General features: G+C 35.6%; 2 protein-coding genes across 6 annotated transcripts in view; one reads left to right on the forward strand and one right to left on the reverse strand.

Moving 5' to 3' along the window:
- The first annotated feature begins 310 nt into the window (after positions 1–310).
- On the forward strand, positions 311–158,137 carry Cftr (CF transmembrane conductance regulator). Of its 4 annotated transcripts, XM_027926421.3 has the most exons (27): positions 311–492; positions 22,683–22,793; positions 26,642–26,750; positions 38,836–39,051; positions 42,226–42,315; positions 43,195–43,358; positions 44,111–44,236; positions 47,514–47,760; positions 49,427–49,519; positions 55,671–55,853; positions 60,171–60,362; positions 81,105–81,199; positions 84,898–84,984; positions 87,587–88,307; positions 90,413–90,541; positions 96,345–96,382; positions 97,158–97,408; positions 102,672–102,751; positions 108,986–109,136; positions 110,048–110,275; positions 113,507–113,607; positions 126,416–126,667; positions 134,714–134,869; positions 145,070–145,159; positions 153,989–154,161; positions 155,193–155,298; positions 156,504–158,137. In XM_027926421.3, exons 1-27 carry the CDS (start codon positions 440–442, stop codon positions 156,702–156,704), a joined length of 4,443 nt encoding a protein of 1,480 aa, XP_027782222.1. In that variant the 5' UTR covers positions 311–439; the 3' UTR covers positions 156,705–158,137. The 4 variants fall into 4 exon arrangements, with proteins under 4 accessions (XP_027782222.1, XP_071468862.1, XP_071468873.1 ...); XM_071612761.1 differs by lacking the exon at positions 42,226–42,315; XM_071612765.1 differs by lacking the exons at positions 311–492; positions 22,683–22,793 and adding an exon at positions 23,993–24,068.
- A 40,831-nt stretch (positions 158,138–198,968) lies between these two features.
- Cttnbp2 (cortactin binding protein 2) overlaps positions 198,969–288,358 on the reverse strand; it is a 144,101-nt gene continuing 54,711 nt past the window's right edge. Inside the window, exons 4-23 of one of the 2 annotated variants that reach the window (XM_027926329.3) lie at positions 270,854–272,480; positions 264,467–264,670; positions 263,021–263,120; positions 260,854–261,004; positions 258,280–258,534; positions 248,046–248,163; positions 243,155–243,430; positions 241,032–241,127; positions 240,222–240,301; positions 225,947–226,033; positions 225,765–225,864; positions 218,961–219,113; positions 218,602–218,789; positions 212,095–212,273; positions 209,901–210,106; positions 209,260–209,436; positions 207,065–207,128; positions 205,873–206,005; positions 204,690–204,791; positions 198,969–199,922 (exon numbers count right to left, since the gene is read on the reverse strand). In XM_027926329.3, coding sequence (XP_027782130.3) covers positions 199,683–199,922; positions 204,690–204,791; positions 205,873–206,005; positions 207,065–207,128; positions 209,260–209,436; positions 209,901–210,106; positions 212,095–212,273; positions 218,602–218,789; positions 218,961–219,113; positions 225,765–225,864; positions 225,947–226,033; positions 240,222–240,301; positions 241,032–241,127; positions 243,155–243,430; positions 248,046–248,163; positions 258,280–258,534; positions 260,854–261,004; positions 263,021–263,120; positions 264,467–264,670; positions 270,854–272,480 — 4,536 coding nt within the window. In that variant the 3' untranslated portion in view covers positions 198,969–199,682. Of the gene's footprint in view, positions 199,923–204,689; positions 204,792–205,872; positions 206,006–207,064; positions 207,129–209,259; positions 209,437–209,900; positions 210,107–212,094; positions 212,274–218,601; positions 218,790–218,960; positions 219,114–225,764; positions 225,865–225,946; positions 226,034–240,221; positions 240,302–241,031; positions 241,128–243,154; positions 243,431–248,045; positions 248,164–258,279; positions 258,535–260,853; positions 261,005–263,020; positions 263,121–264,466; positions 264,671–270,853; positions 272,481–288,358 lie in introns of those variants that run through there. The other variant, XM_027926330.3, reaches the window with a different exon arrangement.

Genomic DNA, 288,358 nt, shown 5'->3' on the forward strand with positions numbered 1-288,358 from the left:
TACGATTGTCTCCCAACTGTGGGAGGGCTGGGGCTGGACGGTAGGGACACAAATCTGGAAGAACCGCACGACAGGACCGCGGGACACGGGAAGGCTGGGAATCAGAATCGGGAAAGGGAGGCTCGGGGCAGGAGGGAGGGAAGGAGGCCAGAAGGAAGGAGCGATCTAGGTGCGGAGGGGGTGGAGAAAGCCACAGGAGCAAATTTGGGGCTGGACTATGCCGCGCTGGGCTTTTAACCTGGACAGTGGAGGCGGGGGAAGGAACGAAAGGAAAGGGGAGGTGTGTGGGAGAGGGGTGGGTGAGCGGGAGTTGAAAGCAAGTGACATCAGCGAGTCAGAGAAAAAGGGGTGAGCGGCAGGCACCGAGAGAAGTAGGGCGTTTGGCATTAGGAGCTCGAGCCCAGCCTGCCCTGGCAGGGTCCTCAGTGCCCCAGAGACCATGCAGAAGTCGCCTCTGGAAAAGGCCAGCGTCATCTCCAAACTTTTTTTCAGGTGAGAGGGTGTCCAGCGGATCTTTGGAAGGACACGTGCCCATGAAAGGAAGAGGGAGTGAATATGGGCAAAGTTTTGGGGGAAAGAGGAATATTTTTTTAAAGAGATGCACTATCATTCATTGTTTTGAAAGAAAACATGGATATTGTGGAATAAAATTTCATTAAGAGAAAAAAGAATAAGCTGAAGCCAAGTGTTTGAATAGAGAGCAAAATCTACTTGTCACTGAGAGTCAGACTCCGAAGAATCAAATATGCTAAGGTGCAATTGATTTGATTTTTAATTTTTTTGAGAAATTTATAAAGTTGTTAGTAATAAATTCTTAAGTTTGTTCTTTGTTTTCCCCTTTCATGCCTTGGAAACTTTTCTTCTTGGCACACGTACTACAGGTAATAGGTGGTCAGAAAACATTTGTTAGCTGAATTTTGGGGAAAAAACGGGATAGAGAAAGTGTGAATTATGTGCCTAAAGTTTTTATTGTTATGATACTGAGTAAGTCTAACAAGTACTTGCCACAATTTCATTATTTTTCTTTTTAAGAATGAAAACAAATCTGTCAAAGTATTTATCTTAAGCATGAACACGATGAACGATGGACTTTTAAGGGAGGTCAGAACAGTCATGGAAATGTGAAGCATTGGGTATAGGTACTGAAGTTATGTGCAACTGGCATTTAATAAACTGTACTCTTGTTCTACTTTGCATGTGATGTGCAATAAAAGCTTGCAAACTTCATCTAATGAGGTTTTTAAAAATAGTTCAGAGTCTTAGGCAAAGTGTAATTAAATGTAGCATTTCATATTTGAAGTGTTCTTTGGATACCACATCTACCTTGTTCCTGTTATACTTGTATGAATCAATGAATAGGTATAGTTCTCATGGGACCTTTACTTGACTCATAATTCTCCAATGAATCAGCCTAGTGAAGTATCAGAAAAGTCAAACATATTATAAATATGCCTATATACGTGTGTGTGTGGAGGGGAAGATATTCAGCTTTCACATCTCTCTAACGTTCAATTCTCTGTATGTACAATGAGCCTGGAACTCAGGTGTTAAGAAGAGTTCATTGGCCACTGAAGGAGACTCCTCCCCTGTGTTGGGGAGAGAAGGACTTTACTCTTTGGAATTACTTATTTTTCACTATTACCTGCCCACCACACATCTGGGAATTGAGCCCATTGCTTTACTGCTAAGCTACATCCCCAGACCTTTCTTAACTTTTATTCTGAGACAGAATCTAAGTTTCTCAGGCTGGCTTTGAACTTAACATCTTCCTGCCTCAACCATCTGAGTAGCTGGGATTGCAGACTTGTACCACCACCCCAGGCTTGCAATTACTTTTTGTATTGACATTTCGAGAGCCTTTTGTTACTTTATTTATAAAACTGGCTTATCTGTTGATCAATTTTCCTACTACTTACAAAATCACAATATTAATTGGCATAATTTATAGCCTTTTTATTAGAACACTTTGAGGAACATAAAGCTAATCAGTCAAAAGGCAGCTTTTAGGAGAAGGAGTATCTCATGGCTATTTCTTTTCTTTTTATGATATCAGGGATTAAAACCAGGGGGCTTAACCATTGAGCTGCATTCCCAGACCTTTTTATATTTTATTTAGAGATAGTCTCCCTAAATTGCTTAGGGCTCTGCTAAGTTGCTGAGGCTGGCTTTGAACTCTTGATCCTCCTGCCTCAGCTTTCCAAGCCACTGGGATTACAGGCATGTGTCACCAGACCCAGTTTCCCAGGGCTACTTCTAAGTAAGAAAGAACTTCAAAATTAGTCATCTACAAAGTATTTGTTTTTAATTTTACTTTTGCAGATTACCTAATACATTTTAGTATAGTTTGGGAAATGCTCTTAAATTGATTTGGAAAGAAAATGTATTATAATGAGTACTAAATTTGTTAAAAGCTACTCATTTCTGTTCTTTAAACTATTTCATAATAAGTTCCTCTAAGAATAGGTGTATTTTTAAAAATTAAGTTCCTATCATTTATAGGAATTGACAATCACCTAAAGTACCAGTGATTATAAACTTCCTATGGACTATAAGGGTAGAAACTTATTTTCTGCATTGGGGTAAGCAGTATTGCTTAGTGGTCAAGGGTGGTAGATTTTGGATTCATATTGTTTAGATTCAAACTCTACTGCTTTGTAACTTTGTGACTTGAGACAAGTCCCTTAACATTTCTGTGTATGTATGACTTGACCTTTAAAATTTGAAGATTAATAGGGATTAATCTTTTGAGAAAATAAATGTGTTTAGCCTACTAAATGTTAGCTGCTATGAGTAATATTATTATTGTTATTATTTACCACATTTTGACATTCTTTATAGCACAGTGTGCTTTGTTTGTATAAGATGGTCATTTCATCCTCTTGAGCATAATTTTGTGACTAACAGTCTGTATGCGCAATGAATGAGCCTATGTGAGAATTTAACTTAGGAAAAAATCCCATTGAACATGGCCTTACCAGGTATTTAGGAAAAAAGTCATATACTCATATCATATCTTCTTCAGTCCCTTAGAATTGAGCATTCTGAATATGATCCCATTGACTTCAGAGTCATAAAAGTATACAAATATTATGGTCTGGTTATAGATTTTATTAAATATTTAATTATCTAGAGTTTGTCATTGGAAAACCAAAAATGTTTGAGAAAAATCTATTTTCTTAATTTTGCAAGGATTTCACATCAAATACAAAATTTGAAAGATATTAGAACTGTCATAATGCATAATATAAAAGAGATTTTTATCACAAAAATTCAAGCAGTTTATGAATATTATGGGAAATGAGTTCACTAAGTTGAAGCTTTTATGAAAACAATATTCATGAAGAAAGATGTTTATAAATGGAGGTGATATACTTTCATAGAATTGGATTCATATCGTAGTGGGATCAATTTAATAATGTTCACCTACAGAGGTTATGTTTTCTGATTTTGAGCAGTTTTTCAAGTTTACATTTTCTTATAACATTTATTATAATTATTCAGTTTTTTCTTCTCTCTTTCTCCATTCCATGAATTTCCCATATTCTGTTTAGTTGTCATAATGTGCATCAAACCATGTGTTGGATGACGTAATGCGAATTCTGGTTATGGTATCCATACCTAAATAAATCTACTTGACTTGTGGGAGTCCCACAGAAGCCAAGTGTCCAAGTCCAAAGACTGGGTACCAGGGCCTTCCATAAATTCTACAGATAAATCTCAAGCCAGATTGAAAAGTAGCATCTAAGATAGATATTCACAAAGAATTGCATATTATAAGATTCAGGCTAATAGTAAAAACTTTAAGACATTTTAGTAGTTATTAAACAGAAAACAATGAGAAATTTAAAAACAGACACACTAGAATTATCAGAATGGGTGTGGTGGCTAACAGTGAAAATGACACTCCTAAGCATTTTGCCTTTGATCAAAATATTTTTTGCATCTTTTATTATGAAATTATCTTTAAAAATAATATATAAATTTATTTTCATAAGTATATATTAACTTTGATTCTTTATGATTATTATCCAGCTTGTGTTTGATTAAAGATCATATTACCCAGACTGGTCACTTAGTTTAGTTTTTACAAGACTTTTGGCTATAACTTAAAATCAAAGTTTTCATCGTAATTCACTTTGTTAACAGTCAAGTACTACCTAAGTTTGGATATTGTCTTTCAAAAAATGTATTTCAAACTTTAAAGACAATTCTTACAGAAGGGAAATATAAGTGCTTTGAGCAATGAAAGTATAATTATATAAATGTAAAAAAATTCATAGAGCATAATTTTTGAAGCAGATCAAAATAAATTAAGGCACATTGTAAAAACCTCCATTATAATTATTTTATATTGACATTTTATTTCTGTTATAATACATGAATAAAACTCTAATTATGGCTGTGTCATGAATCTTTTTGCAATTTTTTGGGGGTGTTTATAACAATGTTGCCAAGGAAAATCAGTTGGCTACTCAAGTGAGAGTCTAGTCTGGTTCTGACCAATACTCATGCATTATCGCAGGTTTGACTCTAATAGGGTTAGGCTATCTGAATAAAAAAAAAATCATAAAACCAAGGCCAATATGAGATGGATAATTGGTATTGTGATGTAAAGCACCAAGGGGACCTAAATACCATGCATCTATGAGTGTGGGCAAATGCCATTCCAAAGAAGACTGTTCCAAGTTTCCATCTCTGAGATAGGGGTCCCTCTGTTTTCATCAATGTTGCCCAAACACTCCCAAATGTTGACTCTACATCAGTGCCTTAGTATTTCTTTCTATCCATCTTTCCTTTGCTGACCATGTTGTTATTACACAGCTCAGATTTTTTCAACTTGGAATACATGTCAATTTTGGTTGGTTTAACTTAGAATTCTAAAATACCTTCTCTACACAGTCTAAGTAAAATTGTAATTATATATAGGTATATCTAAGAAGCATCTGTATGTAAACATATAGTTATATGATTGTTCCTTTTAGTTAATTTTACAAGTTTTAGCAATTACCCCTTGGTTTCAAGTGTATTCCAGTGAATGTTTTTATATACTTAGAACGCGCAGCATACAATCTAGTGTTGTTTTGTTTTGTTCGGTTTGGTACCAGGGCTTAAGCCTAGGGGTGTTTGACTACTGAGCCACATCCTCAGCCCAGTTTATTTTGAGACAGGGTCTTACTAAATTGCTTAGGGCCTCCCTATGTTACTAAAGCTGGCTTTGAACTTGTGATCCTACTGCCTCAGCTTTCTGAGCCATTGGGATTACAGGTAGGTACCACCTTGCCCAGCTGGTTTTTAATATTTAATTCCTTGCTAAAGAGAGCAGTGGAATCTATTTTTCTTAACTGCTTCATCAATATTTTATGTTTGATGTGGTAATCAAAATATCCATCAGAGCCTGTTCATAACAAGGGAAAACATGGTTTTACAGGGTTGTTTTTTGTTGTTGTTGTTCTTTATGTTTTATGGGAGGAAGTAGGACTTAGTGTGATAATATTCAATACATAAATGTTGAAACTTGTTTTAGAAGGTCCTTGAATGAACACTGCTATAAAATATATTATTATTGTTAGTGTCCTTTAGTAAGAACCTGTAATTTCAGTACGATAGAGCTATAATGTAAGTATAGGATTGCCAAACCATCAGGGAAGGGTGTTAACCGTTTAGCATGGGGTTATATGTTGTTTGTCAAGACTTTAAAAACACCTATGACTCAACGGCAATTTTGGCCATTTTAATCCAATGATTCCTGACGCATCTTGTGTAGGGCATTTCCCTGGATCAAAATCCCTACGATACAATGAGGTCAAAATGGGAAAACAGATTATAATAGAGGTTTGATTATTTGGGGACACTGACAGATAGGTTACTTTATAAATATGTCAAGTACTTTATAAATATTTCAGTTGCTTCTCTTTAGCTTCTTAGAATGAGTGTACCATGTAGTTGTTTGAGTGAGAAAACATCATTACCAAGTAGTTTTACTATAAAGCTTTGTGTCAGCAAAGAGCTTGGGTACCTTTAGCAAGAAGCCTACACAAATTCAATTTAAGTTTAGACAGTTTGATGAAGAGAATTATATCCCTACAGAGCTTGGAAAGATCTGATTTTCACAACTGTATCCAAGTTGTAAGGCTTTTCAAGTTTGCTCTCTGTGCAGCACGCTATTACTATCTTTTGACATTAATAATTATTTTAAATTGTAAAGTCCTGAATGCTAGGGTCTTCTCCAAATTGTTTAGTGTAATATTCATACAATTTTAGGACTCTCATATAAAATGATTTAATAATTTTTTTGTGTGTGTGTGGTAAGAATGATTCCACCACCAATGTTAGAGACATATGTATATTACACACTGATGACAACATCGACAATGCAACAGAGGCATCATTTTGATAAAAGAAGAGGGAGCAGAACTATGAGCAAAATTTTAATACAGCAATTATTCCATCATCTTCTTTGTGACCCTCATTTCTCAGTCTTTGAGAGACAATATATTTACTAATTTCTTGCTCATAATGTAAGGAAATGGTCTGAAGATTTTTGCTGTCTAGGACTGTTAGGATTTTCCATACTCAGATATTTTCCCAAAGGAGCTGAGTCAGAGCAGAGTTCCTTTGTACACATGATTCGGGGACAACCTGGGGGATGCTCTCATTCATTTATTCACTACCTTCTATATTCCATGCAAGGCATTAAGAAGGGAGAGGTGGATAGGAAAGAAATTGCTGTTGTCTTTATGCGACAAATTCTCTCACACCCAGAATCTCAAGCTTATAGAAACTCTCAGCAAGCGGACCTAATCCTGACTAAGGATTGCCAAGGTTTTGTTGGAGGAAATATCTCTTGCATCACACTGAAGGATGGTATTTGGTAGGAGTTATACAGACAAAGAGGGTGGAGATGAGTTAGCGAAAATTTAAATGCAGAACCAAGTGATAGTGTGTAGGAATGGCAGGAAGAGTGAGTAAGGCAACTTTAAAGAATTCAGAGAAGGTCCCTGAATTCTTCCTGAAATGAGTGACAGAAATTTGTGGGTGATGGGTCTGGAAACTCTAGCAAAGACCAGATCGTAAGAGGCTTGGTAAGGTTTGTTTGAGATTTATCATATTGTAAGGGAAAAGCCACAAAATTTATGAAGGGGAGTGATAGGACCATTTCAGCAAAAGAAATGATAACCTGGAAGAATGGCAGTAAGGATAGAAGGATGGATCTGAAAGACAATTGATTAGAGGTGAAAGGGGAAGCAGAGAGAAGAACATCTAGATTTGCTGATCTGAACCACAAGGTAAATGGTGTTCATTGAGTGAAGAAGTTCAACTGGAGAAGGCTTGGTGTGGGAGTGGAGACCTATGCAAACACCCTATATCTCTTTAAAATGAGAAAGGAAATTATATGTATGGCTCAAATCCAGGTAATAATATGGTTATTTGAAAAAAGTCTTGGACCTCTGAATACATTTTTTTTTCCTCAAAAATATAAGTAAATTGACTAAATACTTATTACCAAAGGACTTCTACTTGTCAGCTCAAAGATAGATTTGACATGTAAAAACTCACATTTCTTCATCTGATGCCTGATAGATTTATGACTTCTATCCATAAAAGTCAATGTATAGTTAGTATATGTGTGTTGTGAACAAAAGGAATCAAAGTAAATAAATCCCGCATGGATTAATTAGATTATGGAGCCAACTTGGACCAACATTAGTAGTACAGTTAGGCAGTAGATATTTACATAAATTATTTAATTCAGTGCATAGAAGACATAACTATAGTGGGATTTAAAATTTATTCACTATATTGAGTTTATTAAACTGTTGAAATTGAAACTCAGAGGTAGTAATCCCTGTAATACCAGAGCTAAGTTTTTATGCAATGAAGTTTTATTAGCCAGAAAGATAATCACTATAAAATGAACTCATTAAAGTGAAAGTAATTACTTTGGAATACAAATGTGATTTTTTAGTTATTCATTCATTCACTTATGCACACATGCATGTGTGTATGTATTTATTTAGAGTACATATACCTGCCAGGGATATAGTGATTTAAAGACTTAGAAAAACATAAAAATTTATTAAACATTCTAATTATTCTGCTTTTGCTAGAATTTTCAAACAAATATTTTTAACAATACATTTTTTTCCTTTGTAATACAAAGCCATCATGCACAGATATAGTTTTTTACTTTTGACCACTTTTTGAAGGGAACCAAAAATTTTGGTTTATAAAATTGTTTACTCTGCAAAGTACATTTCATATAATGAGCTATTCCAAAGTCACCAATATTATTTTTTGACAATAAAAATTGTTTGCTGTATTATGAAAAAATTAAAAATTTCTTATGAAATGTAAACATAAGTTCATTTCATTTAGAAACATATATTTGGTTTAATCTTGGACACAGTCTTTGTGTTCACTGAATTATTAACCTAGTAACATTTCAGACTATTTGAACTTATGCAAGGCTTTGGTGATTCCATTGTTTCTTCTGCCATGAAGGGAAGTAGAAAGACTTTTGTCTTTCCTGGTTCATACTGAGTCACTAATGTAGAATGGGGTCAGATTCTGGGCTAGTGGACATGTATAAATATTTAGAGAAAAACAATGAGCTACCAAGTCTTCACTGATGAAAATTTGCTCGAAATTTAGTTGTTTTGTGGAAAGGGATAACTTGCTTGAAATGGGATAAATAAATTCTTGAAGTAAATGCTTAGGCTCTTAAAGTCAGGAGCTCTTACTTCATAATTAACAGTATTTTCTATGGTATTTGCTCAGTGCTCTTGAAATTATTATCTGCTGATCACCTGCTCAAAACATACTAAATATCAATGTAGTTTATGTATATATATGTAATATAATACAAATATAACATGGTATATATTTTATGTTAAATATGCAGATTCCTGAGTTCTACTGTATACCTACTAAATCAGAATCTATTCAAAAAATTTCAACTTTCCAGTTGAAAAATTGGATTCTTTTTGCCTACAAGAATCTAGGAACCAGTATGTCATTAAGGCCTCAATTCTTCCTCATGTTTCTGATTCAGAAAGTCTAGGACAGGACTTGATACAGAGTTCATAAAAGCTTCCAGAAGATTCTGATCCATGGGGCTCAGTGGTAGAGCACCCGCCTTGCATGTGTGAGGCACTGGGTTCAATCCTCAGCACCACATAAATAATAAATAAAGATATTGTGTCTATCTACAACAACAACAACAACAACAAAAAGACAATAACTATTCCACCAATTCGAAAATATAGTTAACTTCTCCCTTATAATAAAGGTGAAAATAAAGTTATTCTAAAATGATTTTATGAACCATTTTCTTGGACCTACATAATTATGTTTTTCACAGTGTAACACTTCTGAAATTGAGGTGTCCTTTACAATTGGTATTAAAAAACAAAATCAAAACAAACTTGTCAGTCAAAAGGCCTAGGAATAAATTGTAATATAGAAACTTAGTAATACATAAAAAAGTGTGTGTGTATTCATATATTCATATATATTCCTATGATTGCATTTGGATTTATTTTTTTGCATTGGTTGCACCTCAAAAAGTTGACTTTTAACTTAAATTTAGTTTGTTGCTTGCTATTTTTTTAGAAGAGTTACTCTGTGATCTAGTTTTGAGAGAAAGAGATAATATTTAGTCTGAAGTTTGTCTGGCATACCAGGCAAGGTAATTATAGTAGAAGTTGCTAAAACTCAGCACTTCCCTGTGCCTTGAAATTATGCTGCTTGTGCCACAGGTGAAGGTGCTATGAATTCAGCTTGTCACTGTACCTCTATTCATAGATTTCTGAAAGGCCAGGAGTGATTCAGAAGAGTATATATATTTTTTACCTGAATGTAAGGCTTAGACTAAGATTTTAATTATTACACAAAAGAAGAAAGTGATAGGTAATTGCATGCCTAAGTATGTAATACTGTTAGTTTCTAAAAGCTGTGCATGTTGTTTCTTTTTGAATAGATGAGTGTTAAATTGATGGCAAGTCTTTTGATCAATGTCACCTTAGAGTGTATAAGCATGATAAGATGTTATAAAACCATCATGGTATCATCTTGTAGCTTGTTATCTATTGTCTGGGTGTTGTACAACTCTGTTAAGCTGTGATGAGAGCTTGTGTGAACAGGTGTGCTGGAAAAATGGGCGGTTAACTGAGCTTTGCCCATGTGTGCTGTAGTGACATGCTTACTTATATAATGTAGAGATTAAACAATGAAGACATTAGGCAGAATTCTCCAGACAAAGAGAACTTATAGTAAATAAATATATTCAATATATATGATCTATTATAAGGAATTAGCTCATATGATTATGCATGCTGGCAAGTCCAAAATTTGCAGGGTTAGCTGTCAAGCTAGAGAACTGGGAAAGCTAATGTTTCTGTTTGGGTTCAGAGGCAGTCTGCTGTAGAATTCTCTCTTGCTTGGGTAGACCAATTTTTTTGTCTGTTTTAGGCCTTCAGTAAATTGGATGAAGCTTGCCTACATTAGGGAAGGAAATTTGCTTTATCCAAAATTCATTGATTTAAATGTTATCTGATCCCCAAATATATTCACGGTTGACACAAAATTACCCACTACCCTCTGTGATCACTTTTCATGTCTTAAGTGCCAACAAATAATGCCAAATACGGAGTAACTTTTAGTAAATGGCAAACACTAATATCAGCCACAGCCCCACACTTGTAGTTGGCATGTTTTCAACTCTCTGTTTAGGCTCTAAGAAAGCATTTCTTTTGTCTCATTTTAATTCTCCTCTCCTATGAACTATACCTGTACCTTCTGTGATTTTTGGACATCATTTTGGCCTCTGCCAATTGCATATTTTAGCTTTTGCTTTGCCACTGACTTTCATCCCCAGCTTTTAAAAATTTTTATATATCTTAAATATTCAGATTATCCCATCTGCATTGTCCTAACATGGAATTTCCATGTTGCTTAGGACCAATATACTGTACTTGCTAGGGATGCTGTAACAAAGTTCCATAAACTGGGTGGTTTAAACAACAGAAATGTGTTATGCTGCAGTTCAGCAGGCTGGAGATCTGAGACCAAGGTGGTGGAAGATGTGGTTACTTCTGAGGGCTGTGAGGGAGAGTCGGTTTCATGTCTTTCCCTTGGCTTTTGGGGTCTCTGGTAATCTTTATCATTCTGTGAATTGTAGAGGCATCACCCTGAGCTCTGCCTTCATCTTCACAGGGTGTTCTCCCTGTGTGCCCATATCTGTGTCTTAATTTCCTCTTTTTATAAAAGTAGCCATCATGGTGACAAGGGCAAACTCTGATGGCCTCACTGTAACTTGATTACTCTGTAAAGATCCTATATTCAAATAAGGTCACAAACGTTTTATGGGAGACAGTTCCATGTTTAACAATCAAGAACTGTCTTCAGGAGCAGAATGAGATATGGAAGTATTTTGAAACTGTAGAGTTCCATACACATACCAGGTTACGGTAATGTGAAACTTATCAAACTGTGTGTATCTCATATATGATGGTACATAAATAAAATGTAGATAATACAGAGAATGTCAAGTGACATGATACAGAAACTATCAAGGAGGGTCATAATAAAGGAGACCATTTGTTCTTGAGAAGAATGAAGTGAAATTTTGGTACAAATCTATTAATAATAGGATGAGGGTCAAATATTAGGAGGAACATATTAATAATGAACAGTGTCACATATGAAAACATTTTATTGAGAATTAGTCTTGGAGGGAAGTATTAGGATTATGAACTTTAAGTTACAACTCATGAAAGGGGAGGAAATGTTATCAAAGAATGATCCCTGACCAAGTAGAGACCACCTCACATTTGTATCACATTTACTATAGTCTTAAAAAATGTTTTGACTTTTTTTTCTTTTTTACTTTTAACATCTTTGATCAGGAGTAATGGCAAAAAAACACCTATTTGCAGTGTGTATATTCACATGGGGCATACACATACCATGTTTGTAGAATAAATTAAAAACTTAATTCATTCAGTTTCTAGTCTGTCCAAGGCACTGAACAAGACAATTGAAGTAAGAAGATAAATATTACACCCATGTTATCTTCAAGAATATAGTCTTGCCAGGCTTGGTGGTACACAACTGTAATCACAGCAACTTGGGAGGTTGAGGCAGGAGGATCACATGTTCAAAGCCAGCCTGGGCAAATTAGTGATACTCTTTCTCAAAAGTGAAAAAATAAAAAGAGCTGGGGTGTAACTTAGTCGTAAAGTGCCCCTGAGTTTCATTCTAATACCGGGAAGAAAAAAAAAGATTTCCATTTTATGAGGGAATTTGTAAACAAAGTATACTGTGGTTACATAGATCCAATACTTAAAAAAAAAAAAAAAAACTGAATCACAATTATGCACCATGCTCTATGGTAGGTATAAGGGACAGACCTGGAGAGAGAGGGAGGGGGGAGAGAAAGACAGAGAGAGATTGATCTATGAGGTGTTTCTCCTTTTAGCCTTATAGTTATGGGTGGGGGTAGCATGGAGGATTGGTGGACAAAGGAATAAACAAGCTGTGGAAGAGCTCCCAGAATGGTGCAGAATGGTGCACATGGGAGGGAGGTTAAACCTAGACTGAAGATAGGCTCATTGGGGGTTTCTTGTAAATAGAGGTCAGGTTTTATCTCAAGGAAGTCATGCATTTTTCTTCAGTGTGACCTGTCTGAACCAAAGAATGCCATGCCTGGTGATGGCAATAGGAGAATCCTTTTAAAAATTAAGAACCACCTTATTATCAATGGTTTTATCCAGTGGGAGCTCCTGCAGAGTTCAAGAGGAAGAGAATCTGGCTCAGTGTTTTCTTTAAAGTTCATTTTCCTAAAGCACAAATGGAAGTAAGAGATCATGACATTTTGAGGTCAGAAAACCTTCCTGAATGGCAATAAAAACGATTTACACTAAACCATCATAATTTGTGTTATGATTTTTGTTTTTAGTTACCTGATTGCCAAGGTGACCATTTTGAATTCTTAGATTGCTTATTAGGAGAAAGTAACAAATCAGTCATTCATTATTGTATGTTTTTCTCTTGAAAAATATAGCAATTTAGTTTTTATTTAAATAGATCTTTACTCAGCTATATATTGCTTTTATTAAAAGAAGACATAAAGATTAAATTAGGGGGATTTAAAGTAAGTTTCTTGCAATAGCATTTCACTTCTATGGTAAGCCTTGGACTAATTTCTATATCCATTCCCTGACTGTGTCTTGATTTTTTTCTGGAATTCAGAAGGATGCAAGGTTGGGTAAGGATTAGGTTATTGCTGCTGCTCTCCTTACCCACAACTCTGGGGAGCTTTATTATTGGTGCCTCTCCCAGTGATGTCAAGACTTTAAGATAATGAAAATATAGCTTTGCTCCTCCAGCTCAGAAACAGGGATTTGAAACTTAAGTTTGGAACCATGCAATGTGTCCATATATATCCTTCCTTTCTCTTTCCTGAAAGGGGAAGAAATGAAAGAAGATGATAAATTTACCTTTAATTTGCAACACTCAGCAATTTTTCAAGATGATACAATCACAGCAGAATGTACAAAGGGTTAAAATGCAATCACTAATCAAATCCCATGTTTAGTTGGAAGATAGAAAATCAGCCACAGCTGAGAACCCTGAACCAAAAGCCATGGTGTTCTTTAAACCCTTCTGAAAAATAATCCTGGGTAACAGTTATACAAGGGTATCACAGAGCAAAGAACATACACAAAGTGGGGCAAGAGAGATTAACACAAATGAAAAAAATTCCAGAATTGACTGATTGGTCATATGGCTTGATGATTCCAAATAGCGTCCTAGAGAGACCATCTTTATTACAACCAAATTTATAAACTCATCAACTTTGTCTTCTGATGTATCCTCTGTATCATTGTTATCCTTGGAGTATTAGTTCTTAATCATATTTATCTTATATCATTTTTGAAGTTGCTCCTAGCCTCCATTTGACCATTTTAATCATCAAGGAAAATAAGTAAATAAATGAAAATCTTCAAACAAGTTATCTTGGAATTATTGTATTTTTAATTTTTTTTAAGTTTGTGAAAAGCAGCCTTGAGGTACTGCATGACAACTATCATAAAGGACTTAATAATTAGTGATTTTTAAAATACAAATGGCAAGAGATCATTAAATCACTTGGATGTTGAAAGCCATGAGAAAGTCTAGCATGTGTTTTGCCTCTTGAGCTTATATCAGATACCTAACTTCATTTTCCAGATAATTTCAGAGGATTTCTCCCCAAAAGAGATATGATCTCCACAGTGTGAGAAACACCTTTGAAGAGAAAAGTGAAGTAGCTTCAATACCAGATGTTGAGTTAGTTCCAGAATGCAATCATGGCTTGAAAAAGAAGTGGGTTTTTCTCTGCCAAGGGACAGAGAAGTTCCAGTGGTGTTTATTTTGGGTCCTAGTAATGGTGTCTGGACAAGTTAGATGAACAAAGAGCCTCAATACAGGATTTAGAGTTTTAGAAAAAGGGATGGAACAAGGCCAAATAAATGGTGTAATTATAAATCAAATGTCAGCAAAGTTAAATCTCTGCATCATGTGGAAGCTCTCTCTATCACTCATGTGAAGTATGTTTTGTTCCTACCTCAGGTAGAAGACAGATGGAACTTATGTTTCTTCTTTTCCTTTCAGCTTCCACTAGGGATGCTTGAAACTGTCCTCTAGAATGAGACTAACAGTAACAGTGCTGATGTTCTGCCAGTCACACAAGTTTCCCTCTGTAAGCTTTTAAAAATGCCTGCCAGTTATTACCCAGTGGCATTTCTACCGTAAAATCTTAAGGCCAATCTATTTCCCTTCTTCCTTATTTTCTTGGTTTCAAATATGTTTTGTATTGCCAATGGAAATACAAATTAGAAATTAGAGAGCAATGGTATCACTTGTCTTTCTTGGTTAGTAAAGAGCTCCTGAAAGTGAACTCAGACAGGATGCAGCAATTTCATAGGGCATTTAATCATTCTGTCTTGCCAGTTGTTCCAGCTACAGTCAGTTTTGTGGCTTTTGTTAGTGGCTTCATGCCCAAATAGACTAAAAATCAAACTCACATCATGGAAAGACACTCAGTCTGCTTTTCTAGAAGAGACCATAAATCACAAGGTTGTACCTTCTGTTGTCTTTCATGAGAGGTGGGTTTTTTGGTAGCATTGCTCACTGCTTCACTAATTCCTTGAGTCTCTTAAATCCAAGTCATAGAATGAGTTAGGCATGGCTGTTCAAAGTGGCCTTCAATGCCAATGTTGCATATTCCTTGTTTCTTTAGAATACTATCACCATTAACTACCCCTCAATTCATAATAGTTATGGAAGTTACATTCCTTGCTTCTGGGGATCAGGAAATAAACCACTTACACAACTCATGTTTCATGGTACCAATTCTTTAATCTCTCGTGAGCTTTGTACATAGCCTTAAATCTTTTCCAGTAGCCACATAAGCATTAATATATTTGAAAGGACTTAGAGTGTCAAAGTTACTGTAAAGAGAATTCTTTTTACCAGTTCTAGAAGTATCGAATCAAACATTTAGAAAAATTCCAAAATGAACACTGGCAATTGATTTCTTTGTGAAGTTATTCTTATTTTTAATTCTAATTAGTTATATATGACAGTGAAATGCACTTTGATACATCAAATATAGATGGAGTATAATTTCTCGTCTTTCTGGTTGTACATGATGTAGAATCCCACAGGTAATATAGTTACATATGTACATAGGGTAATAATGTCTGATTCGTTCTACCATACCCCCTCCCCTCCCTTCACTCCCCTCTACCTAATGTAAAGTAACTCTATTCTTCCCTAGCCTCCAGTCCTTATTGTGAGTTAGCATCCACATATCAGAGAAAACATTCAGCCTTTGTTTTTTGTGGGAATGGCTAATTTCACTTAGCATGATATTCTCCATTCATTTACCAGCAAATGCCATAGTTTCATTCTTCTTTAAGGCTGAGGTATATTCCATTCCATATACCATATTTTCTTTATACATTCATCTGTTGAAGGGCACCTAGGTTGGTTCTCACAGAAGAAATATAACCAATTAACAAATATATGGAAAAAAATGTTCAACATTTTTAGCAATTAGAGAAATACAATCCAGAACTACTCTTAAGATTTCTTCTCATCCCAGTCAGAATGGCAATTATCAAGAATACAAACAACAGGGACTGGGGATGTGGCTCAAGCGGTAGCGCGCTTGCCTGGCATGCGTGAGGCACTGGGTTCGATCCTCAGCACCACATAAAAATAAAATAAAGATGTTGTGTCTACCGAAAACTAAAAAATAAATATTTAAAAAAGAATACAAGCAACAATAAATGTTGGCAAGGATGTGGGGAAAAAGGTACACTCATACACTGCTGGTGGGAGTGCAAATTGGTGCAACCATTATGGAAAGTGGTATGGAATTTCCTCAGATAACTTGGAATGGAACTACCATTTGACCCAGGTATCCCAATCCTTGGTTTATACCCAAAGGACTTAAAATCAGCATATTACAGTGACACAGCCACATCAATGTTATTCTTAATTATAGCTTTATTGGGATGTAATTCACATGCCAATTTACAAGTATAAGATTCAATGAGTTTTTAGTAAGTTCCCCAGAGTTGTGTTCACCACCACCATAGTCAATTTTGGAACACTTTAATCACTCCAGGAAGAAACTGCATATACATTAGCAGCTATTTCTGGAGCCCCACTCTACCTCTTCCCTAAGCAACTACTAATATACTCTCTGTCTCTATGGATTTGCCTATTATGGAAACTTCACATAAATTGAATAAAGTATTCTTTTGTGACTGACTTCTTTCACTTGGGGCAATGTTTTCAAGGGTCATCCTCATTATTACATGTATCAGTGCATCGTTCTTTTCTTTTGCAGTGATGGGGATTGAACTCAGGGCTTCAGGCATTCTGGACAAGTGCTCTACCACTGAAAAAAAAAAATCTAGCCTATTTAAATTTTATTTTTGAAACAGGGTCTGGTCTCTCTATGTTGCCCAGGCTGGTCTTAAACTTGGAGCTCCTTCTGGCTCAGCCTCTCAAGTAGCTGGGATTATAGGTGTGTGCCACTCTACTTAGCTCATCCTTCATTTTATTGTAGAATAATATTCCATTTGTTGAAATATCCCTTTTATTTATCCATTAGTTGATATGTATTTAGACTTTTCCGATTTTTGTCACGTAATAATAATATTATGAATATTAGAGTACAAGTTTTTTTTATGGACATACATTTTCATTTTTGGGTAACACATTTCTTTTGGGTCTATACCTAGGAGTAAAATTGATGATTCTTAGCAAACTTTATGCATATTATTTTGAGGAATTTAAAAATTGTTTTCCAGGATATCTGCATCATTTTACTTTCCCACCAGCAGTGCATGTGGGTTAGAATTTTCTCCACATCTTTGCCACACTTATTGTTATTATTATTTTTTATTATACGCCATTCTATTATGAATGAAGTGGAATCTCATTGTGGTTTTGATTTACATTTCTCTAATGTCTAGTGATATTGAGCATCATTTCATGTACTTGTTGGCCTTTTGTTGTATATCTTCTTCTTTGGACAAATGTCTATTCAGGTCTTTTGCTTATTTTAAATTGGGATTGTTTTTTAATTATTGATTTTTGAGTCCTTTATATACAAGTCTCTTATCAGATATTTATTTGAAAAAGTTTTTTTCTCCTAGTCTGTGGATTATTTTTCCACTTTTTTTGATTTTTTTTAAGTACAAAAGTTTTACATTTTGATAGTGTCCAATTTATCTGTTTTTTGTTGTTGTTATTATTGCTTGTGCTTTTGTTGTTATATCCAAGTATATGCTGCTTTTGAGATTAGTTTTAATATGTCAAATTGAATACAAGAGTAGGCTTTGGTGTTATGGTATTGGTTATTTATTTTGCTGTTTTATTTTTTAATTCTAATTCTGTCATTGATAAATTATTTAAGCATCTTCAGCCTCAATTTCTGATCTGTAAATTGGCTACCAAAATTTGGTACCAAGATTTATCTCTGGAGTTATTGTTGTGGATTTTGGAAGAAATATTGTATATGAAATAGAATTTTTTATGAATATCATAATACTCTATTAATGTTAACTATTATTACTGTTTTAATCCCAATAATAAACTCTATTACTCTGAGAATTAAAGTAAAGCCAAGCAGTATATAAAAAAAGCACATAATAATGTGCAATTGTAATGTTTTATAGTCAACATTGAGTTTGGCTCCCATGAAAGCCAGGTAAAGAGTCATGGTACTTACCTTCAGAGGATCTGCAACTGAGATGTAAATCTATTGGAAGATGAGAAAATTTCTAGTGTATTTGAATTAGTCTACCCAATGTAGTTTAGAGTAATTTCCTTTGTTCCTTAATTATTAACTATTTCATGGGAAAATGAAAAAGGCTACTAGTCTTTTGGTGTATTACTATGTCAGTGTTTGGAAGAAGTGTCATACAAGTGGAGATTTGAATGTGCTGTTTTATTTCATTTTCTTTTATTTGGCTAGTGAAATATAAAGTACTGTTAAGTACCATGGGAACATGATTGTTTTATACAAACAAAATCATTTTGACTTTGAAAAGATCTGATATATGACCTTCAGAAGTTTTAGCAGATGAAAATGTCAGATGCCTCTGTTGGATTAATAAGTCAAATGTCAAATGGAAGATGATTATAAGCTTTAATTATGTTGCTTTTAGAGGACAAGTTTTATGAAAATCAAAGCTTTAATAGTGGCTATAATTAACAATTTTTTTTTCATTATAAGCAATAACAAGGAACTCTATAAGAAAAAAATGAAAGTTCTATCTTAAGAAATGAAACAAATTAAATATAATATCATGTGTGTGTTTTTTAAATAAATAATGTGATAACTTTATTTTTCCTCCAATAAATATGAAACCTTTTATAGTTAAGTGAACGGGAAACTATGTCTGCATTGCTAGGATTGTTTTTCAATCTTAGTTTAACACTTGTAAATTATAACACTCTGTATACTTTATGGGTCTTTTCTACCTCACCATTAATAATTAGCTAGCTTCTGTTAGAGATAGTAAGAACTTTGAAAATGGTCACAATTTCAAAGTAGCCCAACATAAATCCATTGTCCATATACAGTGCTAGTTATGAAAGAAAGAGAAGGCAAGGTCAGCTGGGGGTGAGAGGAAAAGATGATGGGGATATGGAAGGCAGAGGAAAGCCAAGCAACAGTTGTTTTTGGTTGTTTCAGGTATACTTGCTCAGGTATACCAGGATGTTCAATGATTTCTAATGAAAGGAATATCGAGGTGAAATTCCTGACTCTGCACTCTTGTACCAGGGATTGTTTAAAAGAAAAACTGGCTGGATTTTTGCATTAATTAATATTATAAAATGTTTAAGTACAGATGTCTGGAGGTTTTGTTTGTTTTGTATTTACAAGACTGGCTTTAGGTAGCTTGGACAACTTCTTAATAGTCCAGATTTCATTCTGTTTTACTGGTTTAACCTCAGAGAATAAAATTTTTCTCTAGGGTGACTTAGTGGTGTCTGCCAAGCAACCTAAGGTTAATGAATTTTAGTTTTTATATATGATCTTAGGCTAAGTGTCTATTTTATGACACAAATATAGGCTTACTGTGGTGAAGCTGCCAGAAAATACTAATTAGTAGTAATGATCATAGGTGGCAACCTTGGGTCTTTAAACTGCTGAATTTATTTGATTTGATGATGCTGGGTTATGGAACTCTTGATGACCAAAAGCAGACATCATGTTGCAATTTAACTTATTGAAATGGCACAGATAACAGTGGAAGATTTTTATAAAAGCAACTCACAAATTGTGTTAATTTGAAATGAGTTAGCAATTCATTTATGGGAATGCTCACCAGATCTTAGATATGAACCAAAGAGTTTTGTTTCTAGGAGATTGAAAAGATATAATTTCTTAAAAATGCTTTTTGTTATGGTAGTGATATATAGTAAAATTCTACTTGCTTGTGAAGTCAGTGTTATATTTTAATAATTTCAAACATGTTAAAAATACAAAGTTTACTAATAGGTAGAACACATTATCTTTCTCAATAAATCTTCTACAAGTCCTTTAATTTCTGTCCTCAGTGCCATTACCTTTGTTTGCAAAAATTCAGACATTTGACAGTGGTTTGCTACAGCTGTTTTTTTTCTGAGCCAATTGTTAACATAGTTAGGAAGTTTGTAAGCTTGTTGTTCAACATAACCACTATTAAATATTAAATTCTTTAAACTTACACTTATAAAACCTCAGAATAAATAATAAAACCTCAGAAGTTCTCACTTTCTAATTATTTTATTATCTGTGCTATTGAGGTTATTTATGTTCAATGTATCTGAGTGGTAAACCTACCATATTATAATATGCAACTGCGTATCTCTTTCCAATCTGTTCAATGACTTCATATTGGTAACTTGAAATTGGTCCTAGTGAGAGTATTTACATCACAGAAAATGGCCAATGCCATAGGTCATTTTTTTTCTCTTTCTTTCTGAAGAAGGAATTGTTAAATTTTATTTGCCTTCACATCACTACTTGCAGCTGGCTAGCTTTTGTTCTCTCTGCTTTCAATGCCTCTTCCCAAATGTATGTCTAGCACAACTAATCATACTTAATTTTCTTAAATAGCAAAAGCTAAACATGGTAAAGGAAAGAATGAAGTCAAAAGAAATGTGGAAAAATCTAGGCTTTGACATTTAGTAATTCAGATAAGTTTAGCATATCTGAGCAAGATTTTTCTCCCTTTTTTCTCTACTCACATGACAAGCTTTTCACATTAAAATCACAATGTACTCATGGTTGTAAAAGAGGCTTGAAAAGTGCTATGCAAGGTTTTACTAATAGCAAGCTTTTGTTTTACCTTTTTTACTTCTTGGCTTAAGTTTACCAAGGATCATAATCTAAATCCAACCCTAAATGGCTCTCTCCGTTTTCCCCAGCCTGTCATTTATATTTCCAACTTCACCCTCCAGTATGTTGGTCGCTGGGATGCTGAGCACTAGGTGGAGGTACCATGCCTTTCTCAGATGGTGCCAACTGCAGACATGGTGTGATCCTGGTGATTCTTGTCTTACGGCATTCAGATGGGCCTCATCTATTTTCATTATTTTTCTCCAGGAAAAATGACCAATGGATCAGGCCCAGCAATGAAGACTGAATCTAATTATCACCTTTTGTTAAAGAAAGCTCTTATTTAAATGCATATTTGCAAGTTAATGAAAAAAAGTGACATTAAGAATCACATCACTGATATCCTCATTAATATCTTAGCAAGAAATGATTGATAGAATTACTTAATTTTAGAGCTGGGCCTTAATTCATTTAAATCTTTTATTTTTAATTTTTTTTTAAAAAAATATTTATTTATTCTAATTAGGTATATATGACAGCAGAATGCATTTTGATCCATTGTCCACAATTGCAACACAACTTTTCATTTCTCTAGCTGTAAACAATGTAGCATTGCACCATAAGTGTGGTTGAAAGACAAATTTTAGAAATATCAGGAACATGGGGTGGTCCCTGCAAGAAGCCAGAGAAGAAGAAATGTGAAGAAGAATCCAGACTCTTAATGTGGAAGTGATGAGGTCAGACATGGAAGGCCATCTGCAAAGTTTTGCTCTGTAATAATATCAAAATCTTTGCATGTGGCATTACACTCCCTTTTTAAAAATTCTGAATGGCCTTGCTAGAGTATTTGTTCCTATTATAAATTTATCTTTCCTCTCAGGACTAACATGCTCCTTTTTGAGTTTTGGTGGTTTAACAGGGCATTTTGATGCATAACCAAATGAAGTGCCAATGACACCAGATTTTACAATTCTCTGGAACAAAGAAAGATGCTGAGGGAAAAAACATAATTTAGGGAATAATTAAATGCAAGTTTCCTTTCTTCAATAGATGAGTGAAATTTCACCTGAGGGAGTTCTCATTCTCTTAAATTTTATTTAGAAATGTTTCTTTGTCCATGATTTATTTCAAAATTTTCACCTGTCTCTTCTTCTTTCTTTTTAGATTTTCTTATTTCTGAAGATTATTCTGCCTTATCCATAATAGTTAGAAATGATATATCTGAAAATACTGGGGTATTCTGTTTAATTATTTTCCATACCACTATCACTAATTTTCATCACAAATTGTTATTTATTAGATGCCTAGAGGACAGCCATGTAACTATAGTGGAGTGAGGTAAAGAAACATAAGAGAGTTACAATTCCTACTCTCAAATGATGATTCAGACATGATAATTAAGTCCACAAATTTATATAAACTACTCACTCCAGCTATAGTCTGTTCCTTTTATATATAAGTCATTGCTGAGTACCTTGTTTTAGAGTGACACAGTTATGGAAGATGATAATTAAGTATCTGTTGTCTGTTTATCAGTCAGGTTTTGTTTTCCTTTGGGAAGTATTGTACCATCATTATTCCTGATCCCTTCGACAAAGAGATGGTCACATTATTTAAGCAGTGTTGATGTGAATTTTGTTATTTATATAAATTGACTTATTGTCATATTTATGCATGTCTCTGGTACTATTCATATGCCAGAAGATTTAAATTGGTATCAGATTCCATGTCTATGTTGGAGACAAAATCAAAGGAATACTTATATGTGCTCTGCCTCTTTCTGTTTTAGCTGGACTAGACCAATTTTGAGGAAAGGGTACAGACAGCGCCTGGAATTGTCAGACATATACCAAATTCCTTCTGCTGATTCTGCTGACAATCTATCTGAAAAGTTGGAAAGGTATGTACATGAAGATTATTATTAGTTGAAGAGATACAGTCATATTATTAATTACTTAGAGATATAAAACTAGCATTTTAAAGGACTTAATTCTTAAACTGGCACATTTAAAATCAGAACATTTTATAGGCTCACTAAAATCTTGACCAGTTCAAGAATTAAACAATGAAATCATGAAAGAAAGCTAAATATTTGCTTGAGAAATGACTTATTTTTGCAGAAAACACATTATTTACATTCTGAGAATTTATGTCTTTTTGAAGAGCATGAGGTGGATTTTATGAAGACTAAAGCAACATCATTAAGAAGCAAATCATGTATTTTTGCTTCCAAAATCTTAATATGTGAATTCCAGTATGGTTCCTGGGAAATCTTAAGGCAATGGTTATTGGATATCAAGATGTAAAAAGAAATCATATTTTTGAGTACCTATTACCAAAAAAGCACTATTATCTCCATCCTATAGAAAAGCAAACTGAGGCTTGAAAAGATAATGTCACTTGCCAATGAATAAATGATGGGGCCATGATTCCAACCTAGGTCTATACTGTCCACCTGTAGAAACACTGTTGCCTACAGTGAAGAACTTCCTAGAGTTCCCCTTTTGATGAGTATTGGTCAGGACCCTTTTGATTGCCAGTGATGGAAACCAAATTAATAAGTTTAAGTAAATAGAGGGAATTTATTGGCTCATGAAGTCAAACCATGTGAACATCTAGTTAGCTACCTGGCCTTAGGGAATCTGTGGAACCAAGGTCTCAAATATTACCTGGTGGCATTTGCCTCATGCTGATTTAGTCTCTCAGAATGGCTTTCTTCATGTTATGGGTCCTTACTAAAAACTCATTGCTTTCCCCTTTATACACCAGAGAGAAAAGAGCACTTTGCCCTTGGCTGAACAGGGAAAATATAGAGACTCCAAAATGACATGCTCACTCCTTGGACTCATCACAGTAGTGAATGAATTAGCCTGGGTCTTGTGCCAGTAGTCCAGTGTCTAATACCAGAGAGGGAAATGGAATTAAAAAGGAAAATGTACCTGCCAATTTATTGACTAAAATTGAAAAGTTGGATAAGGTTTATGCTTTGTTTACCTTATTTTAATTAGATTTATTTCCCTTTTTTTGATATTTTCATGGCAAAGTAAGATATCAAAACTTATTTTTCTTGATTGTATTTTTTTCAAAAATATATCTAGAAGGAGTAGCAAATTCATATTTCCAAGACCAAGGGTCAACTTCCATTATTGAACACTTGTGTATAAGTGTCATGAAGGTATGGATTTTTTTGTTGTCATTGTTGTTTTTTCTGTTTTGTTTATTATGCATCCTCAAGTGCCTAGAATAGAGCCTGTCATAAAGTTCTACTTAATAAGTATTTGTTGGGTAAATGAATAATTGAATGTGAAATGCAGCATTATATAGAAACATTGTTGGAGAGATGAAATATATAAAGAACATAGTGTAAGTATATTAGCAAGTTCAAAATAATATAGATTATACAGTAGATCAACCAACAAGTCCTAAATGAATGCTGAAAGAAATATTAATCAGAGTAGGGTTAGGTTCATTGAAAATGTGTGATCTAAATATATTTTTTGAAATGGCCAAATTTTTTGAAGAGGACATACACTTAAATCTACAGACTATCTGGCTTAATATTTCTTTTCTTCTCAGTTTCATGGCACCTCCTATTTTAATTCAATCTTTGAATTAAGCAATTTTGTTTCAGTTCAACAACTCTATGCCAGTTTAAGTCTATAAATTCTACCTTTACTATTTTTGCTTTGCTCTTTGAATCACTTCTTCACCTTGTTATTATAAAATTGGCATGTGGAATTTTCAAACTTTGAAATTTGGAAATAACGATATACCATTTATACTACTTGATACCTCTGTACCTTAGGGAGTGACCCTGGCCTCACAAGTTGTATCTGTCTTGTGAGCAAGACCCCCAGATGGTTTCCATGTGGTTGTGGTTGAGGTTGAGGTCCAATAGCCCCTCTGGCTGAATTTTGTGACCATGGAACTGAAACCTCTACATTACTGCAGTGTGCAAACCACATATTCATTCTGTGATTGTAATTAACATATGGACTTTATAACTATAGAACTTCTGCCCTCCTGATTCTACTATGGTGCTGCTGGAATGTACCACCTTAGTCTTGTTGCTAACTCCTCTCAGTCTACAAATTATTCAAGTGCTACACATTAAAAAGTTCCCCAACCTGGGTTGGGGCTATAGCTCAGTAGCAGAGTGCTTGGCTAGCATGCGTGGGGCATTGGGTTTGATTTTCAGCACCACATAAAAATAAACAAATAAAATAAAGGCATTCTGTCCATCTACAACTACAAAAAAAAAAAAAAAAGTTTCCCAACCTGACCTTCCTCTCAGTTACCACTCCATTCTTTTTCTGTTTCCTTTCATAGCTAACATTTCTCTGTTCTAGTCTCTGTACTTCTTTACCATCTATTTACATCCCCGCTTCCAGGACTTTGGTTCCCACTTTTATCATATTTCTAAAACTACATTGACCAGAATCAGCAGAAACCCTTTACTCATAGAATATAATTATACTTTTCTATATTACTTCACTGTTGTTCACTTCTTCATCTTGAAGCTATTTCTTTGGTTTATATTCCAACCCTCCTTCCTGGTTATCCCATTGGATACATTCCTGCTTTGATAGATAGAGGGTGATTCTGCTCCATATTTGATATCTTACCCTATTTTGAGTTACCATATACTATGGATGAGAGGCAAGATACATGCGTGTGAATGAAAAGTGGGAATGAGTGTGGGAGGCAGATGGGGAAGGGTGACTAGGCTTTATAAATGAGTGATAGTTTAGCAACCTTTTGGAGGAAGCTACAATTTATGCATAGAGACTTCCAAGCTTGTCTTTAGATCTAGCTATTTTCTCCCTTTAAAGTGAAATAGAACTATGTCTACTTATGGTAACTTGATAGTAATGGGAATAGCCATTGATAAAATGCGAAGCCTTTATCTACTTCTTTAGTTGTTGCCTGTAGTTCATAATTTTTTTTTCATTGCCATCTAGTTTAACAATTAAGATGAAAGTAATAGATAGTTTATTCCCTTACAAAGAAAAACAGGAGTTTTATTAACAGAGATCAGTGGCAATAGCTTAAAATAAATACAGTCAACTGATGTTCCTATAATATTTTTGTAAAATAATAAAAATGTATTGATTTCAGATTATCTAATTCTGAATGCAAAATTTATGGTATTCTTTCCTCATTTTTCAAAGAATTTTACTCTGATAAATGACTTCAGTACTTGAAAACGAAGTTTGATGATTTCAATTTTATGCCTCTACTTTTTAGAAACAAAGTTTAAAGTTTTTCTCATGTTAACTCACAGAAGAATCCACTTGACATTCTAACTTGTTTTGCGTTTGACATTTAAATGTTGTAACATCTACGACAGTTCTAAAAAGATAAGGATTAAGGAATGAAGGAGAAAAACTTAGAGTGTTTATATGTTTAATTTATTTAACTTGTTCCAAGCACAGCAATGTGTATTCATAAATGTCGTACTTTCTTTGTCCAACCATTCCTTTGCTCTTAAAAGCCCAGCACTTTTCTTTAACACATACAATATGGCCTTTTCATGAAATCAAATCCCTGCAGAATGATATATGATGCATCTGCCAAATAAGTAGTTGAGAAGTTGGTATTGGAGAGTCTCCACAAAGTTTTGTCTCTAATCACTCGGGTTAATCTCCTTGGATACACTTGTGTGAAACAAGGTATGTTAAGGAAGAGAGGACAACTTAAATATTTGCACATGCAACTTATTGGTCCCATTTTTTTATTCTTTTGCAGAGAATGGGATAGAGAACTGGCTTCAAAGAAAAATCCCAAACTCATTAATGCCCTTCGGCGATGTTTTTTCTGGAGATTTATGTTCTATGGAATCTTATTATATTTAGGGGTAAGAATCTCTCTTGTAAATATGTGATAAATAAAATAATTATATTTTTGTGATTATAGAAGAACTAAGGAAATCTGGTGAACCAGGGTAAAGAAACAAAGGACTAATCCAACTTCAAACACTAAGAAACCACCTAAAAAAGATTAGTGAAAATCCTCTGGAACTAAGATGTTCCTGAACACAGGTGGCACTTTACAATTTAAAATGGGTCCAGAAAAATGAATTACTTGTTTAAAATTTTTTCTTTTATGATTTCAAATCATGTTGTCTTATCAGTACATGAGATTACCAGTGTCTTTATTTTTCTGTATTCAATAGGAGAATGTCAGGAGACATTGATTTTCAGGAGACAATGTCAGGAGAATTAGGTCAAATTCAGTAATTTATGCATAGGAATATTTGTAATATTTTGAAATCATATTTATATACTGAATTATTTCAAAGAAACATAGCAACAATTTCACATTTGGCAATGAGATACACTTGCAATGTATTTTCTCAATATTCTGTGTCTTCTTCAGTGTAAGAGTGGCATAGTTGAAAACCCAGGTTTTTAAGGACCTTGGATGTTCCCCAGTTGCTCTCGAATGTGACTCTATTATTTTATATATAATCTAAATGTCACTTTGAATCCTTAGTTGTAACCTGAAAAAGGAGGTGACAAGTGGGAAATGTGTCCAGACTTCAAGGGATGGCTGTGCACAATATTGCTTTGGGATACTACAGAGCATATGAATTGACCTGTGTTTTATTCATATGTCTTTCTGCTTCCTGGAGGTAGCAGTGTCATAGGCTGTCCCAATGAAATGCCATGTGAGTTACTCTGCTTTAAGAATTTATTTCATACAGTCCAGGGAAAATTCATTTAAAATTTTTCTTGACAAAGATGACTACAATTAGGTCCAGAGTGTTTCCTAATGGTCTTGATAATCTCTAGAAAAACTTTCTGGCTTTTATAGATCTACAGATTTATATATATATATATATATATATATATATATATATATATATATATATATATTAATAGAGTCATATATGTTGATCTGTTATTTAAAAAGCCAAAAGAATTTCTCCTAGGAGGTGAGTGTGTGTGTGTGTGTGTGTGTGTGTGTGTGTGAAAGAGAGAGAAAGAGAGAGAGAGAGATACATATATTACAGAATCCTGAAAAAGTTGTGGGAAAAATAATTTGTTAATTAACATGACTTAGCTAACTCAAGAATTAATTATCTTTATTGTATCTTTGGGAAACAATTTTTATTCAGTTGAGACCTAGAGTGCTAAGGGAAAGGAATGGAGTAGGTGTAAAGATGGGATAAGATCTCAATGTCACAAGATTTAAAAAAGATATTATGACACCATACATAATGTATTAATTATCCATGGATGAGGTGAGGTGGAAGGAATTTCTGAGCTATTCTGAGTCCTAGGCTATATCTCTGGAAGCAGCAGAGCATTTGAAGGGCAAATATATATTTCAATTCATACTGGTAACCAAATGATTATTGGCTAGAAAATGATTCTGGTAGGAAAAGCAGCTGTGAAGTGTGTTTGGTGAGAAGACATGGAGAGGAACTATTACATTGGGAATGGCTCAAGGGTGGCACGGCTATAGGTTTTTAGTCTTGTCAAGACAGTTTTAAGTCGTAAAAATATTGAAAATCAAGTCTCAAAGAATTTAGATAACCACATTAGCTATTTAGACCAGTGCAATTTTCCAGATATTTGATCTCTTTAAAAAATTAATTTAATAATTACTTTTAACATTTTAATAGACACATAATAAGTTGCACAATGTAGAGGGTATGGGGTAATATTTTGATATATTTGTGTGATATTTAATGATCAAAACAGGGTACAGACCTCAGACAGCTATTATTTATTTGTGGTGGCAACATTTAAAATTTTCTCTTCTACTTATTTTCAAATATACATTATATTATTATTAACTATAGTCACTCTACTAGAATTTATTCTTCCTAATTGTAAGTTCGTATCTATTAACCAACCTCTCCCCATTCTCTTCTCCCCTCCCCTTCCCAGCCTCATTAACTTTGCTCTTTTGTTCCTTAGAGGAAAAAAAGAAGGAGCAAAGGTTCAGCCATTAAAAAAAGACCTGTATCCTTTTAAGAACTGACACCAGTGCCTGACTGTTGTTTTCTTTCTGTGCATTCCTCCTGTTCATTAAATAAGCAGGGATCAACAAGCATGGATTATTGATATGGCTCTAACACTATTCTTAGAAATAGATGACCATAACTTTCATAATGTCTATGCATTTTTAGTCCCTCTACATCATGATAATTGTGGTAAAATAAATATTTGGTTGTTTTCAGGACGAATACAAAAAAGTACTCTAACATTTGCTGTTAATTGTGAAAGGTTAAGAAAAAGGAAATGCCATCATGAAAGAGCTTATCTTTCTGCAATGCTGATATAATTTTAATCATATTAGCTACAGCTTGTCACCATTAACTCGGCACTTGTTTTTTTTCTTCATCTGACTCAGCCGCCAGATACAACATTGTCTTTTAACATTTAAGACTCCCAGCATAGAAAAGAAGATGCCTGTTGTGAGAGTCTGAGGGAGGCTAAATAGAGAGCATCTGAAAGGATATTACTAAGAGAATATCACAATGTACTTTTATTTATTTATATATGACAGTAGAATGCATTACAATTCTTTTTACACATATAGAGCACAATTTTTTGTATTTCTGGTTGAATACAAAGTATATTCACATCAATTTGTGTCTTCATACATGTACTTTGGATAATAATGATCATCACGTTCCACCATCATTTCTGACTCCATCTCCCCTTTCTTCCCCTCCAACCCCTCTGCCCTATCTAAAGTTTGTTCACAATGTATTTATTATAGGAAATTTACAGGCATTCACTCAAAAAGTATTCTTGTATTGAAGGGCATCTAGGTTGGTTCCATAGTTTAGCTATTGTGAACTGAGCTGCATTGATGTGGCTGAATTACTATAGTATGCTGATTTTAAGTCCTTTGGGTATAGACTGAGGAGTGGGATAGCTGGGTCAAATGGTGGTTCCATTCCAAGTTTTCTAAAGAATCTCTATACTGCTTTCCAGATTGGTTGCACCAATTTACAGTACCACCAGCAATGTCTGAGAGAGTCTTTCCCCCCATATCCTTGCCAACACTTATTGTTGTTTGTATTCTTGATAACTACCATTCTGACTGGCGTGAGAGGAAATCTTAGAGTAGTTTTGATTTGCATTTCTCTAATTACTAGAGATGTTGAACATTTTTCTCATATATTTGTTGATTGATTGTGTATCTTCTTCTCCGAAGTATGATTGTTTATCTTCTTCTGAGAAGTGTCTGTGGTATATATACACAATGGAATATTACTTAGCATTAAAAGAGAAAAAAAAATATGGCATTTTCAGGTAAATGGATGGACTTGGAGAATATCATGGTAAGCCAATCCCAAAAAAACAAAGGCCAAATGTTCTCTCTGATAAGTAGATGCTGATCCATAATGTGGGGTTGGGGGGTCCATGGGAAAAAATGGAGGAACCATGATTGGGAAAAGGGGAGGGAGGGGAAAGGAGGGGGCATGGGGGCAAGAAAGATGGTGGAGTAAGATGGACATCATTACCCTAGGTACTTGTATGACTGCACATACGGTACAACACTACATCGTGTACAACCAGGGAAATGAAAAGTTGTGCTTCAATTGTGTACAATGAATAAAAATGCATTCTTCTGTCATATATATATAATTAGAATAAACAAGTAAAATTTTAAAAAAGTATTCTTGATTCCTAGGCAGCCATTGGCATGGTTCCACCATCATATTGAAGTATATTATTAGTGCAATGTAGGTCAGACTACTTTTCTTAAGTCCCAGGAAGTTTAAGGGCATAAAAAAGTCCTGGTAATCATATTGTCAGAGTCCTCAAGTCCCACAGACTGCATTGTAAAGAAAGATCTTTGTCTCTTATGTTTGGACAAAACATTGGACAGGCACTTGAAAAGCAGCCTACTGGTAAAGAAGGGAGGGTGTTTGGGAGAATTCTTCACATGGACAGGCCCTGCCTTAGGCATTTTGGCTTATGGATATCCTTTCCATGTGATTAGATCCCTAAGGACTGTTCCCTCCTGGAAATCTTCTAGAGTCCTGCCATGTGGGATTCCTTTCTCATCTTTGTCTGCCATCACCCCATACCCCCATATCTGGCTGTTTCTCTGACCCTGGTGGTAACTTGCACTCTGAGCACCCTCCACTCCACTTATTTATATCCTCAGTATTTTTACTCCCTACCAAAACTGGTATCCCCATCCTTAAGAGATTGTGCTGCCCATTGCTCTCCACATCTTCTACCAGATCCTGTGACAAGAACACTTGGCATTTCAAAGTGGGTCAGTTTTTTTTCTTTGAAATGTAGGAGATTTTTACTTACCTTTAGAGTAATAAGTAGTTGCTTCTCAGATAATGTAGGCTTAATTGGTCTGGAATCGGACCTGGGACAGTATATTTTTGAAGTGTTCCCCAGGTGATTCTAATTATCCATCTGGGCTAAGGACCACTGGTAGATAAGCACCAGTATGTACCCTGAATGACAAAACATTCATTAGATCTAAAATGATGGCATTCAAGGTGTTACACATAGAAATTTTTGCTTGTTTTCTTAATGAAAATTCTGGATAATTTTTAAATGCAGCAAAATTAATTTTAACTCTTTTAATGACAGAAGGCAGCATTTCTCAAACTTTTATATGCAGACAGTTCACCCAAGGATCTAGTTGAGTCTGGCTCACCAGGTTTGGGTGGCAACTTGAGATCTGGTTCTAAGAGCTTTCAGGTAGAGAAATTTGCCCTCAAGCCACATTTTGAGTAGCTAGGTCTCTGAGGGTCACTGTAGAAGAAAAGGCCAAGTTAGAAGAAAGAGGAGCTGTGCAAAAAATAGACTAATTATGGGGAAAGATTCCTTAATGAAAGTGACAGCCATCCCACTGAGACTAAAATGTGCCTTCTGACAGTTCCAACCTTAGCTGTTAACTTTGTGCTTCTTCCCTCCAGCACCCCCTCTTAAGACTGGAGAGGGGCAGATGTCAGGGGCATGAGAGGGCAAAGCTATAGCTAAGAGGGGCTCTATGTTTCTCTTCCAAGACTGCAACAGGGAGAGATGTTCCATCTTTTCTTGTGGAAACTTTACTATAAGGTTGGTTAGGCTTTTTCAGGTACTACTGAAACGGAAAGGTGCTCTTAAGAGCATTTGGGGGCAAACCTAGGCTAACCTAAAGATCCAATACCATGTTCAGTAGAAGATTGTGTCTAAGGCTAAAGACATCTCCTGTTCTTACATCTGAAATTTCAGAACAAATAATATTTGTAAATTAGGAACTGGCTGTGATTGTGTTTTTAGAATTGGGATCAGAAAGGAGGTTGGGATATGATTTATCTCACCCATAGGAAAGAGAGTAGTCTGTAGCATATGAAGTTACATCTATGTCCTATGGTTTCTGATGGATATGACATGGTCAAACAATATACATTACATATGATACTCTCAAGTATGTATTTTTTTCCCAAAGGTGCAGCATTATTTTACTAACTCTTCTGAGATAGGTTTATGCTCTGGTGACATAAACCCATTTGACAATTTTGGGAAAATCTAAGAACTTGTCTGGAACTCTAGTTTCTTTAGCTATACAGTTTTAAGGGTGATAGTACAGTGTGCCTTCTCTAGAATCTTTTCCGTTTTTAAATTATGTGTTTGTGAGATGGGCCTAGAGAAATAGAACACATACTGTTATGTTGATATTAATTTAAATCTTGATTTGTTACATTAATTTTGAATTGATGATTATGTATGAATTGGTAAACAAATGAGAAATTGTCAGGTTGTGTTGTAACATTTTCATGTTGATTTAGGGTTATGGATACACAGATGAGAGCTTTGGAACCAAAGTCTCTAGTTGAAATCCAAGTTTTGCTGGTCAATAGCTGTGTGGTTTTGGGCAAATTATTTAAACTATTAGTCTTTGTTTATTATAGAGACAAATGATGGCACATATTTCATAGATTTGTCATGAAAGTAAATGAGTTAAGCACATGGAATAGATCCTGTTACATAGCAAATGTTTAATATATATGTCATCATTACTATATTTTTAAACAGATTCTCTACCTAAGTGCACAAATACTCATTATTTGTACTTACTTATTTTTACATACATGCTTTAAGCAAGTCTTGAAGCAACAATTTGATTTTTATAGGGCACATGAAAATATTTTACCAGTGTTTAAAAGTGATAGCTGATTCTAAGCATTACTTCAGAAATATAATTAAACTTAACATTTTAACACATATTCCATTATTGTATACCCATTCATTGCTATGTCTGAAAACCCAGGAGCATTTTCTTACAGAATACAAAGGCTATTCCTCAGATTACTAGTGAAGACATCACCAGTAATCATTAATGAAATTAAATAGACACAAAAAGGAAAATAATAGCAACAAAAAAACCCACACAAAAAATAATTTTTGAATTAGGCATTGAATCTTAAAACATAACTCAAAGGTGTATTTTTGAAACTGTGTTCTTGGTGTGGTGTATATATGTATTTGAAAGTCGAACAGTTTTGGCAAAGTAAAGAAAATATTTTGAAAATATAAATTTTGAGCAACTCTTTAGTGCAGTAAGCATGAGTAGGTTTCTGTTTACTATTCAGAATATGGGAAATTCTTCCTTTATCCAAAAATTACCATAAGACTCTAGTGCATCAAGATAAATCAAAATTTGACTCTCATATTTTCCCTGTCAAAATCAGAATCTTAAGACTTGACTTTGATATATAAGCCAGTGTATCTTAATAAGTTCTTGGGTCTATATGTTTACTTTCTTCCAATTTGGTATACATTAATTCTTTTATCTTTTATTAATTATCATAAGTATATGAAGTTTTCTACCCAAATTTTCATCACATTTTAGGTATTTTTGTTTATGAAATAATTAGATAAGCACTAATGATTAATGATGTTTATCCTTCCATTTTTTCCCTCCATGGGAATATATATTTAATACAAGGAAGATAATCATTCCTTTATATAATGTACTATTAATCTGCTTTTGCTCTTAATGTATTGTAAATGGCTTTCAATGTCAGTAGATGTTTTTCCACCTAATTATTTAATAAATTATATGACTATAGCATAATTTATTTAATTAATTCCTAGTTGGATATTTAGATTGTTTACATTTTTACTACTGTAGTCTTTAATACACATCCCTTTAACTAAAACCTAAATCTTACCAGATCTTCTAGACCCAATCTAAGTGCTAAGTACAAATAAATTGAAAAGATGTCCTCATGTACTCTCCTAGTACTATTGTGTGAAAAGTCAGTTCTCACCAACAATAGATGTTATTATTTTTAAAATGTTTTAAATTACTAACTGAAAGAGTGTATATTTTTATTTGCATTACATTTAGTTGCTAGTGAGTTTAAATTGTTTTTATATTAACTGCATTTCTGTTTTTATGTGTGAGTTGTCTTTTCATGTTCTTTGCCTCTCCTTTGACTAGTAATTTTGTTTCTAGTAATCTTTTGCTTCTTTTTTTTTTTTAACCCATGAGAAGTTTAATTTAAAGAAAAATTTGCTGCCAAATCTGTGCATCTTTTTGTTTGTTTTCTGCTTTGGTACTGTACTTTAATGAAGGTCAAATATTATACATATCTGTTTTTATTATTTTATATTTACATTTAAATATCTAACCATTTGGAAGTCATTTTGATGTATTTGAAATAGAAACCTAATATTTGAAAAAGGACTATTGAGTTTTTCCATCATTTATTACATAATCTACTCTTTCTTCATTGAATTAAAATGTTATACTTTATTATAGATTAAAATATTACATGCATTTAGACTCGTTTCTGGACTTTTCAGGTAAATCACTCTATTTCTTTGTTGTCATATCTTATTATAACTCTGATTCAATGTCCAGTAACACACATTATTCTTATTCCTCAAATTTTATTATAAATTTCTTTTTGTGTGAAAAATATCTAAAAAATTGGCATTACAATGTCTCTTTTGTCATATTGTTTCTATGAATGGGATAATTATCACACTAATTATCATGTTTGGTATTTAAGAGTCTATTTTCTTGATATAGTCTAGATCACTTAAGGTATTTAGGCAGCAATGGCCTACACTGATAATGATATGTTTTTATTCTCCTTTACAATATTCATATTCCAGTCATTTTTTTTTACTGAATTGCATTAGCTGGAAGTTCCCTCAAAATGTTAAGTGGTCATAATAGCTAATATTCTTATTGTGTTTTCCTGAATCTAAATGTAATGCTCCTAGAGTTTTATTGACTATGACGCTGAGTATTGTTTTGAGGTAGAAATTGTTTCTCAGATTAATGAAGTATATTTATATTCAAGTTTATTAAGGACATTCATCAGACACAGATATGAAATTTATTAAGATTTCTTTCTCATTGTTATTGAGATAATCATAGTTTCTTCTCTAGTCTGTTGGTATCCTATTAATTAATTTCTGATTGTTAAGCTATTCTAGTATTCTTGAGACAAAGACATATAAAGTATATTTAAAATGAGAAGACATAATGATGATGATATTACTAAGTAACCACACCCAAAAGAAAACAGGTAATTTTAGAGGTTCTTCAATTAATCATTGTACTTATATTAGAAACAACTATGCTTTGGGTTTAAAGTGGTAATCTTTAATACAAATTTATTTTGGGATAAACTCATTTAATATAACTACGTCCAAAATGATTCTACATGTGGATGTGGGTAATCACACTTAGCTAAGGAATCCTTGACCTGTGCCAGGGACTCAGATCATATATTCAGAGATATTATTGCTGGAGGAGATCTTCAAGATCTGTTTGCTCCACCTCTCAGTTTATCAGCGAGAAAAACTATCCAGGGAAGGGAATTGAATAAGGTGTCAAAGAGGGAGTAGTTAATGTACTAGGATAAGAACTTGACTTTCAGGATCCTGAATTCATTGCTTATTTCACTGTCAAGTTGATTTAAACATTGGCATTAGGCTTTTTTATTATTATTTAAGTGAATCATTAAGTGAATTCCATCTTGGTTTTTGTATAAGTAATAAAATATTTTATTAAATATTCAAATAACTTTACACTTATCCTCATTCATACAAGCCTTAGTTTATTCATACTGTTTCATGAGGTGGCAAATCAGGAAAGTTTTTGTGTCTCTGAAAATAGTCTAAGTGACAGATAACTTGCAGCTTGTATACACCACGAATATAGGGCTGTTTCTCCAGGGGTGATTTTTATAAAGACTGTACTTCATAGATTAAGCTGCATATCAGTTACCTCTACTTTCTTTTCCAAATAACAAAAATCAGGTGATATCTGTAATGGTTCTATTGTAAATATTAGAGAACATGCTGCATAAAACAGATTAGTGAAAACTATAGGAGGGTGGGGGATACTTGAAGTGCTGCTTTTGTCCTTGAATTATAACAACTCTAGGTGGTGGTGAGGATTGTGTTGATTTGCTATTAGCAGATGGTCCTTTTATTGGAATATTTCTACAAAAAATAAACTGTATTTTGTTCTATGAACATGTGCCCTCCCAGAGTAATACCATCAGCACGTTTGTGAAATTGTCACTGTCATTCGTAGGATAAGTATGTCCTCTTTTTGTTGAGGCAAAATGACAATAATGTCAGTATGTAAAATTGACATTTCATTCAGCTTAATACAAATTTTAATTTTTTGTCATAAGTTGTGACCAAATACAAATTCAGCAAATAATTTTTTTGTGATAGAGATGGCAGGTTATGAAAAATTATAATGGGGATTCGATAGCAGGGAGTTTTGCTTAAATCACTTGGGTAGGAAAAAACTTATGCAAAACTGTACATTTCTAATTTGAAAAATTCTGTTCCATAGCTTGATAGCTAAAATATTTCTCTTTTTGCCTCAGTTTGCTCTTTTTAGCATTGTGTAGACAGGAGTTATTCCTTAGAAGTATTTGAGTACTTTTGCAGCAATATGTAGTTATAAGTGGTTCTATATTCTTTGATACAGTTTTTAATAGGAACCTCTTTCTCTTTGAAATTGGTTCTGAAAAAGAAAGATTTTTTTGTTATACATGATATAAGCAATTGATTTCATGAGCAGCAGTCATTGTTCATACTATTCCAATTATAGTCTTACAATGATCAAGAAATGATGCTTTATCTTGTATGCATGGGAAACACTAATGTTCTCTGCTCCCTGATTTATGGCCAAACAGAATACTTCTAACATGAGTAGCACATACATGCAACTCAAAAAAGTTATTTTATTTATTTATTTTGGGTGCTGGGGCTTGAACCCAGGCTTGTGCATGCAAGGCAAGCACTCTACCAACTGAGCTATTTATATCCCCAGCTCCAAGAGTTTTTTTTTTTTTTTTTTTTTTTATAAACATGTTTTCTTCAGTGAATTTGGTAGACTATTAACAGGTTATATCTGGCCAAGATGCTAGCAGTTTCTTCTCAGTATCTACCTGTTTGATGTAATTCGAGCTCATATTTAAAATATGATTATATGTGAGAAAAGAATTATAATAGTCCACATTTGTGATGACTTTGGAAACTTTTTTAAGAGTTTCAATTTTTTTATATTCAGAGTCTTAGTTTATACAGTTATGAAATAAAGTATGAACTACAGAATGAGTAGCTACACAAAGCTATGTGTAGATTATAGTTGTCTGTGGGGAATGAAGTTGATGTAGAAAACATGGCTATCTGTTGAGAATGTGAGGGCTAGTACTGGGCATTTGCAATTTAGAAAAGACATTGTAGAGAATGCGGGGGGGAAAAGCAAATTAGGGAATAATTGGATATTGCTTAGAGTAATGCTAAGCAATAGCAGGGTGGAGACAGTCAGGATTGGAAATATCACTTGAAATGAAACCAATGAGTATAACATCTTTTTGTAGAATTTAACCCCAGATTCTCCTTTTACTAGATCATTGTTAGACAAAATGAGGGATTACGCATTTTTTCCTTATGAAGGAAATTTATCAAGATGGGTAAGAAGAATTAGGCCTCCTTTTACAAATCTATTCCTATATTTTCAGGAGAAAGGATAATGAATTGGATGGACAATTTGTTTTTGTAGTTGATAGAAGACTTTTGAGGAGTTGATGAGTTGTTGGGAACTGGCCTGAGGTGGAGGAACTGGACAGACTTCTTCACTGAAGTCCATGCTATTCCAGGTTGAGAAGGGAATGGTATCCCTGGTGGCTGGCCTTAAATTCCACTGGTGCTGACATGCTCCTCCCTCCTGTCACCAGTTCTGCTATGTGGTAGAAAGCCTTGAGTAGCTGTGTTCATCCTGAAAATGAAGCCATTGCTCAAAACACTTTTGAAAACTCTATTTTGTATTATTTCATGTTGACTCTTTGGCCTCAGTTTCAACAACTGTAAAGTAAAAATAAAAAGACCTACTTTGACTCCAAAAGTTTTATGAAATTAAATGGGAAATATTTTAGGAACCGTTCAGCACCGTGTAGGTGTTAGTGACTAACAAATCATTTCAGAATGTATACCTTTACTTTGTGGTCATTATTCACCTTTAAGTTAAAAATATACATAAACTTGTCTTCAAATTACTTTTTCTATGATTCAAAATTCAAATGTGTGTGCATGTGTGTGTGGGGTACTATGGGTTGAACCCAGGACTCATGCATGCTAGGCAAGCATTCTACTACTGAGCTATATCCCCAGCCCTTTGTATTTTGTATTTTGAGGCACAGTCTTGCTAAATTGCGCAGGCTATGCTTAAACTGGTGATCCTCCTGCCTCAGCCTAAGTAGATGGGATTACAGGTGGGCCCCATCATGCCCTGCTCAAAAATCTTATTTGAAAGTATCCAGATATAAAGACAGTGTCCGAAGTTTCATAGACATTTGACCCTCTCTGGAACCCCATTTTAAGTCCTTCTGTAAAGATTAAATCTCTTATGTTGAAATTGTGAGAGCGTTTTATGAAATGGAAATTAACTTCATTTTCTTTGTTTCTCTCCTTCTTCAGGAAGTCACCAAAGCAGTACAGCCTCTCTTACTGGGAAGAATCATAGCTTCTTATGATCCAGATAACAAGGCGGAACGCTCCATCGCCATTTACCTAGCCATAGGCTTATGCTTGCTCTTTATCGTGAGGACACTGCTCCTTCACCCGGCCATTTTTGGCCTTCATCACATTGGAATGCAAATGAGAATAGCTATGTTTAGCCTGATTTATAAGAAGGTAATACTTTCTTGCACAGTCCCCAGAGTACATGTATTCTCCTTGGCACGTGTCTTAAATGCCACAATGTAGGTAATGAGCTGATACAAGTAAGGGCTAAATGCTGAAATTAATTTCATATGCCTGTGAAATAAATGACAGGAATAACTAATGTTTTTAATTTTCTTTGATAATTCAGTTACTTCAACTGATAACTTATAAGCATCTTTTGTAACCTGTCTGTGTTGTAGGTTTAAATTTTAGTCATGTTATTCATGTTTTTGGATTTTTTCCCCTCAATGCTTCAAATTGCTAGGCAAGTCTGCCACTGAGCTATACCCCTATCTATCAATATTCTTGGAATCCATGATTCCTTGCTAAAATGGCACATAGTGTGCATAAAAGTCAATGCCAACATATCATTTGACGGTAAAATGCCATCTGCCTGTCTTTGTGTTCACTAACAAGAGTATAATGTGCTATCATTATTGATAAACCAATCATTGAATTTCCACCTTAACTAGTTGTCACCAGTGGGGACCTTGTTTCAAGTTGTGGTATTTATCCTCTGTTTTATTTTGAGTTGGATCTTTGTTATCCTGTGAATCTGCAACTTTAAAGTTTTTGAAACAGCATATGCATGAGATCGTAAGAACTTACTCTGCTTTTCTGTGTGTAGTATCCAGACAAGAATCCAAGTTGCTAAGGCATGATTTAGGCAAATTCAAATGAACATTTAACTATCTCCTAAACACAATTGAAGGTCATTTCAATGGCACATGCTTTCCTCAATTTGATGCAATACCATATGTGATTCCTTGGTTCTATCAGGCCATTAAAGAAAGCTGTATTGATTGAATCATTTAGATATTGGTTTATTCTTCTTTTCTTTTTTCTTCCCCCAGTATAAAAACTTTACAAACTTGGCTTATAAGGGGTATGGATCTGGAATTCACCTGCAGCGAACAACCCATAATACTTCCATGATACACATACAAGGTCAACTGTGCTGTAAAACCTTGATAGCCATACTTTATTGTTCAAAACAGCCTTTTATGGAGGCAGAGGAAAAAAAAACAGAGTCAGGTTTAATAGAATCACTTTAACTGCAATCTCATAAGTTCACAAGTCCCAGAAACACATGGGTGACAAAATAATAAAATGTTTATTTTGATCTAGAAATTTTGCATAACTCAAAAATTATTAGGCATTATTTGAAATGTGGTACCTATATAACTTGGTATTAAAAATTTGAATTTAGCTTAATAATATTTATAAAAAGTACTTATTATCATAATCATAATAGCTAATGATATGCACAATAAGGTTCTAAATAATTGAGGGATATGATCTCATTTGATCCATCCCATAACTCCATATGGTAGGTACTATTATCCCTATTTTATGGATTAGGAAACAAAGACCTAGAAGCATTGAAACTATTTCCAAATATCAAGATGGATAAATCACATTGTCTGAAGTGGAAGGGTTTTCAACCATTAGGACAAATGAAATAAGGACTGAAATATAACCATGAAGGAAAAGGCAAACGAGGACAAATAAAGAGCAAGGCTAGTTCTCAAACATATGTTCTTCAAGTAACATTTAATGAAAATATATGTGCTTCAGACTCAAAATGCATGAAGGAAAAGTTAAAGGCTATTGCATTTATTCTTTCTCAATGTTGAATGCATGTGTCCTTAACCAGTTTGCTTTATCTTGCTAGTTATTTATTGTCCTTCATTGGCATCATCACCAAAGAATGTGATTTCATCTCCGTGTGGCTCTGACTTGGCCCCTAAAGTAAGCCTTGTCTTGGCTCCTCTAAGGTCTCACTGTTACCTATGGCCAAGCTATTCATCTTCACAGCAGGAACATGTAGGACCCTTTCTATATTTCAAATTTTGAACTAAAGCCTTTTGTTTTGTTCCAAATTCTGTAACCATAACACATTATACTGGAAATAATGAATATAAATGCAAACAAAATTGAGTTTTGCCTCTGAATTTAAAGAAAGCAGAAATAACTAGATTGATGAATATTCACTAAATGCTTACTGTGCACAAAGCTCAGTGGGGTACCCTGTGCAGAACTCAAGTTCAAGCCATATGTAAACTAGCTCAGTGGATCCTTGCCCCCAGTATTGCTCTGATAATGTTTTAGTATTAACTTCCTTGATTCTTTAAGGTACTCTCCATGATTCCAGATGAATCTGAGAAAATATTTCTAGACTGTCTAACCAGAACTGTGAACTTTCTCTTAACTACTCTATTAATTTTTACTTTCCTTAACTAACTTATCATATCATACTTATTTATGTACTAGGTTGCTTTGAGGCAAGAATTATGTTTTAATAAATTTTAATTCCTAAGATATCAAGTATAGTGATTTGTATCTACTAAATGCTCAATAAATTTGTAATGAATTCAATTGAAAGAAATATTAGACAGATGCTTTCCAGTCAAAGCCATCTAAAAGCAAATCAATTCTTATTAAATTTTGCAGAAAAGCATTACTCTGATCTTTTTTTCTTTTAACCGTGCTCTTTCATAATCAGAATTGATTTACCTATTTTAATTATTTAGCTTGTACTTAATGAGTAAAAAATTAATTTATCTACTTAAGTATTTTTCACGTATCACTGCATTTTTCTTTATAAAATTTAAAGATTTTGTATTTTTAATATGATATTTCACAAAATATTTAATAATTCAACTATTCATAATTACTTTTATTGATCCTATTAGTAGTTTTATTCAAGAGTTAGTATAAGACTTCATAAAAAAATCAAGGCCAAGCTTTTAATTTCAAGTTTCACTGCCTTATATTTTATTTTTTAAAAATAAAAGCAAATGAAACAAAACAAAACAAAAATAAAAAACCCCACATCATGTACATGGATATTTAAGAACAATATCATTCCTGTTATAAAAGAGAAAAAAGTAATTACTACTGTCTATACATTAGAAGATAAATAGATGTATGTCCGGATCAGTATAATATTTTCAGTTAAGAGAAATATTTATAAATCTGAGAAGATCCAAAGCTAGATAAAAATAAGTAAATAAATTTCATTACCTTTACTTAAAACTGCATACACATAGCCTAATTCCTCAGCTTTATTATAATGTTACTAATAAGTGTATTTGTCTTTTTTTTTTGTTGATATTACCTAACTTCCCATTTTTCTTTTAGACTTTAAAACTGTCAAGCCGTGTTCTGGATAAAATAAGTATTGGGCAGCTTGTTAGTCTCCTTTCCAACAACCTGAACAAATTTGATGAAGTATGTACCTGGTGATTAAATCTTTTATGTGATATGTTAGAAATCATGCAACCCCAAAGATGGAGTTTTCCTGTGTCAGATAACAGTAATAAGTAGTTAAGTCTTATTTATCCCTGCCTTGGCTATTTCTGGGAATTGAGAAAGCTAAATTGTGTAGCAGAGTGCCATTCCGAGGTCTGGTGGAACTGTCCAACTCAAAGTCACCTCAAGTTGCTCTTAATAAGATTTTCAAAACTTAATCCTTATTAGGCCTTGCTTCCTTTTAATACTCTAAATTCATTATTTACTTTGGCTAAATATGATACTGCGAGCAATTTTTATTCTGTGCTGTCTTATGTGACAAATAGATTCAAGGTCCTTGAGGACAGATAATGAGTTTTATTTACCTTTGCATTTCCAGTACTTACCGTAGCACTGGACCCAATCAAATGCTAAATAAATCACTGCTGAATTGAGCAGATATTTTTCTGAATACCTGTCAGGTAATAGAGTTGTGCATTTCTATGTGGATGGAGCCCTGAGGAGAGTCCTTTATTCTCTCATGTTCTATGATGGTTCTTGCTTTATCCCCAAAGAGATGTTATTTAAATAAATTGTGGACACAATACTTAAGATATCTAGTCTCAATTTCACTGAGTTAAAAACATGCTTAAAAATGTGGTGACTTGAGTTTGTTCTTGGGAAAATCTAGTCTCTGTGTAGAATATTTGAGCTCATTGCTTTGTGTTCATGTAATGGACACCTAAATTTTAATTTGCTAAGGACCATGAAGTGTTTGATTACATAAGTTCTGAGTGCTTATTTTGTTTTATATTTTATTTGATTTTGGGGGTGGGGGATAACATACCATTTTTTTTTTCTTGTGCTTTTATTTTCTAGGGACTTGCACTGGCACATTTTGTATGGATTGCTCCTTTACAAGTGACTCTCCTGATGGGGCTGCTCTGGGACTTGTTACAGGCCTCTGCTTTCTGTGGCCTTGCTTTCCTGATAGTTGTAGCCCTTGTGCAAGCTGGGTTAGGGAGAATGATGATGAAGTACAGGTAGGAATTTATCATCATAGCTTGAAAGTGTTTAAATCAGGTTTTCAAAAAGACCTTTCTAGTAAAATCAAGAGTTTTCTATTACTGAATTATGGGGTTAATAAGGAATTATTTTAGTGGTATAAATATACCACTAGGACATTTCTTTCCTTGAAAGTCTATAGAATTTCTTTAAAATGTGTTAATATTCAGTGCATTTTTATAATTCATAAGGTTTAGGTAAAAATTGATATGACATTTGTATAAATTGGAGGCAATACATAAATTTTGTGTAGTTTGTTGACTTTAATTGCTTTTTTTTTTTTTTGGTGGTGGTGCTGGGGATTGAACCCAGGGCCTTGTGCATGCAAGGCAAGCACTCTACCAACTGAGCTATATCCCTGGCCCCTTAATCTCTTTTTATTACAGAAAAAAAAAAAAAAAACAGGGATATCAGTTACTGCTTAGGTTAGAGGAATTCTAGAGTTTCAGCTACAGTAGGAAAGAAACTATATAAATTTTGGAGTCATGTAGGTCTTTGCTTGAATCTCAGACTGTATTCTTGTTTTCATCTGGTTTTTAAAATGAAGATAAATACTTCTCGTAGACTTTCATAAGGCTGAGGAATAGTGTATGGAATGTATGTAATACAGTGACTAATACCTAGGAGGCATTTACTAAATGGTAACTATTATTTTTGTAGCTTTTCTTAAAAGTTTGAGCAGTTCTTGCCCCCACCACCATCTTTTTTAACTTGATCAATTGATTTACAGAGATCAAAGAGCTGGAAAGATCAATGAAAGACTTGTGATCACCTCAGAAATGATTGAAAATATCCAATCTGTGAAGGCATACTGCTGGGAAGAAGCAGTAGAAAAAATGATTGAAAACCTAAGACAGTAAGTTGTTGTGATAATTATAATACTGTTAATAACTTTATCCTTAATATTTTAAAAAGTCTATCACAGTAAATTTCCACCTCATATTTGAAGTTTCTGACAAACAAGTGTATTGAGATGTATCAATATTTATGCATTAATTGCATAAGTTATTTTGATGTGCTTCAGTTTTACATAGTTGATTCAGAATTTTATTTTGCACTACAAGGATATTTATACCTTATTAAAGAATATCCTACATATAATTCCATACTGTGTAAATGATTCTCTATTATGACATTTTACTTACTTTATATGTTACAACTCACAAGATAATGAAAATAACTCTATTTGGAAAAATTATATTGATTCTTCCTTAATATAGGAAAAATGACACAGGGTAATATCCATATATTTTACTCCTATAAACTGTATACGTGAGGCAAAGTCAGGTTAATTAAAATGAAAGCCACCTCCTGAGATAGAATCAATCAGTACCTGACATCTATGTCTAGTCTTCTTTTACCTTATATAACCTTTCACAGATTTTTAATAAAGAGTATATCTAGAAAAAAAAATGTACAGCTCAGACTGAGATACAATTACTGAAACAATTTTGAACAAAATATGAACTAAACACCATTTGCCTTTAGTTGAGTTCTGTGTTCTACAAACTGTTATCAAAAAAAAGATCCTAGAAGATTTTGTGGTTGTTGATAACACCACTGGAGACAAGTAATCTCAAGATGTATGTCACATGAGAGTTTCACAGGGAAAAATATACTAAAAAGGAGAGTACCCTTTTGTATGCAATGAATATGGATTATTAGGATTTTAGGCTGCTGAGTCCAGTAGACAATGGTAACTGAGCTGCAGGTGTGTGATTGGAACAACAAATGAAATGCTGAAATGTAAAGTTCTTTGCCATGTAAATAGAAAGAGTAAAAGCATATTTATTTCCCAAACATTATTGGTCACCTGTTTTTGTTTTGCCTTTCAAGACAAATCCAGGAAAAGAATTGCATTTTCTTTCCAGAAACATCCTTAAAGATCTTGGGGAATTTTTCAGTTGATAGAAGTTGTTCTTCTCATTAACAAGGGAGTGCTGTATCACTCTAGGCTCATTCATAGAGGCATCGCATCGCCAGGCTGATAGGAGATTATCAGAGGATCTGGTTTTCTTAGCCCTAATGATAAACTCATGGCCAGGTCATTCTTAGGCTGACTTTTCTTGACAATGTTTTTTTTTTTTTCTCCTCCTTCCTCAAAAACGAAATTTATCCCTCTATTCCGTATTCGTGTTTGACCAATTCTAATAGCAAATGTCTGGTTGTAACTAGTATAATCCAGCATGAAATTGTTACCTGAAAAGGCTGGAAAGTACTGACGTAAATATGGGAAAGCAAGAATTGCTTCTATTCAAGAAAGCAAATACAATGTTCTGAAAGAGATTGACAGGATACACTTTAAAGGAGTGATTACCCTAGCCTGGGCCATTGGATAACTGGGCAAAAGGCTGTGCAAAGCTCCTTGGAAATCTACTCTTTTATTGCTCTTTGATAATAAAGTCACTCTCCATTTTTTATAAGAACCTGATAAAATATTTTTATGACTCCTAAACTGTTAGTGATTTTATTATGGTGAGTATTGCTTTCTGGATGATTTGTATAAGTGTTCTTGGATCCATTATTCTTTTCGTGTTTGACCTCTTCTTATTTTTCTCAATTGTTTCTACTATATTTCAACAATTTGACATTTTTTTAACATTGTAAACAGTATTTTCTGCCATCTTATAATTACCAACCTAATCAACCTGAATATTTTTTTCCTATTAAAGGAAAGGACACATATTTTAGATTCTAGTAGTAGACCCTCTGCTATGCTGTCGTTTAATTTTGAGAACTCCACAAGGAAGGTGTGTTTCTCTTTAGATTTTTAGTCTATAAAACTAGAAGGAAGAGTGACATGCTTAAGGTGGCATAGATAAAATTGACAGAGCCAGGATTAGACCCAGGTGAGTTCCCAAAATCATAATCTATCTTCAAAGTCAAATTATTGAAGTAGCAAGTATTGCACATTATTAGACTGATCACAATGCACGTGGGACACATTGAACTTCACTTTCTTCACTGGTGTGCTCAAATGACATTTCCTTTAAGACAAAAAACTAAAAAAATTAAAAGCCCTAAAATTATTCCCTCTGAATTCTATCAAGTTAATGAGAATTGCTTCTCTGAATTATACAAGTCTGTGGAACTTGCACCAAATTCCAGTGCTTTGCCATAGCACAGTTTTTGTTACCTCCCTCCAGAGCTCTCTATTTATCTATAGTGCTTTTTGACTGACTACCCAAGGACTAGATGGGGACAATCACAAGCAACTTCAATTTTTTATGGCTTCTGGAAGGTTGAAGGCCATGTTGTCCTCTGTTCTCCATAGCCTCTTCCTTCCCTGCTTTCTGCCTGTTGGAGCATTTAAGCCCTCATACATGTGTTAAAATAGCTCACACTTGTAGTTCAGATTAGAGGACTGATAATAATGTAATATGAATGCAAATTATTACACTGAAAGACAGAGATAGAGAGGATACAGTGTCTACTCCCAAAATTTTTCAAGAACCTTCTGCAACAGAATCACCTGGCTTCTTTTTCTAAAACAGATCTGGAAACAGTGGAGATTACTTGATCAATATCTATGAATGTAGCCTGAGGATGCATTTTTAACAGCTTCTTGGGTGATTTTTGCCTATGCTCGTGTTTGAGAACCACTCTTCTGTCATATAAATAAATAAATCAATAAACACATAACATACATATATATGCATGTATATCTTTTCATTGTTTCTCACAGTCAAGCTATAATTTCTAAAATGTTAAGAATCTCATTAGGTAATCACAAAATTGTCTTTTTCTTTTATAAATCTAGCAACATTTTCCTTAATTATTTAAAATAAGAAACAAAAAAAATTTCAGCATCATAAATCTTACAAGTTAGTAATGAAGTGAATAAAGATATAAAATAACAATAATTAAATTACTAGTATAATTAAAAGTAATATTTATAGGTATTTACTGATAGATGCATTATTATCCCTTTTTCAGGTAAGATGACTGAGGCCCAGAGAGGTTTATAACTTGCCCAAGTTCACACAACTCATAGGGTGGAGCCAGGGTCAGAACACAACAGGAAGAATGTAGACCCCATGTTCAGATTTTACATTCCAAGTGGCCTGATATTTGAAAAGTAAAATACTATCTTGAATCTTCTTCTTATTATTATAATTAATTTTATTTTATAGGACAGAACTGAAACTGACCCGGAAGGCAGCCTATGTGAGATACGTCAATAGCTCAGCCTTCTTCTTCTCAGGATTCTTTGTGGTGTTTTTATCTGTGCTTCCCTATGCACTTATCAAAGGAATCATCCTTCGAAAAATATTCACAACCATCTCATTCTGCATTGTGCTGCGCATGGCGGTCACACGGCAATTCCCTTGGGCCGTACAAACATGGTACGACTCTCTTGGAGCAATAAACAAAATACAGGTAATTTATCATAACTGTGTGTCAAATAGTGTGATTTTGAAATGTTTCAGGATTTTCTAGCAAGTAAACTCTCTAGAGATGAATGTTTGGTCTTGGACCTATGTAATGCATGAGATTTCTTCTCTTGACATATATACATGATGTAATGAATCCTTGTAATGAAAATCTAGTGAAATAAAAAGAAAACCTGTGATATTCTCATACCCCAAAGGAATTTAATCATTTTTGTAATCTTGAGAATTTCATCCGAGTGATCTGTCCTTGAATATATCTGTTCTTAGTGAACTTTGTAAATGTGAAAAAAGATTGAAAAGGAAATTTCCTTCACAAAGAAGTTATAAAATTTCCAACTAATACCAGGAATGTTCACCTTAAATTTTTCCTAGCATTTCCAAGAGCAGTATAATGGATGACAATGGTATCTCATGCCATGTTAATTACCTTAAAAATCCCAGCAATATTGATGTAGCTGGCAGCTGGGAAGAGTTCTAAAATCGTCAGGTGATGAGAGTAAATTTATAGAGAGCTAATTGGATAAGCTTTATTAATAAGCAGATAAAGTATTTTTTACTTTTAATATTTATTTATTTAACCCATAAAATAAACCCTTATGACAGAAATACAAGTTCAGGGTGAAGGGTAAACTCCACTTTTATGTTGTGCTACCATTATTTAATGCAAGTCAGAGGTTGCAAATGGTGGCCCATTGGACCTAATTTTCGCTCTTAGATCTGTTTAGTTGGACTGTACATTTTTAAAATTTGAATTAGCTATCAGCAGTTAGAAATCGGGAGATGTCTCTTTGTCTGTCTCTTTCATGTATACATGCACCCCCTCAGTCATGTTCAGTCTCTTATCAAAGACTTGAAAAATCTTGTAATCTCTCTTCGTTCCCACAAGCTATGGCAACTGGTCCCTTGAAGAGCACCTACCAATTCATTGCAATCTCTATCAGCTCCCTTCTAATTATATAACTGAGAGTGAGTTTGAGATCTGTGATAAACAGATCTGGAAAACAAAACTGGGAGAAAATGAGATAAATCAAAAGAGAGAAAGAGAAGAAAGCAGAGAGGAAGGGGAAGAAACTATGAAAGAACCAGATATTTTTATGACTCAAGTGGTAAAGACTTCAGGATCCAAGGAGTTAAGTCCTCCTCATGCTCCCTATGGGTTTGGAATTTCCAATAGAATCCTTCTCTTAGACTCTTTAAGGTTTGCCACCTTAAAACCAGTTACATCAAATCTTTACATCTTTATTTAACCCAGAGAATTGATGCTAACACTCCCTCTCATAAGGGTGTTGTAAAGATGAAGATATTTATTTTTATCTCTTCTGTTGTTGAACAAAGGCACATTGGCAGGTAATTCAGAGTTGCTTTATAAATATATAACTAAAGTAAATATGTAATAGTATGAGGAAGAATCAGCTATATGTTGAAATATAAGCATAAAGACAGTAAGCATAAAATGTCAAATATTTAAAGAAATTCTTTCAAATATGATGGATTCTGATGCTTTAATTAAGTTTAGTACACCATTATAAAATTGTTTTATTAAGAAATAATTTTTAATTTAATTGTTAATATCAGTGTTTAAGATGCAGCACCATTAGAATATAACATAGATTTAATAACTACACTATGATTTTGCTTTCTTTCATGAACAGGATTTCTTACAAAAGCAAGAGTATAAGACATTAGAATATAACTTAACAACTACAGAAGTAGAGATGGAGAATGTAACCGCCTTCTGGGAGGAGGTAAGAATTCTTAATTCTTAAAAAATCATGTTTAGAGGTTTTTCTTTGAGAGTCTACCCTTCATTCCGATGGGAAGTAAGATCACAATGATGATATAATTGATAGAACTGAAAGGAGAGACCACTTCTCTTATTTTATAAAGTAAGAAGGAGAAGCCCAGGAATATTAGATGCACTAGAAAAAAGCCATGCGATGTGTTTCACCTCAGATCAGGAACTTGTACAGAGATCAAAGGCTTTGAGGCTGGGTTTGAATCCTGGCTCTGCCATTTACTTCCATCTATTCTAAATCAAATTACTTTAACTTTGAGAAGCCTCTGGTTCTCTGTGAAATGAAGAATATTAATATTTACCTTGAAAATTTGTTGTGAAGGGCACTGAGATGAATTGTGTGAAGTATTCATTAGAGAAGCGGAATTTATTGGTTCCTCAATGAACGTTAACTTCTCAAATCTCAAGTTGTAGTCCAATGTGTTTATATACATCAGTCAACAAAAAGAAGTAGGAGAGATACACCAATGATTTTTAAATTTTTTACTATTTTTATGTTATTTTATTCACTGTAAAAATTCTCTCATTTTTCTCAGAACAAATATAACTTTATCCTCTAAGAAGCAATATTTGATTACTGAGAACACCTATTGAGTTCTTATTTCTTAATCACTTTTATCAGTTGAGTAAAGATAGGAATAGTAAAACTGATGTCCTGTTTCTGAATCTCTCACAATATAGTAAACTTGATTTATTTATATATATAACTTTATAATTGAGATACATTTTACTTTATTTTTTAAAAGATGTGGGAAATAGAATAATTCTTCATCTGCCTAGTAAAATTGTTTTGTGGAAAAGTGTGTTGCTAAGATTTATTTTAGTTCTTTGCATTTAGGAATTTCAAATGCCCTTCTGAACATAAAGGAGAAACATGAAATTTTCCCTACTTCTTTCTGATTATTGTTTTTCTACTTGGGTCTAAAAATCCTCCATTCCTTTCTTTCTCCATTGAATAAAAGAAGAAACATGCTTGAGCCCTCACTCCATGCCAGGCAGCAGGATAAGCATTTTATGAGTTTTGTCTCCTTTAATTTCTTTTGGTTAGTTAGTGTTCCATCACTGTGAGGAAATACCCAAGATAATCAACTTAGAAAGAAGCAAGGTTTATTCTGGCTCCCAATTTCAGAGTTTCAGTCCATGGTTGGTTGACCCATTGCTTTTGAGCCTGTGGTGAGGCAACACTTCATGGTGGGAAACAAAAAGAGAGATAGAGACCGAGATCCCAATATCTAGGGCATACTCTCAATATCCTCATTTCCTCCAACCACCTCTTAAAAGTTTAATGTCCTCCCAGTAGTATCACAGTCTGGGGACCAAGCCTTTAACACTTAAGCCTTGGAACGAGATGGAGGAAAGAAATCAGGTCCAAACTAAAGCAGCTTATAACATTCCTGTGACCTAAATAATGTAAATATTTCCATTCCACTAATAAGAAAATGGAGACTTTGAAAACTTAAAGGTCTTGCCTCAGCTTACACAACTGACAAAGGCTGAAACTGGATTTTGGACCCAAATATCAGAGTCTAGAGCTCTTTCACTGAGTCATTGTCTTCCATCTGGCTGTATTTTTCCCTCCAGTCTGTGTCACCTGTCAAACCCCTGACACTACTTGATGGCACGTTATAGGATATTGGTGCTTGTTAAGTCTCTACCATTTGTCTGAGACTTCAACATCCACATAGATGATCCTTTCAACACTATCCTTAGAACTTATATGACTTCCTCAAAAACTTTCTCTCTTCAACATATCCTGAGCTTTGTTAGTACTCAGATTTGTGTAGCTTTGGAAATGTCACATTCTCAAATCTATTTCTTAGCCCGAAACTCCCAAGCCTCTTAAGTCTACTTTCATAGCCTTTCAGTTTCATTAGATTGTGGTTATTCTAGTTCTTCCTTTGGACCCCTCTTGGCTTATCTTCTGCTTATTCTAAGACCAGTCATCTTGGTGCTTCTCCCACCTATACTCTCAATTCCCTTTTCTTTTTGCTGATTTTTTTTTAATTTTAAATTTAATTTAAAATTTTTAAATTTAATTTTTTAAATTTAAAACGCTCCCTTTATCAGCTTTGGAGAAGGAAGTGTTATCTGGGAAAATCAAAATATACTCTAATCAACTGCAAGTTTTATACATTTATTGTTTCAACCTCAGTTTGCCCTGTAATCCTTCTTGGAAGAGTCTTCAGTTAATTTTCTTTATAATTTCTCTAAAAGCTGTTCTAGAATTTTACCACTTTTCTGAAACCTTCAACATCTATCAGGATGCACCCACTCCCAGTAGATGGCCTTGCCTTCTGTTATATACAGAAAAAATAGAGACCATTATCACAGAATGCTTCCAACTTCTCTCTTGAACCTCATAATTCTCTTTTCCTTCTTATTTTTGGTCTAAGAGAAAGATGTGTGCTTCCTCCTGCCCTTGTTTGAATTATTGTACCTTCTTTCAGCTTCTCAGAAGAACTGTAATTAATCTCTTCAGAAATTTCAATATCTTTTCTCAATTGACTCCTCACATTTAAATATTTTCAGTTAAAACACCTTTTTCCTTGAATTTGTGCCCACTGAATCTCATTTTCCAACCTTATCACTTTTTTTCCCTTTGTTGTCAAAACTATTCTCACTGCCTCACAGTGTACTTCTCCCCACTGCATTATGGATTGTGCCCTCACTGATCTATTACAACTGTTCTTTTCTTGTGGAATTAATGACTTGATTTAGCTTTAGTGAGCTACTCTATCCAAATTATTTTAGCCTAAGATCATGACATGTAAGCCTGTTCTACCTGTCACTTCTGTGGTGATGGGCTACTGGTGTTCCCACCCCAACAAACATCTTCAGGCATCTCATGGTCTCTGTGGGTGACCTCACTGAGGTTTCACTGACATCAATGTGCTGATGATTCTCAAATGCAAATCTCTTGCCTTGGTTTCTTCCTGAAGTTCATACATGTGTTTCCAAATTTCCTGCCTGCTTCTCATGCACTTCACAGTCACCACTCCCCAAGCTTCAGAAACCCACTTGTTCCAGTGTATTCTTCATTTCCTCTGAAGGCATCACCTGAGAAGTCAGTCCCTGGTGAATTATATATGACTCCTCCCTCGCTCCAGATCTATGAATAGGAAAAACTTCTTTTCATGTATAAGGAAGTCAAGGCTTAGAGAGTTTGAATAGTTAGAACAAGGTTGCTCAACTAGCTAGCCTATAGCTCAAATGACAGCCTTGGCGTCTCTGACTCCAAAGCCCTTCTTCACTCATCATTCTGACACTTACTTAAAAAAAAAAAAAAAAAGGACTGTTGCTTTACTATATACAAAATGCTTTCAAACATGTCACCTCCTTTAGTGCATTCAACTCAGCAAATAGAAGCTGTAATGTCTAAGACTGTCATGGCTTGTCAAACTTTACCCATCTAGTTGAGAAGGTGAGGAAAAGGCTGGAATCTAGGCACAGAGTACTGTGACCATTCCCCCCAAACTGCAGGGATCCCCTAAACATGGAAAATGCTCAGTCATAGTAGAAATAAAATAAATATAAAATCAATAGTGAGATTCCATTTTCACATACACAACTACACACACGCACACACAGCCAAACCAAAACCCAACTGCCAGTGTTGATGAGGGTTCCTGAAAACGAGCACTCTCATATGTTGGCTGGAGGATAATGTGGAACTATTTTTTGAAAGACATGAAATTTTTCATACATTTAGCTCTGGAAATTCTTCTTGTGGGAATTTATACCAAACAATAAAAAAAAATATGTGCCTCAAGGTATAGCAAAGTACATGTGTCCCAGATGTATTAAATTAAAAGAGAAACCCCCAGATAGAGAACTGTTTATAGTTTACACTCTGTGACATATCCTGCATTTAAAAAGTATGTTAAGAAGACTTAATGCTATGTGAAAATAGTTATGATTTATAACATCATAAAATAGGTCACAAGCCTTACATATAATTTTTATGAATGTTCTGAAAATAATATATATGCTTATAAATGTAAATAAATACCATATTTATATTTGTAAAAGAGTAGAGGGTTATCAACTGAAACATTAAATATGGTTATTTCTCAGTGGTACATGACAAGCAGTTTCTATTTTCTTGAAATAACTGTCTTTTGTGATCAAAATAAGAGACTTTAGTAACAGCAATCTTCCATTGATCCAAGTCCTTATTAGATAAAAGTCCTGCTTCTAAGCATAGCTACCCAAAGTTCATTAACAGCCTTTGTTAGTAACCCATTCACTCACTATTTTTGAGGCATATTTTGGTTTTTTGTGTGTTCAGATCTGTCTTCCAGGAACACCTCTAACCATTTCTTGGTCTTGTGCAATTCTACTTCCATCGTTCATAGCTAGTGCGTATGTCATTTATTTGGTCAAGGTTGAGTTGTTTGCTCTCTCAGATGTATTCCCATGGTACTTCATGTGCCTTTTAATTGTAGTACCACACGCACCACAATATTAATATCTATTTTATATGTTATTCTCCCATGTGAGATTTTTGAAGTGGACTATAATGCAGAGGTGGTGTTCGATAAATATCTATTAGATACACATGAATAAGAGATTAACAGATGTCTTTGCCTCATTTTAAAAGACTTCACTGACCACTCCATGAAAGCTCTGCTTTTAATTATGTGCTGACTGATATTAGCCACTTATATCAAAACAAGAAGCAATAGTCTTTGAGCTTCATTGCTTTTATGTACTCTAAAAGAATGTTGAAAAACTGTGCACATTTGATGAATTTTTAAGTTGACTTGCAAATGTTTCAACATAGATTTACGTGGTAGTGAAGGATATTATTTCCTGTTTATTGTATATTATCTAAATATATTAAATAGTTTTTTGTCAACACTTTGGTGCTGCAGCTTTAGTGTGTTCAACTTATGGAAAATAAATAAATTTATGAAATTACCAAGCCAGTTAGCTAAATATGACTTGTTTTTTATCCAAAAAATGTGACTTGAAACTACAGTTAATAATCTATATTAAGTGCTAATAAAATTAAATAATTAATTAAACAATTAGTTAAAATGCCTTATTCCTCACTCATTTCTGAAATTTGATTCTAAGATAATACACATTGATTGCCTTAAGTTTGAAATCTGGGTGAAATAAAATGCTGCCTTCTTCAATATTTCTGGCTTTGCTTTTATGGGACCCTGACCCTCTTTCAAGAGAAAACCCTTCCTTTATGGATCCTTTGTTTTTTCAGTCCCAGAGGATTTTATGCTCTGGAGAGTCCAACATAGCAAGACCAGCACACTCTTGCTTAGTGAGAAGGCTATTGCTTATGAATAAAGAGAGAAGGACAATTGTGAGATGGAAGTGGCTTAGGAGAAATGACAGCAGGAAAATTTTCAGGCAACTTAATTTTAGGAAAGAATGCCTTTGGCTGTTGAGTTCTGAAAATAGATTTCCTTGAAACCAGGTGTACCAGCTTTCTCCTGATCAATCTTTAGGTCTGTTTACATTGGTTTGAAGACCACTACCCCAAATGTTCCATGGAGGCAAATGTTCCATTCGAGTCACCTTTCAATTTCATCTCATTTATACTCAACATAATTAAAGAATCCTTTGAGCTTCTCAGAGGAGGGGAGCTACCTGTGTGATAGTGTGATAGAAGTCAGATTTGGGTTGTAAGTCTACCTGTATCTTACTGTTTATGTGACTTGGGTATTCAACCTTTCTGATTCAGTGCCTACAGCTTTGAAAGAGGAAGATTATAAAATCTACTCTATATATTATGCTGAGGATTGAATAATAACTTGTATGTATACAGCCTAAAGGAGAAGGGATGTGTGCATATGTATATTCAGTCTTTAATTAATTTAAATTGGCATTGAAGTTTGATAATAGGCGAAGTTCTGAGAAAGGGCAGTTTTGTTCCAGTTAAATATTGGGCTTATAATTTTCAGATGTTTGGAATCATGTACTCTAGAAATGAAGTTCTCTGCAATTATGTACTATTAAGTAATAATGTACACTTTGTAATGGATTTTGTGCCATGTGATTTTCAAACCACTCATACATAAAAGTATTCATAAATTACCTAAAAAGCCTACCTTTTATGTCTTTTATTCATTTTTAAACAGGGATTTGGGGAATTATTTGAGAAAGCAAAACTAAATAATAACAATAGAAAAATTTCCAATGGTGACAACAGCCTCTTCTTCAGTAACTTCTCCCTCCTTGGTGCCCCTGTGTTGAAAGATATCAACTTCAAGATAGAAAAAGGACAATTATTGGCAGTTACTGGATCTACCGGAGCAGGCAAGGTAGTCTCTTTTATTCCTCAATGTTAACAACTTAATTTGGCATGCATTTCTTCTTTTTACTTTTTTCTAGTTTGTAGTGTAAGAAGGTATTCTGTAGAAATTCTTAAAGGGAATCAGAATACTTGGGTGTAGTTTCTCTTATAATATAAATTGTTTCACTGATAAATTCCCCTTGCTTTTAATTTCCTCTTATGTTTCCCAGTAACTTTTCCTACATTTTATATTTTGCATAGTGTTCAACACATGTGACAGGTTTCAATAACTTTATTGAGCAAATGAATCATATATTTTTATCAGTTTTTAGGAACTATTAAAAAAAATCATCACTTAAATTTGACTTCAGTAAACTCATAATTTTTAAAAAGGTCCCCATTTTGTTGACATTAGAATTTTGGAAAATGATTCATATTTGCTTATACTATATGATAAAAAATGAATTTTTTGAGAAAATGTTAATTTCTTTAGTGGTCATCCTCCCCCAGTCCCCACCCATACCCAAGAACAACTTATTATATAAATTCAGGATATTTGGAAATATATCTGACAAAATCTAGTAGGTTAGAAGGAGAAATAGCTTAAGGATTGAACTTTATTTTCCAGGAGGAGACATAGTGATTTTCAAGGGTATGAGCTATCATGCAGTTAATGAAAAACACTGTTTTTCTTTTAACCATGGAGGAGGTAAATTTAAAGGACATGAAGGAATAAAATGAAAGATAATAAGGTGCTTTCTAATACTGGAATCAGCTACTAAGGGCAATAGGTATTTGCTTTGGAAGTCTACAAAAATAGTTTCTTGTTCTCATTTGATTGTTATTTTAGCTATGGTACTTTCTAGAAATATAAGAAAATGTTTAGTGATTTCTTAAAGTTTTTCAAAATACTTCCTGGAATTCTGTACAAGGACATAAGTCAGAAAGAAAAAAAAAGTAAGTATAAAAGGAAGGAGCAGTGATTCTACAAGGTAAAAATGTCAATAAAAATAGAAATTAAAGACTTCTGAAAGGCAATTATATATTTATATTTAGGATGGGGAGGACAGTATTTTGAAGAATTCAGTCTGAGATTTTGCAGGGGGGATCCCACAGAAAACTTCTTGCCCATGTATGTAGTGTCCACAGTGTTAGTAATACATTTGCTTATTTTTCTCCAGTTGTTTCCCTACATGTCACACAGGTCTTTTAAATAATGTAGTTATAGTTGTGCATTTTCTTCTTTAAAAAATCAATTCAGCATGTTATTTTTTTCTTCTATTTCTTATATAATATTGCAATTTTCACTCTGAAAAGAAAATGACACCAGAGGAGGAACTGATACTAGAGAGGTTAGAGATGATCTCCACAAGGATGTTTGCTTGTGACAGGATGGAATGTGTGTTTCATGGTATTTTTAAAATTAATTGTTTATGTTTTGAAGATCAATTCCATGAAAGATGTACAAAAATAGATTTGGAATTGTAAACTGCAAGACTTACCAGCAAATAAATTTCAGGCAGTTCCTTTAAAAATTGATGAGCAGATAATTACTGGCTGGAGCTGCAGCTGCATCTTAACAGGGAGTAACTATGAAGACAGTTGAGGAAGCCAGTGGTCTCCTAGGAATAATTGCACACTTCTGAGAAATAGTTTGCCAATCCCACCTAGAAGGCTGCCTTTTTGTACTGTTAAGAATGAGATATTTTATCATTTGGATTAAAGATCTAGATAAAAATTAAGATTGAATAACTGAAAATTTTAACATTTTGAGTTACATTTTATCTCACTCAATTTGGTAATTTGTACCAAAAGCCTTAAAATAACCTAATAATTCTTCCACTTGTATGATATATCCTAGTATATTTATAGAGATTTTACATAAAATTCTCCTGACCATACTACACTCTATGTATGTGGATGTTCTTGATGTTTTGAGTATGAAAAGTTCTCCAGGATGTATAATTGAGAAAAGCAATGAAAAAAAAACTGTCTATATATAATGCACTTTTTATATGAAAAGAAAGGTGGGGAACAATAAAAAAAATATATATTGATTACATACATATTAAAACATTTCTGGAGAGATACTAAAAACACCAAGAAGATTGACTTCACAGCATTGCTTTTAGTAATCAAATAGTGGGAAGAAAAGCACATATCACGTTGTTATCTCTTGAGATTGAGGTTCAGTTTACATTTCTGAATTTTCCAAAGTTTCAGCAAATTAAGATACTATTTTATTGACTAAATGATAAATTCATGTTCAATTTTATCACTTCTCTATTATAATCATCTAGACTGAAAAGGAACTATGACTTCTTCATTTTTCTAGCCCAAGTATCATCATAGGGCTTAGCACACAATAGGTGCTTTTCACCATTTTAATTGAACATCTATAGGAAAATGCTTTTTTTGTTGTTGTTATTCCAACCCATATAAAGTGTCCTGTATTTTGTAGGCTACTTTGGGTTACTTCATGAAATCGCACTGGTGTAGGAGTCTATACCACCACTGCCTTTGAGTGGAAGGTGGCATAGGGACTCCCTGAGGTCTGGGGATTTTAGTCCTTCTTTTTCTCAACAATAACTGAAGCAATCATTTGGCCTTGTTGACAAACCCTGACAACCCATTGTTTATATCACACGTCCTTGTCCAGCTCTGGTACTGAGTTTTAGCTTGACCCTGTAACTGGACATCAGATGTATAAAGCAAGCTATTAGCTCATATCTTTGTACTTTTTAAACAAAAATATAAATTGGCAAAGGGTTTTGTCAGCCTTTTGAAATTTTAGGAGATAAGAAATTGAATAAAAATATAATTGAATATACATACATACACAACCATCCATATCTGTGGGTTCTGTACCCTTGGATTCAAACAACTGCAAAGACATTAAAAGAAAATGTTGTGTCTTTACTGAACATGTATAAACATTTTCTTGTCATTCCCTCAATAGTAAGTGTAACAACTACTTACGTGGGATTTGTATTAAATTAGAAATGATTTTAAGGTATATGGGAGAATGTGTGTAGTTACATGCAAACACTACACTATTTTATAGAAGGGACTTAAGTGCCTGTGGATTTTGTTGTTTTCAGGGGTGTATTGAACTGATCTCCTTGGGATACCAAGGGATGACTATATTATGATTTTTAAAGAAAATGTGTATATTTGTTTTAGCAGTTATATTTATAAGAATAACTTTATAGCTGGGCATGGTGGCTCATGCCTGTAATCCCAGCAGCTGGGAAGCTGAGGCAGGAGGACTGTGAGTTCAAAGCCAGCCTCAGCCACTTAGTGAGGCCCTAAGCAACTTAATGAGACCCTGTCTCAAAATAAAAATTTAAAAAATGGGCTGTGGATGTTGCTCAGTGGTTAAGCACCCCTGAGTTCAATACCTGGTACAAAAACGAAAGAAAAAATAACTCATGTTAAATCTTTTATTCTATGTCACTCAAATGACCTCTGATAAAATCAGTGTTTTTTTCTTCCTCTGCTACCTTCTTTTCTCTGACTTGATTGTAGTGAATAGTATTATCTAAACATTTCTTTCTGTATTGATAAATATGTTTGTATGACTAGAATTGTTAACTTTAAGTGATATCCTTTGACTTGCAGCTTTTCTTGATAAGGCAATCAGCAAATTTCCTCTATACCCTACTTTTCCTTTGCCCTATTTATATGCCCTATTTCCTTTGTTTTTTATATCTTTATATGTTTTTTACTTTTAACTTATTCTCAGGGTGTATAACTTACTTGATTTTTGTTCTTCAACTCTAATTTTCTCATTACTTTCAATTTTAGTTCACATCTTTGTTCACTGATAGTTCTTTTGGGTTACCATCTCTGAATAATCGTATACTTCAGAGAAGTCTCTTGGAAAAACATTGCCTGACTCTTCCTCTTTTTGCCTAGTCTCTCCTTTATGAGATGATAATACTGCATCTACTTTGTAATGCTGTTGCAAATAATGTATAAATTAAAAGCACAAGTGGTTAAAGCCAGCAGCCAGTAGAGTGAGCACTCAATAAGTGTCAGCTATTACTAATCTTTCCTAGACCTTCTCCAGATCCACCCCAGTAATCTGAAGTAGGTGCCCCTTTTATGAGATCCTCTATCACAACACTGACACTGTGTGTTGTCATTGTCTCTTTCATTCCTTTTATCTTTTGTGCATAGCAGATTACCTGAAACAGGTAGTACTTAGAACATTTTAAATCAAATGTGTTTGAATCTTTAGAAATCAGAATATATATTTCTGTTTAGTATGATCATTTGAAAGTAAGTGAATACTGATAGAGATTTGATCAAGTAACTTAATAACAATGATTTTTATTTCTAGACTTCACTTCTAATGATGATTCTGGGAGAACTGGAGCCTTCAGAGGGTAAAATTAAGCACAGTGGAAGAATTTCATTTTGCTCTCAGTTTTCCTGGATCATGCCTGGTACCATCAAAGAAAATATTATCTTTGGTGTTTCCTATGATGAGTATAGATACAGGAGTGTCATCAAAGCATGCCAACTAGAAGAGGTAAGCAATTACATGAAAAATGGCCAATTATGCATTTTAAACCTTCAAAGTACCCAAATTATTTCTTTCTTTATCTATTCAATCAGTCATTTTGTATACATTAAAGTTTTGTCTAGGAGTAAGCCACTGTAGGTGAATTGATCAATAGAACGCGTGAGCTCTGCCTGAAGAAGCTTGTAAATACATCAAATAGATGAAAGTTACTTTCTAAATGATGGACTAATTTGGTCACATTAAAAACTCTTTATGAAGTGGTAAGAATTGTATTCACACATCAGTGAGATAAATATCTTCAGTGTACTTTTATATGGCATGTGATTTTGCTCCAAATTTACATAAGAGGATTTTAACAATTTTAATAACACCATCACCTAATGAAATGGATATTAATCTGATAGTAGAGAATTAGAGACAAAATTACCTTTTTTTTTGTACCAGGGATTAAACCCAGAGGTTCATAATCACTGAGCCACATCCTAACCCTTTTTTATATTTTATTTAGAGACAGGGTCTCGCTGAGTTTTTTAGGACCTGGCTAAGTTGCTAAGGCTGGCTTTGAACTCTCAATCCTTCTGGTTCAGCCTTCTGGGATTTGAGGCATGGGCCATTGTGCCTGGCCAAAATGATATTAAAATTTTTTCTTTGACTTTGGACATAGAACCATATAATCTCTTGATGTAATCTCTTGTGACTGCAATTCTCTAAAACAAAGTAAAGATGATGCTGTTGTTTCAATTCCTAGGAATTGAGGAATGGGCTACTTATTTGGAAATTACATAAAGTATTCCATATTCCAAGTGAAGCCAATATATAGATCTTAAAATTGTTTGATGCTGGGTTCAATAATTATTGATGTTAACATTAGGCTAGAGAATATATTATTATGAGGTTTATTGGAAATATTACTTCAATAGTATATGTACAATATGTCACAATGAATAATCCCACTATTATGTATAAATATAATGCACCAATAATTTTTTAATGAAATACTTGGTGTTTTTGATAGATGACATTTGACACTAATGCATTCATTTATATCACATTCTATGAAACAAATTGCAATGGAACTTAAAGTACAGTATACAAAATATGGAAAAAAGCTCCCTGTGGATTAGAGAGAGCTGTGAACTGGTGTAAGGGGCTCTCCATGGGTGCACTGACTTATTCAACAGCAGTTTTCTTAAAATTCTAATTCTTTTATTTTCTGTCTACTCTGAGAGCTTAATGAAAAGAAAAGCTATCCTATAAAAGTATTAAATTTGTCTTGAAGATGTCCATCATCCTCAAAAGTCCTTCATTCAGGAATAGTTTTTCATAGCCCAGATGGTAGAACACTCTGGACTTTTTAATTAAAAAAAATGAAGTGTTTCTAAAGAACACAGATATTTATCTGGAAGGTAGCGGGGATGTTGGTAATAAATTATTTATTTACGAGTAGAAAGTTTTAGAAGATTCCTGGTAGATTTTATTTTTTTGCTTTGAATATAAATTTTACTACAGAAATTATTTTATAAATAGTGGTTTGAGCTCACCAAGTAAACAAAATATATTTAGCCCAAATATAGCTAAGGAATATTACTAGTAATAAATTCAGAGCTATGGGTCTCTCATTCATGAAGTGAGTATTTGCCAACTTTGGAATACTGTGATAGACCCTGGATACCAAATTAAATACAACAGTCTATTTTTGAAAGGTTTGTAGCAGAGTGACCTGTATTAATAAGGAAGGATCATATGGTATGTGACTTGTACCTCAATAAGCTGTTGAAAATAATGAAAAGAAGAAGAAACAATAGGACATATTCTTCTTTTTTTCTGAGTGCATGGCCAGCCTTAATTTTTTAAAGAATATTCACAGGTTATACTACTACCACACCTCTCTAAAAGATACCCTTTATCCATTACTAATCAATTCACATTTCTTGTGCCTAATTTTACCTCCTTCCATCCTGGGCAACTACTAATCTAATTTCTGTCTCTATCAATTTGTCTGTTCTTAACATTTAACAAAAATGAAAATGTGCGATAGATCTTCTGTGTCTAAACAAACTTTTAAAGTAGAGAAGATAATGAGTCTGCATTTAGCAAACACTTATTAAAATTTGCTAAACTTTATACAGTGTAGCAGGAACAGGAGATGAATATGGATACAAATAGAACATGATCCATTTGCTTCAGGAGTTGATGAACTAGGGGGAAGAGAGAAACATTAATAAAGAATCTTATTAGTGGGCTGGGGTTGTGGTTTAGTGATAGAGTACTCACCTAGCATTCATGAGGCACTGGGTTCGATCATCAGCACAACATAAATGTAAAATAATGATATTGTGTCCACTTAAAGCTAAAAAAAATATTAAGAAAAGAATCTTATTAGGACCCTAATACAAATTGAAAGAGAAATTTTTTGTAGGAATAAAATGAAGAAACATGGACTCCATTTGTGTCTGCTTGTGGTAAGGAATAACCTCCAGATGGATACAAAGCTAATTTCCTCTGACAGAATGATTCACCATGGAATTGCAAGGGTGAAAGAATAAAATATATGGTCTCTAAACGATCTTTGCTTAATCCATTTAGTCCCATTGTCCAAGAGGTAGAACATCTATAAAAGCTTAACTTGAGCAACAAATGTACCACTTGTGGTAATTTTGAAATGATTATTAGGTTCTCAGAATGGAAAACTGAGACTTAATAGGTTAAGAACATTAGAGCTACCCATAAAGTAGAGTGAAGATTAGGTTGATGTAAAGAAATAGGAGATTAATAAATATATGTTCTTGAATTGTTGAGAAGATTAAATGATATATACATATAGGGTGCCTAACACAGCTTCTGGCACTATAGTCCATTTAGTAAATATTAAGTTGCCATTTCCCTTTGAGTTAGAGCATACTGTTACAGAGCATGAGGGCAGGAGCCAGGGGATGGGGGGAGGTGATGGCAGGGAATTCCTCAATGAGTGAGTGACTATTATAGAGATAAGATGGAGGTTAGCATCCTTAAGGAAAAGGAGAACCAGAAAGCCTAACAATGAAAAGCCATCAAAATGATTTTAAAATTTCATTTTTATTGGTATATTTTAATTATACATAATAGGGGGATTCATTGGGAATGCCCATTCATGCACATAGCATAATCATTCCCAGTACTTCCCTTTCCCTTTCCTCTTCCCTCTTCCTGGTTCCCTTCCTCTACTGTCCTAGTCTCCCTTTTAATTTCATGAAGTCTCCTCAAACACACATTTTCCCCCTTTTATCTCTAGCTTCTACATATGAGAGAAAACACATGACCCTTGACTTTCTGAGTTTGGCTTCTTTTGCTTAACATAATTTTTGTCAAATTCCATTCATTTTCCTATAAATGACATAACTTCATTTTTCTTTATAGTTGAATAAAGCTCCATAGTGTTTATATACCACATTTTCTTTATCTATTCATCTGGTGTTGGGCACATAGGCTGTTCCTAAAACTTGGACATTTTGAATTGCATTGCTATAAACATGAGTATGCATGTATCACTATAGTATGATGAGTTTAATTCTTCTATATATATACTAAGGAATAATAAAACTGAATCATATGGTGGTTCCATTCCTAGACTTTTGAGGAATCCTTATACTGATTTTCATAGTGATGGTACTAATTTGCAATCCTGCCAACAATGTATAAGTATTCTTTTTCTCTTATATCCTTACCAGCATTTATTAGCATTCATATTCTTGATGGTTGCCATTTTAACTGGAGTGAAATGAAATCTTAGTGTAGTTTTGATTTGTATTTCCATTTTGATTGCTAAAGATATTAAACATTTATTTTCATAATCAATATGAATTTTGCTGCTGACAAAACTGGCTATAAGAGAAATTATAAAGATGTTCATTTATAAATATGGTAGTTGGTCTGCATGACCCAATCCACAAAAGTTGGGATGTTCTCTGTAAGAAACCAATGGCTTCCTGGAAGAGAAAAAAAAAAGAGAGAGGGAGAGAGAGAAGATGGCATAAGATCTTGAAAGTTTAGATTGAGGGCACATTTGTTCCACAATGAAGAAATAATTATGGGTTTGGAAAGTGATCCTTCTTTCTATGTCAATTTGCTTGTGTGGTTATCTCAGACTCTGTTCACTGTCGTGGAAGCAGGGTGGACATAAAATGAAAGTATTATCATCCCTGCTCTGTCCAAGGGCTTATAGATTGATTTGGGGGGAAATGAACATTAAGGGCCTATTTCAACATGATTCAAATCATGATTTGAATGATTCGAATCATGTTGAAATACTCTTAAATTACTGCAGAATCCCAGTAGCTTGTAGCCTGCTTGAGCTATCCCCAAAATTGGACACTTTGAAGGATGAGTCAAAGATAGGAAGCATATTCTGGACAGAGGAAACTGTATGAACAGAAATAGAGAACATAAAGTCACTTAGTTTGTTCAGGGAGCTTCAAGCATATTGATAAAACCAGAGTGTAATGCAGGAACAATGACTGGGCAAGAATGGAGTTAGAGAGCCATATCATGGACACCAGTCTCAGAAATTTGGTCTTGGAGAGTTTTAGGTAGGGGAACAACGTAATCCCTCTGAAGTTTAGGTATATCACTTTGTGACAATGAGGAGCAGAATTAAAATGTTTGTGGAGTAGCAAAAAAGAATAGGTCTTAAAGCCTGAAAGACCAGGTTACTAAAGAAAGTCATTTTACCTTGCTATATACTGACTTTTATGCTCTACAACACTAAGTGAACTACATCTTTTGTGGAGTTTTGTGGGTTTTTCTGGCACACAGAAAGTTCTTAATGAATAAAATAGCTATGATTATTATTGCCAGTACTATTTGCTGATCCGACTAGGTGTAACCCACTTCAGTAATGCTCATGATAATTAAGAAGAAATAAAAATTAAGCAGAGGAATTGTGAGATACCAAGGAATATCATATTTATGTACTATTTAAATCAATACGGAAAGATAAAATCAGGAAAATGGCCTTTCAGGGAAGAATGAGTTGTTTCCTCAAGAAATTAGAGGAACAGAGGAATTGGTTCAAGATTAAGGATTTCTTGTACAATAGGAATCAAAGAGGGTGACAGGTAAATAGGCTATGGGTTCAGAACGGAAGGACATGGATGTGAACTACGAAGAACTGAGATATCTGATCAAGGCAGGAAATCACAAGTTTAGTTGAGAAAGAACCAATGGAGGATGTCACTGGGTGGGATTTGATAAATAATGACTATGATTATTTTTGAAATATATAATCTCAATTATACATTTCAAAAATGTATGCATTTTTGTTCTTTTTTCCTCTTTGCCTAAAGTGTCAAGATATATCTGTTTGTTTGTTTTTTAATTTCAAAGAATCCCTAAATCTTTGCTCCTTTCTGTCAAGCTGATTTTTGCAACTGTATTTTGCCTTCTTATTCCCTCTATGATAGGCAAAAGCACCCAGGAATTTATTAAATTACTTGTCCTTCAAACTAGCAAATGTAGTGTACATAATGAGTAAATTAATATATGCCATTTTCTTCTGTGTTGAATGTTTCATATATGTTGTTCTTATCTATCCAAATAAAAGGCAAATTCCTCTGGAACAGCAACTCCAAAGACATTATTATGGTTTATTCTACATAGTACATTGATAGAATAGTAAATTTTTATTGGATAATTATTCTGGAAATGTTTTGAAGTTGCATATTGCCTACAAGAATTTTGCTTAGAAAATGTTCTTCTGTGTGCCTCACACCCTTGGAGCTTGAGAAGATTATTACATGACAGCACATGATTGATAGGAGTAACACAAACATAACTGGAGGTTTTTTTCTCTACCTTCACAGTCAAAAATCAGAAGTTTTCCTTATTTTCAGTAACTTGAGGATCTTTATTTTTTGTATTTTTGTTTATTATATAAATATTCTCTACTTTGATAAAGTTCAGTTATAATCTCCATAAAATATAATCCCTGTGTGCCAAATGAAGATTTTAAGTGCAGAGTAATTTTGATCACTGGAAAAGGAGATACTTACAGAGTCCTTGGTAATGGGCTTAACGATCCCTAAATATAATCTTTATGTTGTCCCTGTCTCCAAACATTCATGATTCAATCTGTTTTCATTTTGACTGCAAAAGCTGGTCTGTTTCTAATGTGTTACACCTAGACTTGGAATTGGTGAGGAGAACTGAGTATTCTCTTCCTCATTTTTTTGTTTTTGTTTTTGTTCAGCCCTAATATCTTCAGAGCTCTTGTGTATGTAATGATGCTCAGTGTCACAGGAGTAGGCAGGTTTGTGTAAATTTGGATAGGGAAAAGCATGCACAACATATTTCACATAGTTTTCTGATTTCAGTTTGTTGTTGGAAATTATTCACTCAGTAAGATACCTTAAAGACTTTATCACAGGGAAGGGCATAGAGATAGTTCTATGATGATGGAATAATTTGTAACATGCAGCCACAGATGGGCAAGCCATGTTCAGATTCTTTTTCTTTCCCTCCTCTTTTGAAAATATCTCCATGCCCTGCTTTATAAAACCTACTTAGAATTTCAATTGCACTAGCATGGATTCCTAGGAAAATTTATAATTATTTTAAAAATATTATTTTGCATCCCTGTGGCTATTAACTTATTCTCCCATATTTTTCCCCATGTACAAAAACTATCTTTAGAGTCTTTCTAAACATTTGTAGCTACTGTAACTAGCACTAGAGACTTTACTAGCTTAAAAAGAGGAATCAACTTAATTGAGTCCTGGTTAACGTACTTCTCTCTTATAAAATTATAATCATATTTCACTATTGAGCGAGAGAGAGAGAGAAGAGACACACTATTCTCTTGCCCTTTTTATTTCCAGAACACCACTTCTCCTGCATGTCACCTTTATCACAGTCTACCACATAGCTCCATAGCTGAGAGGAAGAGAACTCTAGGCAGCCAGTGTTTGGGTAATGAGTAATTGGACTGTCTTTATTCAGTGACTCACTCTCTTATAAGAGTACCTGGACCTGGAGAAGTAATTGGCTTTTATGATAGTGTGTGGTGGGGTACATGGGTAGGGAGTGTGAGAAGGAGGTCAGGGGCTTGGGTTATGTAATTCGTATTCACAAAGTTGTTGCGATACTTTTGAAACCACAAAATGATCTTCATTATCTGCCATGACAGCCATTACATATGCATTGTAATAAAAATATTTACTGTGTGTTGAAAAAGGTAAACTCTGCATGTGTTTTTTATTTCAATGTTCCTTGAGAGTTTTCAGATTTAAGTTACAAGAAAAAAATTGAGAGGGAAGTTGGCAAGAATTAACTAAAAGGGGGAAAAAAACTTGGGAGGGAATTTGGCAAGAAATATGAAAAACCTCGGGAGGGAAGTAGGCAAAGAAATGAGTTAATGACTGTTCTGGAAAATAAATTCCATCATGCAGATACCACATGACTAATTGAATTTGAATCTGACCTCTGGATCTTCATGTCTGGCAAAACTAACCCGTAGGAGCTTGAGGCTTAACCTTTAAATGCTCAACCCACCACTGTAGGAGAATTCACAAATTTTCAGTTGGTATAACTGAAACAATAAAGGTGCTATAAGAATTAGCATTTACATTTAGTATCAGCTAAGAAATAATGGATATCTCAAACAGATATTTGAAACACATTGAACTATGTCACCTGAACCAGAATAAACCACATTGACTGTACCTTGAACTAACTTTAATTTTCCACTGATAGATAATAAAGTTTGAAGCATTAATACTTATTTAGTATAATATGCAACTAGAACATTTATTTTGTAAAACTATTGAACCAGAATCAAACAAGAACGACATAGAGTTTCATGAACTAAATTGCTACCTTGCTTCATTTGAGTCCTGGAAGTTAAATATAAATATTAGCATCTATGAACAGAGTACACGTGTCAGTAGTGTGCTAAGTACTTTATATGAATTCATCCATGGAACCCTCACTTTCACTTATCTAGTGTCAACTTTGCATAGAGTTTGCAGTCCAAGTGTAAATGTGCTGATTCTAAAAGTTTGAGCTATATATTAGGGGTGAAGATGAAAATTCTAGAGCTAATTATTAGGTTAACAAATGAGAGTTCTTACGTCTCTAAAACCAAAATAGCCCTGAGACTGCCCCTCCTACTAAGATTTGGGCAAGTCAACAGAATGGTAGTATACAAATATAATTATAACTGTCTGGGACCAAACTATCCTACAATAATGAAATTAGGACACTAAAGCCAGACCTAAATATTTAAAACACAAAATAAAAAATCATGAAGTTTAAAAAGAGCAAAGCTGTATTATAAAAACTGTATATATACATATGCCTGATGTTTCAATCCCAGTTGAAGAACTGGGATTCTAAACTCAAGTTTTCCATATTTTAGATATATGTAAATTAAGAAAACCTTACCCTTGTTTTTATAATAGACCTTAGACATAGAAGCGTCTTCAGTAATCCCTAGCTGAACTTAACATCAGTATCTGCTTCTGGGCTTCTCATTATGTTTTGACCTTATTGCCACAGAGAAATGTTCATAAAGACCTTCCCAAGAAAGAAATCTTGGTGTTTCTAAAAATGAGTACAAGAATTTTCTAAACAAAACAGCTCTTTAATGAAAGATTGTATTATCATTATTGCCTTTCAGAACCACATCTATAATACCAACTTTTAGTTTACAGGGTTAAATAAATCTTTGGTTCAAATTTGATGAATTAAAAATTTGTTTCAACAAATATTTGTTGAGTTCCTAACCAGCTCTGTGTTAACTCTAGATCTACCTGGAAATATAACAAGGACCCCTGTTTGTAATGAGGTTTTGGCTTACAGATATTTAGGGAGAGAAAAAAAAAAAAAAAAACAAAGATGATGCCAAGTTTGTAAAAATTCAATTTTAAAACTTATTTAATTATTTTTTGAATTTTCCCAGCTTTATTGAGGTATAATTGACACATAAAATTGTATATATTTGACATGTATAATGTGATGTGATGATGTACATATGCATAGTGAAATGAGTACCACAAGCAAGCTAGTTAATATATCCACCAATCATGTAGTTGTCATTTGTGCATGTATGTATGTGTAGTGAGAACATTTAAGATTTGTAATTTTCAAGTATGTAACAGATTATTATTAACTATAGTCACAGTGCTGTACAATAGATCTCCAGAAATTATTCATCCCTTTTAACTGAAACTTTGTACCCTTTGACCAACACCTTCCCATTCTCCTCCCTTCCCTGTGTCAGGTTTCTATTGTGGGTAGTTGGGTAGACAGCAGTAGCACTGGCTGAGGTATGTTGGTAAGGTAAAAAACAGGTGCTCCTTTTTGAAATACTGAGGTGATTAGGGAACTCTGGAGAGGACCTGTGGGTCTAGATCTTTGGCGCTGGAGCTGGACATGAGGGAGATCTTACTCTGTGGATTGGCAATGGTATTATAACAGTAGATGATGTCACCAAAATAAGTATAGTGTGAGAAGACTGGACTGAGGACAGAATACCAATATTTGTGAGGTAGCAGAGTGAAAGGGGTCCATGGAGGACACAGAGGATAAGACTGACAAGGGATGGATCTAGGAGAAGGGGTGACTATGGAAGGGAAGGAAAGAGAATATATTTTAAGTAATAGGGAATGCTTAATAGTGGCATCTTCTTTGGAGAGGTCAAGTGAGATTTTTAAGAACTTATTAGATTCATTTTTTTTAATTTTCCAAAACTTGTACAAAACAATAGAAAAGAAATGGATAATCTAACATTAAAAATGGACAATGTACATGAGCAGAAATTTTATTAAGATATGTAAAAAATGCTCAATCAGATTAATAATTAAATTAAAACAACAACATGCCTGAATGACAATAGAAGGGAGGCTGATGAGAGGGAGCAGTTGAAGATTCAGTGCAGAAGAGAAAAGGTTGAATTATACATAGCATGAGGAGGCCCAAACCATAGAACCTGTTCAGAGGTCTAGACTCAGGCAGGTGCATGGAGCCCACTTGTTATAAGTTAGAATGGATAAAGAAAAGTCCTTGTGGATGCAAATTTGTGGTGGGGTGTATTGGGAAATTGAGTGAGTTCATATTCAGTCATTTATTAAAAAATGTTTATTGAGCTACTTCTGTGTGTCAAGAATTTACAAGTTGACAAGGTAGTACCTCCTCTTATGAAACTTACATTCCACTTAGAGGAGACAATTTATAATAGTTTATAACAAAACTATTATAAACTGTTTATAATAAAAAATCAATAATACTTTCTTTCTGGTGATGGTACAGTAAAAACAAGTAAAAGATAGTGATGAATGGAGTGAGAAGGAAAATGCTTCACTGGACCTCATCCTTCTACTCCAACATCTGAGCTACTATTTCTCTTCATTTATGTCTTAAATGTAGTACACATCACATGATCATAATCATCTCCCTAATGAAAATGCTGATGTTTGTCCTCATGATTCCTAGAAAACAAAAACAAACAAACAATAAAAAAGGTAGAAAGACAGAAGGTCTTCCACTTCACTTTCAGGTTCCTTCCATTTCACTTTCACACATTATAAAATTGGTGAAATCCAATTCTCATATAGAACTCTAGCAACAGAGGAGTCTGGGAAACTCAGTGTTGAATATTCTAACCCTGTTTTTTGGGAGTTTGGCTAACTTCACTTAGCATTATCTTCTCCAACACCATCCATTTATCTACAAATGCCATGATTTTATTCTCTTTTATTGCTGATTAATATTCCATTGTGTATATATGCCACATTTGTTTTTATCCATTCATCTACTGAAGGGCATATAGGTTGGTTCCACAGTTTAGCTATTGTGAATTGTGCAGCTGTAAACATTGAGGTGGCTATGTCCCTGTAATATGCTGTTTTTAAATCCTTTGAGTATAGACCAAGGAGAGGGGTAGCTAGGTCAAATGGTGGTTCCATTCCCAGTTTTCCAAGGAATCTCCATACTGCTGTGCTTTATGTGTGTAATAAGAATTGTAATGCATTCTTCTGCCATTTATTTTTAAAAATTCAATTAAAAAAAAAACTATTTTAACGCTGGTGCACAGGAAAGTACCCTGGGAGGGGAGTGAGTGGATCTTTAATCTGCAGTAGCTTTTCTTTACTGGGGATGTGCCATAACCTAAACAGTATTTTAGGAAGGTTAATATAGAATCAGTATGTTAACTAAAGAATAATTAAGATGTTATGGTTAGATGTGTATGAAAGACTGTTATCTCATATTAAAGAAAAAGAGAAATTGACAGAACCAGCAACATAATCCAGATCTTCTATTTATCTTTTTATATGGTCTATTAGTGCTGCATATTTGAAAATAAACTCCTGGACTAATGAGTTATCCTTTGACATTATTGATTTTAAGTTAGAATTTCATGCTAGTTAGTTTCATAATGATTACAGTAGTATTAAACCATTAGGACTATGAAAATGCCATTTGCAAAGGAGATTATGATAACAAAGGTTAGTGAACTATTTGTATTGAGAATTCCATGGCATAGTTTTGAAAAATATTTGTAGCATATTTATTTTCATGAAAGTGACACTTTGAAGTTACCACAATACTAAGTAAGTATATCTGGGAAAACTACCCACCTATTCTAACATATTGGAAATTTAAATAAGTCAGGAATTTTCTTTCAAGATCTGCTTCCAAATTATATTCTCTTTTCCTCTCCCTTTGGGGCAGAATCTCTTCTCCATGCCTCATAACCTTAAATTTAAAATATGGAAGTCTGCGAGCAGGTGGACAGTCATCACAGGGCTGAAGCCTGTTCAGAGCAAGCTGAGCAGCTCCTAGTTCAAAGTCAGCTCTTGAGAGAACAAGGAACTTCAGAGGTAATGGATGGGTAAGGGTGAAGCCCATCTGCTACTCCTCCCAAGGAACTGAATTCTAAAGCAGGAGGCTTAGTGACTAGGGAACCGGAAAAGATTTGGGGAAATTCACACCAGAACCAAGTTCAAGATAACACAGTAATGTTCTAGTGAAGTACTGAGAAGAGGTCTTTTTCACACATTGAATTTGTCCCAGCATTTTGGGTGGGCAGACCTAAAGGAGGTAGTTAAGGAATTAGCAGCTTCTAAATACCTGTTCCTGGACTAGATGGATCAAATCATCCCCCAAAACTTTTAAGAATTAAACGAGATTTTTAAGGGGAATTTGAGATGTGAAATTATGGTGTTCAGGAATCTATAGTTAAATCAGTCTACAGTCAGGCCAGAATAAAGTAAGAAAGATTGTTTCAGTTATCTTTTTTTTTTGTGTGTGTTTCATATAACAGTTTTCATTTAATACTCCAGCTGCTGAGAAGTTCAGGAAAACTAAAGCTTAGTGTTCTTGTCCTTGGGGAGGGGACGTGTATCCTATCCTAAACATCTTAAATCACTGTACTCTACAGCTTTTCTTTCAAAAGTGTTCAAGTAAATTCAAATACACACCTACATACCGAAGAGATATAGAGATATTAATAGAGTTGCATATATACTCACAGGTTACACATACAACAAACACTTACATAAACAGGAGTTTAATATTGGTAACAAAAGTACTATAACATTCATTTTTGTAGTTTTGTTGATTCCAGCAAAAAAAATGTATTCAAATTTAGTTTTTCTGCTATGAATTTGGCTAGTGACCATCAGTGAAGGAAAATCTTCATTTTTCAAGTTGATTAAGAAGTCTTACTTCTCATACTGTATAGCAAGGTTTAATCTTCAACCAATATTTCTATTTACAGCTATTTATATTCAATCTTAAGTTAACAAATTACCTTACCCTTATAAATAAAACCTCAATTTTATTCATTCTTTTATGGTACTGGGGAATGAACCCAAGGGTGCTCTACCAGGTACCCCGCCCCTTTTATTTTGAGACAGGATCTCATCAAGTTGTTGAGTCTGGCCTTGAACTTGCAATCCTCCTGCTGTAGTCTTCTGAGTATGTGGGATTACAGATGTGCACCACTGCATCCAGCTTAGAACTTCAATTTTAATTTGTGAATTCATTAGTTGGAATTCATGCTAGATAGTTTCATAATGATTATAGCAGTATTAAACCACTAAGACTAAGAAGCTACCATTTGTAAAGGAGATTATCATACCAAAGATTATGATAACAAACTGCTATGGAAGTTTGCCCCTCTCCCTTGTATATATATTTGTACAGATGCATGCTTACACAATAGCTGTGTGAAAAAAAAAAGTTTAATTCATTTTTTTCTCTCTTTCCAGTACATTTCTGGCTTTTATACTCTCTATCCTTCTCTTCTATCTTCCTGTTTCCTTTACTCCTATGACACATCTCTCTTCTCTTGCCCAATTTCCTTGTACATGAAGCATGATACACATTCAGTAGTTTTTAAATATTAATAACAATGGCATTAACCAGCCAATGACTCACTCTTAAAAATGTGCATTAATTAATATATTAAATGGAAATTCTCTCAAGTTAATATCCCTGTACCTCTAACTTCTCACCCTCCTCCCCTGCCACAAGCATCTGTATTGTCAAGGTTGTTCTAAAAGTGATAAGCTAGCCATAAAATAAGGTTTATGGTGTTTTCCTACCTTCAAAGTTTCAGGAAGCTCAAATGTACTCAGTAAATATTGCAAAACCACACAGGCGTATTAAATATAACACCCTACTATTTCTTTAAAGTTCTTGTTTTCTCTCTCCCTCATATCTCTCTCTCTCTCTCTCTCTCTCTCTCTAATAATACCATATATCATTGTTCTGCTGTATGTTCAATTCAGAGTTAATGAGCATTATATTAGCAGTTCCTCCTGAACAACTTCATGTTTGTTTGGTCTAGTTGAATAATGTTAGAATGATAAAATAGTATTTTTTAAAAAAAGTAAAATTGAAAACTGACTCATAGTGAGGTAGGGAGAGGAAGCATGGGAGGAATAGACAAACTCTAGATAGGGCAGAGGGGTGGGAGGGGAAGCGGGGCAGGGGGTTAGCAATGATGGTGGAATGTGATGGACATCATTATCCAAAGTACATGTATGAAGACATGAATTGGTGTGAACATACTTTATATACAAACAGAGATATGAAATGTTGTGTTCTATACATATAATAATAATTGTGATGTATTCTGCTGTCATGTATTTAAAAAATAAAAGCAATTAAAAAAGGAAAGAAAATATGTGAAAAGGGCACATATCACATTGAATATGTTATACACTCCTTAACAATAAAACAAGTTAATCTTTATTGCATACTTATTATATTATTACTTTGACCTGCTCTAGTACTCTTTATCTAAGTATTTTCAGGTGTTTTACAATGTCAAACAAACACAGTATTGCATGCACAGAATACTTTGAAGTTGGTATTTGCCTTTCTGATCAGCATGTTGTAAAGGAAGTCAACCCAGACAGCAAGTATCTAGATGAACACCTCATACCCTGGTGGGCATCATCATTACAGGGAATATGTAGATTCATGGGCCATGTCCACATTCTTCTGAGTGAGAATAGATACAGCATTAAAAAACAAACAAACAAAAAACTCCCAAGTGATTTTGATAACATGCCTAAGAACCATACCTTAAGGACTAACAATCTATATATTTGATTTTATCCTTAGACAAACTATGCTGAGGAAATGAAAATTGAAATTATTGTGAAAATATAAATATTAAATATGTCTCTTTCAAAGAAAAATTAATTAATCACAGAAATTAAAGACTTTGATTTGTGACTATGTTTATTTTTCCATTAAAACCTCCTAGTAATTTGATTTTTAATAAGAGTTTAAATCATATTTAGTGTCTTAATTCCAATGGATGATTTCCCCCCACAATTTTTGTGGGTAGCTCTTAAGGAACTCAAGTTAATTTGCAGTGCAAGCAAAGAGAAATATAATTTTTTCTCTATGTGTAAGGCTTCTCTTAGTGGCACATGCCCTTATATGGCCTTTTAAAAAACTTGTAATAGCACCAAGCAGCATTAAGTCTTTTTAAATTATAACTTACATCATAATGAAAATCTACTGTGAAGTCTAAAACCAACACCCTTTAGATAAATATATTACCAGATTTGAGTGCCCTTAGTAATCAGCAAAGATAAATGTTTAACAGTGCATACAAGACAGAGTGCTTTATGTTAAATCAAATAGAGAAAGCCAAACACTAATAAAGAAATCTGCAAATGAACAATAAACTAGGTAATCAGAACATGTACTCATATTAATAGCAGGATATTGGTATTACTAATGTGTTTGGTTTGAAAATAATGGACTTAATCACAGTTTTCCATGCCCCCACTATATGGTTTCATTTCAGTCTCAGCAATTTCATATTAATTATGATCTCTGAGATACATATTAAGTTATCCAAACGTATACATTTCCCTTAACAAATGGTTTCAGTTCAGAAAAAGGAGCCAGACACTTGGCAGAGAACATCAAATCTTTTCAGATGCAGGAATTTATTATTTCCATACTTTTAAAGGTCATTATTCATACTTTTAAAAGGTAATGCTACTAATGTGTATTCTAGACAGGAAACTTTCCTAGCATCCCTATTTTCTTAACTATGTTGTTAGGGGTCTACACAATTCCTAGTAGGACTCTGTCCTTGTCATCATCATTCTAGCACAGAACTCCAAGCTTTGTCAGTTGCCATTATGAATGAACTATGTACTTTTCCAATCTACTTAAATTATTTTACAACCATATATACATATGGTTATCTATGGACAATATTTATTAGTTTTGTTTGTGCAGCTTTAAAATTTATGTATGTGGTATAATTTGTGTACATCATCCTTTCCCTTGCTTCTTGGCTCTTATTGTCTTTTTGAGATCTAACTGATATATAGAAATCTATTTCATTGCTTTTTTGCACCACTGTGTTGTACTCATAGTTCATTGCATTTTATTTTATTGACGAACATTTGGGTTGTTCAATATTGAAACGAAAATCTTTGTAAGATTTTTTTGGCATAAAATCCTGTCAGTGGAATTGCAGGTCACAGGAGAATACACAAATTTAAATTTCATTAAGTACTACCAAATTAAACTTTTAAGCAGCTAAACCTATGTATAGCACTACCAACCTTTATTCCTCATATCTTTGAAAGTTCCTGTTATTGATTTTAATTGTTGAAACTTTGATTTCTCTTTCTTTACCTCTATTGTTCTGATTTGCAGTTCTGTGATTACATGAAAGATTTTACATATTTTCATGTTTGTTAACCATTCTGATTTCATTTTATTTGCTATTTGTGTGTGTGTGTGTGTGTGCATGTAAGTTATTGTGGTGGCCATGAAGTGTGTCTTACCAACCTCTGCTACAGGGGACATAATTATAAGAAGGCTCCAGTTGTGTATTGAAGTCCTTCACTGAGTTTATCATGAGACTACTTCTTCCACATGAATGAATGAGTGTGTGGGGATATAAAAGCATATCTGTAATGTGAGATGCAAGACTTTATTGGCTAATTTTTGGCTCACAGATTTCCAACCCTTCCTTAGTCTGAAAAGGAATTCTAATTGCCCAGTCCAACTTTCTATTCCTTTTTCCTTCGCTTGGGGTTCCGATTTGCATGAGATCTCACAGTCTTCCCTGCCTATCTCCATGTTTCCTTTTACACAAGTATTTTTCCTAATAATATCCTTTCACATTTTGTACCATTTTGGTATCTATGTTAATCAGGTATATTGGTCTCTAGTTTTCATTCCTTGATGTTTCCTTATCTAGTTTTGGTATCAGAGTAATATTGGCTTCATATAATAAATTTGGGAGTCTTCACTCCCTTTCTACGAATTTGAGGAGGATTGGTTTCAGTTCTTCTTTTAAAGGTTCTGGTAGAATTCAACTGAAAATTTATCTGGTCCTGGGATTTTCTTTGTTTAAAAGCTTTTCATTACTGCTTCAACCTTTTTGTTTGTATGTCCTCTTGGTTCAGTCTGGGTAGGTCATATGTGTTTAGAAATAAATCAAGATCATCTGGATTTTCTAATTTATTGGAATACAGGTTTTCAAAATAGTTCTGTGGATTTCTGAAATGTCTGTGGTGATATCTTCTTTTCTGTCTGAAATCCCAAGACCATATACATAATAATTTCAACCATAGTACATCTGGCAACTTTGTGCAAACCTGGGTCTTATACCCATGGCTTCTGATTCTAAGTCCAGAGCTTTTTCCATTGATCATCCCTCATAAAGTTCTTATAATATCATACTAATTAAGGCTGTGTAATTCAATGTGAAGAATCTGCTTTTCCTCTAATGGGAGACTAGGGCGAATTATCACATTGTGTGGCATTCTACTCAAGGCAAAAGGGGAATGCCATATTCAGATCATTGACAAAGATTTTATTTAAAAACTGCAAAGCTCACCAATGTTTGAGTGTATATTATGTACCAATTTCTTTATATTAAGTTCATTTTTTAACCACTGTTAAAGGAAGATACTGCTATATTATCCCCATTTTATAAATGGAGAAATGAGATCCAAAACAGATTTGTCTCAAGCTATTTGTTAGTTGATAATAGAGACAGGGCTAGAAAAGAAGTCATTTTGTTCTCTGGTTGCCACATATATTTTCTATTTTGTTTAAAGTTTTATTTTATAATCTAAAGTATTTTGTTTAAATTATTGTATTTTATTTCATTGCTTTGTATTTAGTGAATATTTTGACTTCTTTAAAATACAGGTATTATATAATCTCCTAAGGGAGAAGTTTGGCTTATAATAACCTTTTGTTTATACTATCTTAAGAAAATTAATGTAATAAAATTATATTTGTTGTCTTTGGGCATTTAAATTCAGCAGGGATATTTATTAAAGTGTAGATTGTAGTTCCTTATCTTTATTTTATTTTTGTCTCTTCCTCTTCAGTTTTCTTATCTCTTTTATTCTGCCAATATCCTTTTGCTTTTTCTTAAATATATATCTATTCCTTGTGACAATCTTTTCTTTTCCAATTTTCTTTCTCTTCTCTGTATGCCTTTCTTCGTTTTTCTTTCCTTTTTGTTTGCAGATTGCTAGGGGCTGGCTCCTTCTGTTTGTATTGCTGTTTTGGTATGTGATCTATTAGAGAAGTATTCCCTGGGAAATCAGGATCTCCAGAACATGGTGGGATTCAGTCCCCACCTCCTCACCCAAGTTCTTGTAGATACTTAGAGAGATAGATACATTTCTTTATTTGTGACTTAATGACTGAGTCACCTCCCTTCCCCATCTCTCTTCCTTTCATCATCTTTTATTCTATAAATCTTTATTAAATGCTTGCATCATGCTGCAAATTTTCATCTCTGAATCCATAACCCAGTCTCTACATTTCACTGTGTCATAATCATACTTTCAGGATAAGTAATGATACTCTGAGTTTAATTTTTTAAAATTTTAAACTGATTTAACTTGTACTACGTTGAACTTATATTTGAAAATAAAGAAAATGTAATTTCAGAACAAAACCTCATAACAAAAATAGCAAGGCTTTTAAAATGTATTAGAAAACTTACCTCTTTTATAAAAGATTGCTCTTAACCTAATCATATGAGAATGATTTCTTCCTTTTTCCCTCCCTCTTTTCCCCCTTCATTCCTCCCTCCCTCTTTCCCCCTTCTAAAATATTTAAAGAGATTTTTTTTTCTAAAATTTTAAATAAAACGGATTTGGGGGAAGAAAACATGAGGGCAGGGGTGAAGAAATAAACATGTAAGCTGGCTTGCTACTTTCAATAAAACTTAAACAAACAAACAAACAAACAAAAAAAAAAACTCAAAGGCTTAAAGAACTAGATGTTCATGGAAGTGCTCCTCTAGTAGATCTAAAGATTTCAGTCACAAGTGTGAGATTTGGCTGCAATTCTTTTAATTTGGATGGAACCATAGGTATGTGGCCCAATTTATGAGCTGATCAAACTAAATGACCAACTAAATGACTTGCATTTGAATTAATTGACCACTAGTGCAGATAGAAGGCAACAAGAGTACTTGCTTTCACATATCTAATTATCTCTGAAGGTCCTCCTCATATGCAGGGCTGTATGGGTCTTGATGGGTCTGTTATATTCATTTCCCCAGCACCTATGTGTCAGATTCCACCAAGTCCTGCTGCATCTTCTCAGACTTCCCAGTATTTTTGATCCCAAGCTTTTAGTCACCTGAAGTCAGAAATGTTGATAGCAACAGTTCCTTTGAGGCAGTGACTACTAGCATAGTTCTATCCTGCAGGAGCTGCCAAGTAGTTCTTAACACAAGTGACCATTAATTAATTTATCTGCTTTGTGTTTGGAGTTTTGTGTGTGAGGTTCTACTTCATTTCATATACCAGACAAAAGAAATAGATGAATAATAAAAGTAATCTTGCTAATGCTTCAAATACAGATATCACTGATGAATTATTTCTGCATTGCAAAAGAAAAAAAAAGACAGTGATGGAAAAGAACTTTAAGGAGAGGGAAAAGAGAAAGAGGTGAAACAAAAGGATTGGAAAGAGAAAGAGAGAGAGAGAGAGAGAATGAGAAAGAGAGAGAGAGAGAGAGAGAGAGAGAGAGCGAGAGCGAGCGAGCTTTTTTGGACTAAAGAGAGATTCGACCTTATCTAACTCTTCTCATTCTTCACAGCCAAGGTGAAACCTCATCTCTTTCAGAAAACCTCAAGCATTTTTTCTATCTATTGTGTAGATACTTCTGTTATTTGCACAATTAATTTGCTAATTAATTATGCACTGTTATAGAATTCATCTTAAAATACTTAATTAAATATTTAGGCTTGTTATTGCTTTCTCCTGGATTATGGCTTACCTTCTAAATTAGATTTATAAAGTCTGTAGTTAAGGACCTTCTGATACAATGCCTACAATGGTTGCTGCCACAGGAAAGTTCATTAGCTGGGAGAAAGGATGACAGGAACTGCAGGAATGTGACAGTAGAGGCAGAATGGAGAGGGGGAGAGGATACAGGAATGAGTTGCTGAGGATAGGTGAGGAAAAAAGAGAGCAAATGAAAAAACTATGGAGGGGCTGGGATTGTGACTCAGTGGTAGAGTGCTTACCTAGCACCAGCGGGACCCGGGTTTGGTTCTCAGCACCACATAAAAATAAAATGAAATAAATGTAGATGTTGTATCCATCTACAAATAAATGTAGATGTTGTATCCATCTACAAAAAAGATTCTCTCTCTCTCTCTCTCTCTCTCTCTCTCTCTCTCTCTCTCCTTTAAAAAAAAAAGAAAAGAACAAAAACTGTGGAAAGAAATTGCCTTGTACCCGTTGCAGCCCATTTGAAGATGCTTGGATACTATTGCAGGGGAGTGCATATAGTGTTATTTTAGTTTCTCTTAGTAAAGGTTGATTTATTTTGGGTGGTTTTCTGTAAAGATTAAGTTTAGAATGGAGACAAGTATACTTATTTAGCATGTTAATTGCACTTGAGTTTGTGTAATGGGCCCATGGGTGATCAGTACACATATGTATATGTCCAGGAATACACATATATTTTACTTTTTAATATTTTTCAATTCTTACTTAATGATCATGAATGACATTTTAAAAATCAAAGAAAAATTACTTTAAGAAATTAAAAAAAAATTTAGGTATGTTATTTTAACCAACTAAATGACTTGCATTTGAAATCACTGAGATGCAGCATTCAGAATTTCAACTTTGGCTAAAGTAGTAGTCTGATATCTGATTTTATTTGAAAGGAGATATACTTTTCAATTTCAAATTCAACATACCAATTTCCTCTGTAATTTTTTGCTTTGGCTAACAGGACATCTCCAAGTTTGCAGAGAAAGACAATATAGTCCTTGGAGAAGGTGGAATCACACTGAGCGGAGGTCAACGTGCACGGATTTCTTTAGCAAGGTGAGTATCTAATTGTTGGTCTAGAAACTATTTGATGTAATATTGGATGTAAAATATTATAGACACTTTTCTATTGCTTTATATTGTGTTTCTGAAATTGAAAAAAAATGGGGGCTTCTATGGCTAATGGGTTGAGTCACCTTTAAGAGATATAGATGATACAGTTGTTCACATTTGTTGAAAATAATGCCTTTTATCAAAATGAATTCCCGTATTTTAGAGTGTATATACTTGTTTGTCTTATGGTATAGTTTACTATAAATAGAAAGCTCTGGAATCCTACAAAAAACAAGGAAAGAGAGGATATAAATTTCTGTTGGTTCTATCAAACACTCTGTCATTGCCCCTATTTCCACAATTTACCCACCTAGTTTAGGCTTCTGTTTATGCTTCTTGGTTTAATTAAACCTAAGTCTTCAAAAATTTTCAACTTAATTTATCATTTCCACAATAAAAATAAGACAAATTATGCCAATTGGCTTAAAGCCTACTCTTTAAAGTAAAATAAAACAAACACATCTGACATGGTGGGTGTAGAAGTTCCCTTGATAGAGACATTCTTGGAGTAAGAATCTAGAAGCTTTCAGAGAAGTACATATAGTTCATTTGTGTCAAGAAGAAAACATGGTTAAATTATAACTTTCAGTTTAAAAATTTATTAGTGATGTGGGATGTCAAATATACCTCCAGTTTTATTTGAACAAATTCTTACTGTGTTGCAAAGTTACTAAGAAGAAATCAATTTCATTGCTTTGTTAATGTGTTGGCTCCCTTCCTTCACTCTCTCCAACTTCCAAAAACAGACAAGAAACTAATACTGAGCATTTGCAGTTGCCTGGTGTGTGTGTGTGTGTGTGTGTGTGTGTGTGTGTGTGTGTGCATGCGCCTACATGTATGTGATCTCCAACCCTTCAAAGAAAGAATTTTTATCTTTGCTTTTCAGAAGAAATCATGAGATAATTGAGTCTATTAGACATTAACTTGCCAACAGCCACACAGGGAAATGGTGGAGTCACAATCTGAACCAGGTCTTCCTGATTCTGCTTTAAACTCTTCCTTTATCTTGGGTTTGCACTATGAAGTAGTAGATATGGACAGTTAACAAACAAGATAATGAATTCTGAATAATGGCAAGTTGATTAATTTATGTGTGAATCAACAACTTAACTTAAACATTCCATCCAAGAGTTAGGTAAGAAATATGGCTTAGGAATATGGCTTCTAGACATTCATTGTAGAGTTTGTGTTTACCAGCGTGTTTGGTCTTATTGTAAGGCACACACAGTTTAAGATCCTACTAACAATAATGTCTTTTGTAATTCTGATCTGTATGTAAAATGTGTTGTCCAGTTTTTGACAATAAATATATTATTTCTAATCTCTTGATAAGCTGTGGTTATAGATATGAAAGAGTGTCTTAATTCATTCTATGTTGCTAATAATACAATGTCATGGGTTTGGAAAGTCATAAAGAAAAGAGGTTTGGCTCAAAGTTCTGGTCAAGGGGCCACCTCTGTCTGGTGATGACCCAATGCTGACAGAATCTGAGGCAGCACAGGAATTCACATGGCAAGAGATAGAGAACCTGTGTATGAATGCATGATCTTTTCTCTTTTTTTTCCCCCATTAAGCCTCTATTTAGAAGTGATTAGAATTAGATACATTTCAACCTTGATAACTGCATCTAATTCTAATCACCAATGAATAGCTCCATTTCTAAACACTCCATTTCTAAACTTAAGCTCAAAATTTCAGAGTGGACAAAACAAATTTAGACCATCTATCATAAAGACAGAAGTAAGAGTCATGTATAAATATGCGCAATTTACCGTAAGTATACATTTTGATTGGGTCCTTTAGTTATTTCACATGTCTTCAAACTTAGTGTGTTAATTAACATTTTTTGTTGTTGTGACCAAAAGTACCTCAGAAGAACAACTTAGAGGAGGAAAAATTTGTTTTGGCTCATAGTTTCAGAGGTTCACTCCATAGTCAGCCGACTCCATTGCTATGGGCCAAGGTGAGGCAGCACATCATGGCAGAAAGGGCATGGTGGAGGAGCACTGCTCACCTCACAATGACCAGGAAGCAAAGAGAGAGGGAGACAGGGAAAGGGCCACAGGGAAGATTCACATTTCCAGGGCATATCTCCAGTGACTCACCTCCTCCAACCATGCCCCACCAACCTCCAATTACCACCCAGTTAGTGCATTTGAACTATAATGGATTGATTAGGTTACAGGTCTCATAATCTTGTCATTTCACTACAGAATATTCCTGCATTAACACAGAAGACTTTGGGGAGACACCTGGTTTCTAAATCATAACATATAGTTTACAATATAAAATTTATTTTAGATTTTACTTTAAATTTTTGCTATTTCTGAATTCTTCCATTATTTCTCTCATTATTTGCTGACTGGATTCCATTTTCTTTATTATAAAAGTTTCTATAATTACATATATATGCTCAGAATCCCACACAGTTGGGTGAGAGATATAATTACTTATAATCATACCTGAAAATTTAAATGTTATGATGAATCATCTCATGTTTGTTAACATAGGAACTACATCGTAATACTGTTCTAAATCAACTTGATGGAGATTTTACTTGCTTAAAAAAATTTATTTTTAACTTAAAAAGTAAATGAATATGGACAAAAATTTGTATTGTGAATATTTAATTCTTTCCTTACTTGGAACTTTTATAAAAGTGATTCAGAGATGAAGACTAAAGGTGCAAAAAGCAGTATCAATTATATAGTCATGACAGCACTGGTATCAACTTGGTGATAGCAGTGAACACTTTGAAAAATATTTTTTTAAAAAATTCACAACACTACTGTAATTTATTTGCTGTCTCTGACATTTTACAGTTTAAAATTGTTTACCTTCTTATTTATTTCCCCATCAAGATGCAAGCTCTTCTAGGGAAGTGACTATAATTTTAAAATTGTATTCCTGCACATAGCATGATCCCTGGCTTTAAATACATAATATTGTTAAAAAGTTTTTTAAGACAACATTTTAAATTGTACCATACAGTGTTATTTAGTTTATAACTTTTTTTGTTATTTTTTTGGTATAAACAGTAGTAGAGTGTATTTTGATATATTATACACACATAGTGTATGACTTATTCTAATTAGGATTCCATTCTTGAAGTTGGACATAATGTGGAGTTTCACTGGTTGTGTGTTCATATATGAACCTAGCAAAATTATGTTTGATTCATTCTACTGTCTTTTCTATTTCCATCCTCCCTCCCTTTCCTTCATTCCCCTTAGTCTAATCCAGTAAATTTAAATCCCCCCACCTTATTTGTGTGTTAGCATCTACATATCAAAGAGAACATTCTCCTTTGGTTTGGGGGGATTGGCTTATTTCACTTAGCATGATTATATCACTTGCACTTAGCAAAAATATTTCATCATTTTTGAAGTACTATAAAAAGCCACAAAATCATTTGTGACTTATTATTCCTCATTTAAAACAATCTACACTATTAAAGACACATAAATAAAAAAGTCTCTAACAATGCTACCTCTTCCTTATGTTGTGAACAATTTTATTTCAGTGAAAAGAAGTGATGACTATACTGTAACATAACAGTAGACTGTTTTTTTTTAAATCATCTATACTTAGTGACATGGAAACTATTGAGAAAATTAATTTAAATTTCATTTTCTTTTTAGAGCAGTATACAAAGATGCTGATTTGTACCTATTAGACTCTCCTTTTGGATACCTAGATGTTTTAACTGAAAAGGAAATATTTGAAAGGTATGTTCTTTGAATAACTTACTTATAATGCTCATGCTAAAAGACAAGAAAAATGACTATACCATGGTAGATGGCATATTACCTCTTGAGAAATACACCCACCATTGTTGCAACTCAGGATGGCAGAATGTAACATGGAGCTTACTCATGGCCTAGATTGACAATTACTTCCCTTAAAACCTTTCTAATTATCACATGCTAAACCAATTTATTCCTTTGCTATACCGTTACAACAGTTGCTATCTATGTAGATTTTACAATATTTTTGCCTGCAATGTATCTTCTATTGTTTTAATTTGTTATTATACTTAAGAATTTTGTATTTACACTTTTGTATCTTAGTGATTTTTTTCTGTTTTCTCAGTCAATAGTAAAATAGTGAACTCTTCAAGGAACTAAACATGAGGAATAGTTGAATGATGAATGCTTAGTCTTTACCTCAGTGCTTCCTTAAAAAATCTCCTCCTCAGTCATGCAGAGATTAGAACTTACATTTCCTTGTTAGTTAATTTTCGAGCTCCATGTATGTGAAGTTCCTAAGAATAACAGTTAGTTATATGACTTAATTTCAAAGCTTCAAAATGATTTTATGTACTATAGAGTAATTTATTGGGAGAATAGTCATTATAGTCTCTTAGAAACAAAGATTTTAAGCAATAAAGCAAGGTGTGTGTTTGTGTGTGTGTGTTTGTGTAAAAGTCTGCATTATTTTTAGAAGCATCTTTCCTAGAATGTAGTTAAATTTATTTATTTATTGCTTGTGTTCAAATTTTTATTTTAGCACAACCTTAACCTTTGAAATATTCTGGACACCTGCTTAGTTCCATTTAAATTTTGCTACTTCAACCCTATGATTTATTATATTAAAATATGAAGCCAAGGAAAGCTACCTGTCCAGGCATTAGGTTTTCTGAGGAGGAATCATGTGGCATTTTTCTGTTAGACACTTTCAACTTACATTACTTTCAGTGAAGTGATGTATACTAGAATAGTCTGTCTATTCACAATCCCAAGGCAGTTTCATTTCAGCTTCTCTAAATAAATTGCAAAGTATAATCAATATGCTCTCCATTCAAACTATTCCCAGTTCCCATTTTCACTTCCAACACAATCTGTATGGAAAAGTGTATGCTATTATAAAGCACTTTGAGTTTGTTTTAAGTTTCTCACATTTATTCTTAACCTAAAAGGAAGGCAATCACCTTTCTACTTTCCCTAAAGCTTATTCAACCCACTCCTTACAATATGGTCTTGTATTTAGATCTCACTTTAAAATCCCGGTTATCTTCTAAATCTCCATAATTGCCCTCAATGGACATTTGTACAGTGCTCTGACTTCTATAGTCTTAAAAATGTTAGATAACCTCCACCATTTTAAACATAAAGCAACTCAATTTAGGACAATAATTTTTTACTGTTATTCAACAAAATTATAAGAACACAAATCCACTTAATTAATCAGTTAATTAATTTTACGTTTCATGCATTCAAACCCTTAAAGGGTACAGCATCATAAGGATTCAGTATCCAAGGGCCTTACCCAGAAGTCTGGTTGCTTTGGAATTTAACATGATTGATGCCATTGTTTCCATAAGCATGAGTTACCTTTCCCCAGATTCCTCTGGTTTTGTTCAGTTTGCTGCCACAAGTCACTGTGCTCTTCTTTGCTTTCCTCACAATGGAAATCAGTTTCATTTCAGGCATAAACACCCCTTTGACTTTAAAATGAGCAGGATGTTCTGGTTTGTTCTGGAGACCCCGCTTAGAGCCAGCAAATGCCCTTGTCCTTCCAAGGATGTCTGCCTTTTAGAAGTCCTGTTCCCGGCAGGCCTCTCCAGACTCCAACATGATATGAAGAGCAAAATTTAGTTAAATTAACACCCAAAATACTATTTTGATAATCTTGTGACTATGATAAGTAATATCTTAACCATTATAAACTTTGTGACATTTGTGTTGTCTTCATACATGAGAGTATAATGATGCCTCTTTCTATATGATATATAAGGTTTTAGTAGTTAAAAGTAACTGAGATCCCCTATAAGATTGCAGTCAGGATTAATTTCTAGATTGGGAGAAATTTTTATTAGAAGAGGGTCAAATTTATTATAATCTAATTTTCACTTGTTTTAACCATCATATTAGTCTTAATATGGTCAATTTAAAATATAAGAGGAATTCAATTAATAGAAAATTTAAAAAACAAGAAATCTTTGGCACTTTATAAGATATGTAGAAATAAAGACTGCTAGAGACACCAAAGGTTATCTAAAAAATTCCTCATTTTCAAGAGAAATAAAGACTCAGAGGGTAAGTGATTTACTCAAATTCAGATGTCTAGTGAATATCAGCAATTTAATTTTATTTTAGAGCTATTAACATTCAACTTTACAATATGGCATGCTATTTCATGCTGTAATAATTCAAGAGGCACCAAATTAATTACTATGTTTACTTTTAGAATCATTTTTCATATAATAATAAAATGGTACGGTAGAGATTTTATATAATGAAACATTAATAAAATGCTAAGATGAAATTCATGTTATTGCAATAAAAATATTTATGAAATTGATATTTTTATCTTTTTATGTTCTTTAAGCTGTGTGTGTAAATTGATGGCTAACAAAACTAGGATTTTGGTCACTTCTAAAATGGAACATTTAAAGAAGGCTGACAAAATATTAATTTTGCATGAAGGTAGCAGCTATTTTTATGGGACATTTTCTGAACTACAAAATCTACGGCCGGACTTTAGTTCAAAGCTCATGGGATATGATTCTTTTGACCAGTTTAGTGTGGAAAGAAGAAATTCAATCCTAACAGAGACATTGCGCCGTTTCTCATTAGAAGGAGATGCTTCTGTCTCTTGGAATGAAACAAAAAAACAATCTTTTAAACAGACTGGAGAGTTTGGGGAAAAAAGGAAGAACTCTATTCTCAATCCAATCAACTCAATGAGAAAATTTTCAATTGTACAAAAGACCCCATTACAAGGAAATGGCATGGAAGATGATTCTGATGAGCCCTTAGAGAGAAGGCTGTCCCTAATTCCAGATTCTGAGCAGGGGGAGGCCATCCTGCCTCGCTGCAATGTGATCAACACTGGCCCCACATTTCAGGGCCGAAGGAGACAGTCTGTTCTAAACCTGATGACACACTCAGTGAACCAGGGGCCAAGCATCCACCGGAGGACAACAACTACACGAAAAATGTCATTGGCCCCTCAGACAAACTTCACTGAAATGGATATCTATTCAAGACGTTTGTCTCAAGAGAGTGGCTTAGAAATCAGTGAAGAAATTAATGAAGAAGATTTAAAGGTATGCATAAATTATTAGTGCCCCTCCAATATAATCAGGTACAATATGGTATGTATTACATAGCAAAATTTACTCAAATTATCAGGTTAGGATGGGATTTTATCTTAAGACTTAGGACATCCAAAGTCCATATGTAAGCAATTTCAAAATGTAAAACAATCAATATTTCCAATTGCAATGGATATATATCCATCATCCCATAAAATATTTTATAAGCCAAAGCAAGGATTTAGCATTAGATTCTTTACTAGGCAGTGTTATTCATTATTATACATTAAAAAGAATCTGCTTTATTACCATTTGAAACCTCTGTGGGATGAAGTGGAGAATAAATAAATATATAAACAAATAGCTTCAATTATGTGTAAACCAAGAACTATGTCTGAATGAACATAACCTATATAAGGAGTATAAACATCTGGTCTTTCAACAGAACCAACTCACATTCTGACTTAGATGTCATTCTTAACAGTATGGGCTTTTTTCTCTTTTTAAAATTATTACTATTATTATTATTATTAATGCATTTATTTTTACCATGGATTGAACCAAGGGATGCTCAACCTCTGATCCACATCACCAGCCATATTTATATTTTATTTTAAGACAGTGTGTCTCACTAAGCTGCTTAGGGCCTTGCTAAGTTGCTGAAGCTGGCTTTGAACTTGTGATCCTCCTGCCTCAACCTCCTGAGCCACAGGGATTAGAGGCATGCACCACTATGCTCAGCTGACTTTTTGATCTTTTAAAGAAGATATGTGAAGTAAAGTATATAAAATAGTATAGGTACACTAGTGCCAATCTTCAGACAAAAAGTCTGTTATATTGCAAAGAATAAAATGCTTTCATTCTTAAAACAGAAAGCAATATAAAAGAGGAGGATTTTTCTTGTTGTTTACTAGAAAACTTATGTACCTTGGATGAAGTTAACTACTGGTGGAGTTGAATGAATTAACATGTTTAATAGCATAGATCATTTAAGAACAGAATGAACTGGTGAGTCACAAGCCATTTAACATCTCCAGGCCAGAGTTTCCTTCATTGTGAAATGAAGGAATAGATGATCCCTAAAATATATGCTTTTAGTATTTCTATAATTTTAAAAGTGTTTTCTAATGGATAAGTCATCCACATGGTTTAATAGCCATCTAAGTAGATTTCTCAAATCTGAGTCCTCAAATTTAATTTGAAAGAATGATTTATTTGACTAAATAGTAGTTACTCTTTATTGATTACTTCTAGTACCAAGAAGTATAGACTCAGTCCCCACTACTATGTTAGAAAGTATAAATCATTGTCTTCATTTATTGATGAGGAAATGGAATTTCAGACAATTTCAGCATCTTGCCTCAATGCAGATTTTAGAAGTGGAGCTTGAATTCAAATACAGGCCTATTTGACTTTAAAATTTTGTGCTTCAAGCCAGTATGCGCTATTACAATTTTATAGGACCTATCTTTGTGATCTAGTATTTCATTTACAAATTATGTGGACTTCATGAGAAAAAAAAAAAAAAACCTGTCATTTCTCTAGGACTATCTGGAATCCCATTTTTTTCAATTTTTTAAATTTATCTGTCAAAAGTTTTTAAAAATTTCTGGGGGAATATACCCGAAGTAGAATTACATAATTTAAATCATATCCATAAAGAGGTATAACCCTTTGCTACTGAAGAATGTACAAACCCAAGCTGATTTTCAGTCTATTGGGAGACCTTTGTATCTAGGAAAATGCCAAATGACTTGTCCATGAACACTGGAAGAAACAACTTAAATCAAGGAGAGATCTGTGAAGCTTCATATTGATGATACCATTCATTTTTTAAAAGGTATGACACTGTTGAGCATTTAACTACTAAAATCATCCTACAATAATACAATTATATACCCAATACTTGTAGAATTTTTTAAAAGTACAGTGTTTCACAGTTTCCAAAAAGCTTTGTTGCTCCATGGACTTCATATTGGCTATGGAATGATATCACATGTGGCATTAATTCACTTAGCTTCAAGTAATGTTCCTTTATTTCCACACATTCAAAATAAAACTGAAATGATGGTATGAAATGATGTTGTTTCATTGTAATAATCATGGCTCTTTTTCAGGAATGCTTTTTTGATGATGTAGAGAGCATACCTGCTGTGACCACGTGGAACACATATCTTCGATACATCACTATCCACAAGAGCTTGATTTTTGTGTTAATTTGGTGCTTAGTTGTTTTTCTGGCTGAGGTAAGGATATTCTGTGATTTAAAGTTAAATTAAGAATAGTTTCAAGAGGTACACATATTCATGTGCACACACACATATAAATGCATGTCTACACATTTATGTATGTATGTAATTATGATATATAGTATTATTGTTAGATTTTGAAAATCCATAATTATAATCACTGTTGGTATTTTATTATTTCATACATAGCAAATAAAATGTGCCCAAAATATACATACTGAAATTGAAGAGTATTTTAAAAATACATTTTATTGTTTATATGTAAGATATACAACACACTATTATGGGATTCATATAGATTATAACAAGATTACTATCATGTAGCAAATTAACATATCCATCCTTTCAAATAGTTACCCAGCAGTTTTGTGTTTATGTGTGTGTGTATATGTGTGTGTGTGGATAGAGGGGGAAAGAATAACTAAGGTTTCATTTAACATGGACCCCAAATATAGTATAATTTTACCTATAAATTTCATTTTGTGCATTATATCTTTAGATATGAAGAATTTTTAATGGAATAATTCAAAGGTTCAGAGTAGATGGCCTATATAATTTGAAATTAAGTACTAAAAATAATTCTTCACTAAATTCTAAATTTATTAACTGTCTTCACACACACACACACACAAGGTAAATATATACTAATGGAATAATTAGTATAATGGAATAATTTTAAACAACCTTTTCAGAGACTCAAATCACACACTTCCTTGCAGAAATTGTGTTGTCTTTAAGGCCCTCATTGTAGTTTGTTTGCCAGGCTTCTGTTGGGCTTCATATCACCAGGTTAAAAGTCAGATGGAGGTAGAAATAGCATGGCAGGCCACAGCACAAGCACTTCCTGAACCTGGGGGAGGATGAGGCTTTTTTTTTTTTTTTAAGATTTGGACACCCATGGAAATACCAAAGGGTCCTAGCAGAAGACATCAGTGGGGGAAGTGACAGAGAAGTTGAGTAGAGAGAATTTGCCCTCTGGTTGTCTGAAGAGGACAAACATAACTCAGCACCAAGGGCTTACCATGTGTTCATTTAACAAACATCATTTGTGAAGATAGAGATCCAGATTTTTTTTTCTTGTAAAATTTTCCCACTTTAAAATCTGAGTAGTTAGCTGGGTGTGGTGGTGCATGCCTGTAATTCCAGTGGCTTGGGAGGCTGAGGCAGGAGGATTAAAAGTTCAAAGCCTCAGCAACAGCAAGGCCCTAAGCAACTCAGTGAGACCCTGTCTCTAAATAAAATACAAAATAGGACTGGGGATGTTTCTCAGTGGTTGAGTGACCCTGAGTTCAATACCCAGTACCTACTCCCCCAAAATGTGAGCAGTTAATTAAATAAGAACCAACAAAGGAACAGCATGTAGACATGACAAAACAGGTTTATGGATTGGATTATTCTTGTGAATGATTACCCCCAACATTTATTCCGGAGAACATGGATATATATGTCTTAGCATAGATCTAACCTGTTGCCCCATTCTGCCTTCGAGGAAGAATTGGCCTTGGTGAAGAACCACAATAGAAATGTGTAAATAACTGAATCACAAACTTATAATTGTTCATTTTCCCCCTATTTTTTGGCTGCTTCCATCCTCAATTAAGAAGGCTACATAAAGTATCATTACCTTCCATGATCTTGTAAAATAGTGCTAAATATCTAAAGGTATACACCAAAAAAAAAAAAAATGTACATACTGCTTCAACAGAAAACCACTGGTTTCCAATTGACCTTTGAGTTTTGGTACTATCCCTTTTTTTGCCATGTTGTTTTAAATTAACTAACCAAATGGAGACTTAAATATATGTAGTATAGTGCCAACCCTGGAATCAGAATGACTGGGTGTGACTCCTAAATTTGTCTTATTAATACTATGAAACTGAGAAAGTTAATCTCTCTGAGACTCCAGTTACTCATCTGTATAATGGATATTGAAGTAATACCAGATAAGTGGGCCATTTCGTGGGAGACATTGTGATTATTAAATACTTAATGTAGGGCTTGGGACAGAGGGAGCAATGCTAATTGCTGTTATCCATTAATATCATTATAAATCTCAAGATAGTTTGAGGTGAACAAGTCCATAACAGTGATATAATTCCAATAATTTCTTTTACTCTTTAACAAAAATAAAAGGTTGGGTAATTTGATGCCCACATATGAGTAATAAATATTGTATTGAAATGTACTTCAAATGCACCTCATTAATTTCAGTCCTGCCAAATGACTAACATTAATGTGAATGGAACCCAGCCTGTGCCCTATTTTAATCTCAACCAGTCCTTATTAATGATTTGATCCCTTCATATTGAAATATCACGTTACTTACGTTACTTAATTGTCTTAGACTTATGCAAGAAAATAGTGCCTGATTGTGGTGGTAATTTCTGTTAATTTTTAAGATGTGAGTCTCATGCAGCTCCATAAAATTGAACTTAGTTAGGTACCTTTCAAAATGAAGTGTAATTAACTACTTACAGAATGATGTGTAATTAACTGATTGCCACACATGTATACAATAGTATTTACTCACTTAAGAAGACAATGCCAAGCATGGTGATGCATACCTGTAATCCCCACTACTTCGGAGGCTGAGGCAGGAGGATCACAAGTTCAAAGTCAGTATCAGCAATTTAGTGAGACCCTCAGCAATTTAGAAAGACCCTATCTCAAAGTAAAAAATAAAAAGGACTGGGGATGTAGCTCATTAGTAAAGCACTCCTGGGTTTAATTCCCTCCAGGACCAGAAAAACAAAAGAGAAGTTTAGGGCAAGAAACTAAATTATGAAAGAAGATATAAATGCTATATAACTACTCATATTAGTTAACCTTTCACAATTGTTATAAAATTTGCCTTCTTAATGGGAAAAATGATTAATAGTGTTCTTTTCTGGACAAGAAATTAAAAAAATAAACCTTGTGGCTTTTTGGCCAGTATCCTATAGGCACTGCCAATTATCTACCTCTAAAATTTTGAATAATGAAAACATGGTAATAGAGAAAAATACTGATTTTTAAATTATGTGCACAGTTATACATCTAAACAGATCATTCAATACTGTTCACAATTTTGTTGCTTTCTTTGAATCAACATTTACATAGTTTTTTTTTTAGCCTAAGCTTCTTTCTTAATTCTAGTGTGTCCATTTCTTATTACCATTGGAACATCTCACGGATACTCCATATCATGGTACAGATGATAATTCAGCATGATAGTGTAGTTCTTTTAAACTCTCTTCAGGGCACCATATTTATGATTGAAAAACTTAAAAGAAATGTTAAGATATATATTTTTTTCTCCATGGAAGTGACTTACTTTTTAAAATTTTAATAAGGGTAATATTTTAATTTAGATTTATGTTTTTACAGAATAGGTTCAATATGCTTCTCTTTTGCAATATGATATACTTAACCTTCCCCCCATTTTTACATTTAAAAATTCTTTTTTTTCAGGACTGCTAAACTGAATGTATTTGTTTGGTTTATTCAGTTTGCTAACTTTTAACATGAGTGTGTCATTTTGAAGAAGGAATCAGTCTCCCTTTCTATTTTTGTAACATTTTCTCCTTTACAGAATAATATCTTCTGTTAAGTTCTTAGATATTTACACCAAACAGACTTTAAAATTTCTACTGCACTTGTCTTTCTAGTGGACATACTTGACTGTACATTACTGATTTGATAGAGAAGAATGCCAAGAATAGACTAGGAGATGTTTTCCTTTCCTTTGCAACTATCAGAGGGTGTAGTTGATGGAAGCTTCTGAAGGTCCTTTTCAGATCTTCTATTCGATGGTTTTTAGCAAAGTGTCAGAGAACTGCTTTATGTTTTTTTTTTTAATTAAATGACTTCCTTTCTCTCTGTTAATAAGGAATCTCTTGAGTGGCTTTACATTGTTAGGAATATGAGGATGTAGAGAAATCCCATGGTATTACTTCCTATGCTAACTGATGGCAATTCTCTTAGAGCACTTTTCTGATCATGAATCTATATTTTAAGGAATGATTTGGCCAGTAAAATATTGAAAAATATGTATTAAAGTATACTGCATTCTATTTGGTATGGAATGATGTTTAAAACCCTGAAAAAATAGAAAACCTTTTTGCTAATCATCTGGGATTATCACTCTATCAGAAATTGTGTTAACTTTATAAACTCTAAGCATTTTGGAAATGAAGTGATAGAATGGACTCAAATATTTTTATGTGCCTCAAATAATTTTACTAAAACCACTATGTGGAGTTCTTGAAAATGTTTTGGCTGTAGTCAATAAAAGCAGTTTGAGTTTGTAATTCCATGTGGATAGAGTCAGGAGATAGCTTTATATTACAATGACTGGGCCAGTTCTTTAGAAAACTGCTTTGGGCATTGTTCCATTAGCAAACATTATATTTTTTACTGAGATGTATTCACATTCAGAGAAGTTGGCAATGCCAGCATTATTGACACTCCTTTAATTGGAACAAAGGGGGACTATAATAATAAAAGAGTGACTCAAAGCATGTACACTTATCTTAGATCTTGAGTAATTTGATTAGTTGGAAGAAATAGGAACACATTTGTATGGAACAAAGACTTTTGGAAAGTCTAGACTATCCTGGGTTTCTTGTCATTTAAAATTTTTATGAATCTCAATGAAAGCAAGATAGTTTTTCTTTTTTTTGAGAGAGTGCATGGAGGCTATTTGTACAATGAAGAAAAGTAGGAAAGTGCGAACAACACCATTAGACTTTTCATCATTCTATGTGCCTCTGATATGTAAATTTAACTAAAATGTATACACGTTTTTAAAGTATAGTACTTCAAAGTGTAATTTCTTAATTGATGCTAAATGTTCCCCTTGAGTTTTTTTTTTAATATAGTGGCCTTAAGATAAATTCAAGAATGAAATGCTAGACCCTTATTCCAAGTGAATTTATTTCTCCCCACTTTATTTTTATTCTGTGCACCTTTCTAAAATCACCTTACTCACAATTGCTTGCTTTTTCTATTTCATTCTCTGATAAAGTTAATATTTAGCTAATTGTATGATTTCTTACATTTCAGTCATTCTAATATGACAATTGTGATGGTATCAGAATGAGATTAGATTTCTCCACAAGGTTTATGAGAATGGAATGTCAAATTGAAATAGAACAGAGCACATATAATTTAAATATCAAAAGACTATAAAAATCAAAGTTGTTTAAAAAAATTTTTTTTGGGGGGGGTATGGTATAGAACATTTATTCCTCAGCTGAATGTCTTTACCTTGAGAAAGTCCTAATTCCTAAGAAATTTTCATACTGATAATGTGTTTTAACCTGAATGTAACTTTTCTTAATTCATAAACTATGCAGTTATACACTGTCAAACTTTTTATTTTCATAAATATTAATCTCATCTTTTCCAATAATTAATTGTTCTCACAAGGATTAATCATCCATAATCATTACACATCAAATGAAATTATTTTTGGCAACCAAAGAGATAAATGATCTGCTGGTAAAAAATAAAGTGCATTATTTAAAACATTTAGCTATAATCTTACTTCTTTTGTGAGGTTCAATGAGTAGTACCTGTTGAATGAAGGAAAGAATTGGCTCTATTTACCTCAGTGAAAACTGAGTTCCATAAACTTAATGTGTTCTTACCACAAATAATGATGCTTAGAACCCTTATTGCAGCTGCTGGACCCAGGAAAGCAAACAATAATGAAAATGTTTGTATGCATGCTGCTAGTCATATTGAAGATAGAGGCATACATGGAAAGAATAAGTAATGATGTTAGAAAAAAAATCAACTGTGTGTTGTTCTATTCCAGGTGGCTGCTTCTTTGGTTGTGTTGTGGCTACTGAAAAAGTGAGTATTTTATGTCTTATTGTGAATTAAATTTTATCTGCATCAATTACTTGGGTCTTATGAAATATTACAATATCCCCTGTGTTTCATTTCCCCACTGTATTTTATAACTGAAAATACAAGTCCTAGTCATCCTTTACATTCTGAGGGGAATGGGTTCCAGGACCCCCACAGGTGTAAAAATCTGCAAATGCTTGATTTCCTTATGTAAAATGATGTAGTATTTGCATATAACCTCTGCCTACCTTCTCATATACTTTAATTAATCTCTAGATTACCTGTAATATCTAATACAATATGTTATATAAATAGCTGTTAGAAAGAATTGTCCAGGGAATAATGCCCCCAAATATGTATATGTTCAGTATAGATGCAATTTAAAAAATGTTTTCAATCTACTGTTGGTTGAATCCATGGATATGTGACCTACAGTTCCATAGGTCAACTGTATTTTGTGAGTATGTGTAGTTCCTGCAGCTCTTTGCCATTTCTAAAGGAATTAGTTATGTTCAACTTTTGTGACATTCAATAAAATATTTGAAACAATATTATATACTTAATACTTTTCTCTAAATATTTTGATCTAATAGAGATCAATTATATCTATTTCAATGGTATAAAAAGCTTAATCTACTCTATTGCAATAGAAAATTTTGAGATTAAGGGTTAATCCAATAGATTATGTTTCTTTAGACACAAATTTAGTTTTTGTGTGTATTGGAAATTCCGTAGACAAGTTTGGTTGCCAAATAACATTTTCCCTTTTGTTTTACAGCAATCCTCCTCAAGATGAAGGGAATAGTACTAAAAATGCAAATAACAGCTATGCTGTGATTGTCACCAGCACCAGCTTCTATTATGTTTTTTACATTTATGTGGGAATAGCTGACACTTTGCTTGCTCTGGGATTATTCAGAGGTTTGCCACTGGTGCATACACTAATCACAGTGTCAAAAATCTTACATCACAAAATGTTACATTCTGTTCTACAAGCACCCATGTCAACCCTCAACACGTTGAAAGCAGGTACTTGACTAGGTCTACAAAATGAAACTGCTAATCCATCATCAGAAGGGCTTGCGGCTCAGATGACTTCCCAGCAGAGCCACTGGCTTTTTCTTTTTTTTGTAGGTGTCAATGGACCTTTATTTTTATTTATTTGTATGCAGTGCTGAGAATCAAACCCAGTGCCTCACACATGCTAGGCAAGCACTCTACCACTGAGCCACAACCCCAGTCTGAGGAACTGGCTTTTGCAGAGTGTCATCTATACTTTGTTGAGCCTCCTTATGACTGGCATGTGCATTTCTCAGATATAACAGGCAATCATATATTGTGGCTCCTGTGGCTTTCTAGATCAGACAATTAGAGTGGGTTAATTTATTAGAATGTGATAGAACAGTAGAAGGCACAATCAGGAGCCACTTTTCAAAAGAAACTAACTTTATTTTTAGAACCACACACGCCAAACAAAACAGCTCCTCAGGAAAAACCCTCAGAGCCCCAACTGCCACCACCGGCTTCCCATAAGCCTCTCCCTCCGCGCGATCCCACTACTGATCAGCACGGGAGTTTTGACCTTCATGATTCAGTGCAGGGATAGTAAATGCAAAACGTGGACTATCCTCAGGATGAATTGGAATTGAAAAAAAAAACAATCTTTAATATCTATAACTAAAACATACCAGGTTTTTGGCAAAGCAGACAATTGAGGAATCCCTGATTGAGCAGGTCCCATAATAACCATTTCATTATTAATGGCTCTTAAATCTTGCAATAATCTCCATTTACCAGATTTCTTTTTGATGACAAAAATGGGAGTATTATGGGGAGATACAGAAGGTTGTATATGTCCTTCTGCTAATTGTTGTTTGACCAGGTCATGGACTGCTTGTATCTTTTCTTTAGTCAGGGGCCACTGAGGAACCCATACTGGTCTTTCTGATTTCCAAGTAATTTTTATTGTCTCAGTGGCCCTTTCTGAAAATCCAACCCATGTCTGTCTGTTCCTTGATCTATTTGTATTGGTGCTGCTATACCTTGTTCTTGGTTTTCTAATCTTTTTCGTTTCCTAAAACCTTGTCTAGTCATAATAGTGGGTGCATTTTGGTTGATGTTATTTGTTAATGTCAAACCTAATTGATCTAGGACATCTTGTCCTCATAAATTTATGGGAAGATGATCCAACACATATGGCTGTATAGTTCCTTCACATCCTTCAGGATCCTTCCAATCTAATACCATTGCACTTCTATGGGGATTAGTCGCCACTCCTAGGCCTTGAAGCATTTGAGTGGCTTGTTGTAATGGCCAATGTTTTGGCCATTCTTGACGAGAGATGATGCTAAGGTCTGTACCTGTATCCAGTAGCCCATTAAATTCATGTCCTTGAATATTTAGTTTTAGCATGGGGCGAGAATCTAAATTTAAAGAAAGCATAGCCCAATCTACACCTGTGGAGCCTAATCCCTTGGAACCTCTTTCTACAGTACGACTGGAAAATTTATCATGTAGGCTGGGTATTATTAGTAACTGTGCTATTCTATCTCCTGGTGAAATTACTGATATACCCTTTGGAGAACTGGCTATAATTTTTATTTCACCTTCATAATTGGGATCAATTACCCCAGGACTTATCATGTCCTTTTAGAGTGGAAGAGCTGCGTCCCAATAATAAGCCTACTGTTCCTTTGGGAAGAGGTCCTTTTACCCCTGTGGGAATGATTTGAACTCCCATCTCTGGAGTTAGTACTGCTCTGGCGGAGGCGCAGATGTCCAACCCTGCGCTCCCTCTGGTTTGTCTGATGAGGGATCTGATGGACAATGTGTCCTGGGCACTACCCTGATGGGGTTTCTGGGTTCCTCCAGTGCTCCGTATATTTGTGGTTTTGGGCCCCGGAGTATTGGAGAATGTGATAGAACAGTAGCAGCAGCAGCAGCAGCAGTCTTCTCTGAATCAGTTGTACTTTTCAAATATTTGCTCTAGTCACCTTCTAAACATCTTTAAATAGTGCTATTTCAAGAAGGAGAAGACTTGAAGGGATCAAGGAAAATGTATAATTCTTCTATTAATAAAGTTAATATTCATTTCATAGGGCAGAATAATCTAGTTTTATGTACCTGTTTAGGAATGATCAAGAATTTGTTCCATTTTATTTTTTCCAGGGTGGAAATAAAAAAATGTATTTTGAAACTATTTTTGACACCATAATAGTTAAAGTCATAGAAAGTAATGGTAGTGGAATAAAGGGCCCCCGAAATTTCAAAACTTAGGGTCGTAAGGTACTTTGAAATTAATGAGTTCCATTGATTCCCCTTTAGACAATTTCACACTTAAAGACTTAATGATTTAATAAGTTGTATTCTTACAGCCATCTGTCAAGTTCACTGTGTGTGGCACTAAGCCAGAGAGTGGATGGTACATAGATGAATAAGCCATCATCCTTAGAGGAGGACAAGCAAGAGGAGGACACAGAAATACTTGACTATGAAATGAGGAATATGTTTCAAGATTAAGACTTACAGAGTGATTTGTATCAAGACAAGAAAGACTTATTTTTTGTGGGTAACAAAATTTCAGTGTTGGTACATAGGAAGATCTTTATGTTTATTTTGAAGGCTATGGGTCACTTAAAGGTTTGCCTCCTTTGGATATACTCATTGGCATCCTATGTTTTAGCATTCTGAATTTTAGACCTAATGGGATGCTCAGTTCACTTGATCCAGTGAGTTCATTTCTTATGGAAATCTGAGACCCAGAGAATGTAGGGGATTTGCCTGAATTTCTGCCAGAATCAGAAATGGGCTATAAAATACAATGGAAAGAATACGAGGATTGTTTGAGGCCTGGTTTGGCCCCATAAAAGTGATCATGAGGAAGTTACTCTTAAGCATTGGCTTCCTTACCTGTAGGGCAGGATAAAGAAAAAATATCTCAGAGGGTCTTGTGAGAGTGAAACAGGACAAGTTTCTTGCCTATTAACAAGCCAAGATGAAATCAATGTTAGTTTCCCATCACAGTTTTCTTTTGTAGTGTTGTTCTCTTGGGGGCTACACTTCCCATTCTCCCTCTTCACTTTTCTGATTTCCTCTTTCCTTTACACACAACTTGTGGTTGGTTCTGCGCCTTCTTGGTTTCATATTTAAATGATCCACTCTTTTTTTTTTTTCTCATTTGCCTTACTTTCCCAACTTGCATCATACAGGATGATTCCTAAACATTACTGTGTTGTTTGTATTCCTTCTTATTTATGCTCTTGAGAACTGAAATAGTAAGTTGACCTTAATATCTCTATGCCCTGTTCCTGCCCCTCCTCTGCCACCTCCTGTATTTGTATGCAAGGATTATGCTTTCTTTTAAAATCCTTCTCTCTTGCTGATTCACGGGCCAATAGCTCCCATTCTTTCACCTAGTTATTCTCTGCAATACTTGGCAACAGCCAGTGTAAAGGGACTTGTAATTTCTCCCAGATGTGCCCTTCTGCAATTGCACATTGACCTTGATTTTCTCTGACTCCTTGTCTGATTTTCATGTCACTTTTGAATGACCTTAAGCCTACACAGACAAATAATAGATGCTCAGCAAAGTACATCAAATGAATGAAAATGTGAATGTGTATTTTGACAGAATATTACCATTTGAAGTATAGTAAGCACCAGGATATTTCTTTTTCACAAAAACAAACTTTCATTTTCTAGACAGTGATTATAAATCCCATGGACTCTTTTTTTTCAACTTTTTGTACGTTTATGGAAAGATATATGAACATGTTTAATGAATTATGCAAAAGAACATATTAATCAATAGCTATTTGTTGAGGAATTCCTACATTTAAGGCTTTTTGGCTTGGGCTGTGATGATACAAAATGAATGTGGTATGATCCCATTGACCTCTAGTAGTGACAACCTAAAAAAGAGATAAGACAGATGTGCACAAGCAACTGTGATATACAACATGCATGGAGTCCTGTGACACAGAGGTGCAGACAAGGGTGAAGAGTTTACCTGCAGCTGGAGCACACACCGAGGCTTTCTTGCAGGAGGGTAGTTCATGTAGGAAGCAGATTTTGACAAGCAGAGATGAGGGGAAAGGGTTTCCAGGCAGAAGGAACCAAATGGGGAAAAGAAGAGTGGTAGGAAAGAGTAGAATGTGTTTATCAAGAATAGACCAGCTTGGCTGAAATAGGATATTTGGGTAGAGGAAGCTGGTGCTTGCTAGGTCACTTAAGGCCAAATTATGAAAAGCATTAAATATTAAACTAAGAATTTTGGACTTTATCCTGCAGTTAATAGTGGGTGAATGATAAAGTTCAGAATTACTTTGTTTGTACAGTATTATGTTACATTTTATCTAATTGTTTGTTTAACTCCTCTCTAGACAATGAATTCCTCAAGGGCAGGGAGCTTGGCTTATTCACCTCTATTATCTCAGTTTTTGGCTTTATGCCTGACACATAGTAGACACTCCATATGTAACTTTTTTGATCAAAAAAACCCAACTGATCCTACTTAATCATGTGAGTCTGGAATTCAAAAGACAGGCTAAAACTTAGATTGCCAGTGAAGAGCATAGAAAGAGAACATGGCAAAGGAGAGCCACAGAGTGGGTACGAAGAGAGAGAGAGAACTATCATGGATTCAGCAGAGATGTGTCAGAAAGGTAGCCTGGAGAAGTTAGAAGAGAGGGAGAGGTCTATGTTATGGAATACAGACATAAAGGAAATGGTGATAGCATATCCAGTGAATGATCTTTAAACTCAAGATTGCACAAATAAGATTGTATTTAAATAAATATTTAAATAGCTATTTAAATAACTATTAAAGACATTTGTTTTTTATCTGCATCCCATAGGAAGGTGTGTTTTATAACAGTTGAAACATAGGCCAGGCATGGTGGTACATGCCTGTAATCCCAGTGGCTCAGGAGGCTGAGATAGGAGGATTGCAAGTTCAAAGACAGCCTCAGCAATTTAGTGAGGTCTTAAGCAATTTAGCTAGTTCCTGCTTCAGATAAAAAATAGAGAAGGGACGGTAATGTGGCTTTTAAGGTTAATCCATGGTACCCTCCCCACACCAGAAAAACCTTGGAAAGTAGGGGACAACAACTTGAACACAAAGTTACTTAGAAATTGAACAAGACTAAAATTTGAAAGTCCTTATTTTTAATACATGCCAATTCTCATATGATACCTGAATGTTTCTGCTATGATCTAAGTTTAGTATTGAATATATTGATATGCCTTTTAAAATTACTTGATTTTTGAGATATATGCTTCTTTCATATTATAGGTGGGATTCTTAATAGATTCTCCAAAGATATAGCAATTTTGGATGATCTTCTGCCTCTTACCATATTTGACTTCATCCAGGTTTGTAAAAATTCACTGTTAATTAACTATTATCTTTGCATGTGTCATATTGCTTTTTCAATAATTACAAAAAGAAATAAATAAGTTTTAGCTCAGTTTTCATTTGATTGACAGTTGAAGTCCTGCTTATTGTATAAATTTTTTGAACATCAAAATTCTTCAAAATAGGCATAACATTAATAAATGCAGTAACAAGTCAAACCTATTTACCTGCCCCAAACCCAAGACAACCCCTAGCTGTAATAACTAACAAACAATTACCCCACCCCATTGCTGGCCACAAAACATGATTTTTTTTTATTTTGGCATCACTTTTTGTTGAAGCCCACCTACCTCCAAATGGTCCATGTTGAAATGAAGTTGGATTAGCAGTCTCCACATGAACACTTTGGCACAGATTAGCTAATCAGTTTCCCCAAGTGAAGAGGCAGAAGTATAGTAAATTTCTGAACAGATGAGAGGAAAAAGAAAAAGTCATGCTACCCAAAGGCTCTCCTGGAGTGACAGATGTGAATGGGCCTGCAGGGTGGCTGGGCTGAGGCTGACTCCCTGGGGTGAGAGTCTGATGGGGTGGTGAGAGTTGAAGAAGGAAAGAAGACATGGAGATAAGAGTGACCTTACAGATACATTAGGACTCTAAAGTGACAGAACTAAGGAGTGTTATGAGCTGATACTCTTGGCTTTTGGACCAGGATTGAACATAGCTTTCTGGGCTTTCTATCTGGTTTAGTTGAAGCTCTGGAGACCAAATGCCATGGGCCTCAATGGCATTTGCTTAGGGAAGCAGTTGGAACAGAATGCTGCCCATCTGGGGATGAATTGTTCTCTGTCCTTGCTCCATTCTCTGTCCCCAGTACAGTACTGCTGCATTAAAAGAACTTAAAAAAAAAAAAAAGATTACCATGCATGTGTGTATACATAAACAACATCGGCAGATGCAGAAAAGTCATCCTGTCAGTATGCCTCATCTGCAATGATTGCTAATCAAATACTTTTACTGTTCCAAGTGACCTTTTGCATTTTGGATTTCCTTCAGTTGCTATGTTTAGAGATATAACTCAACAGCACCTGCTGGAATGTTTTAATCCATTTTTGAATTCGGGCATTCAAAGGAATGTTCCTGTGTCTTTCTTTAAAATGCTGGACATTTGTTCCTCATTCTAGAAGTGCAAATCACTGGTGCCAAATATAATCTTATTAAATGAGGTACAGATTGGAATGAATATCTTGGCCTGATTGCAAATGTGTTCATGAATGGTGCATGGTACCTTCTTGATAGTTATTTTTCTACTTATGTGGTTTACTGGGCATCTTCTAAATCAGTTTGAGGCTCACCACAAAAATCCTCTGAGAGAGCTAATTTTTAAATATTTATTTTATAAATTAACATTTGACATATGTGATGGATCTCAACTCCTTTCTTTTATGTCAGTTTGAATAATTTCTGCTCAAATTCTAATGCTGTTGAGCTTCATTTGCTATTCCTTCACAAGTGGTTAGGCAGAGCTCTTTTGTTCCCCCACATTTTCTATAGGTGCATCATAGTTATACAATATCATGGGATTTGTTACTACATATTCATGTCTACAGATAATATAACAATTTAATTTGTTCAGTGTCACTCCAAAGAACTCCCTCCACCTTCCCCCTCACTCCTTGGTTCCTTTCCTCTACTGTTCTCCCTTTGATTTTCATGAGATTCCCTCTCCTTTTCTTCTCCTTTTTCCTTGCTAGCTCCTGCATATGAGGAGAAATATGACTCTTGACCTTCTGAGTTTGACTTATTTCGGTTAACATAATGGTCGCTAGTTAGGTGGAGCTCTTTTATTGTAATTTACCAATTTATTTATAATGGAAGATTCTGTTCACAATATTTTAGGAATAGATCTGGTGCACAAAATAAGGCATAGCTATTAATTATCTTTCTCAAAAAGAAATCCCTTAATGTCTCGTCACTCTATTTCTTAACTTTTGTTGATGTTCTGACAAAGCTGCTTTCTGGATTAGAATGCTATATTATGAAAATGGAAGATCTATCATTATCAGTGTTTTACCTTGAACAGGCACTGAATCTTTTTATTTATTTATTAAATTTTTTTTTAGTTGTCACTGGACCTTTATTTATATGTGGTGCTGAGGATCGAACCCAGTGCCTCACACATGCTAGGCAAGTGCTCTACCACTGACCCACAACCCCAGCCCAATGCACTGAATCTTGAAGGGTCTAAGTTTTGTCACCTTAAATTAAACCTGATGATGGTCCCTTTCAGTTCTAAAGCTATATGGCTCAGACTGGCTTGCTGGAATTGGACCATCCATAAAAAATTTCTTCTTGAAGGCAAACAAAGAAAAAACTATATCCTAGCATCCTACTTACCTCTATATCTGAGAAATAATTTATTTGTGGAATAGAAGCGTGATTATTTTAAAATACTCATTTAAATACAATTTGAAATTCTGTTTTCAGCCTCAAAACTTTAAGAACTCTTGATTTCTTCTTTCTTATCTAGTATAAGTCTATGCACTGGGTCCTGCTGTTCTGATCTCTGCAACCAGTCTTTCACATCTTTGCCCATCCCTCTATTCATTTTATTGATCCCCATTAATCTGTGCTTAGACATTTTCAAGGATTCCTCATAATATATGAATTAGATGCCAAATCAGGTGTTCATTGCATGGGTTTAAATAGGCTTTTAATGTTTGTTTGTTCGTTTAACTGATTCCAAAATGAACATTATTATCCTCTGTTCCTACTTTAAGAAACTCTTTGTGGCCTTCAGTGTCAGGAATGTTTTCTGTTGTTTGTTTGGTTTTGTTTTGTTTTTAATTTTTAAATTTTAAAAAATTTTGGTGCTAAGGATTGAACCTGGGTCACTTTACCACTGAGCTTCATCCCCAGTCCTTTTTATTTTGCGACAGAGTCTCCCTAAATTGCTGAGGCTGGCCTTGAACTTTTGATCCTCCTGCCTCAGCCTGAGCAGCTGGGATTACAGGTATATGCCATTAAACCTGGTTCAGGATGCTTTGAGCTGAATGGAAATGTGCTACCACTTCTTAGGAGCATGAAAACATCTTAGGTTTTCATATTCTGTTTTCTTATTTTGTTTGTTTGCTGGGGACATTTAAGATTTTGGTAAAGATGAATGGGCTTTAGAAATGTGTGCTCACATTTTATCTTGTCCTAAAGTCCCTCCATTTATTTATTTGTGTTTTTATTTAATTGATTGGTGCCCTCTTGTTAATATACATGGCCTAGAATGATTTTTATTTAATTGATTATGAATTTAAAACTAGGATGGAATTTAATAGTTTTTCTCTAACTAGAGTATCAAATATATTAAACCAGCTAGTGTCTTTAATTTTGCACACAGGGCTAAATTATTAGGCTCTGATCTCAGTTTCTAAAGATGGCCTTTTATGGAGAAAAAGAAGTTACTTTTTTCAAGACTGAGACTTATTTTTCATTAATTTTTGGTTTGGACTGTACTCTGGGTAATTACAGTTGCTAGAAATCTGATAATTGTGTGAACTACTCAATTCCAAATGTAGCCACCTTCTCAATTCTTCTCTAGCACAGTGTAATAGCTACCCAATCCCACCTATCTTAGACAACTTCCTATTACTGTAACAAATGACTAAGACACATCAATTTATGAAGGAGGAAGATTTATTTTGGCTCACAGTTTTAGAGGTTGCAGTCCATGATCAGTTGGCTCAGTCGCTTTTAGGCCTGTGAGGCAGCACAGTGTGATGGAACAAAATCTCTTACCTCATGACCAGGAACTAAAAAGAGAGAAAGGGTTTGGGGTTCCACTATCCCCTTCAAGGCTACAACTCCTGGTGACACAAAGATCTCTACTAGGTCCCATCTTTAAAGTTGCTGACACCTCCCAATAGTCCCAAGCTGGGGACAGAGCCTTTAACACTGAGGCCTTTGGAAACATTTAAGATCCAAACTATAGCACCACCTGTTCTATGTTAAGATAGTTACAATTGTGTTCCTAAGGGTCTCTGCCATCTTAGCTTTCATTAAAAATGAAATAATGCTTTCAATAGAAAATAAGACTAGTGTGTTTCTTATACCAGCAGAATCACTTTCCCACCCAATGTTTAAGGAAAACCTCACCAAATTGGCATTGTAATGTAAGAATGGCATAAGTCAAAATTAACACAGTGCAATTTACAACTGCCAATAGCAAATAAGAGACCCTGATCCTGATGGAGTAGCTGACCATTCCTGATATCACCAATGCAACATGATTTTAGGCATGCTGATATTTAATGTGATGATCCATTTAAATTAAATCATATTCCTGCCTTAACCATACTTGGAACTTAGTCTTTCTTTTTTTCCAAGAGCTCATATTTTTTAGAAATAGTTGACCCAGGTTTGAAAAACTGTGATTTGTCATTAATGAAATGATTTTCCATTGATGAACGGTCTTGCCACATAGTAATTGGGGGTATTTGGAGCTTTCCCATTGTTCTGGTGGCATCTGTAGGCCAGGAAGAGAATATGGAAGATTCTCTTTAAGATTTACTTCATTAAGTCATAATATACCTAGGTCAATAACAGTAAAAAATTATTCAAGAACTTGTTGAATGAATAGGTGGCTGGCATTTCTGCTGTTGATGATTGGAGATTTAATGTCCTTGAAATATGATCATTTGAAGTTTCTAATGGAAATAGCAACCCATTCAAAGACTTATTTTACTCCCCATCCTTGCCCCATTTATACTACTATACATTCCTCTGAACCAGTTGGAAAATACATGTTACCATGGAAACTTGGAAAACTGGCCTTTTGATTATTATGTGAATGTTATAATGGGTTTGTTTTTAATTCTTATTGAAGACAGATACTGTATTCAGATGGTTATTGTGTAGTAAATATTAGCAGACTTTTTATCTTTTAAAAAATATATTTGATGTCCTATAGAACTGTAGAATTTAAGTCTTTATCCTGAAGAAAGCAATCTGGCATATCTGTTTCTGAGATTACCAACAGTGTTCAAGTTTTGGGTAATAGGAAGCGATGTCTCTGTTGGACGGGCTCAAGTGAAGTGCAGGATTCATTTTGGCAATACCTGATATAGAAAAAAAATGATCTCATTTCACATTAAATTAGCCATTTCTCAAAATCTTTTATTAAGCTGTTAGAGTGTCTCCAATTATTTCAAGAATGGGAAGAGGAAAGTTGGGGAGAAGAGTGAAATTTAAAATATAATGTCTTTCAATATTAAACAGGAGAAAACTAGGCTCAGAGAAGTTAGATGACTTAACCTATTTTTAAGACAGATATTTCTCACTGAAAAGATTTCAAGACAAGTTCTTAATTTTCCAAAATTATCTCAACAAACCAGGCATGATGGTACATGCTTATAATCCCAGAAACTCAGGAGGCTGAGGCAGGAGGACTGCCATTTCAAAGACAGCCTCCACAACTTAGTGAGGCCCTAAGTAACTTAACAAGACCCTATCTCAAAATAAAAGAAATAAAACATAAAAAGGGCTGGGGATGTGGCTTAGTGGTTAAGTGCCCCTGGGTTCAATCCCTGGTACCTAAATAAATAAATGAATGAATAAATAAAAATAAAATTTTAAAATGTACATTTATACTAAAATTATTTCAGAATAGGTTAAAAGACCAAGCTAAAAAATATATTCATTTAAAATTTACTTATTGTACTCTATTTCAATGTGTCTGGGAAATGAGTGTATCCAAGAGATCATAGAACAACACCATGTTTCTAAAGCTTCAAAAAGGTTACTGCCAGAATCCTAAACATTTTAAATATTTTTCATAGAACATAGAGGAAAAAAGCATACTTTGAGACAGCTGTCTTCCCTACAATAGGGACACACCTGCCCCTTATTAAGAAGAGTAGGAAGAGTGCAGGTCGAATATGTCACTGACCTGGGTGTGGTAGCACACACCTGTAATTCCAGTGACCTGGAAGGCTGAGGCAGGAGGATAACAAGTTTGAGGCCAGCCTTGGAGACTTAGTGAGAACTTGTCTCAAAATAAAAAGGGATGGGGATATAGCTCAGAGGTAAAGCACCCCTGGGTTCAATCAATCCCCAGAACCAATACATACATACATACATACATACATACAAGAGAAAAAAAAAAGAAAAAAGTAAAGAAGAAAAAAAGAAGAAATCTCTGGCATGTGTTGTTCATTTACAACATGGAAATGTTTGCTCATGGAGTGTCTTCTTTGATCCTACAGTTGTTATTAATTGTGATTGGAGCTGTGGCCGTGGTCTCTGTTTTACAACCCTACATCTTCCTAGCAACAGTGCCAGTGATAGCGGCTTTTATTGTGTTGAGGGCATATTTCCTCCGCACCTCACAACAACTCAAACAACTGGAGTCTGAAGGTATGACAGTGCTCGCCTTTCGAGAAAAACCAAAAGAACATTTGGGAATTCTCCATTGTTAATCTACTTTGCAGAAAAAAAAAAAAAAAAGAATCCTGCTCATAAACTCTTACAACATATAACAATGATTTTTTTGGAAATATATATTTGTAGAAGAAAACTACATCACACATAAATTATTTTTGCCAACTCATGACTTTATTTTGGTTTTGAAACAAGCATATAGTCTGGCCAGAGTTGGTGCCTAAGACAGTCATTCATAATTTATTTATACCATTTAAATTTTAAAAACTTCAAAAAGGTTACTACAGACTTTCATAGAACCTAGAGAAAATGTATTGCTACTACTGAAATTTTCTGGGTTCCTAAATAACACCAGACAGAATTTTTCCCTTTGTCTTATCATCCTCAGACCATTCCTTTATGTCCCAGGGCTGCCTTTTTGTGTGTCCCCAGCCGCTCCTTGATCTTTTTGAAGCACCTTTGTATGTAACAGCCTGCCTGTGGGTGCATTTTCAGGAGATAAACTTCCAATGTGTTTCTGCTTCAGGATTTTTGAGCTAAATCAAGTCACATAAACTTAACTGAGACTTGAAAGGATTGTTTTTAAAGAAACGAAACAAAACATTTTCTCAGGAACAATGCCCAAAGGTAGCCAAGAAATGTGAGTAAATAATGGTCATGATTTTACAGTATGTTGCCATCCATGGTAGCCAACGAAAAAGGAAAGGGTAATTCATCAAAAATGAACAGTCCTACTATTCAAAGTGTGGTACCCGAGTGAAAGATCTCTCTGACCTGTGACATTTATGGCATGCTGTATTCTAAGTCATTTTTTAAGAACGTGGTAGCCTGAAATTGCACTCTGTGTTTACATGATTTGCATTGTTTTCAATGGGAATACTTCACAGGCAGGAGTCCAATCTTCACTCATCTTGTTACAAGTCTAAAAGGACTATGGACGCTTCGTGCCTTTGGACGGCAGCCTTACTTTGAAACTCTGTTCCACAAAGCTCTGAATTTACATACTGCCAACTGGTTCTTGTATTTATCAACGCTGCGCTGGTTTCAAATGAGAATAGAAATTATCTTTGTCATCTTCTTCATTGCTGTTACCTTCATTTCCATTTTAACAACAGGTATTATGAACTCATTAACTATTTAACTACACATTTTATTGGTTATTTTTAGTTATATATGACAGTAGAATCCATTTTGACATAATTATGAAAGCATAGAATATATCTTGTTCTAATTCCGACCCTAGTATCTCTCTTTCCCATTTCCCCTCCCTACCCGCTAATCCTTTCCCTCTTTTGTTTTTTCTGCCATTTAAGTAAAAATGTTGTCAATGAATAAAAAGCTACATTCTTTATAGGTTAAAGAGTGTAGATATCTTTAAAAGGTTCTTGTTTTTCAGTTTATTAATTAGAAATTTGATGGTTTACTCTTGATGAGCAAATGATTTTTTTAATTTATATTGTTTTATTTTTGAGCAAATAATTTCTTTGCATTGGAGCTATATATGGTATTATCCCTACTTTCACACTTTAGAAAAAATCTGAGACACAGAGAGCGTCAGTTAGCAGCAAATTTGTGATTGGTAGAAAAAAATTACTCTTCTTATATTGATATTGGTAAAGGGACCTGGCTTCAAAATCAATAGATTTCTTTTTTAAACAGCTCTTGGAATCGGGGGAAAGAAGCATTCCCCCCCACCTCTCTCTTGTTTTACCTCTCCCTCTCTCCCTCCCTCTCTTGCCTTTCTCCCATCCTGATAAGTTTTGTTCTTTTAACCACTGGTTTATGACATTCTTTATCTAATATTAATTTCACATGAGGAGACATTACCAGAGAAGGGAAATACTTTAGATAAAAGTGACATAGTTTTCAAATGCTAAGATTCTGAATTCTAGGATCTTTGGAAGAAAATCACTAAGTTTTTCATAATAAGTAAAATACAAATCTATATAGATAAATGAGGTTTTGAGAAGTTTAATTTCTGAGCTGTATATCATCTATCTGTATTATATATATAACAATAGACAAAGATTGAGAGAAAATGCCACTCAATGCCAAATATCCAGGATTGTTTGGTTGTAAAACCAGAATCCTGCTCAATCCCAAATGGACAATTATAGGAGTCTTATGGATCCAAAGGGCAAGCAACACTATTGTACCTGGGAGGGGCCAGAACAGACACCAGAGACCTTGCCATCTTTTGAATCCAGTTGCTGGCTTCTGTCCATTCCATTCAAGAACTGTCATTCCTTTCTCTTTGAAGACTGGTTTTCTTGGTGTGCCAGAGTTAGGGCACATGTACTTTATGTGGCTTTTTCCTTCTTGAATTAACAGCAGCATTCCCCCATCTATTTAAAAAGTCCCGGAGGGAACAGAAAACAGGTTTTTTGTTTGTTTGTTTGTTTTTGTTTTTGCTTTTTTTTAAATCAGGGTCCACCTGCAATCCACACTGTAATGAGGCTAGTTGCTTTTCCACATTTGTTTTTCTCTCAGCTGGACAGTGGGAAGTGACTCCATGAAAAGAAGATAAATGGGCAGGCAAATAATAAATCTCCCATAGCACACTAGTTTTTGGCAATAATTTTTAAAAGTAAAGTTTCTTGTAGAGTCAGAATATTTAAATTTTTTATTTAATAACTTAAAGATCAAATAGGATCAAAATGACTGAATAATTACATAAATGAGGATTTGTTAACAATAAGTCAACCCAAATATATCATGTGCTATATTATGATGGTGTAAAGTTTGGTTGAATTCTGGGTTAGCAGGGAAGTAGTCAAAGCATTTAACAATCAGCATAATATAGAACCTCCCAGTCCAATCACATGCCCAACCACAGTGGACACTGGCCACCCAGGTATTATCAATCTGGGCTCAACTGGTCTTCAGCTACATTAACTTTCATACATAAATTAACTTCACTAAGCTTCTCATTTTCCTCATGTGTAAGAAGACACAGTAATAGTACCTCTCCCTAGATTTGTGATGAGTATTAAAGATGGTAATTTATGTAAAACATCAGTATAGTGCCTAGTCCACAGAGAATACTCTATAACTGCTATTTTACTTGATGTTATTAAAATTTTATCTTATTCTTAGCCTCCAAAACAAGTAATATATTGGAGACTTGGATGGATCTTAAGTATTTAAAGTGAGTTACTTAGTACAACAGCAGAATTTTGCTGTCTATGGAATACCTTCTGTTAGAGGAATTGTGAAAAATTTTTTCAATTAATAATAGGATGAGAGCTGGTGTTGTGGCTCGGCAGTAGAGCGCTTGCCTAGCATGTGCAAGGCCCTGGGTTCAATCCTCAGCACCACATAAAAATAAATAGATAAAATAAAGGTATTGTGTCCAACTACAACTAAAAAATAAATATAAAAAACTAGGATGAATTATTTCTCCCAATTTTTGAACTTTACAACAATGTTATCATGCATTCAAGAACTAAAATTGATTAGGACTTGATAACCTAAATTTATAATAATTTAAGAACATCTCAAAATTTTTATAGCCAAAATACTGAATACTTATAAATTCTAATTAGTTGTACTTTCTAGTCCTGCAAAATTATTTGCTCTAATTAAACACTTAAGCATTCTTCTTTCTAGTGAGCTAGTTTCTTATTTCTTCTTTTCTTTTCTTTTTAAAAATGTAATGGGCAGCTTCTTTCTTTCCAAATGACAGACCCATTTGTTTCTGACTGCCTGGTCAAATGCTAGGTCCATTTTCTTTCTAACTGCCTTTGAGCAGCAGGGAAATTCATCCTTGCAAATATATAAAGCACACCTAAACATTGTGCAGATGCTATTCACTTGTATACCTCCTTAGCTTTTGAGTTTGTTTTTTCTTCTCTTCTCTTTCTTTCTTTCTTTCTTTCTTTCCTTCCTTCCTTCCTTCCTTCCTTCCTTCTTTCTTTCTTTCATTCTTTCTTTCTTCCTATAGGAGCCCATCAGGACCCAGGACTTTCTTTTCCATGTTCCATTCTAATATTTGTCATTAATGTTATATTCAGAGCAACAGTAGAGGAAAGAAAATATGCTATGTACCCAAGACCAATAACTCTGTCACTACCTGAAGCTTTTTTAATAAAAATGGCATTTTTTTTCCTTTTATTCAGTCATCTTGGATTTAAAACATTCATTGAAAATTTACTATCTACTATCTGGGGGCATTTTTGCTACTGGCATATGTGGTGGTGGATTAAGAGGAAACAAAGATGGTTAAAATCAGCATAAAATTTAAATGTGAATTTAATGTGATTTGTGCCATAAGAGAGGTCTGCACAAAGTGGTTCACAGAAGAGACAAATGACATGTTTTTTAAATATGTTTTTTTCCACATATAGGTGAAGGAGAAGGATCTGTTGGTATTATTCTAACTTTAGCCATGAATATTATGAACACATTGCAGTGGGCTGTAAACTCTAGCATTGATGTGGATAGCTTGGTAAGTTATTATTTTTTTACTTTATGAAAAAATTCATAGGTAAGAACATAAGCAATAACTATATACCATGAGATAGCTTAAGAAATGAGTTCCTACAAATAAACTAAAGACTGTTTAGTATCTCTCAATGAGCTCATATCTCATCTTTTCTCCACATAGACAGACACTATGAAGATCAGATCTTGCACATGTTTCCTGTCCCAAGGTTTTTCTAGGACAGAAACTTAGGTGTGGAATTGCTGGGTGACAGAATTCACCCATGCTCAACTTTATGATGCTAAATTGTCCTTAAATCTGTTCCACCAATGTACAATCCCATAAAGAGGCTGCAGGAATTCTCCTAGCCCTTTGTCTTTAGCAACACTTTTGTTACGTCAGAATTTTAAATTTTGGCCATTAAGTGGATGTGATTATAAAGAAGACAGAGCAGCTTACATATTTCGTGTTAAAATCCATTTGGGCTCCTCTTCTGTTAATTGCTTGTTTATCCATTGCTCAGTTCTGTACTAGACTGGCTTGTTTCTTCCTTAATTGGGTCAGTAGGAGTTTATGAATCCTGGATCAGTTGTCAGTTTGTGCATTTTAAACATAGTCCTTCAGTCAGTGGTATGGCTTTTGATGAAAAGAAGCTTTTTTAAGTTTATTGAAGATAAACTTATTAATCTTTTCCTTTGTGGATTGTGCTTTTAGTGTCTTATTTAAGAAGTTCTTCCCATATCTTAGGTTTTCAAATTCAATAGTATAACATTTGTTCATAATGTTCTGATTTTTTAAAAACTTTTATTTTTTTTAATGGTTGATGGACCTTAATTTTATTCATTTATTTGTATGCAGTGCCAAGAATTGAACCCAGTGCTTCACATATGTGAGGCAAGTACTCTACCACTGAGCCACAATTCGAGCCCTAATGTTCTAATTTTTAGAAAGTTTCCAGTCTTAGTGAAGCTTTATTAGTCCTTAAGTGTTTATCACTGTCTCCTCACTTTTTGTTTGATCAATTTTGTCACAGATTTATATTCATTATTAGTGTGCTACAGACCATATTTTGGTTTTATTGTTTTTCTTGTCTCTTGTTCCATAGAATACAGAGCCTGTAATTGCTTATGTACTAGCAATATGTCAGGAACACAAATTCCCTGGGCAGCTGGAGTGAGTAGAGAGGGAGATTTTTTTTCCCATTTTTATTTAATGATCAAATACATAATTTTTAGTCAGAATATATAGCTGTCCTGGGTACTTCATGATTGACTTTTCTTTAGGCTTTTTTGGAATACTATATTGAAAATTATTCATCCATTATTACATTGATGGGAGATCTAAAAACCCAAGTAAAAAAACGAGTCCACAACAATATTATTTCACTTTTTGTGTAAATTCCTTTCCCTTTTCTATTAGACAAGTCACATGTTCTCAAACCACACACATTTGAACAATTAAAATCAGTATAATCATTTGGAACAAAAATACTTATGTAAATATCTCTAGGGGGAAAAACCTTTCAATACCTTTTTTTTTTGCCCTTATGTCTGTATTTTATTGAAGTATCTTAATAATTCATTAAAATGTAATATACCTTTAGCATAGAGTTTGTTTCTTTTACTTTTTTTAAACTTGATTAGATCTTTTAGTATCTCCATTCTTTTTTTTTCCATATTTTTTATTGATGCATTATAGTTGTACATAATGATGGGATTTGTTATTACACATTCTTATATGCACACAATATAACAATATAATTTGACCAATATCACTCCCCAGTACTTACCAATATCACTCTCCAGTACCTCCCCACCTTCCACCCTTTGTTCTCTTCCTGTTTTGATCTCCCTTTGATTTTAGGAGATCTGCTCCTACCTTTCTTTTCCTTTTTCCCCTCTAGGTTTTGCATATGAGAGAAAAAATAGGACCCTTGAAACTCTGAGTTTGACATATTTTGCTGAACATAATGGTCACAAATTCTGTCCATTTTCTTAGTGTCTCCATTCTTCTCACTTACTTCTATTTCATTATGCTTTAGGAGTTGGTTCTCATAAAGGTATGTAAAAGGGTTTCTGTTGTAAAGTAGCAGAAGAATATTAAATATATTGTGTTTGTATTTATTCAATACCAATATTTACAAATACAAAAATTCTTTGTTCAGCTCCTACAACGTTGACTTTACCTTTTACAATTCTTCTGCACTTTACCTGTTTTTTTATTTAAAAACATCTCTTTACCTTGTATAGAAAAATTCCCTTCTTTTGCCTTACTAATTTTCTTGCTTTGTATAAGAAGTTCTACATGATGATGTCAAACTTTTGTTCTGTGCGTTTTTATTCTGCAGGTCCAATCTCGTGGGAGTTGCTTGAAGGTATTGGTTTTACACATAAGCATCCTGGGATTTGTAACCTGTGTTTTGACATTGTGTCTTTCATCTCATGGCATAAAAGGGCTTTGCAAGATTGTATTATGTTATGATATAGCCTGTGAACCGTATCAATATTTGCATTTGATTTCACTTTTAGAAAGTCATGTTCTTTTGTATATCAAAGTGAATATGTGAGTTTTCATGTGCCTGCCAAATAGCACAAGTCTTTCCCAGGCATCTGTGAGCATTTATCTAGTTATCAATTCACATTATACTGCTGTCACCCCCACAGTTACTAAAGTTATAGAGTCACCTTTTTATTTTCATCTTGCATATTCTGTGAGGGAGTAGAAGAGATAGATTGAGCTATGTCCTAAGATTTCACGTTTGTGTGATGCTAACACCAAATGTCCTTGGACTTCTGAAGTGAAAACTCCATGTGTTGTCATTTTACTTTACTAAGTTATTCACTGAATTTAGAGTTGAATCTAAGTTGGAGTAAATGGGATTTTTTTTAATACGTACTTTTAGTTTTCAAGTGCAGGGCTGTCAGGAAAAAGAATCCTTGGGTTCTTGCTACATACCTTGTAGAAATAAGAACAAGAAAAAAGAATATTTCACTCACCCTTACCCATCTGGCCTCATTTAAACACGGACAGAAAATGAAACACTGACAGGACCTGAAGTCATGAAAATGGCAGTGTTGTTTTTCTTCTACTTCCCACCTGCTCCTTATACCCAGGTGCCTAACTTTCTTTAGCTTTCAACTAGTATCTAGATGATAACAATAACTTGAATGACTTTGTATTTATGATCACACATCTCAAATACCAGCACTCAAAACTACACAACAACATTTTTATAATGTTTTACTAATAAATTCTTTGTTGTATTCCCAAAGGTAGCTCTTTCCCACCTTCTTGTCTCCTCTCAGATTCTCCAATAATTCTATCTCCTGTGCTTTTATCCATGACTTCGCTGCATACCTTGTAGAAATAAATAGGTGTAATCTGAGCACATCCACTCACCTCTCTCCACTAGTGGCACCAGCCTACTGCACCTCTACTCAATTCCCAGCCTTCTCTTCTGTGTCCCTGCTCCTATACACAGGCATATAATATACAATTTCCTGCTTTGTGGGGTCTTTTGCACTAGCAGAAAAATACTCACCCTTAATCTCCAGCTTCCATATCATTTCTTTGACCTATTTTCAGCAAAACTTCTTGAGAGATTGCCTTTCTCTGTTTTCTCCCCCCATTCTTCCTACAGCCTGCTTTATTGTATTCCCATCACTCACCTGACTCACAACCAACATCTTGCCAATGCCAGAGTCCCTGCCTCCTGCAATTATTGAGCAGTATTTGCTGTGGGCAAAACCGGTTGCCCCTCCCACTTTGTTTCCCTGATACCTCCTTATTCCTCTGTAGTCCTTTGGGGGGCCATTTCTCTCTTGCAGATTTTTAACCAAAAGCTATGTTGCAGCTCTCCTATTTATATTTCCTCTATCTGTTATTATCTAACCTCATGCTTCACAAACCATTTCTTGATGAATCATAAATTCATATCTTTAGTAATGGCCTCTCCTGCTCTCTGAACATGTATCCAGCTACCTCTTACCTCCATGTGTTCATTAATCACACCCATAAGGATGTCTTCCAGTAAACTTGACATTTTAGGACATGAGTTACCATGCCCTAAACACAAACAGGGTCGTAAGGGACCACTAAAATGACACACAGCTTCCACTCTACCTCCTAATTTGCCAGGGAGGTTAAATAAATAAATAAAAGCCAGAAAAATATACCAAAGGTAATGTTTCAAACTCAGCCGTGTCAAGCCATCTGGTAACTGAGAAATTGCTTGCACTCATAGTAACCTCATTTGAATGAGGCAGTTGACAACTCATGTCTTTTTAATACTGTCTACCACAGGGTGAATATAGTTAAAATATTCTCAGGAGGCGAATACAATCTTACTTCCTCAGTTTTCCAAGGGAAGCAGCAGATAACCATCCCTGTTTCCAGTAGCTGCCTGTCTGTCTCTAATAAAGACAAGAGGAAGGAAGCCGCCAGAGTGAGCCGGAGGACAGTGAACCTGCAGGGCTCACATTTAGATTCCCGTTAATGAGGCTCCAGAAGGTTCTTACATGATTGACGCAATCCGAGAAGAGTTTTCTGTCAATAGAAACTCTCTCTGTTTCTCCTTTGTCCTTTCACTGCCTGTGTTTGTTTTGAGTTCCAGTAAAGATCAAGTGACTGATTGTACAATGACCAGCGTGAAACCTGGTGGGAGGAGAAAAGGGGAATCTGGCTTTTCTTCATCACAGCTACTGATGCATAATGTCCTTGTAATAAAAGCGGTTTCTGTTGTAAGAATCTGAGGAGAAAATTCATTTCTCATTTTTTTTCTTTCTTTTAATGGGTTATTGATCATGCCTTTGATTTCTGTTCTCACAAGTCTTTCTGGTATGTTTTCCTCTCATGGCCTCTATCTCAAGACTTCTTTCCATCCAACTGTTCGTTGTCCTTCCATCCCATGGAGTGGCTGTGTTGGGAAGAGTCCTGCATTCCACTCTGGCCATCTGAATGTTGTGTGGCATTAGGCAAGTCATAGCCCCTACCATCTAGGGTTTTTTTTTTTTTTTCTCATTTACTAATTGAAGCAGTTTGGTTAGGAATTTTCTAAGGTTCCTTCCATCTCTAGCATTGTCTCTCTTCTGAACCCTATTCTTATGAAAGATTTCAACTCTTGATTAGCATGAAGGCATTATTCCAGACCTTTGTAGAAGTCACATACCTGCCCCCTGAATGCCAAAGTCCATAATTTTTTTTGACCTTTACATTTATCAGCTGATCAAAGGACTCTGACACAGTATGTTTCTAGAATCCAAAAAGAGAAATAAAATTTGGTAATGTTTTAGATGTCTTGAATTAGTACAAGAGAACTAATGCAGGACATGAGAACTAATTTGAGACATGAGAACCCTAAGGGATTGCTGTGTAAAAAAAAAAAAGTTTGGAGAGTACAGAACATTCAGCGCACTTGGTGCCTGTCACTTTAACCTCCTGTATTTATATTTTCTTGTTTGAACAATGAAGGAATAGATTAAATCACAGGTTCTCAACCTGATAGCAGATGAAAAACCTTTATGAAAACAAAGATTATTCAGGTTTCACTAAGACCAATGAAATCTTTCCTTTTGGTGGTGGGCAGGATGATTGATCCTGTTGACTATATTTTTAAAAATACAATAGGTGATTCTATGGAGATCCAGGCTTCTGAATCACTTGATTAGATGCTTTCTAAGAGTCTTCTTACCTCTGATTTTCTGTGAGCAATGGCAGGTGAGTCAGCAAACTTTTCCAGTAAAGGATAAGATGGGAAATACTGTCAGATTTGCAGTCTAGATGGTCTTATGGCAACTATTCAGTTCAGCCTTTGAGGACAAAGCAGCCAGAGATAGTATATAAACATTGGTGTGCCCAAATGGGGCCTGCAGGCCATAGTTCTACTAATCTCTGATCTATGTCATATAATTAATTTTTAAATATTTTTTTTGTTGTAGATGGACACAATACCTCTATTTTATTTATTTTTATGTAGTGCTAAGTATTGAACCCAGTGCCCCACACATACTAGGTGAGCAATCCACGGCTGAGCCACAACCCTAGTCCCTATAATTAATTTTTGAATTGATGGATCACCAACAAATTGTTTTTTTCCCATGTCAATCAATTATACACACACACATGACATGCAAAGCATAATGTTTAATGACAATACAAATATTGGGAAGCCCCAATATTTCAAAATTAAGATCCTCAGAGAAATATCTTATTAAAATAATAAAACCCTGAGAAGATATTTGATATGTTATTTTAGACTCCTCTTCTTGATATTTATTTTGAAAATTTTTTTGGTAGAAACTATGTAGACTCTAGCTGTATTCAACAAGCAATTGTTGATGGCTTATCATGTGCTTTTAAAAATAATAAAACATGGTAGAGTGCAAACAAGCTTCAATATGAGCAGAAGATTCCATGAGTATGTCAGACATGTCACAAAGAAGGGTAAATTTAAGAGTCTTCCTTTGCTTGTTGGCACAGTAACTAGTTATGAAATCTCTTTCAAGTTTTACCAGCTAGATCTGAAGCATGAGAAGTGATGCTATCATTGTATGGCTTTGGTGTACCATGTTTATTAAAAGTGGGCAATGACATATTTGAAAGGTTCATGTTTGCTTGGGATATGAATTTTGTCTGTAGTTGCAGCAGATTTTCTCCCTTATGTGAAGATCATGATATCCACTGCTTCTGACACTGTCTTGCCATGTAATTTACCACAAGTTAGAGTACATAAACTATTTCTGTTGAAAGCAAGCTATAAAAGTTTACTAAAGGGTACAAATTTGTAATGTCGTAAAGAAACTCATTTATGCTGCTAATTAACACAAAATTGATACTTGGCTGACTTTTTATGTGTTATAGGAACATAATTAATAGAAGCAGAAAGATAGCCTCGAGTTTCAAGAATATATTTTGGGCAGAAAGTCTCTTTTCTTTTCTTTCTTTCTTTTTTCTTTTTTTTTTTTTTTTTTTTTTTTTTTTGGCACCAGGGATTGAACTCAGGGACACTCAACCACTGAGCCACATCCTCAGCCCTATTTTGTGTTTTATGTAGAGACAGGGTCTCACTCAGTTGCTTAGTACCTCACTTTTGCTGAGGCTAGCTTTCAACTTGCAATCCTTCTACTTCAGCCTCCCAAGCTGCTGGGATTAGAGGCGTGTGCTACCACACCTTTAGAAAGTCTGTTTTTCTGATAACCATCATCTCTTAAATCTATATGCATGACCTAAAGATGATGCTGTTGGCTCTATACAGCCTTGGGGCTCAGATCTGTGTTAGTGAATATTGAAAAGCATTTAGTTTGGGCCTACCTAAAAGGATCTATGATTAAAAGCATTTTAATCTCTCCTTTTAAGTACTTATAGTTTTAGAATGTCTCCTGTGAAATGTGTGACATTTTTCACATTGTGACAGTTTCCCAGCTGATCACTTCACATCTCTTTCTCACAATCCTCCTATAACTATTTATGAAATCCTTTCCAGTGTTGCCGGCTAGATCTTAAGCATAAGAAGTGATGCTATCATCGTATGGCTTTGCGGGTATTATGGCATGTTTAGGTGTTGTTGCATTAATTTGATATCCTGGAGTCTAAACAACCAAAGAATGTAAGAAAATAGAGCAGATATTTATGTGAGGGAGAGGAGTCTAGATTCCAAAAACGGCTTTGAAGATAGCTCTTCCATCTTTGTCATCAAAGAATGAGCAGGAAAATCAGGAATCATTTGCTTCTTGACTTAAATGCATCCCTCATAAAGTAAAGCTGAGAATGATTAGGCTATGGTGTTGTTTTTGTTAAGGCCATCATCTTCTCAAAAGACTTTGTTCTACTCATGCTTAGATTAGCAATTTTAAACATTCTTATAAAGATAATGGTATTCAGTTTTAAGAATTAATTCCTTCTCAAGATGTTCAGGGGAATTTTTAGATACTAATAAAATTAAATAATGAACCCAAGAATTTAAACTGTGCTTCTTAAGCAACAAACTCATCTAATTTTGGCAATATTCCAATTTTATAGAATTGTATAGTATCTGCACTAGTTATGTCAAATTTTCCTCTCCACTAATGAAGAATAGGTTTAGTGTTTCAGTACCTGACTCTTGATTTGGCTTTATCTTTTACTTCTCAAAGTCTAAGAAAAAAGCTACTGTCTACCTGGTGGGAGCTGCAATGAAACTTTCCTATCAAGAAGGCCCCCATATTTCTCCCCTGGCAAATCTTTTCTGTGCATAGGAAGCAGCTACCTAAGGTTAAGGAGTGAGTCTACTGTCACTGATGATTGTCCACTCTGTGTTTACATCTCACACTATTTAGGGGACTGGACAATGACGGGATTTTTATGTTTTATGCAAAAATGTATAGAAGATATTTCTACAAAAGGGCCAAGTGAAGTGAAAGAGCTCAATGAAAGCAAACAATAGGCTGGACTAAAAATAGTTTGGGATGTTGTAACTTCTAACAATGTACAGTTTCAAGCTGAGAAGCTGAGAGGTGAAATCCCAGCCTGGGCTACACACTGACGTCCTCACAGCATGCCATTCCCACTGCGCAGATGCAGCCTTCTGCATGGGAGTGAAATAATGAATTCTGTCATTTTAAATAGAGATTTATGAACTGAGTGCCTGATGCTAAGCAGTAGATGGAGAGGAATGCTGTGAATATTCCATTGTTGAATACAACAAGCAATGATTTGAAGAAAATTACTGTAATAGGTTGAATGGTTTACCACCAAATCTAGGAGACATAAACTACAGGTCCTCTTACTTGCATGAACCCCTTTGAAAGCCCTAAACTTAATGTTATGTGCATATTTTGAATTCTTCCCTAAATTACCTAAACTTTAGGATCCCCAAAGCCAGGATCCCTTTCTGATTGTAGCCATGAATCTTTGGCTATAAAATCACACGTACGAGAAATAAGACTTCAACTCTGCTGTATTTGAACTCATTTACTATCTGAACACATATTTCACTGAGTGAAAGAAACAATCTCAGTTAATTCAGAGATTTTGCCAGGTTCTGAGTAGAGTTTACAAACTAACAGAGGTACCAGGAAGGAGGGGGAGCATCTGGCCCTACATTGTCCCTTGCCCAGCCTTGCTGTCTCTGATTCACTGATGTTTCTATCTGACCTAGAGGTGTGTGGTCCAAGTAGACTGAGTTTTTGTTCTTGCCTCCACCATAAGCTCCCTTTTGCTGTGCTTTTTCTCAGCTTCTTCCATACCCTGGAGAGGTCAAAAGCTTTAATTTGTTTTCCACCTACCAATTCCACTATGGAAACATAGGGAAATCTAAAACTGCCTCAAATGGTCTGTGCCTGGAAATGACAATTCAACCATGTTCACTCTGCTGTCCTTATGTCATGTGGGGCACTAGAAGCTTCTCTGCAACATACCTCTTTCCTGGACTTTGCCTCAGAATTGAGACACAGGCTTCCTGTGATCTAAAGTGCCCTAAATCAACTTAGGATAGAACCAGGGTTTAGTCACAAGATCGGACTCCTTTGCAGAGGATTTGGTGTCTAAATCTTCATGTTCCCCTTACTCTTGGGTATAGATTGTAGGGTGAAGAGAGTAGTTGCTTCTCAGGCATCAGAAATTTGTTTATGATAATTTTTTTTTTCACATAGACACTATGCTTTGACTGTCTCAGGCTATGGTTTTCTTTTCTTTCTTTCTTTTTTTAAATTCTATTTTTCTTTATTTTCTTAAGATACAGTATCTCACTGTTGTTCAGACTGGCCCCAAATACTTGGTCTTAAGCCATCCTCCTGCCTCAGCTTCCTAAGGACCCATGACTACAGGCCTGTGCCCAGCTTGGGCTTTGGCATTTCAAGCTTAAAAGTCAATATTCCTATGACCCCAAAATGTCAGTTTTTGAAACTTGGAGAAATTGATGTTCTCTGTTCTGGCTCTGAGCAGGCTTCTCCTTCCAAAGGCAACGGAGGTAGAATAGTCAAGCTGAGAGCCTGTGAGGTATGAGGAATTGGCGAGTAATTCATAATGTTATCTGGCCACATCATCTATACAGTAATGGTATTTCAGTGGCTATTGAAGTGAGCACAATGCAGGTGTCTACCTAGTCACTTTTTCTTCCTGTCAGAAAATGTTCTAACTCATTGGATTGAATGAATGCTTTCTCGTATGCTGTGGATGATTGCCCATGGTTAAGAAATAACACGTTCTTGGTCAGGCATGTTTGACCGTGCTGGGAGTGACTATAATAGCCTGTCTTTGGGTCATTCGAGTTGGAAATTTTCATTTTCTAAATTTGATAGGTACATATCATTATTCACATTGGACATCAAAAATTCTGAATTCCCCTTCAGTAGTGAGCCTCAGTAATGGTGCATATAATGTACAGTGCTCAAACACAAGTCCTTAGATCAAAAAAAATTTATTAAATTGTGTATAATATTGCAATATGGCCAAAATGTGGTTGGGAGAATCTTTGTTTTTTAAATAATTCTTTGTATAATTTTGAGTAGTTTAGACAGCAATATTTAAATGCTTTATTGATTACTTGGGAATATTAAAGAGTATATAATACTCTTTATAAAGGAAAGCTTGATATAGTATTTACCAAAGATTAGTTTATAATTCTTCACACAACTGACAAACAAAAATAACAGTTCCTATTTTATAAAGTTAAGCTATCTTTGTATATGTATTTCTCTAAATCATTGCAAGAGAAAGATGCTATTCTTATACAGGATAAATATAGTAAGTGTTTTAACTGTGTTTGAGCTAGTTTTCTGGCAGTTTTATTGCAATGATAATTATAGCCATAATTTATCTATCAGACCTTATATAGACTAGCAGCTGTATGAAAGTTACTGACAGTGAAATGCAAGGGTACAGTTTAATTCCAAAGTAATCAACAATGATTGAATCAGAATTTCACAGCCCCTTGAAGTCATTTGTAATTCAGAATTTAAAACATTACAGTGGGAAGAATTGTAATTATATCCCATTTGCTTTCTCTTGAGTTATTTATGATGGGTGTGGGCTTTGGACCCTTTTAATTTCCATTAACAGTGTGTTTGACTTAAAAAGATTCTCTTCTTCAATCTTGATTTAAAGTAATTCTTAAAGGCAATCTTGAAGGTAATTTACAGATATTTTCAAGATGAAGGAAACTGAAACACAGAATTACTATACAGAAGAAAGAACTTTATAAACAAAGCAGGCTTGATCAGTGGCATGTGAAAATAGGCATTAAAGTTAGAATTGTGAAGATGAACTTTCAATGTTCAGTAAAGGATTGATGTCTGAACTACTATGTTTCAGCCCATACTAAAAATGAAGACACTTTCCATTTTCACCTCTTCATGATAAAAAATAAAAGTGATAGAGGCAAATGCCCCCAATGCATTTCTATCTACTTGTTTTTATTTAAAAAGAATTATTTCAGAGCTGGGGATGTGGCTCAAGCGGTAGCGCGCTCGCCTGGCATGCGTGTGGCCCGGGTTCGATCCTCAGCACCACATACAAAGATGTTGTGTCCGCTGAAAACCAAAAAAATAAATAAATAAATATTAAAAATTTCTCTCTCTCTTAAAAAAAAAGAATTATTTCAACAGTCTAAGCCATAGTTATAAATAAGAGGATAATATACTAATACTTTAAAGAAGAAAATTAGTTAATGTTGTAAAGGTAAATAAAGTCAACATCAATAGTTAGTGTCAAGACTCAGAATAAGCAGTAAAATTCTGTCCTCTAAGCTATTAATATCTCAGAAGGGCTGAACAACAGGATCAAGGGTATCTTTTTGGAAGTGCTTCTTACCTTGATTTAATTATTTCAGATTGTAGACATGTATCAAATGACCATAAAGTACCCTATAAAGATGTACAAATTATTAAAATGATGATAAAAAAGTGAAAAGGATTTTTAAAAACATAAAAAATTGAGAGAATTCTGTCTTTAAATTCTTATTTATTAATTTTTATTTACTCATGTTATTCATTCATTCATTCATTGTTGACTATCTATTGAATATATTTTATAATAGGCTGTTTTAAAAATTATATTATAAATTCTAATAAATCATAAATATCAGAAATATGGTTGTGTTAAAGAATTTAATTAAATATCTTCTAAAAATAGTAGAGCTCCTTTACTTTTGTGTATATTAAAGATATACTTTATTAAGTATTATACCAATGAATTTATAAAGCAGATGCATATGTTATTTTAAATATAACCCTTATGTATAGTTGCATTCTGAATAGCACTGGAATAGATATTTAAATAATTAGGATTGAAAATGTAAATATTTAACAACAGATTTATGCCAATGCCTTAAATCTGTTTTAAGATTATTGTGAGATTATTTAAAACTGACTAAATATCAAGAGTCTACTTATGACCCAGCTGACATAGAGAATTGTAGATAGTTATTGAAGTAGTTTGAAAGAAAAATGAGAATCTTCAGCAGTGGTTTTGAGGTGTGGTACATTTTATTATAATATACCATCTGTACAGCATTGTGCAGTACTCCTCCTAGTAGGAAAAAAAAAATCCTTCTAACAACATCTATTCTCTTGAGAATAGTTGGCTATTTATGTGTGGCTTGCGTAACTAAGAATTAAGTGATCACAAAGATAAACAGGTCTATCCAGAGCCCATTTTTACAAATCTTAGTTAATTCTCTTTGGTTAAGCTTTTAATTATATCCAATTATTTCCAGTTGGTTCATTGAAAGACCTGACAAATAACTGAGTGACGAGTAGCCAGCATCACATCTCACAAGCTATTTTTTAGCAAACATCAAACTAATTATGATACTGTCTACAGTTTTTAAGCAAACAAATATAAAATATTTTTGTTTCAGATGCGATCTGTGAGCCGTGTCTTTAAGTTCATTGACATGCCAACAGAAGACAGTAAATCCACCAAGTCCATCAAACCATCCAAGGATGACCAGCTCTCAAAAGTTATGATTATTGAGAATCAACATGTGAAGAAAGATGACATCTGGCCCTCAGGGGGCCAAATGACCGTCAAAGACCTCACAGCGAAATATGTAGATGGTGGGAATGCCATATTAGAGAACATTTCCTTCTCAATAAGTCCTGGCCAGAGGGTGAGATATAAACATTGCTTGCTTCGTTTCAGGTTGTTATTATATGGAGTCACTTCTATATGAAATTTAATTTGCAGAGTCCTGAATCTATATAATAGCCCGATTTTAAATGACTGTACTTGCAGAATATCTAATTAATTGTTAGTTTACCAACTGTGGAAGCCATTGACTAAATCAAAATTATAACATGTTTTTAAATTTTCCTACTTGTAAATATATTCCAAAAAGAGAAATATTGTATTGCTGACTCCATCATTAGTCTTTAATTTTATCTGGTTGATGTTCTGTCAAATGAAACTTTTTTTCATAGCTTTTTTCAGTTGTTTTTTTTTTTTTAGTTTTCATAAAGATATATTTAATTTTTCCCCAACCGTTACTAAGAAGAATTGACAGAAGAATTATTTACTAAGCAGTAATTTTTTTGCTTACTAAATAATAACTTTATTATTTACCACACAGAAATAAGTAACGGTGTTATTTTGAAGTGTTTCTTATAAATCCCAGCATTGTGCTGGACACAGAAGGAACTCATTACGTACAGATTTTTTGAATAGATTCTTGGAGAAGAGAATGGTTGTTTCCTGTATAGTTCATGCTTTATAAATGTAGTTCTATATTGTTTTCAAATCCCTTATTCTGTACTACTCTATAAATCCAAACAAAGTTATCACATATTTTTGATTGATTGTCTTTTTCTAATCAAGATAGAAAGTTGAATTTGAAAACTTCATCGTTTTGTGTTTAACTTCAAATAGAGATTTCAAAAAATAAATTTATGGTCCATAAAGATGTTAGGAATTCTGCTGGGGTTGTGGGTCAGTGGTAGAGTACTAGCCTGGCACATGCGAGGAACTGGTTTGATCCTTAGCACCACATAAAAATGAATAAATAAAATAATGGTATTGTGTCCATCTACAACTAAAAGTATATTTTAAAGAAAGATATTAGGAATTATAAATACTGACATAAAAACAGACTATTAGCACTCATTTTTCAGAATACTTGATAAACGTTTAATGCATTGGACCAAGTTCTGTTAAAAATAAACATAGGATGAACAAAAAGTCCTTGTGTCATGCTAAGTGACTTAAGATGGAACACCAGAAATTTTGACTTCTCTCTTAATCTTAGGGATAAATAAATTCACATATTACTAAAATATTTTTTTTCCGTTCATCAAGAATGGGGTTTGTTTTATTTTTTCTGTTCTTGAGGAAAAAAAGTTTTTGTTGCAATTTTTTTTTTTAGTTGGAAATGGACAAAATACCTTTATTTTATTTATTCTTATGTGATGCTGAGGATAGAACCCAGTACCTCATGCATGCTAGGCAACTGCTCTAACACTGAACTACAATCCCAGCCCGGAAAAACAGTTTTAACTTGGTGTAAACGGAAAGATTTTAGATGATTGAATTTGTCTTTAGTGTTAGCATGGGGTTATTCATGGAATTGTTTATGGATATTAAATTTATATTGGAGTCCTGATCAAATGTCTGAAATTTTTAACATTTTTTCTTCATTACTGAACATGAGGAGATGTTAGTTATGGTTTGGAATAATGTAAAATTAATCCTTTGCCTCGGTTCCTCCCTTGCCTTGAAAAAACATAATTAATTACTCTATTCTGCTTTGCTTATCAATGAATACCATAGGCATCCAGAGTGTCTTTTGCTGGGACCACCAGGATGGATGCCAAAAAATGCAATAATTGTTAAATACAATAGCACAACAGGTTGATATAAACTTGGGACAAATGCCTTGGTAAATTATTTGCTTTAGCATGGTATAACTATCATCCCTTTATTAATTTATTTGGGTCTCAAGTGTAAGTAGGTGTCTTGTGGAAAATAAGTTGGGTCTTATTTTTTTAATTTGTTCTGGCAATCTCACTTAATTGTCATATTTAGACCGTTGGCATTGAAAGTGATCATTGATATAGTTGGATAAATATCCGCCATATTTGTTTTTGTTTTCTGTTTGTTGCCTTTGTTCTTTATTTCTTTTTTTTATCTTTAACCCTTTTCCTTTACATTGTAGTTTCAATTAAGCATTTTATGATTCCATTTTTTTCTCCTTTCTTAGAATAATAATTCTATTTTTTAAAATGAATTCTCTTTTTTTTAATGGTTTACCTAGAGTTTGCAATATACACTTACAAATAACCAAAGTTTATTTTCAAATAATACTATATCATTTCACAGGGAGTGCAAGTACCTTATAATAACAAAATTTTTACCAGCTCCTTTAAATATAGTATTCTTGTTATATTTTATTTTACTTATATATGCATATAAAAGTATACATATATATAATGTATATGATCAAATATATTGTTGTTATAATTATTCTGAGCAAACTACTTTTCATTAGATCAACCAGGAATAAGAAAAATTAAAGTTCTCATTTTGCCTTCACTTATTTATTTAGGTACTCTTTCTTTAGGTAGATACAAGTTTCTGCCTATATATAGATCTGAGTTTCATTTTTTTCTCTGACATTCTTTTGACTTTACATTCTCTGACTTCTTTTGACATTTCTTGTGAGACAGGTCTACTGAAGAACACATTCCTTCAATTTTTGTCTGACAAAAATCATCCTTATCACTTTGGAAGGACAATTCCACAGGGTAAATTCTTGTTTCTGCAATTCTAGTTTGACTTGTTCTTTCTCTCAACATTTTAAATGTTTCACTTCACTCCATTTCTTGATTGCATAGATTCTGAGAAATTAGATGTAACTTTTATCTTTGTTTCTTAAAAAATAAAACATTTTTTTCCTCTAGCTTTTTTAAAGAGCTTTAATTTCTTTTTGATTTTTTTTTTTTTTATAGTTTGACTATGCTTATGCCTCGATATAGCTTTTTGGTTTTTGTGTATTTATTGGTTTGATTTTGATATTATTCTGCTTGGTTTTCTTTGAGTTGTGGTATGGCATCTGACACTAATTTTGGAGAAACTCTAGTCATTATCCTTTCAAATATTTCCCTCCCTTCCTCCCTTTCTTCCCCTCCCCTACCCCTTTAGTCCTTCTCCTTCTGGTATTCCAATTATGCAGATGTTACACTTTTTGTAGTTGTCTCACAGTTCTTGGGTATTCTGGCTTTTTGTCTGTGTGTGTTTGTGTATTTGCTTATTGCAGGGCTGGGGATTGAACCCAGTGTCTCTAGCATTCTAGGCAAGTGCACTACTACATTCCTAGCCTCTGTCCATCATGACTGAGCTCATCAAAGGAATTCTTCAGTTTTGTTTCAGCATTTCTTTTTAATCTCTAGAATTTATTGTGATTCTGTCTTAGAATTTCCACTTTTTATAATTTTTATAATAATGAATAATTACATTATTCATCTGTTTTTGCAGATTATGTATTTTCCTATTAAAAATCTCATCTTATTAGTCATAGTTGTTCTAAGTTCTGACTCTCTTAATTCCAAACGTCCCTGTCATATCTGACTCTGGTTCTGATACTTACTCTGTGTCTTCAAATTACTGTTTTTTTTAAAGTTAGTTTATTTATTTTGATTTTCAATTTGCTTTGTGATTTTTTATTGAAACTTGAACATGATGTGCTAGATAAAATGAACCATGATAAACAGGCCTTTAGTAATGTAGTGGTAAGGTGTTGGGGGAGGGCAGCCTCTTAATAGTCCTATAAATAAGTCTCAGGCTTTACTGAACTTGTGTCCTTGAGCTGTGAACTTCACTTAGCTTTTCCCACCACACTTAGGTGGGACAGAATGACAAGAGTGGACTGGAGTTAAGTATTCCCTTACCTTAGTTCAGTTAGGCTCTGAAAAAAAAAAATCATTAATAGGCTTGACATGGTAAAATAGTTTTTCTTAAGTATAGGCCTTATTAAGAACAGAATGCCCTAGTCTATTTCAAAATGGTTACTTTTGTCCTCCTCTTGCCTGAAACATAAGAGAATTTTTTTTTTTTTAATCTTCACTGTGAGAACATGGTAGAACTCCTGGAGATAAAATTCATGCTAGTTTAGAACTTCCTAATAACCAAGTCCCCTTAGAATTGCTTTGCTTTCAGACTCGCCCACACTGTTTCTAGCAAGTTGTCAGTTATAGTTTAGGCTTTCCTACCCTGGTGTGCTGGCTCCCTCAGGTTTCTGCTTGGTGGCTTCTGTCTGATTCTCTGTGTGATTGTCTGTGTCTGCTTGCCTATCTCTCCTGTTTGGGGTAATCATGGTTCCCATTGTGACTTTATGTCTCTGGTAGATCCAAGAAAAGTTTTGTCGATTTTCCACTTTGCTGAAGTCTTCACTTGTTTGGATACAGTGACCACTTCCAAACTCTGCACATGTCAGACTGGCATCTGGAAGTCGTTTCTTTTTTTATCCTATTGTCGAGCACATTGTGTAGTTTAATAAATCTTTAATGAATGAATAGTTAACAAATGAATGGATGGCTTATTCCTTCTTTTAAGTCATATGCTTCCTTAGAATAGGAATTGATTCTTAAAATGTCTTATGGGCAGTTCTCTTAGAAATGCCATTTCTATTGCCTTGTTCTTAGAGTTGTAACAGCATCTTGCAAACTGTAACAGAATATATTTCTTATATACCAAATTAAGAAGCAAACTCAAATTAGTGTGCTATTTTGGGTATCTAAAAATACTTCAAACTCAGTTGTGTGCTAATTACTCTTCTTGGAAAAAGAAGCAATTGAAAATTAAAAGTTTAAATGGACATACCCTTTAATTTTTAATGGATTTCAATGTTTGTGGCTCTAGGGGGGATAGATGAAAAAAATCAATATTTTGTTCAGAAAAATTATTCAATCTTCACATTAAAACACATTGTCCATAGGAATTGCTTTATGGAAAATGTATCCTACAAATTTATTTGCTATTAAACACCTTTAGTTCACAGAAATTATGCTTTAAAAGTTTTTATTTTTAATGCATGAGGAATGTAGCACCTTATATATAGCTATTACTTCAAAAATATTTTTTCAATCTCAAATAGCTTTTTCTTAATTTTTTTTGATTTTTTGGTCTAAATATTAATAACCAGATTATCTTCCCCAAAAAAAGAGTACCTCTAGCTTTTTTCTTTTCCTTTTTCTCCTGAAAATGTAGGCTGGAGTTTTAATTTGGAGTCAGGTCCCTCATGATAAACCTAGGCTTAATTCTCCAGATGGCATTTTTTAAATATGATAGTACTAGAAAGTCCAGTGATTAAAGAGATATTTAATAATTTTTAAGATCTATTTTTTGGGGAGTGATTATAGCTGCTTTCTCAATTTGTAGTCCCTTTAAAATACTTTAGTATCCAAAGTGATTCATAGAAGAGCAAGGCCTTATTAAGAACAGAATGCCCTAGTCTATCTCAAAATGGTTACTTTTGTCCTCTTCTTGCCTGAAACATAAGAGAATTTTTCTAGATCAAATTAGCCCAAACACTTAACTGCCTATTTGGTTTGTTAACACATATCTCATTTTTGTCTTGGTAAAAATTTCTGTGCAATAGCTGAATCATTCAATAATTTGAGCAGCATATAAGTTTTATTAGTAATAAACAGGTATAGGACCATATAAAATCTTCAATTATGGTACAGTGCTGGCCTGGCATGCCAGAGGCCCTGGATCTAAATTTCACTTGACTTAGTATCTTGATTTATAGAGACCACAAGGAAATGAAAAATAATTACAACATACTTCTATCTGTTGCAGTGTTAAAATTGCAAGTCAGACACTAATAAGGAAAGTATTGAGACTATTCATGGTATAATGTGATCACAACTAGCACTAAACTCAACAGTGTTTTGACTTTCCACATAATAGTTTGATTTATCCTCATCCAAAATTCTCAGAGAGAAGGCATATTGAAGTTACTTGAAAATACTGACTTGGAATTAGGGTATGTCTTCAAAGCTTATTTATGGGAAGTACTCTTACAAATCCTGGAAAAGAATTATGATGTGCCAATTATATAAACAAGAAAATTGTGGTAGGCACAAACCAATGAGAATTCTTGCTGTTGAAAAACTTGTCATACATAACGCATTACTCGCAGTTCAGTGATAGGAGGAAACCAGAACAATAGCTAAAAGCTTTAAAGCTAAACAAAGTATTTATAAATTGACTCTTAATCCAGTCTTATCCCAACATAAAAACAGAAGGAAAAGCAACATGGTCATTTATCCTATGCATTAGGACCCTGACTAATAATTTGGGGATTTAGACCTCAGGGTGCTTTTGAGCCAATATTCTTGGTATGAACTTAGAGCAAATTACTGTCATCTATTGGACTTCTCTTTCTTCTCTTACCTTCTACCTCACCTGCAGTGTGTGTATTCAGATTGCTTACACAAAGCTCTACTGCTGTGTTTGAAAAATCATGTACTTTTGCAACACGGGCTTATTCAGAAATGTGCATATGAAATTCCACAAGGTTTAAAATTAAGGGTGGTCTGGCAACTGACCAAAATTAACTAAATCCATTTATTTGTAAGAACAAATAAATATGTATGTTCATTCATCAGCTTATGTCCTTCCATCTGACTGTCTTGCAGTCAAACTAAATAGGTATTTAATTGAGAATTTTGTATAAGCCAACCACATTGCCGGGTGCTGAGAATGGAAAACAAGACAGACACCCTACCCTTGTTGAAGTTTATCAGTTTTGGTGTGAACACAGCAATAACTAAGAAAAAAATAATTACAAATTGTAATCAATACTGTGAAGAAACAGAGCAGGGTGTTGTGAATAACAGTTGCTTGATTTAGTTTTCTCACTCAGAGAAAAACATTTGTGAAAGTCCTAGTTTAGAGCTCCTATAGTAGATAGGAAGAGCATGGTTACTGTTATTATTACTTACCAGCTTATCCCAAAGGCCTAGTTTATTAGCAAGTTTCTATAAATATTCAGTAAGTTATTTTTCATGGGTGGTTATAAACTCTAAAACATTTATTGTGGTCTACATACTGGTTCTGGTTTACCAACTATTACTGGTCTATGATGAAATAAGTACAGATATTCAGTGTAAGCTTTTAGAAATTCATTTTTAATATATGTTTTTAAAGTACTAATTTGCAATGAATTGGGAATTAAAAACAATTCTTCATTATAGATAGTGTGATAAACACTATTCTAGAAGACCATTTGCTAAGCTATATTGCAAAGAGGCCATATGATTGATTAGAAGAAGAAAAGGAAAAGAGAAGGAAGTAAATTAAATCTCATCACCAAACACTAAATGTCATGCAGTTTATTCTCTAGTCAGTTAATGACTGAAGGAACATTCCATCCCAACCCAACCCTCTTCCTCAAGAGCTGGAATCTGAGCTAACATTAGAATACAAAGTTGGGGCATTCTGTGGGTCACCTATAGCACTTGTCTCCCCCCACAATGTGTGACACCCTCAATTTCATGCTATGCTCTTCCAGACTAGACAACAAGAATAGCTACCCTCCCCTTTTCTTTAACGTCTGTTTTGCTCCCTGAATTTGATTTGATGATTGTTCCAATGCTTATCTATTCCTGGAGTCACCCAGCCTCCTTTAGGAATATATAGCTCCCTGAAAATATTCTTATTTATTGTCAGACCTGAAGTTGATACTTGCTTACTTTATAGAAAGAGTATCTAAATATTAGACCTATTTTATATTAATTAACTTCCAAGTTTATATCCATGTTTGGAACTATCTCAGGGTATATATGTCTCTGCTTCTGGCTCAAGCCCATCCTTAGAAATGATGTACATTAAGACACTCTGACTTTGCTTTTCTTAATGTTGAATGTGCGTTGTCAACCTTTTTGTCATTAGTAAAGGTCAGTGACATAAAAAACCAGTATCGGGTGTCTAATTCCTTGTGATAGTGCTTTTTCTACATTTCATTCTCAGATTATTTTTCCCTCCATAAATTGATCAGAATTGGGAATGTTCAAAAGGGCTTGAATGAGTAAGCAAAAATCTTCCCCTGATAACAGAAGAAAAAAATTCCACTGGTTTTTATTGAAGTACAATCCTGAATTGCATTTATAGTGTGGCATCTATATGCCTTGAGAGTAATTCCATCACTTTTACTCCATAGGTGGGTCTCTTGGGAAGAACTGGATCAGGAAAGAGCACATTGTTATCAGCTTTTTTGAGACTGCTGAATACTGAAGGAGAAATCCAGATTGATGGTGTGTCTTGGGACTCAATATCTTTGCAACAGTGGAGGAAAGCCTTTGGAGTGATACCACAGGTGAGCGTAAGATGTAGCCAGAAGGAAAGCAATGAAGGTGACATTATTTCCAGAAGGAAAGCAATGAAGGTCTACCATTATTTGATGCTTGCACTCAAGAAAGTCACAATAGTCTGTGAAATCAATTTGTTATTCATTGTTGTCTTTTTTCCCCCCTGCAATGACATAAAAAGATATCATAAGGAGTAAAAAATGTCTCCAGAAGTTTGGAATTCTCTATGACATGTAGTTATTAAAATGCCCATAGTTTTTGATAGCATTTCTCAGAAGATAGTCTACAGCACTAGCCTGGGCTTTTGCTTTTACCAGCTTTTTCCCCCCCTGTTTCAGAGGTCTGAGCTCCAGATTAACAGTCACAACAGGTTGAGAAATGCTTTGTAAGACATAAAAGGTGCTCCTGAAAACAGTAAACACTTGGAAGCTTGAGGTAGTAGAATTGAAAAAAGAAAATGTATTGGCTGCTTTTGTTCTTTTATAGGAAGAAACATGTCAGATTAAACTTAGCTTTTTTTCCCCCTCTTAAATGTCATTCTTTGATTTGGGTTAAAAGAATTTCTAGTCTCATTGGCTTAGTACTATTTTATCTGTGTTATTGTACAAGAGCATTTCTTGTATCAGAGAGAAATAGCAACAGTTTTGGTTTAAAATGATCTAAATGGAAACCAAAAACTGTCTTTATGGGGGCCCAAACTAAAAGGCATTTGCTCATCTCTATGGGTGTTTTCATTTAAAACAATCTTTTGTCCCTTAGTACTAGTGGGCTCTAGTATTCTAACACCTCTTCATTTTTAACTCAAAATTAAAATGCCAGGGGCATCTCCAGATAGATTGATTCAAATCTAAACTGAGAAAAAAAGCTTGTATGTCTTGATAGATTACCTTTGGGGGATAATTGTTCCTTTAAACTAATGAGGCACTAAATATCAAAAATGCTGGACTGATGCTTTTAATTCATTTGTTTGGACTTTGCCATGTTGCCAAAAACTCAATCCTGGCTGGAGTTTTGAAAACAGTCTTATTTTCTCAAAAAGAAAAAGTGGATTTTTGGATGGCCTAAAGATAAAGTAAAACTGGAAATACAAGTATCCCAAGGTGATAGCATTAGACAAAATAAAAATGCTGAAGAACATGGAATAGAATCTGGTTGTTAGAGAAGTGTTGCTATACAGTTTAACTGGGTCTTTTGGTCCCATTTTTAACTAACAATAATAAAGCTTTTGGTTTTCTTGTTTTTATTCAGAATAGCTAGCTGTCCATTAGAGTCAGCCAAGCTCTAAAAGTCAATTTCAGTCTCACTGGAATCCTTTGGTTTATCTGCCATGTGGCAGACATTTTTGTATTCTTACATGTTCTACTTAGGAAACTAAATATTCTAAGACCTGGAGGAACCTAATGGACCAGTGTTATGAAATTGCTTACCTTGCCTTTCTGCTAAAAGGAATCTTTCAAAATTGCCTTTGTTTCATTTATCCTCTTCCAAGGCTTTAAGCTTTATATAAACTAAGCAATAAATGCTTTTAGAGATTCCTTCTGAGATACTTGATGATGCTGACCTAGGTATTTTCACATATGTGTTTATGACCCTAATTTCTGGAACTAACTCCCAGTATTACAAGCATGACTGTCAACAGAATGTACTATTTCTTCCACACTGAGAGCTTTTGGCTATTATGTGCTAAAGAAAGAGGATGAAATACTCTTATGTTGTTGATATCAAAACGAAGAGATGCTTTTATTTTCATAATATTTTTGGAATGTACAAATTAAGAAACTTTTTTTTTTCTTTCCTGGAGTTTAATCTTTAGGAAGAAAAGAAGGAATTAAATATCCAAGGAAAGCAAATTTTATTTGCTTTTTCATCCTCCTGTCTTCCAAACCCTGCAAGGGCATCGTTCTGAAGATCTCTGACATTGACCTATCAGAGATTGCTGGGTTAATTTGACACTGGTTTTCAGAGATGTGAAGGAACTTGGAACAAGAAACTTTCCTTCTGTCTCATAGTGATCTTGAAATATTTGCTATGGAATCACAGAATGCTAATAGTTTTGGCAAGTCTTTGCAGTTTTGTTTTTTAAATTTTTTAAAATTTTCTATCCTACAACAAAAAGAAATCTTGGAGAACACGCCAGCCCAGAGGAAATGCTATTGTATAGATTTCAAGGTGGAGCCGTGAGGTCATGAAGAGGAGGCAGTGAGGTTTACAGTCAACATCCTCATGGCTTAGGCAGTTCAAAACACCAAGGATTAAAATTGCTCATTAGCCCTGGACCTTATTAATACTTAATTCATGGAAAAAAGACAATAATTTTCAAATTTATAATTAAAGCTTCAGGTATAAGTTTGAAAGACTGCAAGGTATTCTGAGCGAATAACTAGACCTATTCTTGCCATAGACTTTATGATCCAAAAATAATCCATGCCTACTAAAGACTCCTACCACAAAGTTGGGATGTCTTTTGTTCTGTAGGATGTCAGGAGGGCTAAAATATGTGTCTATGGATATGATGGATGAAATTGGGGATATGGTCACCATTTAATAATAATTAACAATTGAACAATTAATTGTGAAGCCCATTTTATATAAAATTAAATATATTATAGATTCTATAGCTGTATGAAATGTATAGGTAATGTTTGTCATTGATCTGTCACAGTAAGTTCCCAATCTGATCTACAAGTTTTAATGAATAGTGCAAAGTAACCCTCATTGTCATATTTCAGATCAAAGAAGAAATATTTTGACCAAATGATAAATAAAATACAGATAATTAGATACAGTATTGGTCAAGGCATGGGCCAATCAGGGGTGCTATGGATAATTCTTGACAGAAAGCCCAGTCCCCGTGCCATCTGTCACACTTGCACCACATCAGTGTATCTTTCCTTTCTCTACCCCCACTGTATTAGGCTTTCCTCCTCATCTTGTTCCTTGTATCTCTCCATTCTATGTGGCCCATAAACCAAACTTTTTAAACTACCATTCAGATTCTGTAAATTTGGAATTTTTTATTCCAACTCAAAATACTCCACTCACATTCCAGTCCCAGATGGGATATAGGACCTTGTTTATATATCTCTCCTGGCACTTCTTAAGTGTCATATGCTACAATCATCTGTGTATTTGTTTAATTTCTACTTAGTATTATAAATACTTTGTAGACCTTCTAGCTAAAGAGGCAAAATTTAAACAAAATCATCAAAAATGGAAGCAGGCTAACAAAAAATACAATAGAAATGCTAAATACGACATTTTTTTCTTACTACTTTTGCTTTTTACAAGGCACATAATAAAATAGCTTGCCCAATAGGAATTCAATATTGTTTTGTCACTAAATTCTTGATCTCTTTTACAAGGGGTTGTGGTTCACTCAGTATTGGGTTTTAATCCATGTAACTTAGGTAAGTTATTTAATTTCTCTGTGCCTTAGTTTCATTTCTATAAAATAGGTATCATGCTAGTCACCACAAAACCTGAGGTTTTATGGGTGTTGAATGAATCAATACATGTCAAGTGTTTTTGCCTCCTTCCTGGCACATACTGAGTATATATAATACACCATGTTCTGGTAGTTGTTGATGTGATTATTATTTATAGTTCCTTGAGATAAGGGATCATGTCTCCTTTATCTTTGTATTGGATTAAAGGTATAGTATATTCTGTAGGGATGAATGAAGTGTGGATAGTTTCACAAAGAAAGTGATAAATGAAAATGAGCCCTTTAGTGTCAAAAATATGTAGGTTTTATAAAAATTGGGTGCTTGGGCTTCCAGGCAGGGAAATTATGAACAACCACAAAGATGAGAATTAGAAAAATTCAGAGGTGGGAGAAAGATCAGAGGCCACATGTAGGGGTATTATAAGAAAGAAGAAAGACTTGACAATTATTGACATGGTCCAGGCAAGGTCTGGGCTCACTCTTCTGGAGTGAAAGGGCAATAGAGCATTAATGGATGTCGGACAGACTTTGGGGGAAGTAATAAGAAGCAGTAATGAGACTCCAAAACTCTCCAGCTGTGTTGTGATGAGCATCTGGACTACACATGAGGACAGTGGCAATGAGGTGTCAAATTCAAGGGAGAAGAGAAAAATAACTGTTGAAGGTAAAAGTGTAACACAACCTCACTATTTCCGAGCCTCAAAAGTTGAAATTTCTGATACTATGTTTCAATAAGGTAAACATTTTGAATATTATCTCTGAAAAAGTATATAATAGCAAGCAAAATTTATTATTTGGTAGGATAAAAAAGTTCTGAAACACTGAATAACTTTACAAGAAATAATAATTTGACCATCTTACCTGTAAGCATTTACATGTAAATATATGACATGCATTTTAATATTATAAAATTAGTCTGTATTTGTTGTAAAGAGATAGAGCATAATGCCTATTACAGTGATATGTGACAAGTTATTTACAAGAAATAATAATTTGATCATCTTACCTGTAAGCATTTACATGTAAATATATGACATGCACTTTAATATTATAAAGTTAGTCTATATTTTTTATAAACCTTTAATAGTTCTGACTCGGAAATATATTATTCATCTTATTCTATGTAATAGATGCTTTTAAAAGTAAAGTGGTATTTAGTTTTTGCCTATTTTTAAACATTCTCTAATGCAATCTGTGGCATTGATTACATTGGATAGATTTTTTTTAATGGTACTGATTCAAATTATCAGAAAATGTTGCAGACATTGTCAAAGAAGTTAATGATCACTATGATACTTGCAAGCATTTGGGCCACACCTTAACAGAACTTTACATGATATGTCTGCCTCTCTCTTCCTCTCTCTCTCTCTCTCTCTCTCTCTCTCTCTGTGTGTGTGTGTGTGTGTGTGTATATATATATATATATATATATATATATATATATATATATATATATATAAATTTATATTAATTTATAATAATATATGAATTCTGGTTCAAAAGGGAAATATATATATAACAAAAATTAATAGCATTATGTGTTTAAGGATAGAGAGACATTCCTCCTACTTATTTAATTTATATTATGTTCAGTCACCACAGAAGCCAAATTGCTTTTTTGTTTTCATTTGACATCCAGTGATAGAGCACAATGCCTGTTTCAGTGATACGTGACGAGTTCTGAGAACTCCATGTAGGCTCAGCTGTTTCCCCAGAGTAGAGGGGTTGAGGAGTAAGTTCCAGGTAAAAGATTAGTCATGTGGTGAACAATGGTGATCTCTTATTCTTCCCTTATTCTCAAGAATTGCTCTTTATACCATACATGACATTAAATAAATATCAAATATTTGCACACCCTAACTTTCTTATTAGTGAATAGTTTCTTAAAAGAGAGATACAGGTTCATTGTGATTGATAGTTTCAGGTGCATTTTTTTTTTTTTTGAGTGCACAATGGGTTTGACTGTGCCAGGTTGGCCAAACCATGTAACTTCTCAGGCCCTGGCTGTTTCATTTATAAACCAGAGGAAAAGGCTTTAGGTGACCTCCAAGGACCTTTCAGCTGCAGAGAAGAATTTATGGAAAGTTCATAGCATTTAGAAAACAGAAGTAAGACACCCCACTGGCACCCCTGGAAGCTTGAGAGTGCCAGATCCTATTTGTAATACAGGAATGGAATGTCTGATTGATCGTATGAAATTGAATTCTAACTGAACCAGTTTGTTCAGTTAGATTTTCTTTAAAATTAAAGTAATACTCAGCTCATTGCCTTATGCTAGACAATAAACTGTAAACAAAAGACCTATAGAATTTCTGCATGGTAACAAATCCACCACACTTAAAACTTTTGGATGCCTAATTCCAACAAACAGCTTTCTTCCTTCATAATCGTGAATATGTATCTATTTTAAATAAAATTAATTCATATATACTATAAATTTATATATATAATATATGTTATAAATAATATTTGCTAAATAGTTTATATAAATTATTAGACTGTTATGAATAAAAGTTAAATAAACCATTTATTAAATTATTATAAAGAACCAGCAAAGTTTTACTAGGTTGTCAGTGTTATTCTTCAAAAGACTATGATACTTGTAAGCAGTTAGGTCACATATTAATAGAACCTCCCCACACCCTTTTAGGCAAAACAAAACAGCTGGTAGAAGCGGTTTTTCAAAATGGAAGAAAATAACATTTATGTTGAAGTCCAAATCTAACTTTGATTTTTTTATATTTTTACTTCTTATTTTTACCTTTGCCCACTCATTCATTTGAGCAACATTTATGACATTATATATTATGTCCAAATCTTATGACAGGAAAGAGATTAGCCACGTGGTGAACAATAGTGATCTCTTTATTCTTTCTTGTGTCTTGGGAATTAATACAGGGTGTACAGGCTATCCAACAAAGTTATAATCGAACAGGAGAGATGGATGTTAAAAACAAAATGCCTTCCTTAGAAAGCTGGGAATGGAACCACCATTTGACCCAGCTAGTCCCCTTCTCTGACTATACCCAAAAGACCTAAAAAGAGCCACAGCCACATCAATGTTTATAGCAGCACAATTCACAATAGCTAGAATGTGGAACCAACCTAGATGCCCTTCAATAGATGAATGGATTAAAAAAATGTGGCATTTATACACAATGGAATATTACTCAGCACTAAAAAATAACAAATCATGGCATTTGCAGGCAAATGGATGGCATTAGAGCAGATTGTGCTAAGTGAAGTTAGCCAATCCCTAACAAACAAATGCCGAATGTCTTCTCTGATATTAGGGGGGTGACTCAAAATGGGATAGGGAGGAAGAGCATGAGAAGAAGACTACCACTAAATAGGGAAGAGAGGTGGGAGGGAAAAAGAGGGAGAAGGGGAGTTGCACGGAAGATGGAAGGAAAACCTCATTGTTATATAGAATACATATATGATGTTGTGATGAGAAAAAGAAAAAAAAAGTGTGTCACATTAGATTGGATAAAGAAAGGATGGGAGAGGAGGGGAGGAGTAGGGGGGATAGGAAGGGCAGCAAATAGAATAGACATTATGATTGATGTATGTACATTCCATGTATGTATTATATGGCAAAATACATTCTGCTGTCATGTATGACTAAAAAAAATAAAAATAAATCATATGGTTAAAAAATGCTCACAGATGTATATTTAATCTTAGTATTTTGAGAAGGTTTATTTTGTTTTGAAGTAAGAAAGACATCCTAAGGAAAAGAAATTTAATTTGAAATCTAAAGGATATAGTTGTCCCTGGGTGATAGAGGATGAGATTCCTAAGCAGGGAAAATGAAATAAATGAAGAAGCTGAGGAATTGAAAGAATGCCAGAGTGGCTGGAGTGAAAAAAGGAAAGGGAGTAGAGAAGAGCACTAGATGAAGGAAGTCGAAGAGGCTAAGTCACATACCATCTCGTAGGCCATATTTAGGATGGTATATTTTGCCCTGAGTGCAATGGAAAGTCATTTATAAAGGGTTAATGAAATGATCCAGCTTATACTTTTAATGTCTTGCTTTAGTTGCTAAGAGAGACTGGATTGGATGGGAAGTAGGAACATAGTGGCATAAATCAGTTAGGATGCTCTTACAGTGGTCCAGAGAGAGATACTGATGGCTTGAACTATTCAATAGCAGTGCAAGTTGAGAAATAAATGGATTTAGCATAAAATTTTGGGGAAAAAATCATAGTACTGATGATTGATTTCATTTGGGAAGATCAGGGGGAAAGATAACTCATGGATGAGTCTCAAGTTCCTGGACTGAGGAAATGAAGGTGTCATACTGAGATGAGAAGCACAGAGATGAAGCAAAATTCAGAAGAAAGGTGATACTTCCCATTTCAGGAAACATGGAAATGAAAGAGGCAGGATCCCTGTTTGTAATCAAACCTTGCATTGCTATGGCACTTTTGCAAGCCACAATGCTTTTAATAACTGTCTGCTTTGAAGCTATAACTCCTTTGGCCTCTATCCACAGTCTTCCAAGATAATGGCGTTATTCTATCTGGCCAAAGTAAATATTTCTGTTGTGGCTTCCTTTGAATGTATAAGCCTCCTTCAAAGTTATGAAAAAGGCTATAGCACATTTGAAGCTCTTCAACTCAGGCCCTCACAGGAAGAGGAAGCTAATAACCCCAGAGGAACTGAGCCTCTGGCTAGAGGGATGATTACTGTGTTTAGATAAAAGTATGCTCCTAAGCCCTGATGAGCTTTTCATGCACCCCTATCCAACCTTTAATCTTTGCTGGCTCCAAATCGAGTTGGGGATGGAGGACTAGCCTAGCTCCAAAAGGACTTGAGGCATGTTGTTCCGATGGTGAGGAGCACAGATTTGGAGACAAACACACCTGCCTGTGTTTGAATTCCAGTTTCTATTACCTACTTGCTCATTGGCCTTGATCAAGTCACTCAACTTATTTTCCAAGCTGCTGTTTCTTTATATGCAGTAATGGGCTTTATCTCATTAGGTTGATATGAAGATGGAATGAGAAAAAATGTAATGAATCTGCCCAAGGTGTGGCACATGGTAAGCCTGCTACAAATGGGAGCTCTGTGTCCTGCCATTTGGTCGAGATAACTTTTCTGCAGCATTTGATATGTTGTCTGATACTTGGTTGGCCAACACAGTTCTTAGTTCCTTCCTTCTCAGTAAGCCTAGAAATGTTCTAAATCAAGAACTGCAATATAAAAAGAAATAGATTAAAAATCTTAAATTCTGTTGGCAAGCTTTTGAATTCTAGTTACTAAATAGACCAAATTGCTTAAATAATGAATTGATTCAAATTCTCAGGACCGTTTCTTGTTTAATTCTCATTAGTTTGTCAGAATTCTCCAAAAATGTCTTTGTCTACTCTCTTTAGCTTATTTGTACATTAGTTTCTTGCACTTAGAAGCATGGAGGTGGATGCACAGTTATATCCATCGCATATCTTATGATCTTATGGGTCATACATTCATCTCATATCCACCTCTGCAGAGAAATGTCAGTATCCCTCAGAAAGGTGATTTTAATATAGGTCAGGAAACGTCCACAGTAAGACTTCTGGTTGCCCTCTCTAGAAAGTTCCTGAGATATTTAGCAATACCATTGTTCTTTAGGCCATAAATTATGCCCCCAAAGATTAGCCTCTAATATGATTCTCCTTGAAATTGGTTAAGTTGGGAGAATGCATTCTTTCTGCCTGAGAGGTACAGCCACCATAATCTGGAGCCAGCTTGTCTTGTGTGGTTCCTTACAGATTACATAGGCACTGAGCAGTCTGTCTTAGTCTAAAACAATTTGTGAAAATTGAGACTCTGAGAAATTTAGTTCTAAATTCACCTTAGTGAGTGTCATCAATCAAAGGCAAAAGGAAAAAATTATTCTAGACGTTAACATAAAATTATTTTCTCAGCTGAACTATATGTTCAAAGGGCTAATTATTATTATTTATATTGTTGTTATTATTTATTACATGAGCATTTCCTAGCGAAGCAGTGATTTTCTTTTATGACATAAGCAAACCCAAATAGACAGTGATATGGCAAGTAAAGTGTCACAAGGAGAAAGCTGTGCATTGCTTTTTGCAGGGAATTAGACTCATTTCTCACCTCACCTAGATCAGTCTCATTTGTCTTCCTTCTGTAACACACATGAAGTTTATCAAATATTTGAGTTCCACTGTTTCATCATCAATTCCTAACTATGGCCTTCTCCTGTTTGGTGGAAAATAGAGATATGCCTTGATGTGTAGACCAGACATACATGTGGGTTTGAATAAATGCCTGTAAATTCGAGCATTTTCAGAATCCCTAAGGAAGCTAGATTTATCAAAGAAATCCAAGGAAAATACATTAACAATATAGGAATGTGCTCTGACAAGTTAATTATAACTCATAAATTTAATGTTTTTAAACTTTAAAATTTTATATTATTTTTGCTTATAATAAGGAATATTTCTAGGAATAAAAAATTTTAATTTTCCACAACTTGTAATGATCTCAGCTTCTTTATTATAAGAACTTTGGGACATTAGAGAAATGTTCACAAGAGGCTTCAAATATTGATATATTTTTTCTTAACAAATGGTACAAAGCAGGCATAATAAAATGTTAAAATTTAAGAAACCAGATGGTAAGTACATGGATGTTTGGTACATTGCTTTAAGATATATTTTTTTTTTCTGTGATGCATTTCACATTAAAATAAAGAAAAAGTAAAAAGATATTTAGTTCATTCATGTTTTCTTCTTTATTGTTATAGAAAGTATTTATCTTTTCTGGAACATTTAGAAAAAACTTGGATCCCTATGAACTGTGGAGTGATGAAGAAATATGGAAAGTTGCAGATGAGGTAAGGATGCTAACTCAAAAATTTTTGAAAGTGGTAGCTCATACATGTAAAAGAATGGTTGTCATAACTGAGATAATTTTACACAATCACCCGTGTGTGTGTGTTTTTTGTGTGTGTGTGTATGTGAATGCACACGTGAGTTTACACAATTTTAACAGGAGTATCCTAATCTTCCTGGAGCACCCTATATTTTGGATTTTACCCATTTCTCTCTACCAGGGACTCAGGTCCTGTCTCAGTACATTTAGGCTAATAAAATGCCATAGACTGTATGGCATATATTCATCATAAATTTATTTCTCACAGTTCTGGAGGCCAGAAAATCCAAGATCAAGGTATCAGCAGTTTTGGTGCTAGTAAGGAAGTGCTTCCTGATTCATAGATGGTGGCTTCTTTCTGTGTAATAGAACAGGTGAATGATCTTTCTTGGAACTCTTTACAATAGCTCTAATCCCATTCACAAGGGCAGTGTCCTAATGACTTAAGCATCTTCCAAAGGTCTCACCTCCTATTGCCTTGATGTTTGAGGTTAGGATTTTGACATATAATATTTTTAAAGGACCAAAACACTTAGACCTAGAATTCCCCTTGTTCCCCCCAAATACATGTTACTCTCATATACAAAATGCACTTATCTCAATAACCCCAAATGCCTTAATCATTCTAGCATCAACTTAAAAATCTAAAGCTGGTAGTCATCTAAAAGATATATGGTGAGACTTAAGATATGATCTGACCTTAAGTAAATTGTTTTCTGAATATAAACCTATAAAATCCAAATTTGTGTATGCTTCCAGAATAAATTGATGGGACAGGAATATGATAGACATTCCCATTCCAAAAGGGAGAAGTAGAAAAAAAAAGGAGTGCCAAGTAAAATAATATTCTTTGGTTCAATGCTGTGCCCTGCAGGCTCACTAGGTAGGTGTCCCACCTTTCAGACACACTAGTGTGGAGACCCTACCCCCATGGCATTGACAGCTCACTCCTGTGGTGGCTTTGTGCCTGAATTCTGTGCCTGAGACTCCCTCAGGCTAGAATCTAGCTGGTAGATGATAGATGATTCTAGCCTGAGGAAGTTACAGGTGCCACTTTATAGGAAGGATGGCCTTTCCTCCATTATCTAATACTGTATTTCTCATTTCTGACTAAGAAATTATCCAAATGGCCTCTACCATCCATATTTCTTTTTTTACTTTTATAAATTTATATGACAGCAGAATGCATTACAATTCCTATTATATGTACAGAGTACAATTTTTCATATCTCTGATTGTATACAAAATATATTCACACCAATTGGAGTCTTCATACATGTACTTTGGATAATAATGATCATCATATTCCACCACCATCCATATTTCTACTCACATTTCATTCATGTAAAATCTGACCTTTTGTGTGCTTCCAGAATAAATTGATGGGACAGACATATAATTATCTTTGAGATAATTATAGTTTTCTTTGCAATTCCCCCCTCTCCCTCACCAGTATAACCTCCAATGGGCCCTTGGCAACCATGTGAACTTTCTCTCACATGCACCTCAAACCTCTTCCAGCCTCTACTCATTACCTAGTTCCAAAGCTGCCTCCACATTTTTAATATTTCTGGAAGCAGCATTCCTCTCTAGGACCAATTTTCTGTCTTAGTCTGTTGGAGCTGCTAAACAAAATACTATAGCCTAGATAACACAAAAACAAGAGATATTTATTTTTCATAGTTTTAAAGTCTGAAAAGTCCCAAATTAAGGCCCAGGCAGATTCAATATCTGGTTAGGGCCTGCTCTCTCATAGATGGCTGTGTTTTCGCTGTGTCCTTATAGGAAAGAAGGGGTAAAGCTAGGTCTCCAGAGCCTCTTTTATAAGAGCACAAATCCAAATCATGTATTGAGGCTAGTGTCCTTATGATCTAGTCACCTCCAAAAGGCCTCATCCCCTAACACCATCACTTTGGGGGTTAGAATTTCAACATAAATATTTCAAGGGCACACAAACATTAAATCTATAGCAGAACCCATAGATAACATTACTTGGAAGTAATTTGCTTCAGAGACATGATCTAGGAAACACTCAAGCACCTGCTGTGCCCTGGGATTACCCTTGATCACCTCTCCATATTTCTCATGTACCCCGTAAGTTCTGAATCCCTCACAGCATAAAGAGAAGGCTATAATTTGACACAATGTACTTCCCTGAGAAGATAGGTTTACAGAGTTGATGCTCATTCTAGAGCTCTTGAGAATGACTAGAATCTTCTCTGAAAGTTAGCAGGAATCATCTGCTTTCAGAAGATGTGGTAATGAGCACTTCTATGCAAAATGCCACTTGACTTAGATGAGGCTTATGCCATCTCTTTAAGTCATGAGGCTGCCATATAGGAAATGTATCAATTAAAAAGGAATCAAAATTTCTAAATAGCATTCTGTGCTTCTTCAACAGATGACTGATTAAAATTGAAAGCATTATACAGATGAATTGGTGAGTGGGGAGAACTAGTTATATTCCTGATTCCTTTATCAGAACACCCTCTCTATAAACGGATAATTTCTTGAAAGAAATATAACTATTATGTTAAACAGAAATAGACCACAAATTGCTCTCTTTTGTTAAACTTGAAGTTTGATTCCATAGAACTAAATGGTGGCAGAATATAATCATGAGATCCAAGATTGTGGAGACTCAAAGGTCTTCTTAGAGAACAATTTCATTGTACTATTTCCTGTACTTTGGTCCTTCTCACCTGATTTCTGTTTATCCTAAATGCTCTTCCCTTTTCTGCCTCCCTTCTAAGTAGACCTTGCCAGGAGCTTTGTAATGTCTCTGAGCGCTAAACACTTACCTGTTGAGTGCCCAACCTTAACATGCCCCTAATAAAATGTACTTAGATTAACCATTTTCATTATCAAAGTTTCCTTATTACCCAACAAATGCAGGGATTTTAAAGAAAACATTAACTAAATTGCAAGTGACACATTTTAAGACCTTTGATGTGACTTCAGAGATTTAACTATAGGAACACAGTGTGGTGGGAGAGAATTTAGGAAGTAGACATTAGACTTTATAAAATCTGCTAGTAATGCCAAGTAACAATAAAGTTTACAGGGAAGCAGGATCATAAACTAATCTAAAATTTTAGAAGACGTGGTTAAAACTTTAAGTACTCCTACAATATAGATATTTACATGTTCACATTTTTATTTGATTGGTTCATATTGAGGTTTACCTTTTTGCTGATATTCTTTTATTAAATAATTTTCTGTTCATAAGCAAAGACAATGATGCTATCCTAATCTTAATGTGATATGCTTTGAGTATTAGTGACACATTTTTGTCCAAGAAGCCCAAAGGCAGCAAATAAACAGTAGCCCAGAGAAGCAGAAAAAGGATTGAAGTTTAAAGATTATAAGGCCCAAGTTTTAGTCCTATATGGTTGATCATATTATCATATGCAAACAGGAACATTTTTGGATGTGTCAGACCAGAAACTGGACAAGAACCTGGAACCTGGTTTATTCATTAGACTGCAGCTCCATCCACTTTGCAGCCCTGGTGAACTTTCTAAACCCTACTTCTGATTACTTGTCTCTTTATTTCATATATATGGATCCTTATTGCCTGCAAGACCAAGTCTATACTGTTTAAAGTGGCTTATAGGGACCTCTATGATATGCTCTTTGCCTCTCTAATTTTGCTTTCCGATGAGGCCTGCTTTCCATGATTCAGCTATTCTGAATTTCTCTGGATTCTTTAAAGCACTGAGTACACTCTGATCTCCAGGGGCTTTTTCATGTGCTGTTTTGTGTACCTAGGAAACCCACCCATCCCTTTGTGGCCTCTTTCTACTCCTAATTTCAGGACTCTCCTTACACATCTCTTCTAGAAATTTGCCTTAATGCTTCAGGTCCAAGAGAGAAGCCTTTCCTAAGCATATTCTATACCTCCACCTATCTCATAGCACTCCTCATAGCAGATAGAGATTTACCTCTCATCTTGTCCAGGCCCCCTATCCTACATGGTACCAAAAGTTCCTCAGAGTCAGATTTTGTATCCTATTCAGTGTGGTATTTCCAGTATCAAAAGAAGTGTTGGACAAATAGATAGTGTTCAATGAATATTAATTGAATGAATGAATGAATGAATAAAGAATTCTTCCATTTCACATGGAAACAGCTTTGTGATTGATATGCAACAAGTATGATCATCCCTACTTTAGTGATGAGTATCCTGAGCCTTGAGAAATTCAAGGGTCTTGCTGGGATTGCTGGCAGATGCAGGAATACAGCCACAGCCTAGACTTCTGGGTCCCAGGCTGTTTTTCATGTTAGCATTATTCATAATCTAAGTACTATGGCTGTTAGTTTTTATTTATTTATTTATTTATGTATGTATGTATGTATGTGGTAATCATTTGCTTTTTAGCTTACTTTATAGAAGTTTTCATCTTTACACATTGATAGTCTGGTAAGCCATTTTAGAAGAAAGCTAAATAGCAAAAATAGTGGCCTTTTCAGTGAAAAATTTGTCCAGGGAGGCCTGCAGAGTAGGAACAAAAGGAGTATCAAAAGGAGTTAAAAGTGTTTATTTTTATAAACACTAATGGACCCTTAAGTTAAATTTCAGTTCATGTTTCTGATTTTTTTTTAATGTTCCTGACACAAGACCAAACTCTTGCTCCATAATAACATCCAGTGTGCACCAATAGCAAAAGCAAACATTTTGAATAAAATACTTGGTCCTTTACCAACTGTTAAACATTTTTTTTTTGATATTTCAAAAAATACTGCTTAATTAATAGGAGTTTGGGAAGTACATGTAATTTAGTAGTTCAGTTCAGTAGTAACCCTGTTACTATTGGCATGGTTTAACTGAATACTATTGTAGTACTTTTTGCTAATTTATCAGCACATATACTTAGTTGTAACTATAACTTAGAAAGTTCTTTTGATGTATGGCTCCTTATTGATGTGTCTATGTATGTATTTATTTTTAAAGCTGTGTTGGGTAGAATGAAAATAATTAAAAACTTCTAGATTCTAATTGTTTTGAATTCATCTTGGCTTGGGAAGAATTAAGCTAAAGTTTATATTTATTTTTAACCATTTGTAAAATCATTCGTAATGATAGTATTAAAAAGATGACATTGGAATAGAGGTTTGTTTATGCATGCATTATACATGCATAGATGTGTGTGCATATGTGTGTGTGAGAGAGGGTGATTCTGCTGTTAAATATCACTAAATTAATAACCTGTATAATAATTTCCATTTCAGTCTTGTTTTGCCCATATTGTTCTTTGCCCATAATTCTTGAACAGTAATTTCACATTAATTATTTTTCTCCTCATCCAGACTATGTGTTTCTTCAAAGTAGGTCCTAGTGTTATTGATCTTTGAATTCCCAGGTCTGTCATAGTACCTCAAATTTAATAAACTCTTATTAAGATTCTATTGAAGGAATAACAGATTAAGCAGTCATTTAAATTCAGATGACCAGTAAGCACATCCAAACCATTCTTATCAGCACTATCTTTGTATCTTTTCAAACCAATTGCCGGTCTATCTTGTTTCTTATTTTCTCTCCAAAGTCTATCACGATATTTGGCAGAAAATAGAATCTCAATGTTCATTAACTGCAAAAAGTTGTCACTAAATTATGTTGACTTTTCTCTGGTAACAATGATTCTAAAAGATTTTTCCTGTCCTTCACAGTGAACAAAACAGTGAGATAGTATTGTTGCACAATACCTAGATTGGGCAGTCTTCCCTAACATTCATTTTTAAAATTCTGTTCTCTAAATATTGACAGTGATATATGTTTAAGTATTATTTATTTGTAGTAGAGAACATACTTTGATCAGCTTTTACCAGAGGCAAGTACAAAGTATAGCATAGTAAAATAGCTTTTCTAGTGTGGCGTTAGGACATTAGTATATGATCTATGTGAATATAGAGAGAGACAACTCCACATTTACCCAAATTCCAGCTCTCTTACTATAGGCATGATTTAACTGAATACTGTTGTAGTACTTTCTGCTAACTTACTTTCTGAGGCCACTTGTGAAGAGAAAACCTTGGAACCTCATTGTCACACTAATGTAGTGTTTCTTCTCCAGAGCCTGCATTCTTGGGATTTTCCAGGCTTTGCTAGTAGTTGCCATGGGTTAGGTAACCATAGCTCATGTGCACTATACTCTGTAGAAGCCTCTTTCCACCAATAAGCCCAGTTAATCTTCATAATAACACTTCATGATCAATACTATTATTTACACCTTTTTACATGCAAGGTAAATAACAAAATAACATGCCTTACATTGTGAGCAAATAAGTGGAAGTTCAAAGCCAATTCTGTTTGACTTCTCTGCTTCAGTCTTTAACCATTAGTTTCCTTGTTATTTGTCTACAAAAAATATCCATTCATATGTAAATACATAAATATATAAATAAAGCTTCAAATCCTACTGACTAAACACCTATTTATTGATCTGAAATAAAGTAACAACTTCTCTATCAGTTTTAGGTAACTTCTATTTTTTTAATTTGTTTTGGGGGGTTTTATCAAGTCTTACAAGACTTACAAGCAAAGTGATAAGCTTTAGATCACACTACGTATAGCAGAGCTGAAACCAACACTCATCCATTCACCCTTAAGTTTTGTTTCATCAAATCTCTGTTTGGTTTGGATGAGGAATTCTAGGAGCTCAGTACATATTTGTTGAATGAATGAGTAAATGTGTTGAGGCTGACAGTGAGCTGAGCTGAAGAGCTCATTTTTTTTTTACCTTCAAGAAGCTTACTGTCTTACAAGAAAAGTTGCACAAATACTATCATAAGTAGATGCCTGGGTGCCCTAAGGGATGATAAGGGGTATTACTTTAGATTAAGCAATAGCACAAACCTGAGAATATCAAGGTTATGGGAAACTAAAAACTGGTTCTGCTGGAACAAGTATAGAGAAGGCTTAATTCTGGATGCCTTGTGTGCCATGTGAGATCCTTATATTTTATTCTGCTAGGAAGACAACTACTGTAGGATTTAAGACAGAGAAAAGTTTGGTCAAACCTGCAGCTTAGGGAGATTTCTGGAGTGTTCACGTGATGGAGTGATAATTCAGTCAATTGATATTTGTGGTGCGATGCTGAAGAAATGATGATGGTCCAGACTAGGTCACTGTAACAGAGGTGCCAAGGAAGAGAAGGATTTTAGAAGTATTTGGATAAAGTCCAAGATTGCAGATAAATATGTGAAAATTATTAGCTTATTGATACCCTGAAAATGACTGAAATCTTAGAGGAGAATCGGGCAAGTTGGGATGGAAATTAATATTCAGGGGACAGAAAAAGAGAAAGTTGTCCACACATAATAATAATAAGAAATGACCATGGTGTAATTTCTCAGATGCCAAGGCAAAATGTTTCAGAAAGGAAAATCTTCTGTGGTATAGGACGACATATACATACTAAATTTTTAAAATATCTGGATGACAAAGTGGGTAAATATTGAATGATTGCCAAAGGAGACCCTGGTGGCAAATGAGGATTTTGCTTTTATTTTAAGAGGGAAAGACCATAGCAGATTCACAGGCAGAAGCAATAAAAAGCAAGATGTGGCAGACAGAAAGAATACAGGTTCTGTAACTGCCTAATATACTTTATTCATGTTCTTAGATACTTGCACCTCAAAGTAGTTTTATGTTGGAGCCTGCAGAAATATATCAGAGTAATCATCTTTGTCTAATTAACATGTTTACATTGCCTACAATCTCAGAAACCTGTTTTCAACCTTTAATGAATTCTCACAAATTGAGATTGTCTTAATGAGAAATTACTCAGGGAAAGCAGTATCACCAGCAATACACATCATGAGCACACAGATTTTGCTGAATAAATAGCAATGTGGGGCATTTCTGGTTTCATTTCTGAAAACATGAAATTTTTTCTTAAGACCATTATATGATTTTGCCTGTATTATAGTTAGGTATTACATATCTTGCTCCTCATACCAAATTCCAAATTCTTCAAGGGTAGGAGACAATCATCTCTGTATCTTAGGTCCTTTATTCTCAGCAATACTTGGCTGTGAAAAAACATTTAATGTACATTTATTCAAAAAAGTGATATGAGCCAAGACTTCAATAATTTTTGTCTTATTTTGATAGGATGGGTTCCTATACATCATTTGTTTTTCCAAGTGGGCAGGTTTTTTTTTTTTCTTGCAGTTTTTATGAATTAAAGAGATGAGTAGTAAATTGCCACATGTAATTCTAAAAATCTCCCCAGTTGATTCTTTAATGATATCTTTTATTCCCTTTTATGATAGAGTGGAAATGCAAGGTGGCATCCATGTCATGTCATACCTTCTAACCCTTTATGCGGTCTTTTATCCTCTATAGGACTAGCTACACAGGGATGCCATGATAGAGTGAATAACTGCTTTCTGTACATATCATCTTTCCCAGCATGTATTCAATTGTGTTGTAATTAGAATATACAACTTAATAAATCCTGAGCCCTGAAGGAGCCATCTGCCATTTATTATTTCCTCAGTGCTTGGGAGAGTACCTGGACCTTAAGTAGGTATTCACTGAAATGTTCTTGAATTAAGGTGGTAACAGACTCAAACAAGTGTTCAAGTGATCCTTTATTGCTGCCAAGATTATAAATAGACTTTTGGTCAATCAGACCCAAATAGTGTAAGTTCGGGTGGAGTTGATATGAAATTGAAGTTTTCAGAGCTCTCATGTGTATTTTTAGATTTTCAAACTCTTGGGAGATTTTAGCCCTGTATTGTCTCAAGTACCCTCTCAAAACAGTGTTTTCGCTCTTTCCTGCAGGTTGGACTCAAGTCTGTGATAGAGCAGTTTCCTGGGAAGCTCGACTTTGTCCTTCTGGATGGGGGTTATGTGCTAAGCCATGGCCACAAGCAGTTGATGTGCTTGGCCAGATCTGTTCTCAGTAAGGCAAAGATCCTACTGCTTGATGAACCCAGCGCTCACTTGGATCCCATGTGAGTTTCAGAAACCCTGATCCTTAGTTACACTGTGGGAATAGAATCATTGAGAACTACTTCAGATGGATACAAATTCCCATAAGGTTGCCATGTCTGCAAGTGGGGAACCCCCCTTTCCCCCAATATTAAATAATTGCCCAATGGAAAAGTCACTATTTGGTGTGAGCACAAATGCTTATTTCCTTGATAAGAACTCTGGGTTCTCTTATAAATGTGATTTGGAATTTCATACAAACACTTCCATCTTGTCAACACAAGATGAATTATTAGAGACATGGTCCTACTCTGATCCTTATGATTTTTTTCCTTTGTTCCATTTATACCATAAATATTTAAATGCAAAAAAATGAAGAACTGCTGTTGATTTTCTAACAATGAAAAATCACTTATTTGGGCTGGGGATGTGGCTCAAATGGTAGCGCACTCGCCTGGCATGCGTGCGGCCTGGGTTCGATCCTCAGCACCACATACAAACAAAGATGTTGTGTCCGCTGAAAACTAAAAAATAAATATTAAAAAATTCTCTCTCTCTCTCTCTTTCTCTCAAAAAAAAAAAGAAAAATTACTTATTTATGAAATGTTCTTCAAAATATTTGTCCTATTTACTTATGGGTACTTTAACATCTACCCTATAGTTGGAAAGCTGATTGTAGTTAACTCTAGACCAGTGCTATAATAAAAGTATTGAAAGAAAGAAGTGATTTAGTCAGGCTTGGTGGTGCTTGCCTGTAATCCCAGTGGCTTAAGAGGCTGAGGCAGGAGGATCACAAGTTCAAAGCCACCCCCAGTAACTTAATGAGACCCTAAGCAACTTAATAAGACCCTGTCTCAAAAAAAAAAAAAGGTAGGGATACAGCCCAGTGGTTAAACACCCCTGAGCTCAATCCGTGGTATCAGAAAAAAAAAACTGATTTAAAGAACTACATTGATTGAATAATAGGCATGTTATCAAACATAAAGGCACATTTTCCATATTCTGTGAAGTGGTATACAAACATTCTGTATGTGGTATTTTCTTTCTTTTCTAGAACATACCAAATAATTCGAAGAACTCTGAAACAAGCATTCGCTGATTGCACAGTAATCCTCTGTGAACACAGAATAGAAGCAATGTTGGAATGTCAACGATTTTTGGTGAGTCTTTATACATTTACTTAAGATCTCATTTCTCTTGTAATTCTTGATAACAATCTTGCATGTGATACTGCAAATTGCAACAGTGTACAAGTTCTTACTTAAAACATGTGTCAAAAAATCCCTCAGACTTCACTCAAAATAGCTGCACAAGTTTTTCACTTTGAGTTGAGCTATGAGTTGAGGTTGAAATTCAGTACTCCTAAAACAATCGCATGTGACCAAGTTACATTAATTAATAAATCTGATACCTATGCTTTTTGAGGCCATTAACTAGAGACCAACTCATGAAAAGTACTCTACCATTAAAAAATAAAAAGTCTTTCTGACTCTTTCAATAACAATCTCCCTTGGATAGGATGGGGATAGGCCTGTTTGTCTTATAATCTGATTTATGGTTTTAGTGTGGTAGTTGAGAGACTTATTTCTCTGATTATATTTAGGGCTCAGGGTGCCTTTCTCAATCCCCTTCTTAATGTGCTTCCAAAACTGTCACAGATGCCCGTCAAGTGTTGTTTACAAATTCTCTTGGGTTTAGTCACAAGGAAGTTCTGAGGATAATATATCATATCATTTCTGTTAAGGCTTTTGAGCCCTCAGTAGGTAAAAGCTCTCTTTACTGGTGAGTTTTTATTATCATTATTATTAAAAAGCTTGAAAATGACAATTTAGGGAGCAGACAACCTCTGTCTGTCATAGACAAGTTCAGGTTGGGTTAGGCCCTCTATTCTCTGGCCTTGAGTTTACTTTAACATGCAATAGCAGCATATTAAACTCACGCAAATCCTGACCAATTTGGAATTGTTAAGCTTCAGGTCCACTGTTGAAGAAGTTCAGTATTTTATGATGCTGTGCATTTAACTCACAAAGTATGTAAAGAATCTCTGATAAATCTTTCTTGTTTTCAAAGCACCCTCAATTCATCTAAAGTTCTTTTAAGAAGTGCATTACTCAGTACTATATTAATTTTTTAAAAAATTCCAGCTGCTACATAGAAAATTACAGTTAATTTCACAGATGGTAGGAGCTCCTTAAAGCAAGAAAATGTAATAATTAAATGATGTCCCTGATTGTTCAAAATGCCAGGCTCTGGACACTGTATTTTCTTTTAGCTTTTAATTTCCTTTGAGCCTTTGCCAGTTTCTGTCCCAGCTCTGGTGTGACCTGACTCCTGTCTGAGATCTCACTAATGACCACTTCCCCAGGTCATAGAAGAGAACAAAGTGCGGCAGTATGATTCCATCCAGAAGCTTCTGAGTGAGAAGAGCCTCTTTCGACAGGCCATCAGCTCCTCCGACAGGATGAAGCTCTTCCCCCACCGCAACTCCAGCAAGCACAAGTCTCGATCCCAAATTGCTTCTCTGAAGGAGGAGACAGAAGAAGAGGTCCAAGAAACAAGGCTCTAGAGAGCAATTAAAAATGATGATGACATGGGACATCCACTGATGGAATTGGAGCAGAAATCAGCTGCCTTGGCCTTAGAAAGCAAGGATGAGAATGCTTTTTAAAAATGAAACATTTTGGTTAAGAGGACTTGAGGACATTCATATAGGTCTGGATAAATGGCTTCCTAAAGTCATCAAATTGTGTGAAAGGTACATCAAATTCTTGAAGTTTTACCACTTGTATTTTGCAAGACAGGTTTTCCTGAAAACACTTGCCTTTTGGTAGTTGTTGGAACGGCAGCTAAATATCAACCAGCCTAGTTGTTCACCTTACCGTTTAGTGAAACTGGTTAATTTGTATTAGCAAAGAACTGAAATCATACTTCTTAGAGATATGATTAAATAATGATAACTGGAAATTTTAGTGGATTATATAATTTATATCCCTTTTTCTCTCCCCTCTCTAAGATATTTAGACAAACAAATATATTGTCTGCTAAGCATTCTAGCTGTCTCATTTCCAAACAAGTTTTAGAATACTGCAGGAGTCACAAGAGAGCTCATTAAGTTATGTTCCATTCAATATCCAACGATTGGTCAAGAAAGAAACTTCCAGATCCTGGGAATCAGGGTTACTACCATCTATATCTACCAAACACTTAAATATTTCAGAGTATCAGATTACATTCTTTACCTAGATAAGACAGTTGTAGTCCCATGTCAGGGATGAGATGGATCCCTTGATGTGGAAATTGACATGCCTCTCCTACACCTGAGAATACTGAGGTCTTAAGACCTCTGACCTGGAAGATGGCTAGAAAAGCTTGTGAGTGCAAATTGGTGCAGAAACACCCTGCTTACCACAGATGCTCCAGATACAGAGCCCATTGGTACATAATCCATGGGCTCTATAGATAGGTGCACATGAAATCCCAGCCTATAGATATAGTGTGTTTCAAGGCCAGCTTTGCGTGCTTCATACTGTCTACACTGAGTGGGAGAGAAAATAGGAGACACCCCGAAGAAGATTAAATCATGAAATAGTTTTATATGCTTCTATTTTATAATTTTGTGATGCAAATGAAATTTTCTCTAGGAAATATTTATTTTAATAATGTTTCAAACTCATATATAACAATGCTGTATTTTAAGAATGATTATATTATGAATTATATTTGTATAAAAGAATTTTTTTTTATATTTGAAATGTTAACTTTTTATGGCACCAGCTCTTTTTATGATATGTTAACACTGAGGTGGGGGGAACCTAGGGTGATGTGGATCAGGGGCCCATGCATCACTTTTGTGGTGTAGAGAGAAACAGATGCAGATGTTGCACATATCTGTGTGATTCTCCACCCACACACAGGTGCCTTCTGATGCAGGTGGTACCAGAAATCTGATTGTTTTTACCAAGGGCACACTGACTTCCCAACTCCAAACGAACCCTCAAGAAGACTGCAATATTTATTACTGTAAGAAAATATCATATTGTCAATAAATTCTTATATTTGTGTGAAACTCATCTATTCTCAGATGTGTTTATTAATCATATCTCTTCAAACTCTTACTCCAGTCTCTTCATGGAACATAAAACTTTGAGTCTTTCTTTTAGATAGTTATTTATATATTTATTTTTATATTTTTTATTTAAATATATATTAGATAAACTTGTATAATCTCACATGAATTAGCACACAAATTATGAAGTTGTCTTTTTAAATTGTGGTAAAATATACAAGGCATAAAATGTACCATTTTAACCATGTTAAAATACAGGTCAGAGATATTTTGTGAATTCACATTATTGTACAAATTACCACCATCATAAATCTACAGAATAGTTTTTAACTAAAAAAAAAATGAAAATCCTTACAATAAAAAAGTCCATTAGACAATAACTCTCCCTTCCACCCAACCCTGGAAACCATGATTGTGCTATCTATGTGTGTGATGTTTGACTACTCTAGGAGTGCAAACATACATTAATCCTATTGCATTTGGCTTATTTCAATTAGCATAATGTCTTCAAAGATCATCCCTGTTATTTTATATGACAGAACTTATTATTCTTTTAAAACCTGAATAATATTCATTATACATATCATTTTTATACAATATACATATCATATTTTGCTTATGCATTCTGTGTAGATGGACACTTGGGATGCTTCTACCTTTTGGATACGGTGAATACTAATTTTATGGACATGGTATATGAGTATCTTTTCATGTCCCTATTTTAATGACTTATGACACTTTTGAAGTTAATTTTGTTTACAATGGAAGCTTATAGAATGCAAATGATTTATAGAACCAACTGTTAATACTTCCCACACCAGTGTGTTACAATTTTTTCAATTAGTCAATCTATATTGATACATCATTATCACCCATGGTTTACATGTAGACTTCCTTCTTGGTGTTGTACTTTTTTATGAGTTTTGACAAATTTCTAATAATGTGCAGTGTCACACTTTTACTTTTTGTGTAGTGTCTTATAGAGTGGTTTTGCTGGCTTAAAAATCCTCTGTGCCATCACTATTCATTCCTCCCTCCCCCCCACCTAACTCCTAACAACTTCTGATGTTTTCACTTCCTTAATGCCTTTGCCTTTTCTAGAGTGTCATATAGACATTCAGTAATGCAGTGTGTGGCCTCTTCTGAGTGTCTTCTTTCACCAAGTAATATGCATTTAATATACCTCCATGTTGTTTTGTGACCTGATAGCTCATTTATTATTCCTGCTAAATAATATTCCATTGTTTGGAAATACCACAGTTCATCCATTCACCTACTGAAGGGCATCTTGGTTTGTCTTAGTTTATTCTTATTCATTTTGGCAATTTTAAAAAAGCTGCCAAAACAACTATGTTTGGGTTTTTATGTGAATGTAAGTTTCAACTTTGGCTAACTAACAAGGAACATGTTTATAAATCATATAATATAAATATGTTTAGCTTTGTAAAAAACTACTGAACTGTTTTTGTGAGTGGCTTACCATTTTGCATTCCCACCAATAATGAGTGAGAGTTTCTATTGCTCCATATCTTTGCCAGTATTTGGCACTGTTAATGTTTTTGGAATTTAACCTGGATATAGGTGTGTAATGGTATCTCATTGTTGTTTTAATTTGCATTTCCCTGATGACATATGATCTGGAGCGTCTTCTTGTGCTTATTTGCCCGCTGTTTATCTTTTTTGGTGGGGTGCCCATTAAGGTTTCTTGGCCCATGTTACAATTGGGTTGTTTGTTTTCTTATTGTTGAAGTTGAAGAGTTCTTTGTATATTTTGGATAACAGCTCTTTATCAGATATGTGTTTTGGAAATATTTTCTCAGTATATGACCTGTTTTTTCATCCTCTTGACTTTGTCTTTTGCAAAACAAAATTTTAATTTTAATGAATCACAGTTTATTCATTATTTATTTCCAGGAATTTGGCTGTGATATTTCATCTAAGAATTTATTGCCATACCAAAGATCATGTAGGGATTCTCTTCCATTGTCTACCAGAAACTTTATACTCATGCATTTTGTATTTTGATCAATGGTTCATTTTTAAAATTTCCATGAAGGACTTAAGGTCTATATCTAGACTCTTTGGTTTATGATGTTCAGGTTATTTAGCATCATGTAGTGAAAAAAAAAATCATCTTTTCATCATGGTATTATCTTTATTTCTTTGTCAAAGATCAGGTGATTATGTTCATGCAAATCTATTTCTGGATTCTTATTTGATTCCATTAATCTATTTGTCATTTTTTTTTCCTGGTACCATAATGTCTTTAGTATTATATTTTTATAGTAAGTCTTGAAGTCAGATCAGGCAGTGTGTTGGTTACCTCTTCATCACTGTGTGACCAAAATATGGAACTAGAATAACTTAAAATAGGAAAAGTTTATTTTGGACTCAAAGTTTCAGAGGTCTCAGCTCATGGTTGGCCAACTCCATTGCTCTGGACCTGAGGTGAGGCAGCACAGCAGAGTGGAAGGGTGAGGTGGGGAAAGCTGCTCAGTTCAGGGTGATGGAGAAGCAAAAAGAGAGAGGGAGGAGCCAGGGAGGCACAATATAACCCCCACAGCATGCCCAGTGGTTCAGCTCCTCCAGCCATGCCCCAGCTGACTATAGTTACCCCCCAGTGATCCACTCAAATTAGTAAACCACAAATGAATTAATCCATGGATAAAGTTACAGCTCTCATGATCCAACAATTATACCTCCCACATTAACACAGGAGTTTTGGGTGACACCTCATATCCAAATCATAACATTCCACCCCTGGCTCCCAAAAGTTTAGGTCCATTTCACGATGCAAAAATGCATTTAGTTCATCTCCAAGAATTCCCATAGTTTTAACAGTTCCAGCATTGCCCAAAAGTACAAGTCTGAAGTCTCTTCTGAGAATCCAGGTACAATTTTGGCTGTGAGCCCCCATAAAAAAATCAAAAGCAAGTTACATTTATTCAATAAATAAAATGGCAGAGTAAACATTCCCATTCAAAAAGGGATAAATATTGGCATAGAAAGAAAGAATGGGACCAAAGCAAGACTGAACTTCATCTGGGCAAACAAGTCCCATAGCTCCATGTCTAGCCTCTGGGCACAAAGACATGAGATGTGATTTCCAAAGTTCTCGGGCAGTTCTTCCCTTTGGTCTTGCCAGTTGCAGCCCACGTGGCCTCTCTCTTAGGCTGGCTCTGTCCTTATCCAGCAGCTTTCTTTGGCAGACCTTCCACATTACCGACATCTCTTAATCTTTGGAGTCTCCACTACAAATTTGGCTTCCTTGTCAAAACTTTATGCATTGCCCCCTCAGGAGCTGCCTGCTGGTATTCTGACCCTACTGCACTTTGTCTGGCCTTCCAGGTCTTCCTTTGAAATCTCAGTGGAAGCCTCCATGACACCTTAACTGCAGCATCCTGCATTTCTGCAAAACCAGTGTCATGTATATGACAACAAGATCTGCCACCAGATTGAGCAGTAGCCAGGCCCACTTGGACTATGGCTGTAGTGGCCTTTGAGTGCGTGGGTGTCTAAGAATGGTGAAATGAATTCTGGGCAAACAAATTCCAGGGTCTCTTTTTAAAGGAATTTCCTCTTATATGCCCTTGAGTCTGCAATGTGTGTGGTCTTACTGATTCCTGAGTTGCCCTTGAGAGATTTTTTCCTATTATTTTTGCGCAAAGTACTTAACTTCTCTTGAAGAGAAGTGGTGATCTCTTCAATAACCGCACCTTCCTTGGTCCATTTTACATGCACTTTTCTAGCCAAATTGCAAGTTTTTAAAATTCTTCTTCTCTGCTATCTGCTTCTAGTTCTCACAGTAAACCTGACTAAAAGCTGCCAGCAATATCCATACCACTGCGTGAATGTTGTGCTCCTTTGAAATTTCCTCTGTCATATCAATTAGTCCATGATACAAAGTCGCAAGACAGGATATAACATGAAGGATCTCTATTCTAATCCAATAGCGTCCTCATTTCTCTCTGAAATCTCAGGAGCACAATTTTTACTGTCCACATCCTATCAGCATTTTGGTCTTCTGAGTTTCCACCAGAATCACTCATTAAGCTCTGCTTATGGTATTGTAAGTCTTCTCTAGCCTGCATCTACAAACTTCCAGGCTTCCCTGGGAAAGAGTTTCAAAACCTTCTGCAACACATGGTCAGGTTATTCATAGCAATGACCCTACTTCTCCACACCAACGTCTGTGTTAGTAAGCTTTTTGTTGATGTCACCAAAATACCCAAACAGAACAACTGAAAAGAAGAACATTTTATTTGGGGTTCACAGATTCAGAGGTCTCAGTCTATGATTGGCTGACTCCATTGCTTTGGGCCCAAGGTGCTACAATACTTTCCCTGCAAAAGGATGAGGGAGAGGAAAGCTACTCAGCTCACAGAAGCTGAGAAGCTGAGACAAAGAAGGAGGAGCCAGGGGACAAGATATAATCCCCAGAGATCCACAGTGATCCACCCTCTCTGGCCATGGCCCACCTGCCTAAAGTTACCACCTAGTGATTCATTCAAATTATTAAACCATCAAATGGATTAATATACTAATGAGGTTACAGCTCTCAGTTCAGTCATCTCACCTCCCACATTCACACAGGCTCTATGGGAGACACATCATATCCAAATCTTAATAGGTAGTATCAGTCAGGAATGGAATGAGAGAGAAGGGGTGGGGGAGAGGGAGAGGGAAACAGAAATAGAGACAGAGATAAAGAGATAGTCAGGCAAAAACATATCTATGTCAGTAAAGGGCAATCTAAAATGGGAAATGGAAGATGCAGTGAGACCAGAGATGGATTTACTGTGAGGCTCACAAGCTAATATTTCAAAGAACTTCTCTGTCCTTAGTACTTTCCAAGACTGTGGGAGTAATTTTGTACTTGTAATTTTATAATCTTTGAAAAGAGTTACCTTTCTCATGTATAAAGTTCAGGCTCAAAAAATCCTTGGTAAGCCCTTGAAGAAGATATATACCAGTAAAATGCCACAGGAATTAGAGGAGGAAGTAGTTAGTATCACTTGGTAGAAACTGGGCTATTCAGGAAAAGTTTTATATAGGAAGTAGCATTTAGAATGAGACTTTGAGACTTGAACTGTATATCTGAATGAATAGGGGATGAACAAGGGTGCTCCAGACAAAGAATATAACATAAGGCATTAGCATGTAAATAAAGCAATGACTGGTTAAGTCAGTTTGGAGAATAACTAGAAGAAGTAAAAGGAGATAAGACTGGAGCAAGATAATAGAGATTATGAATTTTGAAAGTCAAAGCAATGTGGGGAGTTAAACACCTCAAAAATCCTGGTAGGGTTTGCTACTAAGTAGTCTTTGGTCATCATCAAGAGCAATGGATCTCAAAATGTGGTCCCCAGACCAACTGCCTTTCTGGAGAACTTGTATGACTTGTATGTTTTGAACCCTGTCCTGACCTACTGAATCACAAACGCCACTTGTGAGGCAGTGGTCTGTTTTAGGACCCTCACAGGTAATGCTGATGCATTCCTATCCAACTGTAAGAACCCTGACTGAGAGTCTCTTGGTGTAGAGGAGTGAGCATAGAATTCAGCTGGTAGGAGTCAATGGATGGCTGAGTATGAAAGTGAGAAGCTCTGTAGAATGTTAGTGGTGGGAAACAAGACAAGAACACTGGTCTGAGGGGATGGTGGGATCAAATGCAATCTGAAGGCATTTGCTTCCACATCAAGGAGGAATGATTTCCTCTGAGACTGCAGGAAGGGAAAGGAGTGGAGTTAGGGAGAATTTTTGAGCAAAGCGCAGAGTTGGGAGACTGAACTTGCCAACTAAAGTTCTGATGGTGCCTCAACCTTTTTGTTCTTTAATTGTTAAATTCTTTTCTTTAAAATTAAAAAAAAATATTATATCTTTATGGTTATACATAGCACTTTATTTCATCCTGAAAAACTTGGACTTGCATGGAAACCAATTTTGGTTCATGATCACCCCTTTTCCCTATTCCCTTTCCCTCCCACCCTCCCCATGCCTTCTCCTTACTCAACTCTACTAGGCTTCCTTTCTCTTGTCTATTAAATTGTATTTGGTGGGTTCTTTATGTACCTTTCCCTCCTGCTTTTCTTTATTTTACTCTGGGTTCTGCATTCATTCAAGCAAACATTCCACCTTTGAGTTTCTGTGTATGGCCTATTTCACTTAGCACAATATTCTCCATTTCCATCCACCTACCAGCAAATGCCATAATCTCCCTCAACCTTTTAAGCCACAGTCATGGAAGTCAGTCAGGTATGTCAATCCTCTGACTTTGTTCTCCTTCAATTAAATCTCTAATTGTAAACTAATAGTAAGAGTTGTCTATTTTCTTTACAGTTCTGTCAGTTTTTGCCTAATGAATTTTGGTACTGTTGTTATGTGCATACTCATTAAAATTGTTGTCTTCATGGACTGTTAATTCAGTTTTTATTGTGTAATGCTCCCCTTCAGCTCTAATGACTTTCTTGATTTGAGTCTGCTCTGTTTGAAATTAATATAGCTACTTCCATGTCTCTTGATGACTGTTAACATGGTACAATTACATTCATTCCTTGATTAATCTATATGTGGCTTTAAATGTAAGTGGTCTTCTCATAGACAACATGTATCTAGGCCTTGATTCTGAATCCACCCTGACAATCTCTTTTTATTTATTTCCATATTTTTATTGGTGCATTAGAATTGTATATAATGGTACAATTCATTGTTACATATTTGTACCTGCCCACAACATAATAATATAATTGGCAAATATCACTCCCCAGTTTTTCCCTTTTCCCTCTTTTTCTCCTACTTCCATACGTCTTCTAATTGGTATATGCAGACCATTGACATTTAAAGTGATTATTGATATACTTACTATTTTCGGCCATATTTGTTCCTGTTTTTGTTTCCACCACCACCCCCCTTTTGGGGGGGTGTCAGTTTGAGGTTCTGTTAAGCATTTTATATGATTTTATTTTCTCTCCTTTCTTGGCATGACAATTCTATTTACTTTTTATTTCTTTTTAGAGTTGCCCTAGGTTTTGTATTTTTAATTAATCTACGTCACCTTAACATCATATCACCTCACAGATAGTGTAAGTACCTTAAAAAAGAAAGATTCCTAATCCTTCCCTCCTGTTTCTTTTATCATTGCTACTATCAATTTCATTTATATATATATGCATATATATACATATAAATATACTATTGATTATTATTTTGAACAAAATTATCTGTCAAATTAATTAAGAGTAAGAAAATTATTATTTTTCCTTCACTATCAATTCCCTTATGTTTGCTCTTTTATATGTAGATTAATTTCATAACTTCTTTTAACATTTCCTGCAAGGCAGATCTACTGACAATAAGTTCCTTCAATTTTTGTTTGTCTAATAAAATTTGTTCTCTTTCACTCTTGAAGGATAATTTCATAAGGTTCAGAATTCTAGGTTGGTAGCTTTTTCCTCTCCAACCCTTTACATATTTTGTTCCACTCTTTTCTTATTTGCATGGTTTCTGAGAAGTTAAATATAATTCTTACCTTGGACTTTTATGGATAAACTGTTTTTCCTCTGGTGTCTTTCAAGATTTTGTCTTTACTTTGATTTTCTGCAGTTTGAATATAGAAGGCCTAGGTGTTAGTTTGGGGCCTTTGTTCAGCTTTGTGTTCTTTGACCTTGCTGGATCTGTATTTTGGTGATGGACATAAATTTTTTTCTTTTAGGTTTTTAAAATAATTTTTATTTTTTAAAAGTAAATTGTACATTACAGAAAAGAAAAAAAAAAAAAAACAAGCAAAGAACAAAGTCATCCAGTCACAAGAAGCTTAGTTGGACGTGTCCCTCTAGGTTGTGTGCATATATACACAATATCCCATTTTGTGTGATTGAGATTGTGGTGTGTATCATGCTTTTCCACACATCATGAATATTCACCAATTCAAAATCCCAAAGCTATATGAGTATTTTTTGATAACCAAGAATACACTACACCAACTCAATCTGTTATCCTTTCTTGGGGACAAAAATTTCACTGAAGACAGAAATGGCAACAGGCCTCTAGATAGACATATTGGCAGAGTTACAACTAAAACAATTCATTCCCTTAATGCTCAATTTAAAATGAAACAGCAACAGAATACACCAAGCTTGTTTCATTACCAGATTTCTACTACTAAAATATTAGCAAGAATGCATGTTCCCAGTGAATTAAAATATTCCAATAGTACAGCCAGAAGATGCACACACACCAGTGGCTCACATGAAAATGTAAATCTTTGAGCACTTGCTCCCATCTTTCCCTATGTTTCCCTCTGCCCCTCTGCTGCCAGCCTAATGAACAAGTCCTGACACACAATGCCCAGAGATTGTTGGACATAAATTTGAGGCAAAATCTCAGTCATTATTTCTTCAAATATTTCTTGTCCTCCTTTCTCCCATAAATTATGTCACTTGTACCTGTCCTACAGACAGGAAGGAGGAATTAGAAATACTTCATTTTTTAATGTACTTACACTATCTGTGAAGGGATATAGTGTTATTAAAGGTGACATAAGCTACTTACAAACACAAAATCTAGGACAACTCTGAAAAGAGCTATTTTATTCTGATGTTGTTTTTCATTCTCTTTTCTCTTTATTATTCAGTTCTTTAGGTTTCTGTTCTCAAATCTTGAAGCTCAGAGATTCTTTCTCAGTCATTTCCAGTGCATGAGTAAGCCAAGCAAAGACATTTTTTCATCTTTGTGAAATTTTTTTGGGGGGGTCTGCAGATTTTCTTTGCGATTCTTTCTTAGAATCCCACCTCTCTGGGCTAGGATTGTGGCTCAGAAGGAGAGCGCTCACCTCGAATGCTTGAGGCACTGGGTTTAATCCTCAGCACCACATAAAGATAAAACAAAGATATTGTGTCCACCTCTAACTAAAAAAAAAAAAAAAATTAAAAAAAAAGAATCCCATCTCTCTGCCTATGTTATTTACCTGTTCTTTCCATGGTGTCTCCTCCTTCCATGAGAGCTACTGCACATTTATCAGAGTTGTTTTAAATTCCTGGTTTGATGATGGCAACATTCTTGCCATATCTGACTCTGGCTCTGATGTATGCTCATTGCTCAAATTGTCTTTTTTCCTTTTAGTAAGCCTTGCAATTTTTGTTGTTATTGTGGAGAGGAGGCTCCTATTTGCTGGAAAAAGGAACTGTGGCAAAAAGGCCTTTCATCCTGCAGTGGTAACTTGGGGTGACGCTCTATAGTCACATGAATGGGCCTTGGTCTTTGGTGAACCTGTGCTCCTGGACCAAATTTCACCAGCGATTTTCAGAGGTTTTCCTCCACTTAGGTGGGGCAGGATGGCTAGAAGGTGCTGGCATTTGCTATTTCCCTTTCTTTGCATCGATATGATCACATCAAACCTTGGCAGCTTAGCCTCTGGCATAATAGTTTGTCTTGAGGGAAGGCCTCAAGCAGAGTGCTGTGGGGTATTTCTACATGAATACTTCTCCTCTTGCCCTGCAAAAGTAAGAGGGGATTTTTCTCCAATATTCCTGGCAGACCTCCTAGAGCCAATACCCATGAAAGTGTGCCCCTCTACTAGGTTTTACTAGCGCATTTAACTCTAGTGTCTTTAACTCTAAGCCTTGTCCAGCTGAGCCTCCAGCAATTTACCAATTATGGTGAATGCTTTCCTACTGTGGCACTGGCTCCTATGGAGATTTTCTTTTGCTCAGTGGTTTCCACTCTGGAAACTTGTGATTCTCTTTATCCACTTGTCTGCCTCTTCAATTTTGTGGGCAGTGGTTTGTCCTGTGACCTCAGAGCTCTGATGGCTCTCAGAAGAGTTGTTTTTCAGTTTGTCCAGGTTTCTACTTGTTAGATTGGAGGCATGACTTCTCTGAACTCCTTAAGTTCTGGGCTGGAAACTGCAAGTCCTTTTCATTCATTTTTAGTTGAAAAAAGGAATCAAGTGCAAACTGAGTGGGACAAAGGAAGCCCAAATAATGAAAACCCACTCAAAGAAGATACTGGAATAAGAAGGTTTTCCATTAAAAAAAAAAAAAATGAATGATTTTAACCCCAGACTTTCTATTGCAGTCTCCATTCAAGTCCTGAGTTTTAGGCTTTCCTTGATCAGTCTGTGGTCAGTCCCTTCTGACACACATTTTCTTAATGTATTTCTCAGTCCTTTTACTCTGTGGATCCTCATTGTATGCCAAAAGCAAAAGTTTGAAACTGGTTCATTTCCCTCAGTAACCAGGGGCCTTCCAGGGTTGGGAAACTGCTACTTATTAGAGTGAAAGACTAATAAAATCCCCAAAGTAAATATTTTAGTAGTTGGCTTAAAAAAGATCCTCAAATACTAATGTGGAAGACAATTTAGAATGAGGTTTATAAAGAGCACAAAAACCTGTTTGACCTGTTAAAACAGGTGTGGACAATCACAATTCCCTATTAAAAGCTGTTATGAAAAAAAAAAAACCTATAAATGCAAGACAAATACATTGGGGCATAAGAACTCCAGATCAATAGGTTGGGAATTATAAGCTAGTGCTGTGTATAAAGTCTGAGACCTGAGTCACTGTCAATTGACAGGGCCAGAGAACCAACTCCTGTGTATTTTCTCAAGGAAAGAAGATTTCTCAGGAAAATTTTTCAGTTTATCTTTAATTCATCATAATGGAAACACTCATTTGCTTTTTAATAACTCATTTTCTCTAGGTGTAAAATGGCATAATGTATGTTGAAATGTGGTTAAAAATCTTTAAATGGATACACCGCTACTGACCTTTAATTCCATGTAGCAAAATAAATAAATGCAGCAATAATTCTAAATAGTTGCTTAGATTGAAAGTTTTGATACAATTCCAATACATGGTCCATTGATCAAAGTACAAAAGCTATACAAAAAATGTAACTCTCCCTTCAAGAACTGCCCCCTTGTGGAGATTTGGTTGTATTGTTAGGGGAGTCAATTTCCCAAATAAGCACAATCCAGCCATAGAAATGAATACATACAGATCTCACATTCCCACTTAAATGAATTGTCATGACATTTTAGCCTTAAGCCATTTTTATTATTAAAAATTAAGCCTGAATAGCTTGGTGATGCACGTAGTTCTTTAACTGTGTTCTTTATCATCCATCCTTGTCACGGATATAGTAATAGAAGAAATGGTTTTTAACTACCACAATGATAGGTATTCTGATCAATGGAACTAAAACTGAATTGTTTTTTGATTGACAAATATTGACACAAATACTTTTAAAACCTGAAAGACACAAATCTACTCTGGAACTAATTCCTATGAAATAAAGTAATAATTTATCAGAAATTATACTATAATAAAGTAAGCTTTCTTTGTTTCATTAAAAAAAAAAAGTGGATATATTTGACCATAGTTGTTTGGCCATCATTATCACCAAGGTTCTATAACCTAAACAAAACCAACAAGACTATTTTTGGCTTTTATATAAAATAGGTGCCAGGGGGTCATTACTATCTTAGAAAAAGGAGTTGTGTGGGCAAATTTATGATCATGAGTGATCCTGTTGTAGGGAAGAAATTTTTATTTTGTTTTCTCTTTTCTCTTAGTAGGGATCCAAAGTAGGAGGCAGAGTGTCCTATACAGACACAACTTTCTTCTATTTGGGAAGCTATACCAGGCACGTGCACTTGAGCCAAGCAAGGTAGCTGTTGTGCCACAAAAGAAAAATTAAACATTCCAAGTGAGCCTGAGATGCCTATTACATTATTTTACATTCTTCAGTCAATTAAAATTTTATTTTTTGAAAAATTTCAAGTATATGCAATAGTAGACATAGATAACAGATTTATGTTCCTTTTGCTGAACTCCAGCAGTCATAAAATCATGGCTGTCTATTTCATCAATGTTCCCTTGTATATTATTTGGAATAAATCTAAATAATGTATTATTTTAACTGTATGTGTTTCTAAAAGCCAAAGCTTTTTCTCTTGGTCTTTTAAAACACACATTCACATTATCATTACTAAAAAATATAAGGTATCCAACATCCTCAAATATTTACTCATTGTATAAATGCTATAGTCTTGATTTTTATATAGAAAATGGCTACTTTGCATAAGACTTGTAAAAGCAACCATGCAAAATAGTTTAAATAATAAATGGGAAAAGTTATTGTTCCATAACCTTAAAAATATTAAGTATTAAACTCTCTTACTGTTGATTGTAAATAGATAAGGAAATTTTAAAAATATTAAAAACTAGCATGAGGGCTGGGGATGTCACCCTACCCAACACTTTGGAAGATGTCCTAATCCTAGGCCCTGGGGCTGGGGTTTTGCCGGAAGTTCCTCCACCCAGAGGAGGTATCAATCAACCTGAAAGAACTAGAAGAGTATTCTCAGAGTGGCCTGGGGCATCGGGCAGCACCTGTGACCTTGTTGGAAGTTCATGCTTTTCTTCCCCCAAACTCCTGAATCAAACTCTGCAGCTTTGCCCAGGGAAGTATTTTTGGACAAACTCTCTAGGCATTCTTATTCACATTAAATTTAAAAACAAACAAACAAACAAAAAAAAAAAAAAAACAGTGAATTGGACTCTCCTTTTGAGGTCAAAGTCATTCAGAAACTTGGATGAACATCAGGGAAATGTTGAAGAAACTTTGATAAAGGCCCCATCCCAAACCAATTGAAGAAGACTCTCGGGAGGATAGAGTGAAGGTTTTGATAGGGTAAAAGACTCCCCAGGTGATTCTAAGGTTGAGCCAGTTGCAAACCCTTGACCTGATCAAGGTCGGGTCTTTAGGGTGCATTGAGAGTGTGGTGCTTGGAAACCGATGCAAAGCAGCAGGATTTTGAGCAGGGAGGTGGACATCTGTCAGCGGAGGACAAGGACAGTAGGTTAGTGCTTGGCACCTGAGGGCACTTCAGGTGTTCATTTAAAAGGGGGGCGGTGATATCAGTTGAAAATTCTTAACTAGATCTTTGAAAACTGACTGCTGCCTGTGTGTTCTAGATGTTCAGGTACAGCAACCAGCCAGGAGGCAGAGTCCTCAGTCTCATGAGGCTTAGGTTCTAGTGGGTGGGTGCAAAAATCAGTGGTTAAAATATATAATCGTGATTGAGAAAAATTGAGAAGTAGAGAGATATTTGACTTAGCGGTGTCAGTAAAGTCCTTGTTAGTGAGTTGACATTGAACACAGAGACCTTAAGAAAGTGAGAAAGTCAGTCCTGTGGGTGTCCTGGTGAGTGCCTGAAGCAAAGGGTATATCAAACAGCAAAGGTAGAGACGTGCTTGGTAGGTTGGAGGAACAGCAAGGAGATGCTGTGTCAAACTCAGAGAGTGAAACACAATCATGGGCGGAGGAGGGTCTCTGTAAGAGGCTTTTACTCAGAATAATAGAGGAGACCACTGGACCCCTGCTGTGTTTTTAGATAAGTGATGTGATTGGGCATATTTGAGCAGAGTCACTCTGATGTTGAGACCAGGCTGCAAGGGGGAGTGTGGAAGCAGGGAGACCAGTTAGGAGTTCATTGCAATAGTCCTAGTGAGAGAGCAAGCTGCTTGAACCTAGGCAGTGACAGTGATGGATCAGAGAGGTGGTCGGAATCTGCATATATTTTGAGAACAGAGAGACAAAGTTTGCTGATGAATTGGATATAGGGTAGGAAAGGAGAAGGGGCCTCGAGGATGCTGCTGAAGATTTTGGTCTGAGATTTGGTCTGGGATTCTTTACGGAGACTGGAAAGAGTGGAGGGGAAATTGGGGGTGGGGATCAGGATTCAGCAATGTTTGACACATGTTAAGGTTGAGACATCCAAGAGGAATGGCAAGTGAGCTGTTAATCATACAAGTCTGATGTTCAAGAGAAAGAGTTGAAGAGTTAAAGACAGAAATACAGAAATCCTCAAAATGTAGATGTGGTGAGTGAGCAATGCCATTAACATAGACTAAACACATTTGTGTTCGATTACAATGTTAGAATTTACTGAACAACAATAAACTAATAGGTTATATCACTTTCAGCTGTTATAGTTCACGGAATACTGGTGGATTACCTGCTGGTCATAAATTAAGCAATCACAGATTTTTTTTATTCATTCTTAACTGCTAATATCTATAATTGTAATTTATTCATATAAATGAATAAAATGCTATGAAAGGCTAAGAAAGGGTTAAGGCTGGGTTTCAGAAGGCTAAACTGAGAGAAAAGGCAGAGAACCGATAATAATGATAATTATAATGAGAGTAACTGCAGGTGATCAGATAAGATTACCAGCTGAACTTGTTCAGGCTACAGAGTTGTCAAAGCACAGACCCTGAGCCAGGGATGTGGCAGAGGACAGTTTCAGAGTGTCAGCTTACAGTGGGCTGTGTGTGGTCATCATGGGCAAGAGAAATTGCACTATGCTGAAAACCAAAGGAACAGATTCAGAGGTTCATTGCTGGTTTCTGTGGTGTATTTTCTGGGTGGGACTTATGACAAGTAACCAGGTGATGGGGTCATTGTGCCATGGTGGGTGTCCAGCCTTGGGATGTTCCTCCTTTTATGAGTCTTAGGTGAGGGATTTACTTCATTGGTGGTCTGGTTTGATAAGCTCATGAACCTGGTTCTCACCATATATTGAATAAGTCCATGCATCTCTGTGCTTCTGATGATTTCGATAAATTCACAGGTAGCCATTTTTATTAGCATGATTAATTTACCAGTTTGAGCCTATGGTTGTGCTAGGCAGATGGTGATTGCTTACATTATACAATCAGGGCATAGAGTCATTCTGTCTCAGCAATTATAATCAAAATGGAGTAACTCATGGCAAACTGCTGCTTTATAAAATGGAGTAATTAAGGGTTAGGCACAGCCTAAAATCTACTGTTGTATATATCAAGGAGTAACTCCCAGTAGAACACAGCCTGCTCTCTATAATATATGATGCCCAACATCATGAGGGTGACTGGGTTCTTGTTTTTTCATCATTAACATCACTTGGGGGCTCATTAAAAATATAGAATCTCAGGCTCTACTCCAGAACTATTGACTCAGTGTTGGCATTTTTATCGTGATCCCCAGGAGATCTATAGGCACTTTAAATTCTGAGGGTGCATAAATTAGATAACTTAGGGTCTGAATAAATCTATAGAAGAGAAGGACTGACAGCCTGAGAAAATCTAACTTGGAGGTCTTGCTGAAAGGAATGAAGACTGAGACAATATAGAAAATAAAATTTCAGACAGGATTGTGTTCTAGTCCAAGCCAGGAAGCTTTGAGAAGAGTGGAGTAATCAACTTAGGCAAACACTATATGGGTCAATTAAAAAGAGGAGTTGAGAAAAGCTGTCTACTAGATTTTGCAATAAGCCTGCCATTGGTTATTTTTATAAAAGCATTTTAATGGGATCCCACATGTTGAGAAGAGACAAGCTAGAGACAGTATTGTTTTTAATGAATTTTATCTAAAAGAAAGGTGAGAAATGGGTGGTAAGTGGATGGGAAAGTGAGGTCTAGTGAAGTTTGTAAAAAGGGAGAAATAACATTGGCTGGCATAGTGGATATGAGGATAATCAGTTACCAGGAGAGGAAAGTTGGTGGAGCTGGGAAGAGTTGAAGAATGTCCAAGAATGCCTTGAGTGGGTGAGAAGGAAGAGACATGGAGAACAAGAGGAGGGAACAACTTGAGGGTGGTTGATGGACAGTTAGAGTAATTGGTAGGAGAAAGGGTAGGTTGGTAGATGTGGGTATGGGAAATTATGAGGGTTTTTTCCTGACTATAAATACACTTTATTTTGGATGATTTTCTTTTGATGGAGTAATTAGAAAGTAATCAGTTGAGATGAAAATAAAGAGGAAACACTAAGGATTAAAGAAAAGGAGGTATGAATTATCTTCAAAGATGATTTCCTCCAGTCTTTATAAGTCATGATGCATAAAAAATGAGGATATTTGGTTGGAAATTGCCCTTGAAGTCCTGGACAAGGGACAGGAGGCATTTGGCTCAAGATTCTCATTGTCACAGACCCTGCCTACATGTCTATGCAGCTGAAGAAAGTTATATCTTCTGGAACCCTGGTTCTGTTTGGCACATTACTTGGGGATATTTGTAATAAGAGATGGGAAGGAAGATATCCAGGTAGCAGGAAGTTCTTCAAGTCAGTAAGTTCATGTATCTGGAGAGAGCCAAGTCAGGCAAGATGCCTCCTGTCCCTTGTCCAGGACTTCAAGGACAATTGCCACCCAAATATTCTCATTTTTTATGCATCATGATTTATAAAGATTGGAGGAAATTATCTTTGAAGATAATTCATACCTCCTTCTCTTTAACCCTTAATATTTCCTCTTCATTCTCATTCCCAAATAGCACGGGAAATAGTTTTGTACATTTACCCATCTTCAGCTACACAGGTACAGTCATGTAATAAGTGAGGAACTGGATTTACCTAGGTTTGGGGTCAGGACTAGCAAGTACAACAGAAAAGAGAGGGGACAAGGAAGTAGAGAGATGCAAAAGAGTGATAAGATCTAAATCTAAACTGGGTGGGGAATAAGGATGTGAAATAGGAAGGAAATACTAGAAAGACCTGTCATTCAATGGATCATGGTGGGATCTCCCTGCTTTTTTGGAGTTGGGATACCAGAAGGAGGAAGATAATTGGAGAACAAACTTGTTGAATTTGACGTCATGGATGGACAACCACTGAAAGTGTGTGGGAAGCTGGACGATGGTGGGAGAAGAGAGGTTGAGGAACTCTTTTCAATGTATTAAAGGAATTATTTACATTCATGAAACAATCAGAAATAGTCAGAAATAGTACCATAGCATGACAGTGAACCTGAAAATAAACTCTTCAACAAATGAAAGAGTAACCCCCAATGATTACACAGAACATGACTATGGAAAGGAGGACTAATGTGGTCTGATGATGGAGTCTAATGTCTGAACTTCAAAGAGGGGCATTTGTAGGGGAGGAAGAGCCAAATAAGTGGAAGTGACCGAGGAGCGAGGAGGACATCATCCTCTGCCTCTAGGTGTGGAAGTACCATGTGTGAGGAAGAACGCAGCCCACTGGAGAGGGTCCCAGAAACAAAATGTCCTTTGTGGGAGTTGGTCCTTCATCAGGACAAGGTGAGGAGAAGAGTCAGCTATGTGTTTGAAGATGCAGGAGATTTTGTTGAAAGGGCTATGACTCTGGAGGGCACAACGGGAGGGAAGAGCTGGGGAGTTGAGCTGTTTTAAAGAGAGAATATGATTGGGGTACATGCGGATTAATGGGGTGAAATGCTGGAATGAGGCCCAGCTCAAGATGGTGAGGTTCTTGTTACTGTTGCTGCTGTGCTGTGGTTACTTGTGAGCAGACAACTCCAGACAGATTCAGTTTCCTGCCTAAGTAACTTTGGGTTATCTAATATAATTTTCAGAGAGCATATCTTGGCAGAAAATGTTTTCCCCATAAACTACTTAGAAAACCACTTAGACTTTCCTTAAATCAATCTTTTCTTGAAACTTTTCACAGAATAACCACATCCAGAAGTGAGGAATGTGAAAATCTTATCCTAATTCTCTATCTTAAGATAAGTCGTCCTTCCCAGCAGCTCAGGAGGCTCAGGCAGTAGGATCACAAGTTCAAAGCCAGCTTCAGCAAAAGTGAGGCGCTAAGCAATCAGTGAGACCCTGTCTCTAAATAAAATACAAAGGGGGCTGGGGATGTGGCTTAGTGGTTGAGTGCCCCTGAGTTCAATCCCTGGTCTCCCCTGCCAAAAAAAGATAACTCATCCAGGAAAAAATGATTTTTAATTTTCCTTGAGGCACTGTCTTTAAAAGCTTTTCATTGAAACTTCTCTCTGATTTGAATATTGATCCAAATCATAAGCAGCCCTCAGTCCATCATATATATATATATATATATAATTTTAGTTTTTAGTTTTCGGTGGACATGACATCTTTATTTTATTTTTGTGTGGTGCTGAGGATTGAACCCAGTGACCCACACATGCCTGGCGAGTGCTCTACCGCTTGAGCCACATCCCCAGCCCCCTCAGTCCATCTTAATCTTACATAACAGGGAACAAACCTTTGCTATGGATGTGATGGTATAGGTGGGTGGCCTGGTGGCATCCTGATTGTCCTTTAGTTATGACATATTGCTCTTCGTGGCTCTTCATAATATTTCTATTTCCAGTGACCCGTATGATTTTGGGTTGTGACTCATCCGGACAAATATTCATTTCAAAAACACTGTATACTGAAGGACAGCTAGAAAATTCCAGGATTATATCCAAGTTCTGAGTTGTGATCCCCCTCCTTTATAACCTTGTAATAGACAACTTTTGTTAGCACTTGTTTTCCAAGTTACCAGATCACTCACTTCAGAGTTCACTTGCCCCGAAACTGCCTACTTTCATGCCTAGAAGAGGTTTACCCAACAAAGACCATTAGTATCTAGGATAAAACATGGGCTTGTTTTATCTTTGCTATGAAGCTCCCGAGAAAAGGGAGGAGAGAGGCCAGCTTTCTCACAGGCTGTTGGTGACCCTAGGGGGGATGCCCCATCTTATATTTGACAGTTGAAACAGTTGAGCTCTTCCAGGTCATAAGGAGTCCTGTATGTAACACTGTCAGTGATAGGAATTTATTATTAGAAGACTCTTAACAATAAGAGTGGTATCATGGGTCTCTCAGCCTTAGCGCCATCTTCTTGGAAACCTCTGTTCCATGACAGCCAAGTGGAGGGAGAAGTGAATAGAATGCACAGGTTGATGCACAAAAGAAGAAAGATGAGGCAGAGGTCCAAGTAAACTAGCTTGTGCACCATGGAGGCCAAAGGAGTAGAATAAGGAATGACAGAGGCCAGGGATGTTGGTACAAGTTGTTGGACAGCCTGCTACTGTCCAGCTTTTATCTTGGTGGATTTAGAACTTACATGGACATCCTGTCACCAAGACCACCACTGAGAGAAGACTCCCCCTTGCTCTTAACGGCTCCTGTTGGTCCTTTGCCCAGGACCTTGGGTGTTCTGGACTAATTAGTTTCTCAGTTGCAGCCAGTGTAATACATGTACAATAAATCATCCTTTCTGCTGTTTTACCTGAAGAATCAAAAAAAAAAAAAAAAAAAGGAGTAGTAGCACAGGAAATAGCCTCATCACCTGTGCATTCCTCCTATTCCCTGGACTTTAGAGCTGGGAGGATACACAACAGGCTTCTCAACTAAAGTCAAAGAACAGAGAAGTAGCATGTCTTCTTTTCATTTCCCTCACACATGGCAGAGTGTGTGCTTGAGTCAACTTTCATCTTCTCACTATGATGCTCCCCAACTGGAAATGGTTGCCAAAACCCACTCCAGTGATGGTCAGCTTCTCTAGCAAAAAGAGTTTTAACTTGAGGCTTGGAGGTTCCATCAAGTCCTCCAAGTCCTCTAGAATGATATGCCAGGAGGGTCTGTCTTTATGGGTATTTTCTTACAAGACGATATCAGCCCATCTAGAGACACCTCGGTCCTTGCAGCAATTCACTGTGGCTAGTGTAGCAAATCTGTATTTTAATCATGCCCCAAGACAATGGAGGCAGGAACTGCCATAAAAAGGGATCCATGTGCTGGAGACTTTTGAATTAAAGGTTGACGATGGCTGTGGCACTTGATCACATGTCTGAACATTGTGTGAAGTGACTCTCGCTTCCCCACACTGATTTCTGTACCTGTTTCCGGTCCTCCTGTTCATCTCAAAAATGCCCTCATCCTTCTCTAGTTGTCTCCAAGCCCTTGCATACCACCTCTGACTTGGTAGCAGAATGTAGACAGGATTTCTTGTGTGGTTCCATGACCAAATAAGTTCCTTCATGCTCTTCGAATAGACCCTTACCAATGGGTTCCATAGTGTGGAATTTTGCATCCTGTTTTTATTCTAAGGGACTGAGGTTAAATAAAAGTATTCCAGGATTTTTACTTTGTAGAAAGCAGACAGTTTAAATGTTAATCTTCCACACTTCAATAACAAATATTCTACAATGGCATATAAAAACTTCAAGAATTCCAGTCAATCCAAACAGAAATCTCTGTGGTATGTTTTTAACTATTTCCAATAGGGTTTTCACTACTTCTAGTATTAACTTAATCTCAATCAGCAGCAATATTAAAACAATGTCAAGTTTGAAAGGAAAATCCAAATGCCCTTCTCAAATCACTGATTTGACTCAAGTGACATGCCTCGTGTTGTTTTTTAAAGTCAGATTTTCTAAGTCAGAGCCACTTACCTTTCATTGTAATGACTGACCTTCCCAGTTGGGGGACTGTCTGTGCTGAGTTAGAGAAAACAGGAGAGATGAGTTAGAGAAAACAGGAGAGATGGGTGCTGTTTGCAATACATAGTTCAGACTAAACCTCATTTTGTTAACTGTGCTACAGAACTAACAAAAGCTAACAGTTGGTCAGGAAAGAGAAATTATTTCAACAAAGTTTTCAGTTCACTGACACCAAAAGACTTCTAAGACTTGATAACATGCATATACCACAAGGGGCTCAAAATTTTTGAAAAAAAATGTTGAGAACAGGTGTGACATTACACAATTTCACTGGCATTTCTCATGCAAAGATCAGTACAGTTTGTAAGAAATTATGCTTCGTTTTCTTCCCTGGAGAAAGCTGAGCTTTTTTAAAAAAGAGGAATGAAAATTAATTTTTATCAAAAGGGTATTTAGTGCTTTTATGTGTATTTTCTGCACTTGTTTTAGAGGATTTTTTTTCCCTATGTTTATCAAAGTCTTTTATTGTAATATTTTGTCCTTGGAGGGTAAAAATAAAGACAAAATTCTATAATATGATTTATAAAAGTCTTAAATAAAGTTTACATAGAAACATGGAATAGAATCCAGGAAAGGCACATGAGGCTTGGTGATTATATTTTACTTCACTCTGGAGTTGAAGAGCTTGGAAGAATGTTTTCACTGCAGCAAGAAGACAGTACTGCCAGGACCAAGGACACAGCTCAAGCAGCTGGTGACACGATTATCTTCGTATTTGGATTTTAACTTTTTCACTCTGCCTTTGCCTTGGTCTTTTTTATGTTCTATTTGTTTTCAGAGGGGCTTGGTTTTATTCATTTTCTTTGAGCCTGTATCCCATTTGTTAGAAGAACTTCCTTTAAATTATCTTGTCAACTCCTGCCAAATTGTCTTTTCACTGTTTTGCTTTCTGGGTTAGGAGAATCCACGGCAAACAGTCCCCCAAAGAATGTGTGCTGCATCTTCTTGAAAGCTCACTGCCCTGGATCTTGTGAACCTTTGCCTTTGGGAAGGCAGCAGGGAGAGGGTGGATTGGCCTGCACAGGGTTTCTCAGAAGAAACAGGTTTTTCTTCAGAGAAGCCATGTAAACGAGCTCAGGGACAGAGAGATACCAAGTTGAGGGGCTGGCTGAATTTATTAATAAATGTGAAGCTATGCACTGGTACTTCTTGGGTGCCATTTACCCTTCTGATACCCATCTACATCTTTTCAGAGTGTATGAAGTTGCCTTCTTTCTCCCTCGGGGTCAGATGGGTTATTGCTGTCAAGCTTTTTTGCTATGAAAACAATAATAGAAATACCTATGCCAACTGCATGTTATTTCTGTGATGTTTTATTTCCTCTCATGAGCAGTTGTGACCAGTGAGACTATACATCTCTGGATGAAGTTAGTGTGTGTAACCAGATGTACCAGCCACAGGAGCTCCCATCTGCACAGTGCTGCCACAGGTGAATGGTGGCGCCTGTTTTGGCTTACTTCAGTTAAAAAAGAGAGGAGTGGGGCTGCTGATGTGGCTCAAGCGGCAACGTGCTCGCCTGGCATGTGCGGGGCGCTGGGTTCCATCCTCAGCACCACATAAAAATAAAATAAAGATGTTGTGTCCACCAAAAACTAAAAAATAAATATTAAAAAATTCTCTCTCTCTCTCAAAAAAAGGAGCATAATCTATTGTGTTCCTAAAACCTAAAGGGTTATTTTAATGAAAATAGCACAATAAACTAAAAATTTGCATTAAAAATAAATACATATACAAATTAGAGAAAATTATATAAAGCAATACCATCACCATCTAGGTTTGATTTAAGGATCTTCATTCCTAGAATTAACTATTGAATTCGGCTCGTGTGACTCCTAGGTAAGAGTCACACCCCCACAGTCAAAGTCAACACTGGTTGAATAGTGTTCTGCATACTGGGAGAAATCTTCTCACTTTGGACTCAATGTGGAAGTTACTCCTTCTAACAAAAAGAGCAGAGAAGAAACCCACCTATCAGAAAATTCCTTGCAGGATGTACAAGATGAAAGAGCTGATATCTGATCATTTTTGCCCCATATACACATCCATTTCTTACTGATCAACACAATAGGATTAGAAACTCTTCCTTCTGAGGGAGGCTTTGTCCTTTGTTACTTTTATTTTTCCTGTGCCTGAGCAGAAATTCTCAGCAGGGAGTAAACCTGATTTCTGTCTCAGGACATTATTTTCTCTTCCCCTAACCTTCTACAGTATCAAGAAATATCTTGGGGTTTCCCATGAGACCCTAATATTATGCCTGCTCTCTCCTGGGATCCAGCCTTCTTCATCCCAACATTCCTCCTAATTAAGCTCCAAAGTTTACTGGAACAAAGGGAAGATGGGGATGAGGTAGGGGTGCTTTTATATAGATATAAAATTAATTGTTCATAAGGTGTTTATTTATTCTCAATTCTTCTTTCATAGCATCTTGGATTGAAGAACTCCTTCAGGTGTTGTTATTGATAGGTATCTATGACCTCAACTTATTTCAATTAAGGTTTGGTACCCAGTGGGCGTAGGCCAAGTAAGCATCATCCTTTACAGAATGTGGATTGATGTGTTTTACCTGTATAGGTGTGTTACATGTTACACTTACATAAATTTTGGATTTCTTAAAGGCTGTCTCAGAATATAGTCACATAGCTCCACTACTTACATATTCTTGGCTTTCTGTCAGGAAAGGTAGTAGCAAAGTGTGCTTGCTCACCTGATCTGGTATTCACCGAGGACTTATTCCCTGGCATGGGGAAATAATATTTAATTTCTTCAGGCCAAGGCCCAAGAGGCAAGACCAGTTCAGGTTAGTTCTTACCCTGAACAATCCTGTCATTTATAAAACCTTCAACATTCCTAATGAAGGAGCTTACAGATCAATATCAAACACTTAAGAATCTTTTCAACATTGATGTCATTATAACTTCTGTTTCTTTCCCCCATTATATCTTTTAACAACATTTTACTTTTAATGAGAGGTAGGGTGTTAGTTTCCTGGGGCTGTTTTAACAAGTACAGTATCATGAACTGAGCAGATGAAAATGGCAGAAAGTTATTCCTTCACAAAGTTCAAAAATCAAGGTATTGATGAGGCCATGCTCTCTATGAAGGCTCTTTCTCACTTCTTTCTTGCTTCTGGTGGTTGCTGGCAATCCTTGGTGTGTCTTGGCTTATAAAAGCATCACTACAATCCCTCCCTCCTCTATCACACACCCCTCATCCCTGTGGACCTGAGTTTCCCTCTTCTTTAAGGATATCTCCACCCAGCATGACCTCATCTTAATGCAATTATATTCACAAATGCCCTGTTTCCAAATAAGTCACATTCACAAGTTTGGGTAGATATGCATTTTGAAGGGACATTATTCAACTTACAAGTAGTCATTAATATTTTCTTCTAAACATACTAAATTCCTGTAAACAAAATTAAATATTCAAGCAAATATTTATATAAATATAAAGAATCACCACCATGTTCCCTATGTCCTGAGCTCCACTGGTTCCATGTTTATGTTCATTCTCAGGTTCATTTAACAAATACATGTCTTGAGGAGTGCTGGGGACTTGGTATTGGGACAGAGATGCAAGGTCCTTGTTTATAAGGAGCTTACTTTCTACTTGAGAGAGAGCTAAACAAGTATAATTTCATTTATGCTCTCAAGCACCACATACTGAAAACTGAGTAGGTGTTGTTCCCTGAGGATGATGAGAAAAGAGCAAGGTCTCTGCCTTCATAGAACTTATATTCTATTGTTCCAGGAAAGTGCACAAATAAGTAAGGACACAAATAAATAGTTCTGGATAGTCTATGAAGAAATAAAAAGGCAGGGTTGAGGAACTATGTATGTCTTTTTAGTTATTCTAGTTAGTTATACATGATAGTAGAATGCATTTTGACACATCATACACAAATGGAGTCTAACTTCTGATTCTTCTGGTTGTATATGATACAGAATCGTACTGGTTGTGTAATCATATATGCACATAGGGTAATAAAGTCCAATTCATTCTACTATTCTTCCTACCTCCATGCCTCTTCCCTTCCCTTCACTCTCCTCTGCCTAATCCAAAGTACCACTATTTTTCCCTAGCCCTGTTCTCCTTTATTGTGAAGTAGTATCTGCATATCAGATGAAACATTTGGCTTTATTTCACTTAGAATGATATTCTCCAGCTCTATCTATTTACCAACAAATGCCATAATTTCCTCCTTCTATAAGGCTGAGTAGTATTGCATTGTGTCTATATACCACATTTTCTTTATTCATTCATCTCTTGAAGGACATCCAGATTGGTTCCATAGTTTAGCTATTGTGAGTTGAGCTGCTATAAATATAGATGTGACTATGTAACTATAGTATGCTGATTTTAAGTCTGTTGGATATAAACCAAGGAGTGGGATAGTTGAGTCAAATGGTGGTTCCATTTCAGGTTTTCTGAGGAATCTCCATACTGCTTTCCATAATGGTTGAACTAATTTGCAGTCCTACCAGTGATGTATGAGTGCACTTTTTCTCCCATCCTCGCCAACATTTATTGTTGCTTGTATTCTTGATAATTGCCATTCTGAGCAGAGTGAGATGAAATCAGAGTAGTTTTGATTTGTGTTTGTCTAATTCCTAGAGATGTTGAACCTTTTTTCATATATTTGTTGATTGACTGCATTTCTTCTGTTCACTGAAGTGTCTGTTCAGTTCCTTAGCCTATTTATTGATTGGGTTATTTGCTTTTTTTTGGTGTTAAGTTTTTTGAGTTCTTTCTATAGATTAGTGTATGTGTGGTAAAGATTTTCTTCCATTTTGTAGGCTCTGTCTTTATGCTCTTGATTGTTTCTTTTGCTGAGAAGAAACTTTTTAGTTTGACTCCATCCCATTTATTAATTCTTGATTTTTACTTCTTATGCTTCAAGAGTCTTATTAAGAAAGTACAGGAACTATGCATCTTTTGATCTACACCCTGAAGAAAGCCAGGGCATGGTTCTCGTCTGGGTGTAGCATTTTGGGGAGGAATTGCAGGTACAAAGACCGGGAGGAGAGCACCTTACTGGAGTATTGAGGAGTAGCAGGAGGTCCTTGTGGCTTCTTGGTATAAACCAGAAAAGAAAGGGATTGAGCAGTAGCCTCGGGCTCAAACAGAGACCTGAAAGCCACAAGGACAGCGATCATTCCAAGGGCCTGGAGGGTTTTCAGCAGTAGAGAAACATGGTTGTACTTGAATTTTAAAGGGGCCCCTGGCTACTGTGTGAGTGCTGGTCTCACACATGTAGGGGGCATCAGTGCACAAGGGATCAAGCGACGGTTGGATTTTGACTGCAGAAGCAATGGGATTTGGATATTGGAAAGGGCTACAAAGCAGACACATAGGATGGAGGGAATGATAGGAAGGAAACCAGTTTCTTCAGGTAGGTAGTAGCTAAGACCTCCCTGAGAAGGTGACATTTTAGTTCATACATGAATGTTAAAATTAAGCCACAGATTAGGTCAGCAATAAAAAGGTCACTTCCTTTTATAGCCTATCTTAGAAGATATCAGAAGAATAAGATCATTGAGGTCAGAAATACCTGAGTTTTAATTTCAACCTTTACCTTTCCTGATAGAGCAAGTTGGATGTGACTTTGGAAAATTAATAGAATCTCTGTGGTCTTTATTTTCCTCAAGGGCAAAAATGATCCCTATAAGGTTGCAATAAAGATTAAATCAGATGGAATGTGACAGAATGACAGCACATGATATTATCCACTGTGGGGAAAAGTCTAGAAATTCTTTTTTATTTATTTTTTTTAATATTGCTGAGCTAAGTGTGCTCATCTGCATGACTAGTCTAGATGTTGCTGTTCAAGAAGTCCACATTGAGACTCTGCTACGAGCTCACTATATGGTACTGTTATGATTTGTTAAGCTCTTAAAAATTGAACCTTATGACTTCAGCATGCTCCCCAACATCCCAGTGGAATCATTATCATGTTTAGTGCATAATTCTCTGAGCTTTTTTGTGCTGAGTTGAGTGAGACAACCACTACTCCCTCTCCCAGGACTTCTCTGCAGCAGTAAAGTTGCTCTGGAGAAAAGATGCTCATAAATGTTCACAGATGTTAGGAAGATGACTCACCCCAGAAGACCTCTCAGACTTAGTGGTAGTGTGGCTGGTTATCATCTAGGGAGATGGTATTGTTTCAGGTGGCAAGCAGATGAGGTTAAGTTTCTCTTTGATCTGTTTATACAGATGCTACACAGTCACAAGATGTTTGCATTTAGCCCTGTGCTCAGAGATGCACGGAGAGAGAAGGAACTCTTTCAAGGATATCTCTGGATCCCCACATGGCAGTGTGGCCTCTGCTGCAGGTCCCAGCTTCCTTGCATTACTCTGTTCATGTAGCATGAGGACGGACCAAGAAAGCATAATTCTGGGTCTTCATTTCCTTTTACAACATATCTGCTGGGTGACCTTGAATTTATCACTATGGGTCCAAATTATACATCTCTAAATTAAGGAGTTTTGATGAGTTTTCCATATTGCCTAAAAACAGAAGAGTGACCAATTTTAATTGTAAGCTCTATAGGGCATATTTTGGTGCTCTATTGGCCAATAGAGTGGGCACAAAGAACGTTTTAGTTGATTTAAAAAATAGAAAAGCCTAGATGAAGTGACATGGAGAGAGAGGTCCTTTTTTGGGGGGAGGGGGGTACCTTTTGAGCTTACATGCAGGCTTAAGGAGGAAAAAAAACACACCGAGGGAAGATATTGGAGACTGAGCAACACATTGAAGGGGCAAAGTCTTATAGTAGTTAACTGAAAGGGAAAGCTTTATTTCGTGATAAGAAGTGTTTTCATTTGTGTTCTCTAAGAAGCAGATACCAAGGTGTGATTCTCTGTGTAAGAGACTTACTGGGGAAAATATTTATGAAGGATAAAGAGGAAGAGAAAGAGAAAGTGGGGAGACACTTCAGACCTCAGTGGAGGTCTGAAATATGTGGAAGGGTCAGGCAGGAAGTGTTTCAAGGGGAACACAGATCCAAGCAAGTTTTGTCCAGACCTATGCAACAGTCCCTGGGTAAAGAAGTTTCATATCTCATTGTAGCGGACTTGAAAATCAGGTCCCCATGCTTGGTTGATGGCTGGGAACAGCGTGTGTGAGGCCTGACTTCAAAGCATCTGAGAGATGGACTCAGAAGAGGGCAGCAGCTGGAGTCACCCGCCATTACACTTAGCATACCAGGAAATTTGAGCAGTATATTTTCCCACGCCGCTGCATCTGGCCATCAACGAGTAAGGGGAACAGGAAGATAAGGAAGTTCCCAGCTGGTGGCGGCATTTATCTTTGAAGTATGAAGCATTATGATTTGGTCTGGTTAGAATGAGAAAAAAAAAAAAAAAAAGATAACAAAACTGGGGGAAGGACTTGAGGGAGGAGGGTTTGGAGTAGCAGAAACTGAAAAGGATTCAGTGCAGTGGACAGGGATGTGTAGTGGCACAAGCCAGGCATGCTTATGCCTTTCTTCCAGAGAGATCTAATGGCAATAAAGGTGGTAGACTTTAGGACTCCTCCCTTCACTGTTAATAGCACCCTTGCTTCCAAGGCTGCCTGTATTTTATAATTCTGAAGTTTTTAGTCCTTCCTTTAATTGAACGTAAAAATATGCATTTTTGAACCTCGCCATTGTATAGAGCACAGAGAGTTAGAAGGATGGGTTTCTGCGGTGGAGGAACTTGTAACTTGATAACAGCAATGTCTAGGTTGCAAGGCAGACTGTAGCAGGTAACATCAGAGAGGTATAAGGAAGGTCTAGGGGACTTCAGAAGAGATGCAGATACCTGACTGGGAGATGAAGGGGAGGAGAGAATCAAGGGGCCTCCATTGAGGGGACTTTGGTTTGGGATGTAGAGAGGAGATAACTGTGACAGGTTTGTTCTCTTCCCTGTCTGGTATAGTTCTAGGTACTAGCTATTACCACCACCCCCGCTTTTCAATCTTCCTATTCATGGTCTTCATCTGGGCTGCATGGCGACCACCTCATAACTAGATTGCTAATGAACTGCTCACTCCATACTCTCTCATATGCTTGATTACAAATAGCTGAATAATTATGATCATATACTCTAGAAGCTTTGGAGATCTCTTCCCCCCAGAGGACACTACCACATCATGTCCTTTTGTTACATTCACAAATCTTGCACATTTGTACACTGCCTGTTGCACTAAAATGTTTCCCTCCACTAGATGTGTATGTTTATCGGGTCAAAATCTTGAGCTGGACACTACACATGCTTGAAATGCAAAAGTGTTGGTTCAAGGTCTAGGTGCTCAGTTTTCTCACAGGCCAGTGTGTCTGTAATTCACAGTCAAGGTCTCTGTTTACAGAGCAGGCAGAGAAGGCCCTGCTATATTATCTAATCCTCCTTTACCAGTAAACAAGCTAATCCTGAATGTTGATTTTTCATTTGGATCCTTGTTTTCAAATGAATTATTTGAATGACATTTTCACCACCTTGGTGATAAATCTATAATGAGTTCCTCTTCTACCTTTTCAGTAACTTGTGATTGAAAACAACGAGAAGGTACAAAAAGTATAACATTGCATAGTCGGAGCCTCTCTCTTAAAAAGTAAAAATGATTTACTACTTTTTGGAGACATGCACCTATTGTACAGTAAGGAGGTTACTCAAAGCTATTACTAAGGTTTTTAGATACAGCTCAATGCAGTCCATCAAATAACTATGCCTAGTTTTATGACCCTCATTATTAATACCACACAGTGAACTTCAGTCAAGAAAACTCATATAAAATGTTTTACAGATGACTTGCTCCAGACTTTACAATGTTGTTCAGAGATATCAGTAAAGTTATGAATGAAATTAAAGTCATGAAACCCTGTCCAACACTATAAATCCCCCTAAAAACTTTTCTTATGAAGTTTCCTCACATAGTCGATGCTTAGTTGTTTCATAATTAGTGATTTTGCATCCTTTATGGGGTGGGAAGTTCTGCTCCCTATTTAGAGGTAAACTTGGGCACAGGGCTGCCAAATCTAATCTCTACTTAAGTCTCTGCCATTGGTCTCTCAAGGAACTTTTCCTTTACAGAAACAGATATCATCTTTTAGGAAACTTTATCAAGGTCAACAGAACACAGTGGATTACTTTAGTAATCCTTTTGTATTAACAGTATTTACTTTTAGGATTATGAAGATGTATTTGTCCTCCCTGGCAGCAGGCTGAGTTGTTGCCATTTGGGGCAAAAAAAAAAAAAAAAAAAGTATGTGGTGTGTTAACACTGGACAGTAGGCAGGAAACCTCATGTCATGCAGCAGGAAGAGTTTCTAGGGTGCGGGGTGCTGAGGGAATTTACTCTTTTCTTTCAGATGTGGTAGAATCTTGTATGGGAGAAGCTTCTCCAACTCGTACCAGAGCTCTTTTCCATTCTTTGTGTATTTAATCACAGTTTTTCTTTGCAATTCATTTTATTCTCTAAGGGTTGGGGAGGTGAGCTGTCCCTCTTTTGAGGTAAGATTCTCAGCTTTTTTTTTAAGCTTGCAATTCTCCAAGTTTCTGGCTGTCCAAATCCACATACAGTGGTCATTCAGAGATCCATTTCAACAAGCAATTGCATTTTGATCCAGTAATCTTCTAGAACCAAGATTTGGCAGTCCTTTCCAAAATATTTTTCAAACGGTGCCTACAGCTAGGTAAGTGCCAGGTGAATAAACACGGCAAAACACTTTCCATGCTGCCTTGGCAAGGAAACATCTAAAACATGAGTAATTGATTGACCCATGGTTGTAGGAAGTTCACAGAGCAATATTCAATCACGTCTTAAGTTTGCTTGTGATTGTAAAAACACATGTGACATTGGGCTGATGTCCTATCTGTAGGCTTCCTTCTTACCTACCAAACAAGAAAAAAAAAAAAAAAAAAAAAAAAAAGGGTTACCTGACTGATTTCTCCAAGTGGCCACTCTGTGGACTTTTGAAGCACATGGGCTACCTTATCCCCAAGTTAGTTTTGAAATTCCTCATAGCACCAGCCTTGGATAACTTGATCATCTTCCTTTCCCCTTCCTCTCTAGGAAGACTCTTAAAATCAATTTAGATAATTGTCCAGTTCTCAGGTCTAGAGTTAAGAATCTTCCAGAGGAATTTACAATGAAGCTCAAGTTCCTAGACCTCTAGTTTCCAAGCATTCTCCTCAGAGGCTGTGGGATAAGACAGGGGCCACAGTACATACTAGAGACATGGGGCACTTTCCAGAAGCCTCAAAGGTGCCAGGCTGGCTCTGCTTCCTCACCACTACAGCTCGGTCCTGGTAGGCCTCATCCAGAAACAAACCATATCTTTTGCCCAAAGGAGAAAAATTAGAATGAATCAGATTTTGGTCTCTAATCCAGACTACTTGGACTCAGTCCACTTGACCATATGGCCCACCTTCTCCACAACAAGAAGCACCATATTAGCAAAAAATTGATAGGTGGGACACAACAACTGAAGGTTAAGAAATCCTCTCTATCCTACTAAAAATCAAAAGAAAGTTTGAACAACTCTACTAGAGACAAGACTGAATTATTATTTTTTTCTATGGAACACTTTACAACATCATTACTGTATTAGGAAGAAAATAGTTATGTGTAGTCTATGAAAAAGACATTAAAATTCCTAGAATACATTTTTTTGGTAGTGTTTTTTTTTTCCCCTTTAAGATCTTTACTGAGAGAAAATGCACACATAAGAAGGATGTCATATAATTTGCCCATTTACAGTGTCCAATTCCATGATTTTTTGTATATTCCGAGTGGCAACCAGCACCACAATTTTTGAACATTGGCATCACCTCAAAACACATATGGTGCAACTCTAGATCATTCACTACCAGATAAATCAAAAGCTGTGCTCCATTTGTATACAATGAACCAAAATGCATTCTGCTGTCATGTATAACTAACTAGAACAATAAAAAAATTGAAAAGAAAAAAGAAACTTCATGACTTTTAACTCTTGCACTCTAACTTTTCTCCTCTTTTTCTCTTTCCCTTTATTCTGAAAATTGAACCCAAGACCTCCCACATGGTAGACATGAGCTCTACCACTGAACTACATGCCCACCTATTTTTATTTTTTTATTTTTTAATAAAAAGTCAAGTTGCCTGAGTAGGCTTTGATCCTCCTGCCTCAGTTTCCAAGTTGCTGAGATTACAGGTGTGTGCCACCACACTGGGTACACCCCTGGCCTTTCTGTTTCAGTCCTAGTTCCTGAGTAATACCTAATCTACATTTTTTTTTTCTCTGAGTATTTGTAAAAGAGCATGCAGTGGGAAAGTTTCTAAAGTCTTCTTAACAGATTCCCTAGCTTGGATGCCCCTATTTCCAAAACAGGCCTTGGATTCTGTTCTCTGCACACTCCATTTGGTCTAGTGTCTATAACTAAACACACCATTTCCTTCAAAATTAGGCAGAACAAACTATAATATACCAGGCATTTATTTCCTTATATGAAGGACACCATCGAAAAGGAAAATATTTCATTTGCACTGTGCTTGGAGTATGTCTTTGGATTTGAGATTGAGTTTCTTTCCATTTCACAAAACTTATCAAATGTGGCATAGTACAGTTGAACTGTGTTGCTCAGGACTTCAATCATAGGAGGCAAAAGACTGATGAAATTGGCTTGAACAAAATGGGATGTATTGCTCATGGGACGATCCTTGGGTTCCTATGGTAGTAAGTGCTCTGACCCTGCCATTAAGGCTTGATCTTGCTTTCTTTTTGTTTTTCCTTGTGCTGACTCCACTGCAGGCAGGCTTGTCCCATGACATGAAAGACCGGGCCAACAGCATGAATATTTCCACTCAACCACATTAGTAGTGGGGAAAGGCCTCATGTTGGGCCTGAAGCAGTCCTAGAATTGAGTGTCATTGGCTCTGATAGGCCTGGTCTGGGTCATATACCAGCTCTTGACACTCAAGGGGGAGTTTGCTCTACCTGGTCTGCTTGTCTAGAAAGAAAGGAATTATTTCCCCCAGGAAAATCAAGGTGGGTACAAAGGATGGATTTGGAGCAGGCAAAAGCAAAGGATCATGATTCAGGAGTGTTGCAGCATGAGACATACACTCTGCACTTCAGTTTAAGGTGGTCCCTACGTAGTTTCCTTACTTGAAGCCAATCACTTAATCTCCATCAGTCTTGATTTCCAATTCAGTGAAACTACAGACTGGCAGAAGTCCACAAAGTTTTCTGCTACTTTAAAATTCTAATCTATTGATTAAACTGGCTAGATATTTTGGTATTAAGAAGACATGGCTAATCTTGCTTTTCTTTGATGCAATCAATACCATTACTTTGACAGAAGTCAGCACTGTGTCCCATAGCAAGACAGCTAACTGTCTGGAGTCATGAGTGTGTCCTTTTGATACTGAGTGCACCTGCCAGGAGAGGCAGGTGAGGGCAAGGTTTATCATTTATTTTTGAGCTATCTTGGATGTTCACAAAAGTTTAAAAGCATTTTTTTTGTTTGTTTTTATGGTGCTGGGGATTGAACCCAGGACTCAGTGTAGTGGCTTTTTGTTTTGTTTTACAAAATCAAGTTGATTGCATCATGTTATTTATTCTTATGTTAACCTATGTAGTGTTAGAGAACAATGAATTCCTGGAAATAGGAACCCACTGGGGGGAGGGTAGAGATGAGATAGAATAATTAACCCTTTGATATCCTTAGAAAAAATAAAATTTATCATCTCAAATCAGGAACTATGGCCTTGATGTGGGAAATGAATGGGTCCTGCTGAAAGATTAAGAAGATGGATTTGTCCCATGATGAGTAGGTCACGTGGGCTGTTGGGCTAGCTCAAGGTGATTGAGATGAGGTGGGAAAATGAGGCATTGGATGAGGGAAAGGATTCTTTATCTTTGGAGTGGCAGAGGACTTTCCTTAACTGGAGATTCTTGCTTCTGGTGTTGAATGATATTTTTTTTCAAGTGTCTAATAAAAAGGCAAATATGAGTTCCCCCACGGATTGTGGAGACTTTGGTATCATTTCAAGATCAAGAATTCTGTTTATTGATTTTCCACCAAATCATTTATACTTCATCTGTTTGTGATTTTGACAATGCATGTTTTGGCTTTTGGCTTTGGTGAGATCTATCACTCCTCTGAGGTTTTATAGCAGCACCTCTTTAATTTAGGGCAGAATTTCTCTTAGCTTGGACATGAATGGCAGATACCCTGGAAAGGTAAACATTTTCCCCAGTACAATGTAAGCACCATTCACATGAAATTCTATGTAAGTGATGTCTCCTAAGCATAAATACGTCAATGTCTCTTTAAAACAGATGATGCTGATTATACTACAATGTACAAATTGGCTATTCCCAGAGGGGAATATGGTTTGATTTGAAATACAAGGCAGATACTCATTTTTTTATTATTATTAGTTGTTCAAAACATTACATAGCTCTTGACATATCATATTTCATACATTTGATTCAAGTGGGTTATGAACTCCCATTTTTACCCCGTATACAGATTGCAGAATCACATTGGTTATACATCCACGTTTTTACATACTGCCATACTAGTGTCTGTTGTATTCTGCTGTCTTTCCTATCCTCTACTATCCCCCCTCCCTTCCCCTCCCCTCCCATCTTCTCTCTCTACCCCATCTACTGTAATTCATTTCTCAAGGCAGACATTCAAATGACTATGTCTTTCCCCAAAGTGCTGTGTGATTCTGTGAATCTGGGCTTCATTTTTGAGAAAGCGAGAGAGGTGATGAAGTTCATCTGTCAAGGCAAGTAGGAGAAGGAATCAAACAATGATTCATCTTGGTAGCACAAATGCTCTAACAGATGGGGAAGTTGTTAGATGGGAGCTTAATAGGATGTAGGATTATTCTAAAAATTAAAAAAAAAAAATGCAAACCATAAGACTTCCGAGATTGACGTGACCTTCCAGACATGAATATTGTATAAAGGATTAGTTGGTACAGTAATGCTCAAGTACATTGGGTAAATATTAGGTTTAAAGGTGAAGATACTTAATGTATGATTATTTACAGGAGTAAGTAAGGCATATTTTAATATTTAGCACCTCAAAGGATGAGAAGGAAGATAGCATTGTGCTCACCCCCCAGTGGAACTTAGAACTTCTTATCAGATATCAAAACCGATGCTCGCACGCATGCACACACCCAAGAGGGTATGAAAAGATTTACTAAAGATTTATTTCTCATATAAGGTCATCTGGGGAAAGCAAACTAGGCTCCCAAGCAAGGCTCAGAATGGACTGAGAGTGTAAGGAGGGCCAGCTGACTTGAGCTGTTATGGTGGTTTTCTGAGTTTTGGGCTGGATGTGGGGTTCTGGTCCTTCTGTGTGGGCTGGAGGAGGGGCATCCCAGCCTTCATGTCAGACTGTGCAGATGTGGGTAAGGAGAAAGAAGTGACAGAGCTGTGTCTGGGATTTGGAGAAATGCAGAGCCCAAGGACAGAGGGGTCATTAGGAAGCATGGTCAAGGGTTAAGCTGCTACTAGGATACTGGCCAGTGGCTAGGGAAGAAGGCCATTCTCTGGATGTTTGGGAACCCCTGATGGATTAAATGTTTGGAAGTTATGCCTCACACTGCCCTCAGTGCCCATTTTGTTTCTTTGGCTTTTACCCTCCTATCATCCACCTACTCCACGTGATGACTCAGGTGTTCTGAAAGCCTGCACACAAGGCACCACCTGCTGTGGTGGTGGTGGTGATGGACACTCTTTCAGCTTCACTTGTGAGGAACTTGAACTCAACTTCCTGGTTAGGCCAAGACACCATCATTATATTGTTTATCAATCATCATCATCATTTTTATAGTTTATTGTCAATCATTTATTATAATACTAGTATATAGAAGTACGAAATATTGGAGTCAAAAAGAAATGAGCAAGGCATGAATGGGCTTAGCCTTCAAGTAGTGAATAATTTACCACTTGTTTGGTTGATATACAACATTTGTAACTTTTCCTTCTTAATGTTCCTGGACTAGCTGGGTGAAATGTCCCTTCACCCAAACTCTAGTCTTCAGCCTGGTTGCCTTTTTTTTTTTTTCCCCTCTAGTCCACTATTTTATCTTTAGCCCCATCTTCTCCTGGGCTTGGTGCTCCCACTGCCTGTTCCAGCATGTTCTTTCACTGCTCCTTTCTCAGCATTATGCAGCAGGGATGGCCCCTGGAGGAAGGGTCCTGCTCCCTGGACCATATCAGAGTCTTTCCTTCTAACTGAGAGATTCTAATTCTATTCCCTGAGCATTTGGGTAATAAAAAAAAAAAATTATCTGGACTGTTTGAGGTGCCTGATGAATTACAGAAGCAAAAATTTCTGGAGTTGAAAGTTTCATTTTATTCCAAATTAAAAGTCTAGGTCCAGGAAGGTCATGTCACATGATCAATGACAAAACAGAGTTTTATTATTTCAATTGCTATGCTCTATTTACCATATCACAAACTACCACAATATCACGTATTAATAGGATGATTCAGAAATAAGGAAGAGAGGGATACTAGGACAGGATCATTTCACCTCTCAGATTACACCACACAGTTGCTGCACGTTACACTAGTTCCTATTTCAATACTTACAAGGTCAATCTTGAAAATGCCAGGGTAAAGCAAATTGTCAGAAAGGTCTGAACAAACTGGTTTGACAGAACCAATTCATGCTGCTTTTGCTTAAAATGATTTTTAGTGAAAATATTATTATATTTGGGCTTAAACACCCTTTGAAAGATTTGTCAGGAAGAAAATAAAACATTGATGCTTTAGGCCCAATGACATGGAGACCTAGACATTAAACAAATGTGGTCAGTCTGTTTTCCTAAAAAGGCAAAAATTTAAAATCTCAAATTAATGGATAGTCAGCACAGAAACAAATTCAGCTCTAATCAGAGTGATTTGAATGTGTATGCTATTCCCAGATCAGAAGGCAAAGAAGATGCAGCAAAACTTCTGAATCAAAGGAGAAGTTGTGTTTACAGAGCATGTTGATTGCTTTAAAAAGTTGACTTGTATTTTGGCTAGAATTGCTTTAAATGTGTAGATTTAAGGATTTTCAAGAAAAGACACTTTGTTATTAACTAAAGGCACCATTCTGCACAATAGTTCTCTTGAACTATTTTTTTCTATCTCATTGAAAACTTTAACACTTTGATTAATATTTTCCCAAACATGTCAGTCAACTCTCTCCTTCTGTATGTTTGCCTTTTTTTAGATTCTACATATAAGTATGATCATGTGGTATTTTTCTTTCTTTTTTTAAAGTTTAACTTAATATCCTCTAGGTTCATCCATATTGTCACAAATAATAGGGTTTACCTTAAAAAAAACTGGACAGTACTCTATTGTGTATCTGTACCCCATTTTCTTTGCCTCTCCATTTGTTGCTGGACACTTAGGATGAATTCCTATCTTGGCTATTGTGGACAGTGCTGCAATGAGCATTGGAGGGCAGATGTCTCTTTAACAGTTTGATTTGGTTTGCTCTGGGTATGTACCCAGGATTGGAATTGATGGATCACATGGAAGCTGTAGTTTTAAAAATTTTTTGAGCATTCTCCATACTAAAATGCCTGTTCTAATTTATATTTCCTCCCACAGTGTGTGCGCCTTCACCAACACTTGTAATCATTTGTCTTTTTGATAATAGCTATTCTAAAAGATCTGAGGTGATATCTCATTGTGAGTTTAAATTGCATTTCCTTGAGAATGAGTGGTATTGAGCATTTTTCCCATATACTTCAGTCTTAGTTTGAGAAGTGTCTATTCAGGTCATTTCCCCAATTGTTTTAAGTCAGGTTAATTGTTTTCCTGCTATTGAATTGAGTTTCTTATGTATTTTAGATAGTATCACATGGGTGGTATGTAAAAATTTTCTTCTACTCTGAGTTAGCCCTTTACTCTGTTGATGGACTCCTTTTACTATGCAGAAAACTTTGAATTTTATATAATCCCATTTTGTCTATTTTTGCTTAAGAGCAATTTCCAGTACATCCCCCGCCTTCCTACATTTCTTAGTCCATTTCATTCTTCAGATACCATAGAAAATGTCAGGTCCTTAGAGATATATTCTGTCCAAAAGTAATTCTTCTTGCATGGTGTTAACAAGTTCTATCACATCACTGATTTCCTTTATAGGACATGCATAATGACATTTATCTCACTTTATTTGTATTTTCATTTACTCACTGTCTGACCCCAATAATCTCTAAGCTCTAAGATGGGAGGAGCCTGGTATATCTTAAGACTTTATTCCTGGATACAGCACAATTAGTGAACAAATACTGAATTAGACCTGCAGAAATGCACTGATTTTCTTAAAATACATAACTGTCATGATATGTTTAGCTGATTCCCTAATGAAAGTGTCAGTATAAATAGGAACAACTCTTAGAATTTGATTTTTTATTGTATTTTTCTTCTGGGAAGCAAAACAAATCCTCTAATTTTCCACATGTATACACAAAAGCCCAGATATATTCAGTGTCAGGTTTGTAGCAGAGTTCTGAACTCCTGACTGGTGATATTTGCTACCTCATTATGAAAGAAAGTCCTGCTATGGTATGTAACCACAGGTGACTTCTCAGTGGATTTTCTAGTCCTTTTACTCAACCCTCAACTGGCATCTTGGTCAATGATTAAAGATGTTCTTCACAGTCAAAACCAGACTAATAGGGTTGGGGTTGTGGCTCAGCAGTAGAGCGCTCGCCTCGCATGTGCGAGACCCTGGGTTCGATCCTCAGCACCACATACAAAAATAAACAAGTGAAATAGAGGTGTTGTGTCCAACTACAACTAAAAAATAAATATTAAAAAAAAAAAACAAAAACAAACAAAAAAACCAGACTAATAAAGGTTATCTACTCACTAATATAATCCTTTGAAACCTATAGAATATTGGGGGAAAAATGATCCTACAGAGAATACAAAAAACATCACATAACTTCAGAAAGTGACTTTTCTATAAATGGGCCATTCTTGTTAAGAAAGGTGCCTAACTGAAAGTATGGCCAGGGCTATTCAGATGAATTTAATTCTCATTAAGCATTAACTGAATTTATATACTAACATTGGCTACTTTTAATCAACATTTATAATGTTTTCTTATTAACATAAAAGTAATTATAAAATGTATTGGTCTACCTTGGAAGAGACTCATGTTTAAGCTGAAATAATATGAAAATGGAAATGGCTGATGTGTTTTACAGTTATTTTCAATTAGACATGTCTGTACCTTGTTTCATACACCCATAGCTTAATATGTGAGGATCATAATGTAGTTGTCAGTATTTATTTTTGAATTATTATAATTCAAAAAGATGTTGGAATCACAATGGTGATTTTTTTTTTTTTAATTTCTGCTCTACTCTTTATCCTTTCTACTAGCCGTGGGCTTAGTTTGCTTTTGTTTTTCTAGTTCCTTGAGGTAAAATGCTAGGTTGCTTTTCTGGATCTTCGTGATGTAGATGTTCATAGCTATGAACTTCCCTCTTATAACTGTTTTTATTGCATCCATATTTGGGTATATTGTTTCTGTTTTTGTCTCAAGATTTTAATTTCCCTTTAAGTTTCATTGGCTCATTGATTGCTCAGGCCCAGGTTGTTTCATACCATTGTAGCTGGAAAAATATTTGATATGATTTCAATTTTTCTTACATTTGAGACTTGCTTTGTGGCCTAATAATGATCTATTGTAGAGCATGTCTTGTGTGAGCTGGGGAAGAACACATATTTTGTTGCTGTTGGGTGGAATGTTCTATACATCTGTTATGTCTGTGTAGCTTAAAGTGCAGTTTGTCTGATACTTCCTTGTTAATTTTCTGTCTGGAGAATCTGTCCGTTGTTGAAAGTGGAATATCAAAGAACTGCACTATTTACCATTCCTCTCCCATCAGATCTGCTAATATTTCCTTTATGTGGGATGCCACAATAATTTGAGCTCCTGATTTAATACTTATTTTATGAATGAATGAGGCCCCTAGCAATGCCTTACTGTACTCTCATCTAACACCATGGACAACCTGAAGGGTTATTGTGATCCTTATTTTACTAAGAAAACTGCATTAGGTTAAGTAGCTTGTTTCACTTCACAGGAGAGCTAATAAGTAAATGGCAGTGCTTACTTGCACATCAAGGCTGTTTGCCACAAAGACCAATTTGCTTGCCCCCCAACGCAGCCCCACCCCAACACTAGGTTATGTTATATGGTATTGACATTCAAAGACACTTGACTATGACAGTTACATCTTAAATGACATGGACATACATCCATACATTCACATAATGGGAACAAACTTAGGTTTTTACTTTTATTGACTGTGATATTTTGTATTGAATTTTTTAAAAATGCCAGTTATAACTCCTAAATTGATATAATGACCCCTTAGATTTCCACCTGTATTTTGAAAGCCCCTATTCCAATGCCCCTTTTGGACATTCTGCCATCTATCCAATTATAAAAATGGTACAGATTGAATTTTATTAAGAAGTCAAAGCAACATGGGTCAGTTACCACAGATCATCTTAATAATGTATTCCAAATTTGATTTTGTTTTCTCCTTTGTTCCTTGAGTATGCTAACAGAATCCTTGTCTTTAGATAGGGCATTATATTTATATCATCAGCCTAACTACTCAAATGAGATATAATCTAAATTTTGTCCTTAAGCAGGAGAAAAATACAGTGGGCCACTTAAATGTAGATATGTTGGTCTATGATTGAGTGTATTCAGTTTGGTTCCCAGGATGTCTTTTTGTAGACACTAGAGAGTACCAGCTACTGCTAGGGCACCCAGAACTTGGGTCCAGCTCAAAGGAGTCATTGCATTCCAGTCTAAGCCTGTTTCCCAGTCTCCCTCCTTCCTACACCTGGGCCCTTGTTCTAGTCTTCCCTCCCTGCTGAACCCTTCTCTGTGCATGAGGTCAGAGCTGTGCACCTCCAGGGTTGGCCTGGTCAAGGTAAAGCCCAGAAAGAATGAAATGCAGTTTTGCCTTGATGAAAAGGTCTTCCCCTATTTCACCCCAAGTGACATCTTCACTACAGGTTTTCTTATTTGATGCTTGCAGATGTTTAACAGTATCAGTGCAGGTGTAGGTGCTTTAATATAAAAACCAATTCTGGCCCCAAAAGGGTTCTCAACAACAAGCAAATGTTTCTTAAATTAAAATTGTACTTTGTTGGTACCTACTGGGGGGAGGGGTTGTTTTATTGCTGGAGCTCCACTTAAGTGTTCGCTACATTCTTAATTCAACCAACACTTTTTAGTAAGGGTGAGTCTGTGAATAACTAATGAAATAACAGCACAGTGGAAGTTTTAAGAACATTCCTAAATTGAAAGTTAGAGATAGAAAATACAGCAAAACTATTTCACTAATTCAATATTTTATTTTGTGTCAAAGCATCTTAACTGAGTTGAATAACTAATTTCATCAATAATTTTAGAAAATCACTTCTAGAAAATATCAATTTTAATATCAGTTGTGCTAATAGAAATAATACTTAAGAGGGGATTAACTCCAAATTAATTTATTGAAGTCTTTATGCAGGTATCTCTTATATCCACTTAGGTACAAAACTTTTTTAAGAAAGATAACACTTTTATTGCATTATAGTTTCATATTTTACAGGAGTTATAATGCAAACTCATAAGCATAAATATATACATGATGCAACCAAATGGCAATGTAGCCAATAAAGTATTCAAAATGTAAAACTAGAATTCAACAGGCAAAATACTTAATATGGCTTGTAATGGAAAATAACTGCTTAGAAATGATTTGTTATTTATTGCCCCATTCTAGTCATTCTCCATTAAGTGAACATAAAATTATGATCTCCATTTAAAATGATACATATTATCTAAGCCAATGTTATACATATTTTGTAACATATGCAATGATTCCTTAAATATACATATGTACATATGTACAGAGAGCAATATACAGTACAGAGTTCTAATACCCCTGAACATCTTGATTAAAACTATTACAATGTTTCTATTAAAAAACTACTTGAAAAGTTGGCATAACTTCTTGATATTGAAGTTCAATCCTACAGAATTTAAAAAAAAAAGAGTTATAAATACATTCTTTACAAAAGATTGAATAGTGGTCCCGCACTCATACTTTATATTACAGTGTTTGAAGGTATTTACATCTTGTCCTTGGTGTTTGAGAGAAATATACAGGAGTTAATAGTGAGAATGTTGTAGGCAGGCCTATTGGTTAGGTTTTTCTACTTTGTTCGTGTTGGTGTGGGTTCCAATTCTCTTCTCTGGAATTGTTGTTGATTTCTAGTTGCCTTGTATTACTGCTGCTGCTGCTTTTTTTGGTGTTCTGGGAACACTGGGTGACTTTACTTCTAGGAACAGGAAGGAAAGATTTAACTCTTGAGACACCCGACTCGGTCTTTGATTTACTGTTGCTGCGTTCGGTAGTTTGATGGCTGCTGAGAGGACTGACCTCCTGCAAGAGAAGAGAAACCAAACACACTTATGTTACTGACTTAACGGTTGCCCTCATGCTCCTGTCTGAGCAAACATAGAAATTCTCTCCTGACACAGGTTTTCATGAAAAACTATACAAAATGTAATAGAAGCTGAATGATTCACTCCAGTAAACATGCTTAATTTTTATTAGGCCCTTCCTGGTGTCACCAAACTAACTACAGGGGTCAGTGAGACAAATGCTAATGACTCTAGGATCTCCTTACCAACAGGAACTTCAAAAACAATAAGCTATACTAGAACAATCAAGTACTTGTAGGCAGCTCCACAAATTATGTCACCTAGGGTCAGTCAACTTTTACATTTTTCAACAATACTTTTAAAGCCTTCACTGAGATAAGTGTTGTTCTAGTTGCTGAACACCTAAGAGAAACCTACCTGCCTAATGGAGCTTATGTTCTGGAGAAGTAAGGGTCCTGCTCAGCAATTCTGTGACTAAGTGGCTCAAAACCTTCCATAAAGTCACATGTTATCATCCTTTCTAGAGTTTCAGAATCCTTATGAACACCAGGCCCATGTCTTCATTTTTCCCACGAGGAATCTGAGAGCTAGACTCACAAGATGATTCACCTACACCCTAAGAATGAGGAAGCTGGTACTTTCATCTGGGTGTTTTCCCCTATACTGCATTAAATTCTGCAAACAACACACGAGACCTACTAAGTGAACTGCTCTGTGTACTTGTGAAACAGCTAACATTGATTACTTTCCCTCTTTGACAAGATGACTTGATTCAAAACCAGAATGTAACAGGGAAAAAAGATCAGCTGCTTTCTCCTGGATGTCCTAAGTTGGTGGTTCTCGGTGTTGGTCAAAACACTGGAATCATCTGGAGATTGACTGGTCTGATGCCCATAGATTCATATTGTTTGGGGTGTGGTGGCATGGACACATGGCTTACCAAAATCATCCACATGATTCTAATGTGCAAAGTTGAGAACCCTCCCTTGACTCCTCAGTGTTTTTGATCTCCACTGACCTATTGAATGAAGGCATTGTTCTTAGCCCTGTGTTCACCTCAGATTGTTGGTGATCTTTTATTTCTGCCCATCTGAATGTTTCAATTTTCATCATGTATAACTCCCATAATTCTGGCTCTCCTTTATGTTGTGAGCTTGAGAATGACATTTCTACCCATTAATCAACAAAATTCACCTATCTCCAGCTTGCATTTCAAATTTGCTAAAGCCAAATTTATATTTATTCTCAATCCCAACCATTTCTAAAGTCTTTCTTATTGGCTAAATATGCTGTTCTCTCAGTTTAACAAGAGACTTCAGTCTCCCCTCTTCCATTTAATCCTATGTTGACAGAAAATTTTGGCTATGCTAACAGAAAACAAGTGAATGGCTTAATAAGAATTAACTTCAGAAGTCCTAAACATCTAGGCATGTCACTAATGGTCTTGATTCCAACTGCTTTCCTTCTACCTCCCCCTAGTAAAGTACACGTGATAGGCTTTATTAGGACATTAAATCATGGAAGTGAATACCGGTGCCAGATCCTTGGCTCTAGCTGATCTTCAATGGTAAGACAACTGTGCAACTCTAGGAAGGGTATGGATATGGGTCTAGGACATTTGTAGGGGAAGGGAAAGAAAGAAGTCCAGATTGCCAAACTGTGACTGAGGAAGGTGATGACTTTAGGACAAAAGTTCTCTCTGCAGAGAATCATGAAACATAAAATACCAAGAAGCACCCACAGCAGAGGAGACTCTGGCTGGGGTGCTGGGGCTAATCAGCCTCTGGAGGTGTGAGGAGAATATAAGGCATCACTGGGCCACAGCAGTCTAAGTCGGGGAGATCAAATGCCTGACAGTGTCCTGTAGGAAAGAGCAAAGTTACTGACACCCAAGTACAGCTTTCTGGGTCTTTTTCTCAAAGCTAATATCCACCACCAGCTCCTTCACATAGGAAAGTTAAGGGTGGTTAATGTTTCCTGAGCTCTAAAGTTCTTCATATTAAGCATATCAGGTTACTCTCAATGTTGTTAAGCATATGAAACTCAAAGAAAAACTCCAATTTGAATAGAAGTGTACTACCCTAACATTTCAATTAGCCTTAAGGAGTGATTGTTAAATCAGAGCCATTCATTCCGTTCAATACTGAACATCTGAAGTCAAGAAAATACCATAATCTATCTAGATCATAAAATAGGGGGCAGGAAAACAGAGATTGATCTTTAAAGATGTACAGGACTGTAAAAAGGACAGACAGTGGAGAAGTGTATAGAAAGTTTCATGAAGGGGAGCTGGGATATAGCTTAGTGGTTCAATCTCCAGCACTGCTTAAAAAAAAAAAAAAAGTTATGTGCAGGTATATCAACACCTGTAAAGAGACATTTGGAAAGAAAGAAACGGGGGTGTAAAATGAGGATGACAGATCAGAACTATATTTTAGAGTAGTGGCTTGTAGCCCTGACTTTAAAACGCGCAGTGTCCAGGCCCCATCCCAGACAGTTACATCAGAACCTCTAGGGGGCAGCATGCGGGCACTGGGGATGAAGGGAAAAGAAAACTTCAAGTGGATTTTATCCTGAAAGGTGAGAATTTTTGCTTTAAGGAGATTAGTTTACATTTACATAAAACATTTATTAGTAATTGCTATTGCTGATTTAGTTATTTAATTTTAACTAAGGGCAGCTGGTTATCATGACTCTCAATTAATAAACCCAATTACAGGTCTTTACTGTTAGAGTAGTAAGGGGTTACATTGTGTTGCATAACGAGGACAAAGAAGTTACTTATTTTTGTTTTCTTACAGAGGCAGAACTAGTCTTCTGGCCGTGAAGGAGAAAAAGCTTTCAACTAACCCAAAGCTCTTACCTTAAAGGGGAGTTACTTCCTTTCCTGATAACAGAAGAAACTGGGCATGGAACCAAGGAAAGCTAGTTATCAGGAGGATAGAAAAGGAATCCCGTCTGCAGCTTTCAGAAGGCTGCTGAATGAGTGTCCTTCGCCCTCTGCTGGCCAGATCTGAGAAAAACATCTAGCTATCAGGAAAGCGCCCCTCCAAGACTCAAAGGTGTTCCTCATTTCCCATCACACTGCACATTTAAACAACCACACCATTCATTTTACGAGCCCAGATGAGATGACCCATTTAAAAGAAAAATCACTCTTTCAAGACAAAATTGTTCTGAGCTGCCCACAGCTTAATCATTTTCAGTACTATTTGTTATGGACAGAACCTTATTGTAGTAATGCAATATGGTCATGTGACAGAGAAGAAAGGATACAAAAACATTTCGCCATCAGGCATTTAAATAACAGGAGCGAGTCTCTACCACACAACAATTTTATACAGGAAAGTGACAGCTCTATGGAGAAAGTGGCTCATCATTGTACTCACAGGCCCTTCCTGTGACTGTTCCACAAGGAGTCCTAAGAAATGAGCTCTTGTCTCCAATCAACCAAAGCTCAGGGCAGGCCATCATATATCGACAGCAAATCGAGACTCTAAAGATGACAAAGGGTGCTGAGGGTGCAGCTCAGTGATAGAGCACTTGCCTACCATATGTGAAGTCCTGGGTTCAAGTCCCAGTACTGCACACATAGACACACAAAAGAGAAAGGGACAGACCCTGAGCAAAGTACTCTCCAACCAAAATGCTCAGTCAGTAGTGACCTTAAATATTCTCTAAATTTCTAAACTGATCCCATTTTTAAGGGGGGGGGTAACATTAGGATAGAGTGAGCTTAAAAGCCCTATTCTTCTTCACAGGTCAACATCCTATGCATTTTATTAGGGACCCACCCCTGAAAATCCCCTCCTTCTTCCTTCAATGAACAGTTCATCCGGTTCCACATATCACCAGAACTGAAGTCTAATGAAGCAGTGGCTGTGCAGTCCAGGGCTGCCAGTGATCAGATAAGGATTTATAATTTAATAGTTACACTGTGCCCACTTTATAATCCTGCCCTCACACACACAGGTCTTTGTAAGCTGCCATGGGACTAGACAAGAACAGGATGTGATAGCAAATGACATGGTTGGGTGAACAAACCACACACTCCTAAGTGCCTCTATGAAATCTGCATCCTCATAAAATAATGAAAGGGTAAGAAGTAGTTTTATTGTTTACCCAGGAATGCGTGCTGTACTGTCTCCTGCCACTTATTAACTAATCAATAATGGTCCAGTGCCACAGTTCTAAAAGCAATTTCAAGAGGTTAGTGCAATCTATCATAGTCTTGGCTCTACTTGTCACTCTGGTTTATTTTAAAAGGAAAGTTTCTCACTGAAGCATAATGCAGGTGATAAAATTAAGATTTAAACATGTATAAGATCTTTATGCTATCACTTAGCCCTTTGCTGTAACTCGAATTTTCCAGAATGCAAGAAATCTTAGAAGTTCTTAAATGGAAAAAAAAAAAAAAAAACATTTAAAAATAGAACAACCAAGACAACAGAAATTAGTTTTAGTTTGGCATACAAGAATGAAAGCAAAGGGTGATCTTCTCAAATGACACCTCAAATACTGGACTGAAATTAGAATATCAAATAGAAGGAAAAAAGGAATGCTTTCTTATGTCATTACTTCAAGATACTATTCAAACAACAATCTTTCCTATCTTGATTGGTTAATGAGAACTTTTACGTTTATCCTATTTCTCATTTCCTAGTTGTGATTTAAAAATAACTTTGTGATTCACACTGAAAAATTTATGAACTAAATTCTACAATAACTCTTTTGGGTCCCATTTTTGGGAGAAGGGGACACTCACCTTTTGTGACACTGGCATTCTTGTATTATTAACAATTGCTGAAAATGCAGGGTTGTTTCCTGAACTATCAAGCCTCCTTAAATCATCCCTGGAATCAGCAATCTGGAAGATAGAGAATTTATCAAGTCATGTCTCAACAGTTACACTCAAAGCACAGTTAAATATCACATCAGGAAACCCACAGAAGTACTGTCCTCTTCCCTGACCCTGGGGAGTTCCATACAACAGGCCCCCCAAATTCTGCATTGTTCATATGAAAGATTTGAGGGCTGCATGTTAAACCAACACCAAGTACATGAGAAATATCCTGAAAGGGAAAAGAGTATTAAATAGGTCAAAAGAAGAGCAAAATAATTCTATAGGAAGACAAAGTTGTTTGTCAAGTAAAGAAAGGGTAAAATTTGCCAGATTTTAATCATTACCTCATTTTTCTAATGGATAAGAATTTCAATTCATTTCCAGCAAAATTAAATAAAAGCCAATTCTACTTGGTCCTAGAGAGTATGAGTGTTCAAGTATAATAGTTGAGTCTTTCAATGGAACCTCTGCAAGTTAGAACTATCTTCATAGGCTCTCTTCCAACTAAAAGGCATCTGTCAAGAAGTTTGGTCAAACTGTCTATAGATGACAGAGGCCAAGACAGGTTGAACTTGATGCTCTTTCCATATTTGGAAAGTTCACAGCTTAAAGACCATAATTATATGAATTATGTAGGTCAATTATTTTTTGTACAGGGATTACTAAAATTCTGCATATAACCTGAATTTACTGTTAAACTTGTTATAATTCTGATACATGACTTATGTACCAAAATTAGAAATAAGGAATAGCTTGACGAAAGTCAAATTTATGATTTTATAAAAAGCTGACCAAATATGTTGGTGTGATTTGTGCTAATGCAGTTAAGATACAATTTAAACTTCAGGTCTTTGAGAAGAATGTTTGGGAAAATGTCTTTTCTAAGCAAAGTGAGGAATAGTTTCATTTAGAGCAATAACTATACTCTTCAATAAACAATTTCTTTTACAAAACAAGTATTATCATGTGGCTCCAAGTGTCCTTCCCCCATATTTGTTATTGGTGCATTATAATTATACAAATTGATGGAATTCAAGGGTCCCTTTATAAAGGTAGGTTTTTCTGCTATTTCCAGTCACTGATGTCACCTATTTGGACTACTTACCTTGCTTATATCAGATTCAGATTTGCTGGAACACATACTCTGAAGTTCTTTGACGAGATCTGCTTCATCATCTGAACCCAGAGAGAGTCTCTGGTCCAAAGTCAAGGTTAATGACAGATCATTCTCCAAGGACCTAATGCAAAATTTCAGAAATGAATTTCTCATGTGAGAACAATAACCCAATCCCCAATATGGAAATCTAGGCACTGGTACCTTTTTTGGGGATTTGGTGTGGGATAGGGAAAGACTTTTTATTATCCTTTCAAGTATTTCATAAGTGTCATTTAACGCAACAACCCACTTCCATACCCTGAAAGATTAGAACACTTCAGTAATAAATCTCCACAGGATTTTAACTCCTACTCAAAATTCTTTATAGAATAAAATTTTATTCAACAAAGACATCTACTTGGACCGACAACATTCCAACCTTTCTCTCCCCTTTTTTCTTTTCTTTCAAACCAGACAAAATAAAGATGCTAAGAAGTACCATGTTACGACAGACAATATGATACAGTGGAACAAATATAAAACTTGGCTCTGAGGCAGGATTTCCTTTTTCCCTTTGCCCCTTAATTTCTGAGTTTCCTTCTCTATAAGAAATCCTTACACCTATTTCATAGGATTATTGCAGAAATTATGTAGGTGGTGGTATGTGATGGAACTAATGGTTGGTACATGACTCTCTAGGCTCCTATGAGACCTAATGCAAACTGCCCCAAATTTTCTAGTCTGAGTGACTCAATCGTCCTTAACATCTCAATCTATAAGCTGAAATCAGCAACAGTTCCCTAGGGACAACATAAAAATAGTTGAAATTATCACTATAAATAGATAACTTAAAGGTACATAAGTCATGCTATGTTGTATAAATCTGAAAATAAAAAAAAATCATCTAAAGACTAACCAAAAGTTTATAAATGCAGGAGTTTACCATATATTTGTCAAATGCATTAGCAATGATCAAGTTTGATGAAAATGAAGTCTAATATTTCTAGCCTTATTTAAAAGCAAAATATTAACATAAAATTAAATGTTTATTACACTTAATATAAATATTTTTTAGATTTCATTCATTATATTTCAATTTAATGCCAGTATTAGAACATCTATTTCATCATATTAATAGCTTAATAGTTGCACAGACTGATTTATCTCTTAGCTACAAGTTAAATCTGAAAGGAGAACTTACTTCTGCTTTGACGGACAGGCACTCCTATTACAATTCAACTGCGATATAGTCTTACTTTTTATACCTGTTAAAAAAATTATAATCATTTTCAATAGAATGGATCATCCCTGTGCATACTGAACTCTATATTTAAAAGAAACAGACTCTGGACCCTGCAATACTTTAATACTGTTGTTGGACTAACATTTACCTTGTGAGAATCCCCCAGGAACAGCCTCCTATGTAACACTGCCACAAGGCCAGGGAATAACCAACGCCCTGTTGTACAGTGATGACTGAACTCAGCAAAAGAGTACCATCTGGAGCTCAATTCAGGAATACTGAACTTCACTTTTATCAGGACCTCCTCTTTTCACTAGTCTACATTTCTTTATTTTCAAAGAATCAAAAGAAAAATTTACCATCTGCTACTGAATGCTCCTCTTCTCTACCCTTGTCTGTTTTCCAGCATCACTGACTCTGTAATCAAGTGCAGTGTTGGATGTGTGGGCGTGTTCATGTGCTACAGTACATGTGGCATTAGCAATGTACTCGTAGAAATTTCATTTTTAATAGTTATGCATCATTTAGGAAATAGGAACAGCATACAAAGAAGCATGGAAATTATAATGATGTTTTTCAAACTGATATACTGAAGAACAGAAAACAGTCTGTACTGCATGCATAAATTTGATTTGTATCAGTTATATATACTTAAGCCAACACATAGGTCTATGGATATTGGACATGATTGATACAAGATATATCTGACTGGCCTATAATCAAAAACATTGGAGAAACACTGTTAAACCATTTTAAATGCCACTAAAATATCTGTTTCTGTAATGTTCACTCCAAATTTATAAACACACTTGAGCATTTAGTTGCTTCTCAATGAATTCTAAAATTGTATGAATATTGCTCCACAAAATATTCCCTACAGAATGTCTTTAAAAAATAAATTGAATTTAACATATTCTCATTAAAAGTAGATCATCAAAGACAATTATGTACTAGTTTATTTGCTCATATTTTTTCATTATCTGAAAGTACTGACTAGTGGCTTTCCCCTAATTACTTTTTTTTTTTTTTGAGATAGGGGTCCCTGTGTTGCCCAGGCTTGCTTCAAACTCTTGATTCTCCCATTCTTCTGCCTTAGCCTCACACATGGCTGGAAATACAGGCACCCCTACTTACTAAAGAAATACCCAGGCTTGGACTCTGCCCTTGGAAAGCCTGTGCCAACATCATCTGCCTCTCTGTTTTAGGTAAGAAAGGAAATAAGCTGTGTCTTTACCAAGTTTTATGAATGTCCATAGTGATCTGCATGTAAAGGATTCATGTTGTGGTGTTATATTTTGTTTTTTGGCGGTGTTAGGGATCCAACTAAAGCCCTCCAACATAGTAGGCAAGTGCTCTCCCACTGAGCTACATCCCCTGTCCATGTGGTATTTCAACAATTGTGTCAAAACTCAACTCAACTGTACTAATCCTATATCCAATGTAATAACTGTAAAATAAAGTCTCATTAAAAGATAACAAACTCTTGGCTCATGAATTATGTATGTACTTGGTAAAATTATCTTAGATTTTATGTCTGCCAAAAGTCAGCATCAGTAAATATGGTAGTTTTATTAATCTTTCAAAGAAGTTTTCATGTTTCAAAAAATATCATTTGATATCAGCTGGGCATAGTGGTGAAAGCTTTTAACCTCAGTTACTCAGGAGGCTGAGGCAAGAGGATTCCAAGCTTAAGGCAAGCCTGGGTAACCAAGCAAGATCTTGTCTCCAAATTAAAATAAAACTGATTCACTCATATAAGGCCTTATATCGGTATAAAATACACCTCTACACATATTGTTAAAATGTAAGATTGGCAAAGTAATGATATATAAAAAGAGTGAAATATGCCAAAGTGTAATGATCTTATTACATTAATTGTGGATACTAAAAAAAACAAATTAATTTCAATAAAGACCATTGACAAGGTAAATAAAACTTCAAGCATGAAAAGATTATTTTTCAGGTAGAGGGCTCCCATAGACTTTTGGAAATATAGCTATTAAATTTTCTGTGTAGTCTATGGAAACACGCATTAAAGTACTCAGGTATTTTTCTTTGTGGTATGCACAGTGATAAAAATTAAAGCCCATTTGCATCCATAAACTGGATCATGAGGGCCCAACTTCCTTTGAGCAGCAGACCTACCCACTTACCTTCATGGCTCAGGTCTGGCTTATTCCAGGAGGATGAGGAGAAGCGGCCAGGCTTCTTGCGAGGACTGGTGTTCACTTTTCTCCAGGAACTGCTCTCTCCTTTTTTCTTGCTGTAACTTGAAACTATGGACAAAGGGAAGCTTCCTCCTTTGAAATCAGCTGTATGCTGGTCTAGCTCTGCAACAACAAATTCCAGTTTGCCAAAGGGAAGGTAGTGATGATGAAGTTTCATAGGATAAAGCAAATTCCACCTCCAATTCTCAGAGAGGGACTCTTGGAAAAATCACAGTTCTGCTTAATTCCCAAGTTGGGTCTTTGTGGACTGGTGCACATCTTACTTGGAGTTCTAGGATTCCAACATGAGCCAGTAATTGAAAACAGAGTTCTGACTAGCTTAGATGTCCATCAATAAAAAAAAATGAAGAAAAATATATACACAATGACTTTTATTCAGCCATTATGAAGAATGAAATTATATCATTTGCAATGTACTTATTAAAAAGAGAGTTCTGGAGCAATGTTATGAAGTGCCTATTAATTTCTTTTCTTACAAAAAGACAAAAAAGAAATCCTTAAAAACAAATTCCAACAAGTATTATATGAGGGTGAATTTCCTCTCTTCCCTGCAGGAACACACATACCTGCCCTGGGGAGGGGACAGCCACGCAGAACAGCTTTGTTAAGCAAGATGCTGAGAGCAGCTTTAACCACAGCCTGCTGTCCTTGGCTAGGGTGCTTTTTAGCAGCAGTCTCCCCAAGGCCAGGCTGTCTTTTCACAGAGGCTCTTGATAGTATTGCTTCTTGAACTCTGGGTGCGATGATAGCATTCCACAGCTTAGACATCCACCTTGCAAGAGAGATTGATTCACCAGTTAGCATCAGGCCTCTCACCAATTACTCACAACTCCACAAAGGACAGGTGTGAAGACCACGGAGAAAAAACAAATGCTTCCATAGATTTGCTACCTTATCTGGGTAGATTTGGAATAAGTGAAATTACTCAATTTGGACTCAAAAATTCATTTCAATAAAAGCAATTCTTTAACATCTTTCTCTGAATCCTGAAATCGATGCCTGAGTGTTTTGTCTGAATAAATGAACAAATAAACACATGGAAAGAATTTAAATAGTGAAGGAATCTGGAAAATGAAGATTTTCTGAAAGTTCCTACCTAAATAGTTTAAACTTATTTGCTACATATTTTTAATAAGACACACAATACTGTATCTGAATATTTCTGAAGTTGGGATCAATTTTTTAATCACTGGCAAATTAAATCTGTCTACCCCAAGGAAAGGGCTCATGGTTGCAGATGGGAGGACTCAGCACTGCAGAGAGAGGACAGGGTCAACAAGCCATGGCCTCTGGTGGACTCTATGCACTCACAGCTGTAAGCCACAGGAGTTTAGCCCAAATTTGAAGCACTTGATGCCACACAAAATTCCTTCAAAAGACATTGTACTTTGTTGTAGCACTAAAAAAAACCATTTAAATAATTAAAGATGGGAAAGTCTGCAAAGATATCAGATATTGGCAGGAAAGTTTTAAGTATTGTGAGGTATTAAGCATTAACCTAATGTGAGTTTCTCTGTTAATGTCTAGTGATGCATAATGCAAGGAAAAAAATAAAACTACAATAGGGAATAGAAATGAAAATTCTGGTATTCTACAATAGGAGTCTTATTTCTAAAAGCATTTAAACATACATAGAACATAAGCTTTATGTGTTTGTTTGTTTTCATTCATTTTTTTTTCTTAAAGGCAGCTCCTTAACATGGCTATGGGGAAACAACTGACCCTGGCATTTCTGCACAGCCTGTATTAGCTCTTGCCAGCATTCTTCTTTGGAAGACTGAAGGTTAAAGGTCCACACCTGTGATGCAAATCCAGTATTACCTGGGCCACCAAGATCACCCTGTGGCACTTGAGAGCTAAGTGGAAAGAACCTATGTAGGTAAAGTTCTTTGTTTCCGGTCCAGAAACCATGGCAGGGAAATGCCCCAGCTTGCAAACAGGCCAACAGGGTAAAAACCTCAGCATCTCCTACAGTTCATGTCAAACACTATCCTCTGTATGGGTAGTTTCTGAGACTTAGTTTCTAAGACTCTGGAGGTTAAAAAACATTTTTTTTGACTTAATTGTGAGAGATATGAAAGCAGCAGTCCCTATATCCATAAATGCATTTGTTTTACAGTAAGAACATGCTGTTTAACATTTCTTCCTTTCCCTGAAGTTAGCTGTTATTAATTTGGTGGTTTATCCTCCAAGAAGGAAAATATTATTTGCCGCCTCTGCTTTCTAAAACAGATTTCTGCCCAGGATGACAGAAAATTCAAGAACAGATCCTGTAGTTAATCACAGGATCCTCACTAAGCCACACAGTGACAAACTTCCCTCCTTAACACTTGTTTTTGATTTTCTAATTCATTGACTTTATTGTATGTATGTCTCCTAAGTTGCTTCAAATGAAAACATAGTAAGTGCATAGTATTAATAAAGGAGGAAGTTTTTCAACTTATCAATGGACTGCTGGTAGTGGTTTTGTTTTTGCAGGGGTTGAGGGCATAAAAGTGTTCCACATGGGACCTTGCCCAGGACACCACACAGCAAGCCAAACATGGTTATGACGAGAATTTTGTGATAGAGGAAAAACTGCTACCTAGTTTTTAGCAAAAATAGTTATCTTAGTAACTACATGAGAAGCCCTGGTCACCATGTACATTCTGTGTTAAAGACAGAAGGGAGCATAGCAGTTTGGTCAACATTTTCACTATCTGACATCCAAAATGTGCTGATGTCCTATTTTAAGTAGGAAAATAAGGAGAACAAACTTACTTCACTGTTGCTTGGGCATGTCCTGGGACTACAGGACAAGACAGGAAATACTTTGGTCCTAGAAGTGCTTCAGGTGTGCCCAAGCGGGCCAGGCAGGAGTTGAGCTGTCGCCAGACAGACAGAGCCCAGTCAATGGTTCTGCACACAGGATCACAGGGTAAAGGCACCTGACCTCTGAACTAGAAAGAGGGATGGACACAGAGGCTTGGCTTAGAACAATGCTTATTTTCCCTTTGCTTTTAAAAGTCCAAAAATAAAAATGTAAGTATTTGAAATGATGAAACAAAAATCTAGCTGAATCTGACTTTACCTTTGCCTTGAGTGGTTGAAGGAGAGAAAGCTTAAAATACACAATTCGGTATATTCACACATTAGAGTGATAAAAGCTTTTCTCATTTAATTCTTTGCAAGCCTAAAGAAGGCATTTTCACTCCATTTTACACATCAGAAGAATGAGACAGAAGGAAATAATAACTTGCCCAAGGTCATAAAGGTAATAGTTGACAAGGCGAGGGCTATAGCTTATTTATTTTTACATTAAAGCATAATTGACAAATAAAAAGTATAATTACAGTATACAACATGATGTTTTTATAAATGTATTCATTGTGAAATAATTAAGTCAAGCAACTTTAACATATTCCTTACTTTATATACATACTACTTTTTTTTTTTTTTTACAGTGGGAACATTTAAGACCAGCAATTTTCTACTATACATTATTAACTATATATAGCTCATTTTTAGAAGAATAATAACATTTGAATACAGTATTTGGCTGAAATAATAAAGAGTACTCACATTTAAAATAATGTTAGTAATAATGATCAGACTAAATAACACCTTTTTCTTCTTCAATTCAAGTTTAACATTCTGATGATCTCTGTTCAAGCTTTATCTCTGGGGTCAGTCAGGAAAGAGGAAGAGATTTGGCTGTGTGGGCAGCTGACAGAGGAAGAGGGGTCTCCCAACTGCCTCGTCAAGACCACTCGCTAAGTAAGGGAGAGCAGGGCAGAGCTCTTGGTTTTAATAGAGTCCCCATGGAATCATTATTTTTTCCAGGAAGATTGTTTCTTAATGACTATCCATGAACTACTTCCAAAGAACTGTTAGGTAGCCTGATGAAGAAAGACATTTCATAATTCCCAAAGGTGGGATGAAATCTGCATACCCTGAGGTCCTGAAAAACAGGTGGGCACACCTTCCCTCTGAAGTACAAATTTTGTTTACATGAAATTTCTCATTCTGCAAGTTGGTTGTTTTATGGTAACAGTGGTTATTATGTGACAGAACATTAGAAGCTGGTGCCTATCCAATAAATAGAACTTCCAGTACTACATGTTTTATTTCCTTAATTTTATTACTTTAGCATAAATACGATTTCATAGAGATGCTTAGAGGCCTTTGCATTTATTGTATGTCTACTATGTATAGCACTAATTACACTGTGAAGAGGAAAAAAAAAATTGAAACATGTTTGTTTTAAATTGTTGCTGGGGATTGAACCCAGGACCACATGCATGCTAACGTGTCTTCTACCACTTGGGCACAGGGCAAAGTGTGTGTCCTTTATAACTACAGAGGAGGACAAAAGAAAAGATGTGTCCTGGGACTCTGGAACTCAGAGCCAGCTCCAGGGGACAGGAGGTCTGAAGAAGGTACACAAGTGTCTTTCTATGGTTAAACTTTAACATCTGTAAAATGAAAATGTTGGTACACAATATCCTCAAGATCCCTTCCAAACTGACAATCTTTAAGTACAGATACAAGTCGCTAGGGTAATTTACAAGGATTAAGTCAATAAATAACTGCAGGTCAGGGAAAACAAGGAGATTCAGTGGGACTTCAACTGATCTCCCAGGATGTGAGAGACACTTGGTTGGTGAGGGGAGGTAAGAAAGAGCATCCCAGACATGGATGGAGAGGTAACAGGGGTAGAGGGATACAAATAGATGCTGATGTTTGCATATAATAAAAGGGGTGGAAAATGAGAAGCTTGCACAGGTAAATCACCTCAGTAACTGTTACTGATTCAAGTACTGGATCTGATCCCTCTGCCCAGCACATCATCAAAGGAAGAAGTCACTGCACCACTGTCTTCCAGTTCCTAACACAACATGCTCTTCTCCCTTATGTTCGTGATTTCTTGCAACTGCTGTTGCTTCTGCCTGTACCCCTTCCCCACTATTCTCAGCTGATCCTTTCCCACTAAAAGGCCCTCCTTCCCATCATTCCTAAAATAAATACTCTTCCATGGTCCTACCCTATTTTCTATAGCAGTAACCCCTCATCTGTTTTTGTCACAGAGCTTATTAGTCACCTGTTCCCTGAAACGAGCATGATGTCTGTGTTGTGCCTATGAAGCCACAGAGAATCAGAATTGAGAATACAGTATAATCTGATGTCATATCAAATTCATGGCCCTGCTTCTCAGGAAGAGACAAGGCTTAATTAGGTGACTGTAGTACAGTAGTAAATAACAAAAGTGGGGTTATACTCAAATCCAGCCTGTGAATTAGATTATCTGTCCACTGAACCCACCCCACTGACAGAACATTAGAAGCTGGTGTCTATCCAATAAATAGACACTATGTCCATAATGCTGGTGGAAGGGACTCTTCTGGCTCCTCCTGGTACTGAGATAAATCTGAGCCCTGGTCATGAGTCCTCACCAAACTCTCTTGCTGATACACAATGTCAGCCAGTCAAGAAAATAACCCTACATGGAGAAATAACCCAAGTTTATTGAGATGGTGACATTTTTATCCTCATGAATATTCAGAATTAAATATCATAATATCTATGTTGTTGCTATTTTCTGGGTAAGAGATAATCATATATTTGGTGTTTTCAAGAACTTCTTTATTTGAATGTTACATATTAGGATGGTCTCATATTACCACTTTAAAATGGTAACTGAGTTATTGATTCAGCATGTCATTTCTAAGTGAAAAGGGATAAGAGAAACTTGCTAAGTTTATATAAACAGTACAAGAAGTAGGAAAACACTTAAATTGCTGGATTTAAAAATTTAATTTTCTGGCTTTAAAAGAGTTAATTAAGTACTTAGGAAGATTTATTAAAAGTTCTTAAAAAGAGAGATTAAAATATATTTAAGTTTTAAAGGCTAATTAAGTAATTTCCTGGAATTTAATTGACTAAATATAAATGCTCCTTTAAAGGTGATTATTAAATCCTGCTAGCTTTAACACATAAAAATAAAACTAGAATAAGAACAGAAAAGCTTGAGGAAAAGCTGGGTATTTGGATGTGTCTTTTTTTAAAAAAAATAGCATTTAAATAATCTTTCCCAATAAAAACTATCCAACAAGGCTCTCACCCCAGATGATGGCTCCTTTTTATAGGCCTGTCTTTCCATGAGAATGTGAACTTCAGAAGGGTGGGGAGGATGCCCTGACACACCCTACAGTTCTGGGTCGGGGGTGAATGTCTACTGAGTAAGTTGGGAACACTGTTCAGATGCACCTCCAAATAGCTGTCCATGGTTATGCTTATCACAATGTATTCTGATCAGTTTCCACAGATAAAGGTCCATCAACCCTGTTACTGGGTCTTTCTTGGTCTGCCAAAGAGTGAGGACTTAAGAAAAAAAAAAAACAAAAAAAAAAAAAACCACTAAGCTTGACTGACTTCATGAATAGGCAAGAAGTTCTAAGTCTGGATGACTGGATCAGAAGGGGAAACTGGAAGTCAGTTTGAAGCAGGCAGGACGCATTTGCTCTGGTTATACGTGAGCTTGAGGTATATGCTAGCACATCCTTTTGAACCTGATGACATGAAACAAACAGAACAATATGCACTCTAGAAAGAAACTTGAATGAATTCTTAAACATCAGTTCTGGAAGAAATCATCCTTTGCATGTATACAGAGTACCTCACAGGGCCTTGCAGATAGAAGGTGTTCAGAATAGGTTTTCGAATTAATGAAACAGGAATGACGTTAAATATTTCCTATTTTGGGTAAGTGATGACGGTGTATCTGAATCTGTGGCATGCTCACCTTGCATTATACTTCAAAATGTTTTTTGAAAACTTTTCCTAAAAGAAAGGTCTCAGCTAAAATGCTAACATCACCAAAATGTACAGAGCTCCGTAGACATAAAGAAATTTGTTTTCAAAACTTAAAATGTGCAAATTTTAAATAATACTGTATAACACATTTGATTTAATGGGAGCAATTCTTTCTAGAACTATATTTGATAAAACCAAGTCCTTTCTTGGTGGTACAGAGGGTTCGCAGAAGGACAAAGATTTATTTACTATTAGGAGGAATATTCCTCAATCATTTAGATGTCAGATATAGTAATTAACATTCATCTTATAAGAAAGGAGATTCACGTAAATCTTCCTTTACTACATATTAGGATATTGAGAGTGGTGACAACTGTGCACACTGTTATGTCATCTACATGTAGGAAATAAAGAAATAATTTAGCCAAGAAAAAAACAAGAGTTGTTCAGTGACAGTACCAGCTCCCCTAAATTGATATCCCCGTGTTACATAAGGCTTTGTTACAATAACTTCCTTCTCTTCAAAAGAGAAATAATCATTATAAATCCCCTACTTTCTCTGATATTCTTCCAGCAAGAATTCTGAGTTCAGCATTATAATTAAAGATAGCAAAATATTAACTTTCCACTAAAAAGGTATAATTATTTTTTATTAAACACTAGTAGGAAGCCTAGTATTATACTGAAAGATCTATTTTCTTGTATCATTTAAAGAATTAAAAAAAAAAAAACTATAATCAAGTGCCAGTGTGCTTTTAAATGACTACAAGAATTAGGGTTTTGGATGCTACAAGATTTCTGATATTTGGTGGTCCCACTGTGCATTTACCCCAGGGGATTCATTTTATTTACCTACATTGAAGTGATTCTGGATAAATGAAAGGCATTATCCTCCCTGCTTCTATTCTCTATAATACACCCCACTCTCAAACACAATACAAAAGAGCAGAGCTCCATTTCAAACTGTCAGAAAGCTAGGGGAAGAGGGTGCCAATTCTACAGAAGAAAACTGGCATCTTTTGTGATTATGTGATTGACTTTGGTGATAAGGTTTAAGTATTAACAATTATAAAGTTAAGGGAAGCATCAGTGATTTGAAAGGCTACTTCCCTACTTGGTCTTTACTCCACTCTTCTTCCTACTCGTTGAGGTCCTACAATGGCGGTGCTTTGGCCAAGAGAACATATTTAAAACCAGACAATTAACATTAGTGTAATTTGGGGTATATTTCTCTGATTAAATTCAGAATTTCAGATATTAATTCAAATCAGACTGTGGCAGACAGTGTCCACTAAATTACCAATAGCCACTCCCATTCCGTACTCTTCTGTACCCCTCTGCATGCACACTGACCCACTCTAATATAACAGAAACAGACTTTTGTTCAAGTACTTGATGGAGAGCTTGAGTCTTTGAAAGGTAGCTCTTGGCATGGTGTAGGACCGAGGGGGTGGGAAAGAAAGCACTTGAAACATTAAAGAGAAGTCTTAGGTTTCTGGGAGTTTCTGAAAAGATACTTTCCTCTCTGGTAAGAAGGAAAACAAGGAAGCTCTTTATTATTCACTGTACCCCACTTTCTGCCTTTGAACCTGCTGCAGTGAAGGCTAAAGTCCTGTGGACGAGCTTGTCTTGAAAGGATGGTTTTGAGACACCCTCCCCCCCAATCCAGGCCCTGATGCTTTGGGGATGCTTAACACCTACCACAAGCCACCTGCTTACATGAGGGGGTTCTGATATGTGCAGCTTAAAATAACATACTGATAAAATTATGACACTGTCCTCCAAATGGTCCATGGTGCAATAGTAAATGAGAAAATCACACTAAATTGAGCTTCATTGCTTCAAATCTTCCCTGAAACTCAGTTATTGGTCCAATTTAAGACAATTAAGTTGAAGAATGTGTTATTTTCAATCAACACAGCATTATTTTTATTTGGGAGACTATAATACTTATTATTCTTTGGAAAAAAAATCACTAGTAGTTATTACTACTATTCCTGAAAATGTGTCAAAAGATAGAGAATTTTTACTTTTCATTTGTTTACCACAGAACAGGATAAGGATAATAATCCTATATTAAATCTTATCCAAATGGATGGAAAATGTTTGGAAGGCTCATAGGAAGCAGTGAGTTTTCCTTAAGAAGAGTGATTAACTTTCCAGTCTCTACAGCATTTACACTTGGTGAGATTCCTTGAGAAAATTTAATTACAGTAAAATATATTAACCTTTTCTTATACTTAATATGCTCCAAAGACTGCTATGTGTTTTCCATGTACTATCTACCACTAACAACAGTAAAATCTTTTTACATTTTCTTATTCTTAATATAGTCCAGAAACTGTTATGAGTTCTACATTCATTATCTTATTTTTCCCCTGAATTTCCACAGATTGCTTCTGCCTGAGGCCACACAATAAGAGGAACTCCAGCCCGAATCTCCTCCCGCACCAGGATGCAGCTGCTGTTTGTTACCTTATTCACGACTTTCCTTCTCAAGAACCTCTGTAGCAGTCCTTGCATGGGCTCACAATCCCATCGCAGCTGAACCCAGCGGAAATGTTGTTGTACCAGCAAATCGGAGCCCTGGAGACAGGCCTTGGCAATGGTTCCCATCAGAAAGCAGTTCTCATGAAAGTAATAACATTCAGACATTCCATTTCCTAAAACAAGCCAAAAGCCATGGTCCAGTCTCAGCAAGTCATAGTATGGGATAAGTCCAAATTAAAGTTAAGTTAAATAAAGAGGAACAAGAAGCCTAACTGGTATTCTGGGGAACAGAAGGGCTAGAGGGTATCACAGAGCTGGTAGAGTGGACTGTCTACTACCTTTACCTTTTTGGAAAGTACATGGGCTTTCAGTACTGCGATTCTCAAGAGGTGCCAAAAAGTCCCCCAACAACTCAGACAATGAAGATTTTTCCAAATTCTCTAAGATGATGATGATTTTCTTCTTAACTGGAGATTGTTTCACTGGAATCAGACAAGCTGTGATCAAAAAGGAAATTAGGGATTAAAGTTTTTACAAGAACCTATATAAACTGGCAAGTTTTTTGCTTTGACGATCTTTTAAATAATTTATTCTGATTTGTTATATATGACAACAGAATGCGTTTCAATTCATATTACATATAAACAGCACAATTTTTCATATCTCTGGTTGTATATGGAGTCACACCATTTCTGTCTTCATACGTGTAGAGTAATGATGTCCATCTCATTCACTGCCTTTCCAACCTCCATGCTCCCCCTAACCCTTCCTCCCCTTTGCCCTATCTAGAGTTCATCTATTTCTCCAATGTGTGCCACCACACACCCCAGCGCCATCTCCATTATGAATCAGCATCCTTAGAGCAGAGAAAACATTCAGCATTTGTTTTTTTGGGGGATTGGCTTACTTCACTTAGCATGATATTCTCCAACTCCATCAATTTACTGCAAATGTCTTGATTTTATTCACTTTTATTGCTGGGCAATAGTCCATTGTGTATATGTACCACATTTTCTTTATCTATTCATCTATTGAAGGGCATCTAGGTTGGTTTCACAGTTTGGTTTGTGAATTGTGCCTGTGTCCCTGTAGTATGCTGTTTTTAAGTGCTTTGGGTATAGACCGAGGACTGGGATAGCTGGGTCAAATGGGTCAAATGGTGGTTCCATTTCCAAGGAATCTCCATACTGCTTTCCAGATTGGTTGTACCAATTTGCAATCCCATCGGCAATGTATGAGTGTGCCTTTCCCCCATATCCTCGCCAACACTTATTGTTGTATGTATTCTTAATGGCTGCCTTTCTGATTAGAGTGAGATGAAATTTTAGTTTTTCTCTAATTGCTTGAGATGTTGAACATTTTTTTCATATATTTGTTGATTGACTGTATATCATCTTTTGAGAAGTGCCTGTTCAGTTCCTTGGCCCATTATTGATTGGGTTATTTGTTTTGGGGGTCAGCAAGATTGGTAGATTGTAATGGACATCATTATCCAAAGTACATGTATAAAGTCTCGAATTGGGTGTCAACTCTGTTTATATAAATATATAAACAGAGATATGAAAAATTGTGGTATATATGTGTAATAAGAATTGTAATGCCAAAAAAAAAAAAAAAAAACCTAAAACAAAGTTCATGTATAAAGGCACAAATTGGCATGAACATACTCTATATACATCTATATAGAAAGAAATTAAAGAAGACCTTAGAAGATAGATAACCTTGCTCTTGGATAGGTAGATATGTATATAGAGTTATCAAATATTTTGATGAGAAAAATTTAAAAGAAGGAAGATATAAAGTGTTATCCAAAAGTGGTATGTTGGGCATACTCTGAAATTGCTGAGGGAGTATGACTCTGGAAGAGAGTCTGACATTCCTTACTGCTGTTGGAAGTGCACAGGAGATTCCTGGCTCCCTAACAGATTTCAAATGGAACCAACCCAATGGCCATCAATAAGTAAATAGTAATATATTTATGCAATGGATATGAAAGTGAACAAATTACAACTCTAAATAATGGAATAGAAGACTATTACAAACAATATATTAAGCAAACCACCAAAGAATATTATTTCTAAGTCAATCTGGTAGAAAAACGAAATGGAATGAAGCGGTCACTAGAGACTAGGAATGGTTGGGGATAATGGGGATTAAAAGAAGCCTAATAAGAGACAACAAGGCATAATTAAGAGTAGAGGAATTATTTCTGGTTCTCCTTTAACACAGTAGGGTAACAATTGGCTAAAACAACCTATATTTCAAAATGACAAGGAGAATACAAAATTCCTAATACCTAAAAAATGATAAATGTTTGAAGAGGTAGAAATGCTTACTCTCTTGATTATATTATTACACACTGTTTACATATACTAGATTACCATAATGTATCCCATAAATATGTGCTAGTATTATCCATAAAATCTATTATTTCAACATGTAAAATTAAAAACAGGAAACACTAAAAATATAATTTAGCCACTTACATAGAGGTAGTCAAACTATAAACCAAAACTAAAAAATGATTATTGCAAAAGATTGTTCATTGATCTGTAAGTATAAGTAGTGTTTTATATATGTCTCTTTCATGATACAAAAGATTAAAATGCTTAAATTACACATACATAAAATATTCATAAAATTATGTGAACGGGTCCTCAGAGAGAAAAGCAGATCCCTCCTATCATTTCACAAATCTCACAGAGGTTAAAGTGATTGGACTAAGGTGTTAGGAACAACAATAGTAAGGAAGGAAAAACATCTAGGACTTATAAGTCTTATTTGAGCATTCCTTCTACTTGGGATGGGAGGGACTGCTTTCCTATCAACTCAAATTGAAAGATGCAAAATAATGGGCTATTATTATTGTATTTAGGAAATGAATAAGTCAGTGTACAAAAGAGTTAAACAGTGCTGGCACTATGAAGTACGCAGATTTTATTAATATTTTACTATCTAGATTTACTATATAGATGTCAATCTATGTAGTCCTTCCTATATACCATTTAAAAATTAAATTTCAATTTTTAGATGATTCTAAAACTTTCCAGTCTTATTCAAATTAACCTTGAAAAAAGAAACAATTTTAAGTATTGAAGAATAATACTGTCAAGTATTCTGCTTTTCACAAATACTTGGAGAGCAGATTCTCTATTCCTTCTTGTTATTTATAGAGAATGCATTCAAATTTCAAAAGAATCCTTGAACATTATAAATGGCTCTCCTCTTAGACTGAAAAAGATTTCCTGGAGGCTACAAAGCTTTGAAAACCAGAAGACTAGAAATAGTAACAGCCACCTTTCAATTTTAGTTGTACTTGTAGGTGGCTATTACAATGGGGTCTGGTTGTGCTGGATTCTCTTTAACACAGCTAGCAATAAGAATGCTAGAATCCTATGCTTTCCAGAGTTCAAATATTATTCAAAATATGTGTATTGTGGAAGTATAATAAATGCATACTTGGTTTAAACAACCATTACAAACCTTTTCTACTCAATGATTTAAAAAACTCAAAACACCAGGTTGATGGTTTGTATATGTTTTTATGTAATTTAAAACTGAAGGCCTCCAGGTTTTCCCTGATTTGCTAGTTCAAGTGCCTTTGAAGCTGTTCCAACTAATTAAAAGTGTTAGAGAGAATATTTAACTGCATCAAAAAAATGTTTACCTAATCCTCCTTGCTACATGTGCTATGTGCTAAGTGTTATGGCATTCTGGAGGTGAGGGATTCTAACTAGGGAAAAAGTGGATTTTTATTAGCCCTATTCTGAGGAATGGAATCTTTACAGATGGACAGGTCAGAGGAAGGCCTCCTAGATTTAAGAGAGATTTTTTTCTAAACGGAGCAGTTCACAGCTCCAACACATAAAAAATGGGGCATCAAATCAAGGTGCACTGACTATGAGCTCATTGCTGATACATACCTCAAGTCAGGATTGGGCTGGGGGATTGGGGTGGTGCCATATGAATGGAATAGGATCAGACAGTCACCACCATGGGCAGCATCAGAGTAGCAGTGTGATGCACATTAGAATCACCTGGGATCCTCCCCTGAAATTCTCAGTGTCTCTGATTAATCAGTCTCCGTTGGGTATGGGGCACTGACATTTGTAAAGCTCCCCATGGCTGGAATTTCAGCAGACCTGCTCTTCTTAAGTCTCAAAATCCAGCCAAAACTGAAAAGTGGAAGATCCAGAATGAGATTTTGGGGGAGCAACCAGGGAATCAGTGAATTCTTTACAGAGGGGCATAAACAGGACTAGACAGCTGCTCTGAGGTCCTTATTCTGGTGTGAAGACATCAACTTGTGGGGAAAGAAATAAGAGAACGTATCTACTCAGCTCTTACAACTGTGGTGAAGGCACGAGGTGAAAAGAACCTCTCCCAGAACCAAGGTACAGAATAGAAGGCATTTTGAGAGAGACTCAGTAAGACATGGTGTTTGACTTACAGAAAGGGACAGAGAGGAAGAATCAGAGATGCACTGAAGTTCCCACTGAAGAACAGGGTGTGCAGTTAATGGAGACAGAGAGCACACAACCAAGATTATGCTTGCAAAAGGGATGATAGTGATGGGCTCTTTTAGGACTGATGTGTCTGATAAATGAAGCATCCTCTCTGAGATATCTAGCAGTGGGTAGGACATCATGAGGATGGGAACACCAGGGAGAATTCAGGCTGGGCATCCAAATGGCTTTTTGGCCACAGGTCAAAAGGAATCTACACATACAAAGTGCGGCAAGTGGCCTTCTTTTATGTCTACATAAATTCTGATAAGAGTCTGGTTAAACCTTTAAATTCAAAACTGAAGAGTTCCCTATTTCTTCCCTGGTCATCAGTGAACAGCATGGGCCCTTTGAAGAAGATGGTGGTAGTGGTGAAGGGTGTTTTAGAATATGAAGAGTGACATCAGTGGGGGCAAGATGAGAGGCTGACAACATAATGCTCAAGACATACATTCCGAGAACTTTAGATTTTATTCTGGAGCCTTTGGAGTATAATAGTGGGGGCACTGATGAGTGGTTTTGTATCCTAGAGTAAGTCTCCTGAAGTCCTCCATAGGGTCCTTGGTGGGAGTGAGGCCTGAGGAAATAAGAAGAGCAACAGAGGCCTCCACAGTCTCCTTACTGTGGTTGGCAAGGGAGATGAAGAGCAACAGCAGGAGGTGAGACAAAGGGAATGGATTCAACAGGACACACAGACTGCCTCTAGGGAGAGAAAGGCAAACTAAGGGATCTAGAATGTTCCAGCTGCTCACATGGCAGATTACAGTCAAGCTCTTACCAGGTGAACTTTGTACTAATGCTTTAGTTTTGTTATTAAAAGTGAAGGAAGATTTAATAAATATTTAATAAAAGTGTAAGTCAAATATAGAAATAAAAATCCTTCTGTATCCAAAGACATGACATTTCCTACTCCTCTCCTTACAGTAGTTTTTATTTGTTTTAGTCTATTGTTCAAAAATTTTTCTTTCCAGGGGCTGCGTTGCAGCTCAGTGGCAGAGTGCTTGCCTAGTATGTGTGAGACACTAGGTTTGATTCTCAGCCACACCTAAAATAAATAAAATAAAAGTCCATTGAAAACTAAAAATAAAGAAAAAATAACAACCAAAAACTTTTCTTACCAAGTCCAAAGCATTTTATCACTATGCTTTGTCATCAATAACTTCCTTATCAACTCCTGTCCTCTCTGCATTTATTGCTTTCTATCTTTAAGCAGGTTCTTCCACTTTCTGATACCTGAAAAGGACAAAGAATCCCACCACCACCCCTTTTTTTTTGGCTTACAATGTTTCCTGCATCAGAAAATTCACCCATTCACTCCACACATAATTATTGGCAATTAGTACACAGGTTAAACAGAATAAGCTATAGTACTAGCCTTCAAGGGCCTCAGAATAGAACACATGCAGGGGGCAAAGCAGAAACCCAATCAATACCTTCACTGCCTTCAACTATAGTCAGGTCAGTACAGGGGTAAAAAAGATATCTCCAGATGTTCCCTAAGGGGATATGGAGGGATCAGAGAAGCCTCCACTTGAGGTGCCTGTAAAGCATTTTAAAGAGGTTTTTCCCCTAGTTTCTAGTGGGACAGAGGATGATGTCTGCTTTATCACTAGTGTTCAACATAGTCTGCATGGTCAATGTCATGTGGTTGTCATACAGTGTGTGTGGGAAGGGTGAGGGAGTTTACATGTTTACGCTGTAATGTTAGTTAGTGGCAGCTGCAGTTTTCACAAAGACATGGAGTGGAAAGGCAAAGGACAGACAAAGAAGAAAGAAATGCCACATCCTGCCGAAGCACAGACCATTGGTTTAAAAGAAAATCAGGTAGATCTATGCTCCAGAATGGAAGGCCTTGAATAGCATGGACTCAGTGCAAGGGCAGTGGAGGAGTAGGTTGCAGGAACCACAAACAACTTCCAGTCAGAGGTCTGTAGGCCAGTGATGAGTGTTCAAGAGGAGAAGCCATAGGCAAGAAGTCAATTACAGGAAAACAGATGTGCCAATGGGAATGGATTAAAAAAAAAAAAAAAAAAAAGGTCAATGGGATATAACCACAGTCAGGCTATGGACAAGGATGAAAAGTCCATAAATGAGTAGAAACAATGACACCTACTTGCGTGGTGCTGTTGTGGAGATTGATTAGTGTACACAATGCATTTTCCAAACAGCCAATCAATGGCATACCAAAGTGAGATAAAATAGGCATTAAGGGGTGTATTGAATGTAGAGAATTTGTGAATAACCAAATTTACTTAAAAATAATCTTTTTCTTTTTTACATCATCATGCACCAGCAATTCTAGACAGCACCAAAGACATAATGTCCAGTCCCACAAGGGTGAATTGCTACCCTTAGTATACTACTAGTGCCAGTTATAAGTGTGCTCACAGCAATTACTGATTTATAAAAAGGATTTTAAAAAGAAGAGAATGCAAGGTGCTCAACAAATGCAACGTTATGCACATAAAAATAATTTTTTGGCAAGCATTCATCTGGGTTCTCTACTTTCACCCCACATCTACCAAATAACTAAAAAGTTGACTTAAACCTTTTTCTAAGCAATAAAGTTTATTTCCTTTCAATAGCATCATTGAAGGGCATGCCTTTGAGTTATCACCATCCAGCTTGCTGAAACTGTCTTACCGCTACTGATGAACAGATCTACTAGCTGTTCCTTGGAGAAACTAGCATCCACTTCAGCTCTCACTATTTCACAGGAGAATCCTGCAGCCAGTTGTCTGTACTATGATAACAAAACAGAATGATTAGTTCTACACACTTTCCAATTTTCAAATAAAAGGGAATGGTATGAAATTAATCAATACCTTCATGCAGAGTGCAAGCTGATGTGCTATGTATTCTTGCAGGCTTCCTTCTGGGCCATGGAAAATGACATTATGATATTGCTCAACCTGTTAACAAACCAAGAAAAACCCTTAGGTGAAGATGCTACATTGAAAAGAGGAAAGAAAAAATGGGTATGTAGGGATGGAATTCCCTTTCTAGTTATCCTCAGATCATCTGGTTGTAAGGTTTAAAATGTCTTAGGGATCATTTTATTCACTGGGCACTTGAAGTTTTTCATTTCATGTGAAACATGGGCAAAGAATCTTTAGCAACAGCTGACATTTTAATGAAAAGCATACATTTATTTGCTTCCTACCATTTTCTACAGAAGGTTTAGCATGGTGACTGAAAAGTTTACTAGAGGATTTTGTCTCTTGCAGATGCTCATTACTTTGAATTTCCCAATGCTTATTTTATTTTTTAATAGTTAGAGCAGCAATGCATTTCATTAAGAAATTTTGGAAAATATAAAGTAGAATAAAAATCCCTGATAGTATCAACACTGAGAAGCAAAAACTGTTGAACCTTTTTCTTTTCAGGTTTTAGTTTACGTAGTTGTGTGTGTGGGAGGATATATGAGTGAGATCATTTTATAGCTGTTGTATGTCAAAGAATATCTTTGTGCAGATGTCTTAGGTAAAATACTACTTGATGGGTATAAAACTCCTGGGTCAACTTTATATATTATTTCATCCTGAAATTCAGTGTTTTGATTACATCTAGGTAGAGATGGATCATTTTTACTTTCAAACAACAAAACATCCTGCCTGGATGCCTCTAGGATATTTTAAACTTTATCATCATATTTATGAATATCAAGAGAACATGTGGAGATTCAGCATGCCATTGGACAGAAAGCCAATTGTCATCTACCCAGGGCAGAGACAGCTAAGTCTGGAGCAATATGTGGAGGGGAGGTCAGGTTTCCACTTCAGTCATTCCAGGTCTGTGCCCCATTCCTAGCACACAGACTTCATAGAAGTTTTCTTCTTTGAAAGGTCTTGCATAAACAAATCAAATCAAATCAAATCCAGACTGTCAAAGTTCCAACTTAATCAATACAGTTGGTACTGCTCATGTGTGAAGATGGAGCCACCAGGACTTAAGGAAGTGTTAAGCCTGGAAAAGTCTGCTCTCTCTAAAACTTGGGACAATGTAAAGACATGTGTCTTTCTACTATTATTATTCCTCTATTTCACTCTCATGAAGTTGCCCCTTTCACATCACAGGGAACAGCCACAACCTTGATGGTATATCCTAAATATGTCCCTGGGTTCTTCATTATAGAAAGAGAAAAATTCTGGGATATAAAAGGGAGGCTTTAGGGGAAACCCTTAGCATGTACTAAAGAGGGAACTCCTCCTGTATCTGGGGACTTTAAGACTTAAGCTTTGTCGTCCAGGGAGATCAAGACATGCTTGAATGACCTCTTTCAAAGGGGGAAATTCAGGTTTCACTACCAATTGTCAGATGGTGAGGTAAGTAGAGAAGTGTCCATCAAGGAGGGGTTCCTTCATTTAGGGCTGTGTTTTAGGGTCTTAAAGACAACATATTTGGTAGACACCAGTGATATTCTTTGAAATTAAATCCTATACTTTGGTAAGCCTTCAATAAAAGCCTTACCAATGCCTGCAAAGACAGTGACTGGAGCTTCCCAAGGATGTTAGATCCCACAGCCACAGGATGAACTTGGCATTTGCCTGGACTATTCTCTGTGGTATTGGTGGTTTGTGAGCCAAGAAATGTGGAGGTATAGGCAAGGACCAAGACTGGGGTGAGAACTTCTCCAAAGACACAGGAGAGAGAATATCCTAGAAAATCCAACTAAGGTTGACCTCTAGTCTATAGGGTTATGGCTCCATGAGACTTTAGGGATAAATTATTATTAAAGAATTACTATTGTCAGATGTGGTAGCACACAGCTGTGATCCCAAAGGATCAGAGACTCAGCAAATTAGCAAGACCCTTAGCAACTTATCATATTCTCTCTCTCTCTCTCTCTCACACACACACACACACACACACACACTCACACACACAAGAACTAGAGATGTAGTTGAGTGGTAAGGTACTCCTGGGTTCAAGCCCTCATACCAAAAAAGAATTATTATTAAATAATCATCTTCTCTAATTTGTATTGGTGAGAATGGGAAGTCTGGGGAATATATGGTTATATTTGTCATTGAAAAAAAAAAAAGTCACCCAAACCGGGCATGGTGGCTCATGCTTGTAATAGCAGCAGCTCTGGAGGTTGCGGCAGAAGGATCACAAGTTCAAAGCCACCTCAGCAACTTGGTGAGACCCTGTTTCTAAATAAAATCTTAAAATAGGGCTAGGAATTTGGCACCCCTGGTTTAGGCACCCCTAGGTTCAATCCCAGGTGTAGATCCCCCCCCCCAAAAAAATTGCCCAATTTGTGTAGCTTGGGCCTCTTTCTCCCAATCTTAAGTGGAATATGGGTCATTAGGCTTCCAGGGCTTAGGCAATTTTTCTTCCATTATGCTTTTCAGAACGTCTCCTTTTCTGGTTCTATTTCTGAGGAACATCTGTAATGTTTTAAGTTCTGCCTCTCTACTCTCTGTGAGGACATTTGTCCTCTTAACTCATCATTATTATAACACTGTTCTTCTCCTGCACATTCTGGGAGAGCTCCTAAACTTTAGTCTTGCATGGTATCAAACAGAATATTTATCATTTCATTACTGCTCTTGTCGCAAGTATAACTTCATGCCATTGTATTTTTAGTTGTTCCTTATATGTCCACGTCCTTTCCAACACTGTTTAATCTTAGCTCAGACTCTACAGTTTTCTTCAGTCTGTCCACTCACATTCTACAGAGAATATGAATTTCCAAATATTTTGTACATATTTTTCTAGTTGCTGTGGTCTCATGTTCATGTTCCCCATCCCTCAATTCATATGTTAAAACCCTGGCTTGTAAGATGGATGGCATTAGTAAGTGGGGCCTTAGAAAGTAACTAGTGCCCTTATAAAAGAGGCCTAAAAGACCCCTTGTGCCTTCCACCACATGAAAACCCAGCAAAACACTGTGAACCAGGAAACGGGTCCTCTCCAGATATTGAATCGACTGATCCTTAGATCTGAACTTCCCAGGTTCTAGAATTGTGAGAAATAAATTTGTTTATAAGCCACCCAGTCTATGCCATTTGTTGTAGCCATCTGAAAGGACTAAGACAACAGTAAATAATTTTCCCTAGGTTCTTGGAATGACAATTGTTCTGTGGTTTTCTTTCATAGACATATTAATTTTTTAAATTTTTTTTTGAGAGAGAGAATTTTAATATTTATTATTTTTTAGTTTCTGGCGGACACAACATCTTTGTTTGTATGTGGTGCTGAGGATCGAACCCGGGCCGCATGCTTGCCAGGCGAGCGCGCTACCTCTTGAACCACATCCCCAGCCCAAGACATGTTAATTTTTTATTATTGTTATATGGTGTGAAACCAGGGAAAGAATTTTGTAATGAAGCAGAAGGTGCAAACCTCTACTGCCTTTACTTGCTACCCATTACTTTTCTGGACCCCTTCTTTAAGGGGTCCACTGAGTGGAGGACAAGCTGATGTCTATAGTTGCTAGTTAAACTCCAGGATCTAGGAATAGCTGAAGTGGTATGGACTTCTCCCATCCAACACAGTAGACAAATGCACGAGGATAAACTGCACCAGGCTCTTCCTATGTCCATCCCCACCTGGAGCGCAGTCTCACCAATCAGCAACAACTTCTTGCTGGTATATTTCTAGCTGCATTTTATAAATGAATACATAAGAGCAGGGAGCAGAGGAAAATCTTATGTGCTGCAAAAGCAGAGTCTAAATACCTCAATTTTCTTTTTTCCCCCTAAATTTTATAACTGGTATAAATCTTACTTTTGTAATCATTAGGAAGACAGTAAGAGAAGGATGATAGTGTTTTCTACCTAATTTCAGGGAGGCCTCATATAAGTGGGCCTAACACTGTATTGACCCTGAAGGTAAGTGAATAATTTTCCAAATTCTTAACAAAGAAAGACTCAGTTCTATTTTTTTTTCTGGTATTTTAAGTTTTTTGTCATACTTCAAAAGTACTTTAGTGGGAAATAATATAGTAGGTACTGGTAGCCAGGTGCAGTTTTAAGCCAGAACCCTTGAGCTCACCAAATTAATCCAAATGGCTATGGATTGTTAGGTAGAGCTTGTCTCACAAGGAATCAATTGTTTCATACCAGTGAAACAGGATACAGATTTTCAAGATTTACTGAATGTCTATCCCTGAGATTTTCAACTAGTATTGCAATTTAATCTTGTTTCACTCCCAAAGACAAGAGTGCTCTATTCATTACAGCCATCCTGCCAAACTGCCTACACTTCCTGAAGATTGATTTTGAAATCATACAACAGCAAAAACCCAACTTCATAATAATCTGTCTTCAATTTCAACACCTCATCAGTCCTCAGATTGCAGGAGTTTTTAAAGGGAAAAAACAGAAAACATTCATTGAAAACATAAAATTTCATTGAAAAGGCCATTTGGTAGAAGTAAACCCTTTGTATTTAGTTAGTCTAATATCACTCGTAGGATATGGTGGAATATAAATAAATAAGTAAATTATATAGGTAAAGGGAAAAACAAGCGTGCCACATTTTCAGATCATTAATACATTCTAATACACTAGGAGTCTCTTATTTCAGGTATTGCACAATTTTTTTTTGGTAATTTTTTTTTGTAATATTGGATCAATGAAGTATAATTATGTTGGTTACCATTTAAAATCTGAACAAAAAATTAATTACTGTGAGTAAATTACTGTTACTCTATTGATACTGGTGCAAACCTGAAAAAACTTGGTCAAGGTAATGCATTTATCTATTTCAGAGCTACATTACATTTCTTTGAATATAGAAATCTTGGATATGATAAAAATGCATGCTCCATGCTTCCAGCAGAGGGCTCTAAAGATAAACGGATGAATGGATGGATGGGTGGATGGAGCTATAGGCCGACTTTTGGGGGGGTGGTGATTACAACTGTCCTCGTTGTGTTTAAAGGAGATCTGTTCTTTGCAAAAAATCAAATTAAATTCAACTTTTAAAATTATGGTCTAAATCAGAATCATCAGAATTATTTCCTTTACAGTGCAACATTTCTGCTTATTAGTAAGGGACACTGGCCTCATTATCACAATTGATACCAATGCCTTTTATTCTTGTGTCTTCACAGCCTATTCAGGAAGCTCATCACATGTCAGTTTGTGAGACAAAGGGATTTTGGAAACAAGTGACCTAAACAATGGGCCATCACCCTTTTATTTATTTTTCACTACAGTGTTTTTCTGCAGAATAGAGTTTACTAGAGGAACTGTGGTCTCCACTACTGCCCAAGTGGAAGTTGTAATGTGTCCTTAGATTTGTGGCATTTGAAGCAGTAACCCTCATCTTTTGCTCAGCGTTTCACTCATACAGAATCTGAGAAAAAGCTTCTGCTGTCCAGAGATAGTTTTAGGATAGCTTGTGCTGAAAGACTAAACTCAAAACAGAATGAAAAATAAAAGGGCTTTAGCTGAACAAATAAAACTGGGATAGGTATTCACTTAAAGCCATATATGCTTTATATCTAGGAATTTTATCCCAACCTTTTCTGACACTGAATTTTAAAGAACTAAGTTATTTTCAATTTTAGAGCTATGAAAGATAGTTATTATTCTTCATATAAAATTCATTCATATAAAATTCATTCATATAAAATTCCCCAAACAACATCTGTTGTTTATGCTAGTCTCAATAGGGTGATAGTAATTTACTCCCAGTGATAAACTTTTTTGGTCATATTTTAAATGGTAACCAATACAACTACACATGATTTGATGATATGGAATGAAAACCTTTAACAAAAGATTGGCAATATCTGAAATGAAATCTAATGGAATGTGTACATTAGAATGTATGAATAATCTGTCCATCTGTACGTCTATACCCAGCATTCAGAAATAAGAAATTGGACTTCTTCACATTAGAGATAATTTTAAACATTGCCAAGACCCCCTTTACAGAACAGGTATAAGGGAATAACCAGAATTCAAGAGTAATTACAGTTTATATATAAAGAGAGACACTGTAGTAGAGATATATTTTTAAATTAGCTTATTGAAACTTTAAAAGTCAATATCAGTTTTGATTACTAACTTCAAATAAAGACAAGTCCTCATTTATTGACACAGAAATAATAATTTGGACATTATTGCACTTATTTAAACAATAAAGCTATACACTAACTCTTGAACTCTTGTTGCCTTGCCTGCCAGCCTCAAGCCCTCAGGAACTCTATATGCTCCAGATGATCTTTGGGCTGCTGTCTGACCTACTGCCTGGAATCTTCTCCCATTGTTGTCCTGGGAGCCCAAGGACCTAGCACTGGTACTGGAACCACTTCTTTTTTGCTCAAACTAGGGAACTGCTTCCTTATTCTGCGAAGACCTCACCCAAACTCATTCTTCTCCTTCATGATAAAGATCAGGCTAGAACAGGCCATCAGCTAAAGGGGCTGATGGAGCTTTTGTGGTCTGTCTTAGATACAAAGCTATCACAACATTATTTTTATGGAAAATAGCAAATTTATTTGGGTGATGTATGAAGAATGTGTAGACTCTCCTAGTCATGAATCTTTAGGATTATTAGCACAGCACATATTGCAGTGGATGGCCAACAAGTGGAAGAATCTCAAGGATTCAGAGTCCTTCATTTTAACATTGGGCTTGGATTAGGATGATCTACTCAAGTATTCTTCTAACATATTAAGTACTCACTGAGTTACTGAAATACAAGGTTGAAAGTAAGCTAAAAAAATCAAACTGGCTAAGAGTAATGTTTTGAGTTCAGTTAATGAAAAAAAAGTTCAACTATTGCAAACAAATTGAATAAGCTTTTAGTGATTAAATATTCAATAAGGTTAAGCATTTCCCTATTAACTCATAGGCAGATATCTAAAATTTACTTCAATTATTTAACAATGCAATGAAAGTATTTAAAAATAGCATCATTCTAGCCTGGCATAGTGGCTCATGCCTATAATCAATTTACTCAGAAAGCTGAGGCAAAGGTTGCAAGTTAAGGCCAGCCTTTGCAATTTATTGTCTTTGTCCCAAATTTTAAACAAACAAATAAATAAAAAAGACTAGGTCCCTGGTAGAGTGCCCCTGAGGTAAAGCCCTAGAACTGAAAAAACAAATAAAACTAACATTTTAAAAGATAGAACAGAAGTAAAATGCCTGACTTACAATGTCTCTATCCATGAGGTTTTCTGCATGCTTAACACATGCATTTTAACTTAGTAAATTCATATATGATTAAAAACTGATTTCTGCAATTTTTTTTTTAGAATTTAACCTTTATTTTTCTATTTATTTGTTTTTATGTGGTGCTGAGGATGAAACCTAGTGACTCCCATGCTAGGCAAGTGCTCTACCACTGAGCTATAATCCCAATCTGGGTTTCTGCAATTCTTAATAAATTGTAATGGCATGCATGACTAAAACAGCCTAGTTCAATTCTGCAGGTCACACCAGTTATTCCTGAAGGACTTGGGGCAAATTACTTTAAACACTATTTATTTATTTGTAAAATGTGAGCAACTGATGCAAGTAGCTATTCCTAGAATAATTAAATGGGACCATCCACATACTTAGAACAGAACTTGGTATATATAATACAGCTCAATAAAAGTCAGCTATTACTATGTATATTGATTATAGAGATTTTCAACAGTTCAATACAGATCAATATGCCTATAGTTACTTGTAGCACTGAAGAAATATGCTACTCTCTGGCTCAAATTTCCCCAGTGGTTTCTTATCCTATTGGGAATAAAATTCAAAGTTCTTGATTTGTCCTGCATAATCCAGTTTCTGGTCATTTCTCAGATTTCATTGACAGTTTATACAACTTTATAGCTACCATTCCAACTGCCTCAAATATCCTCTAAAAGGCTACTCCTTTACTTCATTTGGTTTTTTAGTTCAAATGCCACTTGACAGATTTTTCAACAAAACTTCATCTAAAAAAAAGGTATCTTAATACAAAGAATCAATGCAACAAAGAGTTGCTTCTCTGAAAAGATCAACAAAATTAATTCTGAGCCAAACCAACCAAAAAATGAAGACCCAAGTCATTATAATTAGAGATGAAAAGGAGATGTCACCGACATTTCTGAATTCCAGAGGATCATTAGGGACTTCTGAAAACTTATATATCAATAAGGTAGAAAATATTGGCAAATTTTTACACACATATCATCCACCCAAGTTGAACCAAGATGATATATAAAACCTAAATGGAAGATTGTACAAAATAATCAAGTTACATTTCATTGAAGTGATATAATGTTGGTTCAAGTATGCAAATCAACAAATGTAATTCATCACATAAGAACAATTAAGGACAAAAGTACAGGATCATCAACAGATATAGAAAAAACCTTCAACAAAATTCAGTACCCATGCATGTTAAAAAACACTGAAGAAATTAGAGGCAGAAGTAACTTACCTCAACATCATAAATACTATAGATGACAAATCCAAAGCTAACATTTTACTGAATGGGGAAAAACTGAAAGCACTTCCTCTAAAATCAGGAACAGCACAAGCTGTCCACTCTCACCACTCCTATTCTATATAGTTTTTGAAATTTAGCCAGAGCTATCAGGTGTGTAAAGGAAGTTAAAGGAATTCAAATATAGGAAGAGTCAAATAATTTCTGTTTGCAGATGATATGATCCTATATTTAGAAGATCTTCCCCCCACAAAAAAAAAAAAAAAAGAAAGAAAGAAAGAAAGAAAAAACACCACACTAAAAGACTTCTAGGACTGATAAACAAGTCCAGTAAAGTACCAGGATACAAGATCAACATATAAAAATCTATAGCTTTTCTATATACTCAATCATGAACCCAGTGAAAAAGAATCAGTAAAACAATTCAATTCACACTAGCTTTAACAACAATAAAAACCCCTGGGAATAAATCTAATCAAGGAGGTGAAAGCACTCTACAATGAAAATTACAGAATACTGAAGGAAGAAATTGAAGAAGATCTTAGCAAATGGAAACACCTCTCATGTTCTGGGATAGGCAGACAATTAATATTGTCAAAATGGCTATACTACCCAAAGCAATATAGATTCAGTGCAATCCCTATCAAAATACCAATAACATACTTCACAAGACCAAATTAATTTGAAAGAATAAGAGACCCAGAATAAATAACCAAAGGAATTATGAGCAAGAAGAGTGAAGCAGGAGGCATTTCAATACCTATTCTCAAATTTTACTACAGAGTTATATGACAAAAGCAGCTTGGTATTGGCATAAAAACAAACCTGAAGATCAATGAAAGAGAATAGAAAACAGAGGAAAACCCCACAGATACAGTCATCTGATCTTTGACAAGGGAGCCAAAATCATACACTGGAGAAAATATAGCCTTTTTAACTAATGGTGCTGGGAAAACTGGATATCCAAATGTGAAAGAATGAAACTAGATAGATAGATTGCTATCTATCTAGGAGTTTCCTCTAAAAATCTTCCACGACTCAAAGTGGATCAAAGACACAGGAATTAGATCAGAAATTTTGCAAACTCATAGAAGAAAACACAGGTCAATATTCTAATATTTAGGCATAGACATTGAGTTCTTTAGTAAGATTCCTAAAGTTCAAGAAATAAAACCAAGAATCAGAAAATGGAACAGCATCAAATTAAAAAGCTTTTGCACAGTAAAGGAAACAAGAGCATAAAAACAGAGCCGAGCCAGGTGAGGTGGCACACACCTGTAATCCCAGCAGCTCAGGAGGCTGAAGCAAGAGGACTGTGAGTTCAAAGCCATCCTCAGCAAAAGCAAGAAAGATACTAAGCAACTCAGTGAGAACCTTTCTTTAAATAAAATGCAAAAAAAAAAAAAAAAAAAAGGGCTGGGGTTGTGGCTCAGTGGTCCAGTGCCCCTGAGTGTGATTCCCAGTAACTCCCCCTGCCAACAAAAAAAAAAAACAAAACAAAAAGAGAGGGGGGGGGAGGGAGGAGAGAGAGAGAGAGAGAGAGAGAGAGAGAGAGAGAGAGAGAGAGAAGAGAAGAGAAGAGAAGAGAGAGCCAAAAAATTGGGAGAAAGTCTTTCACATCTACCTTTCTGACAGAAATAATACCAGAAATCTTAACACCAAATAAGCAAGTAAATAGTCAATAAGTGGGCAAATATATGAAAAACCTTCTACATATTTAGCAATCAGAGAATTGTAAATCAAAAACTACACTGAGATTTCATCTCATCCCAGTCAAAATGGCAAGCATCAAGACTATAACATGAAATGCTGGTGAGGATGTGGGGAAAAATGAACACTTATACTTTGTTGGTGGGATTGCAATTTAATACAAGCACAATGGAAATCAGTAGGAGTTCCCTCAAAGGACTCAAAATGGAACTGCCATATTACCCAGCTATCCCACTGATAGGTATTTATCCAAAAGAACTAAAATCAACATGCTATAGTGATACCTGCATTCCAATGTTTATGGCAGCAAAATTCACAATAGTCAAGTTACGGAGTCTTCCTTGGTATCTTTCAACAAATGTTGATAAAGAAAATATGGTATATATACACAATGGAGTTTTATTCATCATAGAGAAGAGTGAAATTATGTTATTTGCTGGTAAGTGGATGAAAGAGGAGAATATCAAGCTAAATGAAATAAACAGAACAGAAAGTCAAAGGTTGAATGTTTTCCCATATGCAGAAGCTAGAGAGAAATAAGAAATAAACAAAAGAGATCTCAGGAAAGCATATGGGAGAACACGAAGTAGACTAAGGGAAGGGGTTTGGGAATCAAGAGGGAGGGAATAGAAATGGGAAAGAGAAGAAGGTACTCGGGAATGAAACTGGCAAATTATGCTATATGCGTGTACAAACACAGCACAACAAATTCCATTTTATGTATAATTATAATGCCCCAATTAAAATCAATAAGTAGCAGGGAGACTAGTAGTGTACAGGAGGAGGAGAGAAAAAGAGGAAGCACTGGGAAATGAAATGCAGCAAACTCTTATGTGCATGTATGAATGTGTCATAATGAATCCCACTATCATGTATAAATATGATGGACTCATAAAAATGTAAAAAAAAAAAACAGTAAAAAGAGTTTTCTGCTTCCTGTTCCATGTGTTCTTTACCTTTTTATCTGTTTTATTTGTCTTTATACTTGTAATTATTGTAGTCTATACATAACCTAAGTATTTAATCATTTATTTTTAAATTTGCCTTTTCAACTGGAATATAGTCTCCATGAGGCCAGGGAATGTGTCTTATACATAAATTCAATCTATGTCTCTAAACCACTGAATGCATTAGGAGCCTCTCAATGGTTGTCAGACAGCTGAAGTAAATGACTAACATGATACAAACTGCATAACACTTGGTATATTACTTTTAGGGGCTTATAAACTTGCATGGAAGAAGACATATTCACAACCATTACACATACAATTGCCTCAGTCACTAAGTTTTAAAGTGGCTGTTGAAATGAGTGATACATTTTATTATATTCAATCAAGAGTTAATTGGTAGATTTCCAAATCCCTTTGTGTATATTCACTAAACTGAGAACAGAACTAAAAACTGTTAATTCAATCTGATTGGTTGGTCACTGGAAATCAAATTATGTCTTGTGAATCAGGAGACACTTAGAAAGAATACTAAGAATATGCTATATATAATGTGATTAGTAGACATTTCTTTTTATAGATTTGCTAGTCAGTGAAATGTACAAATCTAATTTAGTTGCATGGCTTTTCTATTACTTTTATTTCATAAAAATTAATAAGGGATCCTAATTAGAATAAGTTATACTCCATGTATGTATAATATGTCAAAATACACTCTACTGTCATGTTTATCTAAAAAGAATAACTTAAAAAAATTTTCAAGAAGACATTGCTTTGAACCAGGTTCCTGCATTGGGACTCAACAGGTCAGACTAAAAATCAAAATGGAGTCACAGAGGCTTACATGCCATATCAACAAACAAACAAATTATCTCTTCTGAAAACCCAGAGGGGAGGGGAGGGGAGGAGACAGGAGAGAGAGAGGGAGAGAAAGTGGGAGAGTGCAAGCAAGCAGAGCCAAGTTTCCTAAACAGGCCAACTTAGCAAGACCCTGTTTACAAAAAAAAAAAAAAAAAAAAAGGCTGGGAATATGGTTAAGCAACAGTCAATTCCTGGTACCAAAAACAAAAACAAAAACAAAAACAAAAACCCACAAAAACAAAAGTAACCTGAAGTAACCTGGTGTTAACCAATTACTTATTTTTCTATTTTCTATCTCCCTGTCTTTGCCTTACAAAGAAAGTAACTTTGAGATGACCAATTTACTTCACGTTCTTCATTTCTGCTTTCTTCCACCCTTCTCTGCTTTTACAACTCCTCACTGACCAGCCCACTGGAGTACTTATACTATTTAATGGAATGAAGTGCTGGAAAACAAAACCAATCAAGATCTTTAAATTTGCCTTTATTTTTTTATTTTTTAACAATTTCATCATTTGAACAGGTACAAACATGCTGTGAGAAGAGAAGGAAACGGTTCCATCAGAGCCTGAGGCTCACATTCCTGAACAGTTCCTTCAACTTTTACTCAAGCAAAGGAATGAAACTTATCTCCTTCTGCCAGGCATATTGGGGAAATGGAGCAAATAATAAAGAAAATAAATAAAGTGAAAGTGACACCACCTCTGCCACATTGTGAGGCTTTTGAATGTATATCTGCAGCTGGTACAAAGGTCAGTCCCAACTTTGAGCCTGGCTAGATCAATGAAATGGTTCTGAATCCTTTTTTCATCAGGAGTGAAAAGGAAGCCATGTCTGACTCTTTTAAAACAACAACAACAACAACAAAACGGCTACCTAAATTAAGGCAGCAAGTAAAATTATTATTCGCTTAATGTTTTATACCATTAATTAGCATTAGTTTTGGATAAATCTCTCACATGCAGATACAATGTCTCAGGCACTTGCACAATGGACTTATCACTAGGTATGTGGCTTTGAGCAAATTACTTCTTTTTTTTCAGTTTCTCTATTAAAATCAATTAATCAATAAATAAATGTGTGAAATACTGCATGGATGTTTGGAAGAATATATAAGACACAAGAAAACACTTAGCATATTACCTAGCATGTATTAAGTATTTAATGAATACAAAGCATTACCTTTATCCATTCTGTATCTAGAATTTTCTAGAATTTCTTTTGATAAACATATTCCCTCTCCTCTTTTTAGTAACAGACTATCCAGTTCTAGGTAGATTCATGGTTACTCCACAAAAGGCCACACTTGCCAGCTAGGAATGGACATAATTCTAAATTCCATTCCATGGGATATGAGCAGGAGTGTGGTGTGAGACTCCCCTGAAAGAAAGAATCCTGCCCTCCAGGCTCTCTTCTCTCAGGCTAAGATGTGGATGTGAATATTTTTTAACAAGTGACACAAACACCACCCTAGGGAATAGTGGATCAGAGAAGAAGGTGCTGTGATGCTGGAATAGTTGACATGCACTTTCCTCCTCTCCAGATCTTTTATCAGCAGGGACACTCAGGGACTTTTACCAGCAGGCTCAAGAAAAATAAACGCTCTATTTAAGCTATAATGACTTGATTTCTGTTAAAGTGGCCATATCAGTTGAACATAGCCTGACTGTAATCCCAGCTACTCCAGAGGCTGAAGCAGAAGAACTGCAAGTTCAAGGCTAGCCTCAGCAACATAGGGAGATCCTTTCTCAAAAAAAAAAAAAAAAAAAAAAAGACGTGTGATGTTGTTCAGTCAAAAAGCATTCCTATGTTCAATCCCAGTAACCACTCAAAAAAGCAAAAGTGGCCAAATCAACGTTGTAACTAATATATTTACTTAATTTTAACTCATAAATGCATATAGTCAAGCATCTTGATATGCATGACCATTCCTGTCCATACTGATGATCATTCATTTGATGCTAAATCCTTGTTAAGGGAAGACAACCTCCTGCTGCCTAAATTATAACACCAGTCACTGGTGGTCTCTGGGTCCAGGAAATGGATACTTGGATAACAACTAACTCCAGATGAACTGGTTGCAGCCTGCCAGGGAGAGAGCTAGGGCTTTCACTCCTATAAATATAATAATGGACCACCAGGTTTTGAAGAAGCCAGATGGAAGTGGAGGCTTCCACTGACAGTGTCCACCTACCAGTCTGAGGTAGTTCTGTAGCATCTGAAGAGGGATCATGGATGCATAAGTCACACTACTGAGACAGCCTTCTTGGGGACCTGTATAAGAAACAAATATAGAGAAGGAAAATTAGCTCTTCCTTGTTAAGTAGAGATGGTCAAAATGCAACGAACCTATCATCAAAGAAAGAACATGTTTGTGGACATCTATAGGCAGAGCTGACATTTGGTCAAGAAACACCAATGTGCCATCATTTCCCTGAAAGTCTCCTAGGTGACAGTAACCCATGATGAAAAAAATCAAGAGTACTCTTTGGAGGTTGCCTGAAATTGGGGAAGGACTAATTGGTGGGGTCCTCCGGGAACCTTTTTTTGGAGGGGAGGGTACAAGGGATCAAATCTAGGGCACTCTATCACTCAGCTATATCCCCACTCCACTTTTTATTTTTTTTATTCTGAGACATGGTCTACTAAATTGCCAAGGCTGGCCTCAAAATTACAATCCTCCTGTCTCAGTGTTGCAAGTCTCTGGGATTATGGATTTGCCCCACCACTTCTGGTTATCTCTGGGTTTTTCTAATAAAAGGTACAATGACATTAGCAGAGCCAATGGTCAGTGTGATATCACCTGAGAATTTGGAGACATGGCTTTTCATTTTTCCTTCTCTTAATCAAATGTTTCCAAAAAACAACAACAACAGCAACATTTAATTGCCTCACAGTGGGAGTGTCGCATGCATGACTAGAGGAGGTAGGACAACATGCAGACTGTGAACCAGTCATGAAGCAAATACTCCTTGAATGTCACCTCAACTTGGAACATTGTTACCTGACAGAAGCACAGTGACCTGCTCTGCCTTGTTCTTCTTCATGAAGTCCCATGGGGACTGGGTGAAGCTCTGACCAGTGGACCACGGCATATTTCCTAGTTTAAACAAACAAAATAAAATGTCAAGGATTACTTAAAAAGTAATGTTTTCATAATGCTAAACACACATCCTCTGTGAGAACTCAAAGGAATCCAGAGCTTATGTTGTCCACAGCACAAACAGAACATGTTACAGGCCACACAAGGGGTGAACTCTCTAAGAATGTTTTGAAGGTCAAAAGGAAGGTGTCCAATTGACAGACTTCTTAAAAGTCATCCTGAGAAGGGATTGAAAAAGGTATCAAGAGAGCAAAAATATAGACACATATTTCTAGAATCAAGTTCTCAAAAGCAAAATGCTCATAACATAAAAACCATTTCTGGATTCTTCCAATGTCTGATTCACAAAGCCCAAGCACTGTGGATGAGATATCAGATCCTTTATGATTTGTCCCTGAATCCCTTTCCAACAAAAAGGGATTCCAGGAAAAAATAAAAAGATAATTTCAGATGCTCAGAAAAGGGCTAGCTTTCTCAGATTCAATCCTCTGCTAACTTCTGCTCAGAAGGGCTTCTACTTCATGCATGTCTTTTCTAGGGAGGGATTAGCATTGAGTATTTTTTCATCTCTACCCTTCCACAGACCACTTCTTTCAAAAGTCTATTTTCAGCATATTCATGCATATACCTCATCAAGAATTCTGATTGTTAGCCTGATGTTCCTTTAGTCTAGCTATGTATGTATGTATGTATGTATGTATGTATGCATGCATGCATGCTATCTATTTATGTATGTATGTATGCTATGGATACATTAAAATCACCTGTAAACACATATTAATGATAATAATATTATCATTACCAATTATCAAGTGTCTACAGCCAGCCGTAAGTACTTCTCCCACAACACTCAAAGTTTTTTCATTTGAAATGCTATTACAATATGCTACATTTCTGTGACAAGCATGAACACTGGAACAATCTGGCCTTAGCATCCATTATTCTGTTGACTAAATGTGTTCTTCACCGTCATCTAATTTTTAATAAAAATTTTAATTGAATAACAATGCTATACTAATAATCTTCTTAATGATCATGCCAAAGACCCATAAAATCAAGTTATCACAAATAATCTATTCTAAAATCTAGTGCTAATGTATATTTTGAAAGTGAATTGGCATATATTAGTGCACAGAATAATATACTTTCTGCTATAACAAGAACAATATTCTTTCTGATATAATATTAATAGGCATTTAAAAGTTCACCCTTCCCACAGTCTTGACCATTCTATTCTAACATGGAAAAGAATCAGACAGACTGATTTGAATCTTGTTTTGCTCCTTAGTTGTGTGACCTGAGGCAAGTCCTCTAATACCTAGTTAGTTGCACAATCAGGCTACTGTAAAAAACATTTATAAAGCATCTAAAATAGTTCTTGAAAAAGAGGCTTCCCATGGATGTTAGTTCTTCTGGCCCAGAAGATAAGAAACTAATCAGAGATTGCAACATTTTTAGGGCACCTACTATGCTCAGCAGAAAGAAAATCTCATCTTCTAAGTCCTTCAGAGTCTCTTTTGCTGTGTCTCTCAAATAGAAACAACAAGCTACCACTTTGACTCATCCCATGTGGGAGCTTGGAACGTATCTTCTTTAAAGCATTTCCAACCCTTGACTTCATTAGGACACTTGTTTTGGAGGTAAGATGTTAATGTACCCCAGTGCTCCTGGCACAGCTAGGGAAATTAGGGGCTGTGTTCAGAATTTGTGTTTTAGCAAGCAGCTGTGGTGTGGTTGATTTCTTGCATTTATCTAGAATACAAGTGTAATCACAAAGCCTCATCAAAGGCTTTCATGTTCTTTACTCTCTGGTGTTATTTGGGGCATAAAAGCATTTTTTTTATATTAACAGGCTACATTATGTAATGGCTATGTTGTGAATATTCAAGATTCTCAGCACTGGCAGTTGCCATAAAAGAGCACTAAATGTGCTGAATCAATGAACTGAGTATCAGGTTATGATGCCCACAAACATAAATAAAGCCAGCAATTTAACTGTGTCTCCACTGTAGGTCCGATGATACCTAGCGTGATGGATCGTACACTGTTTGCACTGAGGCCGATGTCGGAGTCCGTAGTGTTATTAAATGTCATGTCTTCCAGACGGCACCATCCATCAGAAGAGATTACTTGGAAATGATTTGTCAGGGCTTGATTCACTGCTTTTGAAAAATCATCCCATGATGTCTGTTTGCGGATATTTAAAGCACATATTGTGTTTTCACATTCAAAGTCATCAGAACCACAGTTGCCTGGTTGAATCTCACCCAAGGAAATCCTTAAGGGTATTTTAAGAGCATCTGTTAGAAGATTAAAGAATTAGAAGTCAAAAACAACAAAAAAACAAAAACCAAACTTGACAGAAAAAAAAAAAAAACAGCAAAAGTATTACATAAAATAAGCAGATATGAACATTTAAAAAATAAATTGAAGGACAGCTATCTTTTTTCTTTAAAGACATTAAATTGAATAGTCTTATACTGGAGTAAAGTCTGGTCTCCCAATCTCTTCACAGTCTCTTTGGAGGTATCCTGTATGAACTGTTTATCTTTCCTTGTACCTTTAACCTTTTGTACTCCACTGACTCCCTTTGAGTTTCAAATCGTTTTTTTTTTTAAATCTAAGAAAACTAGAGCTCCTCCTTGATCCTGAATTCTATCTATTCTCCTTATCTTTATAGATAATATGATGATCAAATCAGGCAATAGTTATACAGGCCAGAAAGTTCATGATGGCAGCTTGAGAATTCTACTGAGCTTGGTCTGAGCCTCAGGTTTGGCCTTTTCCTACCTGTATATATTTGGTGAATTGCCTTGAAATTGCTATACCTCAAATTATTCTTTAAAAACAACTAAGTAAACTTCTGTTTGAAATGGATTCAACACATTATTTGTTACATGGCAAACACTAGTAAATATTGGATAAATGATAAAAATGCAATAGGAACTTCTTAAGTGATCTTTCAATTTCTCTGACAGCACTTGACTGGGGCTCCACCACAGTGGGTGCCATCCCTGTGCACTTGTTTTTGATTTAAATTATATGTTTACTAAGAGTCATTTGTGTCTGTTCCCAGATCTTCTATGTCTGTTCAACTCATTACTGCAATTAGTGAATTTAATATTCCATAAACTGATGACATATGAGTTACTGTTATTATAAAAACTAGGTTGAATGCTTTAGAGACACTTAATGGAGTTACTAAAAATATCATTTAATAAGGTATAAATGAGAAAACTATATGCAGTTATAAAAAATGTAATAATCTCTGGACAGACAGTATCTTTGGTTTACTTTACAAATGTGTTTGAGTACTCAAACACTAAAAATCATACATGATACATTAAATGTACGTTTTGTTCTAACAAGAATAGGTAAAACTCAGAAGAACAATACTAAAGACTAAAACTCGGTGAAAGAATTACTTTGCAAGATTTAACATTACAATGCTTTATTTAAAGTATATATTTTTATGATCCTTTTCTAAAACTGGCTTTCATTAGCTGACCAGCTATTGGATTATTTTATCTTCCAACTGTCAGTTCTTACTTATCTTTCTTATCAGCAGCATTTGATGTAAGTGACCTCTCTCTGCTCCTTGACAGACTCCTACTAGCTTTCCTCATTGCTCATTCTTTTCCTTGATGTTCTTTCTTCACTATCTCTCCACTTTTTCCAGACTTCTTAATGACAGAGTGATTCAGAGAGTTTTATTTTAAAATCTTCTACATTCACTTCCTATTATATGCATCTGAAATGTTTCCCCCAAAGCAGAAAGTGTCGAAGGCTTGATCCTCAATACAACAGGGTTCAGGGGTGGGGCAATCAGGAAAGTCCTGAAGGCTTTGATCACAAGGGCTTTGATGCCATGAGTGACTGAGTCCACTGAAGGATTTATATTTTGACATAATCAGGAAGTGATGGAAACTATAGGAGAAAGGGCCTATTTGGAGGAAGTGTGCCCTGGAAGATGATATCTTCTCCCTGGTTGCTCCCTCTCTCTTTCTGCTTCCTGGCCACCATGAGCTGAGCTGAGCAGCTTTCTGCTGCTGTGATGTTCTTCATCACCTCAGACCCAAAGCAATGGAGTCAAATAACATGGACTAAAACTTCTCAAACCTTGAGCCGAAATAAATCTTTCTTCCCTTAAGTTGTTTATCGCAGGTATTTTATCACAGCAACAAAAAGCTGACTAATACACTTACTTAATGATCTCATGTAGTCCTATGACTGAAAATATCATGGGTAGACTGCTGACTTTCAAACTTACATATGCAACTCCTACTCATCTTCCAAAATTCCTGCTGGCTTGACATAGATAGCCTCCCAGACATTTCAGATTCATACACGAAAAACTAAACTCCATATCCTCATCAGCAAAATCTGCTTCAACCTCTGACAACCTTCCTTCTTGTGACAGCAAGTCCATCCTGCCAATCTCTGAGGTTGAACAACTTAGAATTAACCCATGAGTTTCCTCTCTCACACTCCACATTCAATCCATTAGTATGTTCTGCCACTTTGATATTTCACACCTCCACAACCCAACCAAGTACTTCTCATTACCTCATCTGCTCCCATCCTAGGTTGAGCCACCATTACTGTCCCCTCACGTGGAATACTAGAGTCACATCCTAAATGATGGCCCTGATTTTACCCATGACTCTGTATGGTTTATTTGCAACAAAGCAGCCAATGACAATTAAAACATCCATTAGATCTGTCACTCTGATGGCTACCTTAAGTCCTTATCATGACCTATAAATTCCAACAAGATCAGGCCTCCAACCTATTCTATACTTTCTCCAACCTGTTTCCTGATTTTCTCTCATTATTCTAACCCAGTCACCTTGCCCTTCTTGCAGTTCTTCAGAAATTACCAGTTACCTCGAACCATTTGAGGACCTGCCTGAAAATCTTTACCTGAGATATCTATATATCTTCACCTCTTCCAAGTCCTTGCTTAAATGTTTTACCAGGAAGGCTACCTTCATGACCTTTTTAAAAATTAAAATCCACACCCAATCCCCCTTAGTCTTCAATGGCACATCTCACTATCTCATATTACCATGTAATGAATTATGTTTATTGCTCATTTCCTGTCCCTTAATGTTAGAATAGAACCTTCATGATTGGGGGTACAGAGTGGGAGAGTATTGGGGATTAAACTCAGGGGCACTTGACAACTGAGCCATAGCCCCAGACCTATCGTATTTTATTTAGACACAGGTGTCACTGAGTTGCTTAACATCTCACTTTTGCTGAGGCTGGCTTTCAACTTGAGATCCTCCTGCCTACCAAGCCACTGGAATTACAGGCGTGCACTATACCCTGTGGATAACAATCTTTTTTTTTTAACTCTGACTTATCCCATATGGTCGGGAGAGTGACTGACACTTGAGGAGCTCAATACTAAATGAATGAATAAAGGGAAGAATTCTGAATTTGTTTTTTCCCACTGTCTTTCCATATTATTCATTGTTTAAAATAATGAGTTTCTGGATTCAGAATGCATGAAACTTGTCTCCCTATGAGCAGCAACTTCCTATTTGCCAAATGTGGCTGTTTCTTTTTAACCCTTATACCCTAGAGAATTTGATAGTACTGAATTACTTCTTTCTCTCAGAGATAGTCTCCTAACTTCTTTTCTAATTTTGCTCAGTCTTTTGAGTCAGTTTTCCCTTCTATTCGGCTTTGGGGGTTCCTCTGGGCATGGCCTTTAATCCCCCTTTTTCCTCACCCTACACTTTGCCCCATCTAACAGCATACCTATGCCTTGATAACCATGACCCTCTCCTCCAGCCCTGCTCCCACTAGCTAATTCTGGCCTGTGTTCTTTCTGACTTGGTACCAGTCATGTGCCCCCTCCTCCTACAGCATCCTACATAAGATGTTATTTCTACATTTCTAATCTCTCACTTACTTACTTGCTTATAATCATTCTTCAGAATTCACAGCAATTAAGTCAAAACTTACCCACAGGATTGAGTCACAAGGAATATAAGGCCTTTTATGACCTGACTCTAGATTGAACCCAAGGACACTTTAACACTAAGTTAACCCTTTTTATTGTTTAAGACAGGGTCTTACTAAGTTGCTTAAGTCCTTAGTTGCTGAAGCTGACCTCGAACTTGTGATCTTCCTGCCTTAGCCGCCCTTGCTGGGATTACAGGTGTGCACTACATGCCTGCCTCTATATTATTGTATTTTTACAGTTCATGTATTTTTTCCTTCCTTGTGAGATAAAATAATACAAATCTATGTATAAGATTGAAGGTTAAAACATTATTTTAACTTTTAAAATTCTGTTCATCCTTGAGTTATTAAAACAGCTGGTAAAATGGATGGGTTGGGCAATAATCTTGATATAAGTCATAATATTTTATTTGACCTGGCATTCCATATTCATAAACCCACTAGTGAGCCTTTCATGAAATGTGCTAAGGAGACTATACTTTTGGAGCTGAAGGGGACCCAAGAGATTATCAATTATACATAGATACATAGGCAACCAGGCGTCAGGAGAGAACCCACGTGCCTCTCTCAGAGGATCAGCTGATGCAGAGTACCCAGTGGGATTTCACCCACCCTGGCAAATCTAACGTCTAGAACAACAATCTAAGTGAGAAGAAAAAAAGCAATTAATATTTAGAGAGCTCTCCTGGATTAGTCAGTAGAATACAAGAAAGATCTAGCATTATCTGAATGGCAAGTTGTTCTGTAATGTCATTCTACATGGAAAGAAGAAATAATTGCTATATCTATCATCAATAAAATGTTTTTGCATTAGCAAGGGTTCAAAAGAAGTTAACAAGGGAATGAGAAAATTGTACTTGCAATAATGTATTTCCCATTATCCCAAAGGCCCCTGAGGCATAGAGGGAGGATGAGCAACCAGCTTTGAATGCCACTCACTCAGATTCTCCAGCAAATGCTTGCAGTCATCTGTGGCAACATCATGCACAGTCCGATTGCACTTGTCTCTCTTTTCCGGCTCGAGCCCTCCATGCCTACACAAGATTTCTAGGCAGTTCTGCAAAGACAAGACCTCTATTACCTTCACGTCAAAATGAATTAACTTGAGTGCAAAACCCAAAGGAAAAGCCAGTTGCTTGTGGCAAGCCAATCAAGAATTCACAGCTAGAAATCTTATTTCAATTCCAGCAACCCAAATAACCAAACCGGTCTCAGATTAATCTAAATAATGTCTAGAACTGAAAAGCAAAGAATGCTTCATTTATGTAAGTTTTTTTTTTTTTTTTTTTTTTTAAATCTGTGCTGAGGATGGAATCTAGGACCTTAAGCCTGTCAGGCAAGTGCTCTACTACTGTGTATATTCTCATCCCAAAGAGTCCTTCTTTTAAATGGGAGTCATTGCTCTCAGGGAAGGCTCTTAGGTTTGAAGAATAACAACAAAAATTCTTAGGCTGGGGTTGTGGCTCAGTGGTAGAGTGCTTGCCTGGCATGTGTGAGACCCTGGGTTTGATCCTCAGCACCACAAGTAAAAAACAAAGTAAAAAATCCATTGATGACTAAAAAAATGATTAGCTCATTAATTGCTGGGTTTGCAGAGTGAAATTAAGAATGAAACTGACTTTTCAAGTACCCTTTCATGGTAATTTGATAATATGAAGCAAAAACACTGCTATCATTGGATGCTCCCTATTGCCTTCTAGACTACAAACTGCCTTCCTAAAGTGCAGGGCTCCAGTAATTCTTTCCCAGAGTTCCCATAAGCACATTTGTAATTTGAGAACTTATGCCACCCTACTTACTTATTTTAAAAACATGAACATCATGGTTGAGTTAAAAAAAATCATTCCCAATAGATATTAATTAAAATTCTGTTCCTTTTTTCAGCTTTTTGTCCTACTAAGCTGCTTAAGGAAATCTTCCTTCAAAAACTATCAGTAACTATTACGTGAAAGGTCTTAGTCCTCATAATTCTGCAAATGCAAATTACAAGACAATATACATATAGATGTAAGTTTCATACTTTATATACAACCAGAGATATGAAAAATTGTGCTGTATATGTGTAATAAGAATTGTAATGTATTATGCTGTCACTTATTTTTTTAAAAAATCAATTAAAAAAGAATTTCATAGCAGGATATTATATCAGGGTATTTAACAAAAAAATAGTTCTACTAGAGCAACTGTTACTAATTCATATTTTGTATACTGATTGTCCACAAGAATATGTAGAAAACTGAATAAAACAGAAACAATGAGAAGGAGCTAAAAACTAAACCAAGTAATGTCCTCCTCCTCCTCCTCCTCTCATTCTCTCTCTCTCTCTCTCTCTGAGTTGTGCTTATATGGGCATGGATGGGACTGACACTTCAGACAACACAGTAAATCAGGCAGTCTGCAAAGCCTTCTCTAATCTTCCTAAGCACCCTTTTTTTCTGCTGAGTAAAATAAATTTTTTCTTTTCTAATATAAAATGTTTTTCTTGAAGTATAATATTCACATAGACAACTACATAAGTGCACAGGTTGAAGCACTATCAAAAGGGAACAAACCTGTGGAAGGAGCACTTTGCTCCTTTCAACCTCTAGCCTCTCATCCCCATAACTTCTGTTCTGATGTCTAAATCAGCGATTGGTTTAACCTGTTTTTGAATTCCATATAAATAGAATTGTACTTTAGGTATACTTTTATATTTGGCTTCTTTAATTCAACATAATGTCTTTAAGATTTATCCATGTATTAGGAGTGGTCATAATTCAACTTGCTTTTTTAAAAAAAAAATATTACTAAATGGTATTCCATTACGTGAATACTTATCCATTCTCTTGTTGAGGGACATTTGGGTCCACTATGAACACTGCAATACATGTCCTGTGGTCCACAAATATTGAGTATATGTACTTGTGCTGAATCACTAGGGTACAGGTTGTGGCATCTGCAAGAGCTTTTGAAAGTGACTGTACATTGGTACTCCCATGAGTATGTGTGAGTTCCAGTTGCTTCATATTACCTCCAAAACATACTTTTAGATGCAATACTGAGTTCACAGAAAAATATAAGAAATCTCTAAGTCACACACAATAATAATAATAAACTGAAATAAAGTGAAATTTGAACAGAAAACCAGTGCTGGTCTACAGCAGAGCTGATACACAGAACCTTTTTTGGACAAGAGACTAAGCACTGGTACCTACATGTAAAAAAGGGACTCAATCAGAGAGACTGTAAGAAAAATCAGCCTGTCTGAAAAGGGAACTTACTAGAGCATTTGTTTCTTATTGCCTGCTCCTACTCAGATTGGAGGGATCTCTAAGACTTGTCATCAAATTTTGGCTTTCATGAATCTATCTATGGTTTAGATTTAAGAAATCACTGTTTATAAATTAGCTGAATTCAGTCAAATGTATAAATAACAGTTCTTATCAAGCTGTTATTACTAATTATATAAAACCAGCAAATGAATAAGGTAGTTACTGCAAAAGACACACAATATTGATTGAGAAATTCATTCTAAGAGACTTAAACAGAATACAATCTGAGAACTAAGTTTTGTTAATTCCCAAGATGAGAAGAGATAAAAATAACACATTCGTTACACAAGTTAGTATTAGTAGCAAGAGTATAAGAGTCAAAACAGACCTAGATACTAATCCTAACACTACAAATGATAATATCTATAGCCAATGGTAAATCTTTTAACATTTTCTGCTGTAGTTTCTTTATCTGTGTTTCAAATATCTGTATCTTATAGGATTGTTATACGGCTTAAATGAAAAGATGCATACAAAGCTCTTGTGTTTTTGGCACATATTAAAACTCACAGTATTTATCACCAGCCCTCATTTATTAAAATCAACATCATAATCACTAATTGGAAAACAAGTACTAACAGTACTATTAGTTAATTGATTAGATGTTACAAGCACATGACAAATATCACTAGTATCAAGATGATTCTAAATGATGTTACTTCACATTACAAACAGCAATGACAAAAGGTGCAATATACATTTGCAATTCTCCTGAATTAAGGTTCTTTGATTTCTGACTTTCAAAGTGGGTGGTTTCTAATTTTTGTCACACTCAGGTAGGGCAGTGACATCCTCTTAAAGGAAACGTGAAATGTCAGTGCTCAAGGGTAATGCATATCCAAACACAGCTAGCTACAAGGGGGAACTCTACAGTGCTATGCTGATTCTGTAGGGAACATAAGGGAGATAAAAATTTTGACTCAGGTGGCACTTAATAGCAGCAGCTACAGCAATGATTTGAGCACAAGTTCTAGGCACTGTTCTGGCACTTTGCAAGTAGAGACATGCATGGCTTAAGGATGGGGATACATTCAGAGAATGTGTTGTGAGGCAATTTCATGTTGTGCAAATACCACAAGGAGTACTTCCACAAACTCCTATGGCTATGTTATCACTAGGCAATGTAATCTTAAAGGACAACCATCATATAGATTTTAGTCAGCTGGTTACTAAAATGACATTATGTGGTTTAATGCTTATTTACTCCACATTACAACTTCATGGAACAGGTACTAAGCACCTCTGTGCCAGCCACTATGTTAAGGCTGTTCAGGTCCTTAAGAACAAGATTCCATGTCCGTCCCACAGAGTGTCAAAGTGTCATAAATAGTTGGACATGGAGAAAATACAAAAAATGAAGGGATGCATTAGCTTTCTATTATAATAACAAACACTTGAGATGATCAACTTAAAAAGAAGAAAGGTTTATTGTGGTTCAGAGTTTCAGAGGTTTCAGTCTGTAGCCAGCTGGCACTGTTGCTTCTGGACCTGTAACGAGACAGGAAACCATGGTTTGGGGCACATGGTAGAGTAAATGATGCTCACCTCAGAGTGGCTAGGAAGCAAAAAGAGAAAGAGGAATAGCCAACATCCTAATACCGCAAATGATTGGGAGATGCTGGAGTAGGCCCCACCTCTCAAAGGTTTCATCACCTCCCCAAAGTGTCATGAGCTAGGGACCAAGCCTTTAACATGGGCCTTTGGATATGAGAGTAAGCTTTTACTTTATGGAGGAGTAGGAGTAGGGACAGAGGGAGAAAAATACTTTATGCTTTCTCCTGTTGGGTGGGATTGTATGAAGAGGAGAAATGCTGCAGGACTAGTCACTGGGAATGAATTTCCAGGGGGGCAAAACTGGATAGGGTGTGCTACCCCGGAATCTAGACGGATGAGTTTAAGCTCAAGTCCTGTTAAGTCCAATAGAGATACCCCTGCTGTGACAGACTTTAAAGTAGTGACTTAGGCTTCAGTTTTCCCTTCCACTCACATTTACAACCCATTTTTGGGTGACCACTGGCTCAGAAAACAAGTGAAGGGGTCCATTATTCCAGTGAAGGGCAGAAGAGATATTGAAGGTATATTAAGATATTAAGCAATCTTTGCCATGGTCTTTTAATGAGAGCTTATAAGCAAGGAACCAGATTAAACAGAAGCCCCAGGTTCAAGGAGTAAGAGATAAAATCAAAGTCAAGGCAGGGAGCCAAGAGTTTGAGATTGGGCAGAGGGAGAGAAAGAAGAAAGAGTTTTGAAATGTGCAGAAAAGTGAGAACAACCTGGAGGTGCGGGTGTATTCAGGGCTTTGCAGGGTAGGCTTCCTTGAAAGGCAGGGGAGATGCACACTGTTAAGATGGGAAGTAAGGGCATTAGTGAGAAGGTACATGGAGGTTTGAGTGGCCAAAGATGAAACTGACTGGAATTGACTATGAAGGGCTGAGAACTGGTGTTCAGTGCTTTTCTGTAAGTACAGGGATGTGTTCCAGGCAGAATTGCCATGAATGTCTTTTCTAAAAAGCCAAATGTTGCATGTAGGAGTCATGTTGGAAAGGAAGAGGATGATGAGAAAGGGACCAGTTATGAAAGAACCATAACAGCCCAATCATTTATTGATTCAATAAGCTATTAGTGCTTCTGGGCCAGAGACTGCTGGGAACAATATACACAAAGATGAAAGAAGTGTTTTTTTCAGAGGAGGTGGAAACAGAGAGAGGCACATAAACAATTACAATAAAGTAGAAGCCCTAAGTAAAGTGCAGAGAGGTGCCCTGGGAATACCTAACTCCTGGAGCCAAGACTTCAGCTGAGATGTTTTCCAGGCAGAAAAAAAGTTCAGGTCAGGAGAAGAGGCTATTTGAGGCAATGGGAACAGCAGATGCAAAGCTAAGGAGAGGAGCACAGGATGTAACCATGGCTACTGGTCATACATGGTTAGAGCACAGAATGCACTGTGGAAGGTGACATAAATGCACCTGTGGAGGTGACTGAGGCCAGCAGGAAGGGGCTGGCCCTTACCCTGTGGAAAGGCATGGAGTGGTTATGTTACATCACCATGTTCACCTGCTGGAAAGGTCCCTCGTGTGTCATTGTGAAGGAGTGAAACCTAGAGACTGGGATACCACGGTAGGAGCCTGAATGCATCGAGACAGCAGATGATGAAGGCTCTGCAGGGCAGGGTCTGTGAGTCAATGGAGGAGGCCATATATTCAAAGTTCATTTATAAAAGTAAAATCTAGAGTTGTATCAATCATTCAAGTTCATTAAGTTAGGAAGATGGCATGCGTAAAAACAAACGCCAGGTGATGTTACTGGATGAAGAGAGGAAATGTAAGACATAGCCAACTGACTGGCTAAGGGGCCTATGCATTGGGGTCTGAGGACACAACCACATGGAACTGACTGGTGAGAGCGAAAGTGAAAATGGTCATCAATAGTTTATCATATAATGTTCTAAATGGGACATCTTAAAGAGTAAAAGTGGGCACTAAGCAGTTCTACCGAGGCATAAACAGGACTGTAGTGGGTACACTGGCAAGTTCATTCCCTAGTTATCTAGGAGATGCCCTGTAAACTGTGAGCTTCCTGGAAAGGAGCTTCCTGGATAGACTCAGGAAATGCTTAGTAGGGCTAGAGAGAAGATTCTTGAATTCCTTGAGATTATATTCTGAGGATCAACAGGGAGGAAGTACAGAATGAGAGGAGAAAAAATGGTCTAAACTAGATCCATTAAAGTTGTAAATAGAAGACACCAGAAAGTCCATGTCTTAGCAAGGAAGGGAGAATGACTCTCGGTAGGTAGTTTACGTCCTCTCTAGGGTTCCTCTGGTCAATCACTGCTGCCTAAAGGAAGCAACAATGCAATTACTCTTCACTGAATATTCTGGAATAAGTGTTTTGTTTTTTAAAAACCCTTCCCTTTGTTTACATACAGCCTAACATTTTCAAAAATAATTTGACTAAAAACAGGAAATAGTTATTTAGAATAAGAAAGTTTTCTATTTATCCTGATTAACATCTAGATCCTGTGACTTGGTACTTTGAAGATACCTTATCTTTCTTTTATTTAAACAAGTTATACAATTTTGTGTGACAAGGAAAAACTGTAGTAAGTCCTATTGTTCTCTTTGAAGCAAAGACATAGAAATAAAGAATCCAAATGTGGGGGCTCCATGTAAATCCTGGCACATACTTACCTATCCAGGTCACCAGGAGAACTAGTGTGGCTGCAATGGGGTGAGAGAGTGTCAGATTCCTATAGAGCTAAAAGCTAATAATGCATGTCAGAATGCAATCCTAATACAATGTAGCAATGATTTTAGGATGGCAACAAAAGGGCTACCAGAGGACAGTGGGCCTGCCCAGAAATGACCTCTAGGATGCTGAAAATAAGTGTCTAGAAGACAGGTAAAAGTCAGATGTCAGGTATGCATTTGGGAGTAGCTATCACTGCTACAGTTAAAGCTGAAAATCTGAATAAACTCTTTAAAGAATAGGAGGAGGTAGCTGAGAATGGAGCTTAGGAGTGATGTCAAGGGAGAAGTAGGGAAAGGGCAATGTTCTGGAAGCCCAGGGAGAAAAGAATTTGCATTAAATAGTCAACATATTAAATATATTCAGAGAGACGGAACAGAAAAATGAGTAATAAGAAACCACAGGTTTTGGCAATTGATAAGCTAGAAATATAACCTATTCCCATAATCAAAAACTCATGCCATCCCCTAAATTAAAAAAAAAAAAAAAAAAAAAAAAACTGGGCATTTGAGTTTTATTCAGTGATGCTCAAATTCAGATAATCTCCTGAATTTGTTTCTGGTACAGGAACTGGACTTGCTGAAGATCTCATGGCAGAGCAGAGAGCTTCATGAAGAGTTCCTTTTTCTATTCACACAAAGTGATTGAAACAAAGAAAGATTTATCCTTGGTTCAGCTTTCTCTCTGAAGTAGACATAGGCCAGCTTGAGAGAGGTGCTTGTACTGCTAAAGACTGCATGGTGATTTGTATTAATTTCTTAACCATTAGAAAAGAGACCAACTACTAAAATGGAACAAGCACTTATGGGGGACTGTCTATGAACTGACCTTGGGAAATGTTTCACCATTTCCCAAGACTTAGTTTCCTCATTTACAACATGAGGGGGTTGGACTGGATCAGTTATGGTGCTTTGAGCTCTGAAATTCATATGGAAAGAAAGTTGCTTCTTGGATAATGATGCTGCTACTACCTATGAAGGCTGGACATGCATAGATTGCTATAGAGAGAGAAAAAAATTCCTGCTTTTTTATGCTCTGTGGTAAGAACAGACTCTCTCTACCAACACATTAATTCGTAACTGTAATTTCTATTTTTCAGAAAACTAGCCTTAGTAACTTAGTTGTGACTAGATAGTCCTAAAGAGTTATCCCAATCAAAATAGAAAAATTCTTTTAAGACAAATGATGGAAAAATATCTTTGAATACTTTTGACTGGGAAAGAAGAATGCACAGTGAAAAAAGTAGTGGAACCAGGCAATCTGGCTTTATTCCCAACCTCTATCTATTAAACCCTCTAGGATTGAAATATCCTAATTATAAGATAAACAGATTAGACTGGAAGATTAAATGTCCATTCCAGGGCTACCAAAACCAAACCTATTATTTTAATAGCTTAGAAATATGGGAATATTTTCAATCATGTGCCTTTAAAAATCTCTTTCCTCGTAAAAAATAATCATCTAACACTTCTTAAAGTAATAATACAAAAGAGTCATATTCTATGGGAGAAAGAGGTCATATTGTCCTTTACACAGTAGTAACAGAGCATCCACTGCTTGCCAGGGTCTTGGGAATCAATGTAGATACCATCTTTGATCATCAAAACCCCAGAGCTCATAATGAAGGAACTGAGCAATACTCTCCACCAAAAAAGGGTAACTCCTTGGGAAAAATTCTCTGCCTAGCAAGAGGGGCTCAGTAGTCCAATATTCCAAGTCAGAGATGCTCGAGTTTTCTTCTATTTTTACCTGCAGGTTGGATGCATGCACAACCTACTCCTTTCAGTAACATCTTGCAGTATAGAGGTTTTCTTTTAGGGATGTCAGTAGGTTTCAATGTACTCTTTCTATGTACTTCTTCACCACCAAATGAGAGTCACAGTCTTAGATTAACTGTGCATTTTCAAATTTAAACTATTCATGTTTCCCATTTTTGCCTCCTAAAAATTTTATGTCAGATGCTGCTGCATTCCATTTAAATCTATGTATGTATATCAAATTCTCAGAATTCTTCTCCTTTTGTTAAAGGATACAGTATGTGTTGGGGAGACTACTGCCAAAAAGTAGTGAACCAAATCTTGCCTTTTTCTCACTTCTTAAAAACCAAAATCAAAATGAACGGCCTTTGCAGGAGATCCTAACAGGAAATTACCCAGCCAGGAGCTCCAAATACACATCTCTAGGTACTTCTATCTGGAATGAACAAAACACTTAGATTCAGCATATCTAAAGCTACATTCTATTTTTCTGATTAGGGTGCTGGCTTTTCTTTGCTTTTTCCTGTAACGTCACTGTCTTTCCATCCAGCTTCCTTCCATTCCTGTGTCTGTTCTGTGTTCCATCTCTGGACACTTCTTGTCTACAATGTCTCTCAATATTTTCCTGGTTCACATCATCTTCCACCATTTAGTCTCTCTCTCTGCTTCCAATTTGTCCAGAATTCCAACTTCTAAATGTTATTGCTAAATTCATGAATTTAAACTGTGAAGCAGGTTATCTTTCCCCTTTTTCTAAAACTTTTCATTGACTTTACTTGCACTGGTAAATTGAGAACAAACTCCTTAACATCATTGAAGGCCTCATGCCTACAATGAAACTCCCAGTCTGATTTTATTTCTCGCTACTCTTCCTTAACTCACTTGAAGCTTTTTTCTACCTCCTTATCTCCATGTCTCCATTTTTACTTCTCCCTCCACCTGAACTACTCTGCTTTCTCAATGGTGAGTGGTACATTTAACCCATTCAGCAAATCCCCCAATAATTTCCATCTCCTCCAGAATGAGCCATCCCTAAGTCTAACATTGCTACAACTATTCTTTGAAGTATGTATGATCTTCTATTTTTCACAATTGTTGAATTTTTATACTATTTCAATAGCATGCCTATTATCCTTGTGTTAATTTTGTGTTTCTTTTATTATATACTTGTCTTATAACCTGCACACTTGCCACTAGACTAGGAGCAGAAATAAGCACAGCAAACATTATTATGCACACTGACAAGCATTCAGGAGCTTTCTAATGGCTTATTATTATTGCTAAAGTGATTTAGAAAAAGCATGATTTAAATAGAAAAAGCATACTTTTTAAAAAAATAATCAGTACTTTTTATACTCTGAGTGAAATCAAGAGCTCTCTCTTAGATATCAGTCAGACAGCACAGGTAGTGCAAAAATTTGACAACTGAGGAAACTGGATAAGATCAAAAACCCTGCAGTACAGGTGAGAACCCTGACCCCACTTCTAACTAGTTGCACAGCCTTGGAAACAAACAACCCAATGGACTAAGATAATATCAATCTTTTTCTCCTATTGTAGATGACATAAAATGTTCAAAATTACTCTCACATTCTTATTAATAGCTTTTGAATACAATAATTTTTAAAATTTCATGAAAGTCTCTTGTACATTTAAATTTTATAAAAAGTCTTATACCCTTGGTGATATATATCGGCTGGGTAGGCAAAAATTGTCAATTTGTACCAGTAGCTCACCATCAACTGCGGTGGTATCATTTGGGTCTTCAATTATTTGACTTAAATACACTCAATCCATAGCAGACAATATTGCCACTTATCAAATTACAAATGCAATGAGGCCAGCTGCTTCAGGACACACCTTAAAACCTTTTGAAGCAGCAATATGGGCAGCAGTCCAGCCTTCTCTGTCAGCGTGGTTAATGAGGTCTGCAGGAACAGCAGGCTTCGACGTGCCTTCAAGACAGTCTTCTCCCCCATCCAAGGCAAAGAAGCCTGGCTCAGGCACCTCCTCACTCAAACAGTCTCCAGGAGCTGGTGCTCTATGGTACATGAGAAGCTTGAGGCTATCCACATTACCAGCATCCACAGCTGCATGAACTGGTGTCCAACCATCCTGAAAATAAATGACCAGGGAGGGGGAAGGGGTCATAATAACATTAATGTTGAGAACAGTGTTATTTAAAGTCTATCTCTAAATGTTCTTGGGCATGGACCACTGAGCTGGGGAAAACAGGCATTCCAATCCTACCACCGATGAGCTATGTTCTTTGCTTGTGCCAGCTGCTGTAATTCCCACTGCTATGACTCATGTTTGCTGTTTTCTAACTGTTTCCACCTAATAGTTAACCATCTGGAGTGAGCAGGCAGTGCCCAGGTCTATAACTGAATATAATATATGATAACCCAGAAATCTCAATTTACTATTTTAAAAGAAAACAAACTTTAAAGAGAATTTTAAAAATATATTCAAGAATAATATTATTAGTAATATACTAAAAGAATGCTGTTATAAACCAGTTTTACTTAAAGGGCAGTGGCTCAACTCTAATCTTAAAAGTTTATGCAAACCATTCAAGAAGCAAATATTCTAAATAATAGGGGAAAACCTAGACATACAGGAAAAACAAAGTTGAATAATTTCATCGGATGTGGATGGGCCTCTTCTGAGTGTTCCATGATTGCAGAAGGATACTTATGCATATGAACTTAAGAAATGTTCCAAAAATTACTGGGTCCATTTCTGAGAACTTGTGTCTATGGAGCCCCTATAAGCTCATTCAGCTGGTTGGTAGAGCAGTCATGGTACTCTTTCCTAGAACACTTTCTCAGGTGGAATCCCCAGACCAGTAGCATCAATATCCCCTGAGAACTTTCTAAAAATATGGATCCTTAGTCTTTACCCTAGGATCAGAAATTCTGGGGAAAGTTGGGCCACCAACTTGTTCTAAGGTTATTAGGATGTACTGAAGTTGGACATGCACTATCTAGGGAAAAATCTTGAATCCATCTAGAGTATCTCATTTCTATATAGAAATTGGTCTGCCAACTACAAAGCACCCATTGTTTTTTAAACTTCTTAATTAAAAAAAAAAAAAAACGATTTTTATTTTGGCTTATTTTACTACCTTTATATTCTCCTTGACCTGATTTTGTCATGTAATATTTCATATTACTGTATTAAAGGTATTTCAGGGAGCTACAACTTTAAAAAATAGGGTAGAAGATAGAAAAACAGACAATAAATGGAAGCTATCTCAATTTAGGCTGTCAAACGGTCACTTATTGAAGCTGACCCTGGATGATGGGCCTTTCCTCTTTTTCTGGATCTCATACCAATAAAGCCCACTTGGCTAAGACAAGACCACAGCTGAGCAGTATCTAGAATACTGAACCCTTAGTCACGAGCCAGGTAAAGCAATTTCATGGCTCCTTCTTCACAGGATTGTGGGCACCAACACCTTGGTAGCAGTTTGACTTAGGTCCTAGAGTATAAGTGTTCTTGACCTTCCCTGATTTACATTACAAAGACAACATAGCCTTTTCTGAAAAACACTTTTCAGTCTTCCATTCTCCTCTGTTACTTTCTTATTAAAAAGCAAAAGACACGATTATTCCCTGAAGATCTCCTGACAATTATACTGTTCAATGCCTTAGCTCTAAAGATTTTTGTCCAGCTCCTCAATAACTACCTTTAGAGCTTTGCTTCTTTGTCCTCTTGTACAGAACATCACTTCAATTTTTATGTTACACTATTTATTTTTCATTCAATCTGCTTATATAAAATTCATTTACTTTTCATCTATAAGTTAGAATTTTAATAATGAATATATTGTGTAATCACCATAGACTTCTTAGGTAAAACACATAAAATAATAAGGAATTGGAAAAATAACTATTTCTTAGATTAATAATATAAATACAAAGTAGAGGATTTAAAAACAACTTTTAAAAAGCTTTAGCAATGAGGTTCAGTGGAAAATGTTTATATCTGTATTATTATATCTCTGCTGATATCATTAATTTTTGGTTCTTGTTGGCGAAATTACATAAGAAAACCCAAATCTAAGATTATTATTTGTTGAATGAATAGAAACTTACACCTCCATTGTCTCGTCTGATTCTGAAAGGAAGACAAAAATATTTGTTTTCCTGTTTTAAAGATAAATCATCTGAGGCTCAGGGGTTGAAGGACTGGTTAGGCTAATGGACAAGGCTTTGTATTTGGAAAGTGTCTGACTTCTATTTGATTCTCTTCTCTGCTAATTAAAAATGTTCTGTACATTTGTGATTTTTCAAAAACATTTTTGATCCATGTTTAGTTGAATCCATAGATATGAAATCCCAAGATACAGATAGTCACCTGTATTTGCTTTTCTAGATGTAGAGTTTGAAGAAACAGTACATACATGAGGGGAAGAAAACTGATACTTACTTGGGTTTTTACACTTCGGTCAGTGCCAGCTTCCAACAAGAGTTTAACACATTCTTTATTTCCATTTTTACAGGCCAGGTATAGAGGTGTCTGTCCTCCAGCAGCAGCATGATTAATGTGAGCATTATATGCAATTAATAATTCTACACACCTAAACACAAAGTAAGGATTAATTACATAAAAATTGAGTTTCACCCCTAAAGCATCACCTACCAAGATACTAAATAGACACACACAATGATTCGAAAGCAATTCTGCCTCTTCATACACATCTATTATTTCTATGTATTGGTTATTGTGGGTCTTATAGATATTTTCCTCACAAATCTAGAAAATATATTTTATTTGTTTTTATTTTCTTTTTTTTCTAGAGTGTCAGAAAATGGTGAACTAATACCTTTAGTCACAACTGAATTACTTGCACAAAAATTCAAAATAGTACATTTGATCAAGTCCTAAAATATGATTTGTGTCACTTCTCTTCAATCAACTTCTGAAAGTGGAATCCTTGGAACAGGTTTAGCTTGTTGGAATGAATGGTTTAAATATACTCTGTGTGTGTACATATACAAATACATAAATAACATATACGTATTTATATAATAAAAATACAATTTGTGGTGCAAAATAGTTTTAACCTTGCAAAAAGTTAGGCTGAGTCATTCTGAAAATTTTCACTTGAGAAAATATTTGCAAGTCGCATAGACAGTAGGGCACCATGTGCCTCCTCTATAAAAAGTAACAGGGAGGCTGAGAAAAGGGCTGCCTTAGACAGAAATGACAGCAGAGAAGTTATCCTGCCTCCAAGCAGATACTCACTGTCCTGAGAATCAAGAAGGAAACCAAGAAGTAAAGTCAAGACTTGGTGACACTTCTAAATCATAATCCAATGAAAAAGTAATTCACTTCATATTTTGTTAACACAGATGCATGGTTTGTTGTTTTGGTTTTCCTTTGCATCATCTGGTTTGTTTATATATATTTTCAAAACAAGTCACTGTTATTGATATATGTGTGTATCATACACATTTATTAACTGATTCCTGGATTTCTATAGTGTTCTTCCCCTTTACAAAGGGAACCTCCCGTTCTGTGACTATTATGCCCTGCAAGCAAGTGGCCCCACAGATTGCCTGGTGACAAGGGAGAAGCATAGCTCAGGAGACATTCCTTTTGCAGGATGGGGGTACATTCAAACAGTTACAACAAAATCAATGTTTATGATTGTTAATAATAAACTCAGGGTGATGAGACATGTTAGATATGCAGAAAAAATACAACACCATACCTCAAACTGATACATTTTGAATATTATGATATTTAAATTTATGCTTAATAATATTTATGTGAACCTTAAAACTCGTATTTTAAGAATTCTATAACTTGTTAAAGAACATTTCTATCAGGAAACTTGGATTAAAATAGTAAAAGTAGCTTGCATTTTCTACAATCTGCCATTTCAGCTCAGGAAGAGAAAGCAACTTAGCTTATTCAATTATTAAAATATGACCTTTTAAGAAGTACCTATTCATATTTTGTACCTATCTGACTTAGTAAGCTCCTGAGGAAATCACTGCTCAAGATATGTGCATTTTTAATTAATAGGCTTTCAGTTTATACTTGAACTATTTTTGCTACATGAGATTTCTGCTTCAATTTTTTTTTCCTTAACACAGCAAAACAAGATGAACACTTGGTATTTAATACCAAATAAATTGTCAGTAGTAACAATTATTACAAATAATATAATTCTATGTTTTTTCTTCTTTTTTTTAATGCCATCATAAGTACAAAAATTGTGTTTTGTCTGGTTGTTTTTACTTTTCTTTTTTTCTAGACTGTCAGGTAATGGTGAACTAATACCTTCTCCATAGCCCCTTATCTCACTGCAGGTTAATGTGCTATGGATGCTCTTCAACACACAACCTGGACACAGCATAATTTTCTTTGTCACTTCCCTCATTTGCAACTACTTAACTATTATCAAGAAGAAAAAATGTAGGATCCAACTTTGTATTCAAATATGTTTAGTGAATCTATTTGCCAATGGATTTCAAGCACTAGTTTACACATTTAGCTGGACCTAAAATAGGTGAGCAAAATACAAAGAGAAGTGATTTTCATAGAAAAGAAAAAAAAAAAAAAAAGAATGAAGAGCATCACTTACTCAAAATGTCCCTGAGCAGCTGCAGCACACAAGGGTGTGAAGCCATTTTTATCAGCAGCATCGACTTGGGCTTCTGCATTCAGCAGCAATCTCACACAGTCTATGGATTTTAATAGGAAGTCATTTAAATTCCCCATTTAGAGTCATGATGAGACAGATTCAATGCAAGCTGCAAACAGATTCTAAACTCAAAAGACCTCTCTCACACAGTTCATCTGACAATTCTATCCTGACAGATATGAGACTCCACAGACCTCCTTTCCCAAAAATGATGATGCCCCAAAACTCACCAATGAAGACATGATCTTTCATTGCTTTATGAAGAGCTGCTGATGAGTAAAAGGAATATCATGTGCCAGAAAAAGCTTTACCAGATTTTTCCACCATCGTATCCCAGAAATAATGTTTTTGAAGAGAGAACCAAATGTATTTACCAAATTGAAATATCATACTTTGCATTTAAATAGCCAAAAATTTTTACTTTATGATGTTCATTTAATCAAAATGTTTCTGTATGGTAGCCATCCTACAACTTACCTACATGAATGAGGATAAAAGTCCAAGAGAACTTTATCTAACTTAGAAATGAGTATCTCCTAGAAGACCTGTATGTTCCTTATGTTATGATATAGATTTAATTTCTTTAGATTAAAGACAATTCCTACAGTGCATTTGAAGCAAAGAATAATTTCAAAATACTTTGAAACTACTGAACTATTAGCTCACCAGAATCTTCCATTTATCTGAATTAATCGACAATCATATGGCTCACATATGCAACGCTTTTAACTTTTGCACTTGCAGTCAAATTATTTCTTTTTCAGCACTACCATATGTTTTAGTATATTTAACTACAGGATTTGCATTTTAAAGAACATGAATAATTCCCAGTCTTTATGGATATGTCATTTGTAATTATATAACTTCTCAGTTCTCTGAAAAAAAGTCCAAATAACTATAAACTACTGTTACTACTAAACAATTTCAGACCCATCACTCTTCTTAACTACTAGAATTTTCCATCACTGTGGCATTCCCTAAAGCCCTGATGCTCTGACTTTCTTTCACATCAGGTATTTCTAACAGACAAATTAGGGCCATTTATTTCTGACCAAAGTGACTGCAGATGGATGACTTTATTCTAAAATGTGCTTTTAAATGAATAGACCTCAAGTTTCTACATGTGCATTTCAGTGTATATAAAACAAAGATTACTTTTAATTAGCTGCTGCAGTTAAAACTTTACATTAAGGAACTTACAATTTCTATTCTTTAATGTTTATAAAACATTAAAGCTCATGTAAAAAAAAAAAATCTATTACTACCTGTAAGAGAACATTGAAGCCAAAATGAGCATTTGTCTCATAACAGTGGTTCCCAGTGATATTGGCATTCCATCCTTTTGCAAGCGTGAGTTGTGGTATGAAAATCTCTCATCATTTTTACCTGCATGTCCATTCTTAGCAGCAGAATACAAGGCAGAATGGCCATCTTCACAGGAGTAATTAATGTCCAGTCCTTCTTCATTAAGCAGCATTGATAATAAAGTGACATTTCCCTGGGCAGCAGCTTGCTGAAGAAGGGTGGGCCTGCCAGCCAGGGGGGCAGGACCACCACTCATTAGCAAAGGGGTTAGGGAGGGTGACCAGCCTGCAGGTTAAAGTGACCGTCGTTAGAGAGTAGGAGCAAGGACAGGATACAGATACTATCATTCCTTTCTGAATCACACACACAAACATAGCAACGTGTATTCCTAGAGGATTATGTGGTTCCTAACATTATCAATCTGTTAATATTTTCTTAGCATGAATCTAATCTGTACTGTTATTTCAGCTCTTATATGTGCTGCTAATTAAATTAACATATGTGGTGATGAATTATTTTTAGTCATCAGTCTTACACAGTTAAGTGTTAAAGTCATGACTGGTTTTAGAAAACTAAGATGGCTGTTACATTTTAAAAGTTTAAATTCCTCTTTTGCATTGCAGAAGAATTTTAATTTTAAAATGATGTAAAGAATTCCTCAATTTCAACATCAGTCTGAAAAACTAAAACGGATACTTTTAGGCTTAAGGTAGAAATGATGGCAAGAAACAGATTTTCCTTTTTTAACCATGTTTCCAATTTATATGTACTCTTATAAATTTTATTCAAACCAATAATATGGGCCTAACACTGTCAAAGAGTCTGGTTTTAGTCCTTGAATACACTTAGTTGGGAATTAAAGTAACAGATGCTAACTGTTATTCACTATTAAGAGCTAAATATATAGGTATGAGTAGATCTAGAATACACCAGCACAAATATTCAATAACAGTCCTGAAGACTGTATCATCTGGCCATCTTTACAACAGGTTTAACAAACTTTTAACCAGCCAACAAAACAGGACACTCTATCATATAGTTTAAACAAAAGTCATGAGTTATCATGGTTAGATATTTCTAATCAGTATTTAGCAGCTTTAGAAGAGAATCTGTTAAGTGTATGAAGTCGGCTACATATAGTATGGAAAAGTTTCTGAATTGTTCCTTGATCAAAAGGCTGTAAAAACAGTAAAAATGTTTATTTAATGCGGTATCTATATATTTGTGTCTTTTAGGCTTAAATACAATGAATTTTCAAAATAAGTCATTCTGGTTTTCTCTTTGTAGAACTCCAGTACCTCTCTAAGTAATGTTGTGGACATGGGCACATATACATTGCTCGAGGTGGATTTTCCACATATGCAGGATTATATTCCACTTAGAAACACACATAGGTGAATATTTTCTACCCTTGTGCATTAATACTAGGATAACATTCTAGGTATATGCTTTACATTAATTTGTGTGTAATATTCAATTATTATGATTAAAACCTAAATTATGGGCTTTTGATTATTTTAATAAATATTAAGAAAATACATATCAAAGAAATTTCTCAGTTTTTTATAAAAAGCCTTTTAAAATAAAACAAAGACATTCGTACCAATATTACACTGCTTATTAAAAGCTGGATATTGTATCTTTATAATCAATTATTTGGGCCCATAAAAACTTTATTATTTTACCCTATTATTACTGTAGTGTCAGACAAAATTAAAATGCTCATACAATTAAGTATTTATATAAACTTAATGCTATTTTCCTATTGACATTCATTAGGTCTTCTTACAAAAGTAGTATGTTTACTTCATACTTACAAGAAGGCTCTTCTCTGGTACATTTTACCTTTTGTATTTTCTTTAAAACAAACAAACAAAAAAAAAACAGGCCCACAAAAATTAAATCAGTACTTATTAGAAATGGATGAAAAACAGAGAAATTATAAACACCAAGGAATGAAACCTTGTAAAGCAAATACAGGCAACAGCAAGGCATCGCACCACTGTCTTCTGCAGAAAGGAGGGAACATGGCTCACACTTTCAGCATCAATCTGCTTCCCCAACACACACACTCTCACACACTCTCACAATGACTCACAGATTCACATACATTCATACGCACACATATTGTCACTCTAGATCTCACGCATGGGGTCATGGTTATTGCTATCCTTTTATGAACACCAACATGCGTATATTGAACAGTTTGCTATTATTTTTGCTTTCATTTTTCTTTTTTTTTTCACCACAATTCTAGGCTTTGGGAGGAGACAATATATTTTTCAACTATCTTATATATACATAGAAATAATCAATTATGGACATACTTTGCTGGGAAATCCTATTTTAATGTTAACTGAAAGAAAAAAATATGTTATTGAGAAATTTTCTCATTCTTTAGACCACTCAAGAGTCTTCAAGTTATTATTCTATCCTATGAAACTATGGAAGACAAATCAGTATCCTGGTTTTCTTAGAGAGCTGCAAGATATTTTAAAAATCTGTACAAAAAATGCCTTATAAATATCATGTATTCTTAAACTTTAAATGTTAGATGCTCACTATCCTCTCCAATTTTCTCTAGCACAGACTTATTTTTATAAATCCTGCTATAAATATGGGAAAAATAAATTAAAACCACCACAAGACTACATTGCCTAAAATTCCAAACAAGAATAAAAATGGTAATACTTGGTTAACTGGTTTAGTAGTGACAGACCTATATTCACACAGCTACTCTAATGATGTTAGAAAGAGGCATTCAGCTTTACAGTGTCCCAAATGTTAGTGAGGGTAAGCACTGGGCACAACACATCATGGAGGGAACAGAGAACATGCAATGGCAGAGGAAAGAGATGTTGAGAACAGCTTCCGGCATCAGCTTCAGAGGGTGGAGAAGGTTAATGTCACAGCCTAGACATTTCTTATATTCTGGTTTAGCCTTCAAGCCAATCGTACATGAGAATAATTTTTAAAATACATGTTTAACTAAAGAAAAAAAATCTAAACCAAATTCAACAAAATGTGCCAAATAAACAGTAATAACAAAAAGAAAACAGAAAAGAAAATTCCAAGGGTATGGAAACTCAGCTGCCCAGAGTGCCTTACAGTTTAGGCTTCTGTTCATCTAACTCAAATGTGTTCATTTGACAAGTTCAGAAGGAACAAGACATTCTAATTCATTTAGAATTTAAAATGCTATTTTAAAATTTAACATTTGGCCATAAAAGTTGCCAACAGAATTTGGGTATTTTACAATGCAATCCATTAAAATGGTAATTTGTGTCATTCCAGTCAGTCCTCCTCTGGGCTTTAACTTAGTTTTAACTGTCACAGGCAGAAGCTGACAGGACACCCAGGATTTGAGAGTTTGAAAGATCATAGGATCTAGCATTTCTCCAAGGAGGGAGAGGCAGTGAACTGTTGTTTTAAAATTCATCAGGCAAGCTTAAGACATCCTTTGGTACTATAATTTTTTGACTTAGTGGCTTTCAATTTTAGATGACAAAGCTAATATTTCAGAGAGAATTTGCTCTGCCCAGTGATACCCAGAAAGGGGTAGAAATGGACTAATTCTGCCTTCTTATACTCAATTAAGTACATGTTTGATCATGGAAATGGGAACAGACACCTGCCAGGTATTTGGCAGTTGTGCTCTGTCTCTATTCCCTGCTCCTCACAAGTACAATGGCATTAGTGGATGTTTAGAAGGTTAATACCCTCCAACGGGCTTATGGCCTGGAGAGGCACAAGCTCGCCCAGGCACAGCCAGGTTAAGAAGCAGGATGCAGAGAGTTTGGGTGCTTCTAAGTTGCAATGGTTGTGGTGGCAAGAAATAGGGCAACTGGTCTAGGGGTGTAGCTCAGTGACAGAGAACTCGCCTTGCATGCATAAGGTCCTGGGTTTGATCCCCAGCACCACAGGGATGGCTGTGGGGGAATCTAAATGGAATGCAGAGTTGAAATCCTATATATCATTTGGAAAGTTCAGGCTGACCTACATCCACAGTGTACACAGTTAAACATCCCCATTATCTAAGTGCAATAACGTTGCTTTCAACCCCCAAACAGGAGGTGCTCAGTGTAGACTTGGCTGAAAGACTGAAGACCTCCAATGCCTTTCCTCTCCCCTAAGAAGCCACATCTGGTGACTGAATAGTGCAGAAACCTGTTATTCCACCAAAGGTAATCCTGCAAAGTTCTGAGAATACTTGGCCATATTGCAAAGAAAACAGAAAACAAGGAACCTGTTTCACATATCCTCAATGGTATTTCATTGGAACCACTATTTATATTCTCTTTGGCTTTCTGAACACAAGCAAAGAACATTTTTCAGAGTGGTTCTGGTTACTCTATCCCAAATTCCACAAATATACAACAAATTAATAAGAGTTCTCCATCTTTGAAAACTTAAAATCCTTCTGACAAAATGCTCCTCAGTCATAAATGTTGGTTTTAAAGCTTCTCTGCTGGAAACAAAGGGCCTCAGTGTTAGGCCCAAGAGCACAGGCAACAATTGGCAGAGCCTCACAGTATCAAAGAATAGACAGGAGGATCACAAGTTCAAGGCCAACCTTAGCCACTTAGTGAGGCCCTAAACAACTTCTCAAGACTGTCTCAAAATGAAAAAACAAAGTAATGGGGATGCAACTCAGTGACAATGTCCTTGGGTTAAATTCCCAGTACCAGAACAAAACAAAACAAAACACTGGCGAAATTTATGCATCTGGAATGTGTTCACAATCTGTGCAGTTATGATAAAGATCTGCCACTGCTCCAAATGTTTCTGGAACTTGAATTTTACAACAACCTAAAGATCTTAGGTAGAAATTCTTCTGAATGGTAGAAAAATCCTTGTTCTGAGATTAGATTGAATTTGTGACAAGTAGCCAACATTATTCCAGTCCATGAGGAACAATATTATTTTGGATGAAAAATATGGAAGGTTGAATGCTTATAAAAGACATCACAAAACAATACTAACGTCTATTCTCAAACAAATTCCCTCAAATGCTGGAAATACCACCACCACCATGGCAGTAAGATCACCTCTGTTCACTGACCACTTGTGCTTTTCCAGGCTCAATGTCATGCTCTGTGACATTTCTGATTTTCCTAACAACCACTCTCCTCATGAGTAGTATAAGTTTCACATTAAGGAAGAGAAAATGTGCTCAGTGTGGAAAAAAATCACCCCAAATGCAGTTTAAATGGCAGAGCCAACACAGATCTGAGTAACTTAAAATGCTGTTTCCAATTTTCAATTGTACTCCTTGAAATATGGATGTAGCCTGTCAAAGAATTTAATTTCAAGGAGACTATTTATAACTCGATAAATAAGTTCTGGTGTATTGATTGACCTCATTACCTGATAATCAACAAGTATAGTGTGCCTGTTTTTCAAATTTCCACTCTTAAGTTTTAAATGAGATACTTTTCAAACTCTCCTTTAATTTTTAAAGGAAAAGTGGCAACTACTAAGATGACTGGTAGAAGACTTCTCTGAAATGTCAACAAAACTTGGACATGGTAAAATTGTTGTAGAACCACACACATTTGCCCAACAAAGAACTAATGCAGGCTGGAGCTTAAGGAAGTGGTAGAGCTCTTGCTTAGCATGTGAAAGACCCTGGTTCCATCCCCAGCACTGCAAAAACAAAATCAAAAATAAACAAAACTAATCTGGTCATGCGGATACAAAGCAATGCTTCAGCTAGCAACCTACAACATAAGGGAAATAATCTAGTTCTTCTTTGTTCATCATTCCCAGAGTCAGTGACTTCACAAACCCCAGCTGTAATGGAAACCTTCTCTAACATGCCCACGTGCTGTTATCCATCTGTGCTCTAGTGTTGGAAGATGATAGCTTCAAACAGGGTAAATGGCTTCTGAAATAACCTAAACTTAGAACAGAAATTTTAAAAACATTCACACTCCATTTTTGAGGACAAGAAAGAAAAAAAAAAAAAAAAAAACCAACTTAATACCAAACTGATATTAAAACTCAGAATGTACCAATTACAGAACAAACCTAATCAATTTGATAATCCGAGTAGTGTTAGTAACGACTTAAAAGGATTTTTTAATGTCATCCCAGAAGAGATAGAATTGAACACAAACTGTCTGATGATCCATTAATACTGAGATCCTGTGAGATAAATATTTAATAAGAAGGGATATGCTTTCCTCCCATGGAAATGTTTTAGTCTCTCTAAATTAATGGCCTTCTTGTGCTTCAAACCACTATTTTCAGGTTATTTTAAAAGAAGAAAGCACTGTGCATAACGAAACCGCAATTCACAGAGCAAGATGAATCACCATACCCTGGAGCCTTCAAAGAAAATTACAAAAAAGAAAGAAGAAAAAAAATAAATTAAAAAAAAAGTTTTAAGGCAATATGAAGGAAATGAAGGCAAGGGAGAAGACAGGCCATGTTCTTAAAAGAGGTTGGAATATTCAATCCCTTTACCTGATGCTGTTACCAGGAGGCTGTCTGAGGATGAAGCACTAACAGGGTTTATGGAAGAGCAAGAGGCAGTGGTGGTGGGAATGACAAGGGAGCTGTCGGAACATGCAGGTTGGTTCTGTCCGGGGGTTTCAGCAGGCCAGGCACCCACCTGAGACGTGGCCAGAGCTGAGACAGCACAGCCTGCGGGTGGCACAGTTAAATCTATGGATGGTTTTGGTGGCAGCTGAGGGGAGGATGACTTAGGGAGGTTCTCCTCATTTATTACCCTGTTCCCTTGGGGCAAACTGGAGGGAGATGAAGCCACAATTTTGTTATCAACTTTGGCTCCTGCATTCGAGGCCCTGCTATCCATAATAACCTTGAGTTGGGGGTGTGGTGGAGAAGGAGTTTGGGAGAGCCCTGGCTTTTTTGGAGGGATAGGAGGAGGATTTCCTCTGTCAACTCGTGCTACACCAGGAGTCTTTAAACCTGTCCGACCGACAGCAGAGTAGGTGCCACCATCCCCCGTGGGGGACATTCCAGGTCTTGGGGGAGGACCCGCTTGAGGGCTTGTAAATCTTGACAGTGCTTGGGTCACGGTATTCCGAGCTAGTTGTTTGGCCACTAGGTTGTCACGACTTGTAGGAGAGACATCTCTTGATGGAGGACTTTGGGTAGTATTTCCATTTTGATCTGGGTCATTAGCATTACCCTGAAATCTAAATCTAGCTGCTTGGATTCTTGGGTTTAGACCTGGATGCAAAGATGCATTGGCACATGGTGAATGTAAACTGTGCATAGGTGGAGTCTGCGAGGAATTCTGAGGAGCTGTGCCTGGTGTCTGAGCAGTGAGAGGGGCAGCACTACTGGGAACTGAGGGTGTGCTACTTGTTAGATCAGGTGTTGAGCCAGTGCTGGGTCCATTCTCCTCAATTCTGCTTGCACTTGGAGGTGGAAGAGTGGGCAGAGAGGAGCCCATCAAGTCACCATGGGAAGCCTGCCTGTCAATACCTGGTCTGACCATTGTGGCACTGGTACACACATTCCCTTTTGCATTTGCAGAAGGTGTGGAGGGCTTCGCAGGTACAGTCAAAGGCAACTTCTTCACATGGTCAGTGCTTTCTGTCACTAGGTCTGTCTGGCAAGCAACAGACCTTGTCACAGGTCCCTCTGTTCCCACAGATATGGAAACCAAACGCCTATCTTTTGTCTTTCGTGGGAGAGAGAGGCTTGGTTTGCTGTCACTTCCCCTTTTCAGTTGCTCAATCATCTTCTTCATCTTGTCTATCTCCTCTTTGAGGTCAGTGGTGTGTGCTTCTTCTCGGCTCAGCTTGGCACGCAGCTGTTCCCGTTCTGTATCAAACTCAGAGAGTTGTTTTTCCATCTGAGCTTCCATTTCTGTGCTTCTCCGTTTCTCAGTGGAGAGTTCCTCTTCTAATTCGTTCATTTTCTTCTTCTCCTCCTCCAGTTTAGCCATGGCTTCTTCCAGCTTCTGTGCCTCCTCTATGACTTTGCCTGAGAGCTGCTTGCACTCCTTCAGGAGCATCAGGACCACGTGCTTGTTCTTACCCCGCTCCTCCTCAAGGCGGGCAGTCAGCTTCTTGTGCTCCTGCTCCAGGGCTTGCAGCTGAAGCTTTTCCATTTCGAGCTGGAAGATATTCATAGGGAAACTCAGATTAATAAATGGGATAGACTTTTTAATCACAGAAGAGCATCTTAGGAGATACTAATTGATTTTCTAACTATTCAATGGTTTGTGTTAGTAAAAATGCCAGTTTCAAAATGTGCTGTCGTAAAAAGACAACACTTTTAAAGATCCATTAAAATGAGAAAACAGCTGTAAATGACTATCAAAACCATCTAGGGTTACAATAGAATTGTTTAAACCTGTTAAAGTGAACTATAGAAAAATAAGAATAATCAGATGCCTTGAATTGCAGAATTCAGAAAGTTTTGTTTTTTAAAAACAGAGCTCTGTGAAGGAACTGATGATATTTTAAAAAAAAAATTAAACAAGGTTCAATGCTTTAAAATGACTAACCAATCTTTGAGGCTGAACTGATCGTGAAAAAGGCTGAAAACAGAGAACTTCAGTTAAATTTTAAGCTCCTGTATTTATTAATTGTATTACTTAGCTAAGTAATTTAACATGAGATTCTTATGATAGGTTATTTCAGAAATCTTATAAAATCATATATTGAGTTTTTGAAAACAATAGAGAGCTAAAGAATCATTTGATCAGCACTACAATCAATGTGAGTAAACCTAAAGTCTGACCCTGTGTCTTACTTACTCCTGCTCTCTATTTAGCTACCTCTGAGGCCTCCCTAGTGATTCCTGAACAAGGTTCTGCCTCAGGGTCTTTGACCTTGTTGTCCTCTCCGCTAAGAATCCCACCATGCATCTGCCTGAGGCAGTCCCACACTAAGGGTGTGTACTATACACAGGAGCAGTAGGGTGTGGGGCAGAACTCCAGCCCTTCCCTACTCATCAGGCTGCCCACACATGGGGCTCTATCTGCCTTTTCATTCACAAAAAAGGTGCTAACCATTCATCAAGCCACAGACCCTTAAGCTTTCTGCTTCCAGCAAAGAAACACCTTAGTTCTAATTGATAAAGTTAGGGAGCTTTTAAACACCTTTCCCTCTCCAGATGAGGTTTTCTAGTACTAACAAAAGCAACTAATAGCACAAAAGCCTGGCTCCTTTCTTTCCTTCAGGCCTTTGCTCAACTTTCAATTTTACAGTGAGGCCTCTTCTCCTCCCTCTTGTGAAAAGAGCAGTCCCTGTCCCCCAATGTACCTATCACCCCTATTCATTACCTACCTAGACTCATAGAATGTGACTTTGGGGGAACAGGGATTGTGACTTCTTTGGTGTGTACCCAAGACCTAGAACAGTGGCTGGCATTCAGCAGTGCTTAAATTGTTGAATAGATGAAAGAACATAGTTCCACAGAAATAACGAATGTCCAAATACTATCAGATGTTCCGGGCATGTGGACAGTCTTACAGCTATGTTCTAACACAGTCTTATGGGGTTCTCACATCTATCAAGAAGTTACAAACCACAAAGGACAGACACATCTCCAGCAAGATGTAGTAATAATATTGGCCCACATGCTTCAGCTGCCCGGCTAAAATACTTTCCACTGGTGGTCCACAAAAGGCTTTATGGTTCATAAACATTAAAGTAGATCTACCTGGTTAAAGAGAGGGAAGAAATTTTTTTCCTCTAGACATGCAGGGAGACCCCATTTTATTTTTTATTGTACTCTGCTGCACAGATAGATTTTTTGTTTGTTTAGCTGCTGTTTGTTTTTTTTTTTTTTTTTAATAAACAAATTGAAGGTGTGTGGCAATTCAGCACTGAACTAGGCTATTGGCACCATTCTTCCAAAAGTTCATATTACTGTTAGCATTTATTTGCAGTGAAGTGTTTTTATATTTCATACATTTTTTTCAGATACAATGCTATCACACACTTCTGATAGTGTAAATGTGATTTCTATAGATATAGAAGTTGTACAACTGACTTTATTTCAATCCTCACTTTATTGCAGGGGTCTGGCAGAATCTGTAACGTGTTCTCTAAAGAGTCAGTATTTACTGAAGTCAGATTATAAACATCGATAACAGAGGAAGGGGACACTGCCATGATCCATAGTTTCTGAGCATGTAACTTTGCTATGAAAATCCTCTACTCTATTCCCCTTGGTCAGTCTTGGGATCAAAAGGGGAAAATGTCTCATTGAGAAACTAGGGGTGAGAGATATTACTTATATGTGCTGGGGTGCTTCCTGCTTTGAAGCAGTTGCTGAATGGCATTGACAAATAGATATCATACAGATTATTAGAAATATAGATAATTTCTCAGGAATGATGACACATTCAGTTTATTCTACTGCATAAAATTCTGGGGTGACTTTATAAGTAGATAAGGTAGAACCTGGGAATCAGTTAGTGCAGTCACATAACATATTTACATACATATTTTATTCATAGAGGTACATCAAAAATTTGATGATTAAAGAATAATAACAACAATAATTTATGTTGATCTCAACCAAAAAAGTCTTATGGCAATGTAAGAAAAAGCACAAACCAGGTCAATCTTATGCTTATTTTTGAAATATAAAAATTTGTCTCTGAAGGTGAAAAAATATATATATGTTGTTGAATCTTAAGAGCTATGCTTATTTAACAAAACAACTAACTAGAGGCCAAGTTAGTGATTTCCCTAATGCCATCTAGCTAGTTAATGTTAGAACCAGAGTGATCCCTCACCACTCTACTTGCTTCAAGTGTTTCTCACTATATCACATACTTTGCCAATGGTATTTCTTCACTATGGATCATCATACTTCATTTTTTTTTTTTCTGAAGTCCTGGAAATTGAACCCAGGGACTCATACAAGCTAGGCAAGCTCTCTATTCCTGAGCTATATCCCCAGGCCATGATCTCATTTGTAAATTTTTATTTTGAGACAGGGTCTTGTTAAGTTTCTGAGGCTGACCTCGAAACTTGTGATCCTCTGCCTTGACCACCTGAGTTGCTAGAATTATAGGCATGTGCCTGGTATCTTATATTTTAGAATCAAATTGAAGACAGAGTTCAAATTGGAAAGTAATTCTACTTATCTGTGATATATAGAAAACTATAAAAGCAACCATAATTCTTTTGGCCATCAGTCATTCTACCTGTTTAGTTTCCTCTACCGTTTACTCTGGGGGACATTTCAAACCTTTGCCACTTTCCCCAAAACTTTATCCAATGACCACTTAAAGGACTCTCAGTCTACCTTCACAGAGTCCTTTATCAAGGCAATTCAAATTCACTCCCTCTTTGCATCCTGTGCCCTTCCTTAAATAAGCTCACTTTCTTTCTTTTCTTATTTTCTTTTTTCTTAATAGCCAAACTAATTTCTATGTTCTTCCCTTCAATCTTAGGGACAACAGTTTCTATCTGTTCAACCTTAGACTTTCCTTTAACAATAAACTTCATTTTTTTCTTGCCACATCTAGGATCTGCTCCAGCAGTAATCACACTGCATTATATAATATTAAATATCTGCTCTCTATAAGCTCTTTCAGTATAGAAATATGCTCCCATATTTAAAAGTTATTATTATATTAAAATATTTCTTGACTATTCTGGCAATAAACAGCTTTTGTGTTTAAGAGACTAAGAGATGTAGTATCAAGTTTTGATCCCAAACTTCTTAGTTGTGTGACCTTGATAAATTACCACTCTAAAGATTGGTTCTGTATAGCTCCCTTGTTTACACAATAGAGCATAATAGTAATTACTTTGTAGTAGTAAATGGAGAGGATGCATGTACCAAAGAAAACTGCAGGAGGTCATTGTTTGGGGCTTAGCTCCTATACTAAAATTGAGTCACTCACACTAGAGCTCCACATCACTACCCTGAAACTCTTAACTTTCCAAGAAATAGTTTTGGAGAGATAACAGTCAAATTTCTCCAATAGGCCAGTATCAATTGGCATGAAGTTCACACTGCTTTAGTTCGTACACAAAAGAAGCAACCTGATATTACCTAACCAGGTATTTTCCTGTTGTTCTGTCCCCTTGTTCACCTCCTTATAAGGAGAGTAATTCTGAAATAACCAATCTAGTTTCTGACCTTTTGTTTCTTCTTTCTTTGGACTTTCTCTGTTTATAAAACTGCACTCTCCTGTTTAGGAGTATAATTCGACAATTACAACATGTATCAGAGAACGTTCCATTACCCAAAAATGAAAAATATTGTTTACTAGATAATTTGCCTGTAGGAAATAATTATTAGCCCTTGAAACAAACTATAATGATTTGAAGGCTTGTGAAAGTAATGAACATAGTGGAAATGGTAAGAGGAGTAAATCCTCCTATTAGAACTCAATATAGCATTGGGTGAGACTTGCCCTTGTGTAGCTTTTCAACTGGTGGCCATTCTCTATCCTGGTAGTGCTGGAATCTGAGGCTTAAGCACAAAGCACCACCTGTATCTACTTGAGGAATGAGAAAATGCAACAACGGAAGGAGGGCTGCCACAGTAAACTCCACTAGCATCCTTGGTTGACTCTTGAAATGCACATTAACAGTACAGACCACACAGAGAATGACAAGGTGGCTGCTGAATGGCCAAGGGAACCGAGCAAAGATTTTGGCTGTTACAAGCTGCAGAGAGACAGAGTGTAAAATTATGAATCTAATCAGGGTAACTGCTTACTAGAACAAAATGCAAATCTTTCAGAAGATAACAGAATTCAGAATCTGTATTATGTCATTCTTAATGTCTGAAAAATGATAAAAAGAAACATCAGATATGCAAAGATATTAAGAAAAAGCCCCAGTGATCTAGTCTAGAGAAAAGCAGTCAATAGAAGCCAGGCCCAAAGTGATTTATATTTGAATTAGCAGATAAAAACTTAGAGCAGCCATTTTCAAAGGAAATACAGTCATATCATAAAGTTGAAGATTAAGAATTATTATTAGAAATAAAATATGAATGTAAGAAAAATCCAAAAGGGAAAGAGAAGTGTATTTGAAACTAATCATATGACCATAAGACAATAAAATGTTTCCCTCCAGACTTAAAATTTCAAGAAAGAAAGAAAGAAGAAAATGGTCAAAATGAGTGAAGAAGAGGAAATATAAAACCACCAAATGGAAAAATATAGAACTAAAACATAAAATATCTAAAATGAAATAACTCAATAAATGGGTTTAGCAGATTTGAGAGAACAGAATAAAAAGGAAAATATTTTAAAAATACTGCAAAAGAAAGTATCTAATTTAAAGAACACAGGGGAAAATTTATTGAAAAAAAAAATGAATAGCACCTCAGTGATCTCTAGGGCAATATAAAGTGATCTAAATTCTAAGTAATTACAGTTTCCAAAAAAGAATATAGGATGGGAAAAGAAATATCTTAGAAGAAAAATGGCCCCCAAATTCACGCATTTTGTGAAAAGGCAAACTATTAAATCCAGGAAGCTCACCAATCCCAAAGCATGATAAATATCAAGAAAAGGATACATAGGTACAGCACAGTAAAACTGCTACAAATAAAGATAAAATAATCTTAAAAGCAGTCTGAGAAATAAAAAGAACTTATAAATATAAAAAGGAAAATACTCTAAAATACTTCCAGAAGTAAAAAAAGTAATGGGCAAATCTTAACAATTTTCTCTTATGAATAAAAAGCTTAGGTTGAAATAATTCCTAAGTCTATACAGAGCTGAATAACTCTATAAAAGTCACCTGGACATTGATTTTATGGATCAGAATACATGAAAACTATAGAAGATGCAGTCTTTTTAAGTGCACTTGCTGAGTTCTTAAAACTACCTGTAAATTTCAAAAGGTAAACATCTTACAGAATATGTTCTCTGGCCACAGCAGAATTACAAATAAAGCACAATCTATCAAGAAAACTGAAGATTGAAAAGTAAAACAACTTGTTTCTAAATAGTACAAGGTATAAGAGGAAATCACAAAGGAGACTGGAATATATTGCAAGCTACATGAAAATAAACATACAATATACCAAATTTGGGGGATGCAGTGAAAACAGCACCTCAGGCAGCTGGACATGCTTACATGAAAAGAGTTACCTCAAATCCATCAGCCAAGTTTCACTTTAAGAAGCTAGGAAAAGATGAGCAAATTGAATCCAAAATAATTAGAAAAAATAAAAAAAGAAATCAATGAAATAGAAGAGAGATGATATAAAAATAACAGTCAAAAGCTGTTTCTCATCAAAGAGTCTATAATGTTTTTAAACAGCTTAAAAAACACATCAAGAAACAGAAAAAAAACACAAGTTACAAATAGCAGCAATCAGAGAGGATATCATAGCAGAATGAACAAATATTAAAAGAATAATAAGATGTAACTTTGTGCCAGTAAATTCAACAAATCTAAAACACATCAAATTTCTCTGAAACACAACTTTCATAATTAGTATATAATGACAGAAAATTGAAATTGTCTTTGTTTTTTAAAGAAGTGGAAATTACTACAATAAACTTTTCCCCAAAGAAAATTCCTAGCTTATAAGGCTTTACTAGTGAAGTCTACCAAATATTAAAGAGAAATGGAGCCAAACTTGTACATAGTCCTTCAAAAAAAAAGGGAAGAAATGTTTTCAATTAATTTTATAAACCAAAAGTATTTTTCATACAAAACCCCAAAATTTATATTCTTAATTAATATAAAAAATACCTTCCTGAACACAAACTCAAACCCCTTAGCAAAACAAGCAAACCAAACCCAGAAACATGTAAGAAGGGTAATGAAATGGTAACTCTGTAAGATTTACTTCAGGAATACAAGTTGTGTAAACTTTTAAAAATCAATCTATGTAATTCATCGTATTGAAAGAATTAACAGAAAAAAAAAAAAACATGATTGTGTCAAAAGATGTAGATATACCATTTTAAAAAATCCAAACCCCATCCATCCACGATAAAAACCTTTCTACAAATAATAGAATCAAGGATATAAATGGTTATCTATAAAAAGCATAACTAACATTATATTTAATGAAGAAATGCCAAATATTTTCTCCCTAAGAAAGAAGAAAATGAGGCCAGCACTCACTACTTGTGACATTGTACTGGAGGCTCTAGTTGTTGTGATGATGGGGGTCATGCAGCCAAAGGTAGGCAGGCAAGATGGCAAGTATTTGGAACGGAAGAAGTAAAATGTGTTCTATTTACATATATCATGATTATTCACTTAGCAAATCATGTATAATGTGTGAAATAACTGCTAGAATTAATAATTTAAAAGACAATAGGATACAATGTTAATATACACAAATCAGTAGAATACCTTTGTACTGATGACAAACATCTGGAAGAGCTTTTTTTTTATTTTTAATTTGATGAACAATAGCTTCAAAAAAATAAAATACATAGAAATAAAACTAATAAGACTTGTAAGACCACTACATTGGAAAATAAGAAAACAGATTGCTAAGAGAAGTTAAAAACTAAGCAAATGGAGAAATTTATACTATATTTGAGGGGTGAAAGATTGAATTTTTTTATCATGTCAATTCTCACAAATTTAGTGTAAAATTTAAATAAAATTTCAATTTCTGCATATTTTTGGAGAAATCAGCAAACTAATTTTATTTTTTAATAGAAGTCCAAAGGACCTAGAATTGTCAAAACAACATTGAAAGGAAAAAAAAAGGTTAGAAGACCCCCGCACTTAAGAATTCACTTTAAAACTACAGTCCTCATTTCCCTGAGTTCTAGTACAGGCAAAACTAACCTATGATGAATCTTTAGAGATTGCCTGACTTGGGGGCAGAGAGTTAAGTAGGTAAGTCCTTTAGGAAATTTCTTTTTTCTTTCTTCCCTCCCTCCCCCTCTTTCTCTCTTGGTACTGGGGATTGAATCCAGGAACATTCTATCACAGAGTTACATCCCCAATCCCCAGCTCTTTTCACTTTTTATTCTGAGAAGTTCTTTAGCAACTTATTCTGCTAAGTTGCTAAAGCTGGTCTCATACTTGAGATCCTCAAGTCTCATGAATCACTGGGATTACAGGTGTACACTACTGTGCCCAGCTTCTCCAGGAAACTTTCTGTGGTGAAGGAAAGATTCTGTGTCTTATTAGGAGGATTGCTTTCAAAACTCATCAATGTGTACTCTTAAGACATATGTAAATTTTTTCCTTAAAAATTAGTAAACAAAACTCAGGAGGATGAGACAGGAAGATCATAAGTTCAAGGCCAGCCTTAGCAATGTAATGAGGCTTTCAGTAACTTAGTGAGACCCTTTTTAAAAATAATTTTAAAATAATAAAAAGGGCTGGGTATGTGACTCATTGAATAACCAAAGCAACCCTTAATGAGAAAAGTGAAGCAGGAGGCAGCTCAATACTATGTCTCAAATTATATACTACAGAGCTACAGCAGTAAGAACAGCATGGTATTCACACCAAAGGCATGGAGACCAATGGAATAGAGTGGAAGACAACAGAGACAAATCCAGATAGATACCGTTATCTCATACTTAACAAAGGGGCCAAAAACATACACTGAAGAAAAGAAAGCCTTTTAAACAAATGGTGCTGGAAAAACTGGAAATTAATAGGTAATAGAATGAAATTTAACCCCTATGTTTTACTCTGCGCAAAACTCAAAAGTGTATCAAAGACCTAGGAATTAGACCAGAAATCCTGAACTGGCTAGAGGAAAAGATAGGCCCATCACTCTAACATGTTGGCTCAGGAACTGACTTCCTTAACAAGACTCTTAAAGCTCAAGAAGGAAAATTGATAATCAATAATTGGGACGGCATCAAATTAAAAAGCTTCTTCATAGCAAAGGAAACAATCAAGAGCATACAGAGAAAGCCTACAGAATGGGAGAAAATCCTTGCCAGCTACTCCTCAGACAGGGCCTTAGGATATAGAGACAACTCAGAAAATCTTAACACCAAAAAAACAAATAACCCAGTCAATAAATGGGTTAAGGAACTGAACAAACTCTTCACAGAAGAAATATGAATGGTCAACAAATATATAAAAAATGTTCAATATCTCTAGCAATTAACAGAAATGTAAATTAAAACTATACTGAGATTTCATTTCACTTCAGTCAGAATGGCAATTATCAAGAATACAAGTAACAATAAATGTTGGTGAGGATGTGGGGAAAGAGTACACTCATACATTGTTGGTGGGATTGTAAATTGGTGCAAACACTCTGGAAAGCAGTATAGAGATTCCCCAAAACCTAGAAATGGAATCATTATTTGATCCATTTATCCCACACCTCAGTATATATCCAAAGGATTTTAAATCAGCAATTAAAGAAAATGACTTTATGGCTTTTGCCAGTAAATGGAAGGATCTGGAGACTATCAATGCTAAGTGAAATAAGTTAATCCTAAGAAACCAAAGGTTGATTGTTTTCTCTGATATATGGAAACTAATCCACAATAGGGTAGGAGGGGATGAGATTGTAAAAACAGGAATAGAAATTCAGTGGAGTAGACAAAGGGAGGGGAGATAGGAAAAGACAAGACAATGGAATGAATCTGACATAACTTTCCTATGTACGTACATGAATATACCATAGTGAATCTCAGCATTGTACATCCACACAAAATTAATTTAAAAAAAATAGCAATGGGTAAATGACAGAAAGACCAGTAGAGCAGAGGGAAGGGGTCAGGAGAAGGGAAGGAGAGGTACTGGGGTCTGAGTTAGAACAAGATATATTCCATGCTATGTAATTATGTCAAAATGGATTCTAGTGTCATGTATAACTAAAAAGAACCCAAAAAAGTGTAAAAAAGAAAAAGAATGTAGTGTTACTGGGAGAAATAGCTAACTCCTTGGGTTGCATTAGGGAAAATATGAGTTTGGAGTATTCTGATGCAAGAAATTTAAAAAGTACTTAAAGAATGATGAGAAAATATCAAAAGGAAAGAATGGCTAATCTGGGATTATTTTGATAAACAAAATAGTGATAGCAGATGGTTTTCTAACTCGCTGAACAAGAATTCATGACTCTACACCTAGGTAGATAATAAACAAGTGAATGGTGAAGGGGGACAGTAGAATGTGAATAATAAATGTGGAAGGAATGGTGGGATTGAAAAATCACCAATGATTTCTAAAACTAGTGGGTGAATAAATATGTAATAAGAGGATATCTGCAGAATCTCAAGGTATTTCCCTTAAGTTACTTATTAATTGCAAAAAGAACAATAACTAAGCAGTGGGAAAAGCTGGCAGACAACACCTTAACCAGGTGATCAATGTTATCACCAGATGATTTAGTTTAGGAAACACCAAAATCATATGCTTTTGAACTGTCATGATACAAGATAAAGAATTCAACATCACTTCCATGGTATTCCCACCCGAAATGCACTTACTTGATCTAATCACTAGGAAGCACTGGACAAACTGCTATTGAGGTTTTACAAAATACATAGCCTGTGCTCTCCAGACATATAAAAATAAAAAGTTTAAAAAAAAAAAAAAAAGAAAATGGGTGAGAAACTGTTGCAGCTTAAAGGAGATTAAAGAGAAATTACATCTAAATGTAATGCATGACCTTGAATTAGAAAAATTAAATGAAGGTCATTACTAAAACAACTAATGAAAATTAATGTGGCTATATTACATAAAATACTGGTATCAGCGATAATTATCCTGATTTTGTAAAGTGAATGGTGATTAGATAAGAGATTATCCCTGCATTTGGGGTAAACACTACATCTCTAATTTACTCTGCCCAACATTTCAAAAAAAAAAGCATGTGTTTGTCTTTGTGTAGAGGAAGGAAAGGGAAAATAATAAAGTAAATGGGGCAAAATATAAATAACAGATTCTAGATAAAAATATGACATTATACTATTGCAACTTGTTCTATAAACTCCAAATTATATCAGAAAAAAATTTGAAATAAACAAGGTGCATATTGGAAGAAAGACATCACATAAGAAATAGAAATGGTGACCCTTTAAATATAAGGAAGAATCTCTCTCAAAGATAAAAACTAAGGAGGATCAAGAAGAATGACTTTGTTATACATTAAGAAAGTTCTGACTCATCAAAAAATGACAAGTCTAAAACCTACTGAGACACTACTATGAGAAGGGGAGAAAATCAGTTGATGCAGGGGATTTACAAGTCTGAAGCATTCCCATGGAAAAGCAGGCACAGATTGCTATAGCGGGGAAAAGATAGCCAATAAAAATTTCCAAAAAATAGGTACCAAATGGCACTGAAAACAGAAAGACATTTCATTAAAAATGTAGTAAGTGGTGCTGGGAATGTGGTAAAGTGCTTGCCTAGCATGTAGGAAGTCCTTGGTCTGATTCCCAGCACCATACCAAAAAAAAAAAAAAAGGTAAATATTGATGCCATGTTTTTAAAAAATTTAATATGGTGAATTAATATTGAAATTATTCTTCTTTGTCATTGCTCAAAAGCCTGGTCCTAATTCTATTAAACTGTATGAGCTCGCAGAGTTTCTCAAACAATATATATATATATATATATATATATATATATATATATATATATATATATATATATATTCTGCTAATAATTAAACTGAAAGATCTTAATTCATTGGTTTATATTTCCTCATGTTTATTCTCCATAATACGTAGGGAAATGGCTCATTTTCAGCAAAATCCTTTCTGTAGCCTCCAATTTTTTTTTTTTTTTTTTTTTAGTATTTCTTGTTTATTGTTGGTTGTTCAAAACATTACATAGTTCTTGATATATCATATTTCACACTTTGATTCAAGTGGGTTATGAGCTCCTATTTTTACCCCATATACAGATTGCAGAATCACATCAGTTACACATCCATTGATTTACATATTGCCATACTAGTGTCTGTTGTGTTCTGCTGCCTTTCCTATCCTCTACTATCCCCCCTCCCCTCCCCTCCCCTCCCCTCTTCTCTCTCTGCCCGCCCTACTGACATTCATTTGTCCCCCTTGTATTATTTTTCCCTTTCCCCTCACTTCCTCTTGTATGTACTTTTGTATAACTCTGAGGGTCTCCTTCCATTTCCATGCAATTTCCCTTCTCTCTCCCTTTCCCTCCCACCTCTCATCCCTGTTTAATGTTAATCTTCTTCTCATGCTCTTCGACCCTACTCTGTTCTTAGTTACTCTCCTTATATCAAAGAAGACATTTGGCATTTGTTTTTTAGGGATTGGCTAACTTCACTTAGCATAATCTGCTCTAATGCCATCCATTTCCCTGTAAATTCTATGATTTTGTCATTTTTTAATGCAGAGTAATACTCCATTGTGTATAAATGCCACATTTTTTTTATCCATTCATCTATTGAAGGGCATCTAGGTTGGTTCCACAGTCTTGCTATTGTGAATTGTGCTGCTATGAACATCGATGTAGCAGTGTCCCTGTAGCATGCTCTTTTTAGGTCTTTAGGGAATAGACCGAGAAGGGGAATAGCTGGGTCAAATGGTGGCTCCATTCCCAGCTTTCCAAGAAATCTCCATACTGCTTTCCAAATTGGCCGCACCAATTTGCAGTCCCACCAGCAATGTACAAGTGTACCCTTTTCCCCACATCCTCGCCAGCACTTGTTGTTTGACTTCATAATGGCTGCCAATCTTACTGGAGTGAGATGGTATCTTAGGGTGGTTTTGATTTGCATTTCTCTGACTGCTAGAGATGGTGAGCATATTTTCATGTACTTGTTGATTGATTGTATGTCCTCCTCTGAGAAGTGTCTGTTCAGGTCCTTGGCCCATTTGTTGATTGGGTTGTTTGTTCTCTTATTGTCTAATTTTTTGAGTTCTTTGTATACTCTTGTAGCCTCCAATTTTGATGTTTTGATCTTTACTGATATATTTTGACTCTCTCTCACTTAGCCTTAATATTATAGGATCTTTGTGAGACAAGAACTAGATCAATCTTCCACATGTAAAGGTATTATAGCTGGTTCTTTTACTTATATCACATGAGCAAGTTTTTGTTTTTCTCCTCTAAACTTTTGCATTTTATTGGGGTCACAGCACTATTGGGAGAGGTATGTTAAAATCTGTATCCTTCCATCAAAAATGCTCTGAAGAAATAGCAAAATTAAAAAAAAAAAACTATTAAGAATTTTAATTTTTTCTAGCATTTAGTACACTAAATACGAAGTGCCCAAGTCTGGGAAGCAGATCTCCAAGTGGCTGCCCAACTTTGAGAGGTGTGTAGCACAGGGGTTATGTATGTGAACTCGGGAGGCTGCTGGCTATGTTCAAATCATTAGGGAGTTGTTTAAATCATCTATGGCCTCATTTTGCTTATGTCTAAAATGAGGGCATAATAACAGCTACTACATAATATCCTAAGGATCTTATGGGTTAATTTGATGGAGAACAGCATATGCTAAACAGATGTCCTGTTGGCACATTATATATATATAAGTGTGTCCCGTAAACTCACTAGATTTGACATAATCTCAAAATGTCCCCACTAAGAGTCCTTAATTCTGGCCTATATTAACTTTTCTGATCATCAATAAATTAGCCTCATTTTAATATCTTTACTAACAAATTTATAAAAATTGTTCAGTTCACCACATTTACTAGTGGTAAATGTGCACTTGTTTAAATTGGAATGATCTGAATATTAGTTATGCTCATACCCTTTATTGCAAGCAGTGTTTTAAGTAATGTTTGAAGAAAAAAATCCATTCAATTGCCTATTATGTACTAGGAACCACATTATACACTCCTAAGAATGTAAAACTCCATGATCTCCATTTATTTGATTCTCTGACTCTCTGAAAATTTTAAAGAGATAATCTAAATTAAAAAGGAGCCAAAGTAACGAAAAAGCTCTAATAATAATAAGAGGACCACAGTATAGGTACGCCACTGAAATCCAGTTTTCTTTGTTATAATACTGTTGTCCAGTTTATACCATCTACTCAGTAGCTTTCAAGTAGGGGCTAAAGGGAATTTTGCAGAGTAGTATCACCAAACATTCTTGCAAAGAGCAGTGGACTGCGGTGGAAGAGCTGAGAGGAGCTAACACAGTTTGTTGGGTGGTGAGAAAGTAGGCGGTGGCTCCCAGAATAGCACAAGACTAGAAGCCATGAATGAAGGGGAACACACTTTCACAGAATGAAAGGGAAAACTACGTAGGTGAGAGCAGGGCAGCAATATAAAGACAGTTAGCTCTAATTCAAAGTGGAAAACAGAGAGGAAAGCAATTATGGTCATTTATGAAATGAGAAAGCACAGCGCATGTTTGTCGCAACAAAAAAATTCTCCTATAACTACATTCCTTATTGCTTCCTTGGATCTCTCATTATTCATGGCATCCTTGTCTTCCTCTTCCCCTGGTCACCCCATAACTTTTCAATATGGTAAACAAATGAATCACAATAAAATGTATGAAAATATATTTTCCCTTCCTCTTCCTATCAAGGTCAATAACACCAGTCAGCAATCTGGGCTCCTCAATTCTCATATTCCCCTTCCTCCTAACCTAGCGCATCAAGAGAAGAAAGATAAGCCCTGGGAGCAGGGGGTTTGGCTGCTCTTTACATGGATCAGGCAAAATGCTCTGTCCTCAAAATCCAGCTCACAGCCACAGACCTGAGTCTGCAGCTCTCCTTTAGTAATTGTTCTGCAATGCTCCTGAGAAATCAGAATGCATTTTGAAGTTTAACAATGAATTATACAAAAGTGAGCTGTAGTAATCATTCAGGTACAGAAGAAAATACAGAAATGAGCTAAAACAAGCATTCACATACAAAAACGTGCTAAATATTTTTTCCTAAAAATGTCATTATAGATGATTCTCTACCATGTTATTATGGGATTAAATTATAGAAAGTAATTTAAAACTAAAATATATTCATATGTGTGATAAATGGAACCATTGCATAGTGAAAGAGAAAGCACTGGATACAGATGGCAGAATGAAGTGGTTATTTATAACAAGAAGAAAAAGTCACATGAAATAAAATGAACAAAACAATTTGTTCTTTTATGGCCCACTTGTCATTTCTCCCATTGTCTAACACTGGAATATGTTCCTGGTAGAATTCTCCACATAATAATTATTCCCTACAGAATATAAATATGTTAAATGGTTACTTTTCTGGCCTTCCATGCAGCTAGGGAGCCTGTGGCCTAAGGTTGGCAAGTCATATATTGCCTTGGGCTTCCAATAGAAAATAAATGATGCAAAGACACAGGACTGTAGAGGCACACTCCAGATTCTACGCAGTGATGATGAGAGGCTGTCTGGCATCATCAGGGAAGAGGGGCAAGCTGCAGCCTCCAGCTCATCAGCAGAAGCACCAACTGCTGGAGACTAGCTTTGGAAGAAACATCTGCCTATGATACTGGATGTTAAGAGCTGACCCCCTAGCGGTCCAACCATGATGAACCATGCTATAAAACAGCTGATATTTCTGTAAGCCAGTCAACAAATATCAATGGGCTTTGGCTTCACTTGCTTAAAACTAAGAATCCTATCAGAGGCAACTACTGTCATGCAACTGGCCTAATTATACAGAGCTGTGACCTGGAAAAAGCTATATCTAACACACAGTACTATCATTAGCTATTTCACTGGTGAAAAGATCTGCTCTTCCTCTGAATTCCCTAATTATTATTGTGACTTCTTATTTTTAAAGGCTTTGCTCAAATTTCCTATTTCAGGACTAGAAACAATGCTTTCTAAGTATGAATAAAATGCAGAAATATATGGATGTCCTCCCTATTTTTCAAATACATTAGAATAGAAGCCCTATTAGAGGGTGATGCACAAGATGAAAAATAGAAACCCAGAAACCCACATATCATTCCACCCTGGGTTCCTGGCTCAAAACATGGAGTAGATTACCAGAGGCAAAGTTCCCCATGACGATTACTCATTAGCTTATTCAGAGTGGTTTAACAGGCTCAGCCCATTTGCCAAATTGACTCTTGCCCAAATTTCTCTGGCACACAAATTACCAAACAGTTAACCCTCCTATTAGTAGTCTCAGCAGGAACTT

This window comes from Marmota flaviventris, chromosome 1 (genome assembly GCF_047511675.1).
Source record: "Marmota flaviventris isolate mMarFla1 chromosome 1, mMarFla1.hap1, whole genome shotgun sequence".
Lineage (NCBI taxonomy): Eukaryota > Metazoa > Chordata > Mammalia > Rodentia > Sciuridae > Marmota > Marmota flaviventris.

Excerpts from the sequence above, each read along its gene's own strand:
- Cftr (XM_027926421.3), top strand. The coding sequence starts at position 440 with ATGCAGAAGTCGCCTCTGGAAAAGGCCAGCGTCATCTCCAAACTTTTT. Across the intron at positions 109,137-110,047 it reads CAAACAACTGGAGTCTGAAG|GCAGGAGTCCAATCTTCACT; the intron begins GTATGACAGTGC and ends AATACTTCACAG. Across the intron at positions 134,870-145,069 it reads CCTTTGGAGTGATACCACAG|AAAGTATTTATCTTTTCTGG; the intron begins GTGAGCGTAAGA and ends TTATTGTTATAG.